At 40.3% G+C, this 270,000-nt stretch overlaps 2 protein-coding genes and 1 non-coding gene across 5 annotated transcripts in view; 1 reads left to right on the forward strand and 2 right to left on the reverse strand.

The window, feature by feature from the left end:
* The first annotated feature begins 38,611 nt into the window (after positions 1-38,611).
* Positions 38,612-201,364, forward strand: LOC126354232 (dnaJ homolog subfamily C member 16). The gene is made up of 13 exons (XM_050003727.1): positions 38,612-39,167; positions 39,324-39,390; positions 66,798-67,000; positions 67,131-67,411; positions 67,492-67,672; positions 99,385-99,586; positions 109,194-109,404; positions 110,900-111,102; positions 127,451-127,623; positions 150,687-150,956; positions 170,945-171,155; positions 183,339-183,470; positions 200,746-201,364. Exons 1-13 carry the CDS (start codon positions 39,022-39,024, stop codon positions 200,884-200,886), a joined length of 2,421 nt encoding a protein of 806 aa, XP_049859684.1. The 5' UTR covers positions 38,612-39,021; the 3' UTR covers positions 200,887-201,364.
* LOC126356824 (U2 spliceosomal RNA) lies at positions 46,033-46,231 on the reverse strand. The gene has a single exon (XR_007565845.1). It is a non-coding gene; the product is annotated as a U2 spliceosomal RNA (small nuclear RNA).
* A 52,107-nt stretch (positions 201,365-253,471) lies between the features above and the next one.
* The window catches only part of LOC126354234 (MICOS complex subunit MIC10-like), a 28,290-nt gene continuing 11,761 nt past the window's right edge, over positions 253,472-270,000 (reverse strand). For all 3 annotated transcript variants that reach the window (XM_050003730.1, XM_050003729.1, XM_050003731.1), the window contains exons 4-5: positions 253,707-253,801; positions 253,472-253,627 (exon numbers count right to left, since the gene is read on the reverse strand). In XM_050003730.1, the coding sequence (XP_049859687.1) occupies positions 253,616-253,627; positions 253,707-253,801 (107 nt within the window). In that variant the 3' untranslated portion in view covers positions 253,472-253,615. The remainder of the gene's footprint in view (positions 253,628-253,706; positions 253,802-270,000) is intronic.

Raw genomic sequence — 270,000 nt, forward strand, 5'->3', positions numbered from 1 at the left:
ACACACGCGAGACAGATAAATGGAAAAAGAACACATTGACACCGGTGTGTCAGACCCACCATACTTGCTCCGGACACTGCGAGAGGGCTGTACAAGCAATGATCACACGCACGGCACAGCGGACCACACCAGGAACCGCGGTGTTGGCCGTCGAATGGTTCTAGCTTGCGCAGCATTTGTGCACCGCCGCCGTCAGTGTCGGCCAGTTTGCCGTGGCATACGGAGCTCCATCGCAGTCTTTAACACTGGTAGCATGCTGCGACAGCGTGGACGTGAACTGTATGTGCAGTTGACAGACTTTGAGCGAGGGCGTATAGTGGGCATGCGGGAGGCCGGGTGGACGTACCGCCGAATTGCTCAACACGTGGGGCATGAGGTCTCCACAGTACATCAATGTTGTCGCCAGTGGTCGGCGGAAGGTGCACGTGCCCCGTCGACTTGGGACCGGACCGCAGCGACGCACGGCTGACGCCAAGACCGTAGGATCCTACGCAGTGCCGTAGGAGACCGCACCGCCACTTGCCAGCAAATTAGGGACACTGTTTTGCTCCTGGGGTAACAGCGAGGACCATTCGCAACCGTCTCCATGAAGCTGGGCTACGGTCCCGCACACCGTTAGGCCGTCTTCCGCTCACGCCCCAACATCGTGCAGCCGCCTCCAGTGGTGTCACGACAGGCGTGAATGGAGGGACGAATGGAGACGTGTCGTCTTCAGCGATGAGAGTCACTTCTGCCTTGGTGCCAATGATGGTCATATGCGTGTTTGGCGCCGTGCAGGTGACCGCCACAATCAGGACTGCATACGACCGAGGCACACAGGGCCAACACCCAGCATCATGGTGTGGGGAGCAATCTCCTACACTGGCCGTCACACCTCTGGTGATTGTCGAGGGGACACTGAATAGTGCACGGTACATCCAAACCGTCATCGAACCCATCGTTCTACCATTCCTAGACCGGCAAGGGAACTTGCTGTTCCAACAGGACAATGCACGTCCGCTTGTATCCCGTGCCACCCAACGTGCTCGAGAAGGTGTAAGTAAACTACCCTGGCCAGTAAGATCTCCGGATCTGTCCCCCATTGAGCATGTTTGGGACTGGATGAAGCGTCGTCTCACGCGGTCTGCACGTCCAGCACGAACGCTGGTCCAACTGAGGCGCCAGGTGGAAATGGCATGGCAAGCCGTTCCACAGGACTACATCCAGCATCTCTACGATCGTCTCCATGGGAGAATAGCAGCCTGCATTGCTGCGAAAGGTGGATATACACTGTACTAGTGCCGACATTGTGCATGCTCTGTTTCCTGTGTCTATGTGCCTGTGGTTCTGTCAGTGTGATCATGTGATGTATCTGACCCCAGGAATGTGTCAATAAAGTTTCCCCTTCCTGGGACAATGAATTCACGGTGTTCTTATTTAAATTTCCAGGAGTGTATTATACTTAGTTGTAAGGGATGCATGATAGGTTCGCCTTGAGCATCAGGCTTATAAAGTATGTGTTTGGGCAAAGGAAATGACTATGTCCATTTGTAAAGAAGGTATGGATTTGACAAGTGCTGTGATAGGAAAGGAAGTGTATGTCAGGTCATAAGAATGGTACTGATATTTCTATTTCCAGCACCACAGCTGTCAACAGGGTGTATTTGCGATACTTCGCTCATTGTCGAATGTCATTCAACAGAGACCAAGATCGTAATATTTAGTTGTAAGTACAGGGATTAAATATATTTGGGACCAATTTCTTAGGATGATGATTCTACCTGTGCATGCAGAGCCAGTGAACTGTGGGGGGATTATTCACATTTCCCATTAATGGCAGGAGTTGTTGGAATGGAGAACCCTGTTGACTGCAGGAATGTAGATGAATTAACCCTGTTGTTCTCTAGACGACTGAATAGCGAACTAATAATTAGTATGTGTTGGATAGATCTCGTGATCACATGGAAATTTGAGAAGATTCAATATGGAGGTGTGTTTGTGCTGGACCGTTATTCCCTTCCCTGTAAATTTTGCGATTGACTACTTCTGTACATTTTGCGCCTTTATTTAGATAAGTGAAGATCGATTGTGGTGTGTGCATATAGCATGTGGAAGACAACGTTTGCCGGTTCTCTAGACATGAGAAACACCTTCGTATAGTATTGTATGTTAACCAAGGACCTAGACACGATGGAGAGGCTCCATCCCCACTGCAGCTGCAGTGGTCCACAACCCACGACGACTACCACAGTCCACTGCACCCCTCCCCTGCCCCACACCGAACCCAAAGGTTATTGTGCAGTTTGCCCCCCCCCCCCCCACCCCGGTTGACACCCCCCCTCAGGAACGTCTCACACCAGATGAGTGTAACCCCTATGTTTGTGTGATAGAGTAATGGTGGTGTATGCATACGTGGAGAATTTGTTTGCTCCTCAATCGCCGACATAGTGTAGCTGAGGCGGAATGAGGGGAAACAGCCCGCATTCACCGAGGCAGATGAAAAACTGCCTAAAACCTATCTACAGACTGACTGGCTCACTGGACCTTGACACAAGTCTGCCGGGCGGATTCGTGATGGGGACCACTTCCCACTCCGGAAAGCTGTGCGTTAGATCGCTAGGCTAACCGGGGCGGGTTGAGAAACACCTTAGTTGACCTTGTAAATTATAGGGATGATTTGGAATCTGTACATCCCCAGCATCGTATTTGTGAGTGGAAATATCAGTTTTCTCTATTTTTTTCCCATTTCCGCACAAATGCCTTCATAGATGTGACAAGTTTCTAGTTAGTCAGTGGTTTACAGCACACCCCACGTAGCTAAAGTTTTGGGTTTGTAGAGAAATAATTTCCAGTCTATATCTTTGGAATTATGTTGTGCGAGCGATCGGTAGGATACTGCTGTGTGCTTGATATCCAGAAGTACCCGCAAAAATGGTATAATATTATGGCAAACCACGTGAAAATACATGTGTTCTTGTAATCCCAGAGCCTGGAGATGGGTGTAGAAAAAGTAAGTAAGCAAGCACACAGATCCGGACCAGAAACAGTAACATGTTTGTGACAAGGGGAACGAGCCCGAATTTGTAGAACAGTTCTGAGAGTGACTTTGGCCAGCTGAGGGCACTCTGGTCACCCTTCGGGGGGTGGATGATTGCCAAGCTCGCAATGAAATATCAAGTGCTGCGAGAGGTGTACACGGTGCTGTCTGTATTCACCGTATATTATCAATTATGTAAAAGGGCTGATATTGTAGGGCGCAAGATAGGAATTGTTTGTTTACTACATGGACACAGTACGCTGTGATATATTGATGGGTTTGAGATCTGTTTCATGTTGTAATATTCAAGCTCCTGTCCTCAGTGTGAGAGAAGTGTAATTGTGTAGGAGTATTTCCGTATTCTGGCGATCTGTAGGCCACTTTGCAGGATTTAGTTGCTGGTGCAATATCCTGATCTGTACAAAATACAATCATAATGCTCTATTCATTCACAAGACATCCTTTGTTCCGGTACATAGGAGCGTCTACAAACTGATTCGAACAAGATGGAGGCAAGGTATGTATGGAAAGTTCTGATAAAGCAAGTGTTCAAAAACAAGTTGAAGCAGACCATACATCACTGGTGGGGGATGCTGTCACTCACCCCGCCTCTGTGGTATTAGGACATCTCCAGACCTGTAGCTGTAGGATACTGAAAATTCTGGCCATTTTTTTCTCTTCTGTACGACAGAACAATTACGCAAACAGAATTTGAAGCACTGATTCCCCCTCCTCCGCTCCCCCAAGACACATTGTGGTCAATGAAGTGGGGAAATAATTTTGTGAAGTCAACAATGGCTCGTGATAGAGAGATAATTACATCCACAAGACCAGAACGATTGAAAGAATACAAACTTCCTTTGATATCAGATATCTGGTATGAGTTCATTGTGAATGCACGATGTAGCTACATACCAGGTCATTATAAAACAGCCGATGAACAGCTTTTTCCTTCAAAGTGCCATTGCAGATTCACACATTTCATGGCTCAAAACCAGGCAGGCAGAAGTATTGGATGGCAGTAGAAAAGGACTACAAAACATTGTGAATGCTTTCCCTTACCTAGGAAAGGACGACATTAGGGTGACGACTTTGTTGCGAAAAAAATTGATGTAACATTATCTCAATAAAGGATAAAATGTCACTTGCGACAATTTATTCACCTCCTTGGCTCTCTCTGAAACCTTGAAAGCAAACGCTACAAATCTTGTTGGCACCATTAATCGATCTCGTAGAGAGATTCCATTTTATATCAAGAAGGCAAAAGAAGTCTTATGAAGTACATAGCAACCTCTGTCACACCTGAGGACATTTCTGAAAGACATGAAAAGTGAACGTGTGGCCTTGTAAAGGCTAACTGTGAAGGAAACAAATCATTTGTGAAGTTTCATATTTGCAAGAAGTAGTGATGGCATCTCTTCCACGGGCCGTGTGTCTGTCTCCACACCAGGAGGCAGAGTGTGCGACTCCACGTCCATTTCCAGGTGATTACTGAGACGGGGTGATTTTGGCACAAAGTACCATTATCCAAGATGGCTGTGATGACATAATCCAAGATGGCGGCTGGGACGTCATTCAAAATGGCTGATTTTGGCGAGAAGTTTGAATTTTGACGGAAAATGCCATGCCCCCCTCACCCAGAAAAATGGCGAGAAGCTCAAATTCCAACATAATTCGTCACACCTAAGAAAATGGCGTCAAAAATGGACATGCCAAAATTATGTAACAAATTTCAAGCAGGTAAGTTTACCACAAGCTCTAGAGCCCAACTGACTTAGTTCATATCATCGCCACCAGAGAGAGCCACAGTGACATCATCCAAGATGGCGACATTGACGTCAATCAAAATGGCTGCACCCAGTGTATTCACCATGTGGTTTAAGATAGGACACGTGGACTACCTCCACTAACCTAACACCCTCCCCAATAAAAATCGCGCGAAGTTCAAATTCCAACTTGATGATGCATTACACCTACCATAATGGCGGGAAAAACAGACTTGTCTTTATTACTTAACGAATTTCAGGCAGGTGTATTCGTCACTGAGTCTGGCATCCAACTGGCTTAGGTCATATCGAAGTCACCAGAGGGCGCTCTCCTGATGTCAGACCACGACACAAGTACCATTATCAAGTTGACAGCAGCCACTGTGTCCACTGCAGCTCCATGGCCCAACTGACATAGTTCATATTCTCAACACCAGTGGACACCATCGTGACATCGCATGAATCCGCAAGATCGTCTGCTCTCTCATGCGCGCGCGTTCTAACCAGAGACACGCCATGCCACGAGGCCCGCGGGCGTACAGTCGCTTAACTCTGACGCCCTTGGCCGCCATCTCCATACAAGTGCTGGACATAGTCTTCTGTAAATATGCTAACACTCACATCGCACATCTAACCTATCAATTACCTAATTAATGAATTCCATTTCAATTGTAATCACATTCAATAATTCAATTTCAATATATAATGATCAAATTAGAAGTTCCACATTTTCCCACTATATGCATGGCATTCAGTCATGACCTAGCACCCCACCCCCCAGCCCTAGAATGCTACACCAATAGCCATGTGACTACGTAAGAAAACTGTGGGAAAGAAAGGACACTCATACTAACCTCAGCCACCCGACCGCCACCTATAACTAGGAACCGGCGCTAAGTTTGAATTCTGACATTAAAGAAAGGTCACTTGTGTTTTTTGCTACCAACATAAGAAAATAGCTCACCACCACCACTAACATAAGTCACCAGGCCACCACCTCTTCCTATGGGCTGTTGGTAAAAGGACTCAGCCCGCACTAGGCTGATGGAGAGAGTAAGGTATGTATGTTATTTATTTGGGGGCATTTTATTTAGGGGTGGAGTATATGTGTCACAGAACAGACGCACTGACATGCCCCACAGCATACAGATCTACAAACCACTGCTACATAACTCATTTATAAGGCTCTATGCATACCCTTGTAATTGTAAACTGTCAAAAACAACGCACTGCACAGCCTACAGACATGCGAATCACTCTTAAATAACACAATACATTTACGTCCAGATAGCCAAACAAATCCCAAATTGTCAAAATAATAATCCATCTAAAACACTCTCGCTGCTAATTGTCAGGTGTCGAAATTATACACCACCCTTTATTTAAACAATTAGAGGCAGCACCACCACCAAGTGTATTCGCCACTGAGTACATAGCCCATCTGACTTCTTCATATCGATGCACTAGAGGACGCTGCAGTGACGTCAGGTGATGACGCAAGTATCTTAATCCAAAATGGCGCCACCTAGTGGGTTCACCACAAGCTCCAGACCCCAAATGGCTTAGTGTATTTCGTCGCCGACAGAGGACGCCACCAGCTGATGATGCAAGTACAGTTAGCCATGATGGCGGCAGACACTATGTTCTTCATGAGGTCTAGTACTCAGTACCACCAGCAGAGGACGCTATCGTCCGTTTCCTGATGTAAACCAAGATGGTGATGGAAAACAACTAAGCCTGGTCTGGGCTGTTGGGGAGTGTAAGGAATGACTGGACTCTATTTATTTTGGAACATTTTATTTAGGCCTTGATTATATTTATCACCTCTATCACAAAACACCCACCCAGATGTGCCTGGGGTCATGTTGCACAGCCCACAGACGCGGAAACCTCCTAATTTCTGTAACAATAGCAAACTGCTAATAAATAATGCACTACACATATCTGCGTACACGCTCGGTACCCATAAACTGTCCAAATAACGCATAGAACAGACTACAGGTACGCTCGCAAAATTACTCAACAGATGCGAGCAAGCCCCCCCCCCCCCTCCCCCCCCCCCGCGAAGTCACATGCCCGCCAGCTGTCAAACCCCGCACAGGTCCCTGCTCGGCTTCCGCAAACATGAGGTGGCGACAGCCGCATTCATACTTCACACCCGTAAAATTCCTATCCAAATAAGTGTTTGCCTAGACGCCAACGATGACACGAGCAAAGCTGTTCCGCACGTGACACAACCCTGGCGAAGTGAGGCGACCATACCTCGAGTCCCGCGGCCTCCGTCACAGTCCCGGAGCCAGCATTTGCGGACACCGGTGAAAGTTGCATTCCAAGCAGCGAACCTCTCGGAAACTGTATAATGTCCCAGAAATAGCTAACGCTCGCTTTCTAGATGTCTCAAGTTGTGTGCACGGAAATTCTTTCCATAGCGGAACCTGTTCACGAAAATAACATCGAATCCACTCTTCCGAACGCTCCTAACGCTGTATCCTTCCAGCTCTCAACATTTGCAAACGTTCCATCCTATGTCCCACCACAATCAATCGAGCATTCTGATTCGCTCTTATCGAATTTACCCGCCGAATTAGTGATGCAACCTTTATCGAAGCATGATCCACTTTTTCTTTCTGAGGTTTTCTGTGCTTATTTTGCACAGATCGCTAAATTGCACTGACAGTTAAACACGCAAATGTTTCCTACATGTTATCAAATACACATCAGATTCACAAGAATGTTGGAATGGAGGAAGACATTTACCAGTGTAACTAAAATTAAATATTATATTTCTGCTACATTCTGACACCTCCCCCCATGAACCATGGACCTTGCCGTTGGTGGGGAGGCTTGCGTGCCTCAGCGATACAGATGGCCGTACCGTAGGTGCAACCACAACGGAGGGGTATCTGTTGAGAGGCCAGACAAACGTGTGGTTCCTGAAGAGGGGCAGCAGCCTTTTCAGTAGTTGCAGGGGCAACAGTCTGGATGATTGACTGATCTGGCCTTGCAACATTAACCAAAACGGCCTTGCTGTGCTGGTACTGCGAACGGCTGAAAGCAAGGGGAAACTACAGCCGTAATTTTTCCCGAGGACATGCAGCTTTACTGTATGATTAAATGATGATGGCATCCTCTTGGGTAAAATATTCCGGAGGTAAAATAGTCCCCCATTCGGATCTCCGGGCGGGGACTACTCAGGAGGATGTCCTTATCAGGAGAAAGAAAACTGGCGTTCTACGGATCGGAGCGTGGAATGTCAGATCCCTTAATCGGGCAGGTAGGTTAGAAAATTTAAAAAGGGAAATGGATAGGTTAAAGTTAGATATAGTGGGAATTAGTGAAGTTCGGTGGCAGGAGGAACAAGACTTCTGGACAGGTGACTACAGGGTTATAAACACAAAATCAAATAGGGGTAATGCAGGAGTAGGTTTAATAATGAATAGGAAAATAGGAATGCGGGTAAGCTACTACAAACAGCATAGTGAACGCATTATTGTGGCCAAGATAGATACGAAGCCCACACCTACTACAGTAGTACAAGTTTATATGCCAACTAGCTCTGCAGATGATGAAGAAATTGAAGAAATGTACAATGAAATAAAAGAAATCATTCAGATAGTGAAGGGAGACGAAAATTTAATAGTAATGGGTGACTGGAATTCGAGTGTAGGAAAAGGGAGAGAAGGAAACATAGTAGGTGAATATGGATTGGGGCTAAGAAATGAAAGAGGAAGCCGCCTAGTAGAATTTTGCACAGAGCACAACTTAATAATAGCTAACACTTGGTTTAAGAATCATGAAAGAAGGTTGTATACGTGGAAGAACCCTGGAGATACTAAAAGGTATCAGATAGATTATATAATGGTAAGACAGAGATTTAGGAACCAGGTTTTAAGTTGTAAGACATTTCCAGGGGCAGATGTGGACTCTGACCACAATCTATTGGTTATGACCTGTAGAGTAAAACTGAAGAAACTGCAAAAATGTGGGAAATTAAGGAGATGGGACCTGGATAAACTGAAAGAACCAGAGGTTGTACAGAGTTTCAGAGAGAGCATAAGGGAACAATTGACAGGAATAGGGGAAAGAAATACAGTAGAAGAAGAATGGGTAGCTCTGAGGGATGCAGTAGTGAAGGCAGCAGAGGATAAAGTAGGTACAAAGACGAGGGCTGCTAGAAATCCTTGGGTAACAGAAGAAATATTGAATTTAATTGATGAAAGGAGAAAATATAAAAATGCAGTAAATGAAGCAGGCAAAAAGGAATACAAACGTCTCAAAAATGAGATCGACAGGAAGTGCAAAATGGCTAAACAGGGATGGCTAGAGGACAAATGTAAGGATGTAGAAGCTTATCTCACTAGGGGTAAGATAGATACTGCCTACAGGAAAATTAAAGAGACCTTTGGAGAGAAGAGAACCACGTGTATGAATATCAAGAGCTCAGATGGCAGCCCAGTTCTAAGCAAAGAAGGGAAGGCAGAAAGGTGGAAGGAGTATATAGAAGGTTTATACAAGGGCGATGTACTTGAGGACAATATTATGGAAATAGAAGAGGATGTAGATGAAGACGAAATGGGAGATACGATACTGCGTGAAGAGTTTGACAGAGCACTGAAAGACCTGAGTCGAAACAAGGCCCCCGGAGTAGACAACATTCCATTAGAACTACTGACGGCCTTGGGAGAGCCAGTCATGACAAAACTCTACCAGCTGGTGAGCAAGATGTATGAGACAGGCGAAATACCCTCAGACTTCAAGAAGAATATAATAATTCCAATCCCAAAGAAAGCAGGTGCTGACAGATGTGAAAATTACCGAACTATCAGTTTAATAAGCCACGGCTGCAAAATACTAACGCGAATTCTTTACAGACGAATGGAAAAACTGGTAGATGCAGACCTCGGGGAGGATCAGTTTGGATTCCGTCGAAATGTTGGAACACGTGAGGCAATACTGACCTTACGACTTATCTTAGAAGAAAGATTAAGAAAAGGCAAACCTACGTTTCTAGCATTTGTAGACTTAGAGAAAGCTTTTGACAATGTTGACTGGAATACTCTTTTTCAAATTCTAAAGGTGGCAGGGGTAAAATACAGGGAGCGAAAGGCTATTTATAATTTGTACAGAAACCAGATGGCAGTAATAAGAGTCGAGGGGCATGAAAGGGAAGCAGTGGTTGGGAAAGGAGTGAGACAGGGTTGTAGCCTCTCCCCGATGTTATTCAATCTGTATATTGAGCAAGCAGTAAAGGAAACAAAAGAAAAATTCGGAGTAGGTATTAAAATTCATGGAGACGAAGTAAAAACTTTGAGGTTCGCCGATGACATTGTAATTCTGTCAGAGACGGCAAAGGACTTGGAAGAGCAGTTGAACGGAATGGACAGTGTCTTGAAAGGAGGATATAAGATGAACATTAACAAAAGCAAAACGAGGATAATGGAATGTAGTCAAATTAAATCGGGTGATGCTGAGGGAATTAGATTAGGAAATGAGACACTTAAAGTAGTAAAGGAGTTTTGCTATTTAGGAAGTAAAATAACTGATGATGGTCGAAGTAGAGAGGATATAAAATGTAGACTGGCAATGGCAAGGAAAGCGTTTCTGAAGAAGAGAAATTTGTTAACATCGAATATAGATTTATGTATCAGGAAGTCGTTTCTGAAAGTATTTGTTTGGAGTGTAGCCATGTATGGAAGTGAAACATGGACGATAACTAGTTTGGACAAGAAGAGAATAGAAGCTTTCGAAATGTGGTGCTACAGAAGAATGCTGAAGATTAGATGGGTAGATCGCATAACTAATGAGGAAGTATTGAATAGGATTGGGGAGAAGAGAAGTCTGTGGCACAACTTGACCAGAAGAAGGGATCGGTTGGTAGGACATGTTCTGAGGCATCAAGGGATCACAAATTTAGCATTGGAGGGCAGCGTGGAGGGTAAAAATCGTAGAGGGAGACCGAGAGATGAGTACACTAAGCAGATTCAGAAGGATGTAGGTTGCAGTAGGTACTGGGAGATGAAGCAGCTTGCACAGGATAGAGTAGCATGGAGAGCTGCATCAAACCAGTCTCAGGACTGAAGACAACAACAACACATTCTGACACCGGACAATGTACAGTTAATCTCTCCTCTTGACGACTGCACCTCAGTATCTATAGCGCATATAATTTTCCACGTAAAAAATCGATCACCGTTATCTATAAACTCAATCTATACGTCCCTCACGATTGGACTCGCAGTCATTCTCTCTAGTTATCCCATACCATAAACAATAGTAACTTTACAATGCAATATATACACACTTTACACAGTGTAAGCCACACTAACTTTAAAATACAATACATGCACATTCTACAGAAAAAGCGCACTTATCTTTTATATCTGTACAGCACCTGAAAAAAGTATGGTACGCCCACACTCACGCTGCCTATATGTCACGATGCTCCCTCAGTCCTAGGGAAGCACTGCCATCCAGTTCTTTCTTGCTGCAGACTCTACACTCAACGGTAATAAACTAGTTTACACTAATCTCCATTTTACACTGACAACTAAACATCACAATGTTGCCTACAGGTCATCAAATACATACCAGACTCACAGGAATATTGGAACGTCAAACCTATCTCCAACTAGGGAATATATCACCGAGTACTATCTCGATCTAGTAAACATACAATTCATATCCCTCACCGTACCAAATCATCCCCCTTACATCAGCGAACCGAAGTCATTCTCAGAACTGACGTGCAAGGAGAGAGTCGTCTCCCCGCGGCACAGACGCGTTACGGTTTCCGCTTTCTTGAACACATTTCCACAGACATCTCCAGACTTGTCGATTACAAGAACACCCATATTTTCGCTATAATATTATACCATTTTCGCTGTACTTCTTGTTATCAAGCACCAGGCAGCATCCTACCGATCACTCACGAAATATAATTCTGAACATATAGTGTTGGAATTATTTCTTTATGAACACGAAACTTTAGCTAAGTTGAGCCTGCTCTAGACAGCTCAATAACTTGAAACAAACAGACAATCCAACCTCGTCATAAAATCGCTTAATTTTGATATCATTCTGCTAAGGAACGCGGTATGTGACCAGTATTTGCAACTTCCTCACACTGCTAGATATTTATCCAGTAAGTGTAACGTATTCTGTCTAGATACCATGTCAGAGGCTCCGTTATATATCCACTGAGTTAAAGGCGATGACTGATTGACAAGGAACACAAACCGTAGTAAATTGTATGCTTATTGAGGTCGTAAGAAATGTACACTAGCTTTTCACACCTCCAGTGTTAAGCTTTCCGCTAGAAATGATGTCTATGATTTGGAATCAGGTCCTCCCATTCAGCCACATACCTGCGTTGGATCACAGCCACAAATGAATCATATTTCTGGCGCTCTCATATCTCGAAACGAGTCACCTTTCTCGAACCTATCTGCTACAATAAAAATCCAACATGGTCTAAGTCAGTCCCTACACATCTTCCAACTGCTTCCATTTCTACAGCTTTGCGCATGTGATCATACCATTTTGAGTCCGAAATCGGCAGAAGTCGGCCAAAGTCATATTCACCACCTTCTGCAGCCTGTCTAAAAACAGAGCGAACTGACGCACTGCGACAGGGCCGTGTTTTGGCCATTCGGCGGAAATGCGCGCATTGTAGTGCGTTCCCAAACGACATACAAGCACTACAGATCTACGTCCATTCAAATCTATAAGCCCAACATGCTATCATCGTTATTCTCTATCCCCCAGCACACAAAAATTAACAACTATAGATGCTCAAATAACTTAATCCGATATAGAACTCACACAGACGCCATTATTCGTGTGATGACGCAAAGCTGCGTTGGGGGTCAAGCGCGGAGAGAGAGAGCCCGAGAGAGAGTGAGAGAGAGAGATTTCGCAATGCTTCTCAGAATAGCACAGCGTGCAGCCTTCCAGCCATTCCTAATGGCATACTTTGTCCCTCACTGGATTTACCTGTCAAACTGCTGCTGCTACTGCTGCCTATGTGGAACGAACCTTTTAAATACACATGTACTGATACACTACAGAGGGTTCTTTCTTGCTGCAGACTCTACACTCAACGGTAATAAACTAGTTTACACTAATCTCCATTTTACACTGACAACTAAACATCACAATGTTGCCTACAGGTCATCAAATACATACCAGACTCACAGGAATATTGGAACGTCAAACCTATCTCCAACTAGGAAATATATCACCGAGTACTATCTCGATCTAGTAAACATACAATTCATATCCCTCACCGTACCAAATCATCCCCCTTACATCAGCGAACCGAAGTCATTCTCAGAACTGACGTGCAAGGAGAGAGTCGTCTCCCCGCGGCACAGACGCGTTACGGTTTCCGCTTTCTTGAACACATTTCCACAGACATCTCCAGACTTGTCGATTACAAGAACACCCATATTTTCGCTATAATATTATACCATTTTCGCTGTACTTCTTGTTATCAAGCACCAGGCAGCATCCTACCGATCACTCACGAAATATAATTCTGAACATATAGTGTTGGAATTATTTCTTTATGAACACGAAACTTTAGCTAAGTTGAGCCTGCTCTAGACAGCTCAATAACTTGAAACAAACAGACAATCCAACCTCGTCATAAAATCGCTTGATTTTGATATCATTCTGCTAAGGAACGCGGTATGTGACCAGTATTTGCAACTTCCTCACACTGCTAGATATTTATCCAGTAAGTGTAACGTATTCTGTCTAGATACCATGTCAGAGGCTCCGTTATATATCCACTGAGTTAAAGGCGATGACTGATTGACAAGGAACACAAACCGTAGTAAATTGTATGCTTATTGAGGTCGTAAGAAATGTACACTAGCTTTTCACACCTCCAGTGTTAAGCTTTCCGCTAGAAATGATGTCTATGATTTGGAATCAGGTCCTCCCATTCAGCCACATACCTGCGCTGGATCACAGCCACAAATGAATCATATTTCTGGCGCTCTCATATCTCGAAACGAGTCACCTTTCTCGAACCTATCTGCTACAATAAAAATCCAATATGGTCTAAGTCAGTCCCTACACATCTTCCAACTGCTTCCATTTCTACAGCTTTGCGCATGTGATCATACCATTTTGAGTCCGAAATCGGCAGAAGTCGGCCAAAGTCATATTCACCACCTTCTGCAGCCTGTCTAAAAACAGAGCGAACTGACGCACTGCGACAGGGCCGTGTTTTGGCCATTCGGCGGAAATGCGCGCATTGTAGTGCGTTCCCAAACGACATACAAGCACTACAGATCCACGTCCATTCAAATCTATAAGCCCAACATGCTATCATCGTTATTCTCTATCCCCCAGCACACAAAAATTAACAACTATAGATGCTCAAATAACTTAATCCTATATAGAACTCACACAGACGCCATTATTCGTGTGATGACGCAAAGCTGCGTTGGGGGTCAAGCGCGGAGAGAGAGAGCCAGAGAGAGAGTGAGAGAGAGAGATTTCGCAATGCTTCTCAGAATAGCACAGCGTGCAGCCTTCCAGCCATTCCTAATGGCATACTTTGTCCCTCACTGGATTTACCTGTCAAACTGCTGCTGCTACTGCTGCCTATGTGGAACGAACCTTTTAAATACACATGTACTGATACACTACAGAGGGTAGTTTAAAGTTTTATCACCTCTACTCTAGGAGAATGATCGCATCCCACGTACTACACTGTAAATCGGAAGAAACGCCCCCTGTGAACCTGTTTAGTTGTTTGAAACTCTGTTTTCTAACGCGCTCAGGATTTTGGTTTACGTCACCACCTTGGTTTACGTCAGGAAACGGAAGACAGCGTCCTCTGTTGGTGGTACTGAGTACTAGACCTCATGAAGAATATAGTGTTTGCCGCCATCGTGGCTAACTGTACTTGCATCATCAGCTGGTGGCGCCCTCTGTCGGCGACGAAATGCACTAAGCCATTTGGGGTCTGGAGCTTGTGGTGAACCCACAAAGTGGCGCCATTTTGGATTAAGGTACTTGCGTCATCACCTGACGTCACTACAGCATCCTCTAGGGCATCGATATGAAGAAGCCAGATGGGCTATGGACTCAGTGGCGAATACACTTGGTGGTGGTGCTGCCTCTAATTGTTTAAATAAAGGGTGGTGTATAATTTCGACACCTGACAATTAGCAGGGAGAGTGTTTTAGATGGATTGTTATTGTGACAATTTAGGAGTTGTTTGGCTATATGGACGTAAATATATTGTATTAATTTTTAGTATTTTGCATGCCTGTAGGCTGTGCAATGCATTATTTTTGACGGTTTACAATTAACAAGGGTATGTGTAGAGACTTATAAATGCGTTATGCAGCAGTGGTTTGTAGATCTGTATGCTGTGGGGCATGTCAGTGCGTGTGTTCTGTGAGACATATATTCCACCCCTAAATAAAATGCTCACAAATAAATAACGTACATTCGTTCCTCTCTCAATGAGCCTAGTCTGGACGGAGTTCTTTTACCAGCAGTGCATAGGAAGAGGTTACATCCTGGTGACTTAGGTTAGTGGTGGTGGTGAGCTACATTTGCAACAATTTTCTTACGTTGGTAGCAAAAGCACAAGTGACCTTTCTTTAGTGCCAGAATACAAGCTCGGCGCTGGTTCCTAGGAAGAGGTGGCAGTCTGGTCCTTGAAAAGTAGTTGAAACTAGATAGCTGAAAGCGTAGCAAACCCATTTTCCTAGCTATATGACAATTTAGGAGTTGTTTGGCTATCTGGATGTAAATGTACTGCACTATTTACAAGTGGTTCCCATGTCTGTAGGCTCTGCAATGTGTTATTTTTAACGGTTTACAATTAGCAAGAGTGTGTAAAGCCTTATACATGAGTTATGTAGGAGTAGTTTGCAGGTCTCTGTGATGTGGGGCATGTCAGAGCATGTGTTCTGTGATAGATATGATTGATCCCTAAATGAAATTCCTTCCAAGTAAATAAAGTACACTCCTTCCTCTCTCCATCAGCCTAGTGCGGACTGAGTCCTTTTACCACCTGCCCCTAGGAAGAGGTGGTGGCCTGGTGACTTAGACTAGTGGTGGTGGTGAGCTATGTTTGCAACAATTTTCTTATGTTGGTTCGAAAGCACAAGCGACCTTTCTTTACTGCCAGAATTCAAACTTCGCGCCGGTTCCTAGTTGGAGGTGGCAGTCAGGTGGCTGAGGTTAGTACAAGTGTCCTTTCTTTCCCACAGTTTTCTTCCGAAGAGTCACGTGACTATTGGTGCAGCATTCTAGGACTGGGAGGGGGGGGGGGGGGCGTGTTAGGTCATGACTGAACGCCGTGCATATAGTGGGTAAAATGTGGAACTTCGAACTTGATCATTGAATATTGAAATTGTAAATTGTATTATTGAAAATGATTAAAATCGAAATGGAATTAATTATTTAGGCAATTGATAGGTTAGATGTGCCATGTGAGTCCTAGCATATTTACAGAAAACTATGTACGGCGCGTGTTTGGAGGTGGCGGCCAAGGGTGTGTGACGTAAGCGGCCGGACGTCTGTGGGCATCGTAGCATGGCACGTGTATGGTTATAGTGTATGCACGAGAGAGAGCAGACGATCTTGTGGATTCACGCGATGTCGCCGTGGCGTCCTCTGGTGTTGACGATGTGAACTATGTCAGTTGGGCCATGGAGCTCGCAGTGAACACAGTGGCTGCCGTCATCTTGAATAACAATACTTGTGTAATGATCTGACGTCAGGAGAGTGCCCTCTGGTGACACCGATATGACCTAAGCCAGTTGGAGGCCAGACTCAGTGGCGAACACATCTGCCTGAAATTCATTAACTAATAAAGACAAGTCTGTTTTTCCGCCATTATGGTAGGTGTACTGCATCATCAAGTTGGAAGTTGCACTTAGTGTGATTTTTATTGGGGAGTGGGCTAGGTTAGTGGAGGTAGGCCAAGTATCTAATCTTAAACCACGTGGTGGATACAATGGGTGGAGTCATTTTGACTGATGTCACGGTCGCCATCTTGGATGATGTCACAGTGGCGCTCTCTGGATTGCGATGATATGAACTACGCCAGTTGGGTTCTAGAGTTCACGGTCCATTTTTACCGCCATTCTCCTAGGTGTGAAGCATTATCATGGTGGAATTTGAGCATCCAGCCATTTTTCTAGGGGAGGGGTGGGTTGCAGTTTCCCACCAAAATTCAAACTTCCCACCAAATCAGCCATTTTGAATAGCCATTTTGGACAGCCGCCATATTGCATGACGTCATCGCCGCCATATTGGATGACGTCATCATCTCCATCTTGTATAACGGTACTTTGTGCCAAAATCACATCTGTCCCAATACTCAGGTGCACCGCCTCCTGCATTTCTGCAGGGGGCGGGGTGGTCGACATCTGCATGGCGACGTACACCACCATTGGCTTCCTCACAGGGGAGGTTGGTTGGAGACAGGCGTCTTTTTCTTCAGAACCCGCAGCTCCTCGCGCAGCTGCTGGAGCTGGCAATGGGCAGCTGCAAGTTCGTCCTTGAATGCGGTCCTTATGGCAGCAAAGGCTACTTGGAAGCCGGCCAGGTCGTCGTCGATGGCGGCTTCTAGTCGGCGCGGGCCATTACCATCACCAGAGCAGGGGGGGGGGGGGGTCGTCTTGGCTCCAGACACCGCCGCAGGACGTGTCGCGGCGCGCTGGCGGTGGAAGATCTTGAGGTAGCTGCAGCTATGTGAGACAGCGGCGTGGGGCCCGCCGCAGTTCACGTATTTGCAAGCCACTTCACGTGACTTGGGGCAGTTGCGAGTGTCATGCGCTGCCACACACTTCAAGCATGCATTGGCGCCCTTGCATATATACTCTCAACATGCCCCACCCGCTGGCAGCTGTAACACTGCAGCATCGTGTTCTTTCGCTTGGGCTGTCTTTTGTGGCTGCAGTTACTTCCCACAGGGTCTATGAGCAGCTCAAGTGCGGCTGCAAGTCTGCTACCCTTGCGTCCAGCTATAACGTGCGGCTAGTGGCGTAGCCGAGCGACTACAGTGAAGTGAGCCCCAGCGAGTAGAGCAGCGCAGTGTGTAGCAGTCTCCAGACTTCGTTCTATCGTTCTTGTTGGTTTACAAGGAGCACAAGTGGTGGATATACAGTCACGTCGCCATCCTGGGACACCAGAATAGTGTAGAAGTAAGGAGTTTTATCATTTTAATGTTTTTCACCATAGTGGCTGGGATAGGAAACTTATGGGTTGGTGGTATGTCTGACGTTGGATGAATATATCGTGCATTATAGTATTGAGAGCGTTGCATTCTGCAAGATTAATATTTCGGAAACTATGTGGCATTAACAATATAGCATTTTTTAGATGCAGAGCTCTGTAACCATAATTTCGCTCATGCTGGTACCTTACTGGTACTGACTATAGACAGTGAGATAATACTTCAGAATTGACAGCGCAGTTGATTTATGTGATATGTTTTAAACTCCATCCATCTCGAGTTCCATCATGTATAAACCACAAGTTTCTTCTTAACCATCCGTCATATCACCACAACACTCTCATGTCTACTGGACACCAATAAGAAGTACTACTCTCCTTGACATGCACGCATGTGGAGAGATCTTGTAATTTTGAATGGGTGTTATGGGTAAGATTGGTGTAACAGGGAAGACTGATCAAGGACAATGTGGGAGGGATCTGTCAATCTCAGGCTTTATCTTACGAATGTGTGAATACTCTGTGATGCCCATTCACTCAGGTAAACATGGCCATTCGTAATCGTAAATTCCGCACTATGACCAATGTGCTGGAAATATGTGGATAACATAATTACATCAATATAGGACGCCAGCTGGTATACTTTGGCGTATATGGTCGAATGAACATACTGCACAGTTATCTAGCTACACTCGAAATCTAGTATAGTGTGGCTGCAAAGTAGTCGACGGGTGATTTACCCATGATACAGAAATTAGAGAAAAATTCTACTGTTTCACTGGCTTGTGCTGAAATTACGCGACAACTGGGAAAATTGCTGAAATTGATCGTGATACCAACTGCAGAGTGTATTACTTTCCGTCACCCCATATCAACAGTGTATTTCACATTTGTCTGTCAACTGGTGCACTGTTGATTACCACATAATGATTGAATCACACTACTTGCCTGAGATAAAGGGAGCCTTGGCGGAACACTGGATATCTGCTGCTTGTCACTATGGAGATTGGGATTAAATGTAGAGACAGTTGTTTGGAAGCATTCCTCAGTGCTGCAGACTTATCCTATTTTCACATGCTGCGACCAGTCATTGTAGCCGAGTGGTTCTAGGCGCTTCACTTTGGATTCGCGCGACCGCTATGCTCGCAGGTTCGTATCCTGCCTCGGGCATGGATATGTGTGACGTCCACAGGTTAGTTAGGTATAAGTAGTTCTAAGTTGGAGGGGACTGATGACCTGCAATGTTAAGTCCCATAGTGCTCAGAGCCATTTTCCACATGCTGCCATGCCTTCCTAATGTTTTTAGTTCAGTTTTTCTCCTATGGTATAACAGTACCTCTTTTTTATTTCAACTATGTCACGCGTGTTGTAAATGGTGTTGTAAATGGCAGCTTGCAGCAATAGTCAACACTGAAACAGAAATCATGTACTTGACTGCAAATGAGGAAACAATGCTCTACAAAACGGAACACCGAGACATCTGCTACACTGTCGATGTGGAAGATTAGATTACCTGTATATGTCATCAGCTTTGGATAGCTGTAGAGACAGTGTGCCAGATGGTTTAGTGTGTGTGAGTTCGCTGACACAACTGTCGGTGACCGGGAGGGCGGCATGTAGGGGGGTGGGGGAGGGGGGGCTGTGTTGCTGTGTTTCAGACAAACAATTGCACTTGGTGTGGTCGTCCATTTACCTTCTGTTTTTTTAGTTGACTATACATGTTTTTGTGTTCCCAAAGGTATGTCACGTCAAGGCGGTCAGCGACCACAGCAAGCACATGAGGCTCACCAGCGGTATTCTAGGATCTGCAGTAGAGATAGGAAAATACTGGAACAGGAAGGGAAAATTGCAGCTCTTCAAGGTGACCTAGACAAGGCAAGGGAGGATCTGGACAGGTTAAAGAGGGAGAAGGGTGAACAGAGGTGGGAAGTGTCAACAGGTAATAGGGGGAACAGGCAAAGGAGAGCATCAGACAGCATTGTCATAAATCTTGAAAATAGATTTGACCTGTTGCCTCAGTTAGAATCGGATGAGCCTCATGTAGCTGTAGAAAGTCCACAACAAGCTTTGAAGGACTTGACAAAAGGTAGGGAATTTTTAAAGAGAAAGAAAGTTCTGTTGTTAGGTAGTTCCCATGGTAGAGGTGTTGGCCAACTACTAGAGGAAAATCTAGGTCCAGAGTACCAGGTCACAAACTGTTTCAAGCCTAGTGCAGATCTGGGTCAGGTAACAGAGGATGTAGGTTCTTTATGCAAGGATTTCACAAAGGAGGATGCTGTGGTTATAGTGGGTGATCCAGGAAATAGCATTGACAGAGACTCTGAATATTCCATAGAGAGTGACCTAGTGAAGTTAGCATCAGCAACGAAGCATATGAGTGCGGGATTTGTGTCTTTGTTGAGACGTCATGATCGGCCTCATTTGAACTCTTTGGTAGGGAGGGTGAACTTGGAGTAGGAGCAGCTACTTAGGACGGATGTAGGGTCCCATATTGGTTTGATTCCTGTGGATAGGTGGGACTACACTAGGTATGACCTTCACCTCAGTAGGAATGGGAAGGGAAAAGTGAAAAGTGTCTGAGTTGATTGCAGAAAACTTAAGGGGGACACTGTCACAAGTGGTAAAATACCAGTGGTCACAGGCGTCAGAGGGATGCCTTTTTTTTATGGTAGGGAAGGGGGAAAGAAAACGAGTTTTAAGATAGATTGGCAGACACAGTTTGAGAAAACAGATGAACAGAGTTCAGATTTTAGCATACAGCCTCTATTTAAATAATGTTTAACAGAAAGTAATCAGAAAATGCCAGTTCATCTTCGCCAAAGCAGTTATAATCCCATTAGTATGTAGTATCAGTTATCTTTATTACATCAGAACATTCTGGGACTCAGATGAACTACTCATTTGTATCGATGAAATGAATTCGTCTAACCAAATTGACATAATCTGACTTCCTGAACATCAAGTGACCACTGATATAGATATGTTAGACATTTCAGGAGTTAAGCTAGTTTCTACTTGTGCAGAGTAGATGTGGACTGAGGAGGAGTTGCCACATTTATTAAAAACTGCCATTAATTCAAGAACATTGACATTAATCAATTCCATTTAGAGCAGCATCTAGAAGCATGTGCAACAGAAGCAGAGTTCCATAACAGATCATATATAATAGTAACTATTTACCGAGCACTTGCATGAAATTATAATCTATTCATAAATCATCTACAAGCTCTTTTGGGTTATTTAACAGGAAGAAACAAAGAAATTTTGATTGCTGGTGACTTTAATATAGATTTTCTAATGCAATCTTCCAGTAAACATTTACTGCAGTTAGTAATGTTGACTTTCAATCTAACTCACACTGTAAACTTTCCAACTAGGATCACTAAATCCTCAAGGACAGCCATTGATAACATTTTTATAGACAAATCAAAGGAACAAAATCATATCATAAAACTTGTAAGAAATGGACTATAAGATCATGACATCCAGCTCCTTGTTTTAGATGTAACTTCTAAGCAGATTATCAAGACTGCTAAATCTGAATACAGGAGAGTAGTCAATCAACCAAAAATTGAGTGCTTTAGAAAACTGCTCAAAGATATGAACTGGAAAGATATTTATAGTGCTCATGACATGAATGAAAAATATAACACATTCATGAACAATGTGAGTGCCATGTTTGAAAACTGTTTTCCTCTAAAAGGTACTCAAATTAAAGAGAAGTCTGTAATAAAACCATGGATTACTCAAGGAATAAAGATTTCCTGTAAGACAAAAAGGAAAATGTATCTGTCGACCAAGAATAGCTCCAATGCTGATGATTTATCTATATACAAGGAATACTGTAAAATATTAAAAAGAGTAATTCAGACATCTAAACAAATGCACTACCAGAAGAAGATAGCAATGTCAGGAAAAGAAATAAAATCAATATGGGATATAGTAAATGAGGAGACTGGTAGAACCAGAAAGGAACAGGAGCAAATAGCATTAAGGGTAGATGACACATTAGTAACCGATGGGCATAGTGTGGCAAATCTATCTAACAAGTACTTTATATCCATTACTGATAGAATGGGATTGTCAGGATCAGTAAATAATGCCCTTGAATATCTTAAACTAGCCTTTAAAAATAGCATCAGGTACATTAATGTCACCCACTTCATCAAAGGAAATAACTTCCATAACAAAATCTTTAAAAACAAACATCTAGTGGTTACGATGAAATATCAACAAAGTTAATTAAAGCATGTTCTTGTGAGTTTAATACAATTCTAAGTTACTTGTGTAACCAGTCAATTATAACTGGGACATTTCCTGACTGGCTAAAATATGCAGATGTTAAGCCTCTATTCAAGAAAGGGGATAAATAGATACCATCAAACTACAGACCGATTTCACTTTTGCCAGCATTCTCAAAAATGTTAGAAAATGTGATATACAGGCAGCTTCTCAACCACGTGACCACAAATAACATATTATCAAGAACACAGTTTGGATTTCTAAAGGGTTCTGATATTGAGAAGGCTTATCACCTACAGTGAAAATGTACTTAATTCATTAAATAAAAAGTTAGAAGCAGTAGGTATTTTCTGTGATTTGTCAAAGGCATTCGATTGTGTGAACATTCTTTTGAATAAATTTGAATTCTATGGTGTCACAGGCAGTGCTGCAAAATGGTTCACACCATACCTCACTAACAGGAAACAAAGGGTGTCAATGCAAGGGACTAGTGAATTAAGTCATCAGTCATCATCAGAATGAGAAGAAATTACATGTGGTGTCCCACAAGAATCCATCTTAGGGCCACTGATTTTTCTTGTGTACATAAATGGTCTCTCATCAGTTACACTGCCAGAAGCAGAGTTCGTTTTGTTTGCAGATGACGTAAGCTTTGCAATAAATAGTATGTCGAGTGTAGTTCTAAAAAGAGCTGCTAATGATATTTTCATGGATATTAATAAATGGTTTAAAGCCAACTCACTGACATTAAACTTCGATAAGACTCACTATATGCAATTCAGAACCTGTAAGAGCTTTCCACCCAGCATATGCATAAAGTACGAAGAAGAGGAGACAGAAGAGGTTGACAGTCTTAAATTCCTGTGATTACAACTTGATAATAAATTCAGTTGGAAGGAGCACACCACAGAACTGCAGATACGCCTTAACAAATCAGTATTTGCAATTCGAGCGTTAGCAGACATAGGCGACATAAAAATGAATAAGCTTGAATACTTAACCTACTTTCATTCCAGAATGTCATTTGGTATAATAGTTTGGGGTAACTGTTCAAGTCAAACAAAAGTTTTCAGAGTCCAAAAGCGCAGTAAATTCACAGACGTCCTGTAGAAACCTCTTCAAAGAACTGGGTATACTAACTACTGCCTCTCAGTATATTTACTCCTTAATGAAATTTGTCCTAAATAATATATCTCTTTTTCCAACAAACATCTCAGTTCATACATACAATACCAGGAACAAAAATGATCTGCACAAGGTCTTAAAAGCACTTACTTTAGTTCAAAAAGGGATCCACTACTCAGGAACACTCATCTTCAATAATTTGCCAGCAAACATACAAAATTTAGTTACAAATAAAGATCAGTTCTAAAGGAGTCTGAAAGACTTACTAGTGACCAACTCCTTCTACTCCATTGACGAATTTTTTAATAGAAACAAATGATGTATTGTATATATTCATACTATTAGTATTGTTATTTCATCCATGAGGATCTCCTCAACACGGGTCTATGGAACGTAAAACTAATCAAATCTAATCAACATGAAGTACGTTTTTGTTCCAGCAACACATAACTGATGTATCCTACAGTCAAGGGGAAAGTCGATGGCAAACTGTGGAATGACTAAATAAAAGCAAAACCCTTATAAATATAGTTATGGCTTAGGTAGCAAGTAATCCCTTATGAGAACAAAGTATTTCACGACTGTTGTATAAAACATTCTCGAACGTCTTGCCTCGTTGACCTTTCGACGATTTCCACTATCATCTTTGTCAGGAGAAACTGACTGTCAAAATTGCTACTGTGGTGGCCTTACATAGCCCAAAGAAGACTTCTGATTGGTTGGTAGTTACATCACGCAGTCACATGTGGTGTCAACGTCTGCGCTGGTGGCGCCACCACTCCCAAAGTAGTGTAAACATTGTGACGAATACCTCCGTCTGTTCTCTGCATCGAGAGTTCGCTTCCACCCATCACTAAGATTATATCCGCTGTTACAGTTGAAGGTTTTCCACACATTTATATTTCTACTGCCCCTTTAATGATTGAGTCCAGTATGTGGAAGCCTGGGAAAAATTTTTGTTTCGTCAAACAGTATTTTCTGTTTGTCTGTGAGGCAACTGCGACTGCAGATTTCTGCAGTTCTCGATTGTTAATATGCCTTTGATATTCTGCACAGCAGTCGGAAACGGTACAGATGGAGTGATGGGTGTAATTGCTTCGGCCCTCACATTGGATGCTATATATCCCAGAAATCCTGAGTCTGAGATTGTCGTTAATGGGGTGTAGCATCTGCTTTATCTTCTTAGGCAGTCGGAAAATACGAGGGCTGTTTTTTTTCAACAGAGGTTTATAGCCTATCATATAAACAAAGGACAAGTTCATAGAAAACAATTATTTTATTACCAGAAGGTTTGTATACTTATGGTTACTTTTCACATAATCACCGAAAAATTGAGACTTTTATCGTACCTGTAGACAAGCATTGCATTATTCTCTTCAAAAAATGTTGCTGCCAATGATTGTAAATGAGCATTGACGTTGTTTTGAAGATCTTCGTTGGTCTGAAAGTTCTGCACTCTCAGCTACGTCTTCATTTCAGGGAAAAGGTGAAAGTCGCTGGGTGTCAGGTCAAGACTGTACGGTGGATGATCGAAAATGTCCGATTGAAATTGTTCAAAAAGCCGTTGGGTTGTGCCAGCAGTGTTGGGACAAGCATGGTCATGGATCAACACAATTCCTGATGTCAAATCCAAATTTGCTCATTCAAAACAAACGAAGAGGAATGCTGACTGTAGACGTGGCTAGGAGTGCAGCATTATCAAACCAACGATGATCTTCAAAACAACGTCATGCTGACTGTAGACTGTAGACGTGGCTAGGAGTGCAGCATTATCAAACCAACGATGATCTTCAAAACAACGTCATGCTCGTTTTCAATCACTGGCGGCAACATTTTTTGAAGAGAGTATTGCAAGGCTTGTCCACGATAAATGATTCAATCTTTTCGGTGACTATGTTGAAAAGTAACCTTAAGTGTACAAAACATTCGGTAGTAAAATAATTGTTTTATATGCACTTGTCTTTTATTTATAGCCTATTGGAGGTTGAAAAAAAAACGACCTCGTAGATCTGATACGCCATCTTTTAGGGACTCTGCCTATTTTGCTGGCTGTAGCACCACAGAAGGGAAGAAATGCAATCGGTGGCTCATCACCTGAATGTTCAATATTAACACGTGTCGTTTTTTTTTGGAAAATGCTAACTTGATGTCATATGACCCATAGTCGTTCTTTCAGAACACATATTACAGATGATTAATTTCTGAAACCACGTGGTCCCCATCAGAAACGGTTTTTCTTTTGGGTACTAGTGTGTTTAAAGCTGCTCTCTTCTAGACTGGACGGTGAAACCTCTGGTCGCTAAGATATAAACCAGTGTGCAACGACTTGCTGTCAAAATCTGTTTAATAACCTACAAACATTAGAGCTATGTGGAATTTACAACTCAGAATCTAATAATTTCTGGGTATGCAGCCGGATCCCGTCGACATTATGCCACGATATATAGGCCCAGAGATGTCCGGCCATCATCAGGTGAGTACACAAATATTGAAGAGCCCAGGTGCAGTCGCGGTATTTATCCCGAATCTCGCGCATGCGAAAAGTACTGGCATCCTACAGTGCATGCGTCAGGTGTTGACATGCGCGGCATAGCCGAGCTGTACGTGCTGCCCTCGGTAGTGAAACTAAAAGATCATCTAGTCTTTGAGTATCGAATAGCGCCGCCGATTCCGCTGTTATTGTATAATTTTAATAACAGAATTCCAATTTTTTATCCAGCTGAAAGCCGTTGTCACGAGTTATAAGATTATCGGCAAGATGTATTTCCACTGATTCTTTGATTACAGAATCCCAAAATCCGGAAACCAGAGCTAAAATATCTGTTTCATTGCATTCCATCGAATGTCCCAAATAAATACAGTGCTACCACACCAAAGCTGACTAATAAATCCGAGCTGCTAAGTTTAACTTCCTTCAAGCAACTGACAAATCCTTCGAATTGCGTATATGGTAGCAACACTTACCCACATACGGCTTTAGTAGTGAGACCAGATTTTTGCTGTACAATAGGTCACAGCACCAATATTACTCACTGTTAATCGTAATGGGGCACCATCCTTGTGTATCTTGGGAAGACCATAGAGTCTTGTTGGTACTGCATTGTGTGGCCTCAATCTCTTGATAACTTGTTCAGGTAGAGTACCGCAGAATTGAAAAGAACCCAACAAGAAGAATATCAAGGAAAGCTGTTACCCTTTTGAACGACTTTTCTCTACCTGAACAAGTAATCAAGAGATTGAGACCACACAATGCGGTACCACCAAGACTCTATAGTCTTCCCAAGATACAAAAGGATGGTGCCCCACTACGATTAATAGTGAGTGATATTGGTGCTGCGACCTATTCTACAGCAAAATATCTGGCCTCACTACTAAGTGTTGCCACCATATACGTAATTCCGAGGATTCTGTCAGTCGCTTGAATGAAGTTAAGCTTAGCAGCTCGGATATATTAGTCAGCTTTGATGTCGTCTCACTTTTTACCAAAGTGCCTTTAAGGGAATCGTTACATCTTATTGGACTTATTCAGCGCCGAAATGACGACCTTGTTTGAACATATACTCTCCTCAACGTTCTTTTTATTCAATGACGAATTCTTTGAACAAACAGACGTCGTCGCCATGGGGATCCTATTGTCCCCTGTGGTAGCTAATCTCTTAATGGAAGATTTTGAGGGGAAAGCACTTGAGTCTGCTGTTTTAAAGCCTACGGTCTTCTGGCGATTCATAGATGATACTTTTGTTGTATGGCCTCATGGAAGACAGGAACTGGAGAAATTCTTTCATCACTTAAACTCACTACATGAGAACATCAAATTCACGATGGAGATTGAAAAACATGGCACTTTACCATTTCTAGACGTTCCAGTACGCCGTAAAAATGATGGGTCATTAGGACATTATGTGTACAAGAAACCGACTCACACAGATCTGTATCTCCAGGCGTCAAGCTGCCATCACCCAGCACAAACAGCCGGTGTTCTCAGTACCTTAATACATCGAGCGCATGAAATATCAGATGATGAAAAACTCCACGCAGAATTAGAGCACTTGGAGAAGGTTTTTAAAGAGAAAGGCTACACTTCACGCCAAATAAGGGAGGCCACGCGCAACTGTCATAACAAGAAGCAACTCACTGAGGACGCTGATGTCAACTATAAATCAACTGCGTTCCTTCCATACGCCGGGAACGTGTCGTCGAAAATAGGCAGATTACTGAAGAAGAATAAAATCAAGGTTATCTTCCGTCAACCAGCAAAGAACCGGGCCCTGGTTGGATCCGTTAAAGACGATTTACAACTGAAGAAAGCAGGACACTACAAAATTCCCTGTGAATGTGGTTCTGCAAATATATTGGCCAGACGACAAGAACTGCCCATGAACGATGTACGCCGGCCGCGGTGGTCTAGCAGTTCTAGGCGCTCAGTCCAGAACCGCGCGACTGCTACAGCCGCAAGTTCGAATCCTGCCTCGGGCATTGATATGTGTGATGTCCTTAGGTTAGTTAGGTTTAAGTAGTTATAAGTTCTAGGGGACTGATGACCACAGATGTGAAGTCCCATAGTGCTCAGAGCCATTTGAACCATTTTTGAACGATGTACAAAACATGAAAGATACACCCGTCTGCAGCAACCGTCAAAATCGGCAGTAGCAGAGCACTGTGTTTCTTTGGGACATTCGATGGAATACAATGGAACAAAAATTTTAGCTCTGGTTTCCGGATTTTGGGATTCTGTAATCAAAGAATCAGTGGAAATACATCTTGCCGATAATCTTATAACTCGTGACAACGGCTTTCAGCTGGATAAAAAATTGGAATTCTGTTATTAAAATTATACAATAACAGCGGAATCGACGGCGTCATTCGATACTCAATGACTAGATGATCTTTTACTTTCACTACCGAGGGCAGCACGTACAGCTCGGCTATGCCGAACATGTCAACACCTGATGCATGCGCTGTAGGATGCCAGTACATTTTGCATGCACGAGATACGGCATAAATACCGCGACTGCACCTGGGCTCTTCAGTAGTTGTATTAGATTAGATTAGATTAGATTAGTTTTCGTTCTGTAGATCCATGTTGAGGAGATCCTCGTGGATGTGGAACATGTCCCCTTTTTTTATTTTTTATTTTTTATTCTTTTTAAGCTGAAATAACAATACTAATAGTATAAATATATACAACATATCATTTGTTTCTATTAAAAAAATCGTTAATGGAGTAGAAGGAGTTGGCCACTAGTAAGTCTTTCAGGTTCCTTTTAAACTGATCTCTATTTGTAACTAAATTTTGTATGTTTGCTGGCAAATTATTGAAGATGAGGGTTCCTGAGTAGTGGATCCCTTTTTGAACTAAAGTAAGTGCTTTTAAGACCTTGTGCAGATCATTTTCGTTCCTGGTATTGTATGCATGAACTGAGATGTTTGTTGGAAAAAGAGATATATTATTTAGGACAAATTTCATTAAGGAGTAAATATACTGAGAGGCAGTAGTTAGTATACCCAGTTCTTTGAAGAGGTTTCTACAGGACGTCCGTGAATTTACTGCGCTTTTGGACTCTGAAAACTTTTGTTTGACTTGAACAGTTACCCCAAACTATTATACCAAATGACATTCTGGAATGAAAGTAGGTTAAGTATTCAAGCTTATTCATTTTTATGTCGCCTATGTCTGCTAACGCTCGAATTGCAAATACTGATTTGTTAAGGCGTATCTGCAGTTCTGTGGTGTGCTCCTTCCAACTGAATTTATTATCAAGTTGTAATCACAGGAATTTAAGACTGTCAACCTCTTCTGTCTCCTCTTCTTCGTACTTTATGCATATGCTGGGTGGAAAGCTCTTACAGGTTCTGAATTGCATATAGTGAGTCTTTTCGAAGTTTAATGTCAGTGAGTTGGCTTTAAACCATTTATTAATATCCATGAAAATATCATTAGCAGCTCTTTTTAGAACTACACTCGACATACTATTTATTGCAAAGCTTACGTCATCTGCAAACAAAACGAACTCTGCTTCTGGCAGTGTAACTGATGAGAGACCATTTATGTACACAAGAAAAATCAGTGGCCCTAAGATGGATTCTTGTGGGACACCACATGTAATTTCTTCTCATTCTGATGATGACTGATGACTTAATTCACTAGTCCCTTGCACTGACACCCTTTGTTTCCTGTTAGTGAGGTATGGTGTGAACCATTTTGCAGCACTGCCTGTGACACCATGTTGTTGTTGTTGTCTTCAGTCCTGAGACTGGTTTGATGCAGCTCTCCATGCTACTCTATCCTGTGCAAGCTGCTTCATCTCCCAGTACCTACTGCAACCTACATCCTTCTGAATCTGCTTAGTGTACTCATCTCTCGGTCTCCCTCTACGATTTTTACCCTCCACGCTTCCCTCCAATGCTAAATTTGTGATCCCTTGATGCCTCAAAACATGTCCTACCAACCGATCCCTTCTTCTAGTCAAGTTGTGCCACAAACTTCTCTTCTCCCCAATCCTATTCAATACCTCCTCATTAGTTACGTGCTCTATCCACCTTAACTTCAGTATTCTTCTGTAGCACCACATTTCGAAAGCTTCTATTCTAGAATTCTAATTTATTTAAAAGGATGTTGTGCTTTACACAATCGTATGCCTTTGACAAATCACAGAAAATACCTACTGTTTGTACTCACCTGATGATGATCAGACGTCTCTGGGCCGAAATATCGCTGCAGAATTTCGATAGGATCCAGCTGCATACCCGGAAATTATTTGAAGAAGAAATACGGCAGGAAATTTTCAGAAGTCAACTCAGAATCTGATTACAATGATGCGAAAAAAATTTATGACCGCTGAATAAAAGGAGGATTAATTATCATTAGAAGGGTTGGGAGAAAGAAAATAGGTAACCACAATTTTTTTCAAAATTGAGTTATTTCTACAGCTCTATTCTGACTGTAATTGTGTATAGCCAGGTAAGACAATTATTCAGGGGAAAGGAGCAGACAAGTCAGCAGTGACTCTTCCAGTTGTGAGAGAGCAGAACTAACAGAACTCTCATGCAATCACTCCCCCCAGTAAACTGGAGGCAAGGAAAAACGAAAATAATGCAGCTGTGAAATTTAAACTTTTCCTGGCGAATTAAATGTTCGAAGAGATTTCAGGATTGCAGCCAGTGATCATAAACATTAATCCACTCCACAACTGGATACCTGCCAGTCATCTTCAAGTGGGCCATCAAAGACTGACGAAGACGTTCTACACTCCACCCTACATAGTGCGCTGGGAGTATTGCTGCAGAGTCACAGTGACAGATGCACCACAGTGCCTCGTGCCAGCGACCTCGTTCTTGGAATCTCAAAGATCAGCTGTCTTTGGTGTTTCCATTCGCTGCAGTCATCGAAGTCATCGTCTGGCGTCATCGTCTGGAGCAAACGTATTCTTTTAAAATGGAGTCCCAACAAGATGTTGCTGTGGCCAATATTAAAGTTTTGTCATACTCCATTGAATGGCCACTGTAGATACAATATTCCGAAACTGTAAACTTGCTGGGTTGCAAAAGGTGGGTGCAATATTTATGTACAGCATTCTTCCACTATGCGTTTTGTTTGTCCTGTATGCACCATACCACACTGTCAGGTATTTTGAAATTTTCTGCCATTTGCAATAACAAATTATACTTCATTGATCACAGCAGGTCTGAAATCTTAGATGGTGGTCAGAAATCACTTTCACCTTAAAATTACTGAGGATTCTTGCTATTCTGAAGGAAATAGTTCCACCGAAGGGAAGAATAACTAGCGACTTTGCTGGCACATTTTCCTCTTTATGCACGTCCCAGTTCTTGTTTTTAGCTGAGAATGGCTTGTTAATTTGCTGGATAGAATATCCATTGTCCCTGAACACTGTATTTAAATGCCCAAGCACTTTAGACAAACTATCAGCATCCAACACTGTATGGGCTCTATGTACAAGGGTTTTAAGCACAGTCATGGTTTGGGAGGGTGATAGCAACTTGAAGAATTTAAGTACAAATCAGCGTGCTTTGGCTTATGATAAACAGAGTGCCTTAGACAGCTAACCAAAATATCCAGGAATGGGAGACAACCACCTTTCTCAAATTCAATAGTAAATCGAATGTTCTCATGAATGGAGGTAAGTTGATGTAAAAACTCCATTAACTTATCTTCTCTGTGGGGCACACTATTAAAGTATCACCAACATACTTCCAAAACACAGTTGGTTTAAGAACCACTTATTCAGGAACTCTTCCCTCAAAATCCTCCATAAATAAATTAGCCACCAAGGAAGACAAGGGGCAGCTCATGGCGATGCTGCCAGTCTGTGCAAAATATAAAATAGATTGAAAAGAGCGTGCTGAAACAAAGCAGTGACGCCCACCTAAAACTACTTACCAATTAGTACCAAGGAATTAGCAAGAGATACCTTTGTAAAAAGAGATACTACATCAAAACTCACTAAAAGTTTCGCACTACTTAGGTGGAGAGTCCCCTGTCTGTTGATAAAATCGAATGATTTGTGTATATGATGTGGACATTTGCCAACCAATAGTCTCAGCAAGAAACAAGCTGTATGGCTAAATCATATGTGATGGTGTTAATTTTATTCACTATAGGCCATAAAGGAAGACCGACTTTGAGCACCTTAGGAAGGTCATACAGGCTTGGTGGTACACTGCCATTTGGTCTTAACCACTCGGTGGTGTCTGGAGGTAATGAGGAAGAATTCAGGAATGTACACGTCTTCCATTACACTATAGAAAGAAAAGAGCACAATGTTTGCATACCCATGCTGTAGGCCTATCCCACAATCTTGAAAGATTTGTGGGTGAATAAATAAATAAACTTAATATTTAACCAAAAAAGTGAGTTGTATAAGCTTTGTGATTTGTAAAATGAGGCACTGAATAGATTGTGAGTTATATGTCAGGAACAGCCCCTGAGTGTGATATGGCAGCTGTTAAACTAAAAATTAGTTATTCAAAATACCTAGATCAAAATACCTAGAAGCTCTCCTGCGAAGCTTCTGTAAAGTTTGGAAGGTAGGAGACAAGGCACTGGCAGAAGTAAAGCTGTGAGAACCGGGCATGAGTCGTGCTTTGGTAGCTCATATGGTAGAGCACTTGCCCGCGAAAGGCAAAGGTCCCGAGTTTGAGTCTCGGTCGGGCACACAGTTTTAATCTGCCAGGAAGTTTCATATAAGCGCACACTCTGCTGCAGAGTGAAAATCTCATTCTGACAGTAAATGTGTTAATTCATGCATAGGATGGAACAAAATTTCACTGCCATATCTTCAAAATTGTGAAATTGATACATCTTTTAAATAGTGTGTGTTTTCATCAATTTTTATTCCTATTCTGACAATGATATTTCATCCTTTGAATAGACGCGCTTTTCAGGAGAACTATGTGACAGAATCGGAAATATTTACTGAATGTACATAACATATATGTCTGAATTTACTTCTTAGTGATTTCAAGGATTTTTTTAATCTCTCTCTAACAAATTTCACTTTTTTAAACATTAGAGGACATAAAACAGTTTCTGTTTGTTTTGTAGTTCAATATTTATTTCTAATTACTTACTAACATCCTGAGTACAAACTGACCAATTTTTATATTTCTAAGCAGTTGATGTCAGAAAATAACATCAGCTGAAAATATAAAATTTAATCTGCAGTTTTAGTGTACTTAATTATGAGAATTACTTACAATCGATATTTTCGTGAGCCATATTGAGCATCAGCTGAATCATATTAATCTTCTTTTCTTCTCTTGATCCATCTTATTTTTTGTCTTGCTTCTTTTGTGCATTTTAAATTAGCAGTTTCTGCTGTACAAATACTCTCTTTACCTATTTGTACCAAGGATTTTGTAGTATTTCCACTAGATTTTATGCCCAGTGCGTCCAAAAATTCAGTTAGGGAAACAAAAAATTGCACCATAAACTCCAAATTTGAGAGTTGTAAGTTGAACAAAATCAGTTTTTGATAGCCAGGGCCAAATGACAGACTTCACACATTCATTAAAATTTTGTGTTTTCCGCTGAAGACATTTCTCCAATGAAGTATATTTACAAAGATCTCTAAATATACGTATAACTTCTCATGTATTTGCACAAAGTGTCAGGATCAGCTGGGTGAAGAAAATGCTAAGGATTTTCATTTGTGTAAAGCTTATGGAAAAGAGAGTGCATACAGCGTTCTCCATATATTTTTAATTCCCAACATTGCTTCACTTGGCCAAGCCATAATAGTTATGTAATTATCTATTTTAACATTTGTCAGACTACCTTTACTACATATCACCTTACCATGTCCCAACACTATTTTGAAATTTAGTTCGATAACATTCTCAAATGGGACCCCCTTCTCTTCTGAATGTGCCCAGTGTATTCTAATTTGGAAATTGTGACACTTGGACCATAAGGTTCTTCTGTATATATCTGGTCATAAGCCTCACTGTTACAGCCCTGTAAATACTGTGTGTATCTACCATCTCTATTTGCATCTGAACAAACAATTAAAAATCCTGAAATCTCCTGCTACTTCCATCTCACCACTTGGACCAGCATAATTCTTCTGAGAGTTTTGTTCATCCTCTTTCTCAGCTCACTGCCACAAGTAACACAGTACTTGCTTAGAATCTCTACATCAGTTACCTTGCTGGTATCAAATTATATAGTCATTTAGTGAAGTGTAGGCACATTTCTGCCAGTTGCTATCAAAACATGAACAAATGTATCCATTTTCACTGTCTTAACTTTTCTTGGGCGCTTCTTCAGCTGCTTCCTGCATTGAAAGGTTACATACTTCAGCAACAACACTTCTGATGATTTCATCATAAGTCATAAATTTTGCAGGAGTATTTAGAATGTGGGGCATTGCACGAAAGAGCTTGGCTGCGACCATCCCCTTACCAACTGATCTAAGACCACAAACTTTTCTTATGTTATACTTGAACAGACTATTTTGCATCTGTGATGTCATTGTTGTAATGACTGCTTCACACTTTGCGCAATTCAATGTCAGTTTTGACACAGTCCTTTTGTGAGGATAGTGATTCTCTCCCAAAAATATGTGACTACCACACATTCTATGCACAGTATTTTTGGAAATAAAATAACAAAGCATCCTGACGTTCACCACATTATTTTCAAATGAGTGTCCATCTCCACCAGCTCACTATGGGGAAACGCCTTGAAGATGCTGGAACTCTTTCTTGAGGTACTGATTTTCTTTTATCTGACATTCTTGGTTTCTTTCATGTGCCTTCACATAATTATTTCCTCTGAATTTTATTTTAGGAGAGAATTTCTTTACTTGTAACGTTTTTATAAAGATGCGTGAAGCCAGAGAAAATGTAAATCAACACCTAGCTCACTCACAACAAACTTCACTAAGTACAAACAACAATGCTCCAAAACAATAAAGGCAGGTTTCCACACTCATGAATTTCTTACAGGTACATATCTTCCGCCAACATCGCCTATGAACTTCAGTAGCTGCCAGCAGGTGGAACTGCTCTCATTATGCTCTGGTTCGCTAGGCAGCACTGATCCAGACTCTTGTGTTTCTTTATGTGAAAAGTTAGCATCATTCCAGAATACTTGGCTTGGTCTTCAACTAGGTAAATAAATACTTTGTAAAGCGGCAAATTGCTTCTAAACAGTGCAACATGAACAACTTTTTAGCATTTCACAACTGTTTATAGTCACTTTTTGTAACAGAGTTACACAACACTGTTTGAAGTGATGAAACGGATTAAACAGTGTTGTAACTGGGGGTGTGATGTTGCTAAGGCTAATTTTATTGCAAAGCAGTTAATACTCTGAGTGTATTTTTTATTTTAGTATAGTGATAACTTTTACTTTAGTTATTGACAGTAAATATCGCGATGAAATGGAAACTTATTTGTGGTTTTAGAGCTTTAAAACTTCTCTTGGCTCTCATTAAAATCTAAAAAATGTAACTGTCTGTACTAGGGCTGTCATTGAGTAATGACTGTTCCATACAGTAGCACAAAGACTGATCACAAAATTAAGTACTATACCGGTAAAACAAACTTATATTTATAGCACCAGTGACAGATCAGATCCTTTACTAACCCTGAAAATGAAAGCAAAGCTGAACTGCTGAAACAAAACCTACTTTCTGATGTACTTTCAGTGTATTGAAGCTAACATAAAAATTTAAAAACAGTGGTTTTTGGAATGAAATACCTGTATTGCAGTGACCCCAGCCACCAGATATTTCAATGTTACTTGTAATTTAATGCGAGTTGGAATGGTATCTTACATACGTGTATTGGACTTACACTGATCAGCCAGAACATTATGACCACCTACCTAATAGACGATATGTCCACCTTTACAAAGGATCAATAAGGTCTTGGTGAAGCGCTGGAGGGAGTTGGCACTACACAAGTCACCTAATTCCTGTAAATTCCGACCAGGGGGCGATGAGCCCTGACACCACATTCAATCACGTTTCAGATGTTTTCGATAGGTTTCACATTTGGCGAGTTGGGGAGCCTGCACATCAATTGGAACTCTCCACTATGTTCCTTGAACCGCTCCATCACACTCCTGGCCTTGCGACATTACACATTATCTTGTTGAAGAATGACACTGACACTGGGAAACATGATCGTCATGAAAGGGTGTAGGTAATCTGCAGCCAGTGTATGATACTCTTTGGTCGTCATGGTGCCTTGCTCAAGCTTCACTGGACCCATGTATGCTCACGTGAATGTTCTCCAGAGCAAAATGGAGCAGCCACTAGCTTGTCTCCATCCCACAGTACAGGTGACAAGGAGCTGTTCCCCTGGAAGCTGATGGATTCGCTCCCTCCCAACGGCATAATGAAGAAAGTATTATCGCGTAATAGGGGAGAGAGTGTGGCAGATATGATACGTGAGTTGGGATGGAAGTCATTAAATCAAAGACGGCGAGATCTATTTACGAAATTTCATTCACCAACTTTCTCTTCCGAATGCGAAAATATTTTGTCGAGCCCAACCTACATAGGTAGGAATGATCACCAAATTAAAATAAGAGAAATCAGAGCTCGGACAGAAAGGTTTAGATGTTCGATTTTCCTGCGCCCTGTTCAGGAGTGGAATGGTAGGGAGATAGTATGATTGTGGTTCGATGAACCCTCTGCCAAGCACTTAAATGTGAATTCCAGAGTAATCATGCAGATGTAGATGTAGAAAGTTTCGGGATTCATCAGACCATGTAACGCTCTGCCATTGCTCCAACGTCGAGTGCAGGTGTTTATGTGCCCATTTCGGTTGTAGTTGCCAATGTTGTAGTGTTAACACTGGCACATGCATGCATCGTCACCTACAGAGACCCATTATGGTGTGTTCGATGCACTGTGTGTTCAGAAACACTTGTACTCTGCTCAGCATTAAAGTCTGACATTAGTTCCACCACACTTCACCGCCTGTTCTATTTTACCAGTCTGCCCAGCCTACAGTGTCCGACATCCGTAATGAGGAGTGGACGACCAACCCTACGACATCTGAGCCTGGTTACACCTTGGTTTCGCCATTTGTTGACGATACTCACCACAGCACTCCTTGAGCACCTGAAATGCTCGTGCTAAGCCTCCAGGCCATCACAATCTACCCTCAGTCAAACCCAGATAGAGCCCACGTCTTCCCCATTCCCCAAACGGAGAACATGCTCATTGGTACTACATGCGCCATGGATATGTCTGACTAGAAGTCATTCTTTGCCAGGTGATGCTGCTATCACCTGGATAAGTTTGTATCGAAAGTAGTTTGGTGGTCTGTATTGAGATATGGTCTATGGAGGACATGTGGATTATTTCTTAGTAATGTAGATTTTCGTTTGTTATACACTTGTATTTATTTATACTAAGTAAAATAATTTGAAATATTGTATTTATGTCTTATATGTATTCTGCTATGTGAAGTATCTACCACCATCGACATCTTACCATAATTTTTAACTGACTTTTCGTATATCGTGATACACTTTTTTGTACAAAATGTATGATCTATAGGACTAATAATAAATAAGTAAATAAATAATGTTCTGTCTGGTCAGTGTGTGTAAAGAGCCAGAAATACGGCACAAAAATATTTCAAAATTGATTGTTCTCATCGAAAATGATTTTCAAACGTAACGTCGTCCTCGGCAGATAGCTTCCTTACTAGCGTATTGGATGTCCCCAAATCATTCCTACAAGATGTTCATTTCCAGACTCAACATATGTGTGTCCGAGTTTTGTTCATCGATATCAGTATAAACTCTCCCGCTAAAAATTCTCGTATGAATAAAGTAGGGTAAGCGGCATTTGCAACTTCGACGTGTGGGAACGGTAACGTACTTGTTAGCCTAGTGGTATGGGGATGCAACTGCAAGAAATTCGTGCCTGTGGAAACATGGCTTAACAAACGCGATCGGAACGGACGGTATCGATAGGAGATACAGAGTAGGGAATCTTGACCAGCGAGTTCTATACTATTAAGCTCACTGATCTCGACATGAAAAAGCAATGGCTACGAGTAATACCAAAATCGGTGCAATTTTCACTGCGTGGTACTAAAAAGAGGGCATGGCATTTAAGTGAGGGATCGCACAGAGCATCATGAAAATAATCACTACTCACGAACAATTTGTGCCGTTTACATGAAACAAAAACTGTTTTACACGGGGATTAGTGGGCTTTTCAAACAAGTTTTTTAAGCCATTTGCCTTCTGTCTCCCCTTAACAACCCATGTTCTTGATCAATTCCACGTGGTAAAGTGCTAATGAAATATAGACATACAAACTCACCAAACAACATTTATAAGGAAATAAATAGAGGCTGTTTACATTATCCATGTTTTTTTTTCCCTTGTGTAACTAATAACGCAATATACAACTGGATTTTTCCCCCTGTCAGAACTTACTTTTTCACTAAAATTTTGTTAAACGAAAATTGCTTCTTCTATTTATATGTATTTATATATAAATATCAGCTCCGTTCTGGTACTATAAAGCTATAATAATTTTTCGTTTTCAGATATCTGACTTCGCTTATGAAAGACCATGCAATGGAAAAAAGTGTCCAAATTCACCTCGAAAACAAAGCACAGTAATGATATGAATGTTAAGAAGATAAAAAAGTACAAAATTCAATACTATAACCCCCGAAAACAGGTTCACTTTCGACATTTAACTGACGACCATACTATGAAGTCTTTCCTCCCGAAAACCTTAACGTGACGTTATGTCCCATGATGTGATAGTCCGTTGAAGGTTTGCGTGAGTGCCGCCGTTTGAAATGTGTTTAGGAATGTTGACCAAATTCAACGAGAATTGAAGTTACTTTTTGTTACGTAATATGGTGAACTAAAACTATGCCATACATCGCGAGCTAAATAATTTGACTTTTATTAACCATCTTTGGCTGATATGAACAGTAATTTTTACTGCCAGTTTCCAACATTTTAGCTAGTTCCCAAAATAAATGCCACAGATATTCCTGTGGCGTGTGGTGGACAGTAGGCAAGGAGGTGTGTTTTGTCATGGCGCGGATCAATATGTGATAGTGTTTGTGTTAATTTTGTAAATACTTTTTTCGTTGTTGTTGATGGTTGTTGGACGTGTTTTCTAACTTCTAAATTAACGAGAAGCAATGAAATGGCTCAGTCATTTCATTTGCTTTTTTCTGATAACTGCTGGTGTTCATGGTTTAGGTAACCCATATCAAATTTTAGGAATACATAGGAGAGCAACACTACAAGAAATAAGGAAGGCATACAAGCAGTTAGCGAAAGAATGGTGAGTTTCATTGCTTCCCAGCTTTTCAAAGGAACGGTTTTAAGCGTTCATAACAGTTGTCAGTAGTTTGTTAAATGCAACTGTGCAAAACAAAAGCCGCATTGCTGTATTGCGCTCAGTGACATTTGACGTCTTAAAACTCGTCGTTTGTTCTAGGCATCCTGATAAAAATAGTGATCCCGCCGCCGAAAATAAATTCGTGGAAATAAACCAGGCATATGAGGTAAGAATGACGTTTCACAGTTTGTTGTATAGCTTGTACTCACTTATGCAATCACACGAGTACCAAGTAATTGCAATGCTCTAACGATAGATATATTCGGGAATTGTTATCTTATTGGGAAAAATATACGGGTGATCTCGTGTATTTTTGAATAATCACAGCTGTGTTTGTAGACATCATTTGTTCGTAACTCTAGTTGTACATTGATTTCATAACCCTTGTGGGCGTTAACCCTGAACGAACTTGCTTGGGCGCGTTTGGAAATGACGAATACGCATACTACTGCAAGACCAGAAAACAAGACTCAAATGGATTCCAACACAGACTCACTAAATAATACGCAACATCATTACTGCCTAAAGATGTTTTAAATCTCGATACGTATTGTACAGAATCATTAATATAGAACGGTACTTGTGTACTGACATTTGATTACTTTATCTGTATCATGGCCTGAAACATTATTTACACTCTGTTCTTTTGTCTTCAGCATAATTCCTAATCAGAGACTACGGGTGTAGGTGTGAGAATTCTGTTCTGTTTACTATTTCGAAAAACGAATATATAGACAAAAAACATCAAGCTACAAATATTTAGTAGTGACATAATAAGAGCAGGCCGGAGTGGCCGTGCGGTTCTAGGCGCTTCAGCCTGGAGCCGAGCGACCGCTATGGTCGCAGGTTCGAGTCCTGCTTTGGGCATGGATGTGTCTGATGTCCTTGGGTTAATTATGTTTAATTAGTTCTAAGTTATAGGCGACTGATGACCTCAGAAGTTAAGTTGCATAGTGCTCAGAGCCATTTGACATAATGAGTGTATTGTATTATGTTTTGGAAGCATAATTCTGGTTTTACCTAAAGGAACCTCATGCCAGTTGTATTTCTTTCTTGCCACAGCCAAAGTTGTTGTTTGTAGAGAATTTATGTACAGATTGAAAAGAGCTGATATTTTATTAATGTAGATTCTGGGGATATGGCTGCAAGACTTGGATTATGTCATTATAAAAGAAACGTGTAAGACTAGTTTATAGAGTAAAATACTGGCTATTTTGTAGGCCTCCTGTTGACAAAACTCTAATGGCATAGCTTTCTCCACAATACCATCATTGGTGATGTCATTGTGTGACATAAAGTCTTCTAGTTAATAAGTGTCTTTTATTTGCTATACAGTGTGTGGTTTTGTCACTAACGTCTGGCTTATTTTGTTTATTAGTCATCCTGAGAGTTTCTCCACTTGCTGTCAGGAGTTCTGGTGTTTTACGTGTAACTGGTGACAGCAAACATAATGTTTCTGGTCACACCTGATTGTGTCCCTATATCGTATCCTGATGAACCTTTATTATGCTAGTGCATTTAGTATATAATAAATATTTACTTAAAAAATTGTTTTACAAGTTACTGGTCTATTCCCAACTAGTCACTTGCTGCTCCGTGTTTACAGCTGTCTCTGAGGTCTTGTGAATAGTGTTACTGATGACACAGGTGTCACTTGGATAGTTTCTGAAATTGTGGGGGGGGGGGGAGGGGGTTGTCTGTCTGGGACTGTTTTTACATAACTCCGTACGTAAACTGAGAAGCTATTTAACAAATAAATACTGAACTTGATCTGCAGCTAAGGAGCCACACAATATTTATTTGTTGATGCCCAACATACATTCTACTTTGCTAATGAGTAATATCAGTATGAATTTCCAAAATTCTACTACAGTCAATGTCGTACTTCTTCCTGATGGGATAGAATTATTTTCTTTTGTTTTTAATGAAGATGATACTTCGAAAGGTTGGATAAACAATTTGAGACCAGTATGTATGTTCTTAATATGAATTATTCGATTCTTGTCCCCTGTTAAGTGAAGATACTGCTTTAATTTTGTGTGTGTGCTAGCAGTAAGTCTATTACTTTTGAAGTATTTTGATTGAACTTCCCTGTATTACAGTAGTGAACATGTGATATTTAAGCTGATCGTACAGGTAAAAAGTGAAAGAGGTAGACCTAAGATTGCGAAGTTGTATCCCATGGATTTACTCCAGATTTTTCACCGTGACATTGCCTAGAACCTCTCTTCATATGAAGCAAACATAAGAAGGAATAGGCCTTTGTAACATGTATTGTACCAAGCAGTATAATATTAAATTGAATTACATTTTATGAATCAAATTTCCATGGTCTTGCAGTGAGATATGTGCAAACCTGAAAAGTTAGATGTGTACAATTTAGTTAAGTGTAATACAACAGTGACTTAAAGAAATATTATAGTTACATTGCTGATGTCTGCTGCTCATGATCTTGCGGTAGCTTCCCACCGCACGTGCACGGGATCCCAGGCTTGATTCCCAGCGGGGTCAGGGATTTTTCCTGCCTCGAGATGACTGGGTGTTGTTGTTGTCGTCTTCATCACTATTCATCCCCATTACAATCGGATGAAGGCAATGGCAATCCACCTCCACTAGGACCTCGCCTAGTACAGCGATGCTGGTCTCCCGCATCGTCCCCTTCGCTCTTCGGAGTATGGGACCTCATCATCATCACATTCCTAATATTAATTGTAACATTAACCTAGAATTTTGAGTCATAGATAGGCACAACAAAAAGACTGTCACAGATAAAGCTTTCGGCCAATAAGACCTTCATCATCAATACACACACACACACACACACACACACACACACACACACACACACACACACACACATGACTGCAGACTCATGCAACTGAAACCACACTGCAGGCAGCAACACCAGTGCATGATGGGAGTGGCGACTGGGTGGGGGGTAAGGAGGAGGCTGGGTTGGGGAGGGATATTATGGTGGGGTTGGTGGCCAGTGAAGTGCTGCAGGTTAGACAGAGGGTGGAAAAGGAGAGAAGTAAAAAGACTGGGTGTGATGGTAGACTGATAACTGTGTAGTGCTGGAATGGGGAACAGGGAAGGGGCTGGTTGGGTGAGGACAGTGAGTAACGAAGTTTGAGGCCAGTAGGGTTACAGGAACATAGGATGTATTGCAGGCAAAGTTTCCAGCTGCTCAATTCAGAAAAGCCGGTGATGGTGGGAAGGATCCATGTGGCACAGGCTGTGAAACAGTCATTGAAATGAAGGATGTCTGTTGGGCAGTGTGCTCAGCAACAGGGTGGTACACTTATTTGTTGGCCACAATTTGTAGGTGGTCACTTATGCGGGCAGATATCTTGTTGGTTGTCATGTCCACATAAAATGCAGCACACTGGTTGCAGCTTAGCTTGTAGATCACATGACACGTTTCACAGGTAGCCCTGCCTTTGATGGGATGGGTGATGTTTGTGACTGGACTGGAGTAGGTGGTGGTGGGAGGATGTTTGGGACACGTCTTGTATCTACGTCTGTTACAGGGGTATGAGGTAAGGGGTTGGAGGCAGAGGTTGTGTTTGTTACATTCCATCCTGGATTTTCCACTGTTTGATTTTAGCCTAGTATTTTAACAGTTTCTGTGAGGATCCTCTGCAGTGGAGTAGAATTATTTTCTCATCATTTGATTCCCCGAAATTCAATTGCATCAGAGTTTCACTAATACAAACCCCGGTAATCTGTACGTTTGGTTAATCCGAACATGAAACATGTTAGTCTAAGTGTGGAAAACTGTGTGGTAAACTGCCGCACATACACAATATTTTAATTTACACAGTACAGTAAACATGTATTAGAAAAAATGGTAAGAAAACATTAGGTTAAACAATGGATAACAATGAAAGAAAAGCTGTCAAACTTACTAAAATACAGCCGACATTTTATCCCTACTTTTTAGAAGAAGAAAAACTCGAGTCGTTGTTTTCAGGCATAATGAAGACAGCCTGTTATATGACACATAGTTGTGCGATTGTCTCATAAACATAAAATCAGCAGGTTCAGCAGTGGGCTGTTGCTCCAAACAGCGTAGCACGAGGTCAAGGGCTTCTGCTGTGTCACTGTGTGGCACCAGCTGTGCTTTGTTGCTTTCAGGCTCATTGTCACTTCCATCACAGCAGTCCACTTCTTCCTGGTCTTGAGTCACAGCAGCAACTAAATCAGCGTCATTGAGGTTCTCCACACATGCCCCATCTGCTGCCATCCACTCGTCCACGTCTCCCTCACTAGCTTCTTCACATCCAGGGAGTGTCTGTACCATTTGTAGTAGATTTTTCCTTTCATTTTCAACCAGGTTGTCCTGAAATTCAAGAGATGTCCACAGTTTTCTCCATGATTTTTTCATAGTATTTTCTGAAATATTCTGCCATGCCTCAGCGGCTCAATAAACAACATCCTTCACGTTGGTCTTTTTTATTTTGTCCACTAAAGGAATGCTATCTTCTTGGATCAGCATTCTTAAAAATTGTTTTCTGTAAATCAATTTTGATGATTTCAGTATGCCCTGGACCATCAGCTGTAGAAGTGGTGTAACATTCGGCAGCAAAAACCTCGCCACAAATTTTCCATTACGTAATTCCTCAGTGCTGGGGTGAGATGGCGTGTTTTCAATCAAAAGGATTGCACGGGGAGACAAATGATTCTCCTTAGAAAACTGTTGAACAGAGGGAACAAACTGGCCGTGAAACCATTTTTGAATGGCTTACCATCCATCCGTGCATTTTTCTGGTTGCTATAATATATGGGCAGGAACTTCATGTTGCAGTTTTTAAAAGCTCTGGGCCTAGCATATTTGCCAATCAGCATTAAAGGCAGCTTGTGATTACCAGCAGCATTGCTACATGCTAATAAAGTCACACGATCTTTGAACATATTAAAACCAGGAGCATGGTCTTTTGCTTTTGATGCCAGGCTTTTTGTTTTCAACGTCCTAAAATTAAGGCCAGTCTCGTCAGTGTTATAAATTTGTTGGGGAGAATACTCTCCCTCTCTTATAATTTTTTCAAACTTACCCAACTATTCCTTCGCTGCATCATGGACAAAAGAAAGCTTCTCTCCAGTAATTGTCAGCTGACTGATTCCATGGTGTTTTTCGAATGTGTCCAACCAACCTGTGCTCGCACTAAAAGACTCATGACCATTCATTAGCTTGTTCAGGTAGACAGCCATCTCCTGAACCAGTGCTCCACTTAGAGGAGTTCCCCTCTCTCTTTCCTACATAAACCAAAGGAAAAGAGTTCCATCCATTTTATCGTACTGGGACTGTTTCAAAGTCTGCCTAATTGCAAGTGTTTTTCCTAAAGACATTGCACAAGACTGTTCAAGCTTCACTTGGTTCTTCTTCCAATCACAAATGCTTGCTTTGGCAACACCCAGTTCTGTTGCAAGTTTAGATACATTTTCATCCGCTTCAAAGCATTCAGTTTTTCTTTGAGAATTAATGTTGTATGTTTCCGTTTACTCGTGATGAAAATACGCACACCACTACGCCAGAACGAATACAATACAACTGTTACGCTTGCCAGCTATCAATAACTTAACATAACCCAGTGCTTTGTGAGCCAATTGGCAGTGCACACAGCGAGCTCTTAATTCCCATGAAGTAATGAATGGTGTTGACAAGGGATCCCAGATCGATTCCATATGCGTAGATTTCCAGAAGGCTTTTGATACTTTTCCTCACAAGTGACTATTAATCAAATTGCGTGCATATTGAGTATCATCTCAGTTGTGTGACTGTATTTGTGATTTCCTCTCAGGGAGGTCACAATTTGTAGTCATAGACGGTAAATCATCGAGTAGAACAGAAGTGATATCTGGCGTTCCGCAAGGCAGTGTCATAGGTCTTCTGCTGTTCCTGATTTACATATAAATGGTCTAGGAGATAATCTGAGCAGCCCACTTAGATTGTTTGGAGATGATGCTGTAATTTACCGTATAGTAAAATCATCATATGATCAATTCCAATTACAAAACGATCTAAAGAGAATTTCTGTATGGTGCGAAAAGTGGCAATTGGCACTTAACAAAGAAAAGTACAAGGTCATCCACATGGGCATGAAAAGAAATTCGATAAATTTTGGGTATACGATAAATTGCACAAATCTGATGGCTGTCAATTCGACTAAATACTTAGGAATTACAATTACGAGCAACTTAAATTGGAAAGACCACATAGATAATATTGTGGGGAAGGCAAAACAATGTCTGCGCTTTGTTGGCAAAACACTTAGAAGATGCGATAAACCCACTAAAGAGACAGCCGACATTACACTTGTCCGTCCTCTTCTGGAATGTTGCTGCACAGTGTGGGATCCTTACCAGGTAGGATTGATGGAGGACATCGAAAAAGTGCAAAGAAAGGCAGCTCTTTTCGTGTTAGCGCACAATAGGGGTGAGAGTGTCACTGATGTGATACATGAGTTGGGGTGGCATTCAGTGAAACAAAGGCAGTTTTATTTGCGGCGAGAACTATTTACGAAATTTCAATCACCAGCTTTCTCTTCTGAATGCGGAAATATTTTGTTGACACCCACCTACATAGGGAGAAATGCTCATCATAATAAAATAAGAGAAATCAGCTCAAACGTAAAGATTTAGGTGTTCCTTTCTTCCACAACATTCAAGAGTGGAATGGTAGAGAAGTAGTATCAAAATGGTTCAATGAACCCTCTGCCAGGCATGACAACTATGACAAGTTTTGCTACCAGCAGAATATTTGATCACTGCAGAAGATTAACTCATGTCAGGCTGTGTTTTAATTCATTTTAGGTGGGCTGATCCCGGCGGTACTGTAATGCCGGGCCAACCCGTGACAGAGGTGGAGCAAGCCCCTAGCACTCTGTCATGAGCCAAAAATGAGTTTAATATTCTGGTCCTGTGGTGCAGGACGTATCAGATATTAAGCTGATAAGAACAGATACTACACTTTGATCTTAGCCAAGTGTGAATTGCAGAGTAACCATGTAGATGTAGAGAGGTATCAACAATGCACAACAACAAGGGCAGGGAGTGAGAGTGAGCCATTGTTCCCACACTTGTTCCCATTTGTTACCATGGGGTACCTACTTATCTGCTTGGCATAATTCATTCTAGAAACTCGTCACCGTAATTCCGGCTAATCCGAACAAGGTCCGGTCCCAATTAGTTCGGATTAATGGGACTCTATTTTGTATGTGTTATGTTTGTTACATTCCATGCTGGATTTTCCACGGTTTGATTTTAGCCTAGAATTTTAATATTTCTTGTGAAGATCTTCTGCAGTGGAGTAGAGTGATTTTCACATCGTTTGATTCCCTGTTAAATTCAATCATATTGCTCTGAAACAATGAATTTGCTTTACCAGGCTGTTGCATTTACCTTCTAATATCACTTGCCTATAATAACCTCCTCCTTCAATGTTCAAGGTTTGCATCAACTTCCTTATAACCTGCTCTGGCTCCTGAGATATGAGGGTCACCTTTTATGATTTTACTAATGTTGAGGTGTGACATTACTATGATTCTACAATTTATCATTTGTTGTTATTAGAGCAATGGCAGCTCAGAAATGGGCCAATTTGTTTATATGCCAGCTCAGAAATGGACCAAGTTATTTATATGAAGTGTGCGTGTGAACAAAGTGTAGTGAAAAAATGGAAATTTCCTGTGAATGTTTTTGGCAGTGGATTTTTTTACCATATTTGTTACGGCTTCAAATAACAATGTCTCAGATCACTTTGTTCACCTTTTGGTAATCAATCACCTTCAGAAAAGATTGTTTGCAATTGATTTGAAGAATTCTGCTATCAGGATACTTCTGGCAGAGATGAATTTTGGAAAGATCGAACAAAAGCCATTGATCCAAAAGATATCAGTGCTGTGCTCAGCATAATTGAAGAGGACCAGCACTTCCCTTCCTGTGAGACAGAGACATCCTTAGGCATATTGAAGATTGCATGTACATTTAGCTCTGAAAATATGTCGTACCGATGGATTCTGCACAGGTTGACTTAAACAAAAAGAGGCCTCATGTCAATTCATATCATAAAATGCCCAATAAAGTCTGTTGTAGAAATGTAGAATCCATATACTACATTGTAACCGGATACGAAACCTGAATATATTCATTGAAGCTGGAAACTAAACAGCGATCAACTGTTTGTGTGTTCCAAGATGAACCGAAACCAACAAAATGGTTTATTGGTCTTTTGTTATATTGGGATGTCGCGATCATTGCTTTACAGCAGTGATTCCCAACCTTTCCAATGTCATTTACCTGGGTGTAATGAGATATTAGCTAGTACCCCTCCTTCCTCACCATCCTTAACATTAGCATCTAATAAAACTTATGAATGAAAAAGAATTGTCTTTGAATACTTTCATTTTTAAAATGATGAAAGGTAGTTGAGGTTTAGGTGTTGTGTTAAACTACCAACGAAAATGTTTGAGAGACAGTTGCTTCTACATATTTGTATCAAGCTTTTTCATAGAGTAATGAAGCAGTTCTTAGTGCATTGTGAGTTTTACCTAGAGCTACTTCTCGGAAAAGAAAGCGAACTGTCCATATTATGGGTAACCACACAGTACAACATGTGGTTCCTGTATGGCAATCCTCTCCCAAGGAATACTTGCTTCAGCCCATCCCTGCACCACAATTTAAAATCATCCAAATTAAAATGTGTGAACTGTACTTAGGCTTGCCATTTGTAAATCACTTGATTGCTGGGCTTCTTACTTCTGAAGTGGCAGAAATTGGGAGACTTCAGTTTGCCATTCCATTGTTCTGTGTCTGACAACTAGCAATAATAATAATAATAATAATAATAATAATAATAATAATGTTTAGGACCCACAGCAATGTGGTAGCCATTATGTGGTTACTGTCATGTTGTGCTGTCAATTAGTTTGTTTATCTGTTATGAAGTGAATAATGAAGCAATTTTTGGTCTATTGTAAGAACTATCATGAGATATTTGAGCATGATGTATACGTCTCAATTTTGCTGCGATAAATGCATGTACATAATGCAAACTTCACATGCTGTGGGTAAACTGCATGAGGAAGATGTTCATACATTTGTTTCACAAGCTATAACCTCCAGAACATTGTTTCATATACTAATGTTAGTATTTTGAAAAAAATAAAATAAAGAAAGAAGAAGAATTTATTGGTAACTTCAGTGCTGAATAGTATACAACAGTTTGTTTGCTGTAAGTTATCATTGACACCAGAATGAACAACTGAAAAGGTCATGTCGTTCTTCATCATATCAATGCACTAAATGAGTCAACTGAACCTACTGATACTGAATGTTGGCTTCATCCTCTGACATAACGATTTTGCGGTGTGTGACTTCATACATGCATGAACAGGTAGAGAACAGACTGCCGTGTGTGTCATCTTTTTTAAAATTTTGGTTGTGGTGACACTGATCTGTAGCACAAACTGATGTATGTGCTAGGTTGAAGGATGACAGTTTGATTGTGAGTTGGTGGCTTCAGATATTATGACCAAACCATTAATTATTAGACAGAGAAAAGTTTGGAATTAATGTCTTGTTGTTCCAATGTGTGGATTGTGATTTTTACTAACTGAAGAAGCTGTTGATGCTTTCCAAGCCCATGTACTTTAGTACCTACACCGGAGTGGAAAAATGCTTCCAGTATTGATGTGAACACACACACACACACACACACACACACACACACACACACACACAGGGAAGTATAAATTTTAAAAATGAGTATTTAGAGGGAACAAAATTATTTGTACCCAAAAATTTCTTTCATTGTTTTTGTAAATAGTTAGAAGGCAAGCCGTTCTACATTCCCAGTGGAAAGAAAATAAAGAACACCTTTCTCTGCAGCATTGCCCTATGATATGTGGATTCGCCTTGTGCCATCAGTGTGTGACACTTGTGGTGGGTTTACAAGTCATCGATAATACCAGAAAAAACAACTGAAAATGCTATGTCATTCTTCGTCATGACAATGTCAGTTGTCGCACAGCAAACCATATAAATCAGCTGACAGTACCAATACCGGAACTCAGCTTCTGTTCGCCACATTTTGACGGGCTGTATGTAATATCATGTTATGGACAGCAACCAGTTTACCATAAATCTTCCCTCTGTGTTAAGTGACAGTGAGATGAGTGTGATATTTATTTGAACATTTGATTACATATATAGGGTAATGGACAATTAACTCATCCCCAATCACCTGTTATGCAGTTTTATGACTGGTGTATTGTATTTTTAAAATTGGTTTTATGAGTACAGGGGAGTACCAAAAGTTGTGATATCCCCAGACAGCTTTGATCTGTGATGTTGTCAAGATGATGCAGTAATGCACGAAATATTTAACTTATGCAATAATATGAAATGAACGGGACAGCTGGGAAGTAGGGAGTTTTAGGTGGAACAAACTAAATACATGACACTAAAAATTGCATTACTATTCCAAACAAATAACAAGCCAAAAGTAATGTACATGAAATCATCGATAATCCATCCTGACAAAAAAAATGCACCATTAGTAATTTAGGGTTTCACTTGACCTATAAAGCTCAAACAAAGACAGCGATACCAACAGCCCACACACAACATGAAAACCTGGTACCGTAAATTTTGCTTGAGCTATATAAGTCAAATGAAGACGGCAATACCAGGAACACCCATTCAGTGTTAAAAACCAGTACCACAAATTTTGCTGGAAAGAAAGGCAGCAGTACCAGGATACCACAACAGCTCAAAAACCTGCTGTTGCAAATTTCATCTGACCTATATAGCTCAAACAAATTTCATTGTACCAACAGCTTAGACAAGCAGAACTAAGTATTTTAGAGAGAGTGAAATAGAAGGAAAAAAAAAGTAATACTGAACAAGACCAAAATACATACAACACACACCATGATATGCACTACTATAAACTACTGAACATGAATTATGCTACCAACACAAACCACACACACAAAAAAGTACTCCAACATAAATTTTGATTTCCACTTACCAAAGAAAATTATGAACACTAGGAAGCACACTACACTTCTTTTGATAAACATCAAAAATACAGGAAAATGTACTTACCACTTAAGGTCAGCTGACAAGTTAAAAAAAAGACACTAAGTTGACAAGTTAAAAAAAAGACACTAAAAAGCCAAAATAAACATCCCTGAAAACAGTGCCACGTACACCTGTCCCAGCTTTGAGAAGCTGAGATTTTTTCAACTTCATAAATTCTGCACACTGCTGACACTGTAAACATTCCACCATGAGGTCATACAACTGAAGAAATTCAATTGTAGCATTCATACTGTCACCCATAGCACCTACCAACAAATGACTGGTAAATTTTGCCATAACATCCATGCCAATTGAATAATGAAAAATTAACTTTCAAACCATTAACAATAGTGGAACTAAAGATCTCAAAACTGAAGACTAATCAGAAGCACTAATTGGCGACATTAAAAAGCTCACTGACAAGTCAGTCTGTTTGGATTCATATGTGTTATGTAACCACTGAAAGCAGATGTTTCCCCATGATATGTCACCTTTATCGTGTGCAAGTGCAGTTCCTTTTATGCCACTGGCTGTATGTCACGATTCTCCCTAATTGGGCCAAGGATTTTTCTTTTCTTGGTTCAAATGTGTAGGTCAGATCTTTCCTACTCACTTCAAGGTATTTTGTTGCATTTAAACCCATTCATCTAACTTGACATTAAACAAATAAGATATTTGCCATAACACCCCCCCCCCCCCTCCTCCCCCCAGATCAGCAGCTATGCCACTTCCATATTGTTCATCATAGATTTGAACTTCCATTATCAGTAATGTTCAATGTTCATTCAGTACACAGTCCTAGGTCACTGAACTTTTCTGCCCACTTGATTTATCCTTGATCTACATCAAGCTTTTCAGGAACTAGCCTGTTTGAAGGCGACACAGGGTCCTGCTTTCTTTTTTTCTTTATTGGTTTTTTTACAGCTGTGTCGAAGGAATCACAAAAGGTCACAAGATCATCTGTAAAAGTTGGACAGTTGATTCTCTATGTCCCTACAGCCCATTTTAAACCCCGTTTTGACAACTCCATTACACAGTTCCTTTCCCACACTTGCTGATTAATTACTCCAGCACACATATTAGAAGTAAAGATGGGAGCTCATCTCCCATTCTCGAACATCTCTGAAATTTACCCTATGAACTGCACTTGGGGGGATGTTGTCACTCAAGACCTAATGGGTAATCACTCTGATTTTGGCCCCTAAACTAATTTCTGTCTAGATTTGGAATTGTTGGGGTGGTTGGTGACCGCAGCAGTGATGTAGGAAACAGCTGTGTGCAGGTACATTGTCCTACATCATCATATAGCAAATTAATAAAATTGCAAAAACTCTTCTTTCTCAGCAAATTTCTTAAACTAATCATTTGCCAGCCAATAGTCCATACTAAGTTGTTCCTCATGCTCGGCATTCCTACATGTTTACTAGGTTGTTTCTCATTTAATTCTTACTTAACTAATCATTATTCACTATGCGTAGCCTGGTCCATTGCTAGTTGATAAACTGGGACTCCGTGGGAGTGGACTGTCTTCTTCTTGAGGTAAATGCAGGTTACATAAAGCAAAATCAGAACCACAACAGTACTATAAACTGAGGCACTGAAGGTTGTAATGTTATTCTGCTGCCTATTGTGATACTGCCACACATACTGAAACATTTGCGCAGCAATAATACGCCCATTTTTTGTTGTAACTTAATTTCATGAGTGATGTCATTTCTATGACTTGATATGACCTTTGATACTGTAAAAGTTTTTTTTTTTTTTTTTTTTTTTTACCCTTCGGTGTGAAGGGGTTTGCCAGCTTAATCCGTTGATCAATTCTGTTTGTAGGTAGTTTGTCAACACATCATCCCACTTGCTCTTGCCAGCAGCTCGAATGCTTTTGTATTCACTTTTGTCACACATTTCCACACAACGTATAACACCTTCACAAACATCTTCACAGACTCCCAGTTTTTCCCAACTTACGGCTTAGTCACTTAAAAAGGCGACTGCATCTTAGAACTATGTATCGTCTCATATGGTGAAAGCACACTGCTATCATGTATTTCAAAAGTGTATACAGCTGCAACATCACAATTGTTGTAATTTCAGTTCACGTAATAGCTTAATATTTTGCAGACTGTGTGATGGATGTGTTTCTTTCTTCCATTTGATTGAGGATGGAAGCCACTAGTTCTTAGCATCCATATTTGCAGTATATGGCACAATTGCTTAATCAGCTTGGACGTGAAGTTAGTGTACTAATCTGTAATTATTGTGTCTGAACACCAAACTTCAATAACCAGTTGTTTACCGTTGCCTGAGCCACTGTATTTGCTTGTTGATTTGAGATTGCAGCCATCGCAACATAACATGAAAAGTGGTCTATGATGGTTAATATGATGCAGTTACCTGCCAGTATTAGGTTGAAATGACCGAATATCTCCATTCTCACCATTTCAAATGGCTTGAATGCCTCGTATAATGTCTGCACTGTGTGTGATGATGGTTGAGATCAGCACATTTTGCACGTGGTATGCAGTTCCTCACATGCTGATCAGCGTCCTGTCTCTCTGTCCTCCACCAGTAATTGCTCAGTTGTTTGACAAAAAGTTGTTTTGTGCCCTCAGTGACCTGATAACACATGTTTGTGTTCTAATAGATCTTATAATTAAATGTTTCCCTGAGACATTTAAGTCTCTTTTTATTATCTATTGTAATGATCGAAGCAGACAAAATGAATCAAAAATTTGTGCTGCAGCCAGGACACATGTTTGTGTGCTTCTCTGGACACTTTCTCCCACAGTGCTGTGGGTACACCACAACATAAGGGCCAAACTTTGTCATCCTATACAGCAGCCCCTCATGCATCGAGAAGTGTGGATGTGTTGTAAATAGCTGACAGTCTGCTCTTTTTGCCACTCTGCAAGGCTTCTACCAAGCACTTTTACAACTCCAGTCTATCTGCTAAAGCAATCGGCATTGCTGCTTCTTCCAGGTTTGTGTACTAACTCATAATCAGATTCACTCAACCTTAATGCCTAGCAAGTTAAGCTGCCTGAAGAATCATTCAGCCCTAATAACCACTTTAATGCTGCATTGTCTGTTATCATTTTGAATTTGCTACCATACATTTAACAATGGAAATAAGTAATACCATATATGACACTCAACATCTCTTTCTCTGTGGTTGAGTGATTTTGATTGGCCTTATTCAACTGCTGTGATGCACATGCTTCTGGGTGTTCCTTGCCATTTATATCCCGACTAGGAATGCATCCAATAACCTGGTTGCCTGAGTCACAGGATGGGATGAATTCTTTCTCATAATTTGCAAGTATTAATACCATGCTAATATCCCGGGTTCTTCGGCCAACGTTCATCTAATGATTTTTCTGACGTTTGTCAACAAGTGGCCACGAAAGCCTTAACAATTTTGTACCATGCTAATAGTGCATTTTTCAGTTTCTTGAATGTAGTGTGGCAATCAATTGTCCACTGGAATTCCTCACCTCTTTTTAACAAATGAGTTAACGGTTTAGCAATGTTAGCAAGTCTCTTGACAGATTTTCTATATTAATTGCATTGTCCTACAGATGATTGAAGTTGTTTTGTTGTTTGTGGTGGTAAGAAAATCACAGACAGAACATATCACTGCCATCTTGGCTAATCACTTGACCTAAATAGTCACCTCTGTGGAAGTGAGATGACACTTTTGACTACTTAAAATAAAATGTAACCTCTTAAACACTCCCTCCAGTTGCAGTGGATGCTTCTCTAGGTCTTAAGAAAACATAATAATATATTATAAATAGACCATACACAGACTTCGTTTTAATCCCCATAGCACTCCATTCAATAACCTCTGGAACATTACCAGCATATTCATGATTCCAAACAGCAGGTATTGATGCTGATAAGTGTCCCCGTGGAAGACTGAACCACTTCCAACTGGTGACATCCACTCTTTAAAACTGTCACTGAGAAGCATTGACATTGACCTGTACTCTCCAGCCGTCCGCGGTGGCCGAAAGGTTCTAGTCGCTTCAGTCCGGAAATCACAAATCCAGTCCCACAACTGACACGATACCCCATAGGTTGATTCAAAGTCGCTTGTGAGGAACGGTGTCAAAAGCTTTCCGGAAATCTAGAAATACGAAATCAACTTGAGATCCCCTGTCGATAGTGGCCATTACTTCGTGCGAGTAAAGAGCTAGCTGCGTTGCACAAGAACGATGTTTTCTGAAACCATGCTGATTACGTACCAATAGATCATTCCCTTCAAGGTGATTCATAATGTTTGAATACAGTATATGCTCCAAAACCCTACTGCAAACCGACGTCAATGATATAGGTCTGTAGTTCGATGGATTACTCCTAATACCCTTCTTAAACACTGGTGCGACCTGCGCAATTTTTCAGTCTGTAGGTACAGATCTATCGGTGAGCGAGTGGTTGTATATGATTGCTGAGTAGGGAGCTACTGTATCAGCATAATCTGAAAGGAACCTAATCGGTATACAATCTGGACCTGAAGACTTGCCCGTATCAAGCGATTTGAGCTGTTTCGGAACCCCTAAAGTATCTACTTCTAAGCAGCTCATGCTAGCAGCTGGAATATTCCATTCGTCTTCCGTGGTGAAGGAATTTTGGAAAACTCCGTTCAATAACTCCGCTTTAGCGGCACAGTCGTCGGTAACAGTACCATCGGCACTGCGCAGCGAAGGTATTGATTGCGTCTTGCTGCTTGTGTACTTTACATACAACCAGAATTTCTTCGGATTTTCTACCAAATTTCGAGACAATGTTTCGTTGTGGAACCTATTAAAGGCATCTCACATTGAAGTCCGTTCCAAATTTCGCGTGTCTGTAAATTTTAGCCAATCTTTGGGATTTTGCGTTCTTCTGAACTTCGCATGCTTTTTCCGTTGCCTCTGCAATGGCGTTCAGACTTGTTTTGTGTACCACGGGGGATCAGTTCCATCTCTTACCAATTTATGAGGTATGAATCTTTCAATTGCTGTTGCTACTGTATCTTTGAATTTGAGCCACATCTCGTCTACATTTGCATAGCCAGTTCGGAAGGAGTGGAGATTGTCTTTTAGGAAGGCTTCTAGTGACACTTTATCCGCTTTTTTAAATAAAATTATTTTGCTTTTGTTTCTGATGGATTTGGAAGAAACGGTATTGAGCCTAGCTACAATGACCTTGTGATCACTAATCCCTGTATCAGTCATGATGCTCTCTATCAGCTCTGGATTGTTTGTGGCTAGGAGGTCAAGTGTGTTTTCGCAACCATTTACGCATGGGCCCATGGACTAACTGCTCGAAATAATTTTCGGAGAAAGCATTTAGGACAATCTCGGAAGATGTTTTCTGCCTACCACCGGTTTTGAACAAGTATTTTTGCCAACATATTGAGGGAAGGTTGAAGTCCCCACCAACTATAACCGTATGAATGGGGTACTTATTTGTTACGAGACTCAAATTTTCTCTGAACTGTTCAGCAACTGTATCATCGGAGTCTGGGGGTCGGTAAAAGGAGCCAATTATTAACTTAGTTCGGCTGTTAATTATAACCTCCACCCATTCCAATTTGCATGGAGTATCTACTTCGACTTCACTACAAGATAAACCACTACTGACAGACACAAACACTCCACCACCAATTCTGCCTAATCTATCGTTCCTGAACACCATCTGAGACTTCGTAAAAATTTCTGCAGAACTTATTTCAGGCTTTAGCCAGCTTTCTGTACCTATAACGATTTCAGCTTCTGTGCTTTCTATTAGCGCTTGAAGTTCAGGGACTTTCCCAGCACAACTACAACAATTTACAACTACAATTCCGATTTCCTTGATCCAAGCTCGTCCTGTATTTGCCATGCACCCTTTGAGATTGCAGCCCACCCCGTACTTTCCTGAGGCCTTCTCTCCTTAAAAACCACCCAGTCCACGCCACACAGGCTCCGCTACCAGTGTAGCCGCCAGCTGAGTGGAGTGAATTCCTGACCTATTCAGCGGAACCCGAAACCCCACCACCCTATGGCGCAAGTCAAGGAATCTGCAGCCAACACGGTCGCAAAACCGTCTGAGCCTCTGATTCAGATATTTCCTATAATGTCTTGCTCCAATAAAGAAATTGAGCAGAGTTGATCCCAAAAATATCCCATCATTATCCTCTACTCCACATAATCCATATCTTCAATAATTCAGTCTCTTTCTACTCAGAGGTCCATACTAGTTACTGACACATGAGCCACAGTGAATGCTAAAGAACTATGTTCCATTCTGTTCACAATGCCCACCAAGCAGCACTCTGTCTCTGCATATGCCTTCATAGCTTAATGCTTCACTGGGAAAGCCGTAAGTCAGCTGAGGAATTGCTGTTGATGTTTAACAAGCCCTTAGCCTCATACCATCCTCTTTGCTTTCTACGTTAGCAGTTTCGCACCCATTGCTTCACCACCTGCATTTAGCACTGAGATCAGTGGCATTGTTTCTGAATGTAGGGCTACGTTTGGAAGCAACTCAGTCCACACCTTTAACACTTCACATCAGAGGAAAAAACACTCAGTTTATCTTGCACCTTAGTCACTATTTCTATTTCCTGTAGTTCCATAGCAACCTTAATGGCAGCAGCCAGACCCTTTGCATTCTCCGTCCATACCATACCATAGCATACTATATCAAGTGGAAGTGCTCTCAAAAATATGTCTAGCACTCTCTGTTCTTCCTCTTGCAGAATAGGTTTATCCATCTCCTCAGTCTGTATTAACTCATATGTTTGTGCATTGATTTCCCTGTTCCTACCAATACGTTTTATTTCTGGGACATCCCATTCAGTTGCATCCTGAAGAATCTAGCACTATTCTGCTTGCAATAATGCTGATAAAGTCCTTTCTTAAGTTGTTCAAACGTGCACACCTTTTTCATGACACATGATGTATGTCTTTGCTGCACCAACAAACTGTAACATGGTCTTGGGCAAACATACATTTTTCCGACTAATTACCCAGAGTAGCAGAAGGATACAGATTGTGAATAAAAGGTGACACATCCTCTGTTGGTTTACGCGTAAAAAGGAGCATCAAGATTTGCCACGCTGGGATCCACAGAGGGAACGGGTACACTAAATTATGCTTTTGCGTCTACCGTCGCAGCTAGTTCACCTTGTTTGCACTTATTATCTGCTGTTAAAGTATCTGCATCTTGTAGCATGTCATTTTTCTGTGGTACTTAAACCATCTGTTTCAACAAAGTTTCAGCTGCTTCCTGTATCATCATTACTTGTGTTTGTGGCAATTGCGCAAACTCTAAAAAAATTAAAGTACACCACATGACAACAAAGCAAGGCCACCAAATACCCTGGGGCAGGTGTACAAGGAAAATAACATAAATTCTAACAACAAATCATAGTCACACTAGACTCTGAGCATAATGCCCGTAATGTCGGCAAGTCCCACACATAGCTTGTACTGCCTTCATAAACAGCAATTAGTCACCCCACCAAATGACAATATTTAGATGTAACTGGCCGCAAAGTGTACACTCTATAATTCCCTATAAACTGCGATAAGTTGCATGTTTCTCAAACAGCAGCTGCAAATTCTTGTGCACTTCAGTCCAATCCACCATTACCGTACACAAGAGAAACACAAAAAACAGACCAAAAAAATAAAGCCCATTCAACAAACACCTACTGTTCAAACCACATCCAGAGCTGATGATTGCTTTGCAGCTGCAGTGTCCTCTTGACAAATGGCAGCAGCTGATGTTGCAGTAGACACTTCTGACACCAGGTTGTTGACACTTGGTGGTTATCACAACAGAGACAGAGGAAATTGCTTTTCAGGATGAAGCGCTGTTTCCTTTATCCACAAATGGGTTGACAGTGGTGGTGGTGGTGATTGGAATCAAGTGGTGGACTGCTAGTGAGGCATCCCTGGATGGACAAGACTTTCAGCCATGTTAGGTACAGAGGTATTATTGCTGCTGGAGTGGGTGCTGTTGGCCTTGGGATGACACAGCAGGCCGTAGAAAGTGAGCAAGCCACCACCAGCATGACTGCTTTGACAACTGTGTGCAGAGGCAGTGTCACCTGGTGATGTCAACAAGATTTCAGTGTCTGACAGAGAGACTATGCACCACAGCTGATGAACGGCAGCCATGTCCATGCTGCATGCTCACATAGAGCTGCAGAATACACTACAAGAATGAACGATACTCAAACTGTATGCTCCACCATAACTGACATCAAAGGTGTGTGCCTACCTTGGGTGACGGTCAGTGACAGAGTGTTTCACAAGGATCAGAGTGCAGCGAAGTACCAGTTGGGTTGATTGATTTGGGCGAGGGAACCAAACAGCGATATCATTGGTCCCATGGATTTGGTAGGGAGGGGGAAGGAAGTCAGCCATGCTCATTCAAAGGGACCATAGCAACATTTGCCTGAAACGATTAGGGAAATCACAGAAAACCTAAATCAGAATGGCCGTATACGGGTTTGAACCTTCATCTTCCTGAATGCGAGTCCAATCTGGGTGGCATACCACCCTAGACTTGAATACACATCCCAACAGGGAAGCAGACACCCTCTGGAAGTAGTCACCTGGTAGGTGATTCTGCTGTGTGAAGACTGCAGGTAGACCACACATAATCTTTGCCCTTCTGGATGCCTGTAGCTTGTGAAGAGGGAAGGATAGCATAAGATGGGTGTGGGGAGAGAACAGTCCTGTCTGGCGGAGCATCCAGAGACTAGGAGGGGCAGGACAAGACTGCAAGAGGAAGAGGGGACCCATTTTCATGACAATGTAAATCCTTTCAGGCTCAGCCACTTTGAAAAATAAGCCATTGAACAATGTATGTTGGAAACGAAATATGTCATCGTTGTTGTTGTTGTGGTCTTCTGTCCTGAGACTGGTTTGATGCAGCACTCCACGCTATTCTATCCTGTGCAAGCTGCTTCATCTCCCAGTACCCACTGCAACCCACATCCTTCTGAATCTGCTTAGTGTAGTCATCTCTTGCTCTCCCTCTACAATTTTTACCCTCTACGCTTTCCTCCAATACTAAATTGGTGATCCCTTGATGCCTCAGAACATATCCTGCCAACCGATCCCTTCTTCTGGTCAAGCTGTGCCACAAACTTCTCTTATTCCCAATCCTATTCAATACTTCCTCATTAGTTATGTGATCAACCCATCTAATCTTCAGCATTCTTCTGTAGCACCACATTTCGAAAGCTTCTATTCTCTTCTTGTCCAAACTATTTATCATCCATGTTTCACTTTCATACATGGCTACACTCCATACAAATACTTTCAGAAATGACTTCCTGACACTTACATCTATACTCGATGTTAACAAATTTCCCTTCTTCAGAAACGCTTTCCTTGCCATTGCCAGTCTACATTTTATATCCTCTCTACTTCCACCATCATCAGTTATTTTATTCACCAAATAGCAAAACCCCTATACTACTTTAAGTGTCTCATTTCCTAATCTAATTCCCTCAGCATCACCAGAGTTAATTTGACTACATTCCATTATCCTCATTTTGCTTTTGTTGATGTTCATCTTATATACTCCTCTCAAGACACTGTCCATTCCATTCAACTGCTCTTCCAAGTCCTTTGCTGTCTCTGACAGAATTACAATGTCATTGGCGAACCTCAAAGTTTTTATATCTTCTCCATGGATTTTAATACCTACTCCAAATTTTTCTTTTGTTTGCTTCACTGCTTGCTCAATATACAGATTGAATAACATTGGGGAGAGACTACAACCCTGTCTCACTCCCTTCCCAACCACTGCTTCCCTTTCATGTCCCTTGACTCTTATAACTGCCATGTGTTTTCTGTACAAATTGTAAATAGCATTTCGCTCCCTGTATTTTACCCCTGCCACCTCCAGAATTTGAAAGAGAGTATTCCAGTCAAATTGTCAAAAGCTTTCTCTAAGTCTACAATTGCTAGAAACGTAGGTTTGCCTTTCCTTAATCTTTCTTCTAAGATAAGTCTTCAGGTCAGTATTGCCTAACGTGTTCCAGTACTTCTACGGAATCCAAACTTATCTTCCCCATGGTCGGCTTCTACCAGTTTTTTCAGCCGTCTGTAAAGAATTCGTGTTAGTATTTTGCAGCTATGGCTTACTAAACTGATTGTTCGGTAATTTTCACATCTGTCAACACCTGCTTTCTTTGGGATTGGAATTATTATATTCATCACCCTTGTATAGACCTTCTGTATACTCCTTCCACCTTTCTGCTTTCCCTTCTTTGCTTAGAACTGGTTTCCCACTGAGCTCTTGATGTTCATACAAGTGGTTCTCTTATCTCCAAAGGTCTCTTTAATTTTCCTGTTGGCAGTATCTATCTTACCCCTAGTGAGGTAAGCCTCTACATCCTTACATTTGTCTCTAGCCATCCCTGCTTAGCCATTTTGCACTTCCTGTCGATCTCATTTTTGACGCGTTTGTATTCCTTTTTGCCTACTTCATTTATTGCATTTTTATATTTTCTCCTTTCATTTCCCCCGATTAAGGAATCTGACATTCCACGCTCTGATTCATAGAACGCCAGTTTTCTTTCTCCTGATAACGACATCCTCTTGAGTAGTCCCCACCCGGAGACCGAATGGGGGATTATTTTACCTCTGGAATATTTTACCCAAGAGGACGCCATCATTATTTAATCATACAGTAAAGCTGCATGCCCTCGGGAAAAATTACGGGCTTTGTTTCCCCTTGCTTTCAGCCGTTCGCAGTACCAGCACAGCAAGGCCGATTTGGTTATTGGTACAAGGCCAGATCAGTCAATCATCCAGACTGTTGCCCTTGCAACTACTGAAAAGGCTGCTGCCCCTATTCAGGAACCACACGTTTGTCTGGCCTCTCAACAGATACCCCTCCGTTTTGGTGCTCCTACGGTAAGGCTATCTGTATCACTGAGGCACGCAAGCCTCCCCACCAACGGCAAGGTCCATGGTTCATGGCTGTTACGGACAATTCAAATGGAGGCATTAGGTGGCTTATGGAAGCTGGATAATAAGGAAAAGACAAGCAAAAATATGTACACACACACACACAAATATGCACAAATAATGTAAAAACATGTACCAGTATGTAAAAATATTAATCACTACATGAAAATATGTAATAATATGAGCAAACAAATTTATGAAAAAATATTTTAAAAAAAGTGGGAAAAGGGAAGAAATGGATGAAGTTTGGGAGTATTTGCGTTTTGGGATAAGGGAAGAGAGAGGGGAATTCGCTAGGTCGAGATTCACAAGTTCATGTGGGACAGCAAGGTGGGGGCGGGTGGGAAGGGGGGGGGGACGTGGATATCTGCGAGGACTATGGATGTTGATACAGTGTAGCTGGGATTTCAGAGCATGAGGGGTTTGGAAGGTGATGGAAAAAGCCACACCTTACTAACTTTACTTTAACACACAACTAGTACTCCTCTGTAGGGAGGCTGTACAGATAGACCTGTGGCACAGCCATGGGCACCCGATAAGGCACACTCTGTCACAAACGTGTTTATGGGCCATGTAGAGGAAACCTTCCTAGCCTCCTAAAAGCCCAAAATTGCGGTCTGGTTCAGGTTCATTGATGATATCTTAATGATCTGAACTCAGGGCTACGAAACCTATCCTCTTTCCTTTGCAACCCCAACACCTTTTCTCCTATCCGCTTCCCCTGGTCCTTCTGAATTCAGTATGCCACTTTCCCCGACTTCACCTCCTGCTCTGTGTAGTCTCCACCCACAAGTCAGTCAATATTAAACTCAGCAACCACCAAAGTATCTGCATTTTGACAGCTGTCATCCCTTCCACACCAAAAAGTCCCTCCCACACCGCCTGAGGTATGATGTATCTATCTGCAATGACAAGTACTTCCTTTCCCAGTATGCTGAAGGTCTCACAAAGACCTTCACAGACAGACACCTGTGGAAGACCTACATGCAAGACCTGCCCAATCCACTCACCCAGCACTGCCTATTCCAGTCCTGACACAGGCTTATCCTGTCCTATCAGAGGCTGGGTCACCTGCAAAAGCAGACATGTCATATACTGCAGTTGCAGTCACTTCACATACTTTTTTACTGGTATGACTACCAACCAGCTGTCCACCAGAAAGAATGGCCACCACCAAACTGTGCCTAGAGCTTGCTAGGTCACTTCGTGGCACGACATGCAGCTATACATAGCTTGCTTGATTTTCATGGCTGCTTCACAATCCAGGCCATCTGGATCCTCCCCTCAACCACGAGGTATCTGGAACTGCACATACAGGAGTAACCTTTACAAGCATTCTCCACTCCAAAAATTATCCTGAACTCAATCTACAATAACCTACTGTTCTCACATCCTCCACCCAACCGTTTCTGACCCCTGTCCTATAAACTCCACCCAATTCATTTCCCCTCTTAATCATTGTGTTCACTCTGCGCCAGTGCACCCAACACTCTTCCCCTCTCTGCTCCTCGTCCTTTCCACCACCCCTCCTCTCATCCCATTCCCTCTGCCACTGCCTCTCAACAATGCCCCCTGCAGGCTTGTCCTGCCAGCTTCTAGTCTCTGGAACTCCACCAGACAGGACTGTCCCCCCCTCCTACCCCTCCCCCCTCCCCCCTCCCCCCACTCCCCTGCCAATATTCTGCTGTCCTTCCCTCTGGACTGAGACTCCACAACGTACAGGCGTCCACAAGAGCAGAAGATCATGTGTGGACCACCTGGAGTCTTTACACAGCGGAATCACCTACCAGGTGACTACTGCCAGAGGGTGACCACTTCCCTGCTGGGATGTGTGTTCAAGTCTGGACTGGTATGTTACAGAGCTAGGTGGTGCAGTGGTTAGCACATTGGACTCGTATTCGGGAGAGTGAAAGTTCAAACACCGTGTCTGGCCATTCTGATTTAGGTTTTCTGTAATTTCTCTAAACCACTTCAGGCAAATGCTGGGATGGTCCCTTTGAATGGGCACAACTGACTTCCTTCCCCCTCCTTCCCAAATCCAATGTGTCCGATGACATCACTGTTTGGTAGCCTCCCCCAAATAAACCAACCAACCAACTAACTGGTATGTCACTGCACTCTGATCCTTGTGAACCACCCTGTCACTGACTGTCACCCAGAGTGGGCACACACCTTTGATGTCAGGTATGGTGGTGCCTACAGTTTGAGTACCATTCATCCTTGTACTATATTCTGCAGCTCTAGGTGAGCATGCAGCATGGATATGGCTGCCGTTCATCAGCTGTGGTGCATAGTCTCTCTGTCAGCCACTGACATCTTGTTGACATCACTAGGTGACATTGCCTATGCACACAGCTGTCTTAAGCAGTCATGCTGGTGGTGGGTTGCTCACTTTCTGTGGCTAGCTGTGTCATTTCGAGGCCAACAATGTCCACTCCAGCAGCAACAATACCTCTGTACCTAAAATGGCTGAAAGTCCACTTCATCCAAGGATGTCTCGCTAGTGTCCACCACTTGATTCCAATAATAACCACCACTACCACTCTCAACCCATTTGCGAATAAAGGAATCAGTGCTTCATTCTAAATAGCAATTTCCTCTGTCACTGTTGTGATAACCACCTAGCCTCAACAATATGGTGTCAGAAGTATCTACTGTAACATCAGCTGTTGCCGTTTGTCGAAAGGAATCTGCGGCTGCAAAATAGTCTTGAGCTCTCGATGTGGTTTGAACAATACATGTTTGGTGAAGGGGCTTTATTTTTTTGATGTGTTTTTTGTGTTGCTTTTGTGTATGGTAATGGTGGATTGGACTGAGGTGCATAGGAATTTACAAGTGCTGTTTGAGAAACCTGCAACTTGTTGTGGTGTAGAGGGAATTGTAAAGGCGACACTTTGCAGCCAGTGATGTCTATATATTGTAATTTGGTGGGGTGACTAATTGCCATTTATGCAGGCAGTACAAGCTATGCGTGGGACTTACCGACATTATTGGCAAGAGGCACATCAGTAGTCAGAGTCTGTAGGGGCCATGATCTGTTGTAAGATTAACGTAATTTTCCTTGTACATCTGCCCAAGTATTTGTGGTGTCCTTGCTTCGTTGTTATGTGGTCTACTTATCCTACCCCCATCAGAAGCTGGGTCACATGTGAAAGCAGCCATGTCGTATACTAGATCTGCTGTGATCATTGCATATGTTTTTATATTGGTACAAACCACTACCAAACAGTGCAAAGAGTGAAGAGGACCAACCTGTGACACTTGCAGCTGAACATAATATGCTTGATTTTAATGGTGCTTCACAATCCAGGCCATCTGGATCCTCCCCTCCAGCACCAGCTTTTCTGATCTGCACAAACAGGAGTTATCTTTACAACACATTCTATGTTCCCGAAATTATCGGAGCCTCAACTACAATAATCTACAGGTCCCACACCCTCCACTCAGCAGTTTCCACCTCATCTGTCCTGTAACTGCTTACCAGTTCATGTACCCTTACCCTCCTTGTTCACACACTCTGCTAACGCACCCACCAATCTTTTCCCCTCGCTGCTTCTATTCTGTTCCACTGCTTGCCCCTCTCCCATTCCCTTCCCCATATTCCTGACACTGTTTCTTGCAGCCTTTTCCTGCCCCATTCACATCCCTGGATACTCTTCGAGACAGCGCTCTTCTCTCCGCCCTTCCTCACTCCTGATTGGTGCTTTCATTCAATGCAACAGCTGCAGTCCAGCTAGAGCAACCAGAGATATTGGTTATCTTAGTGTGAGGTGTCTGAATGTGTATTCGTCTTCCTTTCCTTTTTGAAAAAGGATTTGGCCAAAAGCTTAACATGTAACAGTCTGTTCGGTGTGCCTGTCTGCATCTCAATTTGTTATCTTTACACTGCATAGAAATCAATCCTTCTCCAAATTGTTGACATTCCAACCATTGTTTAAATGTAAAATATTGCATGTATTAGACAAAAGATATGTTATTGTTTGATTACACTATTTCAAAACAGTCACTGGCAACAGTTACTTCCAGAAAATATCTAGGAGTATGTGTGTGGAGTAGTTGGAAGTGGAAGAATCACATAAAAATAATTGCGGGTAAGGCAGATGCCAGACAGATTCATTGGAAGAATCCTCAAGAAATGTAGTCCATCAGCGAAGGAGTTAGCTTACAAAACCCTCATTTGATCAATACTTGAATGTTGCTTATCAGTCTGGGATCTGTACCAGATAGTATTGATAGAGGAAATTGAGAAGACCAAAGCAGAGCAGCATGTTCTGTTACATGTTTGTTTAGTAAGTGCAGAAATGTCACGAAAATGCTTAGCCAGATCCAGTGGCAGATGTTACAAGAAAGGCGTTCTACATTGGGATGTGGTTGTTGTTAAATTTCTGAGAATGTACATATGTCTAAGAGTCAACCAGTATATTACTTGCTCCTACATATATCTTGCAAAAAGACCGTGAAGATAAAATAAGATTCGAAGCAACATGGAGGCTTACCAGTAATCGTTCTTCTTGGAAATCACTTACAAGTGGAATGGGAAAGTGACAGTCGTATACAAAGTACCCTCTGCTATGCACCGTGCAGTGGCTACCGGCGTATAGGTGTATGTATGTAGATAGAGGTAGATGTAGATGTATGATCTTCCCTCAGTCAATCTGAAAAACTGAGGCAGCATCTCCCCATGCTGAGTGAGATGTTGAACTCAGAAGAATGACAAGACATTACTGTCATGCGTTGTAGATCTTGGCACATGATTCTCTTGCAGAAGTGTTACAGAATTGTAATCTGACAAGATGTTTAGTAACCCCCTTTCATTAAGGACCACTAAAAAAATCTGAATCTTCTAAATAATCTTTGATTACATAGAATGCCTTACTTGTTTTAGTAAACTTTTTCATGTTCTTGGGTAATTTGTTATATTCAGTTTCATTCCTTGCCAGAAAATGCTGTTTTAAGAATCCAATGTCTCATATTCCAAGCGATACCTGCAGATGTTTATAAGTAAATAGAAAAAGGCTGCTGGGAGTAACCATTGATCTGACCCTACGCCCCATCCTGTTTTGTAGTGACAGTAAGTTTTTTGCAACAGTTGTCAATTAATGTTGCTAATTAAGTGAATACAGCGAAGCAAACTTGTTTGAAATACTTCCCCTCTCCTCACCCTCTTTGTTAAGTTCAAAGAAAATTTATATTTAAATCTGTAACATAGTCACAGTGGAAGAAGATGAGGACTCCCAGGTCACTGACATTATGCCATTTATGCCATCATTGAATTTTTGTACAGTTATTTAAAAAAGGCCTTGTCTGGTTGTGCACAGTAGTACACAAATAAAGAAAAAAAAAAAAAAACAGCTACAGGCAGTATCAGGTCATGCAAACAGTCTGTCGGGGCTGCAGACACAAGTTCAGTGAGGATCTTTAGTATTAATGTTTTAGAGATGGACATGTGTACCATATGCAGTAATTAAATGTTTATAAATATTATAATAGTCAGCATAATGATATTTTATTTCCTTCCCTTAAGCTTTTAACTGATCCTGAACGAAGAAAGAAGTATGACAATTTTGGGATAACGGAAGAAACTCCACCTCTACGTCCAAAACGTGATTATAGTCAGTATCGAAGAGATCCATTTGATGATCTCTTTGGCACTCATGGAGGTAGTTTTAAATTTCAATTTCAGGATCGTGACATCACTACGTTTCATCAGCTTAGTGTCACAACTCGGTAAGTGATCTTCAGGGAACTCATCATCTACAATTTTATACTATCAGTGTTTTTTATTATTTGTTATTTTGTACAGTTTAATGTTCACAAATATTTCCATCTTTTATACTAATTTTATATCAATTTTCAGGGCTTTTGAGAACAAAATTGTACCAAAGAGTTTCAGAATTCCATATCTTGTAATGTTCTACTCGGATTGGTGCTTTGCTTGTCTGCAAGTGGAGCCAGTATGGAGAAGATTAATAGAAGAATTGGAGCCATTAGGATTTGGCATTGTTACAGTTCATTCAGAAAATGAGCCAATGCTGACAAAAAAAATTGGCATCCATACACTGCCTACCCTTGTTGTAATGCTGGATGGGAAAGCTAGTATTTATAGAGACTCACTTTTTAGTGTTCAAAAAATTGTTGGTAAGAACCAGAGAATTATTAATATCTGTGTATTGTTAAATAAAGTTAACATTGTTTCATAACTCCAAAAATATTTTCAGAATTTGTGAGAAGTAGATTTCCATATCGATTAGTTCAGCCAGTTGAAGATGAAACAGTCTCCTTATTTCTGAGTGGTTGGAAAGACAACAGAGTTAGAGCACTTATATTTGAGCGCCACGATTCAGTGAGGTTACGGTACCTATTAATGGCATTTTTCTACAGGGAACGTGTTGCATTTGGGTAAGTGTCATCTAAAACTACAACCTGATGTGAAGTTAGTTCAGTAGATATTATTTAAATTGATTTTGTGTGTGCCATAAATGATCTGTAAGGGTATCATTTTCATACAATTGCAACCATGAAAATATCTCGATGGCACAGTTCTTTATTAAATATGAAATGTTTCGAAAAATTATTGTCAGACAAGGTATGGGACAGTGTACACAAATTTCTGTACATTGCCCCACAGCTTTTATCTGACGATGATTTTTCAAAACACGTAACATTTGTGTGATCAAGACTTTTACATAATTGCAATTTGTGTCAGATTTGAATGATCACCTACCCTACTGTATAAGAAATCCTGTCAAGTAGTGGAAGTAATTTCATGTGTTGTGAGAACATGTAGCTGTCAACTCCCCCAATCTAACTTTTCGAAAAATTGGCTGTACCATTGCAGTATCAGAACAATGAGAAAGATTCTTACCTTTTCTAAATGCAGTAGAAAACTGAGTGTAAATTTCCTTATCGCCTTCATTAATTGCTAGCAGAAGTTGAACCCTGTATAGTTATAGTCATAAATGTTGTCATAATACTTTCCATATTATTTGATGGAGAGTTCAAAGCTTTTAGCCACGCGGGATTAGCCGAGCGGTCTAGGGCGCTGTAGTCATGCACTACTGTGCGGCTGGTCCAGGAGGAGGTTCGAGTCCTCCCTCGCGCATGGGTGTGTGTGTTTGTGCTCAGGATAGTTTAGGTTAAGTAGTGTGTAAGCTTAGGGACTGATGACCTTAGCAGTTAAGTCCCATAAGATTTCACATACATTTGAACATTTTTCAAAGCTTTTAAATCCTTGTCAAGTAGATTTTTATTTCCTGTTGTCAAATTTACTCAATATCTGACGTGTGTGGACAGTCTAAGCATATTGTTATTATTATTATTATTATTATTATTATTATTATTATTATGAACAAGCATTGTGTCTCCTTAAAGGTGCAGTACAACCCCTAATTATCTTGGGAGTTAAAACTGCAATATCAGAGTGTCAGCAGAAGTCAGGCTGCACAGTTATAATAGATTCACACATATTAAAACCAGAGAATATAAAAACACTAGCTCACTATTTTGAACAAACACTATTTCCCCAATCCTATACAGCATCTGTCATCCAAATGGAAGTAGACTGCTTCCTTTTTCATTATGTATGTAGTTCATTCACACATGCTTACGTATTCATCTGTTTCTCCATATACTCTCCACAAGCCACTCTTCAGTGCTTGGTGAAGAGTACTTGTTGCCAGTGTTAACCACTCTGCCCTACGCCATTAACATGTAGAACAAGGAAGGAGGGACACCCTACACCTCTTCACAGACCTCAATCTCTCCCATTTATCTTATAGGTGGGATTGGATATGCATTTTGTCATCTAGATATATTGTCAAGGATGTAGAACACGTCATAAAAACAAGACTACATAATACAGAGTAAGTAAAATGATCTGAAATGTAATTTAATTTTGGAGGTAATTTGAAAAGTTGTTACAGATGTGTTAATGTAGGTACACTGAAGTACAAGAGAAAAGTCTTAGGCTATTGTAGCCAAGCATCATCAAGCAGAAAGCAATTTGCAACATTTATTTACATTGATCATATTACTGCACTGTAGATGTGCTGAAGTCAAATTTTATGTAACACATTTGGTATTACTAATACTTTTACTTGTTTACATGCATAGTTTCGTAGGATCAAATTAAGGAGCCAATCTCCATGGAACAAGTCAGGACATGAAATTACATCAGAAAAAATAATAATTAATAAAATAAATTTCACATGAATGCTTTGGAAATGACAAACTGCTGAATATATATTCACAAAATTACCAATATGACATAGGAATTTGCTTAAATTTTCCCATTATCTCTTAGACAGATTAGAAGGAGTGACCTATGAAGAAATTCTCCAGCAATGACTACTGCTAAGATTTTTTGTTCTTCTGGTAGCTTATTGAAAAAGTATGCAGCAGCAGAATACTGTACACTTTTCTGCGCAAGAGTTAAGGAGATGCGACCCAAATGCAGGTTGGGTTTCTGCCTAGTACTAATTGAATGGAAGCTGCTAATTCTTAGGAATTAACTCTTATTATTAATAACAAGCAACTTCAAAGAAAATGTTTTAAGAGAACAATGTAAGGATTTCCAGAGTTCTGAACAGGGGTCCCCAGAAGTTTCATGAACTTGTATCGCATATTGCCAAAATGTCCATTTCTGTGCCAAAAACAGTTTTTGAGAATGGGAAGAGTTACCCCAGAACATAATGCTGTATGTCATAAGCAAATGAAAATAAGGGAGGTAGACTAATTTTTGTGTTGGATGACCACTTATTGCAGATTAAGCTCTAATTGTAAATATAATAGTACTGAGGTTTTTTCTTAACTAGATCCTGAATTTGGGCTTTTCATGACAGTTTACAATCTATCTGAGATTATTCAGACTGGCTAATCATATGCTCTATCTGTGTATTCAGAATGCTAGTTTTAGCTAAATTGTATGTTAGAAACTGTGAAAACTGAGTCTTAATGTGATTTGGCATCAATTTATTTTCTAGAAGCTGTTAACTTATGTCTTGAACTTTACTATTTGATATGTAGCCTACATTGCACTCAACATCCTTCACTACCAGCTAATGTCATTATCAAATAGAAATATTTGAGAATCATCTGTCATTAGAAGGTATATCATTTACACAGGTTGTCCCTCCTAAGAGTCATTGGCACAAACAAATACTGCTAATCACATCTTTCATGCAATACCCAGTGTCGACAGAAAGTGTCAGTTTGTTTCCTGTTACAAACAAAATGATTTTCAAAGCAGAATTTTATTTGCCCGTTCGATAGATTGGTTCCAGATCCTCTGCCGCTATAGGACTCAGAATTGGAGCATGTATTGTGGCAGTGCGTAACGAAAAAATCTGCTGTGCAAAAAACAATGTGTTGTAATCGAGTTACTACTGCAGAAAACATTTGTTCACACATGGAACACTCTCTCCTTCAGCATGACAATGGCAGACCACAGACGATCACTGCAACAATTTGACGCCTTTGGTTCACTGTCATCAGTCATCCTCCATACAGTCCCAACCACATCCAATTTTCATCCATTTCCAAAACACCTTCAAGAACTTCACTTTGATAGTGATAAAATAGTGCAAGCAGAGGTAAGGTTGTGGGCCTGTCAACAGAGTCAGTCATTCTACAGTAATAGTATCAACAGACTGGTCTGTCATTGGGAGAAATATGCTCAGACTTGGATGAATACATTGAGAAATAAATATGAACACATGAAGAATAAAGATGTAGAATGTAAACAAAATTTTTGTTATTTAAAATTATTTTCACATAAAAAATTCAGAGGCATTACTTTTCAGCTTGCCATTGTCCATATCAGTAAAATGAGGATCACAGTAGACTACCTTCAGACCATTCTGTCGAATGAGCATGTCAGATTCCACTTTAAAAATAATTTTTTTGTGTAACGGTGAAACAAATCAACGATTTCTGTCCTCACTGAACATTGCATAAACGATGTGATGAGCAGTATTTGTTTGGGATGACTCCAGCTATACACTGTAAAAACAAAATTGCAAATAGCTGCCGAAAAACCAGACAAAATGCACCCAAAGACTCAGAGGGACACCTGGTATATATATTGTTAGGTTCTTTATTTTTGTTAGGAGAAGTACCTTTTATTTCTGCAGATTTGAGGGGAGCTGCCACTTGTACCTGAAGTGAAAGTTCTTAGTTATTCTTCATTTCTTTACAATTTCATGATCATCATGCTTTCGTATTGGCCGTGGAGACGTCTGCTGGCCCTATCTGTTAAATCCTTTTTATGTATTGAGAACATTATTTTATTGATTTTTTATGTCTCGGTGGTGCACATCTGATGTTACTGTTGAAAATTGATGCAGTGCAACATATTGGATTCTGACAGTGAAAAATTCTTCAGCTAGTACACATTTGTGAAGATATTCCATATGGTCATCTCAGTTGGCAATATGGTACATCGGGGAACACCTATTAAAAAGGCATTCCCTATTAAAAAGGGAATCTACCTGTTCAGCCGTGTCTACTGTTTGTAAGATATAGGATGAAAAAGTAATCCATGTTTCACACAAATGATTTTTTTCTGAACACATCAGAGTCTTTGAGAGATTCTGTTTTCTTGAAAAATTTTATAATACTGGAGTCTATAATGTACTCCAGTAGGACTCTGCAACACATGGATGCTAGAGATACTGGTCTCAATTAATGCATCTATTGTTCTACATTATTAAAAATGAGTCACCTAGTCTCTTTTTCCACTTGCACAGGATCCTTTGCTACCAAGGAGATTGTCTGGAGATTGTGTAGGACAGGAAGTAATTCAGCAACATATTCAATGCAAAACCTAATAGGAGTTATGTCAGAACATAGTGCCTTGTTATTTGTGTATTGTGTTATTTTATCCATTGGAAATGATTGGTAGAAGCCTGAAACTGTAAAAACAATTTTTTCGTTTCAGTTGTTTCTCAATACTAAGAGTGCTTATTATGTTTTAACCTGTTTTGAAGTTGGTACAGTTCTTCAGCAAAGCTAAGGTAGTAGAATCTTGGAATGTTTTCTGAGTCTGGTCAAAGAGAGACTGTGGATTTAATGAAAGTTATTTCATCAAGATGTGATTGCAAAAATTATTGCGAACTTTATTTATAATTCTTGCAATGACTACATGAGTTGCCATTAAGTCTCCTCTTCCAATTTCCCTGGATGTCTCTTATGTAATGAGAGTGTAATAAAAAATAAAAAAAACCCTCTAAAATTTACCATTAAATTGAGGTAAGTCTTTGCCTGGTTTTGTTGCTTTGCTTTTTTAAGTAGTGCCATATTTTTTTAACTACATATCTCCTACATTTTTCTGCCAAACACTGTAAATTTACCTCTTGAGAAGGATGTTAATGAATATAATTTCTGCCAAATACAAATACTTTCTTAGTCTTCTTAATGAACTTTTGATGATGTTGCAAATCCCTGTGACTTGGATGCCACTGTTGAAAATATTCAGTGGTGGTGGGTGTTGTTGTTGTTGTTGTTGTTGTTGTTGTTCAGCAAGACTGTTTATCGTAACCGTCACTAACGTGTGCTTAATTTTCCTTATAACAACAATAGAAGTGTAGAATTTTTATAATATTCAATGTAGCTCATCCTAGAATTACACTCTACTATTTTGCTTAAAGTTGGCAGCTGTCAGAAAAATCAAATAACTGATTTGAGTCCTCCATCAGTGAATATTCTTGTTCATATTGTCACTTCTTAACCTCACTCAAGACCTAATGTGAAAGCTTGGTCATCAGTGAAATACAACACTTAGCATTGAAAGCATTTAACACTCAGGATACACTGCAAACTATGGATGAAGGGCAACAGACAGTTCCCATACTCCTAGATTTCCAAAAGGCATGGTACTGCTCTGCAGACTGTTAACAAAGCTACAAACATAAGGAACAGGTTCCCAGATATGTGAGTGGCTAAAAGACTTTTTAAGCAATAGAACCCAATACATTCTTCTCGACAACAAGTGTTCACCAGAGACAAGGGAATCATCAGGTGGGCCCAGGGAAGTGTGATAGGACTGCTATTATTTTCTGTACACATAAATGATTTGGCAGACAGAGTGGACAGCAATCTGCAGTTGTTTCTGATGATGCTGTGGTGTAAGGGAAGGCGTCGAAGTTGAGTGATCATAGGATGATGCAAGATGACTTGGGTAAAATTTCTAGCTGGTGCGATAAAGGGCAGTTGGCTCTAACTGTAGAAAAATATAAGTTAATGGTGATGAATAAGAAAAACAAACCCGTAATGTTCAGATACAGCATTGGTAGCATCGTGTGTGACACAGTCACATTGTTTAAATATGTGGACTTCACATTGCAAAGTGATATAAAATGGAATGAACATGTAAGGGTTGTGGTAGGAAAGGCGAGTCGTTGACTTTGCTGTATTGGGAGAATTTTAGGAAATGTGGCTCATTTGTAAATGAGACATACTCTTGAGTGCTACTCAAGTGTTTGTGATCCACACCAGGTCAGGTTAAAGGAAAGCATCAAAGCAATTCGGAGGCTGCCTGCGGTTTGTTACCAGTAGGCTCGAACAACACGCAAGTGTTATGGAGATGCTTTGGGAATTCAATTAGGAATCCCTGGGTGGGAGGCTATGCTCTTTTCGGGGACCACTATTGAGAAAATTTGGAGACCCGGCATTTGAAACTGAGTGCAGAGCAATCCTATTGCCGCCAACACATATTTGGCTTAAGACCATGAAGATAAGATAATAGAAATTAGGGCTCATATGGAGGCATATAGGCAGTAGTTTTTCCCTTGCTCTATCTCTGAGTGAGTGAAACAGTAAATGAAACGACTAGTAGTGATACAGGGTACCCTTTGCGACACACTCTATGGTGGCTTGTACAGTATGTATTTAGATATATCCATACTGTACAGCCAGAACAGAGCTGATCTAACAGATGGAGAGTGCAGTTATCCAGACATCAAATATTCAAGAAAGCTGGTCCTCATACAACTATTGAATGTTACAGGTAAATAAACATTGCAAATATAAGACACCACACCGATGGCTCTAGAGCTCACAGCATTGTTCCCTTTCCTGCAGAAATAGTAACCCACTGTTTCAGAAGAGCCTACTATTGCATTCTGGATCTAGATCTTGTCACTGTACAACAGTGCTGGTGGATCCTCAAATTCTGGTCGTATTGTTACATCCTCTTCACTATGACGAGCATCGAAGTAACCCCTTCCATCAAAACTTTGCAATCATGAAGTGAGTTGTCAGATTCTTTGAACTTCTCATAGTCTGTCTTTGCCTCTGGACAGTAGTAGGGCTACATATGGAAGACACGGGCATAATCTCTGCGTGCTGACTTCTTAACATTGGGTCATAATCCTTTACTTAGGTATCCTGAGCATTGTCCAGATGAAATAAGAACAGGGTTTCCATTATCATTTCAGCCTCATGACCATGGAGCAGAAAGAACAGTGTGAAACCTGTTTTGTATGTTGTGTATTGTTTCACTGTGTTGTGTTGTATCCCAATTTCTACATTTGACACCAATGTAGATTGAGATCACATCTGCCAGCATCTCATTAAAGTGCTCTGTAAGGCCATTCTATGTAACAGATCTACTAAGGAGACTGCCTACGCTACGCTTGTCCGTTGTCTTAAAGAGTACTGCTGCGCAGTGTGAGATCCTTACCAGATAGGACTGATGGAGTACATAGAAAAAGTACAAAGAAGGGCAGCACATTTTGTATTATTGTGAAATATGGGAGAGAGTGCCATTGAAATGATACAGGATTTGGGCTGGACATCATTGGAAGAAAGGCAATTTTCGTTGCGACAGAATCTTCTCACAAAATTCCAATCACCAACTTTCTCCTCCAGATGCGAAAATACTTTGTTGACACTGACCTACATAGGGAGAAATGATCACCACGATAAAATAAGGGAAACCTGAGCTCATACAGATAGATATAGATGTTCATTCTTTCCATGCTCTATACGAGATTGGAATCATACCGAATTGTGAAGGCGGTTTGATGAACCCTCTCCCAGGCACTTAAATGTGATTTGCAGAGTATCCATGTAGCTGTAGATGTAGATAGATTCATCTGTGGATGCTAGGCAGTTGTCATCCTGTGGGTGATATTACAATGTGAAGTTACCTCTGGTGCTAGCCTCAAATGGAAAACATCTCCATGCTCAGAGATAGTCACACAGGGCCCTTCAGAATGGTGGCGTCCACAAGGAAGTTTTCCATTTCCAGAATGTTAACAGTCGGAACAGCTTTGGTGACAGAGTAGGGGTGAGGTAGTCATTGCCGACTATTATCTATAAATTCCCCTTTGTCAGCTTTGTGACTCTTACCAAGCCGCCAATTCCAATGTGGTGGAATAGTGCTGCTGTAGGTGGGATTCATACCTGATGCTCCGGAGGTAACTATGACACGTGCTTCCACAATTGGAATTCCTCACAGTGGCTCACATAGTGCTGTAACAAATTGACGGGGGCATGGTCAGCGATACTTGCATCTGATTCTCTACAGAATCTTCATGAATCCAAGGTGATCAGATGTTAGAGTGCTATAAAAATACTTTAGGATCACTGGCTGCAGATGAGGTGGGATGAGAGGCAACCATTTCTGCCCCATTGGATCATAGTTCCTCTTATACAATTTTTCATTTATTGACTGGAATCCTCCTTTGATCGACTCCTCATTCTTCAATATTTCGGTATTTTCCAGCAGTGCTGTGTCTTCCTCCTGTTCAGCAACCATGTCGTTTAATGCAGAGTGACAAAGATTTTGTCCATGCTGCTGTGCTCCACTATTGGGTTGCTTGAAAAATGGTCAGCATCATTCTGTTTGCATTCTTTTTTGAATGCCATTGTGATGTCACACTCCTGAAGTCTCAATGCCCATCTCACTGGTCAGCTTGACAAATCCTTCAGCCTACTCAGCAAGCATAGAGAGTGATGATCCATCACAGTGATGAATGATTACCATATAAATACAGCTGGAACTCATTGATAACTCTGACAACTGCAAGGCACTCTTTGTCTGTTGTAGAGTGGCACTTCTCAGATGTACTCTGCAAGAATAAGCTATCAGTCTTTCAGCACCTTCCTGAATTTATACTAGAACTGCTGCTATGCCAAAACAGCTTGGTCAGTGTGAACTTCTGTCTCAGCATTCTTGTCATACAATAATAGAACAGGACAAGATGTTATAGCCTCTGCATTGACAAAAAAAAAAAAAAAAAAAAAAAAAAAAAAAAAAAAAAAAAAAAAAAAAAAAAAAAAGGTGTCTTCCTGCAGTAGTTTTTGCACGAAAGTTTCATGGTACAGAAGTCCTTTAAGAATTGCTGATAATATGGGTATGTTCCAAGAAAACTTCTCACATCACAGATATGCTGAGGAGTCATAAAATCTGCGATTACTATTACTTTCCTTGGATCAGGACGGACTCCTTCGCCATTCGTCAAGTGCCCCCAACATCAACATTTCTTGGGTGATGAAGAGGCACTTTTTGAGATTCAGGCAAGGAGGGCTGGGTTGTTTGGGGGAGGAGACAAGACAGTGAGGTCATCGCTCTTGTTAAATTAGGTAAGGATGGGGAAGGAAGTTGGCTGTGCCCTTTCAAAGGAAGCATGGTGGCATTTGCCTGGAGTGATTTAGAGAAATCAAGGAAAACCTGAATCAGGGTGGCCGGACGCGGGATTGAACCGTAGTCCTCTCGAATGCGAGTCCAGTGTGCTAACCAATGCGCCACCTCGCCTGTCAGACAGAGACCTACCATCAGAACACACTTCAACATAGTTGTCAATTGGCTTAGAAGTTCTTCAAATATCTTCGAAAAGTGACAGTGCCATCCACACACAGTTTTGGACAAAGCAGGTTGTCCATCATATGTTCGAAGGTGGCTGGAACGTTAAGTCCAAACACTGTAACTTTGAACTCCTAGAGGTTGTTAGGAGCTATGAAGGCAGGCCTTTCATGGTCAGCCTTTTCAGCCTTGTTTTTTCAGGAACCTGTGTGCATGTCCATAGTAGAGAAATGATTTGCTCCTATCAAGAATCTTGGGTATCATTAGCGTGCGGCAATGTATAGACATCATTATGCGAAGGAAAGTTGCTACTCACCGTATAGTGGAGATGCCGAGTCGCAGATAGGCACAACAAAAAGATTTTCACACTTAAAGCTTTCAGCCAGTGGCCTTTGTCAACAGTAGACACACATACTGGTGCGTGCAAACGTGCACATGCGCGCGCGCCCACACACACACACACACACACACACACACACACACACACACACACACACACACATTTTGCAGTTGCACACAAGTGAAACTGCAGTGTGTGTATATTGTTGACAGAGACCTGGCCGAAAGCTTTAAGTGTTAAAATCTTTTTGTTGTGCCTATCTGTAACTCAGCATCTCCACTATATGGTGAGTAGCAACTTTCCTTTTCATAATATTGTTACATTACATCCTGGATTTTCAGTTGTTTGATAATGGATAGACATCTTTACTTGTGATTTTGTTCAGTCATTGGTAGTCGATACAGAAATGCTGTGTGCCACAGGAGAGGACCAAGGACTAAGTGAAAGTTCAACAAAGTCATCTTGTAGTATCTCTTCCACTTCCTTAGATTATCCATTGTTCAGCTGGCAATACTAGTTCTGGTTGATTGGTGGATGATTTCCAGTGTTCATAAGGTGTTTTACCATGGGCCGCTTGGTCTGTATTTTCTCCACTCTGGATTTGAAAACATCCAAAAATAGACTCACCAGCATTGTTCCTCAGTCAGGCCAAATCTTATTTGCGTTGGATAGTAACTTCGTTCCCTGCATTGTCTTAGTGGTAGCAAGGCGTATTTCTTCATTAAAGCCCGTCCTTTCACAGTTTAACTGTGCATCTTCATTGACAACTGGAAAACTTATTATTGATGATGGCAGGATAATTATGTCTTCAACAGCAGCAAACAGCTGGCCGGAGCAGTCTTTGTTACATGTGCTTGTTGGAATAGCTTCAGCAGTCTGGAGCTCTGATCTTCTACATTCTATGATTGCTTGTGTTGCTTGCAAGAAGCTCTGGTGGAGAATGACATTATGATTACATTCTGCTAAAATGACGAATTCGAAGGGCTGCGTTCTGTCATTGTTAGTTGCAGCGGTGTACCGTAGGTCTCTAGAAGAGCGAAGCGTTCCAAAGGATTGGAAAAGGGCACAGGTCATCCCCGTTTTCAAGAAGGGACGTCGAACAGATGTGCAGAACTATAGACCTATATCTCTAACGTCGATCAGTTGTAGAATTTTGGAACACGTATTATGTTCGAGTATAATGTCTTTTCTGGAGACTAGAAATCTACTCTGTAGGAATCAGCATGGGTTTCGAAAAAGACGATCGTGTGAAACCCAGCTCGCGCTATTCGTCCACGAGACTCAGAGGGCCTTAGACACGGGTTCCCAGGTAGATGCCGTGTTTCTTGACTTCCACAAGGCGTTTGACACAGTTCCCCACAGTCGTTTAATGAACAAAGTAAGAGCATACGAACTATCAGATCAATTGTGTGATTGGATTGAGGAGTTCCTAGATAACAGAACGCAGCATGTCATTCTCAATGCAGAGAAGTCTTCCGAAGTAAGAGTGATTTCAGGTGTGCCGCAGGGGAGTGTCATAGGACCGTTTCTATTCACAATATACATAAATGACCTGGTGGATGACATCGGAAGTTCACTGAGGCTTTTTGCAGATGATGCTGTGGTGTATCGAGAGGTTGCAACAATGGAAAATTGTACTGAAATGCAGGAGGATCTGCAGCGAATTGACGCATGGTGCACGGAATGGCAATTGAATCTCAATGTAGTGAAGTATAATGTGATGCGAATACATAGAAAGATAGGTCCCTTATCATTTAGCTACAAAATAGCAGGTCAGCAACTGGAAGCAGTTAATTCCATAAATTATCTGGGAGTACGCATTAGGAGTGATTTAAAATGGAATGATCATATAAAGTTGATCGTCGGTAAAGCAGATGCCAGACTGAGATTCATTGGAAGAATCCTAAGGAAATGCAATCCGACAACAAAGGAAGTAGGTTACAGTACGCTTGTTCGCCCAATGCTTGAATACTGCTCAGCAGTGTGGGATCCGCACCAGGTAGGGTTGATAGAAGAGATAGAGAAGATCCAACGGAGAGCAGCGCGCTTCGTTACAGGATCATTTAGTAATTGCGAAAGCGTTACGGAGATGATAGATAAACTCCAGTGGAAGACTCTGCAGGAGAGACGCTCAGTAGCTCGGTATGGGCTTTTGTTAAAGTTTCGAGAACATACCTTCACCGAAGAGTCAAGCAGTATATTGCTCCCTCCTACGTATATCTCGCGAAGAGACCATGAGGATAAAATCAGAGAGATTAGAGCCCACACAGAAGCATACCGACAATCCTTCTTTCCACGTACAATACGAGACTGGAATAGAAGGGAGAACCACTAGAGGTACTCAGGGTACCCTCCGCCACACACCGCCAGGTGGCTTGCGGAGTACGGATGTAGATGTAGATGTAGATTCTTGCAATACATGCTTCTGTCAGGTGGTTGCATTTTTCATTCACGACCTTCAGTGCAGTCACTTTTGTATCATGGAACATAGTCTTCTTTAGCTGCTGCTGATAGGCATTTGAGATTCCAGGAAGAAAGGGCTGGAGTGCTGAGGGTATTTTGCCTGTCTCATACATCTTGCTCACCAGGTGGAAGAGTTTTGTTGTCATGGCTGGCTCTCCCACGGCTATCAGTTCTGATGGAATGTTGTCTACTCCCTGGGCCTTGTTTTAACTTAGGTCTTTCAATGCTCTGTCAAAGTCCTCTACAGTATCATATCTACCATTTCATTTTTCATCTATGTCCTCTTCCATTTCCCTAACATTGCCCTCAAGTATATCACCCTTGTGTAGACCCCCTATATACTCCTCCCACCTTTCTGTTTTCCCTTCTTTGTTTAGGACTACTTTTCCCTCTGAGCTGTTGATATTTGTACAGGTGGTTCTCTTTTGTCCAAATGTCTCTTTAATTTTCTTGTAGGCAGTATCTATCTTACCCCTAGTGATACATGCTTCTAAGTCCTTAAATTTGTCCTCTACTTATTCCTGCTTAGCCATTCTGCATTTCATGTAGATTGAATTTTTGAGGCATTTTCATTCCTTTTCACCTACTTCATTAACTGCATTTTTATGTTTTCTCCTTTCATCAATTAATTTCAGTAGCTCTTGTGTTACCCAAAGATTTATTCTAGACCTCAACATTTTACTGTCAGTATTCCAGTCCTATGTTGCCTTCACTATTTCATCTCTGAAAGCTACCCATTCTTCTTCTACTGTATTCCTTTCCCTTCTTCTTGTCAATTGTTCCCTAACACTCCCTACGAAACACTTTGCATTCTCGGTTTTTTTCAGTTTATCCAGGTCCCATTTCCTTAAATCCCTACCTTTTTGCAGTTTCTTCAGTTTTAATCTACAGTTCATAACCAATTAATTGTGGTCAGTACCCACATCTACTCCTGGAAATGACTTATGATTTAAAACCTGGTTTCTAAATCTCTATCATGCTATTACATAATCAATCTAAACCTTGCAGTGTCTCCAGGTCTGTTCCACATGCACAGTCTTCTTTCAAGATTCTTAAACCAAGTGTTAGCTATGATTAAGTTATGCTCTGTGCAAAATTCTACCAGGCAGCTTTCTCTTTCCTTCCTTATCTGCAGCCCATATTCACCTTCTACTTTTCCTTCTCTTCCTTTTCCTATTATTGAATTCCAGTCCCCCATGACTGTTACATTTTCATCTCCATTAACTATCTGAATAATTTCTTTTATCTCATCATAGATTTCTTCAATCTCATCATCTGTGGAGCCAGCTGGCATATATGAGGTGGAATCCAGAATTTTCGGGACTGGTGCTGCCATCTGGAAAGTAGGAATAGTAGATCTTTCCACCGCAAGGTGGCGAGAGCTGCATATCTTAGGAGTCAATGTGCAGAGTGGCATTCAGCTGGGAGGACATGTTGCGTGTGATTTCCATAATACTCAAATTCTGTGCGAGTCTCAGGAAAAGTGCTACGGAGACCCTTGCAATGATTCAACAAGTGTTTTTGGAGGACAGAGCATGAGCAGTACGCATGTGCGAGTGGCATGCTCGGTTCATGGCCGGCCTTACAGATGTTGAAGATGAAGGCCCGTTAGCTGCACAACACCAGACGTTGTTGCCAAATTTCAACAATTGGTTCGTGCAGATCGACGTTGAACCATTCAAGACCTTGAGATTGAAGTGGGTATTGGTTATGAGACATGTCAATGAATGTTGACTGACGAATTGGGCATGCATCGTGTCGCTGCAGAATTTGTGCCAAGGATCTGATCAGAAGGCACAGCCATGTTGAAGTGTGCACAGACCTTCGTCAGACTGCATCTGATGATCCAGCCTTCTTGTCATGGGTTATCACCGGCGACGAGAGCTGGATTTATGGTTATGACCCAGAGACAAAGCAACAATCGTCCTAGTGGAAGAGCCTGGGCACTCCAAGACCCGAAAAAGCAAGACAGGTGAAGAGCAAAGTGAAGAACATGATCATCATTTTCTTTGATACCAAGGGAATTGTGCACAAAGAATTCGTCCCACCCAACCAAACAGTGAATTCGTATAGTACTGTGACTTTTTGAGATGGCTCCATGAAAACATGCGGCGACAACTGCCCGAACTTTGATGTCAAGGGAACTTGCTGCTGCATCATGACAACAAGCTCTGTCACAGGTCCTTGCTCACTAGGACCTTTTTGGCAAAAAACAACATGGCGGTTGTACCTCACCCACCGTACTTGCCAGATTGGCACCTTGCGACGTTGCGCTAATCCCAAAACTGAAACTCAAGTTGAAAGGCCATTAGTTCAACACTCTAGAGAGGATTCAAGAAGCATCGCTGGCAGTGATAAACACCCTCAAAGAACAGGACTTTCAGGAAACACTTGACCAGTGGCAGAAGCACTGAGACCGGTGTGTACGTATGGAAGGGAACTATGAGGCATATTTTTTAAGTAAGTACCGTTTTGAAATGAAAAAAAGACATGCTAAGATACCTGAATAATTTTATTTTTACATGTAAGCCTGAACCTTAATTTACTTTTCTACATAATTTCTGTCAATATTGAGGCAATTGTCCTGACATTGTACCAGTTTTTGAATACCCTCCTCATAGAATCCTGCCTCCTGACTTGGTAACCACTGCATCACCACTGTTTTGACTTCGTCATCGTCTTGAAGATGCTGTCCACCCAGGTGTTTCTTCAAGTGCAAGAGCAGATGGTAGTCACTGGGCACAAGATCTGGGCTGTGCGGAGGATGATCTAGAGTTTTCCCATCAAAAAGATGTGATGAGATCTTTGGTCTGATTTGCCACGTGCGGACGGGCATTGTCTTGCAGCAAAGCGATGCCCTTGCTCATCTTCCATGAACTGTTGCTTTGATTCTGGTGTGATGTAGGCCACCCATGTTTCACCGCCCGTAACAATTTGGCTTAAGAAATCATCACCGTCATTGTGGTACCACTCAAGGAAACTCGATGCACTGTCTAAACGTTTGGTTTTGTGCACATCCGTCAACATTTTCGGTACCCAACATGCACACAGTTTTCGGTAATTCAAGTACTTGGTCACAATGCCGTACAAAACACTACGAGAAACATTAGGAAAGTCATCCCGCAAGGAGGAAATCGTAAAGCATCTCTTTTCTCTCACCTTATTGTCCACTTCCTGCACCAAACTTTCATTAACGATCGAAGGATGCCCACTTTGTTGTTCATCATGCACATTTGTGCGGCCATCTTTAAATGCTCTCACCCACTTCCTTACCATTCCATCACTCATAATGTTTTCTCCGTAAAGTGCACAGATCTCACAATGAATATTGATCACTTTTAGGCCTTTGGCACTAAGAAATCGTATAACCGCCCGTACTTCACAGTCGGCGGGACTCATGATTATCGGAGGCATGCTAAACACTCAGTACACAATCTAAACAAGGAAGAATCAGACTGTAATGGCGTCAGTGCGTAGATTAAGGTACAGGCTTTCATGTAAAAACAAAATTACTGAGATATCTTAGCACGTCTTTTTTTTATTTCAAAACAGTACTTACTTAAAAAACACACCTTCTACTTCGAAGGTGATGGTGACCATTGGTTCAAAGGTAAGGTTTTCAACAGATGGCAGCACCAGTCCCGAAAATTTTGGATAGCACCTCGCAAACTTGCGCTACTGTTGTAGGTGTGGGCTTTGTGTCTATCGTGGCTACAATAATGCGTTCACTATGCTGTTCATAGCAGCTTATCCGTGTTCCTATTTTTTGTTCATTATTAAATCTACTCCAGCATTACCGCTATTTGATTTTGTATTTATAGCCCTATATTCACCAGACCAGAAGTCATGTTCGTCCTGCCTCTGAATTTCACTAAATCCCACTATATCTAACTTTAACTTATTCATTTCCATTTTTAAGTTTTCCAACCCCCTGCACGATTAAGGGATCTCACATTCCACAGTCCGATCCGTAGAACGCCAGTTTTATTTCTCCTAATAACGACATCCTTCTGAGAAGTCCCTGCCCGGAGAACCAAATGGGGGACTATTTTACCTCCGGAATATTTTACCCAAGAGGATGCCATCATCATTTAACCATACAGTAAAGCTGCATGCCTTCGGGAAAATTATGGCTGTAGTTTCCCCTTGCTTTCAGCTGTCTGCAGTACCAGCACAGCAAAGCCGTTTTGGTTGATGTTACAAGGGGCAGTTCAGTCAATTGTCCAGACTGTTGCCCCTGCAACTACCGAAAAGGTTGCTGTGCCTCTTCAGGAACCACATGTTTGTCTGGCCTCTCAACAGATACCCTTCCGTTGTGGTTGCACCTATGGTATGGCTATCTATATTGCTGAGGCCCGCAGGCATCCACACCAATGGCAAGGTTCATCGTCAATCTTATATCCTCCTTTCAAGACGCTGTCAAATTTATTCATCCGCTCTTCTAAGTCCTTCACTGTCTCTGACAGAATTACAGTGTCATCAGCAAACCCCAAAGTTTTTATTTATTATCCCTGAACTTTAATTTCGACTCCATTTTTTTTGTTTTTTCTCTACTGCTTGCTCAATGTACAGACTGAATAAAATCAGGGATACACTACAACCCTGTGTCACTCCCTTCTCAACGATTGCTTCACTTTCATGTCCCTTGACTCTTATAACTGCTGTCTTAGAGATTTTCTCCGCTTGTGGACTTGGTGTTGTATTGTCATCATTATCATCTCATCCTCATCCCTGTCGCACAAGTCGCCCAATGTGGCGTTGACTGAAATAAGACTTGCACATGGGGACCGAACTTCGCCAGATGGCGCCTCCCGGCTAACAATGACACACACCCCCCCAGGGGGCTCGCGGTCCTTTCGTGAGTACGTGCGTGGCGAGCACGGGGCCCCGAGCTATTGCAGCCTTCCTTCCTTTTTCCGGGCTGCATTTCCTTTCCCTTCCCCTCCTTTCCTGTCCTTCATCCTTCCCTCCGACCTCTCCTCTCCCTCTCTTGGTGTCCCTACTTATGGTGTCCTTCCTTATGTTGGCCCTGCTATTCTCCTGGTTCTGTTGACCTTGCAATTCGGCCTTGTTCTGTAATTCCTTCATCCGTTTGGTATTCTCTGGTCCCCTCTGGGGTTTGACCTCCATCACTAAATTTTCTTCCGTAGTGTGAGCCATTTGGGGAAGAGCACCTTACCTAGTGTCTCCGGCGTGTGCCATCATCATTGATTCCATCGTTTCCTTTACGTCGTTGTTTGACGCTAGGGTCCATAGCCAGCACGGTAGCCAGCCCGTGTGGTGGGGTCGCTATGTACCCTTTTGGTTGAGCCCCCTGAAAACACAGGGATCACACGTCTGATACCTGAGTTGTGACCTCCTCATGTAAGCCTAGGAGTGGTTGCTTGTCGTCCTGGAGCATCGGAACTCCCAGCAATGGCCGCCGTGCCAGACGGTCCTTGCTGTGGCTGGGTGGCGCCCATGAGGAGAGCCCCTGATCGGAGTGGGTGGTATCAGGGCGGACACTATGCTCATGAAACGCATAAGAGTCCACAACTCTGGCCGTTCTCCGGCCGTCTCTTTGACTGGAAAAGATTCTTCACGTGCTGCTTCCTCTGCCCCTTCCGCCTTCCCTTCCGTGGCTACCCCCTGGGAGGAGGGCCAGGCTCGTCGGCTGGGGGCGAAACCTTTCCCTCGCTATCTGGTTTGCGCCAGAACTGATGGGGATACTTTTACTCATACGAAACCTATGTTTTTTGTTGAACACATCGAAGACAAGTTTGGCGAGGTGGACTCTATCAGCAAGATGCGGTCTGGGTCACTGTTGATTAAAACCGCTTCAGCTACCCAGTCTGCAGCTCTCCTTGCCTGTACCCATCTTGGTACGATTCCTGTGTCAATTACCCCACACCAGTCCTTGAACATGGTGCAAGGTGTAATTTTCCATAGAGACCTCCTCCTTCAATCTGATGAGGAACTTCGGGACAATCTAAGCCGGCGGGGGGTTCACTTTGTTCGGCGGGTTCAGAGGGGTCCGAAGGACAACCGCGTTGACACTGGTGCCTTTATCTTGGCCTTTGAAGGGGACACCCTCCCTGAGAAGGTCAAGATTATGGTCTATCGGTGTGACGTGAAGCCATACATCCCACCACCTATGCGATGTTTCAAGTGTTTGCGTTTTGGCCACATGTCTTCGCGCTGTTCGCAGGCCCCCCTCTGTGGTGACTGTGGACATCCGTTCCATGAGGGAAGTTCCTGTGTTCCCCCTCCTGTGTGCGTAAATTGTCGTGGGAATCATTCTTCACGGTCACTGGATTGCCCAGTGTATCAGAAAGAGAAAAAGATACAGGAGTATAAGACTCTTGATCGTCTCACCTATACCGAGGCCCGTAAAAAGTATACACGCCTTCATCCAGTGACCCTGACAACTAGTTATGCTTCAGTAGTATCTTCACCTCCTCCTCCTCATTCCTTACCCCAGTCCCGAACCCCTTTCCTCCCCCCTCCCCCTGCGGTTCCCACACCATCCCCCCCGGGCACCGCTTCCTCTCCCCGGCTGGAGAAGTGTCCTGCTTCTTCGGCGTCTGCCGGTCATGGGCGCCCCTCGCGGGATCCCCCTTCCCGGCACCTTCCAGGCCAAAGGTCTGCTGCCACGCGGCCACCACGAGAACCACGGTCTGCGGGCCCCCAGATCGCCCGCTCTCTTTCTGTTCCCGATCTTGCTGTGGCTGGCTCCATTTTGTTGCACAGCCCTCCACGATCCCAAACAGAAAGAAAGAAGAAGCACAAGTCCCGGGACAAGGAGTCTCTGGTATCGCCAGAGGTCTCGTCCCCATCTTCACAACCTAACTCTGACCTGTTATTCATGGATGTCGCCCCCTCCTTGTCGGTGACGGGTGGTGACCCACCGGCATGACTGACATTAGCCTGTTCACCCCCCAATTGACTCATCGTTCTTTGGCTATCCAATGGAACTGTAATGGCTATTACCGTCACCTACCGGAGTTGCAATCCCTTCTTTCGTTTTACTCTGCGGCTTGTGTGGTTCTACAAGAAACTCATTTTACTGGTGGTCACTCACCAACCCTCCGTGGCTTCCGTGCTTTCTGTCGAAATCGGGTCGGCCCCCTACGGGCGTCTGGCGGAGTTTGCACGTTGGTCCGAACGGACATTGCCAGCACGTGGATTCCTCTCCAAACTACATTGGAAGCAGTTGCTGTTAGGATCCACCTGGACTCTGGAGTCACAATTTGCAATCTGTATCTCCCTCCTGACAGAACTCCTACACCTGCCTCCTTAAGTGCCCTCCTTCAGCAACTTCCTCCTCCCTTCCTTATACTTGGCGATTTTAATGCACATCATCCCTTGTGGGGCAGTGCATTTCCATCTAGTCGGGGTCATCTCATTGACCAGTTTATTACCGACCACGACTTGTGCCTTCTTAACGATGGCTCCCCTACCCATTTCAGTGCCGGTCATGGTAGCTTTTCTGCCATTGATCTTTCTCTCTCTTCTCCCTCCCTCCTCCCTTCCCTACAATGGTCACCGCACGACGACCTTTGCGATAGTGACCACTTCCCGTTGATTCTCTCGCTCCCTTCCCGCTCCCCCATGGACAGATCACCTCGTTGGTCCTTCCAACGTGCCAATTGGCCTCTGTATACTGCACAGGTCGTTTTTTCTCCCTCATTGTCGGATGGTATTGATGATGTCATACGTGACATGTCTGACGCGATTGTTCACGCTGCTAGCCTTGCTATCCCGCGCTCATCTGGACCATTTCGCCGCCGGCAGGTCCCTTGGTGGAGTTCGGACATTGCCGTTGCTATCCGTGATCGCCGTCGAGCTTTGCAACACCTTAAGAGGCATCCATCCGTTGCCAATCTTATTACCTTTAAACGCCTTCGCGCAAGGGCCCGTTACTTAATCAAACGGAGCAAACGGATGTGTTGGGAACGCTTTGTTTCTTCCCTCGGTTCTGCTGTCCCTCTGTCGCGGGTATGGGCTACACTTCGCTCTCTCCAAGGTTGCCATCGGCAGTCTACCCTCCCGGGTCTTCACCTCCCGGATGGCCTTTGCACGGACCCGTTGATTCTCGCGGAACACCTTGCGACCCATTTTGCAACAGCGTCGGCATCAGCCTCCTATCCGGCTGCTTTCCTTCCCCAGAAACAGCGGGCCGAAGCTTCCGCCTTATGTTTTACCCCCAGCCAGTCAGAATCATACAACGACGCTTTTACTGAATGGGAACTTCTTTCCGCACTCTCCTCTTCTCATGATACGGCCCCTGGCCCAGACTTCATTCATAACCAACTGCTTCAACATCTCAGTGCTCCACAACAGCGACTTCTTCTCCAGGTATTTAACCGTATTTGGCTCCAGGGTGACTTCCCTTCTCAATGGAGGGATAGCATCGTGGTTCCCGTCATTAAGCCCGGTAAGAACCCCCTGTTCGTCGACAGCTATCGGCCAATTAGTCTGACGAACGTTGTTTGTAAGTTACTTGAACGGATGGTAGCCCGTCGGCTCACTTGGGTCCTCGAATCTCGGCGTCTGTTGTCCCCTTACCAGTGTGGCTTCCGAGAGGGACGGTCTCCGATCGATCATTTACTTCGCTTGGAATCCGCAGTTCGGCAGGCCTTTTCCCAGCGCCGCCATTTGGTTGCTGTATTTTTCGACCTTCGCAAGGCCTATGATACGGCTTGGCGCCATCATATCTTACTTACACTTCATGAGTGGGGTCTTCGGGGCCCACTCCCGATTTTTATCCGCCAGTTCTTGTTTCATCGCTCGTTTAGGGTTAGGGTTGGTACAGTTTTAAGTTCTCCGCGAACCCAGGAGAATGGCATCCCTCAGGGTTCCGTATTGAGTGTACTTCTGTTCCTCATTGCTATAGATGGACTTGTGGCCTCCGTCGGTCCTTTGGTCACTCCTGCTCTGTATGTGGATGATTTCTGCATTTGGGTTAGTTCCTCTTCGATGGCCGCTGCAGAGCGTCAGCTCCAGGGTGCTATACGGCGTGCCTCTGCATGGACCATCTCACACGGATTTCAGTTTTCTCCTTTAAAATCGCGAGTGGTCCACTTTTGTCGCCGTGTGACAGTCCACCCCGATCCAGAGCTCTATCTCAATGCACAACGATTACCTGTGGTCCCACAGTTTCGTTTCCTTGGCCTTCTTTTCGACAACAAGCTCACTTGGCTGCCTCATATCAGACGCCTGAAGATAGGATGTTTCCGTAAACTAAACGTCCTTCGCTTCCTTGCCCACACCTCTTGGGGTGCTGACCGTTCCACTCTCCTCCACCTTTATCGGGCCTTAGTGTTGTCTCGCTTGGACTATGGTTGTCAAGTTTACGGTTCAGCTGCCCCTTCTACATTGCACCTCTTGGATCCGGTCCACCATCGTGGTATCCGTTTGGCCATCGGTGCCTTCCCGACTAGCCCTGTAGATAGTCTCCTGATTGAGGCTGGGATCCCCCCCCTTTCCGTTCGGCGCTCCCAGCTTCTGGTTTCGTATGCAATCGCTGTCCGTTCCTCTCCCACTCATCCTTCCTATTCTATCCTGTTCCCTGCCCAAGGAAGTCGCCCACCTGACTCCCGCCCTCGGGCGGGTTTACCGGTTGGGCTCCGCCTAGCGTCTCTTCGCCGTGATTTTCAGCTTCCTTCCTTTTCCTGTATCCCACGTTCCCTCCCCAACACACCTCCTTGGTTAGTTCCTCGGCCCCGAGTTCGGATGGATCTCTGCCGAGGTCCGAAAGATTCCGTTCCCCCGATGGTGTTCCGTTGTTTTTTCCGCCGCATTTTATCTGAGTTTCGGGATGCTGTTGTTTTTTACACTGATGGCTCTAAATCTGCTGATCGTGTGGGCTATGCCTTCACCTCCTCTGTAGGCATGGAAAATCATCTCCTGCCAAATGCATGTGGGGTGTTCACTGCGGAATTGATGGCGGTCTCCCGGGCCCTGGCCTTTATTAAACAGTCCAAGCTCAATCGCGTTTTGTTATGTACAGACTCAATGAGTGGCCTTCAGGCACTTGACCAGTGTTTCTCCCGTCATCCCTTGGTCTCCTCCATCCATGACCATCTCGCTGATCTCCACCATGCTGCTTGTTCTGTTAGCTTCCTTTGGGTCCCTGGCCATGTGGGCATCCAAGGAAATGAGCTTGCTGATCGTTTGGCTGGGGGAGCAGTCTCTTACCCCCCATTCCCTGTCACCCCTCCTGTGGCGGATTTACGGCTTCATCTCAAATCCCACTTTGCGCAATCATGGGCCGCATCCTGGGAGGCTACCTCCTTGTCTAATAAACTTCGTACGATTAAGGTGACACCTGTCCCATGGCGTTCTTCCTTACGCCTCTCGCGAAAGGACTCAACCACCCTCTGTCGTCTTCGCATCGGCCATACCAGGCTGACCCATGGTTTTCTTTTGCGTGGTGAGCCACCCCCACTTTGTGGTTGTGGAGCTTTCCAGTCAGTGGCCCACATTTTGGTGGAATGCCCCCTTCTTTTAGCTCTGCGTACTAAGTACAGACTTCCCAGCACTTTACCCTTAATATTAGCAGACGATTCCCGGATGGTTGAACTGGTTCTCAGTTTCCTCCGTGAAAGTGGTTTTTATTCTCAGTTTTAAGGATTTTCATCTCCCTCTGGAGTAGGGGCAGGGCGGTGAGGGTTGGGATGTCTCCCACTGTAGGCTGTGCTTGGAGATTCCTGACTCCCCTCCCTGGCCATGTTCCTTCTTTTTTCCCTTTTACTGTTTTTATCGCCTTTTAGGTTTGTTTAATCCCTTTTACAATCCGCCCTTTTACACTCTGGCGGTTGAACGCTTTTAAATAGCATGTGGTCTTGCTTGTACTGCTTCACAGGTGGGATATTTCCTCTCTTGCGTTTGCCCATTTACTGACTTCCCTCCTTGTGTTTTTATCATTGACGACACAACTGCACTTTTTTAGCCTTTTACCTTTTACCTTTTATTGTTTTTGACTCTTCTGAGCTGTCCCTCTGTCGGAACTGACCGTCTTTGTAACAAGGGACTGATGACCTTGCTGTTTGGTCCCTTCAACCCCAATCAACCAACCAACCAATGACACACACTCATTTCATTTTGCCTTGTGCATTCCTAAATTTCTCTGGAATCCAAAGTAATCTTCCCTGAGGTCGGCTTCTACCAGTTTTTCCATTCTTCTGTAAAGACTTCATGTTAGTATTTTGTAACAATGACTTATAAAAATGACAATTCAGTAATGTTTCCACCTGTCAGCAACTACTTTCTTGGAATTAGAATTATTACATTCTTCTTGAAGCCTGATGATATTTTGCCTATTTCATACATCTTGCTCCCAGATGGAAGAGTTTAGTCATGGCTGGCTCTCCCAAGGCTATCAGTAGTTGGAATGTAATCTCGTCTACTTGCAGGCTCTTGTTGTGACTTTACACCTTTTGTACAGTGCTCTGTCAATTTTTTTCCCATAGTATCGTATGTCCCATCCCATAATCATTTATGTCCTCTTCCATTTCTGTTATGTTGCCCTCAAATACATCTCCTTGTGCAGAACCCCCATACGCTCCTTTCATCTTACAGCTTTCCCTTCTTTACTTAAGGCTGATTTTCAATCTCAGCTCTTGATATTCACACAGGTGGTTCCTTTTTTGCAAAGGCCTCTTTAATTTTTCTGCAGGCGGCTTCTAGCTTTCCCCTAGTGATATATGTTTTTACACTCTTATATTTGTCCTCCCATTATTCCTGCTTAGCCATTTTGTACTTCCTGTCAATCTCATTTTTTAGTCTTTTGTATTACCTTTCACCTGCTTCATTTACTGCATTGTTATATTTTCTCCTGTTATCAATCAAACTGATATCTCTTATGTTACCCAAGAATTTCTACTTGGCTCCTGATGCCTTCTGTTATCCATGAGTTATTTTTACAGTTTTTGTCATATGCTGTTATGAAGGGGAAGCATTCATCAAAAACACTCATGAATTCTTAAACAAAAGCATTGTAGTTCGTGTTTACTGAGTACTGCTTGCTGAAAGACCAGGATGTTTCATTTAGTCTTGAGACAAATGTATTCGCATTGTGTTAGCTGAAGTTCCTGACTCGTTTCACTGGTACAGTTTTATCTAAATTTGTCAATGAGTTAGTAAAGCAGTAAAGGGAACAAAAGAAAAATTTGAAATAGGAATAAAACCCATGCAGAGGAAGGAAAAAAAAAAAAAAAATAATTAGAGGGTTGCCGATGACATTGTAATTCTGTCAGAGACTGAAAAGGACCTAGAAGAGCAGTTGAACAGGATGGACAGTGTCCTGAAAGGAGGATATAAGGTGAATATCAACAAAAGCAAAATGAGGGTAATGGAATGTAGTCAAATTAAATCAGGCGATGCTGAGGGGATTAGATTAGAAAATGAGACACTTCAAGCAGTAGATGAGTTTTGCTATTTGTGGAGCTAAATAACTGATTATGGCCAAAGTAGAGAGGATATAATATGTAGACTGGCAACAGCAGGAAAAGCGTTTCTGAAAAAGAGAAATTAGTTAACATAGTGTATAGATGGAAGTGTCAGGATGTCCATTCTGAAAGTATTTGTGTAGAGTGTGGCCATGTATGGAAGTGAAACATGGATGATAAACAGTTTAAACAAGAAGAGAATAGAAGCTATTGAAATGTGGAGCTACAGACAAATGTGAAGATTAGATGGGTGGATCACATAACTAATGAGGAGGTTCTGAATAGAATTTGGAAGGAGAGAAATTTGTGGTGAAACCTGACTAAAAGAAGGGATCGGTTGGTAGGACACATTCTGAGGCATCAAGAGATCGTCAATGTAGTACTGGAGGGAGTGTGGGGGTTAACATTGTAAAGGGAGACCAAGATATGAGTACAGTAAGCAGATTCAGGAGGACGTACGTTGCAGTAGTTCTTTGGAGATGAAGAGGCGTGTACTGGATAGAACATCATTGAGACCTGCATCAAACCAGTCTTTGGACTGAAGAAGAAGAAGAAGAAGACGACGACGACGTACTTCCTCCACTTTGCAACTGACACATACGTTGATTCCACTTACTGCCGGTATGGTGCATGCCTGGAAAAAAAAAAGTTGTAGCAGCTGACAGAGGTTGTGTGTGTTCTCGTGTTGAATGTTATTTAGTATTGATGACCTCACAGTTGATTTCTGCAGAGATTTTGTTATTAAAAACAAAGATTCCAAGACTTACCAAGCGGGAAAGCGCCGGTAGATAGGCACAATAAATAAAACACACAAACACACACAGAATTTCTAGCTTTCGCATCCGACGGTTGCTTCTTCCCTCTTTCCTGAAGAAGCAACCGTCGGATGCGAAAGCTAGAAATTCTGTGTGTGTTTGTGTGTTTTATTTATTGTGCCTATCTACCGGCGCTTTCCCGCTTGGTAAGTCTTGGAATCTTTGTTTTTAATATATTTTTCCCATGTGGAAGTTTTTCTATTATATATATATATATATATATATATATATATATATATATATATATATATATATATATATATATGACAAATTTGCAGGGCACTCCTCTGACTTAATGTTCTTACTGATCACTATGTTAAGAACATTGGTATAGAAGTTGTCATCCACCTGATAGTGGAACCTATACAAGTATCCAGTATGCCTCAGAAAAATCAAACATATCCTTCCAACCATGTAGCTCTTACACTGATTATGATCCCACCTAGACCATGGCTCAAGATTCATTGTAATTGTCACAATTCAGTACGTTCTTCATTGCTTCCACACTAGATCGTGTTTGGAATATCTCAAAATGTAAACTGAGATTCATCGTAGAACATTGTCAGTGACCAGTACTGTTAGCTCTATCATTACGTCCCGTCCATCACAGTAGTCTGGCGTGGCAGTTAGTGGCGATTGTTGAAACACATTATGCTGCCATCTGCCCATTCTACTGGACACTGTGCTTTCGTCACAGGTCACCTATGAGATGGGTAGGAAAATGAAGTCGATAGTCACTTTTTTATATCATGCGACAGGAACAGACATACATACAAACCTCCCAAATTTGATGCTAATACATCATATTTGCATCATATGCAAAATACTTTGAATAAACGAGTGATTGCCTTTTTAAATAAGTTATTCACATGTTTGTTGTTTCATTATTTAATCTCTGAATTTAGGCATTTTTCCACAAGTCCATACCCACAAAAGTTTAAATACACCAGTTAAAAGTGTACAAGCCAAGAGAAAATGAAAAAGAGAGAGGGAGAGGGATATGCAGAGCAGTGACGAACTTGTTCAAATTCACTAGTTGGTCTGTGTAACGTGTTTTATACCTTCTACAACCTCCACAATCATATTCACAGCTGTTCCTTCTCCAAAAGCTACTTAATTTAGTTACGAGAAAATACGTTTTGCCCCTCTCTTTACACTTGCAAGGAACTTCCTCCAGTCGTGAGGAAACACTCTTTGCAACTCTTAATTACATTTGAAAATGGTGGTGTTGCTGTGACTCATCTCAAGCTGGCCAACTACTCTTCCACTGTCATAGCCACTTGGGTTGTTTTTAGCCATATTACAATAATATTACCAAGATAGGTGGCACAGTGGTTGAGCGTTGGTCTCAGATTGGGAGGAACGATGTTCATTTCCCCATTGATCATAAATAACTGTGTTTTATGTTTCCCCACAATCACTTTAGGGGTAGGCCTTTGAAAAGAATAATACCTTTCTCAACTTTTGTCAATCTGAGCCTCTGTTCTGTCTCTCTAATGATATTTATGTTCATGCCAAGTAGCCTCACACTGTAGCTGTTGTTGTTGTTGTTGTTGTTGTTGCGGTCTTCAGTCCAGAGACTGGTTTGATGCAGCTCTCCATGCTAATCTATCCTGTGCAAGCTTCTTCAACTCCCAGTACCTACCACAACTTACATCCTTCTGAATCTGCTTAGTGTATTCATCTCTTGGTCTCCTTCTACGATTTTTACCCTCCACGGTGCCCTCCAATACTAAATTGGTGATCCCTTGATGCCTCAGAACATGTCCTACCATCCGATCCCTTCTTCTAGTCAAGTTGTGCCACAAACTCCTCTTCTCCCCAATTCTGTTCAATACCTCCTCATTACTTATGTGATCTACCCATCTAATCTTCAGCATTCTTCTGTAGCACCACATTTCGAAAGCTTCTATTCTCTTCTTATCCAAACTATTTATCGTCCATGTTTCACTTCCATACATGATTACACTCCATACAAATATTTTCAGAAATGACTTCCTTACACTTGAATCTATACTTGATGTTAACAAATTTCTCTTCTTCAGAAATGCTTTCCTTGCCATTGCCAGTCTACATTTTATATCCTCTCTACTTCCACCATCATCACCTGACTTAATTCGACTACATTTCATTATCCTCGTTTTGCTTTTGTTGATGTTCATCTTATATCCTCCTCTCAAGACACTGTCCTTTCCGTTCAACTGCTCTTCCAAGTCCTTTACTGTCTCTGACAGAATTATAATGTCATCAGCGAACCTCAAAGTTTTTATTTCTTCTCCATGGATTTTAATACCTACACCGAATTTTTCTTCGGTTTCCTTTACTGCTTGCGCAATATACAGATTGAACAATGTTGGGGAGAGGCTACAACCCTGTCTCACTCCCTTCCCAACCACTGCTTCCCTTTCATGTCCTTCGACTTTTATAACTGCCATCTGGTTTCTGTACAAGTTATAAATAGCCTTTCGCTCCCTATATTTTACCCCTGCCACCTTCAGAATTTGAAAGAGAGTGTTCCAGTCAACATTGTCAAAAGCTTTCTCTAAGTCTACAAATGCTAGGAATGTAGGTATGCCTTTCCTTAATCTTTCTTCTGAGATAAGTCTTAAGGTCAGTATTGCCTCACGTGTTCCAATATTTCTATAGCACCCAAACTGATCTTCCCCGAGGTCAGCTTCTACCGGCTTTTCCATTCATCTGTAAAGAATTCGCATTAGTATTTTGCAGCTGTGACTTATTAAACTGTTAGTTCGGTAATTTTCACATCTGTCAACACCTGCTTTCTTTGGGACTGGAATTATTATATTCTTCTTGAAATCTGAGGGTATTTCGCCTGTCTCATACATCTTGCTCGCCAGATGGTAGAGTTTTGTCAGGACTGGCTCTCCCAAGGTTGTCAGTAATTCTAATGGAATGTTGTCTACTCCGGAGGCCTTGTTTCGACTCAGGTCTTTCAGTGCTCTGTCAAACTCTTCACGCAGTATTGTATCTCCCATTTCATCTTCATCTACATCCTCTTCCATTTCCATAATATTGTCCTCAAGTACATCACCCTTGTATAGACCCTCTATATACTCCTTCCACCTTTCTGCTTTCCCTTCTTTGCTTAGAACTGGGTTTCCATCTGAGCTCTTGATGTTCATACAAGTGTTTCTCTTTTCTCCAAAGGTCTCTTTAATTTTCCTGTAGGCAGTATCTATCTTACCCCTAGTGAGATAAGCCTCTACATCCTTATATTTGTCCTCTAGCCGTGTAGCTATTTGCTTTCAAACTTTGGTCACTTATGGAGCAAAATGTGCAACTTTTATTTCTGGATATATGCCCCAATCATTTCCTCCAAATTTTAAGTTTTCAGTGGTTTCCTTGTACCACTGTATGTGAATGCTGATATGGTGGATTGAGCTTCTGCTCAATCTCTAATGTCTACATTGCAGAAGACATGTTAAATTCTTATCCTTCTCAAGTCTCCTTTGATCAACACACAGTCCGATTCCAGAACATCGGTCCTGATAGTGAACTTGATAACACTTGCCTTTATTGTTGAGACAACCAGGTTGATAGGGACCCATAACAATTCATTGCATCACTGCTGCACATTTAGAGGTGTGGAAATCTTGATGTGGCTTAGCAGTTATCACTCAGTTTTTATTCTTTATTTCTATTTTCGTCTTCATTACAGTGGTATCTAAAATATATAGACTGTCCAGTAACATTAATGAGGCCACTGCCTATGTTCAATGTCAACAAGAAATAGCCACTCAGTGACGGCAGGTGGCAGCACTAGCTGTGGAGGGTGTATATAAAACATGTTGGGGGATGCGGAAAACAGTGCATTCGTTGTAACGCAGAAATGAGCAATTTAGCAGATGTCCAGAAGGGCTTGATAATTGGCATTCAGGCATTTCCAAAACAGCTAAGCTTGTAAACTGTTCACCTACATCATGGCTGAAGTACGAGGGGGGACCCAAAAGTAATTGGAATCATAAAGCTATACATTGCGTACTCGTAGTAGCAGGTTGTGCCGCCAGAGGCTTGCAGTAGGAGCTCTGCTGAGTCATTCTGCCACGCGGTGTCACCCAACAGTGAGAAGTCCGGTTTCTTTGGCAGTTCTTTGAGTGTGCATACAGTGCAGACGTGACACGAGGAAGTGGTTAGTTCTTACGAACAACATGCGGCAATGAAGTTTTGTGTCATGTGTGGCAAGAAACCAGCAGAAACTATTGCAATGATTCAGACAGCCTACAAAAACCATGCTCTTATTAAAACACAGGTGTACGAATGGTTTTCTCAGTTTAAAAATGGAGAAATGGTGGTTGAAGATCAGCCCCATTCCGGTCAACTTTCAACTGCTTGAAGCGAAGACAACATCGACAAAATCCGTGATCTTATCAGTGAAGATCGACGCAATACAATCAAGCAACTCAAGAACTTGTCCAGGTTGTCCCTGAGCTCAATTTAGCGCATCTTGACAATTGATTTGGGGATGCGAAGAGTGGTACCAAAATTCGTGCCAAAGCTTCTTACCAGAGATCAAAGGGATCGTCGCGTTCAAGCCTTTCTTGAAATGAAGCATGCATTCAAAGATGATCCACATTTTTTTCAACAAAATCATTACAGGTGGTGAGTCGTGGTGCTATGGGTACGATCCAGAAAGTAAACAACAATCATCACAATGGAAGTCACCTGGCTCACGTCGACCAAAAAAAGCTCAACAAGTGAAATCAAATGTGAAAATGATGTTGATCTGTCTTTTTTTGACATCAAAGGGATCGTACACTCTGAATTTGTCCCTGAAAACCAGGCAGTAAACCAACAATTTTATTTGGAGGCTATGAAACGACTTCGCAGAAGTTTGCCACGAAAACGTCCAGCTTTGTTGGATTCTGGCATGTGGTACCCACATCACAACACCACTTCCGCACACACGGCTCTCAGTGTTGGCCAGTTTTTGGTCTCAGTGAAGACGACTACCTTGACCCACTTGCCCTATTTGTCGGATCTAGCACTCTCAGACTTCTTCCTATTCCCAAGGATGAAAAGAGACTTGAGAGAGAAGCGTTTTGTGGATGTGGAAGACGTAAAACGCAATGTCATGAAAGTGCTAGCAGGTATCAAAGAGGACGAATTTAAAAGGTGCTTCAAAAACTGGAATGAACATTTTGACAAGTGTATTAATGCTAATGGAGAGTACTTCGAAGGAGATGAAGGTTGTATTTGAAAACAATAAAGTATATGCTTTCTAGAAAGAAATTCCGGTTATTTTTGGGTCCCCCTCGTATGCAATGATGGCGAAAGGGTGATGTCCAAAACTGGCGCCAAGGCAACTGCCTAAGCCCATAGATGACAGGGATGACCGACGGCTGCGGAGATGTGTATAAGTGAATAGATGTGCAATTGGTTGAGCAACTGACCACTCAGATTAACCAAGCGTCTACCAGCAGTGTCTCCTCAGTGAACGTTGCTGTGCATGAGCCGTCACAGCAGACACCTGGTTCATGCACCCATGCTGACTGCTTGTCATCAGCAACAAAGGCTGAAATTTGCACGCTAATACCACAACTACATGTTCATTGAATGGTGACAGGTTACCTTTTCCGAAGAATCACATTTTATGCTCAATTGTACAGACGTGTGGTGTATATAGCATGAAATGTCATAAAGCAAATGCCTTACAACCAGGCGGAAGTGTATGGTCTGGGGAATGTTTTCATGGAACTCTCTGGGTTAGTTCGTCATTCTGGATGGCACAGTGGATCAACACATGTATGCATCTATCCTTGTGGACCAAGTTCACCCCTACATGCAGTCTGTTTTTCCTCGGCTCAGTGGGATCTACTAGCAGGACAGTGCAACATGTCACGCAGCTTGCAGTGTATATGTGTGGTTCAAAGAGCACCAGGGCGAGTACTATACACCCTTGGCCACCAAACTACCCAGATTTAAACCCAGTTGAGAATCTGTGGAACTACCTCACCCGAGCTCTTTGCATCATTGGTCCTCAACTGAGAAACGTAATGCAGCTGGCCATAGCACTGGAGTCAGCATGGTGCCACATCCCTCTCAATCTCTCTCAGAACCGTGACTGCCTTCCTGCATATCTCAAGTTGCAAAAGGTGGTCATTCAGGTTTTGAGAGATGATCATATTAATGTGACTGGACAATGTATATTTATCAAAGTAGCAAATTCAATTTCTTGTATTTGGCAGCATCTTAATAACTATTAACATATTGTTGTTAATCTTTTTTTCTCTTTTCAGGTTTGTGCAACTGAATTCTCCTGCCACTGGATCTGTTCAAAAGAAGTACAAAGTTCCTAGTGATATTGATACTCTATTGCTTTTCAATGAAAATATTGATCGTCCAGTTGCAAGTCTGAGTATGTCAGACATGCCAATAAAAACAATGCAGGATATTATTAATAGTAACAAATATCTAATGCTTCCCAGATTGTCTTCACAGGTCAGATGCTAATCCTAGATTTCTTTGTAACATTACTGTAATCATTCTGATGTCTTGATTTGAAAAAGATAAGAATTCTTATACAGTTTACTGTTTTTTATGCATTTACAGTGACTTTATGTGGGGTTAACATTTTGGAGACTGGTCTTGCAAAACTATGTAAGGATTGCTGGAGTAGCGTTTTAAAGAAGTTTTGGAATATTTAGGTATCAGGAATGAGAGTTAATAAGTACGCTCAATATTACAGAAAATAAAGGTCTAAACATTTGTTTGTAGATGGATATAGATATCAATATTTTATCAGCCTGCATGAAAAAATGACACTTAAAACATTCAGTGTTCTAGTCTTGAAAGAATTCATAAATAAAAATTTTTAATGTTGTGTTAGAACAATCAGGCATACAAAGTGCTACAGTGCAGTCAGACCACTGTCAGCAAAACTTTTTCCTGGAGGATTATTTTGTTTAATTCTGTACAACAAACATAAAAAAGGTTTTATATCACCTCAGTTCTGAGAGCTCCAGAACCTGTACAGAACATTGGAATAGAGATCGACATAAACATCATTTCCACCCTTTTTATTGCTCATAGAAACCACACATTGCATGTTGTACCACCATACAGTGAGACCTTCAAAGGTCGTGGTCCAGATTGCTGCACACACTGGTGTCTCTAATACCCAGTAGCACATCCTTTTGCATTGATGCATGCCTTATTTGCTGTGGCATACTATCCACAATTTCATCAAGGCACTGTTGGTGTAGATTGTCCCACTCCTCAACAGCAATTTGGCTTAGATCCCTCAGAGTGGTTGGGGGATCACGTCATCCATAAACAGCCCTTTTCAATCTATTCCAGGCATGTTTGATAGGGTTCATGTCTGGAGAACATGCTGGGCACTCTAGTCGAGTGATGCCATTATCCTGAAGGGAGTCATTCGCAAGATGCAAATTATCGTCCATGAAGACAAATGCCTTGCCAATATGTGTATTGTACAGCCGTTACAGCGCCTTTCATGGCCACCAACGGTGTACATTGGCCACACATAATACCACCCTAAAACAGCAGGGAACCTCCACCTTGCTGCACTCGCTTGACATCGTGTCTAAGGCATTCAGCCTGACCGGGTTGCCCTCAAACACGTCTCGGACGACTGTCTGGTTGAAGGCATATGCGATACTCATCGGTGAAGAGAACGTGGCGCCAATCTGTAGCGGTCAATCTGTAGCGGTCTATTTGGCATGTTGTTGGGCCCATCTGTAACGCACTGTATGGTGTCGTGGTTGCAAAGATTGACCTCGCCATGGATGTTGGGAGGTTCACTCTGAGACACCTGGGAGCCCTTTCTGGCACAAAGTAACAATGCGGACACGATCGAACTGATCGGTGAAGAGAACGTGGCGCCAATCTGTAGCGGTCTATTTGGCATGTTGTTGGGCCCATCTGTAACGCACTGTATGGTGTCGTGGTTGCAAAGATGCACCTCGCCATGGATGTTGGGAGGTTCACTCCGAGACACCTGGGAGCCCTTTCTGGCACAAAGTAACAATGCGGACACGTTCGAACCGCGGTATTGACCGCCTAGGCATGATTGAACTACAGACAACACGAGCCATGTACCTCTTTCCTGGTGGAATGACTGGAACTGATCGACTGTCGGACCCCCTCCATCTAACAGGTGCTGCTCCTGCATGGTTGTTTACATCTTTCGGCTTGTATAGCGACATATCTGGTCAGTCAAAGGGACTGTGTCTGTGATACAATATCCACAGTCAATGTCTGTCTTCAGGAGTTCTAGGAACCGAGGTGATGCACAACTTTTTTATGTGTGTATATATTCTGTACACAGTATTAAAAAAACTTTTAGATTTGCTTTCTTTGTGAGCGACTGTATCTTGTGTACACGTCTGTCTACATATGTACACTGCAAGCTGATGTACAGTGCATGGCGGGGAGTACATTGACAGATATTAGCGACTTTCTGTTCTGTACCATTTGCATAAGCTATAATTAGAAATATTATTAATTCTGTGGCTCTGTTTTCTATTGTCCCTACTGGTTATATATGCTGAGGTGACAAAAATCATGGGATGGTGATTTTCTCACATACAGATGGCAGTAGTATCGTGTAGATGAGGTATGAAAGATGCATTGGCTACTCTGTCATTTGTACTCAGATGTTTCGTGTCAAAAGGTTCCAATGTGATTAGTGCATGGCAGTGTCCGTTTCAGGAATCGTTAGGGAATCTAATATTCCTAGATCTGCAGTGTCAAGAGTGTGCAAGGAATAATAAATTTCAGGCTTTACCTCTCACCATGGATAATGTAATGGTCAGTGTCCTTCATGTAATGACCAAGAACAGTGGTGTGTATGTGTAAAGTTGTCAGTGCTAACAGACAAGCAAATCAGTGTGGGATGTATGATGAACATATCTATTAGGACAACATGGCAAGATTTGTCGTTGGCAGTAGACGACAGATGCGAGTACCTTTGCTAACAGCACGATATTGCCTGCAGTGCTTCTCCTGTGCTTGTGGGCCTATCAATTGGATCCCGGAAAACTGTGGCCTGGTCACATGAGCCCTGATTTCAGTTGTTAAAGAGCTGATGATAGGTTTCAGGTGTGGTGCAGACCCTACAAAGCCACGGACCCACATTGTCAACAAGGCATTGTGCAAACTTATTAATGGTGTGGGCTGCGTTTACACAAAATGGACTGGGCCCTCTGGCCCAACTGAACCAATCATTGACTGATAATTGTTATGTTTGGGTACTTCGAGAATATTTGCAGCCATTCATGGACTTCATGGTCCCAAACAATGATGGAATTTGTGTGGATGACAGTGTGCCAGGTCACAGTTGCTTGCAAATTGGTTTGAAGGACATTCTGGAGATTTCAGGCGAATGATTTGGCCATCCAGATCACTCAACATGATTCCCATTTAACATTTATGGGACATAAGCAAGAGGTCAGTTCATGTACAAAACCCCAGACTAGCAACACTTTCGTAATTGACAGCTGTAGAGACAGCATGGCTCAATATTTATGCAGGTTACTTCCTATGACTTTTTCAGTGCTTACCATGTCAAGTTGCTGTACTGTCCTGGGGAAAGGAGGTCCGACATGATATGAGGTGGTGTCCCATGACATACAGGGTACGTTCCGAAAGTAATGCAATTGAATTTCCCGCGCCGCTCCTAGTAGTCGGAGTGGGAGCGGGCCACATGGAGTAGGTGGGGGGGACGCTAAGCTTTGCCGCGAAACCGGTTTCAGTGCTCTCCGAGCTGTGGAAGCGGCAGGACGTCTGTTATTGTAAACCTCTGCGCGCCGACCGTGTCACGGAAAGACCAACCGAGCGGAAATTTCAAGTGAACTTTTGCAACGTGTTGAAATTGAACCTGATTATTTGGACAACGTCATTACTGGTGATGAAACCTGGGTTTTTGAATACGACCCAGAAACAAAACGCCAAAGCTCTGAGTGGCACACTGATCAGTCCTCCAAGCCCAAAAAGGCAAGAATGAGCAAATAAAAAGTGAAAACAATGCTCATTGTCTTTTTCGACAGCAAAGGAGTGGTCCATAAGGAGTTTGTTCCTCAAGGACAGACAGTTAACGCTGCCTACTACGTGGATGTGCTGGAAAGACTCCGCAAAAGGGTCGTCAGGACGAGAAAGAACATCTCCGCTACCTGGCAACTCCATCACGACAACGTGCCTTGCCACAACGCGCTACGAGTCCGCGAGTTCCTGGCCAAACACCAGGTGCCAACGCTGCCCCACCCCCCCTATAGTCCTGACCTCGCCCCAGCTGACTTCATTTTGTTTCCTAGGATTAAGTCAGCCCTGAAAGGAACCCGTTTTTCGTCCATAGATGAGATCCAATCCGCCGTGACGAAGACCTTGCGAGAGGTCCCAGAAGACGCCTTCCAGGGCGCGTACCGGTCATGGCAGAGTCGCTGGAAAAAATGTGTAGAGGCCCAAGGACAGTACTTTGAAGAATTTTAAGTGTTTGTGCAAATCTGTTCAATAAATTACTTTAAAAAAAATAATTGCATTACTTTCGGAACGCACCCTGTATGTCACCTGTGCATTCATTTAAAACAACACAATTGTGACGCAGTCTTTCTCAAATATTGTTCCTCTAACATTATTGGATAACAGATCTGCCAAACAATTATTCTCTGCTCATAATAAACTTTGGTGGCTATCATCCCTGTAACAGCACATTAGTCCCAAATCTCCGTGTATTTGATGAAATTGTTGTAGATACCAATTCTGTTCATAGGCTGCCAGATTAGTTGTTGGAGCCAGTTATGCGATAATGAAATCGGTATTACATTGTAATAGTGATTTTCATACAGCTGGTCCATAGGAACCCCCACTTTTTATTACATATTCATGTAGTATGTAAAGAAATATGAATGTTTTAGTTGGGCAACTTTTTTCAGTTTGTGATAGATGTAATAGCCACAAACGTATAAGTACGTGGTACCACGTAACATTCCGCCAGTGGGGATGGTATTTGCTTCGTGATACGTTACCCATGTTAAAATGGACCTTTTACCAATTGTAGAAAAGGTCGATATTGTGTAGATGTATGGCTATTGTGATCTAATTGTCCAACGGGAATGTGCTATGTATGCTACTCAGTATCCTGGACGACATCATCCAAGTGTCCGGACCATTCGCCAGATAGTTACGTTATTGAAGGAAACAGGAAGTGTTCAGCCACATGTGAAATGTCAACTGCAACCTGCAACAAAGGTGTTTTAGCTGCTGTCACGGCTAATCCGCACATCAGTAGCAGACAAATCGTGCAAGAATCGGGAATCTCAAAAACGTCGGTGTTCAGAATGCTACATCAACATTGACGGCACGCGTACCACATTTCTATGCGCCAGGAATTGCATGGTGACAACTTTGTACATCATGTACAGTTCTGCCACTGGACACAAGAGAAATTGCGGGACGATGACAGATTTTTTGCACGCGTTTTATTTAGCGACGCAGCATCATTTACCAACAACGGTGACATAAACCGGCATAATATGCCACTGTTGAGAGGAATGTCATTACACGTATTGCTAAATGCATTGAGGTTGATGGACGTCATTTTGAGCATTTATTGCATTAATGTGGTATTTACAGGTAATCACGCTGTAATAGCATGAGTTCTCAGAAATGATAAGTTCACAAAGGTACATGTATCACATTGGAAAACCAAAATAAAATGTTCAAATGTCCCTACGTTCTTTAGTTTAATTTAAAAAACCTACCTGTTATCAGCTGTTCGTCTAAAATTGTGACCCATGTGTTTGTGACTATTACAGCGCCATCTATCACAAAGCGAAAAAAAGTGGCCCAACTAAAACATTCGTATTTCTTTATGTACTACATGAATATGTAATAAAAAATCGGGGTTCCTATTTAAAAAAATGCAGTTGATATCCGTTTGACCTATGGCAGTGCCATCTAGCGGGCCAACCATAGCGCCACCTGGTTTCCCCTTCAAGCTAGACAAGTTTAGTTCTTTGTAGTTTTTTCGTTTGACACTTATTTAGTGAGATATTTGGCCCGGTCACGATCAATGGACCACCCTGTATATGCTTAACTTCTCATTCAGCCTTTGGTGAATGAGTCAGTCCCTGCTTTTACCATATGGTCGGGACCTGTCTGTCCTTTCAAGTTTAGGCTATCTGTGAATGACTCAACAACTGATACATTTGTATCTGGCAGCTGGTAGATACCTCCAGTTATTAATCTAAATCCACCGATTCCAGTTACTCTCACTTGTATGCATTTGCAGTCAAATTCATTTTGAACTTCCAGGACTTAACGTTTTGACTTGTTGCTGTAAATAATTTACCTCCTTGAGCATCTAATGTATTTTTCCAGTATATGTTACATTTATGGTTATAGAGTTAAATGCTTTCTGCTATGAATTTCACAATATTCTCAATTCTTTATGTCATTTGTATGTGTCATCTTTCTATGAGAGATTTGAGTTCTGGGATTTTGCTGTGACTGTTTTATTTGTTATCAAATAAGATAGTCATTGTCTGTATGTGATAATCTACCAGTTTTTATAAATTGTTTCTCAGTGTCCTTAAGAAAGTGTTTGCCACACTTATTCTGTCACCCAAGTTGCCATTTCTTTTACAGTGCACACGTTCTTTATCCAGGGTGACTTTACAGGTCTCCTCCCTGTAAGGAAGGCTGAGGACTCAGCAGCCAAGTTCCCTGGTCTAAAAGCTTCACTTGGATCCATAACAGTAAACACTCATTAGTCCTCAGGACAATACTCCATATTCACTGCTACAATGACACTAAACGTGCAAGACCTGAAAATTACATTCATGTAGTCGATTAGTACTGGTCTCATAGTTACTGTTTATTATATTTGTTGCCGTCCAAACAAAACTGTCATCTAACTCTATGAGAAGGCTTCCAGTTTTTCTCTCACTTTGGTTTCCTAAACCAGGATAAAAATAAGTAGCAGGATAACAGTGTTTGCAGTACTGATGAGAAAATGTTTCTCCAATTCAGTTGTTTCTTTTGCTCAGATCTGTCAACACCTGTCATGTAAATGCTACAGTATACTAGAAAATTGGAGTTCAACCACCCCCTCCCCCCATTTAGTGTTCAACAAATCATCCTCTTGTAGTGCTCTCATCGTCAACAAGCTGTAAAATCTTAATCTTAATGCCTCCTTTTCTGCCAAGAAATTTAATCTATGTCATGTACAAAGATATCATTATGTAAAATGCACCACACTTGTTCTTCTGACTGAAATGTTCACATAAATCTTACATATGATAGTGCAGCTTGTGTGATTGTTTTGAAAAGAGAATGAAGATATCATTTCTCATCCTTTCCTATCCAACCTTCTATTCCATCCTTAATTGTCTTGTCATTAATGCAATGCTAAACTTTCATCTTCCTTCCTTGCTGATTGTGCAGTTGTTGCAGTTTTTGGTGTCCTCCTTGTATACTACATTCAAGAGAGAATGATTCAGGCGCTCATTTCTTATGTCAAAAAACTGAAGAACAAACTCTTGGCAGTAAACCTTCTTAAAGATAGAATATAATGACGACACAGCATTCCAGACTTGCATTATTTCACAAATGTACCAACATAATATAAACAAAATTTCATTTGTGTGAACACCGCCCCTGTGCTGATCAGAGAACTTTTCACATTATCTTCCCTTGTTTTGGTGTTCTGCATTCATACAGATGTTTTATAATTTGTGAAATAATTATTTTCCAAAGTACTTCAGTGCACGCTCCTCTTACTTTGTGTGAATGTTAGATTTCAGATGCCAAACAAAGACAATGAGGTTTCCTATGATTGAAAATTAGACAGGTGGGTTTCAGTATAACATCTGAAATTAGCAATTCAGATTATAAAATTAAATTGATGTAGGTGAAAGTTAAAAGAGAGACCAGGAAATCATTTAATAAATGTTACATATAACAGCCAAATAATAAATGATAGCAACCGGATAGCCAACGTATTTAATAATCACTTCCTTGAGGTAACTCAGCAGATTGTCGTGGACAGTTCCAGAAATAAGCCAATAGAGTAAATGCAAGAAGTAACATACAGGCAAACTGCAATTCTCCATGTCTGTCAAGAAATTAAGAATGTAATAAACTCCCTCATAACCAGAAACTCAAGTATTTGATGATAATGTCTTGAGTAAAATAATAAAATTCTGTTCTTCACATATGTGCAGTGTATTAGTGAAATATGCAATACATCACTGTTACAAGGGATTTTCCAGACTGAAAGATACTTTTGCCAAATCTCTTTATATGAAAGGTAGTAAGACAGGTATATTAACAATTACTGATCATTCTCACCACTTACCTCTCCACTGAACATGCTGTTTTTCAAAACATGAATTGGATTGTGCAAAATTTAAAATGCAAAATATGGCCAACTGATTATTTTTGTAACTTGTCAAAAAGCATTTGATAGGGCAATTCACAATATTCTCTTACAGAGGGTCAAATGTTATGGTATTAGAGATGATACTGGTAGAGCTTGCACATTATAACTTGGGATCTGTGCAGAACCACATTATTGTTCTCTGTTTTGGCCAGAAACAGCCCTTTGTTTCAAAGAAGTGGTTCGCTCATGCCTTCTGAACTGTATGGTTTGTCCATTGAAAGTGGTTGTCTCAGTTGTTTACATACTGATTTTCTTATTCAGTGATCTAGTAAAAAGAAACAAATGATTTATTGAGTCATTGGTCATACAAGTGTTTGCAGTCTCGCTACTATAGCTTAGGAGTTCCACTTGTAAGTAGTTTTCAGCTGTTGAACTGCACCGCCCAAAAATGTGCGGCGGCCACAGTTAATGAAACACCCACAACTACCATCGCTCCACCTCTACCATGATGTGCGCACATGTACATGTTGTGTGCATACTCACAATTGTTTTACATCCTATCTAACCAAAATGGTGCATAGCATCGCGTTAAGAAACTTAAGGATTGTATGGAATGAAAAAGCACCTTCATAAGGGGGAATAATCATCACAGGCAAACCATAGGGATCAATATTGGGTCTGCTCTTGTTTTCCCATCATATATCCAAGAAGCAGAAATAATACTCTTTGATGACCATGCAGGCATTATAATAAAGTCTAATGGAGCAACTTCAATACTTCAGAATGTAAATATGCGGGGCATTCCATATTGATTTACACTTAATTTTTTTCTGAGAGTCATGGTGCGCTATTTGACTCATCGTTACAGTTGCAAGTACGCAGTACTTTGATCCAACCATAGGCGGCAGGATAGCCACTAGAAGTTTAATCCCTATACAGTGCAACCCATTTTCCCAACTGCTGTCATTACATGTGTGGACAACAGGTTGGCACTGTACAATGTGGTTGGTTTCTGTGGAAGACAGGGGGTAAACGCAGGATATTCACAGGTGATTGGTGGCGATGTGTGGAGTGTGTGCACCATCACAAAAAATGGTCTTGCAACATGACAGTGCTCATCCCCATGTGAATCAAACAACCAAGGCCGCCATTGGTGAAATGGCATTCCATGTATTTCTAAACCCTTTGTATTCTCTGACTTTGCCCCTTTAACTTCTGTTTATCCTTTTCACAACATTTTTCTGCAGTCTGCTTGTAGTTTCTGGAAGTCTGTGGAATGAAGTCCATGCAGAGGTTTCTTCACAGTCGTAAATAAGTACTAACCAGAATGGGCCAAGTCCCTGGAATCCCATTACAGCGATGGCAGCCGTGGTGTTCCAGCTTGCATGGAGACTGACACTGTTGTGTTGAAAGAGCACTTTTCGTGATGGTGCACATTCTTCACACACTGCCACTAATAGCCTGTCAATATCCTCAGTATTTACACCATTAAAATATGTGATCATCTTCCCAATAATATAAAAATTTCTCATTCTGAACCATAGTAAAAGGTTGCAATTATTATCCACTGGACTTTCAAATAACTGCCAATGGTGTGTGATTAAATGCATTTTTCTATTGTAATAGATAAGAGTGGCAGTAGATAAGAACTGAAACTTCAGAACTGTTTAGGATTACTGGAAATAATTTCTCTGAATTTTGTTGTAGGGGATGTTTGATGCATTGTGTCCTCCCGAGTGGTCAAGACCAAGAAAGAGACTGTGTGTAGTGCTAGTATCTCAAGACACACCATACCATGATGATGCAAGACAAGCACTAAGGGATTTTGCCCAGGAATCGTCATACAATGTGGAAAGAGTTCGTTTTGTGTATATTTTCCAGGAGAAACAAATGGAGTTTATAAATGCACTAACAAGTGGTATGTAACAGGGGCAGTACTCACTCCTCAGTATGTCAGATTTATTACGTACTCTAATTTTTTGAAGTTTTTTTATTTTGTATTTCATGTCTACAATTAGTTTAGTAAGCAGTGGATTTACTATAATGGAAACTCAATTTGTTTCATGTGACAAATGTTGTAATTTAGAGTGCAAGCTGCCAAATGAATACCAAGTTTTGGAAAGTGAAGTCAGCCAAACAGTTGTTGGGATTTTCCATGAATAATATTTGTTTCCAACTCACGCGTGTACTGAAAACTAAAACTAGTGGCTCATGTAGATGTATTCCAGTTTGTTCCCACTCATCAAAATGAAGACAGAATATTCATTTGACTTTAAACAAGTTAAATAGATTTGTGATACGTTTCTGCTTTTGTCACATTAATTGCTCTCTATGTAGGTACACACATCTCTTCAAATACCAGAACAATTCAGATAACCTTGCATAATAAGCCTTTTGCTGCTTGTGAGAATGTTGTTCAGAATTCTTAAACTTGAAATTGGATGTAAGTAGAATAATATAAGTTAGTTTTATAGCTTGTGGCTCATGATAGACTTCAAAAAGTAAAATGGTGAAGCCCATGCGTTTATTCATTTGCATAAAGATTACCCAGCTATTTTACAGTCTTAACTGTACGTCTTCTGATGATTTTAAATGTTTTCCACCTCTTTACATTGTTGAAATCTCTTTCTAGTCCAACAAATGGTATGAAAATATCTTGGTTTTTCTTGAGTCTTGCTTCAGTATCAAGCACAATGTCAGAACTACCTTTCAGTTACCGTTTCCTCTCCCGAAGTCAAACTGTGTCATCTAATAGTCCTCAGTTTTATTCTCCATTATTTTATATCAGCAAATAATAAAAAGACACACATTGCCCTCCATTACACATGCTAAGGTAACTCGTGGAGTGCAGATATTGGTGTAAATTTGATGGTACCTTTTTAATTTGACAACAGAATTTTGTAACTGGCATAATTTATGGTGGTAGAAGCTTGTGAAAGAATTGTTTTCTCTGTGTACATTCCACGACACCAGATAGAAATAGTTAAATTAATACTCTAGCACACAAAACAGGAGTAATGTAGAAGGAACAATGGAAAATAGGTAAAATAAGTTGATTTAACTAATTAATGGAAAATCTCATATAAAGATGTGAAACAATTACTAACAAAGAGATAGAGGGGCTGGCCAGTACTTACCTCAGCTCAGTACAGCCGATAGAAACAGCCCCTCTATCTCTTTGTTAGTAATTGTTTCACATCAAAATAAGTTGATTATCATTTTGTATGTATTAAACAAGAAGTTGTGCAAATATTCAGATGAGCTTGTGTACAGTTTCTGAAACTACTGAAGGCTCCTTTATTTTAAATTAAAAAAACTTGCTGTTTTATATAGAGAAAATAATAGCTTTATAAAAACTTTTGATTTAAGTGGAAACAGATTTTTGCCTGGGTACAAAATTTCATTCTCAACAGGTGAAGGCGGTCCACTGGAGCCTTCCTTACATATTGTTATCATATGGCGGAGAGATGCAAATCATATTAAATATGAATGGTTACCACATACTTGGGATTCTGCCAAGATTAAGGAATGGAATGAAACAAGGGATCAGCTGGAATCCACTATACAGCGATTACTTCATTCAACAGAAGCATTAACATATGAGGCTGTTATCAAGGTGCACTTTTTTTGTTATCTCTTTGCAAATTTTTCTCATTTGTTCATTACTTTTCTGTGTACTCGTAACTCTTCCACCTGACAGTATTTTTTTGTTTTCATCCTATGATTAAGGTTATACATAACATTTTATGGGCACATATATAAATTCATGGTAATGTTATGTTACCTGTTGCATGTGTTTTAACATTAAATGCTTGAAATACAGGGTGAACTTTAAGAAAACCAACAAACTGCAGGGACAGATTCCCGAATAGAAATGGAAGAGAAAAGGTCCTATGAACATGTGTTCAGAAATGGACGGTGTGTGTGTGCAACTACAGCAAATCATCTTGGAACACTGTGCAGTACTGCATTGCATCTAAGTTACAACAGATGTTCAAAGTGCCCTCATAGGATTGCAGGTGATAGGGATAGTAGTGGTTGTCATGCATTATACACATAATCGTATGTCTGCTTATGCCCTGTTTGCGGGCCACTTGCCTGGAGTTTGTACTAAGGTTCATCTCGATATCCTGTAGGATATCTTGTTTTTTCACAGTCCACCACCTCCCTGCACATTCGTCCATCTGAAAGGACCCATGATCACACAAGTGCCCAAAAAGGGTGTGAAATGTTGTGCAATGGGGTTGGTGTCTATGAGGGTACTTGTTTTGGTACTGCCATGCCACTACTCGACCATTTCCATCTGCATGGCGTACACAGATACCATCTCGGCTTGTTCCTGATGTGAATACCAGACCTTTCTGCTGCTTACAGTATGCTGTGTCAATCACCAAGGCTGCAACACACAAAGGATATGGGCAGAGGATCATTCATTTGTCAGTGCCATCTATCGTGGCAATCGTGTGTTTCCGGACATATGTTCATAGGACCTTTTTTCCTCCATTTCCAGTCAGGGATTAGCCCTGTAGTTTATTGGTTTTATTAATGTTCACCCTGTCCATGCAGATGGGAGTATTATGCTCAATTATTGATGATGGTACAGTTGATGAACATACTAAAACAAATGTAGTTTTTTGAGGTTGACATGTAAATTGTGAATATATCCCCAAGTATTTTTCTGATTCATGATCTTGCAGTCTAGATGTATTAAATAAAATAATATGAATATCTTTATCGAAACAGACCACATAGCCTATTTTTTGACGTTTATGTAATTTTCATTTGTCTTCCATTTGTACCAAACATCAGTGAAAGTTGTCTTAGTAAAATGAGGCTGTATCAGAATTGTACTCTATGATTTTTATCTATTTAGTCTAAGATATGTTGAGGCAACTGAAGTTTATTATAACTATGGAATTTTAAATTATGAGATTTCTTGATTCACGCTTTCTAAAGTTGTCTGGTGTGGAAATCCTCTTATTTTAACCAGTCAATAATGTCCTCTTTTCTGGAGCTAACTGTAGGCATTGTCCATGATATGTATGAAAGATGTTCATAAATGTTTCAACCAGATGTCCACAGGCAAGGGAAAGCCCAGGATGAAATAACAGTGACTTTATGAAAGGATAGATTAGTATTCATCACATAGAGGAGGCATTGAGTTGCAGAAAAGCACAGTGAAAAGACTACTAAAACTTCTAGCTCTCAACCAAAAAGGACTTCTTCGGAAATAGAAGCCGTGTAAACACAAGCATACGCACACACTTGCACAAACATATGTGCATACTCACTTTCTCTGACTATAGTGCTTTTTATTTTCAAAGACTTGCTGAAATAAATTTCTATTCGTTTCATCTTAATAGTTTTTTGAGTTCTATTGAAAGGCATCTTCAGTTTATCAAAAGAGCTGATCATTTTCTTTAATAGAGAACTTAAATTAGTCTCCAAACTGCGTCTACTAGAAAAATGTCAGTGTTCACGATGCTCTTCTCTGCATGTCTCCTTTTTCCTAATGTGTGTGTGAGGATAAGAATGACACAAAAATTGTTTTCTCATTTTAAGGAGTATCATTTTGATGTCAGTAACTCTCCATGTTCAGGAAGACCTCCGGGCAATTATTCACAAAAAGTGGAAAGCTCTAAGATATTTTGCAAGTCGTGAAACATATGTCAGAAAGACAGTTTAGAGGCCATAGGAGGGGCGTGTTCATTGCAGTTATCAAAAATATTGTCTCTATTGAGGTCTACACCTACATCCACATGGATACTCTGCAAATCACATTCAAGTGCCTGGCAGAGGGTTCATCAAACCACCTTCCCAGTTCTGTATTATTCCAATCTCGTATAGCATGCGGAAAGAATGAACATCTATATTTTTCCGTATGAGCTCCGATTTCCCTTATTTTATCGTGGTGATCATTCCTTGCTATGTAGGTTGGTGTCAACAAAATATTTTCGCATTCGGAGGAGAAAGATGGGGATCGTAATTTTGTGAGAAGATTCCGCCGCAATGAAAAACTCCCTTTCTTTTAATGATTTCCAGCCCAAATCCTGTATCATTTCTGTGACACTCTCTCCCATATTTCACAATTATACAAAACATGCTGCCTTTCTTTGAACTTTTCTGATGTACTCAGTCAGTCCTATCTGGTAAGGATCCCACACTGCTCAGCAGTACTCTTTAAGAGGACAGACAAACGTTGTGTATGCATTCTTCTTAGTAGGTCTGTTACATTTTCTCTAAGTGTCCTGCCAATAAAACACAGTCTTTGGTTAGCCTTGCCCGCAACATCTTCCATGTGTCCCTTCCAATTTAAGTTGTTCGTGATTGTAATACCTAGGTATTTAGTTGAATTTACGGCTATTAGATTAGACTTATTTATTGTGTAACCGAAATTTAACAAGTTCCTTTTAGCACTCATGTGGATGACCTCACACTTCTCGTTATTGAGGGCCAACTGCCAATTTTTGCACTATTCAGCTATATTTTCTAAATCATTTTGCAGTTTGTTTTGATCTTCTGACTTTATTAGTCGATAAACGACAGCGTCATCTGCAAACAACCGAAGATGGCTGCTCAGATTGTCTCCAAAATCGTTTATATAGATAAGGAACAGATAAGGGCCTATAACAGTACCTAGGGGAATGCCAGAAATCACTTCTGTTTTACTCAATGACTTTCTGTCAGTTAGTATGAACCGTGATCTCTCTGACAGAAAATCACAAATCCAGCCACATAACTGAGACGATACTCCATAAGTACGCAATTTCACTATGAGTCGCTTGTGTGGTACAGTGCAAAAGCCTTCTGGAAATCCAGAAATGCAGAATCAATCTGAAATCCCTTGTCAATAGCACTCAACACTTCATGTGAATAAAGAGCTAGATGTGTTTCACAGGAACGATGTTTTCTAAACCCATGTTGACTGTGTGTCAGTAGACCGTTTTCTTCAAGGTAATTCCATAACGTTCGAACACAATATATGTTTTAAAATCCTGCTGCAAGTTGACGTTAACAATATGGGCCTGTAATTTATTGGATTTCTCCTACTACCTTTCTTGAATATTGGTGTGACCTCTGCAACTTTCCAGTCTTTGGGTACAGACCTTCCGTCAAGCGAACGGTTGTATATGATTGTTAATTATGGAGCTAATGCATCAGCATACTCCGAAAGGAACCCAATTGGTATACAGTCTGGACCAGAAGACTTGTTTTTATTAAGTGATTTAATTTGCTTCACTAATCCGAGGATATTTACTTCTACGTTACTCATGTTGGCAGCTGTTCTTGATTCAAATACTGGAATATTTACTTCATCTTCTTTTGTGAAGGCATTGTGAAAGGCTGTGTTTAGTAACTCTGCTTTGACAGCACTGTCTTTGATAGTATCTCCATTGTTATCGCGCAGGGAAGGCATTGATTGTTTCTTGCCGCTAAAATACTTCACATACGACCAGAGTCTCTTTGGATTTTCTGCCAGGTTTTGAGACAAAGTTTCATTGTGGAAATTGTTATAAGCATCTCACATTGAAGTCCATGCTAAATTTCGAGCTTCTGTAAAAGATCGCCAATCTTGGGGATTTTGCATCTGTTTAAATTTGGCGTGTTTGTTTCGTTGTTCCTGCAACAGTGTTCTAACCCGTTTTGTGTACCAAGGAGATCGAAGTTGAATGTGACAGTGAAGTTATCTGGTTGCCTATAACAAGTGTAGTTGAAACCAAGTTAATTGTTGGATGTTTTTACTAGCCACCTGGTTCTGCTGCATCAGTTCTAGAGTCATTCAAAGAAAGCGTACACTCAGTAGCACGTAAATACTCAGATTATGCAATACTCGTTGAAAGTGACTTCAACCTACTGAGTGTAGACTGGGATGTACAGACAGACAGTATACAAAATACCTTTGAACACATTTTCAGAAAACTGTCTTGAGCAGTTAGCTAGCAGCCCACACATGATGGGAATATCGTAGACATTGTAGCTACATATAGACTGGACTTCATCAACAATGCCAGTGGTAGAAATGGGGATTAGTGATCAAGATGTCATTATAGCATCTATGATTAAGAAAGTTAATAAATCAGTCAAGAAGTCTAGGAGAGTGTTTCTGTTAGATAGAGCAGATGAGCAATTATTTTGTTTCACTTAGTTCCAGTAATATGGATGTAGAGGAATTATGGATGAGGTTTAATCAGACTGTAAATTGTGGTCTGGAGACTTATGTGCCTAGTAAGTGGATAAGGGATATAGATGTAGAAAACACCCACCATGGTTTAATGACGAAATTCGGATGATGCTGAGGAAGCAGAGACTATTGCACTCTCGGTTCAAAAGGGAATGCACAAATGACAACATGCAAAGGTTAGTCGAGATTTGTGTGTCAGTAAAAAGATCTATGCACAAAGCTTACCACAACTATCACTATCACACCTTAGCACAAGATCTGGCTGAGAACCTGAGAAAGTTCTAGTCTTATGTAAAATAGCTAAATGGGTCTAAGGCTTCCATTCAGTCCCTTGTTGAACAGTCTGGTGTGACAGTTGTAGATAGCAAAATGAAAGCCGAAGTTTTAAATTTCATGTTGAAGAAATTGTTCAGAAAGGAGAATCGTACAAACATACCACCATTTGACCATCGAACAGACTCCCATATGGATTACATAGTAATAAGCATCCATAAATGAGATTTTTACTCTGCAGTGGAGTGTGCACTGATATGAAAGTTCCTGGCAGATTAAAACTGTGTGCCGGACCGAGACTCGAACTCGGGACCTTTGCCTTTTGCGGCCAAGTGCTCTATAACTGAGCTACCCAAGCACGACTCCCGCTCCGTCCTCACAACTTTACTTCTGCCAGTACCTCGTCTCCTACCTTCCAAACTTTGCAGAAGCTCTCTTTCGAACCTTGCAGAACTAGCACTCCTGAAAGAAAGGATATTGCGGAGACATGGCTTAGCCACAGCCTGGGGGTAGTTTCCAGAATGAGATTTTCACTCTGCAGCGGAGTGTGCGCTGATATGAAACTTCCTGGCAGATTAAAACTGTGTGCCGGACCGAGACTCGAACTCGGGACCTTGCCTTTCGTGGGCAAGTGGTCTACCAGATGAGCTACCCAAGCAAAGGTAGGGAGTTAGTCTCGGTCCGACACACAGTTTTAACCTGCGAGGAAGTTCAATAAGCACCCATGGTGTAGAGAAACAACTGAAAGATTTGAAAGCAAGTAAACCACCATATCCAGGTGGAATCCCAGTTCAATTTTACAATGATTGCTCTATAGCATTGGTCCTTTACATAGCTTGCATTTATCGTAAATCTCTCGCCCAGTACAAAGTCCCTAACAACTGGAAAAAAGCGCAGGCCACTCCAGTGTGTAAGAAGGATAAAAGGTCAGACCTGCAAAATTACATACAAATATCCTTAACTTGTGTTTACGCAGAATCCGTGAACATATTCTGAGTTCGAATACAATAAACTTTCATGAGACTCAGAAGCTTATGTTCATGGATCAGCATGGTTTTAGAAAGCATTTCTCGTGTGGAACTCAGCTTTCTCTTTTCTAACATGATATACTGCAGAGTATGGATGAGGGGTAACAGGCAGTCCATATTTCTGTTTCTGGAAAGCATTTGACACGGTGGCCCATTGCAGGCGGTTAATGTAGATATGAGCATATAGAATAAGTTCACAGATATGTGAGTAGCTGGAAGACTTGTTAAATAGTAGAGCCTTGTATGTTATTCTCGATGGTGGGTTTTCATCAGAGACGAGAATGCCCCTAGGAAGTGTGATTGGACCGCTATTGTTCTCTATATACATAAATGATTTGGTGAACAGTGTGGGCAGCAATTTGCGGTTGTTTGCTGATGATGCCATGGTGTACTGTAAGGTCTCGAATTTGAGTGACTATAGGAAGATAAAAGGCGACTTAGCCCTAAATGTGGAAAAATGTAAGTTAATGCAGATGAGTTGGTAGATCAAACCTCTAATGTTCACATACAGTAATACTAGTGTCCTGTTTGACACAGCTAGGTCGTTTAAATGTCTGGACATAATGTTGCAAAGCGAAATGAGATGGAACAAGCATGTGAGAACTGTGGTACGGAAGACGAGTGGTTGCCTTCAGTTTATTGGGAAAATTTTAGGAAAGAGTGGTTCACCTGTAAAGGAGACAGCATATAGGACACTGGTGCTACCTTTTCTTAAGTACTGCTCAAGTGTTTGGGATCTGTACCAGGTCAGATTGAAGGAAGACATTGAAGCAATTCAGTGGCAGCTTGCTAAATTTGTTTCCAGTAGATTCAAACAATGTGTAAGTGTTAGAAGATGCTTCAGGAACTCAAATGGGAATCCCTGCAAGAAAGACATTCTTTTCGAAAAACACTATTGAGAAAATTTAGAGAACTTGAATTTGAAACTGACTGCCGAACAATTCTCCTGCTGCCATTGTACATTGCATGTAATGACACGAAAAATCAGGGCTCATATGGAGGCATATAGACGGTCATTTTTCCCTTGCTCTATTTGTGAGTGGAACAGAAAAGGAAATGACTGGCAGTAGCACAGGATACCCTCCATCACGCACCGTATGGTGGCTTCTGGAGTACCTTTGTAGACGCAGATTGTTTAAATGCATTAATCCACAGTCATCCATGTCATTGTCATTAAGAACTGGTAAATATGATGAAATGTGATCATTCCACCATCATGTGACATTTGCATGCAATGGGGAAGGTTAAAAAATCAGGGTGTATGGGTACCAAATCCTCTAAGCAAAAATCAGAAAGCTGCGGGTAGCCATATGTACGTCTCTGCTTGCTTGTTGCCTGTTAACTCGCGAACTATGTTGACTATTTGTATCCTTTATCGTTACTGGTGACAAGAAATGGTGTCTCTATGCTAACATAAGGAAAAGAAAGCAATGTTTGAGCCCAAACAATGCAACAACTCCCCTTATGAAGATCTGCACACATCCACAAAAGATAATGTTATGCATCTGGTGGAACAACAATGGTGTGGTCTTCTACAAATTGCTTTTCTGAGGTGTAGCCATGATTGCTGAGATTTATTGTCAACAACTGAGACATCTTGCAGATGCAGTCCAAGAACAATGACCAGGAGGACTACAGGAAGTGATTCCACTCCATGAAAATGCCTATCCACATCCACCTCGACTGGCAAAAAAACTCTACACTGGAGTAGGGTTGGAAAGTCATTCCGCACCCAGTTTATTCACCTGATATTGCGCCCTCAGATTTCCACCTTTTGCAGTCTCTATCAAACAACCTTCAAGGACATTCCTTTTCAGATGAAAATGCACTCTTCTCATGGCTCACCGAGTTATTTGCCTCAAAATCACATGATTTCAACAGTTGCAGAATCAAAAATTTACCCGCGCCATTGGCAAACTGTTGCAAACAGCAAAGGAGAATGTATCAAACAATGAAAAATCCAGGATGGGTTGTAACAGTATAATGAAAAGGAAAGTTGCTACTCACCGTATAGTGGTGACGCTGAGTCGAAGATAGGCACAACAAAAAGACAGTTCCAAATAAAACTTTCAGCCCTTAAGGCATTCATCAAAAACACACACACACACACACACGTGCGCGAACACAATCACAAACACAAGACTGCAGTCTCAATGTATTGTTGATGACTAAAGTCTCTGTTATGTGTATGTTTTGTGTGTATTAAACTTATGGAAAAATGGTATTAACTTACACACCAACTCTATATAAGGTGTCCCAAAACAAGTTTTAGGGACAGGTTCCAAAACAAGGAAAAATGTCTAGCAAACATGGGCCCTCAAATGCACAACTTAAGAGCTGTGAGCACTGGTTCATCTTCAATACTATGAAACACATGTCTTCTGCTGCAAGGACTTTGTTTTCCATATTTTGGGAGGAGGTAGTGCAGATCAAACTAAGAAAAAGTGTCCAATAAGTGTGGGGTCTAAAATGTAAACCCTAAGACCTATGACTACTTACTCATCTTCACTAGTGTAAAATGCATCTCTTCTAGTGAATAAACGCTCATGACTCATTAAGACATGCATTTTAGAGCCCATGTTTATTATAATTTTTTTGACACCCTGTTTGCATTGCTGCTTGTCCATTTTTATTGTGGCTTGACCAATATTGGGCTGTACAAACATCTTCAGCAAGCCTACAGAAGATACGCAGTGAGATATAAGTAATATATACCAAATTGCTCTTTATTGTAGAACATATCAAAGATAAGTTTTGTGAAGTTGACTCACTCATATGTGATCTGGTTCTTTACTGATTAAAACCACCTCTGCCAGGCATTTAGCTTCCAATTGTGCTTGCGAGTGATTAGGTGACATCCGGGTTCAACATTACTCTTCACCAGTCCTTAAATGTGACCTAAGACATTATTTTCCACAGGGATCTCTTTCTTCAATCTGACAAGGAACTAGAGAATAATATGGAATGGTCTGGCTTTAATTTCGTCCAGAGAGAGCTCCTCAGGACAATAGTGTTGGTACTGGTGCTTTCCTCCTGGCCTTTGAGGAGGGTACCCTTACACAAGAAGTAAAGTTATGGTTTACTGGTGTGACTTGAAGCCCTATAACCCACCTCCCATGTGCTGTTCCCGGTGTACCCCTCTTGGTCATATGTCTTCACGGCATGTTGCGAATCCTATTGCCTCCCTTACACACCACTGCCCAAGTGCGTAAACTGTTCTGGCCACATTCTCCTCACTCGTCAGATTGTCTGATTTACAAGGAGAGTCAGTAGGAAAGGTAAATTCTTTGAGGGGTGATAATATTAGTGATCCTGAACAAAAGACTTTGTATGGACGTATGCCGTATTCCAAATGGTTTCCAAGATAGTTTAGAACACATTTAATATCACTTTTGTATGTTTTTCTGGAATAACTCGAAAACCACACCCTCCAGCGAAAACGTGTGATAGTACAAAATTAAACAATATTTCCTACAAAAAATGTACTATTCAGTTTTTTCTCTAGAACTAGTAGTTTGAGTGAAGGGAGTGCGAGAATGTTGAAAAACTCGCTTGATGAACATGCACTCTAGTTTACGTAGTTTTTGTAGGCCAATTTGAGGTAAAGAATCATAAAAGAAGGCTGTATACGTGGAAGAAGCCTGGAGATACTAAAAGGTATCAGATAGATTATATAATGGTAAGACAGATATTTAGAAACCATGGTTTTAAATTGTAAGACATTTCCAGGGGCAGATGTGGACTCTGAGCACAATCTATTGGTTATGAAGTGTAGATGAAAACTGAAGAAACTGCAAAAAGATGGGAATTTAAGGAGATGGGACCTGGATAAACTGACTAAACCAGAGGTTGTACAGAGTTTCAAGGAGAGCATAAACGAACAATTGACAAGAATGGGGGAAAGAAATACAGTAGAAGACGAATGGGTAGCTCTGAGGGATGAAGTAGTGAAGGTAGCAGAGGATCAAGTAGGTAAAAAGACAAGGGCCAGTAGAAATACTTGGGTAACAGAAGAAATATTGAATTTAATTGATGATAGGAGAAGATATAAAAATGCAGTAAATGAAGCAGGCAAAAAGGAATACAGACGTCTCAAAAATGAGATCGACAGGAAGTGCAAAATGGCTAAGCAGGGATGGCTAGAGGACAAATGTAAGGATGTGGAGGCTTATCACACTAGGGGTAAGGTAGATACTGCCTACAGGAAAATTAAAGATACCTTTGGAGAAAAGAGAGCCACTTGTATGAATATCAAGAGCTCGGATGGAAACCCAGTTCTAAGCAAAGAAGGGAAAGCAGAAAGGTGGAAGGAGTATACAGAGGGTCTATACAAGGGTGATGTACTTGAGGACAATATTATGGAAATAGAAGAGGATGTAGATGAAGATGAAATGGGAGATATGATACTGCGTGAAGAGTTTGACAGAGCACTGAAAGACCTGAGTCGAAATAAGGCCCTGGGAGTAGACAACATTCCATTAGAACTACTGACAGCCTTGGGAGAGCTAGTCCTGACAAAACTCTACCATCTGGTGAGCAAGATGTATGAAACAGTCGAAATACCCTCAGACTTCAAGAAGACCATAATAATTCCAATCTCAAAGAAGGCAGGTGTTGACAGATGTGAAAATTACCGAACTATCAGTTTAGTAAGTCACAGCTACAAAATACTAACACGAATTATTTACAGATGAATGGAAAAACTGGTAGAAGTCAACCTCGGGGAAGATCAGTTTGGATTCCGTAGAAACACTGGATCATGTGAGGCAATACCGACCTTTCGACTTATCTTAGAAGAAAGATTAAGGAAAGGCAAACCTACATTTCTAGCATTTGTAGACTTAGAGAAAGTTTTTGACAATGTTGACTGGAACACTCTCTTTCAAATTCCGAAGGTGGCAGGGGTAAAATACAGGGAGGGAAAGGCTATTTACAATTTGTACAGAAACCAGATGGCAGTTATAAGAGTAGAGGGATATGAAAGGGAAGCAGTGGTTGGGAAGGGAGTCAGACAGGGTCCCCGATGTTATTCAATCTTTATATTGTGCAAGCAGTAAAGGAAACAAAAGAAAAATTCAGTATAGGTATTAAAATCCATGGAGAAAAAATAAAATTTTGAGGTTTGCCGATGACATTGTAGTTCTGTCAGAGACAGCAAAGGACTTGGAAGAGCAGTTGAATGGAATGCACAGGGTCTTAAAAGGAGGATATAAGATGAACATCAACAAAAGCAAAACAAGGATAATGGAATGTAGTCAAATTAAATCGGGTGATGCTGAGGGAATTAGAGTAGGAAATGAGACACTTAAAGTAGTAAAGGAGTTTTGCTATTTGGGGAGCAAAATAACTGATGATGGTCGAAGTAGAGAGAATATAAAATGTAGACTGGCAATGGCAAGGAAAGCGTTTCTGAAGAAGAGTAATTTTTAACATCGAGTATAGATTTAAATGACAGGAAGTCGTTTCTGAAAATATTTGTATGGAGTGTAGCAATGTATGGATGTGAAACATGGACGATAAATAATTTGGACAAGAAGAGAATAGAAGCTTTCAAAATGTGGTGCTACAGAAGAATGCTGAAGATCAGATGGGTAGATCACATAAGTAATGAGGATGTATTGAACAGAATTGGGGTGAAGAGGAGTTTGTGGCACAACTGGACAAGAAGAAGGGATCGGTTCGTAGGACATGTTCTGAAGCATCAAGGGGTCATCAATGTAGTATTGGAGGGCAGCATGGAGGGTAAAAAGCTGTAGAGGGAGACCAAGAGATGAATACACTACGCCGATTCAGAAGGATGTAGGTTGCAGTAGGTACTGGGAGATGAAGAAGCTTGCACGGGACAGAGTAGCACGGAAACCTGCATCAAACCAGTCACAGGACTGAAGACCACAACCACAACAACAACAACAATAATTTGAGGTAGCATATGGAGGGAGCAAGTTGGGGCGAACAGTTTGATACGGGACATCTATCAAGTCGGGGAAACTACCTCAAATTGGCCTACAAGAACTACGTAAGCCACAGTGCCTGCGCATTGAGCGAGTTTTTCAACCTTCTCGTGCTCTCCTCGCACAAACTGTTAGTTCTGGATTGCTGCATCTCAGTGCTGGCTTAGTGTTAATCTGTCAACTTCTTCTGGTGTACCGTCATGGATCTATCTGAACTGTTTGTTTCCATAGAGTGCTGAGAAAGTGTCATTATCTCTTTCATTTTTAAGTTTGAATATTACACTGTTCCTCTTTACACATTGCATACTGAAGCTTTTCAATTGCAAGTGCTTTCTTGAACATCTATTTGTCTGTTCAGAACTCCCTGTAGACCATACAAACGTTTTGCTACGAGCTCTTCTGGAATGTCAATAGCTCAATAGCTGTACTAGTTAAAATGGTTATAAATGTTTCATGTTCACAGATTAATCATGGCTGTATTCTCTAAATCCCAATAATTTCAAGTGTGATGATCCAGTTTGTCAGAACTGTTTTGAAAACTTGCTCAAACATCCCCCCCCCCCCCCCAATTAGCTGTCTGTTAAAAGGGGACCTTATTAACTGGTGCTCTTTGATTATTTTCTTTTTACTTAAAAAAGTTTGGAGATCAAGTGCTGAGATACCACTTCTCTAAGGCAGTATGACACAGTTCGCAAAAAATCTTTAAAAAATGCCATTGAAGATTAGAAGGATTCTGAGTGCTGTTACGTATAAAACATTTGCATCATGTTAAAAGAATGACTGATAGCTAACTGCATAGTGTGCAAGTCATTTGTGCATGAGGTTCTTGTGAGAAAAAACTTTTTTTTCTTTTAGTTGTAAATTTTACATCTGTTATCAAATGAAAGTGTTAATTAACAAATAGGGATAGGTAACTTTAGCTAAGAATGACTTTTTATCTTTTAATTACTAATTACATAAAAATAAATTAAAATTTCATGCAGACATGTGTAGCACATTTTTGTTAAATGAAGCAAGTTATATGCCTCAGTGATACTTGCCGATCTCCGGAAATTAAAAATTATTTTATTTTTGCCTTTTTGTATCAAATTTATGATTTAGTTTTTTTAATTAAAATTACCATTTGCTAAGAAAGGCGAAATTGATAAATTAAAGTAAAAACAGATGTTAGCAGCAAGAATAGATTCAAGAATCTCATGATTGCAAGAGTTGTATGCTGCAAACTCAGCTACCTTGAATTCTTTCAATACATTACAAATATTTTGTGGTACAGCTTTCAGAAATCGTCTAATCTTCAAAAACATTATTATTATTATTACTATTATATTGTTGTGCTGTACTGGTTTATGAAATTGACATCCTGACACTGACCTACAAATGTTATAAGTAGAAGAAAACTGAAGCGGGCTGGTCTGTAAGGTCCCATTATTAGTTTATTATGTGTTCCTTCAGCTGTTGCTACATATTCTTTTTTGTAATAGTTAATTCGTTTCCATTTTGTATAGAGTGTGAATTATGCATTTAGATAGGAAAATAACAGTTGTTGTTGTTGTTTTGGTCTTCAGTCCTGACACTTGTTTGATGCAGCTCTCCATGCTAATCTATCCTGTGCAAGCTCCTTCATCTCCCAGTACCTACTGCAACCTACATCCTTCTGAATCTGCTTAGTTTATTCATCTCTTGGTCTCCCTCTACGATTTTTACCCTCCACGGTGCTCTCCAATGCTAAATTTGTGATCCCTTGATGCCTCAGGACTTGTCCTACCAGCCAATCCCTTCTTCTAGTCAAGTTGTGCCACAAACTTCTCTTCTCCCCAATCCTATTCAATACGTCCTCATTGGTTCTGTGATCTACCCACCTAATCTTCAACATTCTTCTGTAGCACCACATTTCGAAAGCTTCTATTCTCTTCTTGTCCAAACTATTTATTGTCCATGTTTCACATCCATACATGGCTACGCTCCATACAAATACTTTCAGAAATGACTTCCTGACACTTAAATCTATACTCAATGTTAACAAATTACTCTTCTTCAGAAACGCTTTCCTTGCCATTGCCAGTCTACATTTTATATCCTCTCTACTTCGACCATCATCAGTTATTTTGCTCCCCAAATAGCAAAACTCCTTTACTGCTTTAAGTGTCTCATTTTCTAATCTAATTCCTTCAGCATCACCCGACTTAATCCGACTACATTCCATTAGCCTCGTTTTGCTTTTGTTGATGTTCATGTTATATCCTCCTTTCAAGACACTGTCCATTCCATTCAACTGTTCTTCCAAGTCCTTTGCTGTCTCTGACAGAATTACAATGTCATCGGCGAACCTCAAAGTTTTTATTTCTTCTCCATGGATTTTAATACCTACACAGAATTTTTCTTTTGTTTCCTTTACTGCTTGCTCAATATACAGATTGAATAACATCGGGGAGAGGCTACAACCCTGTCTCAGTCCCTTCCCAACCACTGCTTCCCTTTCATGTCTATTATTTACTGGCGAATGGAAAAACTGATAGAAGACTACCTCGGGGAAGATCAGTTTGGATTCCGTAGAAATGTTGGAACACGTGAGGCAATACTGACCTGAAGACTTATCTTACAAGCTAGATTAAGGAAGGGCAAACCTATGTTTCTAGCATTTGTAGACTTAGAGAAAGCTTTTGACAATGTTGACTGGAATACTCTCTTTCAAATTCTGAAGGTGGCAGGGGTAAAATACAGGGAGCGAATTTGTACAATTTGTACAGAAACCAGATGGCAGTTATAAGAGTCGAGGGACATGAAAGGGAAGCAGTGGTTGGGAAGGGAGTGAGACAGGGTTGTAGTTTCTCCCCGATGTTATTCAATCTGTATATTGAGGAAGCAGTGAAGGAAACAAAAGAAAAATTCTGTGTAGGTATTAAAATCCATGGAGAAGAAATAAAAACTTTGAGGTTCGCTGATGACATGGTAATTCTGTCAGAGACAGTAAAGGACTTTGAAGAGCAGTTGAAAGGAATGGTTAGTGTCTTGAAAGTAGGATATAAGATGAACATCAACAAAAGCAAAATTAGGGTAATGGAATGTAGTCGAATTAACTTGGGTGATGGTGAGGGTATTAGATTAGGAAATGAGACACGTAAAGCAGTAAAGGAGTTTTGCTATTTGGGGAGCAAAATAACTGATGATGATCGAAGTAGAGAGGATATAAAATGTAGACTGGCAATGGCAAGGAAAGCGTTTGTGAAGAAGAGAAATTTGTTAACATCGAGTATAGATTTGTCAGGAAGACATTTCTGAAAGTATTTGTATGGAGTGTAGCCATGTATGGAAGTGAAACATGGACAATAAATAGTTTGGACAAGAAGAGAATATAAGCTTTCGAAATGTTGTGCTACAGAAGAATGCTGAAGAATTGATGGGTAGATCACATAACTAATGAGCAAGTATTGAATAGGATTGGGGAGAAGAGGAGTTTGTGGCACAACTTGACTAGAAGAAGGGATCGGATGGTAGGACATGTTCTGAGGCATCAAGGGATCACCAATTTAGTATTGGACGGCACCGTGGAGGGTAAAAATCTTAGAGGGAGACCAAGAGATGACTACACTACGCCGATTCAGAAGGATGTAGGTTGCAATGGGTACTGGGAGATGAAGAGGCTTGCACGGGATAGAGTAGCATGGAGAGCTCCATCAAAGCAGTCTCAGGACTGAAGACCACAACAACAACAACAACAACAACAACAACAACAACAACAACATTTCTTCAATTTCTTTGTCATCTGCAGAGCTGGTTCGCATAGAAACTTGTACTACTGTAGTAGCCATGGCCTTCGTGTCTATCTTGGCCACTATAATACGTTCACTATGCTGTTTGTAGTAGCTTACCCTCACTCCTATTTTTTTTATTTGTTATTAAACCTACTTCTGCATTACCCCTATTTGATTTTGTATTTATAACCCTGTATTCACCTGACCTCAAGTCTTGTTCCTCCTGCCACTGAACTTCACTAATTCCCACTATATCTAGCATCAACCTATCCATTTCCCTTTTTAAATTTTCTAACCTACCTGCGCGATTAAGGGATCTGACATTCCACGCCCCGATCCGTAGAATGCCAGTTTTCTTTCTCCTGATAATGATGTCCTCTTGAGTAGTCCCCGCCCAGAGGAAAATAACTAAGAAATGGTAAATTTTTTTCTTTAAATAATCTTTTTGTGATGGGATTGACAGCAGCATTTTGTAGTAATGATCTATTAGTAATGGAAGTATGTAACATTTTGCTCAGCTATCATTGCTATGATGTCTTAACTATGTATGCATGTCAAGAATCTTTTTTTATCTCCCGTATAACAACACATTTGTGTATGTGTGTTTGTGGAGAGGGGAAAGGGGGGGGGGTGTGAGAGAGAAGAGAATATCATGTAAAATAGCATTTGCTTCCAAGACAGAATTCACTTACTAGTTAAGTAGTTGTATTGCAGTCTAAGTTAAATCATTCTGTAAATTGTCAAAATAAGTATATTATTCTGTTTCCATTTTGAACAGGAGTTAATGGATGAGCATGCACAAGGGATCATGATGCGCATACTGGCCAAGGTTTTTTCTGCTGTGGACTACCTCAAAGACAATATAACCAAGGAACAGTTACTGCCACTTCTGTCTGTTTTAGGAACAGTTGTCTTCATTGTGATTGGAGGGTACATAATGACATATCTTGTGTAAGTAGTGAAAAATTAATATATACTATATAACAACGAAACAGTTGCTGCCACTTCTGTCCTTTTTAGGAACGGTTATCTTCATTGTGATTGGAGGGTACATAAGGACATATCTTGCGTAAATTGTGAAAAATTAGTTGAACTTGGAAAGATATTGAGAAGAGACTACTAACTAATAGCAAGAGTAAATCATTAATATGCACTAATAAGGTATTCATTACACAAATCAATAATAAATTGCTATCAGGCATTATAGTTTGTTAAACTGGACTTTTGCTTCATATGTACTATGGAGAACATTGCAAACTGTCAATGTTGCAAATGTTCATGGGTGATAAACTTTTACAGTTTGTGTAAGAAGTTAAAGTATACTGCCAGCTTCTATGGCAGAAGGGTCTGCCTGCCTTTGCTATCACACTGAGTCCTTGAGTTCAATTTCTATACTACCATATATTTGTTCTTTGTAAAATGACTGAAATGTGGTACATTCAGCCTTGTGAGGAGAATTGAGTAAGTACTTTAAGGAACAGTACTGATTCTGTTTTGGGAAGCCCACCATTAACTACTGAGAGAAATATATATATATATATATATATATATATATATATATATATATATATATATATATAAAACAGAAAGAAACTTCCACATGGGAAAAATATATAAAAAACAAAGATTCCAAGACTTACCAAGCGGGAAAGCGCCGGCAGACAGGCACATGAACAAAACACACAAACACACACGCAGAATTACGAGCTTTCGCAACTGGCAGTTGCTTCATCAGGAAAGAGGGAAGGAGAGGGAAAAATGAAAGGATGTGGGTTTTAAGGGAGAGGGTAAGGAGTCATTCCAATCTGCCCTTAACTCTTTGCCTTTAAATATGTCTGCTTGTGTCTGTGTATGTGCGGATGGATATGTGTGTGTGTGTGTGTGTGTGTGTGTGTGCGCGAGTGTACACCTGTCCTTTTTTTCCCCTAAGGGAAGTCTTTCCGCTCCCGGGATTGGAATGACTCCTTACCCTCTCCCTTAAAACCCACATCCTTTCATTTTTCCCTCTCCTTCCCTCTTTCCTGACGAAGCAACTGCCAGTTGCGAATATTAAAAACAAAGATTCCAAGACTTACCAAGCGGGAAAGCGCCGGCAGACAGGCACATGAACAAAACACACAAACACACACATAGAATTACGAGCTTTCGCAACTGGCAGTTGCTTCGTCAGGAAAGAGGGAAGGAGAGGGAAAAATGAAAGGATGTGGGTTTTAAGGGAGAGGGTAAGGAGTCATTCCAATCCCGGGAGCGGAAAGACTTCCCTTAGGGGAAAAAAAGGGACAGGTGTACACTCGCGCACACACACACACACACACACACACACACACACACACACACACACACACACACACATCCATCCGCACATGGATATGTGTGTGTGTGTGTGTGTGTGTGTGTGTGCGCGAGTGTACACCTGTCCCTTTTTTTCCCCTAAGGGAAGTCTTTCCGCTCCCGGGATTGGAATGACTCCTTACCCTCTCCCTTAAAACCCACATCCTTTCATTTTTCCCTCTCCTTCCCTCTTTCCTGACGAAGCAACTGCCAGTTGCGAAAGCTCGTAATTCTGTGTGTGTGTTTGTGTGTTTTGTTCATGTGCCTGTCTGCCGGCGCTTTCCCGCTTGGTAAGTCTTGGAATCTTTGTTTTTAATATATTTTTCCCATGTGGAAGTTTCTTTCTGTTTTATATATATATCTGTGTGTGTGTGTGTGTGTGTGCTAACCAATGCACGTCAGTACTGATATCCATTGATGCCATTTGGTAAGGATGACACATTAGTGGGCCAGTAGCAGATGGACCACCAGAGCTAATCATGTGGCTTTTAATGTACAGTGTGTTCCCACCTTACTCCATTTTTGTCACTTTTATTGTGTTTGTTATTTGTATTTATTTTAAAGCTTTTATCCTGTTGTAATTAGTGTTTTGTGAAACACAGTTACCATCTGCTTCAGAAGTGTAAGTGGTTTTTGTTTTCTTAGAATTTTGTGTGGGTCCATATATCTTTCTTCACTATTTCTCATTCTCTAAGTTCACAGGGACAAGAGGTAGCCCTAAAATTGTAATTATTACCTTGAAACAATCAAGCTCCGGCCATGAGACTTGGTGATGGTATCAGTCCTTCTTGGCATGTTCACCCTTCTATATGAGACATTTTTCCCAAGGGTGGATTATTTGGCAGACACATTTTAGCTCTTCAGGAAACATTCTGCCTCAAAAATAACCTTGTCATCATTCTGAAAATGACCCACCTTGCAGTGTTTTCTTCATCACAGGGAAGAGGAAGAAGTCAGTGGGCGTTTTGTCAGCAGATATGAGAGGGTGAGGCTAAATTTGATTGTCCAAAGAAACAGCTTGTGGGACTGTGTGTTGTGCTGGGGCATTTTCTGGGAGCAAAAACACCCCCTCATACAGCTTCCTGTGACGTTTTGTCTTGACAGCCTCCCAATGTCTTTTCAGGAGATTTCAGAAGTATGTTCTTATCATGCTTCTGCCCACTTACAAGCATGATCTGTTAGCACTAGATGATGGCAGTCCCAAATAACAAACATAACTTTGTCCGTTGCTGGTTGGCTCGTTGCTTTTTCAGCCATAGTGAATCCACATAGAATGAATGCGGCATTTTCCTTATTTTTGGGAACCTTAAAGGGCCATTATTTTACAAGCATAGATAAGACTAAAATAAATTACTTAGATTGCTAAAAATATTGAGGTCCAGAAGTGTTTCAGGGACTGGAAATTTTCTTCACTGAGACTTTTTTATTTGTTTTCACTACTGGTTTTGGCTTATGAAGTCATTGGCTAGTCAATAGCTTTTAAATTTACCAGTTGTGTGAACTGGCAGTGCCTTCACAGTCAGCATCCCAGTTCATAATGATTAACAAACTCTTCTGGGTGTTTTAACAGTTTTACCTTTATTTTGTGCATATAAGATGGGAAATAAGTATGTGTACAATGTTGACCATAGAATTATTTTTGGATGCTGGCGTAAGTGTATAATATCCAATAGAAACTATTTCAAAAGGAATAACATTAAAGTAGGTGGTTAAATAAAACTCCTAAAAAAAATCCCATTATAAGAGCTCTGTACCCCACCCTAAAAAAACAGAACCCGTATAGGATCACTTTGTCTGTCTGTCTCTCTGTCCGTCTGACTGTTAAAAACCCATTTTCTCAGGAACGTGTAGGCATATCAAGTTGAAATTTATATCACATACTTTGGTCTATGGCCCCTTGGTGGCATAAAAAAACTGTAGCGTTAAAGTCAATGCAATGAAAGACACAGCCATTTATGTCGCATATTTTAATACTCACAAACTCAGTCATCAATACCTATAATGTACATCCTGTTGCCAATAACCATGAAATTTGGCAAGAAGCAATGACGCACAGCACAACTAAAGGAAAAACTCCAAAAATTGTTAATTTCTAAATCACATGGAGAAAAAAAATATGAAAAGGATAATTGCTACTTACCATATAGTGGAGATGCTGAGTTGCAGATAGGCACAATAAAAAGACATACTGTAAGTTTTCGGCACACAAGGCCTTTGCAAAGAGAGAGAGAGAGAGAGAGAGAGAGAGAGAGAGAGAGAGAGAGAGAGAGAGAGAGAGAGAGAGAGAGACTACAAACAGCAGTGCAGGATGGGAGAGGTAACAGGGTGGGCGGGGAGTGAAGTCTAGCATGGTGAGGGTGAGGGACACTAAAGTGCTACTACTGCGAGAGCTTGCAGGGACAAGGCGGAAAGAGGGTGGAGCAGCTGCGTGCAGTCAGGAGGTGAGACGGAGGGTGGGGGGTAGTGGAAAAGGAGAGTAGTAAAAAGACTGGGTGTGTTGGTGGAATAAAGGATTGTCTGGTGCTGGAATGGGAATAGGGAAGGAACTAGATGGGTAAGGACAATGACAAACGAAGGGAAGGAGGGTTAGAGGAACGTGCGATATATTGCAGGAAGGGTTCCCATCTGTGTAATTCAGAAAAGCTGGTGTTGGTGGGAAGGATCCAGATGTCACAGGTTGTGAAGCAGTCAGTGAAATGAAGAACGTCATGTAGGACAGCGTGATCAGCAACAGGGTGGTCCAGTTGTTTTTTGGTCACAGTTTGTCAGTGGCCATTCATGCAGAGACAGCGATTTGGTTGTCGTTCCCACGTAGTACAAAATGTAAATATCCCACAGTGCATGAGTCATACTTGCACCTCTTGAGAAAGAAGTCCCTTGGAACTATATCTGTAGATTGTCTGCTAAGGCATCATTACAGTATTGTTTTGGCCAAAAATTAACAAGCACATAAGAAGTGTGAGCAGACACATTATGTGATGCAAAAGCTATGAATTGTTTTGCCACAAGTGTAGGTAGTGTTTTCCACACTGCATCATGCAAACTTTGTTGAATTTGTAGGTAATGGTCCTTATTGTTCATTCGACCCTCTGATAAGAACTCGTGGTGCACTGTACTGTTAAAATCAAAGAACACAGTGAACATAATCTTTGTATGTGACCACACTGGAGCTTTCCTCAGTCATTGTCATCTGGAATGCTTCTGCTGGGACAACTGAGCTTTACTTACAGGATAATATCTGTAAACCCATGTTTCATCACTTTTAATGACACAGTTCATTTGTTTCACATCATTGTTGACTTCATCTAGTGACTCCCAAGTATTTGTTGCTGTGTTTGTTCAAAATGTAACAAAAATTTTGCTTTTTTGTGACCACATCCACCTGAAAAGATTTCATGGCATGAAACCCTTCATATGCCAGCATCGTCTGCAAAATTCCATGATTGTGATTCGGTGATAATTTATAATTATTTCTTTCACTTTTTCTGCAGTTTCATTGGTTAACAATGTCCTGGGGAATCCCCGGCACAGTGTTTGAAATGCTTATGCCACTCTTAAACCAGTGTCTTCCTTGTCAAAAGTAATAGTTAACATTTGTAATATCTTGCTCTGTTTACTCCAATCTTGTATCAAAAATTCTCTGGTTCATTTTCCTATAAAATAAATAATTGTCTAACCTCTTTGTCAGCTGAGAACAAACTAAAAATCTGATATGGCTAACACTATAGACATTATTTCCAACCTCATTTACCAGTACAAAACTGGAAAAAAATGTGCAAATGATATGAAGACAACACACTAAATTACAAAATTCCCATTACTTTTTAACACACGTGATATGCTCTACAAGGCACTGTACGTGGAAGGTGGAGGATACATCAAACCATTATTAATGATTTTTTGTCCTATTTTGTTACCATGTTGAGAGAGGTGAAATTGACTGTCTATGTGGTTCTAATCTCTTTAGTCCTGTTCTCATGATCACTACATGAGATATGTGATGGTAGCAGCAGAATGATCATACAGGCTTTCTTGAATATAGGTTCTCTGAATTTACCAAGTAGGGTTTCTGAAGAACTAAGCCTCCTGTCTTCCAAAGCTTCCCATTTATGCTACTCTCTCTTACGCTTTGGTATGGTCTGTACCAAACTTTCACAATATTAGCAGTATGCATCTAAATTTGTTGAACATCTGTTGTCAAGCCTACCTCATAAAACTCTTAAATGCTGAAGCAGTACTCTTGGATTGGTTGCACTTGTGCTTGTGAAGAATTTCCTTTATGTACACACAGCTCTGTCCCAGAACTCTTTCAATAAATCTAAAGTCTTCCATTTGCAACTCAGGCAAGTTTCTGGATTACATAAAACACACTAGGCTAAATAAAATTTGTCAAGCACCACGAACAAAATTATGATTTTGTAATTATGCACATATTTACATACCTTTAATCCTGTACAGTTGATGTTCATTTACTGTATAATGTACGATAGAGGACGAGACTATTGCACTAATTGACACGCAATATGGCATGTCTGCATTTTTCTGTAACTTTAAATTTGTGTGTTGTTGTGACTTCTGAAATTGTATATTGTTGTATATACATACTGTCCCTGTGTTTATTTGCTTTACATTTCACATTTTTTGTCACATATCAAAGAGGGAAATATGTTTGAATTTCCCATTCAAATTGGTTTTTTTTTTCTATGCAACATTTTTCACAGAATTTGTGTGTGCTGCAAATTGCATAGATTGTTTATGCAGACAATAGTTTCTTCATGCATCAGTTTTTCTAGGGACATTATTTTGCTGCTCTTCTTCTTCCTTTGTTTCATCATCATCATCATCATCATCATCATCATCTGTGTTGTGCATTTCTAATAGATCGATTGCTTAAGTAAAAGTGGAGTGAGTTGAGAGTCATCACTTAAGATGTATTCATCGGGGCAGCTTGAATTGTTTTGTGTTTGAATTACTTCAGAAATGGCTGTCGCATTTTCTTGAGTTTCAGTGAGTACAGAAGCGTCTTGTTCACCACCTCCTAATCCCACTTTGATCAAGCACTTGGTGACAGTTTTGGGCTTTATATCCATTACTGCCAAGCCAATCCAATTTACTGAATCCAGGACAGAAACTGACTGTGCAAGAGCAAATGCACTTTTGGCTTCTTCAGCACTAACAATAAGAGACTACATCAGTAATAGGCTGGTTAATTCGACGGGAACCAAGTCAGTTTCATGTTTGATATCTTGTCTTCAGGGTGGCAGGTTGCGTTGCCTAGGGAAAAAGAGAGCTTGGTGATGTCCTTTCTTCATTTTGTCATTGAAAGAGCCCAGCCATTCTTCCATAAAACCACTCACCATTCATGCCATATTATTTCTTCGCCTTGTGACTGGAACATTACTGACGTCAGAACATTACTAGTATCATTTTTTTGCAACAACAATGTTTTGCCACCTCTCCAATAATCAGTGGCTTCTCCATTTCAGCTAATATGTTCCCATGAAGCAGTCTAATGAGTCTTTCCTTTGACATTTTTCCACTGATGCACTTCTCTCCTCGAAAAACAGTGCCATTTCATCAACATTGCACAAGTCTTTTGGTTCATAACTCACAGATACATTGTGTAGTATTGTCTTCAGTTCTGTTGCTACACTTCTCTGCATATACTTTGCTTTTCCACTAGCTTCATTCCACATGATGTGTCTAACTTTTAAACTTCCAACCATCCTGTGGATGCCTTAAATTCAATATTCCTAAACTCTTAAGCGACTTCAGTCTCACTCTGCGACATGTGTCCTCACAGAGGCAAGTCTTTTGCTCACACACTTAAAAAACTGTTCCCATACTGTCTCATGAGTTTCTTCAGTTCCCATCACTTTGTCTTTCTTTTTGTTTGACCATTATCTTCCATCAGTTCATCCCATGTCACATCCTTATTTCTTGATGTTTCATAAGTTGGTGTGTTACCGCATATGAAAACACAACATTGTGTCGTGCCAGAGAGTTTGTCTTTCTACTTGCCTTGATTATCGTAATCTTTTCATTAAGTGTTAGAAACTTACCTTTCTTGACATCATGTTGTCACTAAAAATACTACAAATCAACTGAAACTGGCATAAAATAATGTAGGTAGTGCATTTCTTTGAAAAGCTTGACCTTACTGGGTAAAACCATTAGCAGAACATCAATCACTTTTTTTCACATAACAGCATTGTCAGGGCTGTACAATATTAATGTTAAAAATAGTATTCTTGCATAGACATGAATAACTAAGGTATATTGTAATACAGTAGTATTGTAAGCGTTTTTCTGCATTATACAATGAATTATTAATCAAGTCTTAAAATTTGCATTCCACTTTTGCATTAGGCACATTCCACTTTATACAAAAAATTGGTTTATAAAAGTGTTCTGAGTGCCTCAGGAGTGAAATACTTGGACGGCTAGATCAGATTTCTGAATTATATACATTCTGCATTGATCAAGTTTTACTGTACTAATTTCATGTGATTAACCCATTTCGTGCCACTTCTTAGTATTACCCATAACTACTTACACAATGTGACATGCTCAAGATGTTTTATAATTGTGTACTTTTGGATTATTTCTCTATATTATCGGCATTACCTTCCATTTATCCACATTTGAAGGGAGGTGTTAGATCACCATGATCTAGGAATATTGTCTGTTACAACTAATCAAAACGTCCTGTTTCCCAAGTTATTAAATCGAAGTCATCAGCAGACAAAGACTTCCGATAGAAGGAATTACCCCCAGTTCTACCAACAGTCTTGCAAGGAGGGAGGAGAAGCGGTCAGAGGTAAGAGAACTTCTCACGCTTAGGGTGGGAATTTGCCCCTAAAATGCAGAGGAATTGCCAGTGATCATTGGCTTGAGGATTCAAAAGGCATCGGAAGTGCCTGCATCAAAGACATATAATGTTTATCCACATTACTTGTGGCCTGTAATTGAAAAATGTCATGATCATCTTTCCACATACAAATGGTTATGGATTAGTAGCCCTGTTCAGATCACCATTGAGGGGACTGCCAATGAGAGGTAACCATTAGAAAAAGATTGTGTAACCAATCACAGGGTAATATTCTACAAATATAGGTTTGGAATGTCAGAAGTATGAATGTAGTAGGGAAGCTAAAACACCCGAAAATGGAAATGCAAAGATTCAGTCTAGGTAGGGAGGGAGGTGAAGTGAAATAGAAAGAAGATAAGGTTTTCAAGTTATAAATATCAGCAGCAGCAGAAAAGAGTGTGATGGCAGTAGGATGCATTATGAGAAAGATGGTAACAGAGAGAGTGAGTTACTGTGAACCGTTCAGTGATAGGTTTATTCTCATCACACTCAATACAAAACCAATGCCAATAACAATAGTGTGGGTATACAAGCCAATGTCATAAGCACAAGAAGAAGAGGCAGAGAAAGTATAGAGGGATATTGAACAGATAATTCATTATGTAAAGGAATATAAAGAATTAATAATAACTGAGGTATAAGATTCTGTCGAAATCTTTGCATACTAGATCCACAGCTGGGAGAGTATCAAGGAGCTTTCAGGAAGGGGCGATCATGCATTGAACAGATAATGAACCTCAAATACTTCCTTTCGTACCTGAAGCTCAGGAGTAAAAATTTTATTGTGACCTTTGTGGATTTCAAAAAGCCATATGATTTGATTGATCGTAAAACCCTGGTCAGAATTCTAGAACAACTTGGCGTATACAAGAAGACCAAAGTGATAACCCAGCAAACACTAACCAACACAACCTCAAAAGTGAAATTTTGGAGGAGAAACATCATAAGCTTTTCAACTGCATAAGCTCTGCAACTGTGTTCTCAAGAAGGTGATACGTGAGTGGTAGAAAGAACTGAAAAACCAAGAACTTCAAAAAGGGGGTCCGGCTGGGTTACAAGAAACAAAATCTTGAAATTGATTGTCTCACTTTTGCAGATGATCTTGCAATCTTTTCTGATTCCATGGAAACAGCTGAGAGACAGATTAATGAGCTTAATGTACAAGCACAGAAGACTGGCCTCCAAATTCCATTGAGAAAACCAAGTTTATAACAAATGTAAATTCACCACCAAGGGAGCTTTTTGCAGGTAAAGGCAAAATTAAGCGAGTTTAAAAGTTTATAAATATATTGGAGAATGGATAACAGCCATCTTATCAGAGAAAGAAGCCTTCATATCAAGCATGAACAAAATGGAAATGGCATTCCATTTAATTAAAAACATCTACACCAAAAGATCAGTATCATTCATTGCAAAGGTAAGGCATTGCTGCAGAGTTATCCGTCCAGAGGTCTTGTACACTTCTGAATGCCTAGTAATGAGCAAAAAAGGCCTAATGGAGAAACTGGAGGTCAAGGAAAGGAATATTTTGAGAAACATATTAGGTTTCATCAAAGAGAATGGGGAATATAGATGATGTCACAATCATGAACTGTATACCCACATAGAGAAGATAACCAATACCATTCGGAAAAGAAGGATTATGTTTTATGGACATACGACCTGAATGAGCCCTGGAAGACTCACCAATCGTATGATCACCTACTTTCAGGAGGAGAAAACAAAATGGGCCTGGTTTACAGAGGTGGAGTAAGATCTTAAAGAAGTGGGGATCACCCATGATGGCATCTTAGAGCATGTCCCATTCAAGGAGAAACTTATGGCGTGGCCAGGTTTCCAAGAAAAGCCAAAACTAAAAACAGGAAAGGCTTGGACCCAGGAGAAGAAGGAGCAACACCGAGAACGAATGTGGGAGCACTGGGCAAACATCAGTGCATGTAAAACAAGACAGTTGAAATAACGTGGTCCAAAGTTGGCCTGTATGAAATGAATGAATGTGTGAGGTATAAGAATGATATAGTAGGGGAAAGGAATAGAAGACAAGTGTTGTGGGAGATGTGGATTTGGTAGTAGGAATGAGAGAGGGGAAAGAAAAATTTGGTTCTACAATAAATTTCAGTTAGTAATAGTGAATACACTGTTCAACAATCACAAGATGTACTTAAAAAAGACTTGGAGGCACAGGAAAATTACAGCTGGATTACATCATGGTCAGACACATTCTGAAATCAGACAGTAGATTGCGAGGTGTGCCTGTGAGCGGATATAAACTCAGATCATAATTTATTGATGATCAAGAGTAGATTAAAGTTTAAGAAAATCATTTGTAAAAATCAGTGTGGAAAGAAATGAGATACTGAAGTGCTGAGATTATGTTCAGATGTGTTTGTAGTTCTTTAAGGATGGAGATGCTGCAGTAATGAATACCACAATAAGCAGCTCAGTTGAAGAGGAATGGAAGTTTCTAAAAAGAGCAATTGCAGAAGTTGGACAGACAAAGATAGGTACAATGAAGGTGTCTAAGAAGAACCTTTGGTTAAGAGAAAAATATTTCAGTCAGTTGACAAAAAAAAAGGAAGTACAAAAATGTTCAGGAAAAGAAAGGAATACAGCAATATAAGACACTTGTTGATTAAATGAATTGGAAGCATAGGGAAGACAAAGCAAAATGACTGCAGGAAAAAAGGTGAAGAAATCAAAGAAGAAATGTTCATATGAAGGAAAATTTAATATCTAACGTATAGAAAAGTCAAAACAACCCATGGTAACGTTAAAAGAAAAGTGTCAGATTACACTGTTAAACACAGAGGAGAAAGAAGAAAGAGGAAAGAGAATGTTGGAGGCCTCTACTGCAGGGAGGAAATGTCTGATGTGATAGAAAGAGAAATGGGTGTTGATTTGTAAGACAGAGGTAACCAGTATTGGAGTCTGAAGTCTGAGCTGACCAGAGCTTTGCAAGATGTGTGATCAAATTAGGCAGAAGGCATAGATAAGATTCCTTTGAAATTTCTAAAATCATCAAGGGTGTTGGCAGCCAAATGACTATTCACGTTGATGTGTAGGATCTGTGAGACTGGAGACATACTGTCAGACTTACAGAAAAATATCATCTACACAATTCCAAATATAGTATTGCCAGATAAGTGTGAGAAGTTTCTGACAAGAGTAATATACACTGAAGTGACAAAAGTCATGGGATAGTGATACTCAATATACAGATGATGATAGTATCATGAACCCGAGGTATAAAAGGGCCGTGCATTGGCGTAGCTTTCATTTGTACTCGGGTGATTCCTGTGAAAAAGTTTCTGACATGATTATGTCTGCACAATGGAAATTAATGGCCTTTTAACGCAGAATGGCAGTTGGAGGAAGATGAATGGGACATTCCATTTTGGAAATCATTAGGGAATTCAATATTTCGAGATCCACAGTATCAGGAGTGTACTGAGAATACTAAATTCCAGGCATTACCTCTCACCACATATAACTGTGGCGAACAGCCTACACTTGATGACTGAGAGCAGTGGCATTCACGGAGAGTTGTCATAACAGACAAACTACACTGTGATGACTGTATGATGACTATATAAGTTAGGACACTGCGTCAAAATTTTCCATTAATGGGCTATGGCAGCAGAAGACTGACGCAAATATCTTTGCTAACAGCACAACATTGCTTGCAGCATCTCTCCGTCGCTTGTGACCTTATCAGTTTGACTCTAGATGACTGGAAAGCCATGGCCTGGTCAGATGTGTCCTGATTTCACTCGGTAATAGTGATGGCAGGGTTCAGGTGTGGTACAGACTCCACGAAGCCATCGACCCAAATTGTCAACGAGGCACTGTGCATGTTGGTGGTGGCTCCATAATGGTGTGTGCTGTTTTTACATGGAATGGACTGGGGCAACTGTTCCAACTGAATGGATCATTGACTGGAAATGGTTATGTTCAGCTATTTGGAGACCAGCTGCAGCCATTCATGGACATCATGTTTTCAAATAACAATGGAATTTTTATGGACAATAATGCACCAAGTCACTGGACGTAAGCAAGAAGTCAGTTCGTGCACAAAATACTGCACTGGCCGCACTTAAGCAATTATGAACAGCTATGGAGGCAGCATGGCTTGGTATTTCGCAGGAGACTTCCAATGAGTTGCTTAGTCTATGCCACATTGAGTTACTGCACTATGCATGGCAAAGGAGGTCCGACACAATATTAGAAGGTATCCAATGACTTTTGTCACCTCAGCGTACAGAAAATGGAAAAGAAAACTGGAGATCAGTTAGATAAGTCAGTTTGGCTTTAGGAAAGATGTTTCTCATGGTAACGGAAACACGATTTAAGATCAGGATATGTCACAGGATTTGTTGATGTAGAAAATACTTTCAGTGACATAAAATGCCTTAAGATATTTGAAATTCCCAGAAAAATTATTATAATCTATTGGGAAAGATGGGTAATATACAACATATTCAAGAACTGAGAAGAAACAATAATTGTGGAAAATCAAGAACAAAGTACTCATATTAAAGATGATGCAGTTTTTTTTGCCTTTGTACTTCAGAGAAGCATTGACAGAATAAAAGAGAGAGGTTCAGGAATGGGATTAAAATTCAGGATGAAAGGTTATCAGTGATATAAGTTCTTGATGACATTGCTATCCTCATTGAAATTGTGGAAGAATTACAGGACTTGTTGAATGAAGTGAACAGTCTTCCGCATTTCCATATTGTTTTCCAAATGTGATAAGTTTCTGCCAATAACTGCACTATCAGCAAACCACCTTTAGTGCTACTGGTCCTGTCTGATAAATTGTCTTGTATGTTAGAGATCCAATCATGCTGACTTGGGATATACCTGATCTTATTTTCATTTTTGCATTTGCCATCCAATGTAATGTACTGGATTCTGCCAGTTAAATATTTATTAAGCCAATCATGTATGTGAAGATACTCCTTACAATCATACTTTGGTTGATAGCAGTTGATGATTTGATAGAGAGATAAGATAAGGGGGAGGGTCAGATTAGCACACATAAAGAGAGCATTCCTGGCCAAAATAAGTCTCTTCTGCTTGTGTCTGTGTATGTATGTGTGTGTGGGGGGGGGGGGGGGGGCGCATGAGTGTATACCTGTCCTTTTTTCCCCCTAAGGTAAGTCTTTCCACTCCCGGAATTGGAATGACTCCTTACCCTCTCCCTTAAAACCCACATCCTTTCGTCTTTCCCTCTCCTTTCCTCTTTCCTGATGAAGCAACTGTTGATTGTGAAAGCTTAAATTTTGTGTGTATGTTTCTGTTTGTTTGTGTGTCTATCGACCTGCCAGCGCTTTCGTTTGGTAAGTCACATCATCTTTCTTTTCAGAAACTTATATTTAGATAGTTTAAGTAACATTTCCCCCTTCCTCAGTCTATTGCAAACCTCCCTCAAAGTATAAATATGTTCCTTCCAAATTTCCCCAGTAATCAAAATGTCATCTATATAAACAGTAAATGTTGACAAAAGATCCTTTCCCAAAACAGAGTCAAGAGCTCTACTGAAACATTAAGTCCAAACGGTGCTATACAATACTGGTAACATCTTCCCCCATACAAAAAGGCAGTATACTTTCTGGAATCATTTTCTAATTCTTCTTGGACAAATCCTGACGTGAGATCTAAACTAGTCATGTATTTCATTCTTTCAAATTTATGTAGTAACTTGTATATGTTCTCTGGATGATCAGTTTCCCTTTCCAAATACTTGTTTAGGTGTCTTGAATCAAGCACGAGCCTAACACTACCATCACGTTTTGCTGGTTCTACCAATGGGTTATCATATTGGCTCTTAGCTCTCTCAATGATGTCCCACTCTTCCATCTTTTGAAGTTCCTTTTCTACATCTTTTCTTTTTGCAATGGGTACCCCATAAGGCTTTATGAAGAAAGGCTAATGTGGTTTTAATCTGAGTTTACAGTGATAATCTTTTACTCTACCAGGTCTGTCATCAAAAACATCATAGTAATTCCACAATAATTCTTCGAATTCTACCTTCTGTTCTTGGTTCAATTTATCTGATTCCTCTAATTTTTCTTTAATTATGTCTCCATAATCTTTATCATCATAATCTTCAATAATTTCCTCTACACAATGACCCCTTCTTTAGAAAAGATAACCTCCCCAATTTCGACCCCTCCCCCCTCCGAAGCACAGTTTTGAATTGACATGTCGGTGCTGGATCTTACCCCTATCTTTGGGTCATTAAAGATAGACAATCTGTTTCCCCAATCAAATGCTGCTTTAGCTTTCAATATCCAGTCAATGCCTAACAGTACATTCTCATTCAGATCATTTATTACAACACATCCTTGAGTAAACTGTACATCATTTACACTGAAGGATAACAACATTTGTCTATTAATAATTTTGCTCAGCCTACTGGCAGGTCCTCTAATTTTGATTCCAGCAACTGGTAAGTCAATAAAATCAGGATCATGCTTAACTATATCTCTTAATTTACTTGAGATGGCACTAATTGGGCTCCCCGTGTCAATCAAAAAAAATCCAGCACAATCTGCAGCTTTAATTTTTATGTAGGGACTGCCAATAGTGGTGTTTTCCCTGTCTTCCTGTGCCTCATACAAAAGATCTTCTACTGTCTCATCAAACCTCTGTTCCATGTTTGCATTTTCTTTACTAGGCAATACCTTCTTCAAACATATACTAGAATTTACTGTAATTTTTGAGTTGCTATTTACCTCACATGTTCTGAATAGTATCCTGTCACAATTTCATTTGGCTTAGGAGAAGTTTATTCACAATTTCCCTTAATTTGATCTTAGCTTCATTGTCATCATTGTAATCTTTAAATTTGTCCCAAACAGATTTCAAGATAATCTCAGAAACATCAGCACAGTCAACCCCCTGTCTCCTGATGCATTACTAAGCTGGACTGGTACAATCTGATTCTCACGTGGTATGTAATTAGAGTTCCTGGAACTGCTATTCTCAACACTGCTACTAATAGCATCCTCCTTGACTTCAACATGTACTTTTCCATTCAATTCACCATCAAAATCTTTTAGCACATAATCATCATAATCCCTATCATCATCACCACCACCACCACCACCACCACCAATTTCGACCACCACCACCTAAGCTTACACTACAAACACCACTCACAACAACATTTTCACTAACCACACCCACATGAACATCAGACTCTACAGAAGCTTCATTGGAAACATCATTATGACAAGTTACATCTAAAGCATCACCACACACAAGTTTGCACAACCCATAATTATCAAAGTTATCCTTACCTTTCATTTCAGCTTTAGATTTTTTTTTCTTGATTATATAAATTTGCAATAACATCGTCTTCTAAGCCTACTTCATCAAAGGTAACATGGTTCTTATTACAATTGATACTAATAGTTTCTGTGATGACTTTCCAAAATTGCCTGTCAAAATTAAGTTTGTTTATATTATGTATTCTTTTATTTCCTCTATCTGCAGTTTGATCATTTGCATACTGTCTATAATGGATTGGTTACTGATGTTAATGCTGTCTGTTCTGGGTGAAATAAGCCTGATTTTGGTAAGGTACATTCCTTGTCCCAAACTGACAGGCTCACAGTGGGACGCTTAGTCGTTTAAAGGCCTATGTCTATCATCTCCCTGCCTTTGGTTACCTTCTTTCTTGTCATTTCCCATTCTCTGTTTGAGTTAGAGTACTGATCATTTCTACTGTCATTGCCATTATAATCATCCCTGTTGTTATTAAAGTTTCTTTATTCACCATTATCATTATTATTTCTTTCCTTTCTCAGATGTTATGTTTATATTATTATTATTATTATTATTATTATTATTATTATTCCTATTCCCATGGTTTGGTCCCCACCCTCTCTGTGACTAACCTCCAAATTCATTGGGATTAATATTCAATCTGTTATTCTGTTCAAAGTCTCTGTCAAGTTTGTCCACATATTTAAAGAATTGTTCTATGGGCTCATCTGGTCAATAGACTAGACCCCACTGTACTATTTTTGGAAGCCTCTGTTTTAATGCATCGATTTGAGTGAGCTCATCAAATGGTCTATCCAGATGCATTAATTTTTGTGACAGTTTCTCACAATAAGCTTTCATTGTCCCGTCAGATTCTTTATAACCAGGACCGTTCAAGAATTCACTTTTAATTTGTGCTTGCTCAGTTTCAGACCAAAATTTAGTTACAAAACATTTTTAAAAATCTTCAAAAGACATTTCCGCGTGAAGGTGCCTCACCATCAAGTAATTTCTTTACAAATTTCAAAACTGTACTGTTACTTGCAGAATTGCAGAAAGTCTTTTGGGTGTAGTTTGTCATCTCCTGGGTAAGTTTTTATTGGGAAATTTCCCCAGACCCCACTATAACTACTACTAAAATTTTTTATACATACTTTCTTGTATTTCTACAAATTTTTGCTCTACAGTTTTTTCGACATTAACTACCCTACTACCAATTTCTGTGACGTTTCTGTCAGTATCAGTTTTGAAAGTCTCAGTTTTGATTCCCAAAAATCGTTTCGACTGGTCAAATTCATTTCTCAGTTGAGAATTTTCCTTATTTACAAAGTCAGCAATGTTTTTAAATTTTGACCAATTGTTTGAAATTTCATTTGTTGAATAAGTTTCAAAATCTGCAATTTTGCCCTCAACAGTGTCCACTCAAGTACTAAGTGGTTCATGACTTGACTCAAAAGTAGTATGCCACTTTTCGAAAGTTTGCTTAGTTTGCACTATCTGCTCCAAATTTGCATCAATTTTTTATTTTAATCACTCACAGCCTTCTAAATCGAACTGTCAATCTGTTAGTTCAAATTTCGACTTACAACTTGTAGATCTGCCTGAGAATCGTCGATTTGTTGGCTCAAATTTCAACTTAATTCGGCTTGAGAACTTTCGAGTCTTGAATGTATTTCTGCCTGAGAATTTTCAGTTTTCGAGTTAAAATCTGAAAACATCTTTTCTAACACTGTCAACATTCTTACACTGTCAGAAACACTTTCCCTAATCTCTGATTGTGTTATAGGTATGCTCATATTTACTGATAAACGACTGCCATTAACACCAAATTCTGAATCTTTTTCCATGATAAAGTAGAAATTTTAGAATGTAAGTACTTATCTCTTTGCCTGTTGTCTGTGTTTTCGAAATTCCTTCAATTCCAGAATGGTTCGTTCGGTAGTTTCACTCTCCTTGTGCCCCCAAAGTAGGCATATTTTCTTCTGAAGAATAAACTGGTGTGTCATAAATCCTCTGACCCTCCACCATTTAAAATGTAACTATCCCAGCTCCTCAAACCATTTAAAACTTAACCAGGTCCAGGAGCCCAGCTCCAATGTCAAATCTAACATAACTTCTCATAGCAGCTCCATTCACCCAATCCAACGTAGCAGTCCCTTCAATTCAATTTTAATATAGTATAGCTGATTGCACCTTGTTTTACATTTTTGGAGGTGATGGCTTCGCTGCAGAAAGCCTTGGGTCACTACCAGACGTACACCAATTAATCTGTTGACAACACTTGTTTATTACATATATATATACAACAGCTGACTGTTACAACTTAACAGGAACCGGAACACACCAGATAGTACTCCAACCGCACACTCCCCCCATCCCTCTCAAAGGCTTTGAACAAGATGTATTTATACATCTTTTAACAATTATGTTCTTTGACATTATTATGTTATTTCATGTTTGTTGTTATAATTGCAATAAATTAATCCAGCAAAAACTGACATTACAAAGTTTTAGTAGAAATTAAAACGAGTACAATAATAATGCATATTTCTGAAATTAACAATCTTTTGCCAGTGCAATTTTGAAATATACGTGCTGTTAACAATTAAGTTCTTATTATTCAGTCCAGAACATTCTCGAAATCTTTACATAATTTAATTAATTATGTGATTTTATGAAACAATTTTGAACTGGTAATATTTCTACATCAAAAAAATTACAATTCAAACATTCAAAATGACATTTTACAACATTTGAAGGCTAAAATGCGGAATAATGATGTACATCACAAAATCTTTAAGTTGTGTAACAGAAAATTAATGAATTGTTCTTCTAACATTATTTGTGATACAGATTGTCTTTCTGAATCAGGTTATATCTCCAGTTTAAACGAATATTCTCTAGTTTTTGTAATAAGTGGACATTGCACTGAATTCCTCTATAGAATGTTCCAGAAACATTAATTAGGAGTTTAATTGCAGATTTTTAGTTGATGATTTCCATAAGAATATGTTGTCCTGACTTCAAAGATACATAAATGTTAAGCTTTTTGAAAATTAATGGTTTACACAGTTAATTTGCATTGCGGCAAACAGTGAATTTTACTAATCAAACTACAATTACAAAACTGAATGAAGTAGGTTACTAACGTTTATACACTATTAATACTGATTCCAGAACTTGTTCTTTCTCGTCAAAACATCCTGGAATTCATATCAAAGTTACAATGAATTATCCTAACTGTATTACTTTACCTGATTAAGAACATATATTAATTGCTCTGTAACATAGTTTAACGTTTTCATTACAACTATTTTACACTGTTGCACTTAGCGACCTTATTCACTAAGTGTCCTTATACATTACCCACATCTGTTTTAGCATGTATTGCATACTACAAAACATGCTGTATCAGGTACTCCACATGACCCAATACAGCCTGTTTCATTACAAGCTGCATCTGCTGTTTGCATGATATTTTGTATCAGTAAGTGCAGTTGTGTGTTATAGAAGTGTGTTTTCATGAATCCATGCTGATGCACTAATATTGGAAGTAGATGATCAGATGACAGATTATTTGTGTGAAATTTCTCAGAAACCAATTATGTGAATTGAGCAAAAACGAAGCCTGGAAAGGGAGATTTTAGCGGTATCTGGTTTAAAGGTTATTATTCAGTATCACTGTATCAGGGATACTGTATTATTTAAATTTCGAGAGGTGATACTAAAAAGTGATATAAAATGAGATGAAGAGGTGAAATCGGTAGCAGGGAAGACAAATGGGTGGTGTGGATTTGTCGGAAGGATTGTTGGAAACTGCATAAAAATGCTAGCATGACATTTTCTAGAACACTGTACCAATATTTCTAGTCCTTCTAAGATAAGCATTACAGCAGAGGCAATAAACCACACAAGAAAGGTTAATGGAGATGGTCATCGAATTACTGCAACCTTCATCCATTTGAACCTGCTTACTGTATTCATAGTATGGCTTCCTAATTTACCTCTTCCACCTTCCATTACCCGACTGGTGATTCGTTGATGCCTCAGGATGTGGCTGTTGAATCGATCCCTGCTTTTAATCAAGTTGTCATATATTTCTTTTTTCCTCAGTTTGATTTAGTACTTCATCATTATTTGCTTGGTCTACTAGTCAAGCTCCACATTTCAAAAGTGTCCACGCTCTTCTTATCTGAACTGATTATTGTCCACATTTCAGTTCTGTACAAAGCTACTTTCCAGACAAATACATGTATTCAATATTTTGTCAGTACTTGGAGAAACATAGATGTATTAAAAACTGAAATACGCTGAATTGATGTTCCATGCTCAAATTGGTATTAGATGTTAACAAATCCCTCTTTTTGAGAAATGTTTTGTTTGCTGTTGCGTATACTTTTTACACCTCCCCACTTCAGCCATCAACATTTATTTGGCTGCGCAAATGGCAAAACTCATTTGCTACGTAGGTTCTCATTTGCTAATGTAATTCCCTCGGTATTGCCTGATTTAATTCAACTGCATTTCATTACCTTTGCTTCAGTTTTCTTGATATTCATCTTATAACCTGTTTTCAAGACACTATCCATTCGGTCCAACAGCTCTTTCAATTCCTGTGTACAGAATTATAATATTATCGGCAAATATCAGTTTTTATTTCTTCTCCCTGAATATTAGTTCCCTTTCAAAATTCCTCCTTGTTCTAATTTACTGTTTGTTAAACAAAAAGATTGAACAACATTGGAGAGAAGCCACAACCCTGCCTCACTACATTCTCAATCACAGCTTTCTCTTCGTGTCCTTCCACACTTATAACTGCAGTTTGGTTTCTGTAAAAGTTTTAAGTAACCTTCCACTTCCTGAATTTTATACTTGCTACTTTCAAAATTTCAAAGAGTGTGTGCCTGTCAGCATTGTCAAAATCTCTCTTTAAATCTAAAAATGGAACAAACAAACGTTTTACTTCCCCCCCCCCCCCCCCCCCCCCGCCCCCCCTTTAACCTACCTTGTAAGATAAGTCCTGAGGTCTGTGTTGATTCATGTGATCCCGCATTTCTCGGGAAAGTAATCTTCCCTGAGGTGCGATCAGCTGCCACTAGTTTTTTCCATTCTTCTTGTTTAGTGTGTTTTCCCTTGACTATGCTATCTTTCTTACATTTGTCTGTTCCAAAAGCCATATTTATATCATTGCTGAATACTTCTGTTATCTTTAGTAATTGGCTGAGTTGTTGATTTGTTGCTGCCAGTAGTTTTAGATCATCCATGTATAGCAAATGTGTGATTTTGTGTGGGTATGTTCCAGTAATATTGTATCCATAATTTGTATTATTTAGCATGTTGGATAGTGGGTTCAGAGCAAGGCAGAACCAGAAAGGACTTAATGAGTCTCCTTGGCATATTCCACGCTTAATCTGTATTGGCTGTGATGTGATATTATTTGAATTTGTTTGGTTATTAAGTGTGGTTTTCCAATTTTTCATTACTATGTTTAGGAACTGTGTCAATTTAGGATCTACTTTGTATATTTCCAATATTTGTAGTAACCATGAGTGGGCTACACTATCAAAAGCTTTTCGGTAATCAATGTATGCGTAGTGTAGCGACCTTTGTTTAGTTTTAGCTTGATATGTCACCTCTGCATCTATTATCAGTTGCTCTTTACATCCTCGTGCTCCTTTGCAACAGCCTTTTTGTTCTGCATTTATAATTTTGTTCTGTGTAGTATGTGTCATTAATTTCTGTATAATGACTGAAGTTAATATTTTGTATATTGTTGGTAGGCATGTTATGGGGCGGTATTTAGCTGGGTTTGCTGTGTCTGCTTGATCTTTAGGTTTCATGTAAGTTATTCCATGTGTAAGTGTATAAGGGAATGTGTATGGGTCTGCAATGTAACTGTTAAATAATTTAGTTAGATGTGAATGTGTTGAGGTGAACGTCTTTAGCCAGAAATTTGCTGTTTTATCTTTTCCAGGGGCTTTCCAATTGTGAGCAGAATTAATTGCTTTGGTGACTTCATGTTGCAAAATTATCACTTCAGGCATTTGTGGTATCATCTTGTATGTGTGTGTTTCTGCTTCTATCCACCGTGCATGCCTGTTATGTTGTACCGGGTTTGACCATATGTTGCTCCAGAAGTGTTCCATGTCTGTTATGTTTGGTGGATTGTCTATTTTAATGTGTGTGTTATCTATTGTCTGGTAAAATTTCTTTTGGTTTGTGTTGAATGTTTGGTTTTGTTTCCTTCTATTTTCAGATTCTTTGTATCTTGTAAGTCGTTTGGCCAATACTTGTAATTATGCTTCTTTTCATCTAATTGCTCTATCGCTTCTTGTTGTGAGATTTTACCTAACCTTTTTCGTATTTTTTCTGACATTTTTTTGTCTTATGAATTGTGTTAGCTGTCCAATGTCTTTTCTCAGTTTTTCTATTCTGATCTGTAGCCTGTGTTGCCATGGTGGTTTTGTGGGTTTCTTCTGTGTGTTGGTTGGTTCTGACCTCTGCCTAGTGTGTATATTTAGTGTAGTGAGTGCTCCTATATAAACCAGTAGTTGTAACTCTTCCATAGATGTGTTTTCATTTATTTTGTTGTGTATGATTGTGTTGATAGTTTTTATTGTTGTTTCGACTTGTGGGTTATTTGGCAATCTATGCAAGAATGGTCTAATGTCTGTATTTGTGTCTTTGTATTCTATATATGTCAGCTGAATTTTTTCTTCTATATCTAACATGTGTGTCACTTCGTGTTCTATTTGTACTTGTTCTGGTGGCAGTCTTAAGATTTCGTTTTCCTCTGATTGTTTAATTGATGCGTGTTGCTCTTTGTTTGTTTGCTCTTGGATGTGTGAATCCATTACTGTATTTTCTTCTTCTTCTGATTGCACATTATTTTGTTCCAGTATTTGTTGTTTGATGTTTTCTAATTCTGATTTTTGATTATTACACAGACCTGATCAGCTAGTTGTAGTTCTGTTAAAAATTTTAATTCTGGGTATCTGGTAATAAATGTTGTGTATACTTGTGATCTGTATCCAGTTGTGTTGGTTCCTAGGTTTGTTGCTTGGTAATAACAGGACATGAGGTGTCGATTAACTTCATCTGACCATCTCATCCTCTGTCTTTGTTTTCCTTCTAGGGTGGTTGCAGGAAGCATATCCTGCAAAACACCTCTATTTGGATTTAAATCATTTTTCAGTTGGCTAGCAGTGTCATTACCATTGTGGGTGGGCATAGGGTTCAAGCATCGTCCCCGACCATGACGGCGCTTGTCCGAGGCTTCTTTAGTTGTGTCCTAAACCAACTAATCACACTAAAAGGGGGGTTAGCCCTATTAGTGGTTTGTTCTTTTCGTCGCCTTTTACGACTGGCAGAACATACTGGAGGCCTGTTCTTTTCCCGGACATCCACGGGGATTATTATTATTATTATTATTATTATTATTATTATTATTATTAGTAGTAGTAGTAGTAGTAGTAGTAGTAGTATATAGTCTGTTACTTTCTTGCTGTATCAGAAAGTGTTATGCATTTTCCTTTAGCCGACTTGAAGAAGAAAGCATCCGAAAAAAACAGTGTACAAATGGTGCAGCTCCAAAACCAGAGACTGGAAATTGTGAAGCTACAACAATGAAGAAGACTGGAAAGCCAACAGCACCAGAGTTACGATTACATGAACTTCGAGCTGAAACATACAATGGGATGGTTCGCCTTTTGAAACCTGGTTGTCGTACAATTGTACTTCTAGTTGATACACAGTCTCGCAACCAACTTATAGCTGCATTTCACAAAACAGTCTGGCCCTATCGCAAGTAAGCTACTTTCTGATTACCATAATTTTACTCGAGAGAAGTGTTTGAAAATGTTATATTTGTAACCAATTGAGTCCAAATTAAGGTGTTTTTTTTTTTCATATCTTTTGTAGTGTAGTTATGCTTACTATGTAATGAGTTTGTTTCCATAAGAGAGAGGCACTTTATTATGAATCCAAGTGCCTGCTTTGACTGTAATGCTGATGAGCCCCACAGATAGATTCAGCTGACACACAGGATTGTATTTATCAGCAGCTTGTTTCTAGATGTTGTTCTAATAAGATTTGAGTCAGTAATGGTCAAAACAGGATATTATTTTTGTAAGGCATTATTTCAACCACTAGTTAAGCCCATGGCATTAATCTGGATATCATTACTAGTGGCTCCATTCATTACAAAGGTCTCTTTTGACATATCCTATACTCAGTTCATTAAAATGTGTACAAATGTAGCAGCTCATTAAACTTGGAATTGGCTTTAATCACACTCTATCCTGTACCATCTCTTATGTTAGTTTACTGCAAGCAGATGGTTTGAGATGTCTTGACTGCTCACCTTACCTGAAAAGTGAATATACATATCAGTTGTGGAGTGTGTTATACGGTCAATTGTTAATCATTCTGTAACCTATCAAACATGAAATTAAATTTTTGATAATGTAAGGTGGGCTAAATCCGACTGGGTGGATAAACCCGACTACTCTCTGTTTGTGAGAAACGGCAAAGCAGAGCAATTTCACATTAGTGTTACCATATAGAGCATTCGAAATAATGAAAATGTCATTTTGACAACTTTGCCGCAGTTGACATTTAGACACTTAATTGACAAGTGTGTTTTCGACTGTTTCAATTTAATTTTTGTGCAAATTGCATCACTAGATTTACTTTATTAAATAAAGCGCCCGCAAAACAAACGGGAAGTGATTTAGTAATGCATTTGGTGACATATTTAGTGTATGTATTTTTTTGGAAATTTCGTCTAAAGGAAAATGGCATGGTGGGATAAATCCAAGCGCTAAATGATGGGGTAAAGCTGACCGTATATATTTTATTGTTTATGTGTATGAAATTATTTATTTATGGAAACAAAGGGAATTTTTGTTTATTTTTAGGAAAATAGTACGAAAAATTACAAACTAAAAACAACAAAACACAATCAAAACGATATTCGCCTTGCAGTTGCTGCAATGCAAATGGGAATGTCTGTACGAGCTGTCGCTCATGATTTTAATATTTCAAGATAAACATTTGCTGTTCTACCACTGTGCAATGAAATCATCTTTTTTCAATTAAAATTTACATTCATTTAACTTTCAGTACACTTAGTACTCTAAACATTGTTATTTGGTTTAATACATTTTGTTCATTTATGTAATAAACATAATTGCTTATATTTATTTCAAAAAAAAAAAAAAAAAAAATTCATTTGGAAGTATTTATGTCCAAAATCAGCCAAATAAATAGGGGGCCAGATTTACCCCACCATTTTTGCAAATGGCAAAAATGGACGTTTCTTAAAATACCGATATCAAAAACTATTGATGGTATAACAAAAATATTTTGCAAACAGTTGCTCCTTTATATTACCTATAATTTAATGTACATAACGTTAAGACCTGACCTCGAATAAGTATTTTATAGCCACAAGAAATTAGTAGGTCGGATTTACCCCACCTTACCCTACTATTTTATTATCATCATCACAAAAAATGTTGTTACTCTTATTGTAATTTTCTTTTTTCATATTATAAATCAGAATAGTGAACTTAATGAGATTTCATTCATGTAACTGGATGTAGTCGATTTCTTGTGGAATGCTGAGGAAATAGAGAGTGTTGCTTTCACGGTTCAAAAAAGAATGCAGAAATATTGACAGGCAAAAATTAGTAGCAATTCATGTGTTTATAAAAAGACCAAGGCATGGAGCATACTACAATTTTCACCAGCAAATGTTAGTGAAAGACCTTGCCAAGAACCTGAGAAAATTATAGTTCTACATATTGCTAAGTGGGTCAAAGGATTCTATTCAGTCACTCATCAACCAATCTTGTGTGGCATTAGAAGACAGCAAAATGAAAGCTAAAGTTCCATTTTCAAAAAATCTTTTGACCATCATGCAGACTCCTGTTTGGAGGGTGTAGAAATAGGCATTCCTGGTGTTGAGAAGCGACTGTTACAGTTGAGAACAAATAAATCGTCATGTCCAGATGGCATCCCAGTTCAGTTTTACCATGAATACTTTTCAGCATAGGCCCCTTACTGTTGTGGTCTTGAGTCCAAAGACTGGTTTGATGCAGCTCCCCTGCAACTCTATCCTGTAAAAGCCTCTTTGTCTCTGAAAACATACTGCAACCTATATCCTTCTGAATCTGCTTACTGTTTCAATCTCTTGGTCTCCCTCTACAATTTTTACCTTCCACACTTTCCTCCTGTACTAAATCAGTGGTCCCTTGATGCCTCAGTATGTGCCCTGTCATCTGATCGCTTATTCTAATCAGGTTGTGCCAAAAAATTTCTTTCCTCCTCTGTTCTATTCAGTACCTCCTCATCAGCTACGTGACCTACCCATCTAATCTTCAGCATTTTTCTGTAGCACCACATTTCAATGGCTTCTGTTCTTTTCTTGTCTAAACTGTTTATTGCCACATTACACTTCCATACATGGCTACACACCATGCAAATATTTCCAAAAATGACTTCTTGTTACTTGAATCTGTATTTGATGCTAACAAATTTCTCTTCTTCAAAATCACCTTTCTTGCCATTGCCAGTCAACATTTTATATCTTTTCTACTTCAGCTAGCATCAATTATTTTGCTGCCCAAATAACAAAACTTGTCTCCTTTCAGTGTCTCGTTTCCTAATCTAATCCCCTTAGCATCACCTGATTTCATTGGACTACATTCTGTTATCCTTGTTTTCCTCTTGTTGATGTTCAGCCTTTATTTAAGGTTCTTCTACAACAAATCACAAGGTCAGTATTACCTCACGAGTTCCACATTTTTTCCAGAACTGAAACTGATCTTCCCCAAGTGTGGCTTCTACCAGTTTTTCCATTTTTCTGTAACCAATTCATGTTAGTATTTTGCAACCATGACTTATTAAACTGATAATTCGGTAATTCTCACTCCTGTCAGCACCTCCTTTCTTTGGAATTGGAATTATTATATACATCTTGCTCACCAGATGGATCAGTTTCATCGTGTCTAGCTCTCTCAAGTCTATCAGTAGTTCTGACAGAATGTCATCTATTCCTTGGCCCTTGTGTCGACTTAAGTCTTTAAGTGCTCTGTCAAATTCTTCTCACAGTATCATGTCTCTCATCTCATCTTCATACACATCCTCTTCCATTTCCGTAATATTGCTCTCAAGTACATCTTCAGTCTCTTCATCATCTGCAGAGCTAGTTGGCATATAAACATTCTATTGTGGGGGTGTGTGCCTCATGTTTACCTTGATTACAATAATGCATTCACTATGCTATTCTGATCACTATTAAACCTACTCCCTCTTAACCCCTATTTGATTTTGTATTTATAACCCTGTACTCACCCAGTCACAAGTCCTGTTCCTCCTGCCGTCAGACTTTACCCTCCCCATAGAATGCCAGTTTTGTTTCTCTTGGCTCATTAATTTATCGTGAGCCTCTCACTTAGTGCCAAGTCCCAAGCAACTGGAAAAAAAAGTACAGATGACTCCCACATATGAGAAGGATAAAAAAATGGATCCAAAAAATTGAAAACCAGTATCCTTGACATCATTTTGCACCAGAAGTTTTGACCAGGTTCTAAATTTGAATTTAATATATTTCCTTGAAACATAAAAGCTTCTACCCACAAATCAGCATCGACTTACAAAGCGTTGCTCTTCTGAAACTCAAGTTTCCCTCTTCTCGCCTGATATTTTGTGCCCATGGATGAAGCGCAACAGGTACATTGCAAATTTCTAGATTTCTGGGAAGCATTTGACACAGTGCTTTGCTGCAGACTGTTAATTAAAAGTCCAAGCCTACAGAATAGGCTCCCGAATATATGAGTGGCTCGAAGACTTTTTAGGTTATAGAAGCTTGTCAGTTGTCTTTGATGGCGATTGCTCTTCAGAGACAAGTGTATTGTCAGTAATGTCCCAGGGAAATGTGATAGGAACAGTCTTGTTCTCTATACATATAAATGAGCTGAAGGATAGGGTGTGCAGCAATCTGTAACTGTTTGCTGATGACACTATAGTGTATTGGAAAATTTTGTCATTGGGTGCTGGTACAAGAATATAGGTTGACATTCAAAGAATTTTTAGTAGATGAGATGAGTGGCAGCTTATTTTGAAAAATGCAAGCTTATGCAAGTGAGTAGAAAAAACAATTCTGTAATGTTTAAATACAGTGTTAGTAGTGTCCTACTTGACACAATCATGTTGATTAAATGTCTAGATGTAACATTGCGAAGTGATATGAAATGGAATGATACTAAGGAAGGGGAATGGTTGACTTTGATTTATTAGGAGAATTCTAGAAAAGTGTAGCTCATCTATGAAGTAGACTGCATGCTGAACACTGGCGAAACTCATTCTAAAGTACTGTGCAAGTGTTTGGGATCCCCAGCAGATTGGATTAAAAGGTGACATCAAAGTATAATTCAAGGGCATGGTACTGGATTTGTTACTGGTAGGTACATTCAACATGCAAATATTGCAGAAATGCTCAGAGAACTCAAATTAGAATTCATGGGCGGGGGAGGGGGATGTTGATCTTTTTTAGAAATACTTACGAGAAAAAAGGAGAATCAGCATTTGCAACTACTGCCATCAGTGTACATCCTGCATAAGAAATGAGAAGACGACATACAAGAAATTAGTGCTCTTTTGGAGCTCTTTTTCTCTCCCTCCATTGTAAGTTGAACAAGAAAGTGAGTGACAACAGTGTTACAAGTTACTCTCTGCCATGCTCTATATGCTGGCTTGTGATGTTTGTACATATGTAGATGTAGAAGAAATGGTTACACCAAGCTGCAGGCGTAAAATGGCATTGATGAGTTAAATACTAGGAAAGCTTGATGTTTCTAGCAGATTATTAAAATGAACATGCTGAAATTTATTATATTTACAATATAATTTCAGTGAGGATATTGGTTGTGTTTGTGATACAGTTGATGCATCCTGCACATACAGCAACATACACAGTTTTTTTGTGATAGACATACAGCAGTTAAAATAAGTACATTTTTAAATAGAATAGAGAAGAACACTAATGTTGTCATAGCCACAGAGAGACTGTAGTATTGTACCAGTCATTTACAGCACGGAGATTGAGCTATGTGATTGTAGGAGATTGTAACGTGTTGTTGTTGCTATTGGTGTGTGTGTGTGGGGGGGGGGGGGGGGGGGTGAGCTTTCTTCCATGTGTGTGAAGTGAAATGAAAGTAAGTCCAATAAAACTAATGAACAGTGGACATCTATGGGGAAAATAAACATGTCTGCTCATAAGAAGTGTCCATTATTGAGAAAAGGGTACAGATACAGTATACAATACTGTACACACAGTAGAGCCATACAGCAGTGTTCTGTATATCTAAACTAGTGTAAAATTATCTGTAACTACAGTACTACATTAAAAAATGTCCGTACACTATTATAATATGAAAAATTATTTCATGCATTCTGGATTGTTTGAAATAATCATATATTTTTTCTGAGCCAGAATCATTTATAATGTCTTCCCAATATGTGTTTCAACTGCTAACATTAAACTAAGTCCCCCTTCATCACTTTTCACTGAAAAGTAGTGTTCCAGTTTTCGTACTGCTTCAGCTGTGTGCTTACTTTAAAGTGGAGTAAAGTCTGTTTCAGTTATGTTATCTACATCTTCATCCTGTTGTCCATTCTCAACAATGTAACCTCACCCTTCTTGATGAAGCTGTTGGATAAGTTCAGTTATAGTAGTTGATGTACTTTCTGTGAACACATAATTGATATTGACATATTCTTCAGATCCTGCCAGCTCCCTCTACTAAAGTCTTAAATTTATGCTCTCGTTCCTTCAGGTTGTTTTCTTCAACACCATTGTCAATTGCTGAAACACAGTCATTAAAAATGAACCATGTCTTATTGGAACAGTTGCTGGTTGTAGTGGTTGTTATTTGGTTAAAGGCTGAAGAAATCCAAAGAATTGTATCCAGTACACCAATAGATCTTCTGAGTTCATTACCAGATTTAACATTGTCCATTCGAGATTAAACACAAGTATGCTTCAACACTTTTTGCCTGTAAAACACTTTGAAATTGTGAATAATCCCCTGATTCAGTGGTTGGCAACTTGAAGTTGAATTTGGTGGAAAATGTTATTTTCACATTTTTTAGTGGAGCATCACAATGCGAAGTGGCATTATCCATAAATAAAATCACTTTCCTTTATTCTATCAAATGCCAGCAATCATTCAGTCATTATTACCCTCGTCATCCCAGATTGTTTAATGGCATATCACTCCTCATTCAGTTTACCCAAGTCAATACCCGCAAAACATCGTAGCTTTGCACTTTAGCCTTCCAATAATTAAAGCTTTTCAAATTCTCCTATTGTATTAATGCACAGTAAAACAACATTGTTTTACTAGGAAAAGTTCTGAATTAAAGACCAGTCTCGTCATACTTGAAATGTTTCTTTCTTTGTAACACTCACAGATTCCTGTTACCTTGTTTTGCCAGTCTGACAAATCCTCCTAACCTGGATTCACCACACACGGTTAGAAATGATATGTTGTGCCTACTCTTAAATTTGTCAACCCAACCTACAGATCCCCCCCTGCAGGTCCAGGGGTAATAATAAGCCCGCGGAATTCCTGCCTGTCGTAAGAGGCGACTAAAAGGAGTCTCAACTGTTTCGGCCTTTAATGTGATGGTCCCGTAAGGGGTTTGACCACTCCGTTTCAAACTTTTCCGTTAGTGCGTACCATTCGGAGAAGGAAGCCTTACGTGGTGCATTCTATATCCATCTTGCCCTAAGATCTGGCATATTCGTTTTTGTCATGGAGTTGGACTTCCGGCCACATCGGCTGCAATGTGTTCTGGGTAGCCTACTTTCCTCCATTGTGCACTTCCATCTTTGCTTCCTTTATTAACGGATATTTGACACCCGACAACCAGCAAGGTAGCCAGTCCATTGTGGTGGGGTCGTCATGTACCCTCTTGGTGGTAGCCCCCTGACTACACAGGGATCGCACTGCTGATGCCTGAGCTGCTACCTCCCCACGTATGCCGAGGAGTAGATGCCTATCCCTTTGGAGCATCAGGACTCCCGGCAAAGGCCATCCTGCCAGGTGGTCTTTGCTGTGGCTGGGTGGCACCCGTGGGGAGAGCCCCTGGTCGGAGTGGATGGCATTAGGGTGGATGATCCGCAGTGAAGCGTGGTACACACTTCACACCCTGTTGCTCCTGCTTCACCTACTTCAGGAGCAACGTCCCCCCCCCCCCCCCCCCCCCCCCCCCAACCATCAGGGACATCACTTCCCCCTTCCCAGCCAGAGAAGAGTAAGATTTCTTCGGCTACTCTCGCCAGGAACGGGTCCCTTGGGGACGTCCCTTCGCAAGTTCCGACCAGTAGAAAAGCGGACACCCGCAAGTGGCTGAAACAACCACCAGTCCCTGGTCATAGGACCTCACGGTTGTCATCCGTCCCTGAGACTGACCCAGTGAAGCCCTCCAAGCCGGAACCACCGAAGGCACAGCGTGAGAAGCAAAAGAAGAAGAAAGTCCCCAAGAATAATGACATTGCGCTGGCACCCGTCCCACCGCTTGCTACAAGCTCTGCGTCTGAGGATGAGGTGGAGAGTCTGGCGTCCACTGAGGACCTCGATCTTGCCAGTCCCTCAGACACCATGCATAGCACTAGCACAATTGCTCAATCGTAGGCAGCAGGTGACCCAGCGGCGTAATCTGCCTTCCCAGTCCCTTCACGCCTTTCTCAGCCATGGGCAATGTCATCCTCCAGTGGAACTGCACCAGTTTCTTCCACCATCTAGCTGAGCTCCGCCAACTTATCAGTCTTCACCCTTCGTTCTGCATTGCTCTTCAGGAAACTTGGTTTCCAGCAATGCTAACCCCCGCACTCCGTGGCTATTGGGGTTATTATAAGAACCGGGCAGCTTATGAAACGGTGTCTGGTGACGTCTGCATCTATGTCTTTCACTCTCTTCACTACGAGTCTGTCCCTCTACAAACACCTTTAGAGGCTGTCACTGTTCAGGTGTGGATGTCACAGGCTGTTACCCTCTGCAGTCTTTACCTTCCACCAGATGGTGATATCGCGCAGCATGTCCTGGCTGCACTGATAGCCCAATTGTCGCCACCGTTCTTGTTACTGGGCGACTTCAGCGCCCATAACCCTCTGTGGGGTGAGTCAGTGGCAACAGGTCGAGGCGCCACCATTGAGCATTTATTGGCACAGCTCGATCTTTCAATTTTAAATGATGGTGCCTTCACACACTTCAGTGTGACGCATGGCACGTATTCCGCCATCGACCTTGCGATCTACAGCCCTAGCCTCTTACCGTCTGTCCAATGGAGTGTGCATGACGACCCGTATGGTAGTGACCACTTTCCGATCTTTCTGTCACTGCCACAGCATCACTCTTCTGGGCGCCCTAGCAGATGGGCTATGAATAAGGCTGACTGGGACTTGTTCTTCTCCATTGTCGCTGTTGAGCCTCTCTCTAATGACGCCAATGATGCGGTGGTTCACTCGGTCACCACCGGCATTGTTACTGGCGCAGAATCTGCCATTCCCCGTTCTTCTGGGCCCCCTCGGTGGAGGACTGTGCCTTTGTGGTCACCTGCAGTCATCGAGGCAATTAAAGATCGCCAGTGGGCGCTCCAGCGTCACAAGACGCATCCCTCTTTGGAAAACCTCATCGCCTTTAAACGGCTGCGTGCGCAGGCCCACCGCCTTATCTGCCAACACAAGCAGGAGTGCTGGGAGCGGTATGTGTCCACCATTGGCCTCCATGTCTCTCCATCGCAGGTCTGCGCCAAGATCAGACGCCTCTATGGCTATCGGACCCCTGTCAGCTTTCGTGCGCTCCCACTGAATGGAGCAGTTTGTACTGACTCCGACATAATTGCAAACCGCTTGGCAGAGCATTTTGCTCTGAGTTCCGCTTCTGCAGAGTACCCACTGGTCGTCCGCTCCATTAAAGAGTGGATGGAACATCGGAGCCTTTCCTTTCGCACCCACCATGCTGAATCCTACAATGTTCCATTCAGTGAGTGGGAATTTCACAGTGCCCTAGCTGCTTGCCCTGATACAGCTCCTGGGCCAGATCGCATCCACTGTCAGATGCTGAAGCACCTTTCAGTAGACTGCCAGCGATGCCTCCTCGGCCTTTATAACCGTCATTGGGTCGAGGGTGAGTTTCCGTCGCAATGGTGGGAAAGCATTGTCATCCCCGTTTTGAAACCTGGCAAGAACCCTTTGGAGGTGAACAGCTACCGCCCCACTAGCATCACCAACGTTCTTTGCAAGTTGCTCGAACGGATGGTGAGCTGGCGGTTGAGTTGGGTGCTCGAGTCTCGGGGCCTTCTGGCTCCGTCTCAAAGTGGGTTCCGTAAAGGCCGCTCTGCCGCCGACAATCTGGTAAGCCTTGAGTCAGCTATCCGTACAGCCTTTACCCGCCGTCAGCACCTGGTTGTTGTGTTTTTCGGCATGCGGAAGTTGTACGATACAACATGGCGTCATCACATCCTCACTACGCTTCATGGTTGGGGTCTTCGGGGTCCACTGCCGATGTTCATCAGAAATTTTCTGGCGCATCGTATCTTCTGCGTGCAACTCGCGGCCTCCCATAGTTCCTCCCAAGCTCAGGAGAACGGGGTACCGCAGGGGTCTGTTTTAAGTGTCTGCCTGTTTTTAATAGCAATTAACGGGCTCGCTGCGGCGGTGGGAACGTCTGTCTCAGCGTCCTTGTATGCTGACGACTTGTGCCTTTACTATAGCTCCATTGGCATTGCAGCTGCTGAACATCAGCTGCAGGGCGCTATCCGCAAGGCGCTGTCTTGGGCTGTAGCGCATGGCTTCCAGTTTTCGGCTGCCAAGACATGCGTTATGCATTTCTGCCGTTGACGCACTGTTCACCCGGAGCCGCAGCTTTATCTTAACAGCGAACTTATTGCTGTGGTGGAGTCACTTAGGTTTTTGGGTGTGGTTTTTGATGCCCGGTTGACATGGCTGCCTCATATTCGGCAGCTTAAACAGATGTGTTGGCGGCATCTAAATGCTCTGCAATGCTTGAGTCACACCAGCTGGGGTGCTGACCGATTTACCCTCTTACAGCTCTACCAGGCGTTCATCCAGTCCTGTCTGGATTATGGGAGCCTGGCTTATGGCTCAGCATACCCATCTGCATTGCAGGTGCTGGACTCAATCCTACACAGCGGGATATGACTTGCCACTGGTGATTTCCGGACCAGTCCTGTGGACAGCATACTTGTGGAGGCAGGTGTCCTTCCACTGTGGTTACGACGCCAATATTTACTGGCCGCTTATGCTACCCCTGTTTGTAGCTTTCCAGGGCATGCAAATTATCGACTGCTGTTCCCGCAGTCAGTCGTCCATCTCCCAGAACGTCGGGTTGTACGATTGCTGTCCGTGTCAGAGAGCTTCTCTTCGGGCTTGGGGTTTTCCCTGTTTCACCTCCTTTCTGGGCCCCTCTGCATACACCTCCGTGGTGTGTGCCTCGCCCTGGCCCTCGGCTCGAACTGGCACAGGGCCCGAAGGACTCAGTCCCTCCGGAGGCCTTCCGCCGCCACTTTAACTCCATCCTAGCCACGTATCAGGGCTCTGGCATTGTATACACTGACGGTTCGATGGTTGCTGGTCGGGTCAGTTATGCTCTAACTCTAGGGGACCATTACGAACAACGATCTTTGCCGGCTGGCTGCAGCGTTTTCACTGCTGAGCTGGTCGCCATCTTTCATGCCCTTGAGTATATCCGCTCCTGCTCAGGTGAGTCTTTCATTGTCTGTTGCGACTCCCTGAGAAGTTTACGAGCTATCGACCACTATTTCCCTCGCTCTCATCTGGTGATGGCTGCCCAGGAGTCTCTCCACGCTCTTGCCTGTTGTAGCCGCTTTGTGGTCTTTGTGTGGACCTCTGGTCATGTTGGTATCCCGGGGAATGAACATGTTGACCACCTGACCAAACAGACCACCAGTGAACCAATCCTGGACATTGGCCTCCCGGAGACTGATTTGCGAGCAGTCTTACGCCGCAAAGTTTTCATGCTATGGGACACTGAATGGTGCAGTCTGACCACCCATAACTAACTCCGTGCCGTCAAGGAGACGACGACTGTGTGGCAGTCATCCATGTGGGTCTCTCGCAAGGAGTCTGTTGTCCTCTGCCGGCTGCGCATTGGGCACACTCGGCTGTTGCATGGCCACTTATTTCACCGAGAGGACCATCCTCTATGTCGCTGGGGCTCCGTTTTGTCTGTGGTCCACATTTTGTTGGAGTGTCGCCTTTTAGCTGTGCTCAGGCAGACGTTAGCGCTGCCTGATACGCTCCCTGCCCTTTTAACAGATGACTCTGCCATGGCGGACTTAATTTTGCATTTTATTCGGGCAGGAGGCTTTTATCGCTTAATGTAAGTGTTTGTCTTTTTGTGTTGATTCTGGCCTATGGCCTACGATTTTAGTCTGATTTTTTAATGTGTTTCTCGGTGGTTGGCTTTTCCTTTTTTGTGTCTATGGTCGGCCAACCACCGTCACACTCTGTGTGATTTTATATCTAAAAACAAAGATGATGTGACTTACCAAACGAAAGCACTGGCAGGTTGATAGATACACAAACGTACACACAAAATTCAAGCTTTCACAACCAATGGTTGTTTCATCAGGAAAGAGAGAAGGAGAGGGAAAGACGAAAGGATGTGGGTTTTAAGGGAGAGGGTAAGGAGTCATTCCAATCACGGGAGCGGAAAGACTTACCTTTGGGGGAAAAAAGGCTGCGTCTGTGTATGCGTGGACAGACAGGCGTGCGTGCGCAAGTGCACACCCATCCTCCAAAAACCAACCAACTAACCTACAGGTGCTTTAAAATGTGACACCCTAACTCCTTGCCGATTGCAAATGGCAGAACCAAAAGTCAAATAGTGCATGGTGCGTTGGGAAAAGTGCATTTAATAGCAAGGTTATCATTTCCATTACACAATTTCAGAATGTCACATTGTTGCTTAAACAGCCACTGATCTGTTTTTCCGATAGCGAACATTGTGGCCATGTCTCTAACACTAAACTTTTCCTTTTCGTAGACATTGATGATCTTGATCTTTTCATTCAGTGTTAACCACTTCCATTTTTGTGGCATCTTAGTATTGCAGTATATAAGCTCTCATGCTTCAAGACAGAGACAGTATGCACTTTAACTTAACGGAACATGGAAATTCGTGATAATGATTGTTGCCATTTAATTTACAACTATCTTCTTCTTTCACACAATCCATCATTAAGAAGCTTCAATTGTTGTTCAGGGATACATTTCAGTTCCAGAGTCCGTTATTGATAAAGTCCACCATTTGAATGAATTTTACCATAAGGGCTAATGTTATTTTGCAGGAGATTTTTAAAATGTCTACTATTGGAGGAGTCTGTCTGTTAAAGATCGGCAAATGTCTGTTAAGGGAAGTTTTACTGTATACTGAAAGCTATTGCAAAAGTCTCTTGAGTTTATACTACTGCTTTGATGAATGGTTTCAAATTGAAACCACTGTGGCAGGATATAGTTTTGGTACAAAATTTATTAAATTTTAGACCCTATTTGCTTGTTATGTATGACTGTATTTTTTTTTTTTAGGTATTACACTAAGTTGTCAAAAGTCTTGGGATACCTCCTAATATCATGTCGGACCTATTTTTTCCCAGCATAGTGCAGCAAATCTGTAAAGCTTGGACTGAACGTCCCCTGCAGAAATATTGAGCTATGCTGCCTCCATAATCATCCATAATTGAGAAAATGTTGTCACAGCAGGATTTTGTGCACAAACTGCCCTCTTGATTACATCCCACAAATGTTCAGTGGGTTTCATGTTGGGCATTCTGGGTGGCCAAGACATTTGCTGAAATTGTTCAGAATGTTTTTCAGACCAGTCACAAACAGTTGTGGCCCAGTGATATGGCACATTGTCATCCATAAAAATTCCATTATTCTTTTGTAACATAGAGTCCATGAATGGCTGCAAATGGTCTCCAAGCAGTCCATTTGGACAAGAGGCCCCAGTCCATTCCAATTTAACATAGACCATACCGTTATGGAACCACCATCTGCTTGCACAGTGCCTTGTTGAAAACTTGGACCTACATGTGAACCCTACCATCAGGTTGTACCAACTGACATCGGGACTCATCTGACATTGCCGCATGTTTCCAGTCTTCTAGGGTCCAACCAATATGGTCATGAGTCCACGGGAAGCACTGCTTGCGATGATGTGCTCTTAGCAAAGGCACTAGTCTCAGTCACATTTGTAAATTATTTGTTGTGGTTCAGCTTTTAATTCTTTTTGTTACTTCATCCATTAAAGTAATGTTTTTGACTCACATATGTCATACATTGCTTTAATTGTTATTGTTATTGTTGTGGTCTTCAGTCCTGAGACTGGTTTGATGCAGCTCTCCATGCTACTCTATCATGTGCAAGCTTCTTCATCTCCCAGTACCTATTACAACCAACATACTTCTGAATCTGCTTAGTGTATTCATTTCTTGGTCTCCCTCTACGATTTTTACCCTCCACGCTGCCCTCCAATGCTAAATTTGTGATCCCTTGATGCCTCAGAACATGTCCTACCAACCGATCCCTTCTTCTTGTCCAGTTGTGCCACAAACTTCTCTTCCCCCCAATCCTATTCAATATTTCCTCATGAATTATGTGATCTACCCATCTAATCTTCAGCATTATTCTGAAGCACCACATTTTGAATGCTTCTATTCTCTTCTTGTCCAAACTATTTATCGTCCATGTTTCATTTCCATACATGGCTACACTCCATACATATACTTCCAGAAATGCCTTCCTGACACTTAAATCTATACTCGATGTTAACAAATTTCTCTTCTTCAGAAACGCTTTCCTTGCCATTGCCAGTCTACATTTTATAACCATCATAAGTTATTTTGCTCCCCAAATAGCAAAACTCCTTTACTACCGCTACTTTTAAGTGTCTCATTTCCTAATCTAATTCCCTCAGTATCACCCGACTTAATTTGATTACATTCCATTATCCTAGTTTTGCTTTTGTTGATTTTCATCTTATATCCTCCTTTCCAGAGACCTTCCATTGCGTTTAACTGCTCTTTCAAGTACTTTGCTCTGTCTGACAGAATTACAATGTCATCGGCGAACCTCAACGTTTTTATTTCTTCTCCATGGATTTAATACCTACTCCAAATTTTGTCAGGACAGGCTCTCCCAAGGCCGTCAGTAGTTCCAGTGGAATGTTGTCTTCTCCCGGTGCCTTGTTTCGACTCAGGTCTTTCAGTGCTCTGTCAAACTCTTCACACAGTATCGTATCTCCCATTTCATCTTCATCTTCATCCTCTTCCATTTCTATAATATTGTCCTCAAGTACATCGCCCTTGTATAGACCCTCTGTATACTCCTTCCACCTTTCTGCTTTCCCTTCTTTGCTTAGAACTGAGTTTCCATCTGAGCTCTTGATATTCATACAAGTGGCTCTCTTTTCTCCAAAGGTCTCTTTAATTTTTCTATAGGCAGTGTCTATCTTACCCCCTAGTGAGATAAGCCTCTACATCCTTACATTTGTCCTCTAACCATCCCGGCTTAGCCATTTTGCATTTCATGTCGATCTCATTTTTGAGACGTTTATATTCCTTTTTGCCTGCTTCATTTACTGCATTTTTATATTTTCTCCTTTCATAAATTAAATTCAATATTTCTTCTGTTACCCAAGGATTTCTACTAGCCCTCTTTTTACCTACTTGATCCTCTGCTGCCTTCAATACTTCTTCCCTCAAAGCTACCCATTCTTCTTCTACTGTATTTCTTTCCCCCATTCCTGTTAATTGTTCGTTTATGCTCTCCCTGAAACTCTGTACAACCTCTGGTTCTTTTAGTTTATCCATGTCCCATCTCCTTAAATTCCCACCTTTTTGCAATTTCTTCAGTTTTCATCTACAGGTCATAACAATAGATTGTGGTCAGACTCCACGTCTGCCCTTGGAAATGTCTTACAATTTCAAACCTAGTTCCTAAATCTCTGTCTTACCATTATATGATCTATCTGATACCTTTTAGTATCTCCAGGGTTCTTCCATGTATACAACCTTCTTTCATGATTCTTGAACCAAGTATTAGCTATGATTGAGTTATGCTCTGTGCAAAATTCAAACAGACGGCTTCCTCTTTCATTTCTTAGCCCCAATCCATATTCACCTACTATGTTTCCTTCTCTCTTTCTTTTATTTCATCATACATTTCTTCAATTTCTTCGTCATCTGCAGAGCTAGTTGGCATATAAACTTGTACTAGTGTAGTAGGTGTGGGCTTCGTACCTATCTTGGCCACAATAATGCGTTCACTATGCTGTTTGTAGTAACTTACCCGCATTCCTATTTTTTTATTCATTATTAAACATACTCCTGCATTACCCCTATTTGATTTTGTTTTTATAACCCTGTAGTCACCTGACCAAAAGTGTTGTTCCTTCTGCCACCAAACTTCACTAATTCCCTCAATATCTAACTTTAACCTATCAATTTCCCATTTTTAATTTTCTAACCTACCTGCCCGATTAAGAGAGTTGACATTCCACGCTCGGATCCGTAGAATGGCAATTTTTTTCTCCTGATAACAACATCCTCTTGAGTAGTCCCCTCCCAGAGATTCGAATGGGAGACTATTTTAGCTCTGGAATATTTTACCCAAGAGGCTGCTTTATTAATAATGTTAGTGTTTTGTCTTTCCAGTGAAGCATGGACCTTGTCGTTGGTGGGGAGGCTTGCGTGCCTCAGCGATACAGATACCCGTACTGTAGGTGCAACCACAACGGAGGGGTATCTGTTAAGAGGCCAGACAAACGTGTGGTTCCTGAAGAGGGGCAGCAGCCTTTTCAGTAAATGCAGGGGCAACAGTCTGAATGATTGACTGATCTGGTCTTGTAACACTAACCAAAACGGCCTTGCTGTGCTGGTACTGCGAACGTCTGAAAGCAAGGGGAAACTACGGCAGTAATTATTCCAGAGTTCATGCAGCTTTACTGTATGGTTAAATGATGATGGTGTCCTATTGAGTAAAATACTCCGGAGGTAAAATAGTCCCCCATTCGGATCTCCTGGCGGGGACTACTCAAGAGGACATCGTTATTAGGAGAAAGAAAACTGGCGTTCTACTGATCGGAGCTTGGAATGTCAGATCCCTTAATGGGGCAGGTAGGTTAGAAAATTTAAAAAGGGAAATGGATAGGTTAAAGTTAGATATAGTGGGAATTAGTGAAGTTCAGTGGCAGGAGGAACAACACTTTCAGCCAGGCGAATACAGGGTTATAAATACAAAATCAAATAGGGGTAATGCAGGAGTAGGTTTAATAATGAATAAAAAAATAGGAGTCCGGGTAAACCACTACAAACAGCATAGTGAACACATTATTGTGGCCAAGGTAGACACGAAGCCCACACCTACTACAGTAGTATGAGTTTATATTCCAATATTGGAACACGTGAGGTAATACTGACCCTACAACTTATCTTAGAAAATAGATTAAGGAAAGGCAAAACGTCTTTTCTAGCATTTGTAGACTTAGAGAAAGCTTTTGACAATGTTGAATAGAATACTCTCTTTCAAATTCTGAAGGTGGCAGGGGTAAAATACAGGGAGCGAAAGGCTATTTACAATTTGTACAGAAACCAGATGGCAGTTATAAGAGTCGAAGGACATGAAAGCGAAGCAGTGGTTGGGAAGGGAGTGAGACAGGGTTGTAGCCTCTCCCCGACGTTGTTCAATCTGTATGTTGCGCAAGCAGTAAAGGAAACAGAAAAAAAATTTGGAGTAGGTATTAAATCCATGGAGAAGAAATAAAAACGTTGAGGTTCGCCGATGACATTGTAATTCTGTCAGACAGAGCAAAGGACTTGAAAGGGCAGTTAAACGCAATGGAAGGTCTCTGGAAAGGAGGATATAAGATGAAAATCAACAAAAGCAAAACTAGGATAATGGAATGTAATCAAATTAAGTCGGGTGATACTGAGGGAATTAGATTAGGAAATGAGACACTTAAAAGTAGCGGTAGTAAAGGAGTTTTACTATTTGGCGAGCAAAATAACTTATGATGGTTATAAAATGTAGACTGGCAATGGCAAGGAAAGCGTTTCTGAAGAAGAGAAATTTGTTAACATCGATTATAGATTCAAGTGTAAGGAAGTCATTTCTGAAGGTATTTGTATGGAGTGTAGTCATGTATGGAAGTGAAACATAGACGATAAATAGTTTGGACAAGAAGAGAATAGAAGCTTTCGAAATGTTGTGCTACAGGAGAATGCTGAAGATTAGATGGGTAGATCACATAAATATTGAGGAGGTATTGAATAGGATTGGGGAGAAGAGAAGTTTGTCGCACAACTTGACAAGAAGAAGGGACCCGTTTATAGGACATGTTCTGAGGCATCAAGGAATCACCAATTTAGTATTGGAGGGTAGCATGGAGGGTAAAAATCGTAGAGGGAGACAAAGAGATGAATACACTAAGCAGATTCAGAAGGATGTAAGTTGCAGTAAGTACTGGGAGATGAAGAATCTTGCACAGGATATGGTAGCAGGTATGGAAGCATATCATACCAGTCTCAGGACTGAAGACCACAACAACAGTGTTTGCATCATACGAGAAGTCATGCTCATTGTAAGTGTTGTGCAACCCATGGATTGATTTGTCCGTTTTAACTCTTGCCTGGTATTTGGTATGAAATCATCGCAGAACCTTCATAGTTGACTCACATTTAGTGAAGTCAAGGACCACAGCACACACATCGCTCCATTATACATCACGTTCTGACGTACCTGCCAGTTACTGCTGCTCTCTGCATTTACACCGCAGTGCAGATTACATATCAAAACTTGGAGAGTTTCTCTATGCCAGATATGTGTCGTCATTTTTCTGTTGTCTCATAGTTTCGTGCAATTGTCTTCTGAAACCCTGGAGGTACAATGGTACAAATCACCAGGAGGTGGTATCGCACTGCTGCTGATAGAAACATCAAAATTGAAAAATTGTTACATAACCTTCAGAACCCTGAACCCCATTCTCAGGAGGGGGGGAGGTAGGTTTGGAAATCATGGGTGTGCCACTCAAATACCAGGTTGAGAGGGACCCACCCCTTATGACTTGTGTCCCTCTCAGTCTGCTGCCTGAGTGACTTCAACCTCCTTCACCACCTTTCCAGGCCCATCTCGTTGAACGGTTCTGAAAGTTAAGTAATAATTTGACTAGTATTGGCAGCAAAGGAATTTTGTCTTCTGAAGGGAAGTGCGGGACAGCCAAGTTGTCTCATAGTTTTTCATTTTTCACAAGTGATCATTGTAATACAAGTTTGTGTATTACTTATATTTATCCAAAACAGTAATATAATTCAGTTTTTTGGCATTAATTTCTATAGAGCTCCCAATTTTCTGAGGGCGTCTGTTTAGTCTTAAACACTTCTGGCAAGTGCTTTAGCTATAGTTTAATGATAATTACTTGATACTTGACACTTCAAGTGTGGGAGCTGGTTTCCTCCAAGCTTCGCAACATCACGCCTGAACTGTTCACCGTTGCCAAACTACCACACAACAGTTGGTCAGTTCTCTTCCAGTTCCGTGTCTGTTATTCTTTCTTGTTGTGTTTGGTGTATTTTAGCGCAATGGTTAGCATAGTAACCTGCCATGTGGAGTGTTGTAGATGCAAATCTTCTGTGATATCAAAAAAAAATTTACTTCAAAATCCAATCAGAAGAGTTTGATTGTAATGTTTTCTCAATTAATTGGTGTAAATGTAATTTTTTATATCTAGTTATTTACTGTGTGATTTTTATTGTCATTTTTATTTGCTCTTTTTTTTTTCTTCCTATTTTTGTGTGGAGTCTGTATGTGTTGCCTATAATGTGCAACCAATGCCAACGATGACTGCTCATGTAGTCAGTGGGAAGATACTTTCAGGTAACTAATGACAGCAAGAAACTGCAGTTTGCTTTTAGCCCTGAAACTGAACTTTTCTGTCTTGAGTTTGCTCGTAGAGGTTAGCTTTAATAGCTGCGAACAAAATGATGGTGATTTTAGTTCTGCCACAGATTGTTGACCACCGCTATCTCGTATACATTAAATACCACGAGGTGGTGGTTAGCTTTGGACAGGAGTTTAAATTCAGGGCTGCAAAACCCATCTTTTGCCGCAGTACAGTCATTGGTCACTTAAAATCAGCTCTAGACAGAGCACCTTACGTTTCGGACATATCTAGTGCCAGCCACATCCAACATTGCCATGTGTTACACATTAACAGCATTTGTGAAATGACTTGGCGTGCTTATGTTCACTTATAACTGATTGGTGGCTAATGTGACAATACTGTAGCAGCAAATTACAGATGTCGACTATCAAGTAATTTTAAGCAGACTGTATGTTATATGAAAATTTGTCATCCAAGGAAATAAATGTAAAATGAACAAAATGTAAATTAAAATTAGGTCATTATATATGAATAGAAGAGAAACTCAGTAACATACAAGCGTTTGGAAAAGAATGTCAACTTGATCCTCCTTCCATCGAAGGCCATCTTATACTATTGTAAGTCAGTTGATGTGTGACTGACTGTATGGCAAAGGAAAACTTGGAAATTAATCTTATACTTTCATACAAATAGCTTGTTTTGCATACAGTAATATTAACAATTAAATTCAGTCATTTTATAACATTTTGGTTTGTTTTTATTGAATTGATGTTTTATACAGAACCTTCCCTCATTGTTTCAGAAATAAGACATTAATGTTTGGCTACTTGATGCTGGATCGTGCTTTAGAATGGTACAAGTGTTTACTAACACTGAGCTTACCGGAACCAAGAGATCTTAACATAAATCCAAGGAATTGCATCGGCACCGTCCTGTCGCTAAATGGCCATCGGAAATACTTTTGCATGTACCATGCTAAGCACCCTGAATGCGGTAGAGGAAAAGGTTCAAAGGTAGGACAGTGTTGGGGACTTCCATATTTGAGCAGCTGTAATTATAGTTGTTCTGTGCATGTAACTTAGTGTTTCTATTATGTGCAAGCCTCCCCGTTTGCAACTTTCGACAGTCTGTTCTTTCACACTAATCTGTTAATTGGGAAATAATTTTCCCCAGTGTAGTAAAATTTCATTCATTTTTGTTTTTGCCAATAATCTTCAGCTGCAGACATCAGAATTTAAATAGCTAGTTTAATTGATTATTTTATGTCACAAGTCAGAGTTTAAGCATTAGCAATATTTTGCATCAGAAAAATACTTAAAGTGCACCATATGAGAATGTTTTGTCTATTCCTTATCTTTAAGGATGTACAGTAATATTGATAGTAGATACAGCTGAGATGTCTTGTAACCTCCCCCCAGTTTCACACCAAACTATATTATTCACATACGCTGTAGGTGAAGTTATATTTTAATTATTTTAGCGTAATAAATATCTTTCCTCCTTGTCATGAGACTCATTGTTGTCCACTTCCATTATTGTGAAAACTACTAAATGATAACATCTCCTTTCTTAAATGCAGGAATTTATTAATTAAATCACTCAATTTATAAACATTTATGAACATCAAACAATGTGTGCCATTCTGCCACTCATCTCCGGCCTCCCTACTGAACAAACTCTCTCTCTAGCCTCTCACACCCGACTTCCACCCACGGACTCCAACATTTGACTACTGCTTATCCAATCGCACATTGTTGACTGCACTGCAGTCTTTGCTTAAACCATGTATGATCTCTGCATAGTGCATAATCGATACTATGTAAGGGTACTGCACCCTTACATATCCCCACCAAAATAATACTTTAATGTGAAAAAATGTAATAGTGGTATTATATTTGAATATTAAAGTAGAAAAATATATAGAAAGACAAAAAAGAAAAAAAAATGTAAAATTACATTATTTAGTCAAAACTATTTGTTTATTAATTGAGAACCTCAAGTCATTAAGAATAATTCTCATTTGTGTAAGGAAAATGGTGTTTAAGAAATTCAAGTATCACTTAATCACAGTACATTAATCAAATTACAACGTTGAATCACTCACTAATTACCAACAAGATAAGTCAGGTTAATCGCAAATGCTTGTGCACACTGCATAATGTCATTGAATTAACATAGCAACATGAAACACAATGCTGTAATGTCCCAAATAAATAGTATGGCTAACTGTGATACACAAATAACAAGTGTCTATTAGCTTGTTCATGATTTTTTAAAATGAATTAAATACTAATGATCAGATAGTCACTGTATTGAATGAATAGAAACATAGACCTAACTGAGTGAATGTGATCAAAAAATAAACAAATTAATAAACAGACAACTCTAACTACTACACAATATTCACAGGAAAATATTCTATTACTACCTCACATAAATTAACACTCCAAGTCGCAGCATATTTTCAAAATGTGATACTGTTATATTTATGGCATACAGTTTACAGGGTTATATATTAAAAACAAAGATTCCAAGACTTACCAAGCGGGAAAGCGCCGGCAGACAGGCACAATGAACAAAACACACAAACACACACACAGAATTACTAGCTTTCGCAACCGATGGTTGCTTCTTCAGGAAGGAGAGGGAAAGACGAAAGGAAGTGGGTCTTAAGGGAGAGGGTAAGGAGTCAAGGAGTCATTCCAATCCCGGGAGCGGAAAGACTTCCCTTGGGGGGAAAAAAAGGACAGGTGTACACTCGTACACACACACACACACACACACACACACACACACACACACACACACACACACACACATCCATCCGCACATACACAGACACAAGCAGACATATTTAAAGGCAAAGAGTAAGGGCAGAGATGTCAGTCGAGGCGGAAGTACAGAGGCAAAGAGGTTGTTGAAAGACAGGTGAGGTATGAGCGGCGGCAACTTGAAATTAGCGGAGGTTGAGGCCTGGCGGATATCGAGAAGAGAGGATATACTGAAGAGCGAGTTCCCATCTCCGGAGTTCGGATAGGTTGGTGTTGGTGGGAAGTATCCAGATAACTTGGACGGTGTAACACTATGCCAAGATGTGCTGGCCGTGCACCAAGGCATGTTTAGCCACAGGGTGATCCCCATTACCAACAAACACTGTCTGCCTGTGTACATTCATGCAAATGGACAGTTTGTTGCAACAAATTATAGGGCTGTGGCATCGAAGCCGCCGGGGACTGTAGACTCATTATCTCTGCAAATTGGTGGAATTATAATAACAGCGTCATAACAGCGACTCCCGCGCCGTTGTTGTTGTTGTTGTTGTTGTTGTTGTTCAGCTGGCCGCTGACATCAGCATCCCATGGTTCCGCATTCCACACAGCTCGCCAACCTGACTGGCTAGCGCAGCGCTGGAACAGGCGACAGTCATGCTGTGTGCTAGGTCCTTGTAGGGGTTGGTACATCCTCTACTGCAGTTGTAACATGTGACGATCGCACTGCGCACGCATCGCTTCACGTCGGTGGCTCCACATCGGCACGCCAACATACAAACACAAAACGGAATTACGCGCGCATGTCAATCAGTTTGTAGTCACACTCTCGCCACGCGTTCCTATTATTGCTTATAGACGTGTCTCTGACTCGAGCACTGCACAATGTTTACGTGACGGCATAAAATGCTTAAAACTGATTGCATCTAGCTCACAGTAGCTACCTACTACTGTCCACTATAACTAACTCGCAATAGCTACTGACTATTGTGCATTTATTTTCACGCAGGCAAAATGATATGTACACAAATAACACACTGTCTTTTTTTTTTACAGTGTCTTGCAACAGTTCTTATAGGTGATAAGGTTTAATATTTTCTACATGTTGTAGGCTATGATACTGATCGGACTGCACCATTCAATTTCATCCGAATTAGGGTGAACAAGTTTTCTAATTTTGAATGGTCATCTGTAGTAGTGATGAAACTGTTTTATCTCTTGATTTGCGCTTCATGATTTCGTATGAGTTCGAATAAATGCTAAATCACCAACTTTGTATGTAATGGGCTTCACTATCTTGTCATGTGCCAGCTTCCGTTCTTCTGCTCGTTTCTTCATCATCTCCAATGCGATTTTAAAGCGCTCCTCTTACACGATTTCCTTTTCTTGCAGAAAGGAAATGTATTCATGAAAGATACTGTCAGGTTTCTTTCCAAAGAGAACTGTACATGACGGCAATCCCGTTGAATCATGTGACAAGCTATTAATTACTGTTTCAAAATCTGTCAATCATTCTATCCATCTTTTATGCTTCTTCCCACAATGTGCGTGAAATAAACGTCTGAGTTCATGCATTTGACATTCATTTGGGTTGGCTGCGGGTCTGAAAGACGAAATTGCAATGTGCCGAATACCTTCATCATTAATAAAATCTTTCCATAAGTGTGACCGAAAATGTGGACCTTTGTCCGATAAAATGCACTCTGGCTTGACAGTATTTATGAAGTATTCTTCCCTGAGTTTCTTGATGATGATCTTACTGTTGGCTTTCCTGAGTGGGTAAAGGTGTACAAATTTCAAAAAGACATCCATCACAACCAAAATTTGAGTAAAATTCCCTTTTGACCTGGGTAACGGTCCATAGAGATTGAGAGCTGAAATTTCACCAGGCTTTTGAGGTAGAATGCTATACATGAAACCTTTGTGCTGAATCGTAGACACTTTAGTTTTTTGACAGAGATCGCAAGATTTCAGAATTGATCGTACTTTTCGTGCCATGTTATCGAAGATGACGTTCTCTTGCAATTTTAGTATACATTTACGCGGCCTGAAATGAGCGTATCGCGCGTGAACGTATCTTATTAATTCATTCACTACATGTTTGAGTATACATAGTCTCCAATGATCAGAATTCATATTGCTTTGCCGGTAAAGGATATCATCTTGTTTTAAATAATATTGACGTATCTTGCCACTACTCTCGGCATTCAGATCATCATATTTTTCTTTAACCATCCTCAATATTTTGTCTGCGTCCTGTTCCTGTTTGATGTTCCGCAGAATCTTGCGTATATGACGCTCGCCTTCGACACCTCGCGTAAAATGAATCCTTATATCTTTCTGGTGTGGATGCGCAACATTAACTGAATCTTGTTCTTCTGATAGCCTTGACTGCGCATCCGGTACGACATTCTGCTTTCGTGGTATGTACTGAATTTCAAAACTGTATTGCTGAAGCATTAACGACCACCATTTTAACCTATTGTGCATCAATTTGCAATTCATCAAGAATGATAATGCTTTGTGATCTGTCACTATGACAGTATGCCTTCCAAATAGATAAAAACAAAACTTTTCGAAGCTCCAAACAATGGCAAGTGCTTCTCTTTACGTGACAGTATATTTTTGCTCCCAGCTTGTGAGTACGTGGCTCGCAAATGCGATAGTATGATGTTCAATAACTCCATCGACTTCAATTAATTGATATAATTCTGCGCCAAGCGCAAGATCACTTGAGTCGGTGCCAAGGTAAAAATTTTCACTTAAATCCGGGTGGTGAAGGATAGATGCTTCACACAGTTGCTTTTTATTGAATCAAACGCTTCCTGATGTTCATGAGTCCATTTCCATATAGCATCCTTTTTCGGCAAGTCCATTAAGACAGGAGAAGATAGGCAGCATCCAGAAAGAAAATGACGATAAAAAGTACAGAAAACAAAAAACATCTTAAGTTGCTTATGGCACTTAGGTGACGGAAAATTTCTTACTGTGTCCATTTTTGTTGGATCCGGTTCCTAAATGCTTCAAGTATACGATGAATAATTTCCAAATGTTCTTCCCATGAAGCTGTGCTAATCAAGACATTGTCAACGAGAAGCATTACATGTTTCAACAAATCTTCATCTAAAACTGTTTCCAAAGCTCTCATAAAAGCCGCTGAAGAAATAGAGAGACCAAAAGGCATTCTCTGAAATTGGTAACTTCTACCATTATAAAGAAATACTGTGTACTTTCTACTATTCTCTTCTAGCATTAACTGCCAGTAACTACTAGTCAAATCAAGGCTACTTAGATATTTGACTCCTTTGAATCTTTGTAACAAAAACTCCAGGTTTTCTGGCTGATCACGCTGTCATAAAATTATGCGATTCATTGCACGGGTGTCAAGAACAATGCGAACTGTGCCATCCTTCTTTGCTATAGCATGTACTGGGCTCGAATATTTACTATCTGAACGTTCAGTTATTTGATTATTCAACATCCTATGTATTTCCTTGTTAACGGTTTCCCTTTTTGCCAATGCTATTGTGTATGACTTACTGAGAAATGGTTCATGGTCCTTTGTTTAATTTTACAAATATATCCTTTAATTAATCCTGGTATCTTTGAAAATATATCGACGTAGCATCTCAGTAGTTCCCTCAGTTCTTCTCGTTCTGCTTCAGTCGAGTCCACTAACGCTCTAATCTTGGTTTGAACACAATTTAGAGTAAACTCCTCATTCCTCTCTTGCAGATTAGCGCAGTTCTCTGAATTGTTTAAAGTGACAGCTTCATATTCTCCACTCTAACGCATCATCCTGATTTTCAAGCCTGCAGCGCCCTTACTATCCATAATAAACCCTTTGAATACAATTCTTCTTTCTTTATTATCTCTCCACGTCCACAGACAATTCCCCTCAAAATTAATACAGCATCTCATCTCTGACAACCAATCAACTCCGAGAACTAGCCTAACATTGAGAGAACCAACGATTAACACTCTCTGCTCATATTATTCCCCTTGAATACAAAATCTTAGTAATGCTTATCCTTTAATTGGTTTGCTTCAGTTTCCAACTGCACTGACAATATGTACGCCATTAACAGGAAATGTGGGAAAAGCCACAAGATTGTTTAATTGCAAAAATAGATTTTCAGAAATAGTACTTGCTTCGCTAGCTGAATCAATTAGTGCAGTCATAATAATACCACATACTTCGACTTCCATAAATGGCATCAGAATTTCTTTATTAGTTTCTTCATTTTCTCAACACAAATCTTCGTTGACATCATTTACATGTTCACACTTTATGGCATTTATCATAATATCCGACCCTTGTCCCTGTGACAGAGTTTGGGAGCGGTTCGTCTCCGAAACTTTGCTTAGTTTAACTGTTCAGAATATTGCTGATTGTGATCGCGGCTTCTTGCACGTTCTGGCAATCGATACTGTCCTCTGTCTCTGTCATTCTGTGGCCAGTTCGGCGGATGATTTGACCTGAATCCGTCTTGTACATTGTATTCATTTCTCCTTTGTCTATCGTCGTCTCGACGATCAAATACTTTCAGTCGTTCGTAACTTGGGATTCCTTCCCACGCTGGGCCGTTATGACAGATCGGGTAATTGTTATTACTGTGTCGCTCACGTTGATCGTGTTCGGCCTTGATCAATTCCATTCGGTCAATTAGCAAACACATTTTCGTGTGAGTGCTAACTTCTCACGCCACAAAAATGGTAATTTCTGGATTAATATAAGCATTAGCTCTTTTTCTTTAACCAGATCGTCCAAGTATGCATTGTTATTCCAGTACCTTTGCATAAACTCACACATTGTACCGTGATGTCTTGCATAATTTGGCGGTGTGAGAATTTTTGATTTTACATCCCACTGTTTTTCTTTATACCGAAATTTTAAAAAAAATGCTGTTTCAAATTCTTCATACTTGGTTTAATTGTTGGATACACTTATGCCCCAAATATGTGCCCCACCCTTCAAGTGACTGATGCAAGTATCAATTTTAGCATGTTCTGTATAATGCCTCGGAAACGCATGTTTGAGTTGTCTAATGAACGCAACTGCGTGGATGCCTTGTTTTGGTTCATATTCATGAAATTTTCGACCGCTCAGTCCATTGTCAACAATTACTTGCGGCAAACCAACAATATTGTTATCTGGTTCACGTAATACTGCATTAATTTCATTGCACAAAATTTCTTTATTAATTGCATTTGACATTGTGTCGTTGTTTGTAACCTTTTGTCGTATCTCATGTACCTCATCACTTAGTTCATCACATCACGTTTGTATGCCGTTTACACTCTTAATGAACGACTCTTTGTTGGCATTACAAGAACTTTTAATTTGGACGATTTCGTCATCTTTAGCCTTAACTTTGTCATTAACATTGCAAATAAAATCTTCCATTTGCCTACACCGTCCATTAACTGGAATTTTAAGATCTGTAATTTCCTGCCAATGGCCTCATGTTTGTCTTGACATGCTTTTTAGAGCTCATCATGCTTTTGTTCAAATTAGCTGGTGAGTTCCGGTCGCAAATTTCTAATTGCATTAGTCAGTGTCTGATAATCATTTTTGATTTCCTGGTGGAACTTTCTTGTTTCCTCATAAAATTTTGTTATTTCCTCATGCACCACTTTATTTTCTTCATGAAAAGCTTTTATTTCTACATGCGCCTGTCTATTTTCCTCATGAAGGTTTTTGATTGCTTCTAACAATTGAGATATACAATCTTTACTGACAATAGCAGTTTTTTTTTCCCTGGATAACCATCGGTGTTGAACTTCTGTTAGGCAAACTAAAACTAAGAATACCACTGCCCTCTGTCGAATTAACTGTAGTGTTTTCCATCACATTAATTTGTTCTCCGTCAACCACGTTATTAAATTGTCCTCCCTTGTCTTTAGTAACAGTAACATTTTGTTCTGAATTAGTCATATTAACACTGTTCATAACAATCACTGTTCGTTATAACTTATGCATGCTCTAAATTGAGAAGTTCACTCACAGCTTATAAGTCGGAAACACTATTGATTATTCCTTTTCCTGTTCATTCCTACACAATGTTGAGTTCACTTAATTTCGAAGCGCTACTGTGCTGAAATGCTGCGGACTCACCGTTTGCTGTGTTGTCCTCTCTGTCGTTTCCGAAGATCGCTGTGGAATGGAAGTCCGACACACGCATCGCCATATGTAACCTCCCCCCAGTTTCGCAATGAACTACATTATTCGCATATGCTGTAGGTGAAGTTATATTTTAATTATTTTAGCATAATATATATCTTTCCTCCTTGTCATGAGACTCATTGTTGTCCACTTCCATTATTGTGAAAACTACTAAATGATAACATCCCCTTTCTTAAATGCTGGACTATCCTCTCACACCCGACTTCCACCCACAGACTCCAACACTCGACTACTGCTTACCCACTCGCACATTGTTGACTGCACTGCAGTCTTTGCTTAAACCATGTATGATCTCTGCATAGTGCGTAATTGATACTACTTAAGGGTACTGTACCCTTACAGACTGAAATAAATAATTTCAAAAGTAAGGAAACTCCACATTAGACTTGAGACAGCTAAAGTTGCAAAGTGTGTAATGAGATGCTAAATTTTCATTTCTGGTGTTTTGATTGACAAATTTTGAATTAACTCCAAATCTAATATTTAAGAGTTTTGAAAGATTCTTGAAACTTAAATAAAACTTTTGGGCAATTAGAGAAAATTCAATATTGTATATAAATCAGCGTTGTCACTCTTCAGAACCCAGTTTAACAATGTCAGTTACTGTTGTGTTTATGTGATGAACATACTTTTAATATTATTGATTGTTTTCATTGACGGTCATGTTCTGATATTCAGTACATGGTTCGGGTAATTATGTGCCTATGTAAACATCATATAAAATGAAAGAGACAAGCTTAATTGATGAAGAGCTAAACAAGAGAATCCTTCCTCTCCTCAACTTTTAATCTCCTGCTTTCTTCAAGTGTATAGTCTGTTCAACAATTAGGAAACACAAGATAGGTACAGTGCAACATCGTTATCAGATTTAAGTCTTTCATTTTGCTTATCAGTCTCTTGTAATGGCCACATACTATTGAGTGCTCCATACACACTCCACAGGCTTTTAGCTTTTTCAGTTTATCAAGATGCCATTATGATTTGTCACTCACTTTGATGCTGTGTGATTTATCACTTTGTTACAACACAGGTCTTCAATATGAGATGACGGGTGCTAGAGGGAGGTCAGAATATATTGCCACTACTGGTTAACAGTGTCTCGTATGCTCTGCCTCACAGCACAGTTGCGTGCTGGCAACAATACAGGCTGCCACTATTATCCATGCAGTGTTGTGGTAGAACAGTAGGAACATTCCAGAGAAATAAATGATGGCTTCTAGAGTGTCAATGACACAGTCAGCATGATTTCAAATACTTGTACCATTGCTCACGTATATTTAATGAAGTAATGAATGAATAAACAGTTATCATGGACATATCTGACAAGTGCAGGTTTGCATCATATTTGACATATCTTCAGATGTCCATGTGTGACAAGCTTGTTAGCTGACTCAACAATTTTTTCATGTAATTTAATTTCACTCAACTTTCCTCACTAAACATGCTGCTAAAATTCTTTTACCCACTTCTAGAAATCAGGACATGAATGCAAAATTGTGTCTGTTATTTATGAGCTTTGTCTCAGCATAAAGTGATGCACCTTGGGGCCACGGTCACACCTGCCTTTTCTAATGCTTGATGCATTAAACATCATATTGACCACAGTTAATTTGAGTGAAGTCTCCTTACATTCTTGCCAATGAAATATGGTTGACTCTTTTAAACACACATTTTTAAGACAGCCACAAAATTTGACTAACCTTACTCTGCTATGAAATCAGCTGGTGCACTTTGCCAACTATGGCTATTTTAAAATCATGTTATTTATAAAATCTGATTTAAATATTTCCTATCTTTTGCCAAGATTGAAAGAAATAAATGTAATATTTTTAAAATTTTTAACTTATGTGAAAAATAATATTAGGACCTGTGCTGTAAATATTTACGGAATGTACAAGGCCAAAGATTAAAGTACTCTAAAAAAATAATTTTCTTTGTGTGAACATGCTTTTAGTGGATTTGAACATGTAATGTGATTGACATAGTGATGAATACGTGCATTCACTGACGAACCAAAACATAATGACCACAGCCCACCCAAGATTGAATGCCACTTGATGCTATTCCCATCATGTGATGTTATAGGGAAAGTACATAAACTGAGCAGAACGATTGGAGAGTCATTCTGATGTCAATAGCGGCTGGAAAGGGGGAAGTCCGTTGACACAAGTAAATTTTACAAAGGACAGATTATTATAGTGTGTCACCTGGGAACAAGCATCTCTGACATAGTGAAACTGTTCACATATTTGCTTTTGTGAGCAGCAACAGAAAGTGGATGAAGGAAATTACAACCACAATTAGATGGCAAGGCGTTTGATGCCTTCGCCACATCACAGAATGTACGGTTGGAGAATTACATGTTCTGCATAGCAGCTTAGTCAGTGATTTGTTTCAGAACTGACAACAGAGTACAGTACAGGTGCAGGCACAAATGTTTCGGGCACACCACTCAGCATACATTTTGAACATGAGGCTGTCCAGCAGATGACCCCTATCCATTCAGATGTTGACCGAATGACATCATTAGTTACGATTGCAGTGGACATGAGATCATTGGACCATGCCTCAATGAATTGGACCATGCACCAGTGAAAATGTTTCATGTGGTAGATGAATCACGTTGCTTGTTCCACTAGGTCCGTGGTCATGACTGGATACACTGCCATCAGCTGCATAAAACATTCACTGTGCCACGGGGACTGGCCAACGGGGACAGTATTGTGCTATGATGGTCTTTAAGCCCAGATTCAATAGTATCTATGGTAGTAATCAAAGGCATCATAACAGTTGTGGACTACATGAACATTACAGCAAACTACTTGCATTCCTTCATGCTTGACATCTTCCCCAATGTTGATGGCATCTTTCAGTAGGGTACTTGCCCATATCACAAGACCAGAATCATGGTACAGTGCTTTGAGGAACATGACAGTGAATTCATATTGATGTCTTGGTCAACAAATTCGCCTGACCTGGACCCAATGGAACACGTGTGGGAGATTATGTGCACCAGCTCTGCACCCACAAACTACAGGCATAATTTACAGGAATTGCTTAACCTTTGCATAGATATCTGGTTCTGCGTACCTGAAGAAAGCTACCAAGGACTTGTTGAATCCTTGCCATGTAAAAACACTGCTGTATTGCGTTCAAGCAAGTGCTCATGTTTTGGTTCATTGATATAAAACATAGTTTGGAAATTTAGTGAAATAAACTGTCTCTGAGGGGTGTTTTTGGAGGGACTGTTTATTGATCAAGCAAATCACATTCTTAATACCTTACCTTTTTATTTGTTTACTACCCACTTCATTCAATAGAAAGGCTAGTTTCAATATGCATTTTCAGTAGAAATAATTTAAACCATATACAATATGCACCTGAAATTACAACTTGGGAGATCAGCACTGCGTGTTAGGATATGGTCTGGACGAAAAACATGGATGGATTCTTACCAGAGAATGTATTTCGAGTATTTACCAAAAACTAAATATAAATTCAAGTACAATAAGGGGCAAAGATTCAAGATGCTGACAGACAAAGACAAAGTTATCATTTCCTGTTTATTCAGATTCATCGAAATGGCAGCTTGGCTATCTGTTATATTAATTTAGTAGTAATCTTTCATCTGACATTGAAACCTTAGGTTCTGATGGTCCAGGTAGCACTTGGGGAAAAAACCTGTGCTCACATTACAGTAACTCATCAAGTGAGAGGGGATTTGTAACATATTTGGCTAGTATCACATGGAGATACCGAATGCCATTCATTCATTCCTTCTATGGAAACCTGTACAGTGAGCACTGTTGAGATATAATACGGCAGCCTATTACTTTGTGTTTCCATCATGTCATAAAAAATTCTCACTTTCAAGATGTAAGCACATATTTACACATTCTGCATCAGTCTTTCAGATGTCTCCCTTAAAGATGCAGGAATATAGTGCATGCAATAATCTGCTTTATCCAGATGTGAACCCACTGATGATCAATTACAACCAATTGATAGGTCATTGTGGTAACATGGGTATTCTTTTCACTTCTTGGGTAACCATAGTAGGGTTGTCATCTCATGGCCTTGTTCAGATAATAAGACTTTTTAGCCAGTGCAACTTTTTTGATTGTTCTCCTATTGATTGGGACAAGTCTTTATCCATGAGTCACGTTAATTTTTAATACATAGGATTGATGTGTTGTTTAATTATTACCTGTATTTTTTTAATTTTTTTTTTTTTGTTGTAGCGTATGGTAAAAATGACAAAACGCATCAGCAATACACCTAATGCAACAAGTGGAGCATTTATGGGCTTTGATACTAGTGAATCAGATGACACAGAAACCTCTGACGTTGAGCAAGGGTACCAGCAAGATGATGTAAGTATCCTTACATTATCTAATTTTTACTAGTATCTTTGGCAGTAAAATTTTACTTAGACTAGAAGGGTTTGAAAGTGTAACATGCAAAATTATTTTTCTAATTGACATGGTACATTAGTAAGACACTGGATTGGTGTTCAAGATGATGCCACTTCAAATCCCCATTTAGCATTTAGCAACTTTTCTGTGGTTTCCGTAAATCATGTAAGGCACATGCTAGGATGATTCTTTTGAAAAGGACATGACCAGTTTCCTCCTCCAGTACAATTTGTGCTATACCTCTAATTACTTAATCCCTCCTTTTGAAGAATTCCTGTTCATTTGAAATGCAGATAATTTTTTTGTGGATTGTAAAATAAATGAATTGTAGTTGTTTGATTTGGGGCCTGAAAATGTAACAACTGTTTTTGGACAAAGGATCATCTATGTTTAGGAAATACTTAAACTTATGTATTTCAAGTCCGCAGCTCGTGGTCTCGCGGTAGCGTTCTCGCTACCCGAGCACGGGGTCCCGGGTTCGATTCCCGGCGGGGTCAGGGATTTTTCACCTGCCTCGTGATGACTGGGTGTTTGTGTCGTCTTCATCATCATCATCAATCATCCCCATTACGGTCGGAGGAAGGCAATGGCAAACCACCTCCACTAGGACCTTGCCTAGTATGGCGGCGCGGGTCTCCCGCGTCGCTCCCCTACGCTCGGTAAACGGAGTATGGGACTCATCATCATCATCATGTATTTCAAAGGATTTTAATTCTTACCATTTACTAGTGTTTATTACACCTATTAGTAAGTAATTACTTTCTTATACACTGATCAACCTCCTTGAAGAAAGAAACAAGTGACAAAAAATGTAGTGGACCTTTCTTATTGCTCATATGAATGATTCCTTAAGTTTAGACCCATTTCTGAACAACAGTATTGTAGTGAGGCTAAGTTTTCGTGCTGTCAACATTATCTATTGATATCCACAGAAACCACACATCATACTCAGCCCTAATGACAATCAAGACACTTCCGTCAGCTTTGTTATTCTGTTTTAGCAGCACTTCGACAAATTTCCTGAAATGTCATAGCTCCTCACCATGTCTGGCATTGTTATATCTAAAACATTCAATTACTTTTCTCGATTTCAACTCATTTACAGTGTTGCATAAAGTCACATTTCTTGGATGAAATGTCCAGTCTTAGGATTCAAAAATCTCATGATTTTGAACTTTGATTTTCAGTATTGCAAGTTTCCATTTTCCCAGCATTAGTTCTATTGTGAAACACATCCTCATATGGAGCTTATACTTTTGTAGTTAGTCCACCTAATTCTATTTCTGTTGTCTCAGATTACTTCACGTATAATCCAAGAATTAAATTTCACAGACTAATAAGTGTTATTTTAATCCCTCAAGTAAAGTTAGAATCTCAATTAGCTGACTGAAGATCCTGTTTACATCCCTCCCTGTTAAACATTGTACATTGCTCTTACTAGTATAATTTTTATCAATTTAAAGTTTACAATGTCCTGACAATAAATCTGTTGCATTACATTATTACATATATTGCAAGAAGCTTTATTTCATTTAGAATTCAATACTTTCATTTTAATTTGTTTTGAACTGCTGTAATTTAATACTTGTTTTCAAAACCTGAATGTGTTTGTTTTTGTGACTTTTGGTGTTTAAAAAGGCTGATTTCACCATTGCGAAATAATAAGACATTACTTCTTTAGTCTTTTTCCTAGAGTTTTTAATCTGCCTAGTGCATGATCAGCTTTTCAAGATTTGGTAAATTTTATTATATAACTTTGTGGCTGGAAGCTCTTCCTAATACCACAGTCGTCAAGGTTACCTAAGAGAGGAAAGTTATTTCCACCATCTGTCTGTGAATTATTTATACTTTGTTCTGTATGTAGTAGTGTTTTAATTGTTTGTTTATCATATTGTTGGAGGCGGAATTTGAGGACGAGCCCAGCATAGTCCTAAACATACACGGAAAACTGCTTAAAAACCATGTTCAGGCTGGCCAGTGTACCATCTCACAGTCATTAAGTTTAAGTTAGTTACATATTCCATGATCATTGTGCACTATAGATCGTAACAATGTGTAACAAGTGATTTTACTTTCACATCATGAATTAATTGGTACATGTGGCCACATTCTGAATATTTTGAAGTTCTTGCTGTTTTTACAAAAAGAAAGAAAAGATATACAGATGTGAGTTACTAATTCCTCTCCAACACCTTTTAGACATAATGGTAATAAAGCTTATGCTATGGAGTAGGAGGAGTCGTTTCTCAGTTTGTTATTAAATTTTACTTTGCTGTCCGTCAGAAATATTATATACTGGATAAGTGATCAAAAATTTTTTTTTCAGTATTATGCACCTTATTTTGTGCTAAAGATAATCTCAGTGTGGAGTAATGAATGTAGTTTTTCTTTGTGGCATTGTAACTGTGTACGCCATGCTCCTTTTGAACTGTAGTGGATTATTTACAACAAACTTCATGAGAGAATAAATATACTGTGAAACAGTAGTCATAATGCCCAACTCTGTAAACAGATGTCTACAAGATGACTGTGAGTAACCACCACATATTATTCTGATAGCACGTTATTGTTAGATGAAGACTTTCTTTCCTAAAGAAGAGTTACCCCAGAACACAATTCCACATGGCATTATCGAATATAAATATGCAAAATATGTGAACTTACTGATTTGTCTCTCCCTAAGATTGGCAATGACTCAAAGGGCAAATATAGCTGAACTAAGTTTTTAGGAGTCCGAAAATGTGCTTTCTCCAATTTAATCTCACCAATATGGACATGTAGGAATTTTGATGTTTCCATCCTATTTGTTATTTCCTCACCATGTGTTAACCTTATGATTGGTGAAGTGCCCCTATTTTTGCAGAACTGAATATGATGTGTCATTTTAAAATTGAGGGCGAGACAAATCACTGAAAAACAGTCAATGACACTTTTAAGAACACTGTGTACTATTTCCTATGTTTCTGTGTGTATGCTTGGATTGATCACAATATTAGTGCCACCTGCAAAAAGAACTAATTCTGCTTGTATTACATGAAAGATCATTCACATATATGGGGAACAATTGTGGACCTAAGGTTGAGCCTTGGGGAATCCCATATATATATATATATATATTAAAAACAAAGATTCCAAGACTTACCAAGCGGGAAAGCGCCGGCAGACAGGCACATGAACAAAACACACAAACACACACACAGAATTACGAGCTTTCGCAACTGGCAGTTGCTTCGTCAGGAAAGAGGGAAGGAGAGGGAAAAATGAAAGGATGTGGGTTTTAAGGGAGAGGGTAAGGAGTCATTCCAATCCCGGGAGCGGAAAGACTTCCCTTAGGGGAAAAAAAGGACAGGTTTACACTCGCACACACACACACACACATATCCATCCGCACATACACAGACACAAGCAGACATATTTAAAGGCAAAGAGATCTCTGCCCTTAACTCTTTGCCTTTAAATATGTCTGCTTGTGTCTGTGTATGTGCGGATGGATATGTGTGTGTGTGTGCGAGTGTACACCTGTCCTTTTTTTCCCCTAAGGGAAGTCTTTCCGCTCCCGGGATTGGAATGACTCCTTACCCTCTCCCTTAAAACCCACATCCTTTCATTTTTCCCTCTCCTTCCCTCTTTCCTGACGAAGCAACTGCCAGTTGCGAAAGCTCGTAATTCTGTGTGTGTGTTTGTGTGTTTTGTTCATGTGCCTGTCTGCCGGCGCTTTCCCGCTTGGTAAGTCTTGGAATCTTTGTTTTTAATATATTTTTCCCATGTGGAAGTTTCTTTCTGTTTTATTTATATATGATTTCTTCCCAGTCAGTCTGAAACTCAGATTCGATATGGATATGGCTCACCTCTCTGTCTCACAGGGTATCTGTTGAGAGGCCGGAGAAATGTGTGGTTCCTGAAGATGGGCAGCAGCCTTTTCAGTAGTTGCAGGGGCAACAGTCTGGATGATTGACTGATCTGGCCTTGTAACACTAACCAAAATGGCCTTGCTGTTCTGGTATTGCGAACGACTAAAGCGAGGGTGAACTACAGCTGTAATTTTTACTGAGGGCATGCAGCTTTACTGTATGATTAAATAGTGGTGGCGTCCTCTTGGGTAAAATAGTCCCCCGTTCGGATCACTGGGCGGGGACTACTCAAGAGGATGTTGTTATCAGGAGAAAGAAAACTGCCATTCATCCGAGTGTGGAATGTCAACTCCCTTAATCGGGCAGGTAGGTTAGAAAATTTAAAAAGCGAAATGGATAGGTTAAAGTTAGATATAGTGGGAATTAGTGAAGTTCAGTGGCAGGAGGAACAAGACTTTTGGTCAGGTGAATACAGGGTTATAAACACAAAATCAAATAGGGGTAATGAAGGAGTAGGTTTAATAATGAATAAAAAAATAGGAGTCCGGCTAAGCTGCTACAAACAGCATAATGAACGCATTATTGTGGCCAAGATAGACACGAAGCCCACGCCTACTACAGTTGTTTATATGCCAACTAGCTCTGCAGATGATGAAGAAATTGATGAAATGTATGATGAGATAAAAGAAATTGCTCAGGTTATGAAGGGAGACGAAAATTTAATAGTCATGGGTGACTGGAATTCAGGAGTAGGAAAAGGGAGATAAGGAAACATAGTAGGTGAATATGGATTGGGGCTAAGAAATGAAAGATGAAGCAGCCTGGTAGAATCTTGCGCAGAGCATAACTTAATCATAGCTAACACATGGTTTAAGAATCATGAAAGAAGGTTGTATACGTGCAAGGACCCTGGAGATACTAAAAGGTATCAGATGGATTATATAATGGTAAGACAAAGATTTAGGAACCAGGTTTTAAATTGTAAGACATTTCCAGGGGCAGATGTGGACTCTGACCACAATCTATTGGTTATGAACTGTAGATTAAAACTGAAGAAACTGCAAAAAGGTGGGAATTTAAGGAGATGGGACCTGGGTAAACTGAATGAACCAGAAGTTTTACAGAGTTTCAGGGAGAGCATAAGGGAACAATTGACAGGATTGGGGGAAAGAAATACATTAGAAGGAGAATGGGTAGCTTTGAGGGATGAAGTAGTGAAGGCAGCAGAGGATCAAGTAGGTAAAAAGATGAGGGCTAGTAGAAGAAACATTGAATTTAATTCATGAAAGGAGAAAATATAAAAACTCAGTAAATGAAGCAGCAAAAAGGAATACAAACGTCTCAAAAATGAGATCGACAGGAAGTGCAAAATGCCTAAGTAGGGATGGCTAGAGGACAAGTATAAGGATGTAGAGGCTTATCTCCCTAGGGGTAAGATAGATACTGCCTACAGGAAAATTAAAGAGACCTTCGGAGAAAAGAGAGCCACTTGTATGAATAGCAAGAGCTCAGATGGAAACCCAGTTCTAAGCAAAGAAGGGAAAGCAGAAAGGTGGAAGGAGTATATAGAGGGTCTATACAAGGACGATGTACTTGAGGACAATGTTACAGAAATGGAAGAGGATGTAGATGAATATGAAATGGGAGATACGATACTGCGTGAAGAGTTTGACAGAGCACAGAAAGACTTGAGTCAAAATAAGGCCCCCGGAGTAGACAACATTCCATTAGAATTACTGACAGCCTTGGGAGAGTCAGTCCTGACAAAACTCACCCATCTGGTGAGCAAGATGTATGAGACAGGCGAAATGCCCTGAGACTGCAAGAAGAATATAATAATTGCAATCCCAAAGAAAGCAGGTGTTGACAGATGTGAAAATTACCGAACTATCAGTTTAATTAGTCACAGCTGCAAAATACTAATACGAATTCTTTACAGACAAATGGAAAAACTGATAGAAGCTGACCTAGGGGGAGATCAGTTTGGATTCCACAGAAATGTTGGATCACGTGAGGCATTACTGACCCTACGTGTTATCTTAGAAAATAGATTAAGGAAAGGCAAACCTACATTTCTAGCATTTGTGGACTTAGAGAAAGCTTTTGTCAATGTTGACTGGAATACTCCCTTCTAAATTCTAGAAGTGGCAGGGGTAAAATACAGGGAGTGAAAGGCTATTTACAATTTGTAAAAGAACCAGATGGCAGTTATAAGAGTCGAGGGGCATGAAAGGGAAGCAGCGGTTGGGAAGGGAGTGAGACAGGGTTGTAGCCTCTCCCCGATGTTATTCAATCTGTATATTGAGCAAGCAGTAAAGGAAACAAAAGAAAAATTAGAAGTAGTTATTGAAGTCCACGGAGAAGAACCAAAAACGTTGAGGTTCGCCGATGACATTGTAATTCTGTCAGAGACAGCAAAGGACTTGGAAGAGCAGTTGAACGGAATAGACAATGTTTTAAAAGTAGGATATAAGATTAACATAAACAAAAGCAAAACGAGGATAATGGAATGTAGTCGAATTAAGTCTGGTGATGCTGAGGGAATTAGCTTAGGAAATGAAACACTTAAAGTAGTAAAGGAGTTTTGCAATTTGGGGAGCAAAATAACTGATGATGGTTGAAGTAGAGAGGATATACAATGTATACTGGCAATGGCAAGGAAAGCTTTTCTGAAGAAGAGAAATTTGTTAACATCAAGTATAGATTTAAGTGTCAGGAAGTCGTTCCAAAGTATTTGTATGGAGTGTAGCCATGTATGGAAGTAAAACATGAACGATAAGTAGTTTGGACAAGAAGAGAATAGAAGGTTTCGAAATGTGGTGCTAGAGAAGACTGCTGAAGGTAAGTTGGGTAGATCACATAACTAATGAGGAGGTATTGAATAGAATTGGGAAGAAGAGAAGTTTGTGGCACAACTTGACAAGAAGAAGGGACCGGTTGGTAGGACATGTTCTGAGGCACCAAGGGATCACCAGTTTAGTATTGGAGGGCAGCATGGGGGGTTAAAATCGTAGAGGGAGACCAAGAGATGAATACACTAAGCAGATTGAGAAGGATGTAGGTTGCAGTAAGTACTGGGAGATGAAGATGCTTGCACAGGATAGAGTAGCATGGAGAGCTTCATCAAACCAGTCTCATGACTGAAAACAACAACAACAAATGTTGTATAGGTCGACAATGTACCATTTTTAAACTATGGAATCTTGGTGCCATGTGCCCCTATTGGTCATGGGATTGCCCTGTAGCCGTTAGTCGGTTGACGGGTAGCACTATGGTTGTCGATTGACGCATATGAATGTATAATGTTGGAGCAGTGACGGGGTGAGGGACGTTTGTATTTGTGAACCGACAACCATAGCACTGCCTGTCAAATAAAGAATGGTAACAGGGAAATCTCACAGCCAATTGGAGCAGGTGGTGCCAAGTTTGCGTAGTTTAAAAATGGTGATTTGTTGACCTACACAACATTAATAATTTTGGTTCCTACTAACGTCAGATATCCAGGGTTAAAATTTCATAACACAATTTTTCTCTGCCCTGTATATTATATTACAGTAACTGATGGTCTTTAATATTACGAGTTTGAAATCAGCTCCCACATCAAAGAGAAGTACTGCTATTTCAGCAGCACACCATGTGCTGTATAGCATGCATTGTTCCGTATGACAGAAATCGTCTGTGTTTCCTTTGTTATTTTCACAGATTTCTTATTTTCTCAAATCTTCACCACAGTCTAAGGCCAATATTAATGTGGTAAACTTGTTGTGTATTTACGAGGGTGGGGAAGGGAGGAGAGGAGGGAGGAGGGGGAGAAGAGGGGAGAGATCTAGGCATACACTTAGTACACCCAACCTCCTGGTATATAAAAAGTAGAACTAAAGGAAACATAGAGCACAAAACAAATTGTACTTGAAATTATGTTGTTATGATTAATTTTTAACTAGCACATCTCATTCTAAATACTTATAGTTCTGCTACAGAGTTTTTTTTATTATTCCTAGAAACAGCTTATAATCACAATAAGTTCAACAGTGAAGATAATTTAGTGTTGTTGTTGTTGTGGTCTTCAGTCCTGAGACTGGTTTGATGCTGTTACTCTATCCTGTGCAAGCTTCTTCATCGCCCAGTACCTACTGCTGCCTACATCCTTCTGAATCTGCTTAGAGTATTCATCTCTTGGTCTCCCTCTATGATTTTTACCCTCCACGCTGCCCTCCAATACTAAATTGGTGATCCCTTGATGTCTCAGAACATGTCCTACCAACCAGTCCCTTCTTCTATTCCTAGTGAGATAATCCTCTACATCCTTACATTTGTCCTCTAGCCTCTACCTACTGCTGCCTACATCCTTCTGAATCTGCTTAGTGTATTCATCTCTTGGTCTCCCTCTATGATTTTTACCCTCCACGCTGCCCCCCAATACTAAATTGGTGATCCCTTGATGTCTCAGAACATGTCCTACCAACCAGTCCCTTCTTCTATTCCTAGTGAGATAATCCTCTACATCCTTACATTTGTCCTCTAGCCATCCCTGCTTAGCCATTTTGCACTTTCTGTCGATCTCAGTTTTGAGATGTTTGTATTCCCTTTTGCCTGCTTCATTTACTGTGTTTTTATATTTTCTCCTTTCATCAATTAAATTCAGTATTTCTTCTCTTACCCAAGGATTTCTACTAGCCCTCGTCTTTTTACCTACTTAATCCCCTGCTGCCTTCACTATTTCATCCCTCAGAGCTACGCATTCTTCTTCTACTGTATTTCTTTCCCCCATTCCTGTCTATTGTTCCCTTATGCTCTCCCTGAAACTCTGTACAATCTCTGGTTCTTTTGGTTTATCCAGGTCCCATCTCCTTAAATTCCCACCTCTTTGCAGTTTCTTTATTGTAATCTACTGTTCATAACCAATAGACTGTGGTCAGAGTCCACATCTGCCCCTGGAAATGTCTTAAATTTAAAACCTGGTTCCTAAATCTCTGCCTTACCATTATATAATCTGTCTGATACCTTCTAGTATCTCCAGGATTCTTCCATGTATAGAACCTTCTTTTATGATTCTTGAGCCAAGTGTTAGCTATGATTAATTTATGCTCCGTGCAAAATTCTACCACACGGCTTCCTCTTTCATTTCTCTCCCCCAATCCATATTCACCCACTATGTTTCCTTCTCTCCCTTTTCCTACTCTCGAATTCCAGTCACCCATGACTATTAAATTTTCGTCTCCCTTCACTACCTGAATAATTTCGTTTATCTCATCATACATTTCATCAATTTCTTCATCATCTGCAGAGCTAGTTGGCATATAAACTTGTACTAGTGTAGCTGGCATGGGCTTCGTGTCTATCTTGGCCACAATAATGTGTTCACTATGCTGTTGTTAGTAGCTTACCTGCACTCCTATTTTTTTTAATTCAGTATTAAACCTACTCCTGCATTACCCCTATTTGATTTTGTATTTATAACCCTGTATGCACCTGACCTAAAGTCTTGTTCCTCCTGCCACCGAAGTTCACTAATTCCCACTATATCTAGCATCAACCTATCCATTTCCCTTTTTAAATATTTCTAACCTACCTGCCCGATTAAGGGATCTGACATTCCTCGCTCCGATCCGTAGAACGCCAGTTTTCTTTCTCCTGATAACAGCGTCCTCCTGAGTAATCCCCGCCCGGACATCTGAATGGGGGACTATTTTACCTCTGGAATATTTTACCCAAGAGGACGCCATGATCATTTAACCATACAGTAAATCTGCATGCCCACGGAAAAAATTACGGCTGTAGTTTCCCCTTGCTTTCAGTCGTTCGCAGTACCAGCATAGCAAGGTTGTTTTGGTAAGTGTTACAAGGCCAGATCAGTCAAGCATCCATACTGTTGCCACTGCATTTGCTGGAAAGGCTGCTACCCCTCTTCAGGAACCACACGTTTGTCTGACCTCTCAACAGACACCCCTCCGTTGTGGTTGCACTTACGGTACGGCCATCTGTATCGCTGAGGCACGCAAGCCTCCACACCAACGGCAAGGTTCATGGTTCATGGGGTACATTAGTAATTTTTTTCCTACTGGTATGAGTTACCCAGGGTTAAAATTTTGTTACACAATTTTTCTCCACCCTGTATAAGACCAAATAACTTTGGTAATTTAGACCACACAAGAAATTTGTAGTAATTGTTGTATATTGTTTTGACTGGCAGTGAGATATGATACTCTTATCATGTGGTAAAAATTACATATAAGTTATATAATTAGTGCACTTTACCTGTAATTCAATATTAAAAGAGATGCTGAGTTCCAAGTAGGCACAACAAAAAGACGTGTCACTATTAAAGCTTTCAGCCATTGGCATTTGTCAACAAGTGATTAATCACATATTTGGATGTGCTATGTGAAATTTCTACTCTCTGCACTGTTGTTTAGGTATGATTGGCACCATTTATTTACCACTCCCCTGATTCCGAGAGACTCCAATTTGTGTAGAAGAGTGTTGTGATCAGTGGTATCGAAGGCCTTCAATAGATCTAGGAAAATTTGAGTTACATAACTATCTTTTTCTAGTGCTTCAAGAACAATTTTTGTAAACTGAGCTATTGCTGTTTCAGTGCTTCTGACCTTTCTGAAGCCATGCTATTCCTTGCAGAGAAGATTATATTTATTTAAGTAGCTCATAAGTTTCTTTTTCATTAAAGTCTCCACTATTTTAGGAAATTCCGGAAGTAAAGTTATTGGCCTGTAATTTTCTGTGTTTTCAACATCACCTTTTTGTGAAGAGGTATGATTTCAGCTAGTTTCAGTTAGTCTGGGAAGCAACCAGTCTTAGAAGACTGGTTAATGGTGTCAGTTACTGGGGCTTTATTGCTGTCTAGGCACTCTTTTAACACACAAACTGGGACTTCATCCAATCCTAGTGAGGGTTTGCTTTTTAATTGTTTTATGGCACTGCTTACTTCTCGCAGAGTAGTGGAATGCAGAACCATTGAATTTTTTACGTAATTTTGCACTGGAATATCAGATCTTTTTGGAAATTTGCTCTGCAGTTCTTTTCCATTACTGATGAAGTATGATTTTATGAAGTTAGCCAGCTTTTTTTGATCACTGATTGTGTTGCCTGATTTATTGATTGTAGTGTTTGAGAGTGTAGATTTTGTAGTAGCTTAAAAAACCAAGGCCACTGCATGTATTCTTTATAGAGCTGAGTTGTCCGAAGGTTTGGGTGATTTTGTAATCCATTTCATATTGCTCTGTGCTCCAACCGGAAATAGGACTTCAGGAAGCGATTCTTCAAATTTGGGCTTAAACGATGACAAAAGATGACAGAACTTTTTTATTGGCATCTGTTTGTTCATATACATTGTCCCAGGTTTCACGACTTAACTGTACAGTAAAATATTGCATGGCTGATTTGGAGTAGAGTGATTTATATGCATGTAACTTGGCTACTTTTCCCATAGGAACTTTTATTTGTGCAATTTGACATAGATGATCTGAAAGTCCCAGATTTTTCAGTACTAAGTCACAGTTTTCTGTTCCAATATCAGTGGCTATGTGTTCAACAGTAGAGGCTGAGTGTGTTGTTATCCTTGTTGCACAGCTGACCAGTGACATCATTACAAAGCTGCATAAATGCTCAGAAAAGCATTAGTAACATTATCTAGTTTTGCTGTGTTTATGGATCTCCACATAGCAGGATTTTTCTACGCTCATCTTTTACTTACTGTGCATGGTTTCCTTAGAAGTACGCTCCTCCACAATTGATGCAATGCTCTCAATGCTGTTTCCACTTCTGAAAGCAGTCTCTGTACGCCTTTTGATGGATCACACGAATCATCTCTGGTAATTTTCTTTTATCTCATATATCATTGCAAATCTTCAGCCTTTCAACAAGGTTTTCCACTTTGGAAGTCCGTTTGGGCCAGGTATTGAGGGTACAGAGGATGAGGCAGCACAATGTGCTTTAGTTGTGCACCAACAGGGATGAATGTGCAGGTGTGTCATTGTGATGCAAGAGCCATGAATTGTCTTCCCACATTTCAGGCGGCGGTTTCCTAATCACATTTTCTAGCAAACAATGCAACATGTACCAATAGTACCATTGATTAACAGTTTGTCCCTCTTTTTTGATTATTTTACATAACATCAGATTCTTATTTAGGCACAACCAAAAGACTGTAACAAATAAAGCTTTCGGCCAGTAAGGCCTGCGACAAAAATAAACAGTGAACGTGCACACACACACACACACACACACACACACACACACACACACACACACACACACACTGGGTTTGATGGTGGAATGACAGCTGTGTACTGCTGGAATGGGAACAAGGAAGGGGCTAGTTGGGTGAGGACAGCAACTAGTGAAGGTTGAGGCCAGGAAGGTTATGGGAACGTTGGATGTATTGCAGGGAAAGCTCCCACCTGCACAATTCAGAAAAGCTGGTGTTCGTTTGGAGGGTCCCCATGGCACAGGCAGTGAAGCAGTAATTGAAATTAAGGATGTCATGTTTGGCAGCGTGCTCAGCAACAGGGTGGTCCACTTGTTTCTTGGCCACAGTTTATCAGCTTCCTTTCATGTGGACAAATAGCATGTTGGTTGTCGTGACCACATACAATGCAGCACAGCAGTTGCAGCTTAGCTTGTAGATCACATGACTGCTTTCACAGGTAGCCCTGCCTTTGAGGGGATAGGTGATGTTAGTGAACGGACTGGAGTAGTTGGTGGTGGGAGGATGTATGGGGCAGGTCTTGTATCTAGGTCTATTACAGGGTTGTTAGCTATGGGTAAGGGGTTGGGGGCTGGGGATGTGTGAGGATGGACGAGTATATTGTGCAGGTTCGGTGGACAGTGCAACACCACTGTGGGAGAGATGCGAAGGATAGTGGGCAGTACAGTTCTCATTCCAGGGCATGACAAGAGGTAGTTGAAACCCTGGGGGAAAATGTAATTCAGTTGCTCCAGTCCTGGGACATTCTCTATCAGGGTTCTGACTACCTCTCGTCGTGCCCTGAAATGAGAAATGTCCTGCCCACTATCCTTCCCACCCCTCCAACAGTGGTATTCCAGCGTCCACGAAACCTACACAATATACTCGTCCGTCCTTACACACCAGCTGCTCCCAACCCCTTACCTCATGGCTGATACCCCTGTAATGCCTGTAATAGACCTAGATGCAAGACCTGTCCCATACAGCTTCCCACTACCATGTACTCCAGTCTGGTCACAAACATCACCTATTCCATCAAAGGAAGGGCTACCTGTGAAACCAGTCATGTGATCTACAAGCTAAGCTGCAACCACTGTGCTGCATTCTATGTGGGCATGACAACCAACAAACTGTCTGCCCGCAAGAACAGCCACTGAAAACTGTGGCCAAGAAACGAGTGGACCACCCTGTTGCTGAACACATGCCAAACATGATATCCTTCATTTTGATGACAGCTTCACACCCTGTGCCATATGGATCTTTCCCACCAACACCAGGTTTTCTGAATTGTGCAGGTGAGCTGTTTCCCTCCAATACATCCTACGTTCCCGTAACCTTCCTGGCCTCAACCTTCGATAGTCACTGTCTTCACCCATCCAGCCTCTTCCCTGCTCCAATCCAGCACTACACAAACCGTCATTCCACCATCACACCCAGTCCTTTTACTTCTCTTTCTTTCCGCTTCTCCCCCTCCCTCTCCACCTCTCACTTGCCTTCCATCTAACCTGCAGCACTTCACCGTCTGCCACCCCTAATATACTACTCCTACCCCTCCCCATCCCAGCCTCCTCCTTATCCCCCACTCAATCTCCACTCCCATCATGCACTGGTGCTGCAACTCACAGTGTGTTTTCAGTTGCCTGAGACTGCTGTCGTGTGTGTGCATTTTGTTTGCACAAGTGTGTGTGTGTGTGTGTGTGTGTGTGTGTGTGTGTGTGTGTGTTTTGTTGTGCCTATCTGCTACTTGGCATCTCAGCTGTATGTTTAGTAGCAACTTTGCTTTTCTTAATATTGTTAATTCCATCCTGGAGTTTTTATTGTTTAATCTCATTCTCATTTGCGAGATCCAAAAGCTCTTCACAGATTGCGAGGCGAAGGTCTTTCTGGTCTTGACTTGTGAGCCATGGGAAGAACTTGTTGTCAACGCGTTCCTTTCCAAGATGCCATGTCAGGATTTCATGACATGATCCAACTGGAATTGTACATTCTTCTGCAATCTCTTGGACGGTCAATCTTCAATTGGTACTCACAATTTCATTGACATTTCTGACGTGAGTGTCATTGGTAGACATCAAAGGACATCCTGAATGAAGGTCATCTTTAACTTCCATTTTTAAATTGTGACCATCCGTAACTCCAAGTACGGCTTAAGCACTCATCACCAGAAACTTTCTGCATCACTTAGTTTGTCTCTGTAGATAAATTCTCGAGTTTCATGCAAAATTTAATGCAGACGCATTGCTCCTCTAAGTCTGCCATCTCTGCAATCCACAGACTGTGCAACACAAAGTTCTACTTAATACAGCACTGAACAACAACTAACAAGACATATAGCAATGAAACTTCCAGCAGTACACATTAAACACAGGCTTATGCAAGGATGCCAACCACATTTTGCTCCAAGACTTTCTTGGCACAAAATTATGAATGTTCCGGAATTTTTTGAACATGCCTTATATACAAACACATGCTCAAGCAAATGCAGCCCACACTCATTTGACTGGCTGCCAAGGTAATTCATTTTGTTGTACCTGTCTTGTGCAGGGTAGATCTTTTTGTGCAGGGTAGATCTTTGTCTGCGAAATTAGTAATCCAGAAGCAGAATTCAGGGTTTCCACAAATGGAGCATTTACTTTTGCAAAAACTTCCACTGACATTTGTTTGAAGTTATCATCTTGTTTTCTTCACTTAGATTCCCCAAGCTTCCAATAAGTCTTTTCATTGAGAAGCAGCAGCACTGTCTTGATGGTGAATGGCATACTTCTCAGATTTAAATTTGTGCTTGACATTATCTTTCATTTTGCAGTCAATTCATTTGTTACAGAAACTGCAGAACACTGTTTCATAGCGTGTAATATGACACAAAATAAAGAAACCATCTAAAAAAGAGTGAGTGAAACCAACCTGTGCACATTTTAATGATGTCAGTAACAAAAGTGAGTTATGTTGCAATATTTAACATATCCTTGTGTAGGCACCTTTCACGTGCTCGACCGTTAATTTGGTAGCGTATTTTGAGTGCTCTGACTGGCAGTTGTGTTCATGCATACTAAATGCCCGTTATTGAAATACATCTAACTCTTTCCTAATTATGTTCACTAGATATTTTCCTATACCAGTAAGTGAAAATTGATTACTTTTGTGAATATTTATGTGCAGATAATAGTTATTTTAAATTATTGTTAGTAAAGTAGTTTGTGTGGACACAATTCTTGTTGCATGTTTTGAGCTGCAATTTAAATTTACCATAAAATGAATTTTTTAAACTCACTAGTTATGTCCTCTCCTTCCCTTTTACAACAAAGTGGAGTGTGGCAGAACTCATGCCTTGGAAAGATGGAGAGGAGATTTTAATTTGCCATTGCTCATCCCCATTATTTCTCAACCATAAACACAACTTCCATGATTTTAAAGTTGGGCAGAAACTGCTATTTATATACGTCCACTGCGGCCAAACGTAAACAGTATTGCTAAAAGCTAAATGTTGTTGTTGAATTATGTAATCAAATATTGACACCTGTTGCAGCTAAATTTTCTGAAGATGTACCTGGTAGCATGCCATACAGAGCCTCAACACTAAATTGTGCCTTTAGTACTTCTACTAATATTTTAGTATCATATTGTTTTTTGTCACAGTGAAATTGTCTGTGACACATCTCCATATGACGATAATGTTTGGAACTGTTGTATGTCATGCACAGAATTGCCATATCCATGCCGACACTGTTAAAGTAACATGATTTCATTCCCATATGCCGCTTTTATGAGTTCGCTGATGTGCCACAGTGCCTACAGTTAATTTGTAAAGCATATCAGTAGTATGGTTTACAAGCAAATACGATTATTCAGCTTAAAAGAATGGAAACTCCATGTTGCGTTGTCAACAATGTAGGAAAGATACATTGTACTTACCACAAATATGACATGTTAATTTGCAGACAGACACAATTACAAGACACACATAAGTTCTCGACCATGTTTTCATCAGAAAGGATTCTGGTCCAACACATCTATCTAATACAAATGTACTCTATATTTTTGCTACTTTCAACTAAATTGATGTTTTGGTTGACAGTCTTTCAACATACACGTTGGGTACCGACATGAGTGTCTGACATCTGGAGGTTTGGTTGTATGAGAGGAAGTACACCATAACTTTAGAACCGAAACAGCTTTCGAGTGTGATAGCAGTTCTTGTAGGTGCATGTTGGGCACTCAGTCTGTCACAATTGTAAAACACTGTCTAGGCACAGGTGGCATAGGTTGCACTGGTGACCACTGTGCTCTGATGGGTAAACTGGCTGGACTTGCCATGTTAAGTCAAGACATCGAGATCAAGACTGGAATCCGCACTCACTGCTAAGCTGCTGGGTGGTGACATAAAGCTGCCCTGCAGAGGAATACGTTGGATGCTTAGTGTCACATGGCTTGTGGGCACAAGCTATTGCTGTTTGTAGCTGGTGGATGTGAAAGTCTCAATACTGCAGCAGCTGTCACAGGCAAGATGAGTTGTGATTGAATTGCAAGCATCTTGACAAGGATACATGTTACTCTTTGTATATCCATATTAGTGCTGAAAGGAACTAACCAAATTGGTGGGAAAAGAGTTTCACAGTGACACAAAATGCAGCATTTATCATTCATCCTTGTATGTCCCCGGTATAGTAATTGTCAGCAACTTTCTGTATGCAGGGTTATGTTATTTTGCAACAAAGAGTATTCTGACATTCAAATGTTGTTCAGTATCATGATCATACTGTATCTAAATGTGTCAGTAAAAATTAGCACACTGCTAAATGAACATCACACAAAATACTAACTGAATGCTCTTGGGAAAGAGACCAATTGATGGACTTTTTAAACATGAATGCTACATTAGTTACTAGCTATATTTCTCTTTTCAGTAGGCAGTTGATAGTGACTAATAGGCTATTTATCTGTACAGTAAATGTGAGGGTTGTGTTTGTGTGTGCCAAGTGTTGATTAGTGAAATAGCCTGATCTGCTCTTAACATAGCCATGGGATGCATTTCTAAGACAAGGCAGACACTGTAAAATGATGTCAGCAGTCACAATCTCAAATTTACCACACACCTCTGAACATTGAAATTCAGATTATTCTTACAGGAGCAGATTGAATTGCAGATGTATTTTTGATTTCTTTTCTTTTTTTTTTGCAGGGTCTACTGTCTGACAAATACAGCAACGTTGTATTCCAAGGTAACCTTCTTGATGGTTTACCCAATTGGCTTGATAGGCTGTTCGAAGGAACAACACAACGATACTATATAAATTATTGGCCAGATTTTCCACTGAAATAGGCAGTTGGCCAATGATCTGTATAACAAGAGGTGCTGTACTAAGAAGTATAATTTGTCTGCTTTTGTAAAATAATATAAAAATTTAAAACATTTTAAAATATTATGTACATAACTTTCATAAATTCCTTAGAAACTCATTTCTCTTAAAGTTTCTGCAAGTTCCAAGTTCCGAAGAAGTTCTGTACCCTAATTGGAAATCTTTCTCCCAAATGCTGTGATGTGATTAAGGAGTGTTGTTGTTTTCTAGAAGATGAATGTACTTTGTTAACCTGGCTGTTACTAAAAAAACTATAGTGTATTATTTATGATGTGGCATTTTGAGGGTCCCATGACTGACAGAGATAAGAATGTTGTTTTTTTAGCATTTATGCAGCTGTTGTTGTGCTATGAGCAAATTTGATTGTATTATCGGAGAAGATTCTGAATACTGTTACAGTTTTAAGAACAATTGAAGCATAGCTTGAGAAACTGTGTTCACAGTGTGCATCACAACTCAAACTTCATAGGGGAAAATAATCCCTCTCTGTGTAGAGGAACAATCTGTGAAACATAGTTCTACAAAAAGAAAAAAATCTCGTTGATTTTTTAATAATAGTTCTGTAAATAAATTATGTCCTTCACCACAAATATACAGATGCCTATTATGCAAGAACTGAAGCAGCTTGAAATTAGTAGATATTTGCAACATGGATATTTTATGCCATGTTTTTAATTATATTGAAGGACTCCTGGAAAAAACAGAGAGACTTCATCAACTATAAGGACATTGTTCCATTTGCATTGAAATATAGATTTTCACTGCCATTTAGCTTACAGAGTTTTTGCTAATGTAGGTCCGTTGCCTCCTAGAAAGTGACTCTGTGTCACTTATCAATTGATGTTTTTTGCAGATATTGCATGATTCTGCTTAACCAAGAGCAAAGAAACATTCGTCTTGAAAGTTCATATATCTTTAAGAAGAGTATTTTTGAAAACACTGTTAATTAGGACCACGTATAGAATAAAGATTGAGCTTTCTGGTCGATAATTCATTCAGTTCACTATATGATGCTCTATGGAAGCTCTTTTTTATGTAGGTAGTACCACAAAGGAAGTTACAGTTGCAGCAAAATCTTTAACTTTTGTCTTCAGATTCAGCCTGCAATAACTTAATACTTTGTTAAGTAGAAGGCAACATACCCTTTTTTGTATTTCACTCTTAATATATTCTATTAATCTAAATTTTAGTTTCTGCATATGGAATAGGAATGAGACAAAATTTCTTTACAAAAGAATATTCTGTAACTGAAGTGCATCTTATTATCTAATTTATAGAGTTATTTACACTTTTAGTATAATTTCTAGTCATTGACTTTGTTCTGTAAGAGGGAAAAACTAGTTTCCCTGAAAATGTAATGTTTTATCTAGTCAGATCGCAAATAAGATTTTAACACTTGAGGTCCTATTGGCTGTTTGAGTGACAGACATACTCCATTTTAGCCTTACATTTTGTGGGAGTATGCTGTTCCCTGTATCTGTGATTACTTCAAATGAACTGTATCCTATTGAATCGTGCTACTATGCTGATTTTAATAACCTGTTTAAACATTTTCCCTGTAATTTCTATCGTTATGGTTTACTGTAGCTGTTCTTTTTTAAAACATATTCAATATATAAAAGGAAGAAAATATGTTATTAAAACTTATAGTTATATATACCATAGTGATATTGAAGAGAAATCTTAGTTTACTTTAATACAAAGACTTTAGATACAATGTACCAATTAAATGAACACTAAAGTTGATAAATTTAATTGCACGTGATGACACAAAATATACAATCAGTTGTAAATAAAGATTTTTAACAAATTAGTATTAATGATGAGACATGTAGTCTAAAATGTAGAAGGTAAAATGCTTTCACTGAAGAAAGGAAAATTATGTATGAATATAAATACAAAGTCTGATGAATAAGTCTTAACATTTTGTTTATCAGAATTTTTGAAACACACTTGTTTTGTGCTTAAGGTTAACTTCTCAGTTATGCTTAATGAGAGTGAAAGGAAATATTAGATTTTGATATTTCATTTTTCATAAGCAAAAAATTGTAGTTGTTAGTATTTATTAGTTGTCATTAGTCTCTTTGTTTCTGTGTGTGAGCCAATGATTGTAATTTCATATTAGAATTTATACAGTGTTTTGCAAAATAAGACATTATTTTTTGGACTACAGTTTTTAACAGTGTATAAGTGTTCATGTTTCATGCTGAATTTTTGAGAAACTGTCAGAATTCTTAATTAAAGGTCCGTTTGTACAATGTTGTCATGATATGACCTTTTTATTTTATATTTACACACTCTGTGATATTATACAGTTTAATTGTACCATTGGCTCCCATTCAGCTTTCACAGACCCCCATAAAATGACAGTATGTACAATAATGTCTTTTTTTAGAATTCTTGCTTTATTTATTTTTCTGTTACATGTGGCGGGTAATGTACCATATTTGCATAAAAAGCTAAGTTACGTATATTTTTTGAATTCCCAGCATTAGAAAGAAGGCTCATTATGTTCACATTCATACTTAGTTGCACTGTCCTATTCCCCCCCTCCTCCAAGCCCACCCATACATTCCTAGTCATGCACAACTTCATTTGTGTGTGTGGGTGGAGGGAGGGTGGTACATAGTTGTCTTTGCTTTTTGTACATAATATTCTGTAAAATTTATGAAGATTCTAAGAATGTCTGTCATTCAGGGGGGCTTTCACATATATTTTTATTTCCTGTAAATGAGCATTATTTGGAAGTACATGCTGTTCAGTAAAACTTTCTGTAGACTGTAAATAGAAATGGAATATTACTAAAAACAAATTAAGCCTTGTAATCCCCTAGGGGATTGACAAATTTTCCAAAGTGCCATACATATTGTTTACGTGAGGGTGGGAAATGTAATTGTAATAGCCTAGAGCAGAACTGATCTATTTGTTATATGTGAGTCTATAACGGGAAAAGTGAATGGCTCAGTTCTTGTAATTATTAATGTTCTCTCATTGTTTATCATAGTTTGTTGCACATCTAAACTTGATATCTCCCTCTGCATTTCACTGCAATAAGTAAACTTTTATCATTTCCCTTATCCCTGTGACATTCCTATGCTATTTATTATTTAATGTGTAAAATTTTCAGCAGTGCTTTCTTGGTTAATCATTCTTGTTGTTGTTCTTCTTCTTCTTCTTCTTCTTCTTGCTGTTGTTGTTGTTGTTATATTATTATTGTTATTTATGCAAGCTTACTGCTCTAAAGTTGCAGTGAATGATGGGACACTGATTTTTCAATACTTACATGCTCATTAAAATTTCAGGGTAAGTCGTCGATGTGGAGTGAATTGCAAGGACTGTGTAATGGCACTCTGCCATAAACTTCTGGTGACTTTTCTGCATTTTAAACAGGTCATTGCAATTTGCTCTAGGTTTCTAATAATATTTTATAGTATGGTCGCAAATGCTATTTGCATTATAAAATCAAGAACATCATTGAAAATGCAGTACAAATTATTTTACATGTATTGCCTTTATACTAGAAAACCAATTATACATGCAAATACATTCTTTCTTTCAAAACAATTGTTTTCATTTGATTAATGAAAAGTTCTTGCTTATGTTTTTCCTTTCTCTTTACAGAATAGTGTATCTTTGATTAACACTTAATATAATGTGCATCTGACAGCAGACATTGGCAGTAGGGAAAAAGAGGCACTTGTTAAATATAAAATATACAAAGCTGTGGGTTTTTATCTTTCTCATGTGTGTTTTCTTTCGTATCGCCTTAAGAAATATTTCTGCATACAGGCAGGATATACTGAAAGAACAGGGTACAAGTAAATGAAATAAAATTATTGAGCTGTCACATTGAAAGAGTTAAAAAAAGGAGAAAACTATTATGGTTGGCTAAGAAAAAATTCTAATCATTGTAGAACAAAATAAAAAGCAAGAATACAGTGAGCATGATACACCAAGAAAAAAAAACTGGAATGAAAGAGGGCAGTGAAAGACTCAAGAAAGGGAAGTGTAAGTGTGTGAGATGGTGCAACCTAAGAGCAGAATGAGAACTGATGGGGAATGTTGTGACGTGGTATATAAGACTGAAAAGTTTATGTATTAGAATTAAAACAACTTGCATGAGTAATCCCAAGTAGCTGTGGCCAAACTATGAGACAGCGCATGTGCACTACTTGCCTAATCAATATCTTCAGTCTGCAAGTCGTCATATGTCATGAACCAATTGACTGAACATAAAATGTCCAAAGTGAATGTTTAGTAGTGTTACTGTAACACTAGTTGTGTTGTAAAACTTTTTGTTGTCAGATAGTTTGTTAAAAGTAAGTGTTTTTGCTGTTTCTGGAAATAACTTCCAATTTTGCCTATCACATCAGGTTTTTACATAAGAAAGAAATAATATTTTGAAATTTTTAACTTCTGAGACCACAAATATAGTCGAACACACATACTCTACAGTACTCCCATACTTTATTTCATGTTTACCATGTATCAGGTCAACAGTATCCTATTAATTTTTAAACTTTCTCTTTCTTGACTTCCTGACAAATCCTCAGCAACTCAGCATCTCCACTATATGGTGAGTAGCAACTTTCCTTCTCAAGTATTGTGACAGATTCTTATATATGATGACTGTCCCTCTTCAACATCCAATAATAATTGGCCATCATAGTTGCCTTCCAGTCCCACTGATACTTCCTCTTCATCTCCTTAATATCTCGGTGAAAATGTTCACCCTGCTCCTTATTATAATGTTCCAAATTTTCTGGAATGTTGTCAATATATGAGTGTAGGAAGTGACTTTCAGACCTATCTTCTTCAATTTTTTCAACAATGGCTTTGTTATTAGTATCTTTGTTATTCCCTATAAAGTTCTTAGTAACTGATCAGAAGGCAGTCCATGTGTCTTTTTCTTTCCTCCTCATTGTGTTATCTAAATCTTCATCCTTCATCAAATTTTTTATTTGAGAACCAACAAAAATTCCAGCGTTTAATCTATTTTGTGCAATGAAGAGGAAATTTCTTGGAAAGGTACTTGCAGGCTTCGTCCTGTGGTAGAGCTTTTACAAATTGCTTCATCAAGCCCAATTCTATGTGTATTGGCAGAAGCAAGATTTTTTTTATAGGCAGTTCATGCAGGATTTTTTTAGTTCCAGGCACAAAATTTATCTGCTCTGACCAAATTTTCACACTCCAGTGTCTTTGCCTTCTCTGACTGTTCCATTCATATAGAGAATCTGTCAACCCATTTAAAAGTATCTTCATGTTCTGGTATGTCTCTTTCATTTTAACTGAATAGGGCACAGGAATTGGATCCATAAATGTTACCATTAGGCAGTAACACACCATTTAGACTCGTTGATGATTCTAGAAGTAGTGTCCTCTGAGTGGGATCATGTTCAGTGCCATACATTAACTCATTTATGTTACGGCACTAAACCAAGGAATCATTCAGTGAGAATAAAGGGAGCCAAGTTGTTCCACACATTCCTTAGGCAAATTCAAACCCCATACGAGATCTTTAAGTTCACTTGAAGTTCACTCTGAGAGCCGAGTAAAGTCACTTTTAGGCTGGTAGACATCACTATTGTCTTTGGAATTGCATCAACTTCATTATCATCATCTTCTTCTCCTCCTCCTCCTCCTCCTCCTCCTTCTTCTGCCACATTATCTAAAACTGCTGGAGGAAAAGGAGCAATCAGATTTTCTCCATGTGCAGCTGGTGTAGTGGCTGAAACAATGCTTGTATACACAACATGTGTCTTTATTTTAGAATTGCACCCCTGAACATTAACAAAACAGCACTAACATTCATTAAGGTGATTTTTAGGGACCCTCCACACCACTGGAATCACAAGTGGCACAAATGCTTTCCTTCTTTTGTCCATAGACTTAACCTCTTAACACAATAGTGGCAGTTTGTCTTTGGTGCCCTTCCCTTGTCCTGGTCACCAAGTTTCATTTTAAAATAAACACGGTAAGCTTTTTCCTCAAAGTCTGTTATGACCATTCTCTACTTGGCACTGTATAATTTCCACAAATCTAACAGAAAACGTATCGGTTGTTCAAACTCTTATGTGTTGACATTGTAGTTACTACAAACAATAGGCAAACTGAAACTTCCTGGCAGATTAAAACCGTGTGCCCGACCGAGACTCGAACTCGGGACCTTTGCCTTTCGCGGGCAAGTGCTCTACCATCTGAGCTACCGAAGCACGACTCACGCCCTATACTCACAGCTTTACTTCTGCCAATATCTCGTCTCCTACCTTCCAAACTTTACAGAAGCTCTTCTGCAAACCTAGCAGAACTAGCACTCCTGGAAGAAAGGATATAGCGGAGACACGGCTTAGCCACAGCCTGGGGTATGTTTCTGGAAACATACCCCAGGCTGTGGCTAAGCCGTGTCTCCGCTATATCCTTTCTTCCAGGAGTGCTGGTTCTGCTAGGTTTGCAGAAGAGCTTCTGTAAAGTTTGGAAGGTAGGAGACGAGATACTGGCAGAAGTAAAGCTGTGAGTACCGGGCGTGAGTCGTGCTTCGGTAGCTCAGATAGTAGAACACTTGCCCGCGAAAGGCAAAGGTCCCGAGTTCGAGTCTCGGTCGGGCACACAGTTTTAATCTGCCAGGAAGTTTCATATCAGCGCACACTCCGCTGCAGAGTGAAAAATCTCATTCTGGAAACATACCCCAGGCTGTGGCTAAGCCGTGTCTCCGCTATATCCTTTCTTTCAGGAGTGCTAGTTCTGCTAGGTTCACAGAAGAGCTTCTGTAAAGTTTGGAAGGTAGGAGACGAGATACTGGCAGAAGTAAAACTGTGAGTACCGGGCGTGAGTCGTGCTTCGGTAGCTCAGATGGTAGAGCACTTGCCCGCGAAAGGCAAAGGTCCCGAGTTCGAGTCTCGGTCGGGCACACAGTTTTAATCTGCCAGGAAGTTTCATATCAGCACACACTCCGCTGCAGAGTGAAAATCTCATTCTGGAATAGGCAAACTGTTTTATTAATACTGTGTTAAATATCAGAATAATCACAATGTAAGACTAGTAATGCCAGTCTGTGAGATGACCAACACTTTCAAGGTCACACAATAGCAACTAGCATCAACAGGTTTAACAACCTAAAGGTATACAGTGGCATATTGAGAAATTTCTCTCCAATAGTATGTATAATGCACTGACACGGCAACATATCTTTGAGGTCAAATTGTGGCAAAACTGTATGTGATAGGAAAAAACCTTTAAACAGATTTGGAATCAACATAAAAAGTTGAGGAAGTCAGTTTCCAATCATCTCATACCAGCAGACTAGTGTAATGAGTTCTGCAGAACTACATTTTTCTCTGAATTTATGAGCTATCAGTCATAAGTGAAAAGCACTTGCCTGGTATGGTGTAAAAACTGTTGGCATTCAAAATAATTTCCATTCAACTTGGCATGGATAAATATACAAAGAAGTGCAAACCAAACTGGTATAGGCATGCGTATTCAAATAAAGAGATATGTAAACAGGCAGAAGACAGTGTTCTGGTCGGCAGTGCCTATATAATGCAAGAAGTGTCTGGCACAGTTGTCAGATCGGTTACTGCTGTTACAATAGCAGGTTATCAAGATCTAAGTGAGTTTGAAAATGGTGTTATAGTCAGTGCACTGGTGATACGGTGAGTAGTAACTTTCATTTTCATAATATTGTTACAGTCAATCCTGGATTTTCAATTGTTTTATTTCTATGTACGGTTATTGTAGAAGTAACCACTGATCAAGCTAGGATGCACGTTAGAATTAAATTTCCAGTAGTAGGAATGAATGCACAATACCAATGTTATAACCATATCCAATAAAATGGAGCACAATCCAGAAATAGGTACAGTTACAAACACGAGAAATATATCATTAGATTCTAAGAAAAGAGATGCTCATGTTGCCATGTCCATAGCAAATTTCAGTGATTGCATTCAGCAAAGAATTATTATTTGTCCATCAAGGGCGACAGAAACCAACCAAAAGTCATGTGAAATGCAAGTTTTTGTGCCACAGTTGGAAATCCAGAGAACCACAGACCACTGGCTTTATTCTATGTTTACGTCAGAAACAGTAATCACTAATGGAAAACCTACAGGAATTATGCGATTATTATTACAAGGTAATGGATTGCTAATAAAAGTGACTTGATGCGAGATAGCAGGGAGACAGTTTCACCTTCCAGCTACCATTACGGGTACAACACTAATTAACATGTCCAGACCAATGTTGTGTTGGTCAAGGAACCCCCGACACATTCTATCCCACCAAAACCTAACTTTTATCAACAACTTTATTACAGTCAATAAACAACTTGATAAATTCCAAAAACCAACAGAAACAGTATCATGAAAAGCATAGGTAGAAGACAATTATTTACAGTTTGTCAACCATGAGCATAATTTTGGTTGTGATATTTATTTGTGCAATCTACTTCTGTCTGAGATGTAAGATGGTACACTCAAGTGAAATAGCAAATCACCAAATGCAGTAAAAGGGATACAACTTAGTCATAAAATGGAAGCAGAGAAAACAACGCTGTAGTTAGGTAAGCATAGCAAAATCAACTAAGATTCAATATTCCACTGTAACTTAGCACAAGGAGAAATGTAAAAAATTTAATGTTTAAGAATGTATAGGCAAACTAAGAACAAGTGAAGCTGAAAATTTAGGATGAATTTTAACAGAGGGGAGGGATGTGTTACGGCACAGATTAATACGGGTTCCAAGTCATAAAATTTTCAGCTGAGTTCAACGACTTTGTTGTAAGATAGGCTGGTTATGCTACAATTAGCGGTGGACCAGGCAGCACGTGATGTAAGACAGATGGGAATCACAATCTGCAACTCTACAGTAGCTGAGTGAGTGAGAGAGAGCAACAGAAAAGGACAGTGACTAAGCAAAATAACACGCACAGTCATTCAGTCACGCGGTGCCGCAAGAAGCAATAGACATGGCTAGGGAAAACCCTCATAGATCAATTTAACTAGCTGCTAAGATAGAATTAAAGCAAGGGTAGCAGAAAGAGGCCTCATGTGGTCACCGCCAGTAAACTGCACGTCACAGAACTATGGAGAGCTCTTTAAATACCTGAGCCCCAGCTCCAAGTAAAGGAGAAAGGTTCAGGTCAATGGGAATGGTGGAGTCAGTGTTGACGACATTCCGTTCCATGACCATGTTGTTTTAGTAAGTCTTGTCTCAGATCAACCAGCGCAGTACCAGCCAGCCATGGAGTGCCCCAGAGCTGAACTCCACTGACGAACTTCATGCTGTGTCACACCAAACATTACTTGTAGGAGAGCTGTGAATTACCAGCAACAGAGCGGTACCAGGTGCTGTATTCTCTGAATGTGGGATGGAAGATGACGACCAGCATCCCTGAGGAGCCTCGTCCAGTACGCCTAAGCGCCTCCAGGTGCGGAGCCTACCAGGCTGGTAGTACTGGGTTCAATGCCTGCCGCATGCACCACACCGCAGATGGTGTGGTCCAGATAAAAAGAGGTATGGAGTGGGATCGAGTACATTCCCTCAACCGGTAGCAGTCATCCATGCTGTACCAGGCTGGGCTAAGCATTCATATTGACATAAGAGGAATGACATCTCACTAGGATGCAGGCACAGGGACTGCCACAGTGTCCGACACCAAGAGTGTGTACATGACCAGGGCAGGTGGCACCTATGGCCAACAGTGCACCACTCTTTGTAAAAGTTGTCAAAATAAACAATTCACTGGATAATCATGTTTTCTTAGCACCACTTCTTGTCAGCCGATCTAGGTCACCAAATCATTGGCCACAACTGTCCGGAATGTTCTTCAAACCAATTGTGAACAACTGTGGCCCAGTGATATAATGCACTGTGATCCACAAAAATTCCATTGCTGTTTGGGAACAAGTAGCCCAACATAACTATTTCAAGTCAATGACTGTTCAGTTGGACCAGAGGACCCAGTCCCTTCCATGTACACAGCCCGCACTTTTATGGAGCCACCACCAACTTGGACAATGCCTTGTTGACAACTTGGGTCCATGGCTTCATGGGGTCTGTGCCATACTTGAACCATATCATCAGCTCTTAGCAACTGAAATCAGGACTCATCTGAGCAGCTTACCATTTTCTATTCATCTAGGGTCCAACCGAAATGGTCATGAGTCCAGTAGAGGAGTCACAGGTGATGTCGCACTGTTAACAGAGGCACTCATGTCGGTTGTGTGCTGCTACAACCCATTAATGACAAATTTCACCACACTGCTCTAATGGACACATTCATCATATGTCCAGATTGATTTGTGCGGTTATTTCACGCAGTGTGCTTGTCCGTTAGCAATGACAGCTCTATGCAAACTCTGCTGCTCCGGGTTGTTACGTGAAGGCCATCAGCCACTGCGTTTTGTGTGTTGAAAGGTGAAATTTTGTATTCTCGGCACACTCTTGGTGCTGTGGCTCCCAGAATATTGAATTCCCTAACAATTTTCGGAATCGAGTGTCTCGTGTATCTAGCTCCAACTACCATTCTGCATTCAAAGTCTGTTAATTCCTGTCGTGTGGCCATAATCATGTCGAAAATCTTCTCATAAAAATTACCTGACTGCAAATGACATATCCATCAATGCATTGCCCTTTTATACCTTGCATATACGATACTACCGCCATCTGTATACGTGCATATCACAATCCCACAACATTTGCCACCTCAACATATTTTCTTTGGACACTGGACTAGGACAGATATCATGAGTCTCAGCTACAAGAGATGCCTGGGATGTTTCATTACTAACCTTTCTTTACTGCATTTAATTATTTTTCTGCGTTATCCATCTGATGATCAAGGTGAGTTTGAAAATTCTCTTGCCACTTAAGCAAATCCTGTGTCAAAGTTTTTTGTATGAGCCCTAATCCATCTTTAACAGCTTGTACTGAAGAGCTCTGTCGAGATCATACATCTACATATATACTCTGTATGGTGAATTCCGGAGGTTACCCCCTGTACCACTACTAGCCATTTCTTTTCCTGATCCACTTACAAATAGAACAAGGGAAAAAATAGTGTCTTCACACCTCCTAATTTATTGTATCGTATCTCCATGGCGCTTACAAAATGTATGTGAGTGACAGTAGAATCATTCTAGAGTCAGGTTCAAATGCCACAATAGTGTTCCTCGAAAAGAACATTGGCTTCCCTCCAGGGATTGCCATTTGAGTTCCTGAAGTATATCCATAATAGTTGCATGTAGGTTGAAACTACTGGCAACAAATCTAGCAGAACACCTTTGATTTGCTTCGATAGCTTCCTATATAATCTGACATGGTGTTGATTCCTAACACTTGAAGAATAGGTTGCACTAGCATCCTATTGCAGTCTCCTTTATAGATAAACCACACTTTCCCAAAATACTCCCAAATAAATCTAAGTCCATCATTTGCTGTGCCTACCACAATCTTCCATGCTCGGTCCATTTCATCTTGCTTCGCAGTGTTACACCCAGATATTTAAATGATGTGACTGTGTTTAGCAGGACACTGGTAATGCTGTATCTGAACATTACAGGCTTTGTTTTTCCAACTTATCCACATTAACTTAACAGTTTTCTACATTGAGAGCTAGTTGTTACTGATCACACCAACTGGAAATGTTGTCAAAGTCAGTTTGTATCCTCCTACAGTTACTCACCTTCCCTACACCACAGCATCATCAGCAAACAGCTGAAAATTGCTATTCATCCTGTGTGCCAGATCATTTGTGTATATAACAAATAACAGCAGTCCTATCACACTTCCTTGGGGCACTCCTGGTGATACCCTTGTGTCTTACGAACACTCGCCTTTGAGGACAATGTAGTGGGTTCTATTAGTTAAGAAGTCTTTGAGCCACTAACATATCTAACTTATTTCATATGCTCATACTTTTGTCAATAGTGTGCAGTGGGGCACCATGTCATGTGCTTTTTGGAAATCTAGAAGTATGGAATCTGCCTGTTACCTTTTATCCATAATTTGTAGTACATCATGTGAAAAAAGGGCAAGCTGAGTTTCGCATAACAGATGCTTCCTAATACATGTTGCTTTGTGGACATAAGCTTTTTGGTCTCAAGGAAATTTCTTATATTCACACTCAGAATATGTCAGAATTATGCTGCAAAATGATGTTAAGGATATTGTTCTGTAATTTTGTTGCTCTTTTTTCCCCTTCTTATATACAGAAGCCATCTGTGCTTTCTTCCAGTCACCTGGAACTTTGCTGTAGTTGAGAGAATTGCAATGGGTGCAAGCTAAGCAATTAGCCAATGCCATATAGTAGTCTTTGTTAAACTGAAGTGGAATTCCATCTGGACTTGGTGGTTATTTGTTTCCAACTCTTTTAGCTTTTTCTCTACACCAGGGATACTTATTACTATGTCATTCATATGGAACTCTGTGCGATGTCAAATGATGGTAAGTTTGTACAATTTTCCTGCGTGAACAATTTCTTAATCATTAATTTCATTTCGCTACCTTAAACTGTCACATCAGACTGGTCAATGAGAGACTAGATGAAAGCCTTACACATGTTTTGCAATTTTACATAGGACCAGAATTTTCCTGCGTTCTCAGCCATATCTTTTGCGGAGGTATGATGGATGTAGATGTTGTATACTTCACACACAGGTCTTTTAACAGATCTTTATAAAGTTTGCCTGTCTTCATTTGCATGTTATCTTTTGAACTGAGAATGCAACAGCATTTGCTTCCTCAGCATTTCCCAGATTTTGTTGTTAAACCATGATGGGTCTTTTCTGTCCATAACCCACTTGCTTGGGACATACTTCTCCAGAGCACAATTTACAGTCTGTTTAAACTTGGCCCATAGTTCCTCTCTGTCTGTCAAACTGGAACTAAATGATGTCAATTCATTGATCAAGTAAGATGTTAACAACTGGTTACCTGCTCTTGCAGCTTTCTTGACCAATTCATTAACTTTTGTACCTATTATTGCTATGATGACATCATTATCACTAGTCTCCTTCTCTGTACTGATGCCGTTGTTAAGATCCGGCCTGTTTGTGAGTATAAGGTCTAAAATATTTTCACTGTATGTGGGCTGCTGAACTAGCAGTAATAGTTTGCTGTGCTGCTTTTTCTACTTTTGTTTCTAATCTTTCTGTAATTTGATCATCCTTTTCCTTTAAAAATTCTTCTGTTTTCTTTTCATGATCAGTGGACAGATCTTCTAGTCACATTACTACCTGCTGAAGGGTGGATTTCAAAGTATCATGTTCTAGCTGCAAAGTACTAAGATTTACTGTCAACTTCTCTACAGATTCTGAAATATCTCTAATGATTCTTCATTCTTTCCCAGTGAGGCATTGTTACGTTGAACAATCAGGTTTCTGCTGGCCATTCGCGTCTTTCTGCTGTCTTGTACTGATTCCAGTGTGGAAATAGTTCAGTATTTATGCTTGTCATTCACCCTGTCGTTTGATCTAGGACATTCTGTTACCATGGTGTGCAGTGTCAGGCATTCCGTCTGAGGTCCGTGTCTGCCAGGAGTAGTTGCGGTGTTATTTTCAGGCCACAGGTGTTCAGATTGTCACTTCAGCCTCGGTAAAACATCCTCAGGTATTGGTCTGTTGTCCGAGGTAGATACAAGGTCTAGCCTGGTGGGGACATAAGATTGATGACAGATAATAACCACGAAGTATGCGCACAGAGTTCAGAACATCTGTGGCTAGAAGACACTACAGTTGCCGCTGTTGGTCAGCACATACCACAGACAGTACGCCTGTTGCAACGTGGTCCACAGATGGCGTGTTAACACAACATAGGCATAAATACCAGACTTGTTCCACACTGGAATCAGTATCAGACAGAAATTAATGAAGACTGCAAGTCACGAAGTTGAAACATCATGAAATAAAACATAAATAACCTGCAGAAAATCAAATAGTTCAAAATATTACCTCTAATGGTGCTGTTTAAGCCTAAAAATTTGTTAGTTATGGGGTTTGCAACACTTCAGTCATGTGACTAGCAATCTCAGTTTTTAATTGCTCTGTTTGATTCCTTTCCTGGTCAGTCATTTGCACAAACTGATTAGATAAACCATCTTGTTGTTGCTTTATAGAGGTAAAGTCATTAGACATACTTTCTTGACTTCGATTCATAATGATCATATAATTAGTCAACTTACTGATATTATTATCCAGAGCAACAAGTTTCTGTAATATTAGTGTAATGGGATCTGGAGCCACATTAACAGGTTCAACCATAGTTTTGTTTGTAGCCAGGATGTCACTTCACTTGTTGCAACTATCATGTTATTTGAATTTGTAGAGATGGAGTCAACCTCTGGTATCTGATCAGGCTCAGTTTCCGGATTTGAAGAAATCATCATACTTGAATTGTCTTTTGCTTATTATCACATTAAAGTGCAATTCAGTTTGCCAAATCTACTGCTGATCATAATGCAGTGAATATACAAACAGCTCACAGATGGTAGGCTATATGTGCACAGCACATCACAAGAGATGAAAAACACTTCCTTGAAAACAATTGCATATCACTACTGCGAGCTGCATCCACTGAACTACGTACATGTGCCACTTGTAGCCTTTTTACAAAATGTACAATAATTGCATAATAGTTACAAATTTTGCAGATGCCTAATTTTTTTCAAGCCATAAGCCTAAGATAATCTGATTTTACTGGTACAGAAGGTGGGACTACGAAGTACTATGGAATGAGTGATATATTGCCTCAGTTTGTGTTGTGGTAGTCGTTAACAATGATGTATTTGTGAGAATTTACCAATTTTGACTTCTTGTAGTTTTATACAGTTGAATTTGATTTTGTCAATTTTGAATAAATTCTATTCATATGCATACAATGTTTTCAGTCTTTCAAAAACTCATAGATTAGTTGTTTGACCCATGTGTGTCCATATTTCTTGATTGCATAGAATAGAAAGAGACAGTCATGAAATAGACATATTCTGAAATAAAATTACATATATACCATAATCTATTTCCATGGTTCTGTCATGGTCACCATTTCAACTATCTGTTTACAGAGGGCGAGTTGAGCTGACAAGTAGGCTACAGATAGAATTCCTATGAAACACAATATTTCACACTTTAGAAGTAACGGGCTTTGCTTTCTTATTTTCACAGCTGTAGAAGTTTGGAATATCTTAAGTACATGAATATTGCTCGCACTGGGCGATCAGACTTCATGAATTTAAAGACAACCAGGTTCTAAGTTATTACAACAACTTGTAGTTATGTAGGTGAGAGGGTCACAATGACAACTAAGCAGATATTGCCCAAGCTGGTTATTTCTGTTCATATAGTAACAACTGCACTTCCACTATAAAACCTGTCAAAATCATACCAAGGTTGTTAGTGGTACAAAACAAAGGGACACGATACATTGTTTGAACAAAAATAGTGATTATTCTCACTTAAAGAAACTTACATTAATTCCTGTGTCTTAACATATTGTAGCTATGAGGAGGAAAGGTAAAGAAGGAAGTCACAATTGAAGTATGTCAAACAAAAGATAGATATTGATTTACAAAGATAACCTAGTTACTGAACTTATTCCTCCAAACTTGAAGCATTATGACTTTATGTTTCATACACGTGATCTCTTCATCACAAATAACATACTTCATACTCAGACTGTTATATTTGCTCTTAGAAAAAAAAAATATTTTTACTAAAACAGGAAAAAAAGACAAAAATACTAATATGTCATCATAGGTGCCAGCATGGGCAGCTAGGAAAAGCTTGGTAATTCTGCTGTCCCTGTACCTCGTACATGGGGAATAGGGAGCATATTGTGGAATCACTGAGGGCAACTTAGTATTATTTTTTCATCTGTGAGTAGTTGAAGTGAGAACAGACAGAGCATGATTACACATGTCAATACATTTTCTGATAGTACTACAACCTGTCCAGCCAAATTGATCTGGATTGACACACACAGGTGTGAGGTACAATTATTCCTGGGGAAATCCAAAGCAACACAGTGTCGCAAGGAAGTATTGACACCTTTCTCTGCATTTTCAAAGAAGAGCGCACATTGGACATTTTCATTACACACACCAGAGATCATAATTTTGAATTAGAAAAAAAAGGGAAGCCATGGGGTATGTCCAAAATATTTAAAAATAGTAGCATATTAATAAACATAATAGTCTATGAAATAGACAGAACAAATTTTCGCTTACTAGCAATAGTTATAGGTACAACAGTAATTGAAGTGACACGCACCATTTGATTTTTTTGTTTTTGGCCAGAGAAGCCATTACAGGTACTGCCAGCCCAAAACCTAATACTTTTAAATGATGCCTTGTATCCAGATCTATTTCACTCAGTAGACCAACTCACAGTACCACAGAAAGATCAGTTTTCCGCAGAACAGATGTTACAGCATATCTAACAGTATTGCGAGAACCCTCGTAATCAGGTTATAAACATAAGCATTTCAGCTTCAAGTTCTGTAGCGATTCTGGTTGTTTTTGTGTAATTTACGTTCACTGCAAGAGAAAAACTATGCAACACACAGAATTACCTGCGCATGAGTTATCTATTGCTTCATTTGGCAATATGTCAAGAAATACTAAAGAATACCAAGAGTGAATCATTGTTCCAAGCACTAGGAAGTAGGAGTAAAGAACTGATTGTGAAAAAGTCAAATATTTGCAGGAGATTTGTGAGATTGGCTTTGGCTTTTATAAAATTGTGTCAGTGACAAGTAGACTACTACGAAGGTGTGAAAATTCAGCATGAATGTTGCACAGTGACATAGTAAGTAAGAGCAGGAATAAAATTTTATTAGAAACTTACTGAGATGTTGCTACAAAATTCTTAACCTAAACATTCTCCGAACCTGAAATCTCATTAAGACCCGATCCAATATGATATTTGGGAAAGCATTCCATACAGAGCATAACATTACACTTCCCAGAATACATTCGTGGCTTTCCTTTGCAGTTCTCATACTGGTATCATCTTTGCTTTTAATGCTTCTGGATGACATGCAGCTCCTGGTCTTACCGTATGTCTCCTACATTACTACTGGAAGCTGAGGTGACTTTTGTTGGTCTTCCCTTAGTTGACCTCATTTCAAGACCTTTCTTGAGGTATTTTCTCACGATATGTCTTCTGAATTCTTTCACCGAAAAAGAAGTTCCTTCATTCCTTGTCTTGAAAGCCAAGTATGCATTCACAACAGTCATACTTAACAATCTTCTTAAAAAGGCACCAGTGCAACTTTTTACCTACAATGCAATTATTCAGTCATGAAGATTGACACCTTCCACGAATGTCTTGTATGTATTTAATGCATGTGGTTGTGGAACACTGACCTTTTCTTTTTTGGATGAATTCCACATTGGACTTTGATGGTAGGAAGCACAGTGTCTAAATTAATTGCTAGACTTGCTGTCATCCCATTTTATGAACAAAACTTTCTTCTATCTGTCAATCTGAACTCAATACATCCTCTTTCTTTCTGTTCCATAACATTATCTGCTGGTAGGGGGCACTTCCTGTTTTGCTTTCTCTTATAGTTCCATTTACAAGGAATCCCTGTTCCTTCAGTTGGATGAGCAGTTATAACTGGTAAAGTAATTGTCAAAAAATACTTTGTAACTGTTTGGCTAATCAATAATGGACAACATTTTCAAAAGTACTTTGGAATCCAATGGTACATTTGCAGTTTCATCATTCTGTTCATTCCTGCAATGCAGTAAAAAAAGTGTAATAGTAGCCATCAGTACCACAAAGGCCCAAAGTTTATATCCAAAGCATTTGGGCTTCAGTATGATAAACTGCTTTATAGGGTGATGTCCATAGTATCTCACAATCATTTCCACAACTGCCACATTTTTTGAAAGACTCCCCATTTATTATAATTTTTTACCACATCCTCTGCTAATGATTTTATTTTGAAAGGTTTGTCACTCTTCTTTTCATTGGCCTTTTTATTAACATTGAAATGTATGACAGATTTCAGTTCACATCTTTCACTATTTGAACACCGAGATCATCATCTTCAGACCAATGATCTCTTTCAGTGGACAATTATTTATGATTACCAGTAAATAACAAGAACCCAACAAATACACAAATTTCATCAGGTAAAACGGAAAAAAATATTTTATTTTTACACTCCCTCAAATATTTTTCAGTTTCCCCTACTGTGAGGCTTACTACTTCTTCTTAAAAGAGTTCTTCAAAAACCTGCATGGGTGTGAGACCATACAACTTTTCTTTCAGTTCGTCCAACAGACAAGAAGCTTTCTTCCCTCAGTCAGGAAATTAATATTTCGGAACCTGGTCACACCATTTAACTTCATCTTTATGGGCTCTTTTCAAAGGAGACAGAAGGAATGTATTCGTTGTCCCTCTCATGTAAAGTTTCAGTAGTACGTGCAATATCGCCTATATATGTATTTCCTAACGAGTTATCTTCAATATTTTCCTCATTAGTCTGCTCATCTACATCAGGAGGTAAAGCTACTAGTCTGCTACCATTTCTTCAGAAAATAAGTAGCCTGCTGCTTTTTCAACAGTTTGAAAAACATTGCAAGCCGTGGAAAAGAAATCTAAAAAAACTGAAAAACATAAAATTTTCAAATGAGGACAGTGAGTTTTCATGCACTGGGACACAAAATGTAACAAACAGTTTTTGCCTTCATAAGTACCAAACAATACCACAGTATTAAATTACACAGGAGCCACAAAATGACAGTGATCCTTACCTCAGATGCAGCCACAAAAATAAAAACAGAAATGACTATCTAGCCATGCAAAAACACTCCACTTCTGTTAACAGTCTTCAACTGAATAATTGTAGCAGAGAGATGTCAATGGTACCCATTGTTGACAGAAAGACCATTGTTGGTTTGGAGTAGCACACATTGTACTAATGACAGAAAAATGGACAGTCCTCAATTGAGGACAATCGTACCTAATGGGCTAAAATACAATGAACCAACTGTTTAGTTTTTAAGCTACACAGAGAATAAATTAGTAACCACTGACATACTGGGTGATACAGATGAACTTGTACCATTGAAATTTGTAATACTTGGGCTTGGGCTGGATGGAAGAACAGTTACAGGTGGATATGAATATACAAGCCAGAACATGTGAAGTGAACAGAAAAAGACAGTTTTCTAGTGAACTGTAAGGTTACGGTATTTCCTAAAAACTGGCATTATTTCAAATTTAGCTTCCATCTTCAAATGCTGTGGCACAGATTTCAAATTGTCTAGCAATGACAGCAGAAAATGCTTGTGAGGATCAGCTGATTCAGGCATTAATTAATTTTATTTCTTGGTGTTTGCTGCAAATACCTGAAATAATTTCTCTTCTCTGTCTTCCTTTGCCTCGTATGAGAACTGTAGGGAACTCCATCTTCAATACCATCGCCTCATCAATATGAGCAACAGCTTCTTCCAACTCTGCTGGCTTAGTGGCAGTTACAAGTGATAGGAAAGTTAGCATATTAAAATATACATATTTTTGTGTTGTTCTGCAGAAGGGCCTCTTTTTGAGTCATTCCTCTTGTGCAACAATCATGAATGTTCTTCTACCCCTTCCATAACTATGAGGTTTTAATAAAGCAAAAGTTTCTTATTTCAGGTACCTCACTATGGGATGCACATTTATAGAGTTGCATTATTCCTTCAAAAGTGATGTTTCCACAGTTTCCAAAATCTCTGGAGACTGTTCTCAGTAAATATGGGATAATCTGCAAAGTATATTCATGCCACATGCATTGGAAGAAGGCTAGATTAATAAAGCAGAAAAAATTAAAAAGACGATGCTTTACCATACCATCTTGGAGCAATTAGCAGGTAGCATGTTAGAATTGTTAAACCTGGACACAGTGACTCTTTGTGCTGTAGCTACAAAAATCTTCTCTTTTTTTTTCTCCAGTAGTTTTACTAGCAGTTTATGACACTGAGTATTACTTTACATTCATAGACATAGTTTCATATGCAAAAAGTTGAGACTTTCATATCTACATGAAGGATGGCTTTTATAAGTAATTGGTTTAAAAGATGTATGGAGTACCAGGCCTATAAACAGCCTGTATGACACAGTGTGCAAGACTAGTTCACAGATTACTTTTTTGGCATTTAAGGTGCTGTTCCTTAGAAAATGAAAAAGAGATAAAATGTATTCTAATAAATAATAAACAAAATAATGCATACCACATTCCTTTTTCTCCTATACAGTTTTATTTTCGAAGTCCAGAACAAATGTTTCACACATCTCTCAAGTACTAATTTTTTTGGTCTTATTGCTGTAATCCTTATGTCCTGAATCCCAACTTACAGGATGGCATTCTACTTCAGTGATAAAAGATTCAAGATGAAAATCATTTTTGCAGCAACAATAACAAAACACTACAATTGGCAAATGCATCGTAATCTGGCAAGGATAGGCGGCAGTTGTTCCTGCCCTTACACTGCAGCTGCATTGCGGTGCCAGGTCAAATACGACTTATTCACCACATCTAGTCATGAGGACCAGCAGCTGCACTCTGGTAATTCGATCAAATTGCCAGTGTTTAAAGCCAATAAAGCAGTCAATGAAGGAAAATTACGGGAAAAGATTAGTGTAGGAGAAGGTGGGAGTGTAATGAGTAGCGCACTACAAATCCTGACATGTGGGGTATGGGGTATATGCTTGGGGATGGGCGGGCATAAAAGGCAACATCTTAACCTTTCTTTCTTTCTTTTATTTATCAGAAGCGGCAGTTTCTAGCCGAAACTGTTTCCCAGTACAAAATTAAACCATTAAATTTCCTACAAAGAAGGTCCTTAGCAGGTTACTGAAAGGTGTTTTAATGGTATAAAATTATTATTTAGTGTTAATTGAAGTAGGTTAAGAACAAATATTAAAATTTTGTACCATTTCTAAGTGCAGTAGTGCCATACTAAAAGATAAATTGTGTGCTGATGGTGTGACAGGGTGGAAATGCGAGGGTGGAGGTTAGAAACATGACAGAACATAGGTTGCCAGATTGTGGTTATACATTCCCCTCCTACGCAGCACTGCAAAAAGACGTGTGTGTGAGCAATTCCTTATTCTCTCAACCACAATGTGAAAACAGAAAAAAAAGCAACTACAGGGTGGTTCACAGTTACAGCATCCTCCTGCAGTTTGCCTTAAGAATCATTAGCGATGCAGTTTGCAGACATCCTCAGGGAAGTTTATTTTTCACAAAGAGCATTAACACTACATGGAAACCAATATTAATTACTAAAAATACTTTTGCAAAGAAACACATTTGGACAATATCTACGACAATCCCCTCACACTGTTCTACAATGCTAGAGGAAAATTGATTCTTAGTCTTACAGTACAGCAGCAGTAGCATTCCTTGGGGAAAGGCAAATTCTCCCATCACGAGTGGGCTCAGTTTTTGATTTACAGGCAGGCTATGCCTCCCCTGCATTTACTGTCCACTTCTCTCATGTGAGTAGCCAAAATAACTTCATTGAGGTCGTGTCTGTATATACTACTGGCCATTAAAATTGTTACACCACAAAGATGATGTGCTACAGATGTGAAATTGAATCGACAGGAAGAAGATGCTGTGATATGCAAATGATTAGCTTTTCAGAGCATTCACACAAGGTTGGCGCCAGTGGCGACACCTACAACGTGCTGACATGAGGAAAGTTTCCAACCGATTTCTCATACACAAACAGCAGTTGACTAGCGTTGCCTGGTGAAACCTTGTTGTGATGCCTCTGTGAAACCTTGTTGTGATGCCTCTTGTAAGGAGGAGAAATGTGTACCATCATGTTTCCGACTTTAATATAAGTCGGACTGTAGCCTATCGTGATTGTGGTTTATCATATCTCAACATTGCTGTTCGTGTTGGTCGAGATCCAATGACTATTAGCAGAATATGGAATCGGTGGGTTCAGGAGGGTAATACGGAATGCCATGCTGGATCCCAACAGCCTCGTATCACTAGCAGTTGAGATGACAGGCATCTTATCCACATGGCTGTAACGGATCGTGCAGCCACGTCTCGATCCCTGAGTCAACAGATGGGGACATTTGCAAGACAACAACCATCTGCATGAACAGTTTGATGACGTTTGCAGCAGCATGGACTATCAGTTCGGAGACCATGGCTGCGGTTACCCTTGATGCTGCATCACAGACAGGAGCGCCTGTGATGGTGTACTCAATGACAAACCTGGGTGCACGAATAGCATAACATCATTTTTTTTTTTTTTTGATGAATCCAGGTTCTGTTTACAGCATCATGCTGGCCGCATCCGTGTTTGGCGACATCACGGTGAACGCACATTGGAAGCTCATATTTGTCATCGCCATACTGGCATATCACCCGGCGTGATGGTATGGGGTGCCAATGGTTACACGTCTCAGTCACCTCTTGTTCACATTGACAGTACTTTGAACAGTGGACGTTACATTACAGGTGTGTTACGACCCGTGGCTCTACCCTTTATTCGATCCCTACATTTCAGCAGGGTAAGGCACGACCACATGTTGCAGGTGCTGTATGAGCCTTTCTGGATACAGAAAATGTTTGACTGCTGCCCTGGCCAGCAAATTCTCCAGATCTCTCACCAATTGAAAACGTCTGGTCAATGGTGGCTGAGCAACTGGCTCGTCACAATACGCCAGTCACTACTCTTGATGAACTGTGGTATCGTGTTGAAGCTGCATGGGCAGCTGTACCTGTACATGCCATCCAAGCTCTGTTTGACTCAATGCCCAGGCACATCAAGGCCGTTATTACGGCCAGAGGTGGTTGTTCTGGGTACTGATTTCTCGAGATCTATGCACCCAAACTGCATGAAAATGTAATCACATATCAGTTCTAGTATAATATATTTGTCCAATGAATACTCGTTTATCATGTGCATTTCTTATTGGCGGAGCAATTTTAATGGCCAGTATTGTAGTTGACTTATTTTCTGTTTACTGAATGAGTATTTATTTTTAGTTGTTAAACACCTATTATGTAAAGAAGCTTAACATTTGGGTTGTCAACTGTCTACCACACTAAAGAACCTGCCCCAAGTGTAACTTTCTGTTAAAATGTACTTGACAATGTCTATTTCATTGTCACCATTATTAATGGCTGGAAAACGTTTTGCAGCTTGAGAGTATCAAATGCATCACCCTAGCCTCAGCTCTCCTATCATCTGAAGAAGCCCAGAGGCTAAATTGGCTTCCTCTGTAACAGAAGTAGGTCAGTTGGTGTTACGGAACTTCAGATATTTCAACACTAGTCAAGAAATTCATTACAGCAGATTTCCATTCCAGATTTAAACACAATCAGTCCTGTTCCATCAAAGATACTTAGACCCATGTTGCAAGACATGCTGTGGATGTTTGGTAAGTGGTTCCATTCAGTGCAGGCCACTCTACAAGTGCCAGCAACTCCTGAATGGAAGAGATTGATGCAGTCTACCAGTAGGACAATTTATGGTAGGTGACTACAACACAGTTTTGTAATGTGCATTCAATGACAGACAGTGGCAAGATACCACATTTCTCAATCCAATCCCTTTCCCACAACACTTACAAACTAAAGACTTCTCAGCCATTGTTTATATGAAAATACTTTTATAAAATCTCACATAACAACTGCAAGAAAGTACCCACTTAATGAACCGAAAGTAACTCCATTACATAAAGAGAAGTCCAGTGAAGTTATTTGGTCTACTTATATAAGAGAACTGGGCAGGAAATGCTGAGGCAATAAACAGTCCCTAAACTGAAAGGCAATAAGTGTTAATAGTGGAGGAAGTCGCCTTCCCTGGAAGAATACTACAACTGCCATACCGGATGAGAAAGAATCAATTTCCCCTGTAGCAATGTGCGAAGCTTTACATGGAACATGTCCATATGCTTTTCTTGAATTTGTCTTATTAACTCATACCTGTATTTCGTGTAATGTTAACACACTTTGTGAAAAAGTGAAAAATAACAGCTCCCCTCCCCTCTCCCCAGGAGTCCATACACTGCTCACCAGTGATTCATAAGACAAGAGCTGCAGGAGGGACGACATAACTTGGTGAAGAATCCTGCAACTGCTTTTTGTGACAGTGTGATAGACAGAATGGGAAGTTGCCTGCTCAACCTTCTTTCTGCACACTTGTTAAGGAGAGGAAGTGCACGATCACAACCTGGCTACCTACAATTCCTCGTCCTTCTAATCTCCATCCCTCCCTTTGCACCCTGTTACTGTTACACCCGTCTCCCCTTAATTCAGCTCAACTGCACTTAGGTGCATGCACTTAATATTTGTTCCTAATCCCTCTCTGTTAACAATAAACATCAGTTTTATACAATTAAAATACTATTTTTAATAATCTGCCAATTTTTTACATTCCCTCCATATGGAAATTATTAGTAATGGAGAAAAAAATGAATAGGGCCTTTTTTGCAGGAAATGTAATTTAGTGTAATTTTGTAATGAGAAACATTTTTGCTAGATGCTGCAATTTTTGAGATATTCAAGAAAAACCTAAAAAAGTGACCTGTCACCCCTCCCTTTCCTCTCACTCCCACTGGTCAGGATTTTTAATGTGTTGTACATGACACCCCCCCAATCCCTGTACAAAAATAGTTCCCCACATCAACGTCTTTTGGTCTTCATTGACTGGGCCGTGGGGACTGTGTGTTACATGAGTAATTTGACTATGCCACCCAGGTAAGTTGTACAATCGTATTGCCAGTGCCTAAGGAGCCTTAGAATTCTGAGTGGTGGCCAGTTATTTGGCACCTCAAGTAGATGATTTGGACTTAGTCTCTGTGGTGGTTGGCAGCCAGGTTTTGTGTCTAAGATTTTACCACCACCCAAGGCGAGAGTGAGCAATGATGAGATGAGTGAATACCTGCCAACACCTTATTGGATGTCAGAGAAACAGTATTTATGTCATAAACATTTATTGTTCACTACAACAATAGTCAGGGTGTCACTCCAGGCAAGCGATGCTTCTAGATAGCATGTACACAGCCAGAGGATGTTTTCATCAGTGCCTGGACAGTGCTGTTGCAGCAGTTTATGTCAGAGGTGGAGCATTGTTGCCCCAAACGTTTGCTCCACTGACTAGTAGCAGTTGAACATGTCTGCGTGCGCCATTCTGGATCACACTGTGGCTTTCAAAGTGCAGGAGGCAACCAGCAGCAGTGGAGTCTGTCCACATGAGCAGAAGTTGACAGCAGTGAGTCTACTCACCTTTTCAGTGTTGGAATAGCAGCTGCACATCTCCAGGTTCTTACTATACTTCATGTGGAGACCCGCTGTACAAAATTTCACTGCATCAAACGTGGCAAAAACAATGGCACCACGTCTAACAGTGACTAGGCACAGAGGTTGCGACTTGCACTTCCATAGAAGCTTGTAAACGAGTAGACGAATAGACGGCAGACTGACCTAAGCCCCTCCTCCTAGATGGGTGATGGCAGACTGGGAACATCTGAGAATGAGGATCTGATATGGGGGATATTTATGAGGAACTACTGACCGTTAACCCTCCAACAGCACTACCCTGATACCGGCAAAGGCAACAGGTTGTAGTTGCCAGGTATCACCACTGGCTGGCAATGACCTCATTCATTTGACTATTCTTGTTTAGTCAGCTACTGATGGAACCTATACAAAGCTGTAATATAGCCCAACTTCACTCTTCAGTGGTGGTTGCTAGTTTCTTACACTTTATGAGCTTCCTGAATAAGCATTCTTGTACTTTGAATCAGTATTCTTCACTTCATAGTATTTTGTCACCACAATGACAACACCTTTCCTCCTAAGACCTCATTTCACTGCACCAGCACCAGGTGGTTCAATGACCTCGACAAGAGCGATGCCCAACACTTCCTTTCTGTGGCATCTTGCTATACTGGGGAATAATTCTTAATTTTCACCCAGCTACACCAAGTACATTATTTTGCAGTGCAACACTAATTAATCATCAGATTTTGATAAGTAATGACAATGTCTGTTCAGCAGCATTTTCTGAGATGAGGTTGGTGTTATCTTATCAGTAGTAGGTACAGGGCCTGTAATTGTTGACAGAGACTCAAGATTAACTAAGAGTCCTTTGCATCTATCTGGTTTAATTTTCATTCACTGCAACAAAGTGACATTGAAGTATTCATGGTTGATGGCATATGACAATTTTTCAGATGATTTTATCCCTCCTTCAGTGAAGTGGATCCAATTTTATTATGAATGGACATATAACTTGTGTTTTCGTTGTGGCTAAAGGTTGGTTGTTTCTGTACATCAGTCTCTCATTGAGTTTTGTTTACTCCTGTTAAACCCCAGCAATATGAACACATTTTCAATAACATATATTACCAATTAAGGGTGGAGAGGGATTACTTTATGACCAGCACACACAAAAAACACACTCAGTTTTATAATTCTTATTGAGTTTTATTCACATACTGCCATTGCTGATGTGAGAAGTTGTGGTTGGCTGAACACAGAGATGGGATGTTTCACTTTATCGTCCACTGTCGTCGGCTGTTGTATGGGTGATACTGCTTGTTTACGTGCCATTGACATGTGTGGCGATGACAAAGGTGGTGTGGAGTCAGTGGAGGGATCTTCCAGAGTCCACCCCATCTTCAAATGGTTGGTGGCTACTGTTATCCATTTGCTGTTAACCTTGATTCGAAAGGTGGTGTTGCTGTAGCTGATGACTCAGTATGGGCCCTTGCAGGGGGGGAGGAGCATGGGTCAGTGTGTCATCATGGTATAATGGCGAACTGTGTCATGTCCAGTTCTTTGTGTATGAAGGTAGGTGGTACTGTATGGATCCCTGGAGGTGGAATGGCAATGTACTACATGCTTCTGCGTACCGCTTGTAAAGTTTGCATCACGTATGAAGCCAGCCCAGTTTTCAGCTGTTCTGTGCATCCCCTTCCATTAGCCACAGGCGGCCAATAATATCCATTCTTTCTGAGATGCTAGCAGAGAGTTACAGCTAGAGAGCGAGAATCTCGCTCCTACATGCTGCACTGTTGCTGCACTTCACGACAACCAAATTATTCATTCAACTATGTATCTTGTAAATGTTTAAGTGCGATTAAAAAGGAGGTCAGGTAATGGAAATAAACGTGAAGTACTTCACAAGCAGGCAAGGGGGGATTATTTACTGCATTTATAACTTTTTCAAATGTTAATTTAAAAGAAGGTCTCCTACTGTTGACATTGGAAAACACAAGAACAGACTCCAGAACCATGTGGTGTCAGCAAGAGATCTGTAAAGAGAATTGTAAAGGAAAGTGTCAGAGCCATAGGAACCATAGAAATAGCTGGTTTCGTGTTGCCTGGAAAGCATCGAAATCACAAGAAACAATGTTATATAGTGCTCCATGTAAATGATGAATGCCCAACATAACAAAAACGTGTTACAGTTATGCAGGCTTCAATGGTAAGCACTTCGTCAAGGTAAAGAATTTTAAAAGACGTTGGTTCCAGATATGTTAAGAAGAGAGTTTTTAGTTCAAAGAAGTGACACAGGTGCAGCATGAACTATATCCTATATAGACATTCAAGATACAAGAGGAGGAGGTAGTTCAACAGTGTATTACCTTGATGAAACATGGGTCAATTAGAATCATTCCAAGGAAATCTGCTGGAAAATGAGTGATGGTACTGGCAGTTTTAAAGTTCTCATAGGAATAGGCTCTCGGGTAATTATTCTGAATGGTGACTCTTCTTCTGGTTTTATTTCTGAGAATAAACTTGTATTTACGTGCAAGAAAAACAGCAGTGATTACCATCCAGCAATGAATGCTGTCAGTTTCGTGACGTGATTCACAATTCTTGACATACCTTGCTTCGTAAGTCAGTCATTTCCTGTTAATTCAACTGTTATAGAGAAAATGTCAAGTACAAGCACCAGAAAAGCGTATATTTTTTCCCCGGATGAAAAATAAAAATACTAAGCACCCCATAAGCCAGACTCATGCCAATCTCCTGCACAGCTAATTAATTTATACAGGTCATGTGACAGAACATACAAAGTTGACTTCCTTGCTAGTGAATGGGATCACACAGTTTTGCGTTTATGTGTCACTGTCATTGCAGCTTCATGGAATTAATTTGGGCAAATGGTTTTAAGGCTATGTGGGTGGGAGGGGAAAAAAAGAAAAAAAAAACACCCATTCAAGATAACATACATTGAATCATTTGTGCATTAGGCAATAAACAATGAGGCAGCAGACAACATCCTACTTGCATCGTGGGCACAGCATGTGTGTCACGCTGAAAAACTTCAGAAAGAAGAATTTGACAGGGAAGTGATGATGGATATAAGCCTTGAACCTATATCGTAAATTTAAGATCAGATTGCTTGGAAACAGACTCAAATAGAAGTGACAATGGTATTATGATGTAGACTTGGGAACAAAGTTATAATATTTCTTAGTATTAAAGATCTGTGGTTTAAAAAATATGTTAATCACAATATCAGTTTCATGGATAATAATGAGAAATTCCTAGCCTTTTTGATTAGGACTTTCTACCCTCTGAGTTATGCAGATTATAATGTTCAACATATTGCCTAATGAGAAGTTAAGCTTCTCCCACCATGCTGTTTCCTCTAATATGGCGCAAGAAAGGAGCTGCGTACATTCGTTAAAAGTCCGATATTTCCACATGTCATTTTCAGTACACAACTGGACAAGGCCCTAAAATGACAATAACTGTTACTTGTGAAGATATTGAGGATTTTCGATGTTATCTGTCAGCATTCCCTGCAGTTTTCCGCAGATGATGGTTAATTGTTTGCTTGTTCAATGGGATATAAATGCAGTCTCTCACTGTAATGTTGAACGGGTTGGTTTACACCCATAATTCCCATTAACAGTGAAAAATATGACATGTTACTGACCATTTTCACAATGGTCTTTTACATTAGTCTTTTTTACCAGTGATTACACTTTTACACACACACATCTTATACACATTTTTAAAAATTCTATTCAGTAGAAACACTTGTCAAGCAAACAGTTGATTTTGATTTGTGCTTCAAGTTAATTTTGTTGTGTGTTAAAATTTTACTTATAATACAGTTCAAATCGCAAAATAGTAATTATTGCAAGCAGTTTCAATGATCTGTCATTTGACAATTGTCATTTTGAGAAAAATTGTACTTCACAAAGCTGTGCCAGCTGTTCTCGCCTCCTGACGTCACACACAACAAATCTGTGGAGCAGGGGGGACAATGTTGTCAAGACGTGAACTAATATTTCTCTCATGACGTTGGATTTAATATTTACTATTCCACTCATAGGTTTGAACATGTAACATGATGTACTGTAGGCAATTGAACCTGACTGTTGGGTGTAGTAACTCAGTTCAGCAACATGGACTTTTCCCACTCTCTATTGCCGCGCATGCGCAGTTCTCATCCCTCTGTGGTTCCTTACTGTTCTACCCCTATGCGTGGAAGCGCCGTCCCACATGACACAGGCAATAGTAGTTCTGGTAATGGTTGTGGGTTGTCATCCGTGCGAGGCATGCGAAGTTCTGCCAGTAGTCACAGTGTCTCTCCGTATAGCAATTCGGAAAGCACTGCCTGTACATCCTCTTTTGCAGCCGTGCGCACCCCTTGCAATACCCAAGGAATCACTTCTGCACTTCCACCGCTGTGACACGAGCACTGCTGCCTTCATTGTTCTACGCCACCTCTAGACAAGACCATTACTCTCAGTGGTTAGCACACTGGACTCGCATTCGGGAGGACGATGGTTCAATCCCATCTCCAGCCATCCTGATTTAGGTTTTCCGAGATTTTCCTAAATCGTTTCAGGCAAATGCCGGGATGGTTCCTTTGAAAGGGCATGGCCGATTTCCTTCCCAATCCTTCCCGTCTCTAATGACCTCGTTGTCGACAGGACGTTAAACACTAACCACCACCACCACCACCACCACTTGATCCACTGCTATTGTGAGCGAGCAGCCGAACTGGGTGATCCATGTATGCACAAACGGCATAGCTAGGGCTTCTGCCATCACGTCGGTCATCGTTGTTGCCTCAACCTATCATGTCACAAGATCAATCATGGAGAGGATGTATTTTTGTGCTGACGATTCAGGTAAAGGGCCGACGAGGTCCAAATGAATGTGACAAAATCATCTCCGCAGAACTGTGAAGTGACTGAGTGGTGGCAGTGCGTGATGGCCAGCTTTGTTGACAGGCAGTGCACACACGCATATCCATACTTTGCAGTATCTTTTAATATTTGCCCATACAAAGTGGTCAGTTACAAGCTACATTTTGGACCGTATTCTTGGATGGCAGAATCTGTGCAATGACCAAAACATAGCTTCACGAAAGGATGCTGGAACCAGTGGCCGCTTCGTTTTTCCAAGTGAAATATCACAGAGTAGAATTGTGTCGGTCTCTGGTAGCTGACATTGTTCAACCTTCAAACTGGTCACCAAGTCAGAAAGAAGGACTTGAATCAATGGATCTGATGTCTGTTCTCACGCCATTTGGAGATAGTCCAGTTGAAGCGATATGGTACTGACCCATGAAAGCTAGTCCGTCACAATGTTATCCACCCCCAGTAAGTAGCAGATGTCCGTAGTAAATTGAGAAGTATAGTCCAAGTATCTAAATTGCATCTGTGACCAGTTTATGGTCAGTATAAATCACAACTGCTCAACCGTCAATATCTTCATTGAAATAGCAGATGGTTTCGTACACGGCTAAAAGTTCTCGGTCAAATACGGAAAACTGCATTAGAGATTTTGAGAGCTTCTTGGAGAAAAATCAGAGTGTTTGCACTTGCTATTTGCTGATCTGGTGGCCTACCGCCCCTGTTTCTACCTCACTGGTGGCGGTAGTGATTGTAAGAGGCACAGCTGGCACCATGTGGGCTAAAACCACTGCTGAAACCCAACTGTTGATTGAACATGGGAATGGCACTTGCTTGCATGTCTTTGGTCCATGTGAGCTGGCGATGTCCATGAGTACCTGGATCCTTTTAATGGATCAGTGAGGGGAGCTGCGATAAGATACTAATGGAGGTTATGGATTGTTTGTGGTTGTGGAAGATTTCATACAAGCGCCAACTGATCATCCATCGGACATATTCCTGAAGTAGAGATGGTGTAGCCTAGACGTGCGACTTGTTTCTGATGAAGCTGTAGTTTGTCCTTGTTGATTTCAATCCCCACTAAGATCTAAGGCACCGAGAACTTGTTTCAGGTATCTGCCACGCCCTTCCATTACCTTTGGTGAACACTAATACATCACCAATGTAGGAGTAGCAATTTGGAACATTAAAAAGCACACCATTGATGAAACACTGCCATTTTTGAGTCCATGTGGCATTACCAAGAACCTGAATGAACTGAAAGGTGTGATGATGGCAGTCTTTTGAATATTGGCCTGATGCATGGGAATCTGGTAGTATGCTTTCTTGCAATCAAAGATGGAAAACACAGTAGACCCTTCTAGTTTGTGAGTAAAGTCTTGAATGTTTGGTAATGAGCACGAATCATGCACAGTTCGAGCATATGATAATCGCTGCACATATGGACTGATCTGTCTTTCTTTGGAACCACTTTTATTTGCGAGGCCCATGGGCTGTCAGATTGTGAAAGCACACCACATGACGTCATTTGATCAGCTGCTTCTTTTGCAGCATTGAGTATCTAGTTTACACGTCTTGTGTCATACCACAGGTCCCAGTCCCAGTGTAATGATAATCTTGTTCCATCCCATATGGCACACAAATACACCATTGAGGGGACACTGGCACAGGCCAGGGAGGTGGAGCTCAAAGTCTGTACTTGTCTTGACTTGTCCACCACGGTTGGCTATGGTGTGGTTGTGACGCAGCCACTGAGAAGGCTGTGGGTCCCATAGATCGGCATGTATACTGCTGTTTTAATGCATCAACTGTAGCATGGCTCATGTTGAGCTCACATATAAGTGACTGAAGTCGTAGGTGCAATGACTGGTTTTCTTCATACAAATCCAGGAGCTGTAAGTAGTATATAGTCAGCTTGTCCAGTGAAGGTCTGTTTCATTAGGTGCCATTGATGTGGTGGAATGGACCGGTGGACCATTGGCACTACATCTTGATGTAGTCTCAGTAGGTAAGGCCCCTATGACAGTGTGTGTGACGTGGTGGTACAATGCAGACTGCTACAAGTCAGAGGAAAGTTTGAAGTGTTGCAAGAATTCCAACCCGAGAACTGGTTGCGTGACATCAGCTACATAGAAAGTCCATGTGTGTTGTATTCCACTGTTTTGATCATTGTGCCACATACCCTTACAGGAATGTCATTGTTGGTCAGGACATGCAGTTTCTGAGGTGAATCATACCGATGCAAGGTGCTGTGGTAGTATACTGACATCAGACCCTGTGTCAATCAGGAAGTGAGTGTTGTCTACGACGTCGGTAGCAAAAGAGTGCGCACCTCCTGTCAGGGTGATCGTGGCCAGAGAGCGACTTGTAGCAATGCGGGCAAATGCACCCATTCCTGCCCACTGGTGGCATTTAGGTGCTGGTACGAAGGTCGGCATTTTTGGGCCTTTTCATTGAATGTTTGGTGGTATCAACACACAGCATCAGTATTGACTGATTCGGGTGTGGTTGTTCGTCATGACGGCTGCATGTCAATAGTGATGAGGTGGATCAGATGTTGTGCTGTAGTAGGTTGTGGGGCATTCCGTCCAGGCAGCAGTTGTCCCAACATGCGGGGGTATACATTCTGTCTGCCAGTGTGAGTCTGTCTTTTATCAGCTGCTGCTCATGTGCTGTCAGTGCTGTCTGCACCACAGCCGGCAGCGTTTTGAGCCAGATTGTCCACAATGTGCTACCTCTATGTCAGTCAAGTCTGGAGGTGGTTTCACAGCTGTGACGGAATGCTGTCGTCAAGGCATGCTTCGCATAGTGCTGGATGCAGTTGTTCTGATAGGCGTGCAAATCTTCTCACAACCACTAGTTTTGCTGTCTCATATTTAGTGGGGGGATAACGGTGACATCACTTGCTAGTTCGGTGTACTCGTCTAAGTGACATAGTATAGCGACAAGTGTATCTGAATTGTCTGTAAAGTCTGGGTGTACCAAAAAGCATTCAGCTCTAGCAAACCATAACATTGCATTGTCCGCGTGGAACAGCAGGAGCTTAATGTTCGGCCCAGTGAGGGGGCATGGCGTGCTGACAGATTGCATGCAAGTTGTGTGTTGTGGCACAGAGTTGCTGCGCTGTCCACTGTATGGCGACTGTGGCAACATGTTGCCATGATTGTTTGCTAGTTGCTGTTGTTTTGCCTCCATATGGAATGCCACATGAGGTGAGTCAGTGGAAGCTAAAAATGCAGGCTAATCACCACAGTTGAAGTTAGTGCAAGTCAGTGTGTCAGGAGGCCAGTTGACAATGTGGGGGCAGAAGCTCGTTGTTGTTGTTGTTGTTAGTGGCCTGCAATGGTGATGTGGTGGTCAGTCAAGGTTCAGTTTGTCACATTAAATTACCTATAAAGCGAGGGCACAGATGTAGTGTTCCTATTGTTGGACCTATGGAGTACTACTGTTTCAAGTTGTTCTCAACATGCAAGATACACTAGTAGTTTAGGTTGATCAAAATTTTCACCCTGTTCACTATGTCATCACTTCACACATCCACAACACTCGCACTGGTGTACATTGAATGTTCAGTGAGACAACGTAGTTGTAAGCTCGGCGCAGACATCCCTGATCACAATCATGAATGGGAATCACATGTTCATCACTCAGGATCACCAATGTGGTGGGTTTTCATAGTGTAGGCGATACGATAGTGAATTATTACCAACTATGCTGCATTCTGCACACACTACATAGCATCCATTTGATACAAAAGCACAGAGCGTACTAACTACAGCTCCAGGAGAGAATGTACACATCTTCCATCAGCAATGTTATTGTTCAGTGTTCCCACAGTCGTATTACCTTGAACGGTAGTAAAAGTAGTTACATAACTTCTAAAGAAAACTTTGATACAATTCAAAAATATTGTGAATATTTGAGTTAAAATTTTAATAGTTTACACAACAGTTTCTGAGAAAACTTATTTATCACTTTCTGTGGATTAACTTCACACTTTGAGCATCTAACAGTTTTCTTGTTGGTGTACCACTTACAGTTGTTGCATATTACTGTCATTTTGTTGTACTTTTTTGCTTTTGACTGGCTTTTACTAACAAGACATTGGCTTTTACCTCAACTGCCCCTCGTAGTTGAGTGGTCAGTGCAACAGAATGTCAATCCTAATGGTCCGAGATAGATTCCTGGCTGGGTCGGATATTTTTCTTCACTCAGTGAGTGGGTGTTGTGTTGTCCTAATCATCATCATCATCATCATCATTTCATCCCCAATGACGCGCAAGTCGCTGAAGTGGTATCAAATCGAAAGCCTGCACCGGGCGAACAGTCTACCCGACAGGAGGCCCTAGTCACACGTTCTTCAGCTTTTACCTCCACAAGTTTCCTTTGCACATAAGTACTGTTCAACTGGGTGTCTTATGTTACCAAAATGCCTTTATTTATTGTATAAGACATTTGTTGTGAAAAGTCATGTCTACTACTAAGGAGGGGAGGAGAACCTATGAGCACTTTAATTGAACTTAATCCAAAAATTTGGAGGTAACTGAAATATTTGAAATAATTATAGAATCTGGTAGAATTAATTAAAAACAATTTTATTTCTCAAAAATGTTAAAATATAAAGTACACATACAGATTACGATATTAGCAAAATGCAGGCATTCATCAGAGGTGGTTCCAGTTTTATTGCTGCTGGCCATCCTGTTCTAAGGCAGTCCATAAATAGCTGCTGTTTACTGATGAATTTGGAAACAATTGCACTGAACTAACTGATTAGGGGTACTGAAAGAGGGGCACGCGGGGGGGGGGGGGGGGGGGGGCTAGTTTACAACTGGTATCACTGGAGCAAGAGTAGTATCTCCCAAGCAATGAATGAAATGTCAGAAGTTTTACTTAGCCTACAGAAAAATTTGTCTGCAACAGGCATCATTATCTCTGCTGGCATACAAGGAGCATTAACAATTTTGCAATTCCTAATAATGTAGCTCTCCACCTGTGTGTTCTGTAGGCATCTATGTTTGAGAATTACTACTATATTGTGTAATTAATGACAATTTCTTTGCATGTGAGTAGGTCTTTTGATTTAAAAAATATTTTGTTAAAAAATACCAAGCAGTGTACTTAAAATACAGCCATGCAGTGAATTTATTGGAGTGGAAGAACCATTAAAATGTGTTGCTATAAACAGAGCATATAAACAGGTAATATTTCCTCTGATCAGAAACAACTACTTCTGTTGTGGTTTTTGGTCCAAACATTGGTCTCTTGCAGCTCTGCACACTACATTTGTCCTGTGAAAGTCTTTGCATTACTGTTGCAACCTACACCAACGTAAACCTGCTTACTGTGGTCACACCTCTGTCTCACCCACATTTTTATGCAATAAATTTTCTCCATTACCAAATTAATGTTTACTTGGAGTCTCATATCAACCTATCCCAACTTTTAGTTAAGTTGTGCTTTTTTTTTCATCCTAGTTGGTTTAACAACTCTTCATTGGTTAACCTAACAATCTACTCATCAACATTCTTCAGTAACATCACTTTACAAAAGCTTCTCTTCTGTGCTGCTTATCATCCACATTTCACTTCCATAAAATACTACCCCCCCAGACAAATACCTTCAGTACAGACTTTGCTAACACTTTTAGTAACAATGGAAATTTCTGTCTCAGTACTGTCCAATTTTACTTGGCTGCACTCTATTACCACAGCTTTACTTTTGTCAATGCTAATCTTATAACCACTTTTTATGACTAACCATTCTGTTCATCTGGTCTTCCAAGCCCTTTGCCCCAACCGACAATTACAGTTACTGGCAAACTTCAAAGTTTTTATTTATTCTTTCTGATCTCAGTGTGCTTTCCAAACTTCTCCTCCCTCAATGCTCAACATAAAGACTGCATAACATTGGGGATGGGTTAGAACCCTGCCTCACTGTCTTCTCAACTACTGCTTCCTGCCCTTGTCTTGGCTGAACTATGTGGTTTTTGTAAAAGTTGCAGATCAGCTTTTGCTTCCTCTATGTTATTCATGCCTTCATAGTTTTAAGAGTGTGTAGTCCAGTCTCAACAGTGAAAATCATTTTTTAAATCTACAATGGTATAAACAAAAGCTTGTCTTTTTTCAGTTTATCTTCTAACTAGTCATAAGGATCAGTAATGTCTTGTACATTCTTTCCTTCTCTGGAACCCAAATGTTTCATTCTTCTGTTAACAACTATGTATTTTGCTCCCATCATTTATTAAGCTGATGTTTCTATATTATTCACACTTGTCAGCACCTGGCTTCTTTGGTCAGTTGGTTGTTTTGGGGAAGGGGACCAAACAGCAAGGTTATCGGTCCAATCAGATTAGGGAAGGATGGGGAAGGAAGTCAGTCATGCCCTTTCAAAGAAACCATGCCAGCATTGCCTGAAGCGATTTAGGGAAATCACGGGAAACCTGAATCAGGATGGCTGGACTTAGGTTTGAACCATTGTCGGCGTCCTGAATGAATGTAAATCCAGTGTGCTAACTACTGCGGCACTTTGCTCAGTCCCTGCCTTTTTTTGGTACTGGGATTATAACATTCTTCCTTACGCCTGTGGATACTTTGACATTCTCATATGCTATGTATCAGGTGGAAGACTTTTATTATGGCTGACTCTACCAAGGATCTCAATAATTCTGAGGGAATTCTGTGTGCATCAAATGCCTTGTTTGGACTTAGGTCCTTTAACACTATCAGATCTTTCTAGCAATATTGCAGCTGCTATCTCATCTTCCTCCACACTTTCAACTTTTTACCCTTCCTTTCTTTACTTAAGACTGACTTACCATCTGAACTCTTGGTAGCTTCTATCTTCTATAGTCTCTCTAACATTTGTAGATGCAGTATCTATATTTCCTATAGTCATGGACACGTTAACCCACTGGTATACCATGATGGGTATATCTGACAACAACCTTGCATGCAATTACGTACAATGATGGGTACAGCTGTCTCCGTGCAGTTGCCTTGTTGACTGGTGCTACCGATGGTTCAGGCAGCATGTTAATAGATGGCAGCAGCTGTGTCCACCTTTAAATCATGTGGAAGCATCAGCTGCAGCTAAATATTATGGTGCAAAGTTGGCATGTTTACGTAGATTCAGTAATGCAACATGGCTGATCCATACGAAATCCATGGTGAAAGAATACATTCAGTTTTTGAAGAAACTGATTTGAATGACTGATGGTGAAATAGATTCTGAGAACATTGAAAGCACAGAATCAGAAGCAAGTGAACAACAGTGGTTGTGCTGAAAAAGCAGATTTTTCCCTTGACAATCAAGATGCCATAGAGCCAGCAACAGGTATCTCAACAATTGGAATTGGCATAATGTTTGCAATGCTCCTTAGAGTACCATAAGCAGTGCTGAAGGTGAGATAGACGTTACTGTTAGCAGATCCCTAGGCCAAAACCCATCTGAGTTGCAAGTAACTGATCAGTTACTGATGCCACAGTTCTGGGAGATGGTGGTCAAGGAAATAAATTTATTTGCACCTAAAACATGTGCAGAAACAACTGTACATACTGAACAGAATGGTTGACAAAGCACACTGATTTCCTGTTACAGTAGGTGAGGTGAAGGCCTACTTTGCACTTTGGATGCTGGTGTTCCAATTAAAGACATCTTCTGGACAAGATATTTGATTGAAGACAAAAAAGTGACATTCTTATTTTTGGTAAAACTATGACTCCTACAAGATTCAAGAAATCTTCATTTTGCTGCCGATCTGCAGCACAACAAACTGTGAAAGGTCAGACCAGTTATTACTTTTATTCTCGACAGACTTCAGAGGTTTTAGAAACATGATATATTTTTTTTTTTTTTTTTTTAAATCTGTTTCAATGAGAGATATGTTCAAGGGCAGAGTATTGTACGTACAATACAACCCTTCAAAGAGAGCAAGGTAAAACATATGCTGTACACTCCCCTGACAATTGGTACTGTCACAGTTGTAAAATTTATATAGGTCTTGAGGTAGAAGAAGTATTCAGCACCCCAGCAACAGAGAAATTCATTTTGAATTTGTGTGGGATTTTACTGAAAAAAAAGGTGGGCGAACTTTCTTTTGGATCAGCATATAAATTTATCACAGTGATTAGATAGTTAAAAATACCACCACACATTCTGTCAACCATTCATGAGCGACCTAATTATGAAAAAAAGGAAGATTAAGGTGAAACCTAATTGCGTCAGTGATTATAATAAAGGAATGGGCAATGTTGATGCACACGACCAAAATATCCTCTTATGAATTGATACGACATAAGTCAGCGTGGAGGACCCTGTTTAAGTGCGAAGAGTGCAAGATTTGCCTACACATCGGTAAGCGTTTTAAGCTTTACCACACTTTGACAAACTACGTATGAGTATATTTAACCAGGGAAGGCCACGGCGTGCCAAACTGCACACGTGCCGTCCAGGGCTCGGTCCGCCTCGCCACTACTCGGCTTTCCTCGGTCTTTCGCGTCACTGCTCGGCACGGCGCGACAGACTAGCTGTGCGTTGCGACATCTTTTCATCCGGCATAGGGTGCATTAGTTGATTCGTAGTGGCAGCTATGTTTATTCCTCGCTATTTGTTAGCGATTAATAGGAAGTTTATAAGTATTGTACAGTGGTTGTTGCAATGGAACACACGCTCACAAAGAGGCGGGGTAGTGACGTCGTCACGAGCCTTCAGAGCTGAATGGGAATTGCAATATTTTTTCGAAGAGAAGGATTAAAATTCTCAATGTCTATTATGCAGTCGCATACTCGCCGGGCGCCGCAAATTTGCAATAGAACGGCATTATAACACCACACAAAGGACTTAATGATTAAGTTGGGTTGATAGATCAAACAAGTTAGCGGAATTAATTAGACGTAGTGTTATGCAGCGAGACGGACCGAACGCGAGTACCACATACATATTTGTCGTTAGAATTCGAATTTAGAGTTCACTCAATTTTTGTTTCCTTTTTTTAGCCTGCAACCGAACGTAGCGACCTGTCTTTCAGAGCAAGCTACAAAATAGCGCTCAAAATTGCAAGAGCGAATAAGCCTTTCAGTGATGGTGATTTCATCAAAGAGTGTATTGTTGAGGCGGCGGAACTCCTGACGCCACTGGAAGTAAAGAAGTTTAGTGAAATTAGTCTTTCCAGACAGACAATAGCTCGCCGCATAGCTGGTATGGCAGCGGATGTTTACAGGCAGTTAATTGATAGTGCCTGCAAGTTTATTGCATTCTCGATTGCTTTGGACGGGTCGACCGACGTTTCGGATACAGCACAATTAGCGGTATATGTTGGTGGAGTCGACATAAATTTGCACATGACGGAAGAACTGTTAGATTTAGTACCAATGAAACACAACGAGGGGGTACCGACTTGCTAAAAGTAGTTGAAGAGGCAGTTGAAACCGTTGGCCTGAATTGGAAAATGTTAGTTTCAGTCACCACGGATGGAGTGCCAGAAATTCGAGGTGCTCAAAATGGGCTTGTAGCATTGTTGCGTAAAAAACTAGGACGATCGACAGAAGATTTGTACGGAATTAATTGTTTTGTACACCAAGAAGCTCTTTGTGCTAAGTATGCAAATTTGGAGCACGTGATGAAGTTGGTAGTCACCATAGTACACTTTTTTGAAGTGGAATGGCTTAGTACACCGTCAGTTTCAACAGTCCCTCATGGAACTGAACGAATAGTACGTTGATGTTATTTATCACTGGGAAATACGTTAATAAGTTTTATTTAAGACTAGCTATTGTTGAGTTCCTGAAGGAAAAAGGAAAGGCAGAGCCAAAATTAGAAGATCCAAAATGAATTGCAGACCTCGCCTTTTTTAGTTGATCTGACTGCACACTTGAACGCTCTCAATAAGACTTTGCAAGGCGAGTAGCAGCTTATTTCTGATCTGACGAAAAAAGTGGATGCATTTAATTAGAAACTCGCATTGGGGAAGGAACAACTCATGAAAATAAATACCGCCCATTGCCCTACGCTCTCTAAAGTCAGAGAAAACGCAATTTCTGACAAATTCGTTTCTCTGTTGGAGGAACTACAGGCACATTTTCTAAACGTTTTCAGGACACTGCCAGTCTGACATCTGTTTTTGAACTATTTTCTAGACCCTTTACCGTTTCAGTTGCAAGTACTTCAGTGCATTTGCAAATGGAATTGATCGGTCTGCAGTGTAATTCCCGTTTAAAGGACAAATTTTTTTTACGTAAAAACTGTCCAGGAATTTTACGAAGGTTTTCCTTGGCAAGAGTTTCCACGTCTCCACAATGAGGCTGCAAAACTTATACCAGTGTTTTGATCGGCATACGTGTGTGAAAGATTTATTTCGATTATGAAAGTAAATAAGTCAGGATTACGTGGCAATCTGAGTGACGAAAATATGAGAAACTGTCTGCGTTTGTCCGTGTACCGTCAGTTTGTGCCGGATATGTACTTTATTATGTTTACAGTGAACCAAAAATAATTAAATTAATGGTGATAATTTTGTTGTATTTGTCATATGTTTTGTTGTGGATTGTAGTTATTGCAAATTTTGTACAGTAGTTCCAGATAATAAAATTTGCTTGTTTCACATGTAGTTGGAATCACTTATGCCACATCATACTGCATGCTGTAGACTACTTTTACATCCGCTTCTATATCTCAGCTTAAATGTTGTAAGAATTTTACGAGTGACGGTGTGAGAAGCACTATATTGTTGGTGTATGCAGTTTCAAACCCCGCGTTGTTATTTTTCTGTAGGTGTACGAACAGCCAACAAAGTTTCAGTATTGCTCAACATGATGTGTTGTACAGAGCTTAATATTATCAAATGTCGTAATACGAAACTAAGCCACATGCTAGCAGGGCGGTATTCTGTACGCGAATGCACTGTCGCATGCGGCGTGTTCGTAGTTCCGCGCAGTCAGCTGGTGTGGTAGTGGGGGACGTAAGACGTCAGAAGAGAGCGATCCGCACGCGTGTAGAACCTCCAACGCGTGCCGCGTTCTTCGCCGTCCATATAATTTAACTGTGTAATAGACAAATACAATAAACAGGGTTTTCTAATACATCTTATGGTATGTTGCTGTGAAAATTTGGAAAACTGTTGAAAATAAGTGTACTGCTGTCACAGTCAATAAAAAAATGAATGGCAATAGGTTAATAGCTTTGCGTTTCTCCTCTTCTGGTCATTCTTGTGTTGGCATTATGCATTCTGTAAAAATCAGGCATATGTATTCTCTTTTCTCTGCTTCATTTTTACATTTACTCTTTTACTCGATCATATTCAATATCTGTTGTTTGTTGTTGTGGTCTTCAGTCCTGAGACTGGTTTGATGCAGCTCTCCATGCTACTCTACCCCTGTGCAAGCTTCTTCATCTCCCAGTACCTACTGAAACCTACATCCTTCTGAATCTGCTCAGTGTATTCATCTCTTGGTCTCCCCCTACGATATTTATCCTCCCCACTGCCCTCCAATACTAAATTGGTGATCCCTTGATGCCTCAGAACATGTCCTACCAACCGATCCCTTCTTCTGGTCAAGTTGTGCCACAAACTTCTCTTCTCCCCAATCCTATTCAATACCTCCTTATTAGTTATATGATCTACCCATCTAATCTTCAACATTCTTCTGTAGCACCACATTTCGAAAGCTTCTATTCTCTTCTTGTCCAAATTATTTATCGTCCGTGTTTCACTTCCATACATGGCTACACTCCATGCAAATACTTTCAGAAACGACTTCCTGATACATAAATCTATATTTGATGTTAACAAATTTCTCTTCTTCAGAAATGATTTCCTTGCTATCGCCAGTCTACATTTTATATCCTCTCTGCTTCGACCATCATCAGTTATTTTGCTCCCCAAATAGCAAAACCCCTTTACTACTTTAAGTGTCTCATTTCCTAATCTAATTCCCTCAGCATCACCCGACTTAATTTGACTATATTCCATTATCCTTGTTTTGCTTTTGTTGATGTTCATCTTACATCCTCCTTTCAAGACACTGTCCATTCCATTCAACCGCTCTTCCAAGTCATTTGTTGTCTCTGACAGAATTACAATGTCATCGGCGAACCTCAAAGTTTTTATTTCTTCTCCTTGGATTTTAATACCTACTCCAAATTTTTCTTCTGTTTCCTTTACTGTTTGCTCCATATACAGATTGAATAACATCGGGGAGAGACTACAACCCTGTCTCACTCCATTCCCGACCACTGCTTCCTTTTCATGCCCCTCGACTCTTATAACTGCCATCTGGTTTCTGTACAAATTGTAAATAGCCTTTCGCTCCCTGTATTTTACCCCTGCCACCTCTAGAATTTGGAAGAGAGTATTCCAATCTACATTGTCAAAAGCTTTCTCTAAGTCTACAAATGCTAGAAACGTAGGTTTGCCTTTCTTTAATCTTTCTTGTAAGATAAGTCGTAAGATCAGTATTGCCTCACGTGTTCCAGTATTTCTACGGAATCCAAACTGATCTTCCCCGTGGTCGGCTTCTACTAGTTTTTCCATTCGTCTGTAAAGAATGCGCTTTGGTATTTTGCAGCTGTGGCTTATTAAACTGATTGTTCAGTAATTTTCACATCTGTCAACACCTGCTTTCTTTGGGATTGGAATTATTATATTCTTCTTGAAGTCTGAGGGTATTTCGCCTGTTTCATACATCGTGCGCACCAGATGGTAGAGTTTTGTCAGGACTGGCTCTCCCAAGGCCATCAGTAGTTCCAATGGAATGTTGTCTACTCATGTCTTTCAGTGCTCTGTCAAACTCTTCACGCAGTATCGTATCTCCCATTTCATATTCATCTACATCCTCTTCCATTTCTATAATATTGTCCTCAAGTACATCGCCCTTGTATAGACCCTCTATATACTCCTTCCACCTTTCTGCTTTCTCTACTTTGCTTAGAATTGGGTTTCCATCCAAAACCCGAGGATTTATACTAGCCCTTGTATTTTTACCTATTTTATCCTCTGCTGCCTTCACTACTTCATCCCTCAAAGCTACCCATTCTTCTTCTACTGTATTTCTTTCCCCCATTCCTGTTAATTGTTCGTTTATGCTCTCCCTGAAACTCTGTACAACCTCTGGTTCTTTTAGTTTATCCATGTCCCATCTCCTTAAATTCCCACCTTTTTGCAATTTCTTCAGTTTTCATCTACAGGTCATAACAATAGATTGTGGTCAGACTCCACGTCTGCCCTTGGAAATGTCTTACAATTTAATACCTAGTTCCTAAATCTCTGTCTTACCATTATATAATCTATCTGATACCTTTTAGTATCTCCAGGGTTCTTCCATGTATACAACCTTCTTTCATGATTCCTGAACCAAGTATTAGCTATGATTGAGTTATGCTCTGTGCAAAATTCTAACAGACGGCTTCCTCTTTCATTTCTTAGCCCCAATCCATATTCACCTACTATGTTTCCTTCTCTCCCTTTTCCTACACTCGAATTCCAGTCACCCATGACTATTAAATTTTCGTCTCCCTTCACTATCTGAATAATTTTTTTTATTTCATCATACATTTCTTCAATTTCTTCGTCATCTGCAGAGCTGGTTGGCATATAAACTTTTACTACTGTAGTAGGTGTGGGCTTCGTATCTATCTTGGCCACAATAATGTATTCACTATGCTGTTTGTAGTAGCTTACCCGCAATCCTATTTTCCTATTTATTATTAAACCTACTCCTGCATTACCCCTATTTGATTGTGTGTTTATAACACTGTAGTCACCTGACCACAAGTCTTGTTCCTCCTGCCACCGAACTTCACTAATTCCCACTATATCTAACTTTAACCTATCCATTTCCCTTTTTAAATTTTCTAAGCTACCTGTCCGATTAAGAGATCTGACATTCCATGCTCCGATCTGTAGAACGCCAGTTTTCTTTCTCCTGATAACGACGTCGTCCTGAGTAGTCCCCACCCGAAGATCCGAATGGGGGACTATTTTACCTCCGGAATATTTTACCCAAGAGGACGCCATCATCATTTAACTATACAGTAAAGCTGCATGCCCTCGAGAAAAATTACGGTTGCAGTTTCCCCTTACTTTCAGCCGTTCGCAGTACCAGCACAGCAAGGCTGTTTTGGTTATTGTTACAAGGCCACATCAGTCAATCATCCAGACTGTTGCCCTTGCAACTTCTGAAAAGGCTGCCGCCCCTCTTCAGAATCCACACGTTTGTGTGGTCTCTCAACAGATACCCCTCCGTTGTGGTTGTACCTACGGTACGGCTATCTGTATCGTTGAGGCACCCAAGCCTCCCCACCAACGGCAAGGTCCATGGTTCATGGGGGGGGATTCAATATCTACAATATTGAAAGGATCGATTGCTAGTCACCATAGAGAACACACTTGAGTCACATGCAACCACAATGGAGACTACTAAATATTTTACTTTTCAGCATAGAGGGCTCCTCCTGCAGTAGAAAATACACACATTCATACAAGCACAACACGCAAACAAATGACCACTGGCTGGACTGAGTCATAACTGTGTCTTAATGGGAGCAACAATACTGGTGGGGGGGGGGGGGGGGGGGGGGGAGGGGGTGGAAGCCGGTAAGCATAGGGCTGCAAGAGGAGGGGGCGGGGAGGGAAGGTAGAGCTGCTAGGTGCTGTCAGGAGGTGTGGCACAGGGGGAGGGGCGTGGGGTGTGGGGAGAAAAGATATTGAAGGGAAAGAGGTCTAGTGGGTGCCCTCTTCAACACATCCTACACTCTTGCAATCCCCCTAGCCTAAGAGCCTCCATAAACACGTTCCTGCTGCCTTACCATGTCTATTTACTTCTATACTCTGTTCCCACCACTCCTCCCTTCCAGATCCTGCACTGCCTTATCCCACCACTCTTCCCTCCCCCTCGCCTCATGCAGGTATCTCACTCTCACTCCCCCTCCCTTTCCCTCTAAGTTATCTTCTTCCTACATCTTTTCCTTGTTCTTCCCACTGCACTCATTTTGTTTTGTTGTGTGACCACTAAGTCATCTGTCCAAAGACCTGCCTGTTTCCCACTACCCCATCCCCACCTCCATCAGCTCATGCAACTGCTTTCAATTATTGATTGACAATAATTTGTACTACTATTAGAAAAAAAGCTAATGTGAATGGTGTTTCCTGTTGTGTGTTTCTGTGCTCCATGCATTGTGAGTGGTTGTCTTTTCCTTATTTTACATGATGTATTTGTGTAACAGACAAATACAGCAATATTACAGAAAGGTACACGCCAGCTCAGCAACAAACTGTATAATGCACTATCCAAATCCGCAAAAATAGAAACAATTTCGAATCAAATGTGAAGTATTACCTGGTCAAGCACTGCTTTTATACAATAATAGGGTATCTACAAAGGAGGGGGAAGGGTGGGGGAGCTGTAGCATTGATTAAAAATGTATTTGCAAAGTTTACAAAATAATAAAATACTCTTTAATATACACTGAAGAAAGAAAGAAACTGATACACCTTCCTAACAACCTGTAGGGCCCCCACGAGCACACAGAAGTGCCGAACACATGCCATGGACTTTACTAATGTATGAAGTAGTGCTGGAGGGAACTGACAACAAATCCTGCAGGGCCTTCCATAAATCCGTATGAGTACGAGAGAGTGGACATCTCCTATGGAAAGCATTTTGCAAGGCATCCCAGATATGCTCAATAATGTTCATGTTTGGGGAGTTTGGTGGTCTGCAGAAGTGCTTAAACTCAGAAGAGTTTTTGTGGAGCCACTCCGCAGCAATTCTGGACATGTTTGGTGTTGCATTGTCCTTCTGGAAATGGCCTAGTCAGTACAATGGACACGAATGGATGCAGGTGATCAGACAGGATGCTTACGTACGTGTCACCCATCAAGAGTCGTATCTAGACATATTGGGGTGTCCCATATCACTACAACTGCACCCCCCCCCCCCCCCCCCCACCATTACAGAGCCTCCACCAGCTTGAACAGTCCCCCGCTGTCATGCAGGGTCAACGGATTCATGAGGTTGTCTCCATATCCGTACATGTCCATCTGCTCAATACAATTTGAAACAAGACTCGTCTGACTGGGCAACACGCTTCCAGTCATCAACAGTCTAATGTCTGTGTTGACGTACCCAAGTGAGGTGTAAAAGCTGTGTGTTACGCAGTCATCAAGGGTACACAAGTGGGCCTTCGGCTCTGAAAGCCCATATCGATGATGTTTTGTTGAATGGTTTGCACGTTGACTCTTGTCGATGGCCCAGCACTGAAATCTGTAGCAATATGTGGAACGATCACACATTTGGTACGTTGAACGATTCTCTTCAGCCATCATTGGTTCAGTTTTTGCAGGATCTTTTTCGGGCTGCAGCGATGTCCGAGATTTGATGTTTTACCATATTCCTGATATTCACGGTACACTCATGAAACAGCCGTAGAGGAAAATCAACACGCCATCGCTACCTCAGATATGCTGTGTCCCATCGCTCATGCACCGACTATAACACCATGCTCAAACTCACTTAAATATTGATAACTTGTCATTGAAATAGCAGTAACCGATTTAACAACTGTGCCAGACACTTGTTTTCTTATATAGGTGTTGCCGACTGAAGTGCCGTATTCTGCCTGTTTACAAGTCTATTTGAATACGCGTGCCTGTACCAGTTTCTTTGGCACTTCAATGTAACTTTCTGCTAAAATGCATGTAAAAAATTTCACAAAATGTGTATTTTCATTATGGGCTGGTCTAATACATTTCGGACACTGACTGGTCCCAGGTTCACAGGACTAATAAAATAATTTCCCTGGTTTACTTAACTGTTGCCTAATACTCCCTTAGAAACTCCTGGGAACCTCAATTTTTTTTTTTAACCTTCTTCCAACACCCACTTACTTAATTTTTTACCTTTCTGCAACTGCTTCCCTTGCATTTCACGTGAGACTATGGTTAGAAACAACACCTGTTCCCAGAAATGCTTTGTAATTTAAAAGCCGGCTTCTGAACCTCTGTTTTACAATTATACAGGGTGGAGAAAACTGTGCCACGAAATTTAAACCCTGGATAGCTGATGCCAGTACAAACCAAAATTACTAACATTGTGTAGGTCAACAATGCACCATTTTTAAACTACAGAAACTTGGCGCCATGCGCTCTGATTGGCTGTGGGATTGCTCTGTTGCATGCGCACACGCATACCCCCCACCTGCAATTTAATCATACAGTAAGTGTGGCGGTACAGTATTTGCTTGGAGAACACGCAATATGGTTTTTGTTTATGGACTAGCCGACGGTAATACACATGAAGCTCGACGGTTTTATGAGAAACGGTATGCAGCAAGACACCACCCACACCCGCAAATGTTTACAGCCATTTGCCGGTGACCTGATGAAACAGGCTCATTAGCAGGAGATCATAGTGATGATGGAAGACCTCGAACAGGAAGGAATGTTGCATTTGAAGAGACCATTATTGAGCACTTCGAGGAAGCACCTATGACAAGTACTTGAGCAGTTGGACACGACATGGGGATTACTTATCAGGTAATCTGGGAGGTTTCGAGGGATGACAGCCAGCATCCATTTAGTTCCCACCCTGTCCAAGACCTACATTCTGTAGCGGACTATGAACACAGTCTAGCTAGGGTTTTGCCAGTTATTTCTGCTACATGTTGCAAGAGATCCTGACTTCCCTGCCATTGTGTTGTTTACCGACGAGTGCACCTTCCATCAGGATGGCCTTTACAACACTAAATGTTCATTACTGGGGAAGGGGAAATCCTCATGTCATTGTACATCCATGGACACAAGGAATGATTTTCGCTCAACATTTGGGCAGGTATGTGTGTAATCATCTGATTGGGCTGGTCTACCTACCTCCTCGGCTTACTGGGGCAAATTACCTTCACTTTTTGCAAGAAACTCACCTGGCCTGCTGGAAGATTTCCCCCTGGACACATGGCTACACATGTGGTTGCAGTTTGATGGGGCGCCCGCATGTGTGCTGTGTGTAGATATTTAAATGAATTCTTCAATGGCCAGGTAATTTGCAGAGGTGTTCATAGGACATCGCCACTGTGATCACCAGACCTCATGCCACTGGACTTTTTCCTTTGGGGATTTTTCAAGGTTCTAGCTCAACCATCCGGCCACGAACCATCTAGAGTTCCAAGCCCTAATAGAAAGGACTGAAGCTGAAATAGTTGTAGGTATAGAGAGCTGGCTAAAGCTGGAAATAAGTTTAGCCAAATTTTTTTCAAACGATCCAACATTGTTCAGAAAGGATGGATTAAATACAGTTGGTGGAGGAGTATTTATTGCTGTCAGAGGTAGTTTGCCTTGTAGCAAAATTGAAGTAGATAGTTCGTGTGAAGTAGTATGGGTAGAGGTTATACCTGACAATCAGGCCAAACTATTAATTGGATTGTTTTACCGCCCCCCCCCCCCCCCCCCCCCCCCGACTCAGAAGATATAGTTGCTGAACAGTTCAAAGAAAATTTGAGTCTCATTTCAAATAATTACCCCGCTCATACAATTATAGTCGGGGTGACTTTAATGCACCCTCGAAATGCCTGAAAGATTATATGTTTAAAGCTGGCGGCAGGCATAAAATGTCATCCGAAGTTGTGCTCAATGCTTTCTCAGAAAATTATTTTGAGCAATTAGTTCATGAGCCAACTCTAAGCATAAATGGTTGTGAAACCATACTTGACCTTTTAGCAACAAATAATCCAGGACAAATAGTGAGTTTTATGATGAATACAGAGATTAGCGACCATAAGGCAGTTGCTGCTAGGCTGAATACCTTAACACCCACAACCATCAAAACGAAATGCAAAATATATCTATTTAAAAGCGCCTTTATAAGAGAGAGTCTTCACTCATTCCAATCTGATCATGTAAGTGTAAGTGTAGAAAAGTTGTGGAATGTTTTGAAAGAGAGAGTATCAACAGCAGTTGAGAGATATATATACCACATAAATTAATAAGTGATGGTACTGATCCCCCATGGTACACAATATGGGTCAGATCGTTGTTGCAGAAGCAAATTTAAAAGAACGCAAAATCCCCAAAATTGGCAAAGTTTTACATACATTTGAAATATGGTGCGTACTTCAATGCAAGATGCTTTTAATAATTTCCACAACAAAATTCTGTCTCGAAATCTCGCAGAAAACCCAAAGAGATTGTGGTCTTACATAAAGCACACCAGTAGCAAGATGCAATAAATACCTTCACTGCGCGATAACAACGGTGAAGTCACTGATGACAGTGCCACTAAAGCAGAGTTATTAAACACGGTTTTCTGAAACTCCTTCACCAAAGAAGATGAAGCAAATATCCCTAAATTCCCATCAAGAACAACTGCCAAGATGAGAAACATAGTAGTAGATATCCTAGGAGTAATGGGGCAGCTTAAATCACTTAGTAAAGGCAAGGCCTCCAGTCCAGATTGGTATACCAGTCAGGTTCCTCTCTGAGCATGCTGATAAAATAGCTCCATATTTAGCAATTATGTACATTCACTCACTCACAGAAAGATCCATACCCAAAGACTAGAAAATCTCAAGTCACACCAATACTCAAAAAGGAAAGTAAGAGTAATCCGCCGAATTACAGGTCTATATCATTAATATCAATTTGCAGTACTGTTTTTGAATATATACCGTATTCGAACATTATGAAGTATCTCTAAGAAAACGATTTATTGACACACAGTCAGCTTGGTTTCAAAAAATATTGTTCTTGTGAAATACAACTAGCGCTTTATACTCATGAAGTACTATGTCAAATTGATTCCATATTTTTAGATTTCCAGTAGGCTTTCGACAGTTCCTCCCAAGCGTCTTGTAACCAAACTGCGTTCCTACGGAGTATTGCCAAAGTCGTGTGACTGGATTCATGATTCCCTGTAGAAAGGTCACAGTTTGTAGTAATAGATGGAAAGTCATTGAGTAAAACAGAATTAATATCCGGCATTCCCCAAAGAATTGTTATAGGCCCTCTATTGTTCCTGATCTATATTAACGACATGGGAGACAATCTGAGTAGATTGTTTGCAGACGATGTTGACATTTACCATCTTGTAAAGTCACCAGATGATCAAAACAACTTGCAAAATGATTTTGATAAGATACCTGTATGGTTCAAAAAGTGGCAATTGACCCTGAATAAGGAAAATTGAAGTTATTCAAATGGGTACTAAAAGAAATCATCTAAATTTCAATTACGCGATACGTCACACAAATCTGGAGGCTGTAAATTGAACTACAATATTTAGGGATTACAATTACAAATAACCTAAATTGGAACTATCACAGAGATAATATTGTGGGTAGAGCAAACCAGACTGCGATTCATTGGCAGAACACAAGAGACTGCTTATACCACGCTTGTCCACCCTATTCTGGGGTACTGCTGTGCGGCGTGGGATCCGCATCAGGTGGGACTGACGGATGACATCAAAAAAGTACAAAGAAGGGTAACTCTTTTTGTATTATCGCGAAATAGGGGAGACAGTGTCACAGACATGATACGTGAATTGGAGTGGCAATCATTAAAACAAAGGTGTTTTTCATTGTGCGGGATCTTCTCATGAAATTTCAATCACCAGTTTTCTCCTCTGATTGCAAAAACATTCTGTTGGCACCCACCTACATAGGGAGAAGTGATCATCATGATAAAATAAGAAAAATCAGGGCTCACACAGAAAAATTTAAGTGCTCATTTTTCCCACTTGCCTTTCGAGAGTGGAACGGTAGAGACAGCTTAAGGGTGGTTCATTGAACCCTCTGCCAGGCACTTTATTGTGAAAAGCGAGTAATCACGTAGATATAGAAACAAAGAGGAATTAACGGATCACATTCAACATGCCGCAATCACATCAACGCAATGCCAGGAATCTTTGAATGAGTTCAGTAAAATACCGTTCAATGTTAGACAACTTGTATTGCATCAGTGGGTCGCCAGTTCGAGCATCTGCTTTAAGTAAACAATGTCCTATCTACAAAAAAAGGCCGTTTTCAGGGATGACAAAATGAGTAGAAAGACTTTCTGTACATGAACTAACACCTGTTCATGGGTTTGTTCCAGGTACGTTTTATCATGAAACTACAATGAATGCATCGGTGTCCCAGTGGATTCGACCCCAGACTTCAAGAGTGGAAGGCTGGCGTGCTACCACCGAGCATGCGCGGCCGCTTTGGCTACATTGCGATCTGTGGCAGGCAAAGCACTCGTGGTCATGCATTATCGAGAACATCCGGCAACAGGGCAATCCCGAAACCAATCTGAGCACATGGCGCCAAGCTTCTGTAGTTTAAAAATTGTGCTTTGTCGACCTACAAAACATTAGTAATTTTCGTTCCTACTGGCCTCAGCTATCCAGGGTTAAAATTTCGTGACTATTTTGCTCTGGCCTGTATATCTGAAACCTTCTGATGTCCCCAAATCTCTTCCACATATACAATCTTCCACAATTCGTCAACAAAAAACATCTGCAATGATTAAACCATGTTTCTTGTGACATTTTATGAAGTAGCCCCCCCTTCATCCTTTCCCCTTGTCAGTTTTCTATTATAGAAATGTTTCTCTTGCTTTAAAAAATTCAAATTTATTTTATCTCATCATACAGTCTTTAACCTCTTCTTGATCTGCAGAGCTAGTAGGAATACACTCTCTTATTACTATGATTCGTTTGAGTTTTGTGTCTTATCTTGGCTACAAAAATTCGAACACCACATCTCTCATAGTGATTTACCCTCATTCCTAAGGCCTTGTTCACCATTAAGACCCACTCTAGTACTATCACTACGTCACGGTTTTAGAAACTGTGTACTCACCTGATCAGAAATTATGTTCCCTTCTGCACTGCATTTCACAAATTCAAATTATATGTAACTTTAGCCCCTTGATTTATGCTATGAAGTTCTCTAACCTGCCTTCACAATAAAAGGATACTACATTCTGTGCTGTGGCCTAATGAACACCAGATTTGTTTTTCTGATGGCAATATTATCCTGTGTAGCTCTACCCAGAGATTATACTTCTGAAATATTTTGCCCACTGATTCGATCAGCATTAATCGATACAGCACAGCTGCAAGTCACTGTGAAGTATAATGATTGTGGTAACACATTTAATAATACTTGCAACTTGGGTAGGTAGGTTTGGAATAGAAAACAGCCAAATTATTCAAGGAAGAGATAAAACTACTTCCTTCTCTCCAATATTTTGTAGCAAATCTTTAGTTTACGAAGTAAAATTACACTTCGTTAAAATACATGTAATAGAAGTATGTACCTGCTTCCTTGAACATTCATTTCTTCAATTTATGCTCCATAACCTTGTTTTTCCTTTTTCTTCTTTTCTCCTCAACAAATAGATGTACGAATTTCAGGAAAAATAAATAGTCACAGTTAAACGATAAACATGTAAGAAAGCAAATACAATTTAATTTAAATATTTTACACTATTTTCAACAATTCTTTCACTATGAAGGCTGGCAACTCTTCTGTCTGCATGTAAAGTACAGAGGCAGAGGAGGAATTGTGGCAGTCTATGGCCATATGTCCACCGTCATTGCTTTGGCTGAAAATAGAAAACTTTATTTACTAAATAAGAAAAACTAGAAGAGTGACTTAACTGTTTTCAATTAACACATAGCTACCTTTGACTGGAATGTAGCATTAAGGTCCCTCTCACAATTTGCATAAGCCATTCCAAGACCAAATCCTGTACCAAGTATAAGTGGCCATGGCCTCCCTGCAGAGCACAAGATTATTCATTAGTTCATAACAACAGTAATGTGTAAACTGTTAAAATGCTAATGACAAACATATTTCTGTAACATCCCCAAAATTTAAAGCGCACACACACACACACACACACACACACACACACACACACACACACACACACACACAGCTTTAAAGGTTTGTTAACATAATACTGTACCTACACCCATCAAAAGTTTGACCTATTCCATACAGATTCCAAGACAAAGGATTATGAAGTTATGAAGGTGAGGGGAGGGAGTGACTGCACACCTTGCAGAAATATATTAAGGTATCAATATGCAAACATGGGCTAATTACCATCTTAAAACAAACAGCTTCTATAAGCAGAATTCTTGAATTGCTGGATACATTTTATATCATCACACCCAAATGAGGTAGGAGAACAACAACAACAACAACAACATTCTTGAATGCTCATTAGACCCACTGTGTGTATATATGGAGTTTAACCCTAGACTGGGCGGAATGGGTCTCTCAGAATCTGTCAGATTTTGTTTTAAAAGTATCCACAAACCATCCCATCTGTTTATGTTGGATTTTTTTGCTTTTGCACTTCTCTCGTTATACTGATGCGTACAATAAAACTGCTTGAAAATGGCTCGGCAACAACCACTAAGTCAGGATGAAATCGAGAAACTTTTATTGGAAAGTCATTGCTTGTAGATCCTAATTTTGTTACCAAAATTGATCTTTACACACAAAGTGAGTTACCAACAGCTGGACAGTTAAAGTAACGTCTTCATACCAGTAAGAAATATGAGTAGACTAATAGAAATTGTCTATCAACTAGTGTGATTAGTTTTGATCCCTCTTCTGGTAAATTACCACCTTAATATTTGTCAAGCGATGGACAAACTAAGTGTTTGAAAAATGTTACTAACCAAAATGTCCATGTCAGATCTCACAACATAATTACAATTTGCCTCATGTCAGTTGTGAAGCCAGAAAGGCTCAACCACTACCAAGTAATGAGAACTGTTCACTGGCAATGCTTTGCTCAATTTGATATCTGAGTATAAATACTTACATAGATCACTGAAAACCCCAATACTGCAAGAAACTTTACTTCAAGGCATTTCCAGCATTCTTCACCAAGGCAAAACGAATATGGAAGAATTTTAGGACACTTGGGACCCCAGGACACATATCTTTCCTCCAAGTACGTAACAGTGAATATTTCATTTTCTTCTGAGCTGTGTTAGTTTAGAAAATATTCATACAAAAGCGGAATGTAAAAAAAAAAGTTGTAAGTTGCTCCCTATACGTGAGATGTTAATGAGGGACTCACAAGAAGCTGCAAAGGGCATTGCACCAGTGAATACCTAGCAGTTGATGAATGTTAATATCTTTTAGTGGTCATCTTTCACAGTGTATGTTCTCTCAAAATTTGCAAAGTATGGGATCAAAATAGTTTTTCCAAGTGAATAATGCAGCTGACAAGTTTGTGCTCAGACTTATAGAGTAAGTTTAGGGAACAGGATGGAATATTTCCCTTGACAATTGGTTGACACGCTACCATCTTGCTAGAAAACTTTACAGGGAACACTGCGGGGAAAAAAGGGAAGCCATAATTTCATCCATATTTGGTTTTTGTGACAATTTCACACTGGTGCCCTAATGGACCGAAGAAGAATAAATGCGTAACATTGCTATCATCAATGCATACGAACAATAAAAAGAGAAGCCAGAGTTTATTATAGTCTATTTGGGGCACTCAAATTAAAACCAGACACCAACCACAATACACAACTCGTGTTGAAGATGACTGCATTCTTGTTACATTTAAATACTGTCACTGCTGTGGCAGGGAAACACCATAGTGCTAAGTCATAAGTGCAGTAAAAGTTGAGTCATCTAGTAGTACCAAGAGGAAGGGCATGTGTTTCTGTCCTGTATTCTAACATGTGACAAAACATAGTGCCACTATTTTAAGCCCAAGGGCAAGCAGAAAGGCCAACAGTGGATATGTCCCACACCTCCCCTGTCAAAGAAATCCAAAGCTGCTCGCACTAGTTCTGGTATGGTCACGACCACCTCAACTGCAGGTGATTCCTGCTTGTCAGCTCCTCGAGCGTGGAAACGCAATCAGTGCACAGCACTATGTAGAGACTTTGCACAAAGTGTGATGTCCATGATATCTACCTGACAGTATCATCCTGTTGCATGATAATGCCCACCCTCACAGTGTCAACTGGACGAAGGCTATGCTTCAGCATATTGGTTGGGAAACACAGCAACATCCTACATATAGCCTTTCACCAAGTAGTTTTCAAATCTTTGTGGTAGTGCTGTAGTTTATGCAGATTAACACAGCTAAATGACAAGTAACAGCTATTTAAAGGACAAAATAAACTTTTGCTTTATTCAAATTGCTCTGAGCACTATGGGACTTAACTGCTATGGTCATCAGTCCCCTAGAACTTAGAACTACTTAAACCTAACTAACCTCAGGACATCACACAATACCCAGTCATTACATTTACTTTATTTGCACAACACATATTTGGCTACGCAAATATATTACGTTGCCCTCAACAAACACGGAACATGTAAATTCCACACAGTCTAATGCACTCCTCACATCATATCTTGTGTGCCTCTACGCACACTGGAAAATGTTTGTTCACATATTCCCAACACTCCTCTTTGAACAAATATTTTTCAGATACTCAACACTATACACCCCAGGATATACCACAATGTTTTGCCAGCTTCTGAAATTTATCCTTACTGTGAGAATTGCTTAGGAGATCAGATAACATTTCTTCTGTGCATAGGTAACTGAGGATTATATTTCCCTGTTCCAAATAATGTCTTAAAAATGACGCCTTATGTCAATATGTTTGGATCTTACACAGGTGACATTTTTTGCAAGTTTAATAGCTCCCATACTGTCACAAAATACCACTGTTGGCTTTAGTGTTCGTTGAAATAAAAGAAATTATTCAGATAGGAAGGGTGACAAAAATTTAATAGTCATGGGTGACTGGAATTCGGTAGTAGGAATAGGGAAAGAAGAAAACGTAGTAGGTGAATATGGATTGGGGCTAAGAACTGAAAGAGGAAGGCGCCTGGTAGAATTTTGCACAGAGCACAACTTAATCATAGCTAACACTTGGTTTAAGAATCATGAAAGAAGGTTGTATACATGGAAGAACCCTGGAGATACTAAACGGTATCAGATAGATTATATAATGGTAAGACAGAGATTTAGGAACCACGTTTTAAATTGTAAGACATTTTCAGGGGCAGATGTGGACTCTGACCACAATCTATTGGTTATGACCTGTAGATTAAAACTGAAGAAATTGCAAAAAGGTGGGAATTTAATGAGATGGGACCTGGATAAACTGAAAGAACCAGAGGATGTACAGAGTTTCAAAGAGAGCATAAGTGAACAATTGACAGGAATGGGGGGAAAGAAATACAGTAGAAGAAGAATGGGTAGCTTTGAGGGATGAAGTAGTGAAGGCAGCAGAGGATCAAGTAGGTAAAAAGACGAGGGCTAGTAGAAATCCTTGGGTAACAGAAGAAATATTGAATTTAATTGATGAAAGGAGAAAATATAAAAATGCAGTAAATGAAGCAGGCAAAACGGAATACAGACGTCTCAAAAATGAGATCGACAGGATGTGCAAAATTGCTAAGCAGAGATGGCTAGAGGACAAATGTAAGGAAGTAGAGGCTTATCACACTAGGGCTAAGATAGATACTGCCTACAGGAAAATTAAAGAGACCTTTGGAGAAAAGAGAGCCACTTGTATGAGTATCAAGAGCTCAGATGGCAACCAAGTTCTAAGCAAAGAAGGGAAAGCAGAAAGGTGGAAGGAGTATATAGAGGGTCTATACAAGGGCGATGTACTTGAGGACAATATTATAGAAATGGAAGAGGATGTAGATGAAATGGGAGATACGATACTGCATAAAGAGTTTGACAGAGCACTGAAAAACCTGAGTCGAAACAAGACCCCGGAGTAGACAACATTCCATTGGAACTACTGACGGCCTCGGGAGAGCCAGTCCTGACAAAACTCTACCATCTGGTGAGCACGATGTATGAAACAGGCGAAATACCCTCAGACTTCAAGAAGAATATAATAATTCCAATCCCAAAGAAAGCAGGTGTTGACAGATGTGAAAATTACTGAACAATCAGTTTAATAAGCCACAGCTGCAAAATACCAAAGCGCATTCTTTACAGACGAATGGAAAAACTAGTAGAAGCCGACCACGGGGAAGATCAGTTTGGATTCCGTAGAAATACTGGAACACGTGGGGCAATACTGATCTTACGACTTATCTTACAAGAAAGATTAAAGAAAGGCAAACCTACGTTTCTAGCATTTGTAGACTTAGAGAAAGCTTTTGACAATGTAGATTGGAATACTCTCTTCCAAATTCTAGAGGTGGCAGGGGTAAAATACAGGGAGCGAAAGGCTATTTACAATTTGTACAGAAACCAGATGGCAGTTGTAAGAGTCGAAGATGCATGAAAGGGAAGCAGTTGTTGGGAAGGGAGTGAGACAGGGTTGTAGCCTCTCCCCGATGTTATTCAATCTGTATATTGAGCAAGCAGTAGATGCAACAAAAGAAAAGTTTGGAGTAGGTATTAAAATCCACGGAAAAGAAATAAAAACTTTGAGGTTCGCTGATGACATTGTAATTCTGACAGAGACAACAAATGACTTGGAAGAGCAGTTGAATGGAATGGACAGTGTCTGGAAAGGAGGATATAAGATGAACATCAACAAAAGCAAAACAAGGATAATGGAATATAGTCAAATTAAGTCGGGTGATGCTGAGGGAATTAGATTAGGAAATGAGACACTTAAAGTAGTAAAGGGGTTTTGCTATTTGGGGAGCAAAATAACTGATGATGGTCGAAGCAGAGAGGATATAAAATGTAGACTGGCAATGGCAAGGAAAGCTTTCCTGAAAAAGAGAAATTTGTTAACATTGAGTATAGATTTAAGTGTCAGGAAGTCATTTCTGAAAGTATTTGTATGGAGTGTAGCTATGCATGGAAGTGAAACGTGGACGATAAATAGTTTGGACAAGAAGAGAATAGAAGCTTTCGAAATGTGGTGCTAGAGAAGAATGCTGAAGATTAGATGGGTAGATCACGTAACTAATGGGGAAGTATTGAATAGGATTGGGGAGAAGCGAAGTTTGTGGCACAACTTGACCAGAAGAGGGGACCGGTTGGTACGACGTGTTCTGAGGCATCAAGGGATCACCAATTTAGTATTGGAGGGCAGCGTGGAAGGTAAAAATAATAGAGGGAGACCAAGATATGAATACACTAAGCAGATTCAGAAGGATGTTGGTTTGCAGTAGGTACTGGGAGATGAAGAAGCTTGCACAGGATAGAGTAGCATGGAGAGCTGCATCAAACCAGTCTCATGACTGAAGACCACAACAACAACGAGATTCTATTTCATCATCAGTGTACAGATCCAAAGAGCTTCTTGGACAGCTTCTACAGCACTCAAAACAACAGTTCCTTGTATCTTACATTACCATGGTATCAATCCTCCCATTAGTCTACAACAACTTCCAGTGATGGAGTGTCTGCTTTCCAGCTCATTTGCCCAGTCTGCATCACTGTATCCTTCCAAATTTACATTTCCAGTTTTAGAATATTTTAACTTTAATCGGCAGTTCCATTTAAATATCTGAATATTCTCTTGACTGCCATCCAGCGCTTTTCTCTCTGATCATTACAAAACTTGCTTACTGCATTTGTGGCAAATTCAATGTCTGGTCTGGAAGTCAGTACACTTCTCACAGGTTCCAAATAAGGTACACATTCCTTATATTTCATATAATTAGTTATTAGAAGTTTTGCATTATTTTCCATAGGAGTAGAAATAGGTTTACAATTTTCCATACTGAACTTTTCCAAGATTTTCCTTGTGTACAGAGATTGATCAACCCATAATTCTTCTCTGTTAGCACTTCTTAAAATCTTCATGCTTAAGTATTGGGCCAATCCATACCAAGTGGTCCAGCACTGGTTGCTTAACCACCTCAGAAAAATTTTATATTTGCTGGGTGAATTTCCCAATGTTTAGTAGTCACAAAAATATTTTTTAAAAATTTATTGTTTATTATTTTGAAATGGCGGCCATATTTGTTCCAGGCCGCATGTGTTTTTTCGCATTTGCAAGCACCTAGATTTTTTTTTACAATTATTCAGTAGTCGATTGTCCTAAGGCTTTTAGATGAAATGGATTTAGTTCAACATGCTCTGGGCTACAAATTAACATCATTATCCCTTAGCTGAAAGTATTCTTTAATAAATTTTTAATAGTTCAAAGTTATCAGCTACAAATTAAAAAAAACTCAATTGTTCAACAGTATTTTTTAAAAGAAAGATTAATTTCTCAGTTTTAATATTTTTTCTGTTATTACACTGTATAGTATAGTTATATTTTATAAAGCATCAATGGTGAGCAGCTTACCCTAAAAAATACACTATTTTAAAAATTTAATTTTCTTTTAAATTATTCCGTTTATCTTTGTTGGGGACCAGATAAAAATCTGAAAATTTCACATTTAATAGACCTCTACAATATCAAACTTCAGTATAAATTTCAAGTTTGAGATTCAATTTGAAGTTATGGAAAAAAGATTACAAACATGAGTCAAAAATACATTTTTTAACATCTGCGATATCTGGTAGGCTAATCAAATAAAGTGCACCAATTGCATAATGTAACACACCACATTACACTAGCTAATGATTATTTGTCGAAACAATGCGTTTCAGCACACTGAAAGCTGCAAGCCTATACAAGTCTGATTGTCGTCTTCCCCCTTCACCAACAATTGTCTGCTCACACTTATTTAGATAAAGGTTCTTTAAGTGTGCAGTTGAAAAATGGTGTCTCAGTGTTCTGTTGGTGGTGTTATTAATGAAGCATGTCTTAAAAGTGTTTGTGGAGTGTATCCTAAAGACATTACTTTAATCGAAGATTACAGGGAAGAAGAAGTGTTGTTTTACTTAAGAGTTGGCCCAGTGGTCAAATTAACATGTAAGTACCATGAAATTAAATACTTAAAAAAAATTTCATCACCTTTTTTTGTCAGTCTTGCATGGACCCTTTTGAGAAACTTATAACTAAAGGTCTGCGAGAAATAACACTTGATCATTATTCTAAAAATAAAAGCCCTTTTTCCAGTCTCATATCAGGAAAATCATTGTGTCCAACATGTTATTCTAAGATATTTGTAATTCACAAGAGAAAGGATAATGAAACCTTAGATACAGAACTTTGTGACTTATCAGCAACTATTAAAAAAGTAGATATAGTTTGTGAAATCCTGAGTCTTTCGCCTGCTAGTAAAATTATAAAACTAGGTCAAGATAAAAGAAGTGCCTTGAATACAAAAATTGAGAAAGTGGCAGCTACAGTCAAAAAGAATTTGTAAGTTTCATTTCAAAATACAGTTTGTATTAAAACAGATGGAAGCTCTAAAACTTCAACAACCAAATATGATGATCTGATAGAAAAACTAAATGCAGTACTTCAAACAAAGAGGATGAAATTAAGATTATCAATTTACTGCCGAATTCTTGGAGTCGAGCAAAACTTAGTGAAGAATTTAATGTGTCAGAACGTCTTGTTGAGTTAACAAGGCAATTAGTAAAAGAACAGGGGAATTTTACCAGCACTCCATAAGAAAAGTGTGTTTCCATCAATCAAATCAGATGCAATCAATAAATTTATTAATTATTATGATGATGATGACAATAACAGCCGTTTGATGTCCAGCAAAAAAAGACAGTGTTTCTGTTAAAGAAAATGGTTCTAAGATTCAAAGACAAAAAGGTTAATATCATGTAATTTAAATGACCTATTCACTGAATTTAAAAAAAGAAATCCTGACATTAAAATTGGAAAATCAATTTTTTGCTAGTTGAGACCAAAATGGTGTGCTGTTGCAGGGGCATCTGGCACACATAATGTTTTTGTTTGTATCAGCAAATATAAAATTTTTCTGAGATGATCAAGCAAAAATTATTTTTTTCTTGGACCACTTGGTATGGACTGACCCTATTTATTAATTTCCCCTAAATCATGCATATTAAATTTTGACCATAACTGTTTTTTTTTTTAAAAAAGGTCCATCTGGCTCTCACTATTGGTTAAAATAAAAAAACCTCATCTACCCATATGGCCATGATTGCAATTTCTTCATTACTCCCTTTATGATATACATTTGGCTCTGCCTTTGACAGTAACATACCTAGTTTTGTCAAAGTTTTATGCAAACATTTATTCCAGGAATGGCCATTTTGCTTTAATCCATATATGCCTTCTTCAAACGCCAAATTCTCCTTTTCTCTTGCTAAGGTCACTTAACTTCATCAGGTGGAATCACATATACGTATTTCCTCTTCCAGCCATCCATTCAGGTTGCTGTGTTCACATCCATTTGATGAATTAAGAAGTCTTCCCTCACTGCTAAAAGGTATCTTAATGATTAACACTTCACCAGCGGTAAGAATGTTTCATTGTAATCTAGTCCTTCTTTCTGGGAATATCCTTTAACTACCAATCTGGCTTTGAATTTTGATATTGCTCTCTCTGGATTTTTGGTATTAAACACCACCTTGTTCTCAGTGGCTTTTTATTTACAGGCAAGTCAACCCATTCATATGTATCATTAGCCACAAAAGATTGCAGCTCCTTTTCAGTAGATTTTTTCCAATCTTGAGCATTTGAATTTGCTAAAGCTTCATCAACTGTGATTGGTTCATTGTTGATTGTTCGGGCAGCACACATTTCATACTCTGGATATTCTTTTCGTTTTGCTATATGTGAAGACTGCCTTAAACTGACCTTTGTTGAATCTTCTTCCCCAATTTGATTCTTGGGTAGCACCTCAGCTTCCTGTTTATTCTCGTCTTTCTCTGTTTCAGCCCTATCAACACATTATGCTTGGTTGCATTGCTGTATCAATAGACTACTTTCCTTTTAGGTCTATAATCCTCTAAAAATACTACATCTCTACTACGTATTATCTTCTTATTCACAGAATTATTAAGTCTGCAGCCTTTTGAATCCTCAGGACTTCTCTCAGGACTACTAGAATTAACATGCTTCTTTTCTTTTATACCTAACGTTTCCTTCCAGTGTGAAGCAGTATGTCCAATTTTCTGACATCTGCAACATCTTACTGACTTCTTCTGCTTGTACTTAGAGTACAAAGTCGACACTGTTTCCTTTTCTGAAGCATCAGAATCTGGTTCATTCTTCATGTCCTGTAGGATCTTTACTTTAACACTATCTGCTGTAATGGGTATTCCCAACTCTCCAAAATCCATAATCATTGGCAAATATTTCTCTGGTAGTCCAGCTAACAAAGCTCCAATCTATTCACCCACAATTTCAAAATCAATATTCCTCAGACGATTGGAGACTGAAATTATTTTATTCGCATATTCATCCACACTTTTACACTTATTCAATCTTGTGGTTATCAGCTCACAAAGTAATCCTGCTTTTCTGGTTAAACCACCATCTTCAAATGCGTTTTGTCAGTTTGTCCCGCATCTCCTTTGTTGTCGTAGCCGTTTCTATGTGAACATAATCCACCAGATCAATCAAAAGGATTACTTTTGATTTCGCCTTCTGGTCCTTAGTAGAAAACCCGTGATTCCGTAGGTTCCGATTTACCATATACGATGTCCCACAAGTCATCCAAGTGCAAATACGCCTCAACAGAATTTCCAGGTTGTATAATTTTCGCACCCTACAAGCCACTCTATTTGCGGTATCTGTGTTGTACTAATTTTACAGTTATTATTCTCCTTCGCATAGTACACACAATCCAACTTTATATGAACTTCTGCGCACCTTTTGTGCAAATACACATCACCTTAAAGCTTATTCTTTCACTTTAACTCAGTAGCTGGCTCATACCCTGCTGCAGTTAATGCAGATTAATGAAGCTAAATGCCAAGTAACAACTATTTAAAGGACAAAACAAACTTTTGCTTTATTCGCACAACACATATTAATACATTTGGCTACGCAAATATATTAAGTTACCCATTCCAAGGGCCTGTTATGCCGGGTATTTGGGTTTCATATGACTGCCCCTCATATAACTCAACAAAGAGTGAAGTGGGTGTGGTTGATGCTGTGTGTTCAGAATATAATGTTGGAAAGCAAACATGACACTGGTTATTGTGATGTTTTATGCTATTTATAACATTGCTGGTATGAATAAAATTGTAGAACACAAAGCAAACATGACTGAATATTTTAAAAACGTTATTTTCTCAAGCAACTAGGTTTGAGAGAGAGCTACCCACAAGAATCTCCTGAGGAACATTCACCAGCTGCAGCATGCTCTCTGGGATTAAAACTGAAAGCGGGTCCAGAAGTCAAATAAGGTCACTGTTGCAAAAAAATCTAAAATTTGTCTACAGTGGCTGCGTCTGTCCCATTCTGCAACACTATACGAAGATTGTGCAGAAAATACAGATCAGTAAAATGTGAATTATAAAGAGTGAGAGTTGTTTTAAATTGCACCATGCACTGAAATATGCAACACAGAGACAGGGTTGCAGCCCATCCCCGATGTTATTTAATCTGTACACTGAGCCATCCGTAAAGGAAGCAAAAGGAAATCTGGAATAGGAATTAAGGTCCAGGGAGAAGAAATAAAAACTCTGAAGTTTGCTGATGACATTGTAATTCTGTCAGAGACAGCGGAGAACTTGGCCGAGCAGTTGAATGGAATGGTCAGTGCCTTGAAAGGAGGATATAAGATGATCAACAACAAAAGCAAAACGATGACAATGGAATGAAGTTAACTTAAATCATGTAATGCTACTGGAATTCGATTACAAAATAAAACACTTATAGTAGTAAATGAGATTTGCTATTTGGGCAGGAAAATAACTAATGATGGTCGAAGTAGAGAGAGAGGATATAAAATACAGACTGGAAGTAGCAAGAAAAGCGTTTATGAAGAAGAGAAATTTGTCAACATTGAGTACAGATTTGTCAAGAAATTTCTTCTGAAAGTGAGATGAGTGAAGCTATGTGTGGAAGTGAAACATGGATGATAAACAATTTAGACACGAAGAGAAAAGAAGCTTTAAAAATGTGGTGCTTCAGAAGGATGCTGAAAATTAGATGGGTGGATCACTTAACTAATGATAGGCATTGAATAGAATTGGGGAGAAAAGGAAGCTGGGACACAACCTGACTAGAAGATGGGATCGATTGATAGGACACATTCTGAGACATCAAGGGATCAACCAGTTTATAGTTTGAGAGAGATGTGGGGGATAAAAATTGCATAGGGAGACCAAGAGATGAATACAGTAAGAAGATTCAGAAGGCTATTGCTTGCAGTAGTTACTCGGAGATGAAGAGGCTAACGTAGAATAAAGCAGCATGGATACTTGCATCAGATCAGTCTTTTGACTGAAGACAAACATCAACAGTCCCCAATTCATAACTTGCAAGGCCATACACTTTTAACGTTCCAAAAAATGTCTTTAAATGTTCAAGAATGTTTTTAAATGCTATTAATGTCCAGAGTTTCGGTGGAATAACATCTCATTTTTAAAGAAATAAAGGATTATTTTGGCACTGCTATTTAAAATTGAGCATGTAGCCACGTATGGAAGTGAAATATGGATGATTAATAGTTTGGGCAAGAAGAGAATAGAAGCTTTCGAAATGTGGTGCTACAGAAGAATGCTGAAGATTAAGTGGGTAGGTCACATAACTAATGAGGAGATATTGAAATAGGACTGGGGGGGGGGGGGGGGGGGGAGAGAAGTTTGTGGCACAACTTGACTAGAAGAAGGGATCGATTGGTAGGACATGTTCTGAGGCATCATCAAGGGATCACCAATTTAGTATTGGAGGGCAGCGTGGAGGGTAAAAATCATAGAGGGAGACCAAGAGATGAATACACTAAGCAGATTCAGAAGGATGTGGGGCTGCAGTAGGTACTGGGAGATGAAGAAGCTTGCACAGGATAGAGTAGCATGGAGAGCTGCATCAAACCAGTCTCATGACTGAAGACAACAACAACAAATGTTGTATAGGTCGAAAATGTACCATTTTTAAACTATGGAAACTTGGTGCCATGCGCTCCTATTGACCATGGGATTGCCCTGTAGCCGTTAGTCGGTTGACGGGTAGTGCTATGGTTGTCGATTGACACACATTACTGTTCTATATTCTTACAGGATACAAGTCTGGTCAGATATAGGTAAGAGATCCTATAACCATTTATCTGTGAACTAATGATTGTTGAGATATGGGCAGAAGAGGAATACCAGGAAAGGGGGGAGGGAGGGAAGGGGGGAGGGGGGAGAGGAGAGGAGAGAGAGAGAGAGAGAGAGAGAGAGAGAGAGAGAGAGAGAGAGATCATGCTACTACATCTAAATGACCAATCCATGACCCAAATGTTTGCATTAGTTACTGCCATACATGGCGTAGGACATGGCTTGCTGTCCCGTCATGTATAAACTGAATTTACTGTCTTCAAGGGTAGCATAGAAATGGTTATTTGGCACACAGAAATTGGTGATAAACAGCCTGTTAATTTGTATGGTTTACTGATGGTTCTATGAATCTGCCACCCACAATTTCTGCCTGCATATTCATGCTAAAACCAATCTGATGCCCTGCTTGCCTGATGATTTGAGGATTAATACTTGCCCACAATGGTTATTGGGGCAATTTATTGTCCCTTATCCCACTCTAAACCTCATTTCCCATCAATCAAATGCAAGTGGTGAACTGCGGGATCACCTTAAAATCCACTGGCGGATCTGTGTACTTATTGCAACACTCACTCACTCATATTTAGCATGCAAACTGTGTACAGTCGACTACGATCTTGTCCTTTATGCCAATGATACCGTATCTCGAAATCACTGCAACAACCTGATAAATACGTTTTAAGATGTAATTAATGGTGAGAAAATCGATCTGTGTAAATGACTTGTATCAATAAATGCTATCTGCCTGTTTGCTACACCACAGAAGAATATCAAATCTTCCACTTCTCACATGGAATACTAAGACTTCATTTCACTGTAAAGTTATTAAAAAAACCACAAAAATCTGCAATAATAGTCTGACGTCAACACAACCTCACAAAAATATGCATTGAATGACAGATAGGAGACAGTCTAAGTGCTATGTGTGCCACCAGCTACAGAGTATAGAGACAATCACAAACAATAACAAATGAGCCATTAATGTCAATAGCAAGCCACTTTACATGGACAGTTCTCAACAAACAAAATGGCTCACATCTCAAGCGAGCTTCTGGACATATTTTTATGCAACTAACAGTGTTGCTAGTTTTGACCAGTGTTACTGCCTGTAAGAATATGTGACTCTTCGAAACAAAAAGTCAACGTTTATAATGTAGAAGGATGTTTTAAATGACCACTGCCCCTCTACGTGTCTGGCTTTTTATTTATAGATTGAATTACAGCAGTGTACTGTACACTTTTAGAGGATGAAAGTTTTATTTTATGATAAATAGCACAAAAGGACATTTTTGAAATTGTGGAAATGTGACTGCCAGTACCTCACATGGTTCCGGCTGTTGTTCCAGTTTAAGGTGACACGATGTCTCCCTCTCTCCTCCTTTACAATAAGAGTGAATGAAAAATGTTACCCAAATGTCAGTATCATCAATTAAAAAAAATAAAAATAAAAAAAGTTTACTTTTTCAAGAATTCTTGTGTCCCAATGTTATATTTAATTTTAATTGTAACAGAGGAGGAGGAGGAGGAGGAGGAGGAAAAATAATTAAAAAGCAAATGTTCAAAATAAGATGATCTTTCCAACAATGATTGTTAATAGCAACAGTTCTAAAAAATAAAGCCTTGCAATGATGTTGTCAACATATGTCATTTAAGATGATGTTTTTTTATTCAAATAGAGGTGTCCTACACTTCTTATCAGATGTTCATTATTGTCATTTTTGTTCTGTAGCAATCGTAGCCACTGCATTGAGGTGGCGATTTTCAATGTACGATGCAACTGATTCCCATGCTTTCAGCAATTCTCTTATTGCTCCAGAAGATTGTCGATTTGCTGTTACGACTTTGCCACCACCACCACCACCACCGAAAAACTCCTCTCCACAACTTCCTGCTGGGAAACACACTGCAATTTCACAAGCAATATGGTGATATTTTCTTGGCTGTGATCCTCTACAAGCTCATCAATATTATTGTTACACTCTTCTAGCCCCATGCTCTTGGCCCAAGCTGCAATCTTGCTGACTACAGGCACCACAGGTACTGACTCAAATCCTTGAGAGTCACATACAACAACGAACTCTGGCCAAAGCTTCTTCCAAACAGAAGTGAGAGCTCTCTTGGTAACCCCTTCTCACGCCTTTTCAATCATCTTGACGCAGACAATGATGCTGAAGCGATATTTCCAAAACTCTCCAAGAGTGAGGTTGGTAGCTTCAGTCAGCTCATAGCAATACTCAAAGAGTGCTTTAGTGTAGAGCTTCTTAAAGTTAGAAACAATCTGCTGGTGCATAGGCTGGAGTAACAGAGTGGTGTTGGGAGGCAGAAATTGGATCTTGATAAAATGAAATTCATTAAGGAGGTGGTCTTGCAAGCCTGGAGAATGAGCGGGAGTGTTGCCCATAACATGCAAGACATGGAGTGGCAGACATCTCAAGCAAATATTTTTCACCAGGACCAAACATTTCATTGGTCCAATGACAAAAAAATTACACACCACCCAAGACTTGTTGTTGCACCTCGATATCACATTTAACCTGCTCTTCTGGACTTTACATTTCTTGAAGACTCGTGGAATTTCTTAATGGTAAACAAGAGCTGCAGCTTAATTTTCGAATCGCCACTTGCATTGGCACAGAATAGCAGTGTGAGACGGTCCTTAATTGGCTTGTGACTGGGCAATGCATTCTCCTCTGGTGTTATGAAGATATGCTTCAGCATCTTTTTCCAGAATAGATACGCCTTGTCACAATTAAAAACCTGTTGCAACAGATAATCCTAAGAATCTACGAGCACATTGAAGTTGCTGAAGAAATTCTCTGGTGCCTTTGTGCTGGAACTGGCTGCTTTGCCATACCTTAGAATGCTGTGGATGCTGGTTCTCTTCTTAATCTCCTCGAACCACCCACGGCTTCCCTTAAATTATTATTTTTGCCACTGATGATCCTGGTGTTTTCTTAATGAGGTTGGCCAAAATCATTCTTACCATCTCAGAAATGATGTTCTCGTTAAATGTTGCCTTGCAATTGTTTTTCAGTTACCCTTGTAAGGAGCAACCTTTCCACACTGTTGACAATATGAAACCGTTGTTTATGGTACTCTTGTCACTCCCTTTGCTGCATCTATCTCCTTACTCCTGTCCTTGTTGTTGTAGATAGTGCAAATAATTTATGTAGGTCGATTGTATGTACACGCTACATCAGGAACACTCACACCACATTTGGGAAGGTCATTTCCTTTGTTTTCTTTCGACTATCTTCGGTGACATTTCTATGAAGCTTATTAAAATTTGCAAACAGAAAAAACACTATGTGAATATAAGTTCAGAAAAATGTGTGACCGCAAACTGTATTAAGATGGTAGACAATGAGTGCTAAACCCAGACTGCAGTGCATACTACAGACATTGTTCATATGCTGCTGTCGACAATGAATATGTTGACATTATTGAACGTTTCCCCTTTTGCATGAGAATGGCTGGTAATGTCACAATAAATCGTCGTCTAATCACTCGTTATGCCAAACATCACTTGTTAAACAAGTCATTTTTAACAATTTGTTTTGTTTGTTATGCAAATTACACATTATGGGAGGTGCCCGTACAGTGAGGTTCCACAGTACTATTTTTACAAAGAGTTCACACAGCACAACATCCTATCTACATCTGTAACTCATCTGCCACCCGAGTAGGAGCAATCAAGGCAAGAACTGACTTTACTGAATAATAGTCTAAAACTTAAACTGTAGCTACAGATATCAGTGGAAGATTAGTTACAGTTTAATTTCCAAGAATGTTTTTAAATTCTTTTCTAAGTACATAGTATTACAGGCAGAAACACTATAATGTACAAGAACTTGTAACAAAATTAATGACACCAAACAACACTAAAGGGTGCAGCTTAT

The sequence above is a fragment of the Schistocerca gregaria genome, chromosome 3, assembly GCF_023897955.1.
Source record: "Schistocerca gregaria isolate iqSchGreg1 chromosome 3, iqSchGreg1.2, whole genome shotgun sequence".
Classification (NCBI taxonomy): domain Eukaryota; kingdom Metazoa; phylum Arthropoda; class Insecta; order Orthoptera; family Acrididae; genus Schistocerca; species Schistocerca gregaria.

What these genes read in the sequence shown, in the direction of transcription:
- LOC126354232 (XM_050003727.1), top strand. Translation starts at nt 39,022, where the DNA reads ATGAAATGGCTCAGTCATTTCATTTGCTTTTTTCTGATAACTGCTGGT. An exon ending in AGGGAACGTGTTGCATTTGG is followed by an intron (nt 67,673 to 99,384) that starts GTAAGTGTCATC and finishes TTCTCTTTTCAG; the next exon opens with GTTTGTGCAACTGAATTCTC. An exon ending in TATAAATGCACTAACAAGTG is followed by an intron (nt 109,405 to 110,899) that starts GTATGTAACAGG and finishes CATTCTCAACAG; the next exon opens with GTGAAGGCGGTCCACTGGAG.